General features: G+C 46.2%; 2 protein-coding genes and 1 long non-coding RNA gene across 12 annotated transcripts; 1 reads left to right on the top strand and 2 right to left on the bottom strand.

Moving 5' to 3' along the window:
* Positions 1–1,817: 1,817 nt before the first annotated feature.
* LOC125963104 (uncharacterized) lies at positions 1,818–5,219 on the bottom strand. The gene is made up of 2 exons (XR_007474919.1): positions 5,068–5,219; positions 1,818–3,387 (listed from the first exon to the last, which is right to left on the bottom strand). It is a non-coding gene; the product is annotated as an uncharacterized LOC125963104 (long non-coding RNA).
* A 103-nt stretch (positions 5,220–5,322) lies between these two features.
* On the top strand, positions 5,323–133,272 carry UBR4 (ubiquitin protein ligase E3 component n-recognin 4). 10 transcript variants are annotated; one of them, XM_033433099.2, is made up of 108 exons: positions 5,323–5,559; positions 12,485–12,582; positions 13,823–13,926; positions 14,699–14,828; positions 14,942–15,081; positions 15,588–15,690; positions 15,808–15,949; positions 16,106–16,230; positions 19,165–19,289; positions 19,902–19,961; positions 20,062–20,252; positions 23,569–23,668; positions 23,804–23,941; positions 24,405–24,522; positions 25,398–25,585; positions 26,504–26,663; positions 26,782–26,867; positions 32,890–33,059; positions 34,324–34,606; positions 35,239–35,374; positions 36,329–36,408; positions 36,909–37,037; positions 37,769–37,951; positions 38,089–38,211; positions 38,303–38,532; positions 39,859–39,980; positions 40,975–41,072; positions 42,522–42,679; positions 43,449–43,658; positions 44,508–44,609; positions 44,930–45,030; positions 45,279–45,477; positions 45,851–46,039; positions 46,463–46,526; positions 48,054–48,245; positions 48,784–48,854; positions 48,945–49,092; positions 49,517–49,744; positions 50,438–50,608; positions 52,052–52,234; positions 53,105–53,263; positions 53,608–53,760; positions 54,222–54,449; positions 54,748–54,905; positions 55,841–56,012; positions 56,259–56,460; positions 57,304–57,467; positions 57,910–58,126; positions 58,982–59,198; positions 59,945–59,977; positions 61,133–61,196; positions 61,861–61,995; positions 62,988–63,162; positions 63,866–63,949; positions 64,040–64,180; positions 65,369–65,490; positions 66,154–66,265; positions 68,162–68,292; positions 68,414–68,591; positions 69,055–69,159; positions 70,681–70,836; positions 71,545–71,719; positions 78,300–78,396; positions 79,276–79,383; positions 79,824–79,940; positions 81,121–81,330; positions 82,856–83,005; positions 84,250–84,477; positions 85,233–85,311; positions 85,790–86,035; positions 87,361–87,529; positions 88,054–88,198; positions 88,781–88,866; positions 89,584–89,671; positions 89,933–90,126; positions 91,745–91,984; positions 92,399–92,537; positions 93,261–93,386; positions 93,498–93,626; positions 94,425–94,768; positions 96,448–96,538; positions 96,878–96,962; positions 97,142–97,269; positions 100,645–100,774; positions 100,893–101,050; positions 101,793–101,902; positions 102,624–102,765; positions 103,468–103,549; positions 104,119–104,292; positions 106,314–106,435; positions 107,397–107,594; positions 108,263–108,343; positions 110,195–110,282; positions 110,803–110,930; positions 111,820–111,927; positions 112,450–112,569; positions 113,230–113,420; positions 113,862–114,035; positions 114,399–114,498; positions 118,496–118,714; positions 119,627–119,740; positions 120,734–120,876; positions 121,340–121,465; positions 122,558–122,752; positions 124,964–125,188; positions 128,445–128,535; positions 129,230–129,392; positions 131,779–133,272. In XM_033433099.2, exons 1-108 carry the CDS (start codon positions 5,384–5,386, stop codon positions 131,841–131,843), a joined length of 15,681 nt encoding a protein of 5,226 aa, XP_033288990.2. In that variant the 5' UTR covers positions 5,323–5,383; the 3' UTR covers positions 131,844–133,272. The 10 variants fall into 10 exon arrangements, with proteins under 10 accessions (XP_033288990.2, XP_033288992.2, XP_033288993.2 ...); XM_033433101.2 differs by having other exon boundaries at positions 70,699–70,836; XM_033433102.2 differs by having other exon boundaries at positions 70,705–70,836.
* A 34,641-nt stretch (positions 133,273–167,913) lies between these two features.
* Positions 167,914–168,311, bottom strand: LOC101281979 (metallothionein-1E). Its single transcript, XM_004272467.3, has one exon. It carries the CDS (start codon positions 168,242–168,244, stop codon positions 168,059–168,061), a length of 186 nt encoding a protein of 61 aa, XP_004272515.1. The 5' UTR covers positions 168,245–168,311; the 3' UTR covers positions 167,914–168,058.
* Positions 168,312–241,323: the final 73,012 nt, after the last annotated feature.

Consider the following 241,323-nt stretch of genomic DNA (forward strand, 5'->3'; position numbering starts at 1 on the left):
CTGTGAAAAAGCCTGGAAAATAAGTCAAAGTGCTATTATAAGTTTGCTTGGTTATTATGGACTTAGAATAGGGGGTGTGATACCCTATGCATGTTTTTTATCATAGATATATATCTGCAAGAGAGACCAGAATATTCACTTCCGCTGATCAGGACAGCCCTTCGTCATGCCCCAATAGTGCTAATACATACAGTATAACCATTGGATTCCACTCTTCCTAGACTTTATGTACACTATTTTCTTTCTGTTAAGTGCCTGCCATATGTCATTATACTCATGATATACTAACCATGTTTTCCTAATCACAAAGTATTTACAATATTTTTAACTTTTTATTTTGATACAGTTTCAGACTTAGAGAAAGATTACACGAAGAGTACTAAGAATTCTGATACCCTTCACTCGGATTCCCCAGATGTTAACATTTTCCACCTATTTGCTTTATCCTCCCATCTCTCAATGTAGCTTTGCAATAGAGTACATAAACCAGCATGCATTGTTTTTTTAAAATTGAAGTATAGTTAATTTACAATGTTTCAGATGTACAGCAAAGTGACTCAGTTATTTTTATACCTGTATATATATACATATATATATACTTTTTCAGATTCTTTTCCATTATAGTTTTACGAGATACTGAATATAGTTCCCTGTGCTATATAGTAAATCTTTATCTATTTTATCCACCACATTGATCTTTAAACCATACAGTTCAGCTACAGCTGCTTAATTTTCTTTCATTATATTTCCTGTAACGTGACTATATCATTTCTTGCTTTCTTTTAAAATTTTAGTTCCTTGCCCAGCCACTTGGGCTTAGAAGAGAACTAGTATTTTAAGTCCCTCAGGTAATAATTTATAAAAGTTACCATTTTTTAGTTTCTATCTTATTTTCTGGGCCAAAGTATTAGAAGCTTATGTTTCATCTAGAAGTCTTTTTTACTCCCCTACTTATCCTGTTTCTTTCGTTATCTAAATTTAGAATGTGGATGCCATTCCAAATCTTTTAAAAATATTTATTTATTATTATTATTTTTAAAATTTATTTATCTATTTGGTTGTGCCGGGTATTAGTTGCGACCGCAGGCTTCTTAGTTGCGGCATGCATGCGGACTCTAGTTCCCTGACCAGGGATCGAACCCAGGCCCCCTGAATCAGGATCGCGGAGTCTTAACCACTGCCCCGCCAGGGAAGTCCCCATTCTAAATCTTTGTAGCAATACAAGAACAAACCTCCAATACTGAAATTAATATGGTATTTATAATGGAAGGTCATTGCCCTAGAATGCATTCTTCAAATCTATAAGCCAGAAATATTTAAAATATACCAAAAAAAAAAAAATGTTTAGGTACAGGTGCAAATCTCCCTGTGATAGTCTGCATTTGCCTTTTTTACTCTCTTTCGTACAGCTGCAGCAGATGGAGGGGGATGGAGGAGAGCAGGGTCATTTGATCTTTTATTATTTTCTGAAGCCTCTCCAAGAGAACCTTTGCAGATTAATTTTGTCCTTTGAGTAAAATAAAATTAATGTCCTAAGAGCCACTATAAAATGCCTGGTCTCCAGCCTTCTTAGGGTTCTGTTTCTGTATCTTGTAATATGACGATAGTTACTGTGTTACGGAAAGGTTTTTTTTCCTTTTCATCTTTCATCCTTTTTATGTTTAAGGAAACTGCTCTTTTATTAACCCCTGATATAAGACACTAAAGGAAAATCCCTACTGTTACCACTGAAGCCATGTTTTCCTCCAAGACTGGCCTTGACTTGACTGAATTTTATTTCTAAAGTAAAATAGCTCTTTTCTTACGAAGAGTCTAGATTGAACACCAGGTACCAATTTATTTATCAGCATTACACCGGGAATAAAAGGCGCTCCTCCAAACCATGGGGGAGAATTTCAGGGCTTTCAGGATTTTCAAAACGTCTTCACAGTTCTTGTGAACACTTTTTTTTTTTGCGGTACGCGGGCCCCTCACAGCCACAGCCTCTCCCGCTGCGGAGCACAGGCTCCGGACGCGCAGGCTCAGCGGCCATGGCTCACGGGCCCAGTCGCTCCGCGGCACGTGGGATCCTCCCAGACCGGGGCACGAACCTGCGTCCCCTGCATCAGCAGGCGGACCCTCAACCACTGCGCCACCAGGAAAGCCCCTTGTGAACATTTTCTGATTTGGGTGCACTGTGAGCCACAGGGCTTGGAGCTCGAAGTCATCCTCCGAGAACTCACACACAAGAGGGCCCTCAAGGCATGCATACCTTTCTTTAAGTCAAACTGCTTTTCCCTCTTAGATCTGGAACCCAGATCATTTTTTATCGGCAAAAATATAGACATTATCCTGTGGATAAAAGTTCACATTCTTTCCGTTCAGAGTAATGATTGTAAACTTGATCAAAGAACTCGGGAGGAGAATGGATGCATAGAGTAAGCAGAGTTTTTTTTTTCATTTCATTCAAGTTGATGTAGTACATCATTATACCGCATAGTAAGAGCATTGTTGTAAAGAATATTAAATAAGTAGCACTCAGCAAAACAAGACAATAAGGGAAGGCTAGGATGTGGAGTTTCGGAGAGTTGATATTTCCTAAATTGAAGTTAGAGAAGTCCAGGAAATTGATAATTCTTAGGATAGTCTTATAGGAATGTGTGCCTTTAAGGAGTTTTTTTTTTAAAATTCTTTTCCATTATGTTTTATTACAGGATATTGAATATAGTTCCCTGTGCTATACAGACCTTGTTGTTCATCCATTCTATATATAACAGTTTGCATCTGCTAATTCCATCCCTCCCCCATACACCCTCTCCCTTGGCAACCACAAATCTGTTCTCTATGTCTGTGAGTCTGTTTCTACTTTGTGGATAAGTTCATTTACGTAATATTTTAGATTCCACATACAAGTGATATCATATGGTATTTGGCTTTCTTTCTGACTTCCTTCACTTAGTATGATAATTTCTCGGTCCATCCATGTTGCTGCAAATGGCATTATTTCATTCTTTTTTATGGCTGAGTAGTATTCCATTGTATAAAGAAGTTTTATTATTTTCAATTTTATTTATTTATTTATTTTTGGTTGTGTTGGGTCTTCGTTGCTGCATGCTGGCTTTCTCTAGTTGGCGTTGAGCGGGGGCTACTCTTTGTTGCGGTGCGCGGGCTTCTCATTGTGGTGGCTTATCTTGTTGTGGAGCATGGGCTCTAGGTGCGTGGGCTTCAGTAGCTGTGGCTCGCAGGCTCAGTAGTTGTGGCTCACAGGCTCTAGAGCGCAGGCTCAGTAGTTGTGGTGCACGGGCTTAGTTGCTCCGTGGCATGTGGGATCTTCCTGGACCAGGGCTCGAACCCATGTCCCATGCATTGGCAGGTGGATTCTTAACCACTGCGCCTCCAAGGAAGTTCCTATAAAGAAGTTTTTAACAAAGAATTAGAAAATATAAAGAACAACCAAACAGAATTGAAGAATACAATAACTGAAATGAAAAATACACTGGAAGGAGTCAATAGTAGACTAAATGAGGCAGAAGAACAGATCAGTGAGCTGGAAGACAGAGTAGTGGAAATCACTGCTGCTGAAGAGAAAAATGAAAAAAAACTGAAAAGAAATGACGACAGTTTAAGAGACCTCTGGGACAACACCAAGTGTGCTAATGTTTGCATTATAGGGGTCCCAGGAGGAGAAGAGAGAGAGAAAGGGCCTGAGAAAATATTTGAAGAGATAATAGCTGAAAAGGTCCCTAACCTGGGAAAGGAAACAGTCACCCAAGTCCAGAAGTGCAGAGAGTCCCATACAGGATTAACCCACAGAGGAACACACCAAGACACACTGTAACCAAAATGGCAAAAATTAAAGATAAAGAGAGAATATTAAAAGAAACAAATAACATACAAGGGAACTCCCATAAGGCTATCAGCTGATTTTTCAGCAGAAACTCTGCAAGCCAGAAGGGAGTGGCACAATACTTAAAAGTAATGAAGGAGAAAAATCTATGACTACTAAGCATACTCTACCCAGCAAGGTTCTCATTCAGATGTTTTTTTTCAGGATTTTATTTTATTTTCTCCAGGTCTTACTGAGATATAGACCCACAGCACTGGGTAAATGTAAGGCGTACAGCATAACGATTTGACTTAAAATCACCATAAAGGGATTATCACAGTAAGTTTAGTGGACATCCATTATCTCATATAGATACAAAATGAAAGAAAAAATGTTTTTCCTTGTGATGAGAACTCTTAGGATTTATTCTCTTAAGAACTTTCATATATAACATACAGCAGTGTTAACTACATTTATCATTCTGAACTGATTCGGATTTGATGGAGAATCAAAAGCTTTCCAGACAAGCAAAAGCTAAAAGAATTCAGCACCATCACATCAGACCAGCTTTACAAAAAATGCTAAAGGAACTTCTCTAGGCGGAAAAGAAAAGCCCACAACCAGAAACAAGAAAATTACCGGATGAAAAGTTTACATTCTTTCTTTGCTAGTAGAAAAAGGGGGGAATGGAACGTTACCTGGCAAATAGCAAAGAGCGATGCAAACACGAGCTGGTAACATTACTAATGATGGTAATCAAAACATAAAAGGAGGGCTTCCTTGGTGGCGCAGTGGTTGAGAGTCCGCCTGCCGATGCAGGGGACACAGGTTCGTGCCCCGGTCCGAGAAGATCCCACATGCCACGGAGCGGCTGGGCCCGTGAGCCATGGCCGCTGAGGCTGCGCGTCCGGAGCCTGTGCTCCGCAACGGGAGAGGCCACAACTGTGAGAGGCCCGCGTACAGAAACAAACAAACAAACAAAAAACATAAAAAGGATTTCAGCGCGAAGAAAGGACTGGCGATTACACTAATAGCGAGAGGCGGTGTCAGAAGGAGAAAGAGTTTTGCAACCTGAAGCGCTATACTGTAACTGTTGGGAGTGGGCGGGGGGGGTCATCAGGGAAGTGAAGCAGGTGACCGTGATTAGGCTTCGACGGCCTCTTCTCGTCCTTAGCTTTCTTGAGCCGGGGCCATTATATTCGCCGATACAGGTGTACTTCGCTGCCTTGGTCTAGTTAACTGAAACCAAATCCCAAACTCACCTCTCCGGAGCGCCCGAAAGCCACAGACCTCCCATTTCCGGGAACGACTTCCAGCCCGCTGGCGCGGAGCTTAACGCTCCCGCCCTCACCCGAAGGACTACGTCCTGCGCAGGCGCAACTCCTCGTCCCCGTCCCCACGCCGCGCCACGCTCCCCCTGCGAGAGCAGAGGGAGGCTGTCCTCGCGCGTCGCGTACTTTGGCTGGCGACTGCGTCGCGCAGTCTGACGCGCCTATTGCGTCACTTCCGCCCCCTCCCGGGAGGAGGCGCTGGGCCGGTGGCAAGCCCCCGGAGGGAGCTGCACTAGTACGACGGAAGATGGCGACGAGCGGCGGCGAAGAGGCGGCGGCTGCGGCGCCGACGCCCGGGGCCCCGGCAACGGAGGCAGACACGACCCCGGGCTGGGAGGTGGCGGTGCGGCCCCTGCTATCCGCGTCCTATTCCGCCTTCGAGATGAAGGAGTTGCCGCAGCTGGTGGCCTCAGTCATCGAGAGGTACCGGGCGGCGTCCCCGGTGGGGCGGGAACCGGGAGGGGGAGGGGAGGTCGTGCCAGAGGATCTGGACCCTCTGCCCGGCTACCTCCTGAGGCTCTGAGACCGCGGCCCTGGCCCCGGCTTCGGGGCTCCCCGGCCCTGGGAGAGGAAAGCTTGTCTGGTGTTCTTCCGCCAACCCGGGTAAATCCTGTGCCTCAATTTCCCTCGCGAGCAAAACTTTTGAGGACGCCCTCTCGGGAGGGCGTGGCCGGGCTGGTTTCGGAGTAATTTTGAGATGCATCGACCTCGTAGGGGAATGTTCCCAGGGCTGCCCCCTATGTTAAGGTCAAAGCGCTGATGAGTTTGCATTTCTCGTCAGCGCTCTTCCCCCTAGCCTGGGCCGTAGCGGAGCCCGGGGTTTAAATTGAAGAGCTACCACATAATTTAATAACGGTCTCCCTGGTGCTGTAATTACTTGGGGGCACGTGCTGTTTCTGTGACTGAAGCCACTAGTTATCATTGATGACTTTCTTTTCAGGTTACACTTACGGTATATTGCTACCGTAACGGTCTTTGATTAAAAACATTGTAGTGTTATTCTGAGAGGTCATTTTCCCACTGAAACCGTATACTCGCCCTGTCTCTCAATAAAATATCTTTAGACTCTTACCAACGGGACTGTTTATTGGTTTGCTGTTACATGAATTTTTCTTTCTGAGATTCTTAGATTGTGAGAGTTGTGTACATACAAGGCCAGTGATATCACAGTGCCTGCCTTTTCCTGTCTTACCGTCCTCAGAGCAGTCTTTCATTAGTTTAATGGTAGACCTACCTTTAAAGCTAGTCTCATTTTCATTTTTCTAGCCAAACCTGACTTCAGCAACTTTCTGCAATTGCTAACTGGGTCATTTTAGCTTCAGGCCAACAAGAGTATACCTACGTGTTATCCAGAAGATTAGAAATTGCTATTTATTACTCAAGGGAGGCCCATGGTTTGACACATTGTCTATTATAGTGTTTATTGTTAGGTTTGTGATACTTTGGATGAGGTTTAAAAAAATAGAATATGATAATGGTTTGGTGTGGTAAGTTCACAGTTAACTTTACAGATGGATTTTCCTATCTTATTATTAAGCCGAGAAGTTTCGGAAGATGTAAACAAATATCAAAGATACTGCTCTCAAATTATGTAGTCTCTTTATAACTGTTTTAAACATTTGGATTAGTGGTATTTTTCCCGAATTACACTTGTTGTGTTCCACTTTTTAGAACATTTGCTTTTATGTTTTTATGGACATGAGCTGAGTAGGTAATAAAGTCATTTGTTGACACCCTGGCCCATACATCCAGTATTATGGGCCCACGCCTTTTAAACTGTAATAGTTAAGCAACTCCCTCCAACCTGTAGAAGGAGCCAAAACCAAATATGTCAAGGTACGTTTGAATTTTGCCAAATAAGTGATAGTGGCCCCTCTTGCACTCTGTATAGCTAAGATAATCAAGGGTTGCCTGCGTTTATAGACACTAATAAGACCTCTTTTCATGGTTTGGAAAAGAAATCCAAACTGATGGCTGTTTAGTAACACACATTTTTATTGGAAGGCAAGATCCTTGAAGTCTCTGTTCTGGTTTTTGTGGCTCAGTCAACTTTGGAAAGCCTGTTATGTGTCCTCTTCAGGCTCTCTGAGAGCAATATGATCTGAAGGTTGTGCTTATTGTCTGAGAGGTCATTTTCCCACAGAAACAGTTTTTTCTCTCTCTCCCTCCCTCCCTCTCTCAATAAAATATTTTCAGACTCTTGCAAATGGGACTGTTTATTGGTTTGCTGTTACATGGTTCTGTAATTTCCAGAAGAAATATCTGGCTTACAAGTTCTTTACAGTTAGAACAACTAAACATATCAAGTGTTCAGTTTGGTGTAGAGCAGAGGTCAGCACATTTTTTCTGTAAAGGATCAGAGTAAATTTAACCTGCAGGCCATACGGTGTGTACATTAGTCATCTCTGCCATTGTATGGCGAAAGCGGCCATACACATTACATAAATAAATGGGTGTGGCTGTGTTCCAGAATCTTATTTATGGGCACAAATGTGAATTTCGTATGATACTTACATGTCACAGAATGTTCTTTTGATTTTTTTTCTTTCCAGCCATAAAAACACATGTAAAAACCATTCTTAAATATGGGCTGTACAGAGATAGGTGACTGGCTGGATTTGACCTGCAGGCCAACCCCTGGTTTAGAGCACAAAAATTAATACCCTGCTATCAATATTCTGTTTCTCAAAAGTTTTATTTGCTTTTCCAAAAAAAAAAAAAAAGGTGTCAGAATTGTGGAATTATTTCTTGAACATCAAGTTATGACCACTGAGTATAGAACCAGGTCAGAGCCAGCACTGTACAGATGCTGTGGCGCGCTTCGCTTTGCAGGTAATCAAAGGTTTAGGTGCCTAGGCTGCTACTTTACCTCTGTGGTTGCCTCTCCCAGACAGTCCCGTGTTTCTTTCTGTGGTTATGCCTTCCATGTTTTTCTTCTTTCCCTCCGGGGACCTTCTATTTTTCTGTTGCAGTCTGCTACTCTCTGCTTCCCTTTTTTTTTTTTTAACTTTTTTTTTTTTTCTTTTTGATGTCCTGGCTCCATCACGTCAGCTCTTACTTCCTATCTGGTGGCCTGCTCATCCATTGAATTCCTCCCTTTTTTTGACCTTTGGGGACGATGACACATGCCCTGAGAGACTCCTCCGCCATTCTACTTTCTGTCTCTATTCTTTCATACTACTTTCTGCCTCTATTCTTTCATACTTTTATAGTTGGAATTGACCTTTGGGCTTGAAGAAAAGGTAGAAGAAATACTTCCTAGATCCAGACCCTGTTTTTTTTTTTTTTTTGGCAGCACCACAAGGCTTGCAGGATCTTAGTTCCCCAACCAGGGATTGAACCCGGGCTCTTGGCAGAGTATTAACCACTGGACTGCCGGGAATTCCCTGGACCCTGTTTGTTAAGTTTGACTTTGTAACCAAACTGAAACAAAGGAGGGAGTAGCATGGATAAATTGGGAAGCATACTCTCAAAAGTGTCATTAGATTTTTTTTTTTTTTTTTTTTTTTTTCCCTGTACGCGGGCCTCTCACTGTTGTGGCCTCTCCCGTTGCGGAGCACAGGCTCCGGACGCGCAGGCTCAGCGGCCATGGCTCATGGGCCCAGCTGCTCCGTGGCATGTGGGATCTTCCCGGACCGGGGCCCGAACCTGTGTCCCCTGCATCGGCAGGCGGACTCTCAACCACTGTGCCACCAGGGAAGCCCCTGTCATTAGATTTTTAAAGGAGAAGGATACCTGAGTTTACTTAAAGGGGACTTCATCTTCATTTCTACTGCTTATTGATAGCATGTCTTTTAGCAGTAAAGATTGAAAATCTTTTAAACACCATTACTTTTCTAGACCAGAAGTGAAGCTAGAACTAGCTTAACGGAGCATATGCCATATGTGGGCTTAATTGCTTAAAGTGTAATTGCTGAATGTAGCCTTATATACTACCCAATAGAGAATTCCTTTTTTTTTTAAAAAAAATATTTATTTATTTATTTGGTTGTGCCGGGTCTTAGTTGTGGCACGGTGCACCGGATCTTTTTAGTTGCCACATGCAGGATCTAGTTCCCCGACCAGGGATCTAACCTGGGCCCCCTGCATTGGGAGCGCAGAGTCTTACCACTGGACCACCAGGGAAGTCCCCAGACTTCCTTTCTTAACTCTGTGCAGGATAAGTTGGTGAGAATGGTTCTCATTGAATAATTTGACTGAGTCTTTGTAGATTAAAAAAAAAGAAAAAAAGCCCTTTTCCCCTGAGCCAGTCCTTCCTAGGCTGTCCAGCCTTTCTTAGTGATAAGCCTCCTTGAGTCCCTGCCTCCCAGCTATTTGATAAAATTTAGGCTGAGGAGGCCTACTTGGGAAGGCAGAAGCTGTTACAGCATCCCCATTAGATAATGCAGTCATTTTCTAAAAATCTCTTAAGGGAGAAAGGGGTGCACTAGTGCCATCATCAGCCGAGTTCGTGATTGACCTACAGAAAGAAAGCCAGCCACCAAATGATAAGTGTATATAGTTAGTTGTGAGATTAGGTAATGTTTCCATGTCTCAGTATTACATTCCCTGCAGGTTTGTGGAGAGTGTGAGGGACGTATGTGAAAACTTTCAGTTCTTTGGTTAACATGTATTAAGTACTCTGTGACACACAGCAGATGGTCAATAAACACATATTTTTTAAATGAATATAACTCATTAATGTATTCGTTATGCTTGTTTCATGATTCTAAGTATCTTGAAAGAAGCATAATAGATTCTATACTTGGGAATTTATGATTCTGTTGAGGGGAAAGGGCTTTGTGGAGTTTCCACAGTTCACAACAAAGATATAAATAGTAATCTAAGAGGGAGAAGGAAGGTGAATCCTTAGTCTTTTATTTTGCTACATCTGATTTTTCACTTCTTCCTAGAAAAACCCAGATATTTCCAGACCCTGGCCAGTTCTTTTTTTACTTACATGTCAAATTGGACTTCTCTGACCAAATTGGACTTCTGCTTAGCTGCTGTTTCCCTTTATGCTCTGCATTGCATTTATTTTGTATGGAATAAAACCACTTCAGATTCCTTGTCTTTTCAGCAGTGTTTGAGGCTCTGTGATACTTTTGTTGCAGTTTGTTAGGCGAAGTAGACGTTTGAGGAAAATAGCTTGACTGCCTAGAGGAGAGATATTTTTACCTTGAAATCTCCTTATTTTTCTTCCTGTCATATTTGCCTTCAATTTCTGCATTCTTCCCCTTCCTACCTAACGTCTTGCCCTTTCTTCCATTTTTCCATTTCTTTGCCTCCTTTGGTGACTTGGTGTCCGTCAGGTTCTTGGGAAATGAGGGTGGGGTAAGGAATTGTGGCGGCACATCTTCATCAGGGTACTCAAACACAGTTGTTTCTTTAGAATCAAGAGATAACAACATTGTCCTTTGGGCCACATGTCCACCTGCCTACTCTCCCCTTCAAGTCTCTCTCTTTTTTTTAAAGAAGGCACTCCGATATATTTTCTTTTTCTTTTCTTTTTCTTATTTTGGCCGCAACGTGCGGCATGCAGGGTCCCAGTTCCCCAACCAGGGATCTCACCCTCGCCCCCTGCATTGGAAGGGTGGAGTCTTAACCACTGGACCACCCGGGAAGTGCCCCACCTTTAAGTCTTTTTAAAACTAATTTCCCTAGGTTTATCCTTACTTGTCCTAAGCAAATCGTAAGTTGAGCCTCAAGACTGCTCCATTTTTTTCTATTGCCAATGTCCATCTTTCCCCAAAGTGCGTTCTTTGTTCTTGATTGGAATAAGGCAGTTGTGTATTTCTAGGGCAGGAAGTAGGGTTTGTTAAATCATAATAGGGCAGCTTTGAACCAGGTAATTAAATATGTTTACTCCTACATTTTGGATATATTTTATTATCTGAATGGGAATGAAAGCAGCAGAATAAGTTCGTTCTTTGGATAGGCAGTCTTCCTCTTAGTTTTGGTAAACCTGTTCAGTTGCAAAACGTGGGGGTAAGCAGCTCTGAAACTTTGAAATAAAGCAGAGAAGGTAAATACTTAGTAAAATGGATCAAATTACAGGGTGGGGAAACCTTAGAACAATGAATGCATAAGTGTAAGGATGGGAGTGAAGGAACAGCTGTTCGTAGGAGGTGGAAGCAGGGGGTTGGGGAGTTCTCTGCTGAATGTGATATGACCCTCACCTGTGTGATGGCTCCTGAAGCTTTGAGTGTTGCTTGATGTTTTAAGGTTTTTGTTTCCTTCTTTTTGTCCATCTGACAACTAGGGAGAAATGATCCTTGATGGGCAGGGAGGTTCTTGCACATCATAGGTGCTCCATAAATATTTTTTCTTGGTGAAGGAGATATTCCAAGATAAGGAACTGATCTTTGATAAACACCCGTTTTTCCTTGATAAATCTCCAAATAGCAAAGTGTTTGCAGTGCCAGACTCTTAAGTGTTGTTTGAGGTGATTCATCACTCACGATGGCACCTTCCAAATGTTGAGCTTGTCTTTTTGGCTCCTGTGTTGATTTGGCAAGTGGATAGAGTCCTGACTCTGTTTACGTTTCCCTTCCTAGGCTGATAGTTCTTGCTGGAGAATTAACTTACTGAGGAAACTATTTAGCCACATTGCTCTCCTTTTTCCATTTAATAAGACATTTTAGTGTTTTCTTTGCCTTCTTGTTCCGTGGGTTGCAATTAGCATCTGATTTGATAAAGAGAATGACATAAATGTATCCAGCTTTTAGACGTAGTTGGGCTCCAGATTTTCACTGAAGAGGCCATTTTCTCAGGTAAAGGTAAGGGATGTGGTTAGTAATCACTTTGTTGTGATCTAGCTGTACCCTATGGGTGTGGGGAGGGGGATGGAGGACTCTGGTACCTAAAGAATTTTGGATTTTATCACCCATCAGATGATTTCTTCCCTTGAGTTGTTGATTCTTTTTAAGTTACTGCATCATGGACTGGCCTTGTTTGGTCTTCAGAATGTGTTACTATAGTCTGTATTCCCACTAACAGTATTTTGAGTGCCCTGCTTTACCCCTCCTTTGGCCAGCTCATGGCATTATTAGCTTTGTCTTTGCCAGTCAGTAATACAGGTCAAGATGGTATCCTGTTGTGTTTTTACTTGTATTCCTTTAATTCTAAGTGAGTTTGAAAGTGTTTCCTGTTCATTAGCCTTTGCCACTTACTAAGCCTGATACCTTGAACAAGGTACTTAGTTTTAACTCTCTAAGCTTCACTTTCTCAACTTGGATATAGGGATGATAACAGTGCCTACCAAGTAGGATTGCTACAAGGATTAAGTCAGGTAATGCCTGTAAAGGGGTAGGGTATCTGGCATATAGTAAGCACTAAGTAAATGTTGGCTGAATTATTTTCTTTGCAGTGAATCAGAAATCCTGCACCACGAGAAGCAGTATGAGCCATTCTACTCATCTTTTGTTGCACTTTCCACACACTATATCACAACAGTTTGTAGCCTCAGTAAGTATTCTATTCTTGTCATTCCCTTTTAAGGGCTCATGAATAGGGAAATTGTGTGTCCTCTTGTTACGGTGTCTGAACAAGTTGTTAATGAAGTCTGTATTTTAGTTGTAACCTGTTCACTCAAGAGCGGAGACAACTGTCAGTATGATAAGGCTCTGGAAGTTCCTTTACCGAGGCCAACCACAAGGGATTTAAAAACTATTTGGTTTGGATATCTATTTCATAACCATTAAGTTAACCTTCCTTGCCTTTTTAATCAAAAGCATTTTATTGATTTTACACATGTAGTTATTAGTGTGCTAATTTTGGGGGGCAGGGTGGGTGGGATTGGGGGGTTAGGTGGATACTGACCTGGGGTTAGCAGCCACTAACCAAGGCTCTATTCCTTATTTGATTTTGGTGAGAAGTTAAATTCTCCTTTTGTGTTCTCTGGTGTGTGACTGGATTTCAACTTCAGTTCCCCATCTTTTAAACTTTTCTACCCCCAAACATGACCAAGCCCTTACTTTCCACTATTTCTGAAATTTTGCATTTTCACTTTTTTTTTCCCAATCCTAACTCATATAGTTCTGAAGAATTTGAATTATTTTACTTAAATAGTTTGCTAAGCAAGCAAAGTGAAAGGAAGTTATAGGGTTGCTGAGTAATCTTTCAGTGTCTAGTGCTGTTTAACATAGGCATTGGCTACCACTGTAAGAATCACTTTTAGATTGGAGAAACTTTGAGTAGGAAGCCCGTTGCAAAAAGGGAAAGGAGAGGTAGTGTAGTCTACTGGGTAAGAGCATGAACTTTAGAGCCAGACTTCCTGGATTTAACTCCAGCTGCGTGACTTTGGTCAAGTCATTTAACCTGTCTATGGTTTAATTTCCTTATCTGTTAAAAAAAAAAAAAAAAGAAGGGAAGGGGGGTAACAATATTATCTACCCCATAGAATTAGTTTAGGGATTAAGTCGGTTAATATATTTGAAGTGCTTGGTACTTACTGTGATGTATTTCCTATTATAATTATCTTAATTTCTAGTAAATGTGAGATAAATTGATCTAGAAGCAGTTGATGCTTATCAATGCCAAAATGCCTTTGTTTGCCTGTAGGGTTGTTGGTTCTGAATAATTATTCTCGTAGAACGATATTGGGAATGTTGGACATACAGAGCTCAATACTTATTTGGTTTATTGACTGTGAGGCTGAAGTGAGTTATAGCAGTCTGAAGTTAAGTAAAATTTATTCCTTTCTCAGTTCCCCGGAACCAACTTCAGTCTGTGGCAGCAGCCTGTAAAGTCCTGATTGAGTTTTCTCTCCTGCGTCTGGAGAATCCAGATGAGGCTTGCGCTGTGTCCCAGGTAAGAGTGATGGGCCCATTTCTGGCCCTTATTTTGTGGTAGGCTTGTGACTGACAAGTGGAATGATGGAGAAGGGATGGCATAGAGCAGGGGTTGGTAAACTTTTTCTGTAATAGGCCACATAGTAGATAATTTGCCGACCATCCAGTCCCCGTTGCAGCTGATCTCTGCCTTTGTAGTGTGAAAGCAGCCACAGACAATACGTAAATGGATGAGCATAGCTGTGGTCCAGTCAACTTTATTTACAAAAATAGGCAGTGGGCTGAGCTGGGGCTGTGGTTTACCACCCCCTGGTATAGAGGGCTGCAGAGGCTTTTTCAAGGATTGCAGAGATATGCCTGTGGGGGCCAGGCAAGTGACATAAAGTGAGGCAAGTATGCTGGTTGAGAAGGGTGCATGACCCAGCTATAAAGGGGCCAATTACTGTTTGGCTCCAGCTGACTGTTGCCCTACAGGAATGGCAGCAGAGTTGCTCTGTCTTGTAAATTATTGAGAGAGACAGGAAATCTGGATTTGTATGTTAAATCTTCCATGTTTTAAAAAGTTGGCCATAACTTCAAATTAAAACAACAACAACAACAACAACACTGAGAACAGTAAGACAAACCTGCAAGCAGATATGGTCTGAGGACCATCAGGTTGTGATCTCTGCTTTACTGTTTTTCCTAATTTGCAGTTCTTGGTATGAACCTAAATTTGGCCCTTTGCCAGCTAGAAGTCCCTAAAGAATAGACTCTTCTAAAAGGCATATTTGAATTTTTTTTTTTTCCAGAAACACTTGATTCTCCTCATCAAGGGCCTGTGCACTGGCTGTAGCCGATTAGACAGAACTGAAATCATCACATTTACAGCAATGATGAAATCGGCCAAGCTGCCACAAACAGTGAAGACACTGTCAGATGGTGAGTGTTCCTTCACCAGACTTGGTTTCTTGGCCAGTCCTCTGGCCAGCTATTTCCTCTTTTGCCTTCTAGTGGCACTCCCCTCATCCCTCTCTTGCTTTTATATTTTGTAGTGGAAGATCAGAAAGAGCTGGCTGCACCAGTAAGCCCAGAGCTGAAGCAGAAGGAGGTCCAGATGAATTTTTTGAACCAGCTGACGTCAGTTTTTAACCCTAGAACTGTAGCATCATCACCCGTAGGTCCACAGACTCCGGTGAGTTACTTCAGCCAAATGGCCTCATCCTGTGGGGTTTGTTAAGATGATAATACTAGGAAAAATAGCTAACAAATGTATTTTACATTTGTGATATAAAATGATGTACCTGCCTTTGGTACAAAGCTGAAGAATACAAACCAAAAATAAGTAACACCCCAATTCCTTCTGTTCACAGTTATTACTACTTTGAGGACCATTTTTCCAACATTTCTCAATGCAAGTAGACAAAGAGCATGTACTCCTTTCTATAAAAGGCATCACTCTATACTAGTTACAGAATATATTTATTTTAAAGCTATATATTTTCCCCCTCCTCTTGGAAAAATGACTTGTATTTTCCCCAGCGTTAGAGAGGACTTTCCACCTCATTAACTGGGGGGTCTGAAGAGTATCTGTGGAGCAGCTGTTTAGTTTGGATGGTTGGTTCTATTCTGAACTTGAGGACAGCAATCAACAGATGATAGTATCTTGATGGGCCTTTCACATCCTTTGTTTCTCTTCAGGCGGAAGGAGAAAATGATGAGCAGTCATCCACAGATCAAGCCTCTGCTATCAAAACCAAGAATGTGTTCATAGCTCAGAATGTGGCTAGTCTTCAGGAGCTTGGTGAGACTCTTAATTGTCATCAGAAAGGTGGTTTCTCTGCTTTCAGAAATTCCTTAAGTGGAAGAAAATCAAGCAGCAGAGGCCTGTTTGTAAGGTTGAGCTTTTTCATTAATTCAGGTGGCTCAGAGAAGCTACTGCGTGTGTGTTTAAACCTGCCCTATTTCCTACGCTACATCAATCGGTTTCAAGATGCAGTGTTGGCCAATTCCTTCTTCATCATGCCTGCAACAGTAGCAGATGCCACTGCTGTTCGTAATGGGTAAGGTGCCCCAGGGTGCATATGCTTTGCGTTTTAATGCTGCTCTCAAGAGAGAAACTGGTTAGTTTTTATGGCATGCCGACTTTCTTTAACTATCAGATTATAGAAGCAAGTGACTCAAAGAGACACTTTTGTTAATCTTCTCTTGTATTCCAGTTTTCATTCACTGGTGATTGATGTAACCATGGCATTGGATACCCTTTCTCTACCTGTGTTGGAACCTCTCAATCCTTCTCGTCTGCAAGATGTGACAGTCCTCAGCCTAAGTTGTTTGTATGCAGGTGAGAAGTTGTTATATCTGATCTCATTTTCTCAGCCAAGGACAGTTACACTTTCTGGAAACCATGAGATCCTTCTGAGTACTCTCTCCCCCTTTACTTAGACCCTTCCCCCAAGGATCATCTAAATATCTCATCTAGATGAAATGAGGTCTCAATAGGAATCTTGTCAATTCGCTTATTCAACTGCTGCCATTGTGTTATGTGGATATTTGATTTCATAGTGTGCACGCACGTTAAGTGTCTGCTGTTTGAAAGCAAAATTCCAAGTGCTTTTGGGATATTGAGATGAGCGGTATGTAATCCCTGCCCTCAAGGAGCCTCTACTCGAGCAATGGAAGATAGATAGGACCACAGAGTGTAATATAAAACAGGAGATGATAAAGGTGATAAGAGAAGTATAGAATATTATGGGCACACAGAGAAGGGAGAATTGAGTCTTGCTATGGGAGCAGATTTGAGGAAGGATTCATAGAACAGTGGTATCTGTTTATATTGATAGATGCAACGACTGTTATTCTTCCTGCTGCCGCAAAATCTCCTCCCTTCCTGTTGATTATGCTGCCTTGGAAGTGGGGCCTGACAACTGGTGTTTACTCTCTTTTAAGTTATTGTTACAGTGGCTTTTTAACCCAAATTACTGATCCTTGGTTTTAAATACCATAGTCCTGGTATGTCTTGGGAGACATAACAATTTTCGACGTTTACTGGGTTCTGTGAGTGAGGATATGAACAGCCTTGGAAACCTGACCTTGGGAGCACCAAGAAATTGCTGAGGTTAATCATCTCCCTACATTCTTTGAATGACTTTATTATAAACATCTGTGTGTAAACAGGAATATAAAGATAAACGCACTTTCAATTGGGGAAGGCAGTATTCACAAAGGAGTTCTGTTGATGTATCTTGCAGGGCAGGTTGGATTTCAGTTTGGCTATCCCTAGGCAGAGGCAAAAGCAGGACCAAGAGTATCCTGGAATTTGGGGGAACATTGTGTGTGTGTGTGTGTGTGTGTGTGTGTGTGTGATTAGTGGGTGTTGGACAGCTGGAAAGAAAGTACAGCCCAATCACAGAGGGCTTAGAAATGCAGTCTACGTCATTTGGACCATATCCTGTAGACAGTAGAGACCATTAAAGATTTTGAAGTGTGCTATGATCTGAGCTATACTTTAGGAGCACATTGAAGCAGTAGTACCAGGCTGGAAGATCTGCTAGGAGGAGTTTGTGGTCATTTGGGCAAGACAGGTGAAGGGCCTGAGCGAGAGCAGCAGCAGTGGGAATGGAAAGCTAAGGCAGCGTGTGAGCAGGCGCTCTCTCCAAGCCCACTTCCAGTGTTTATTCCTAGTTCTCTATCTTTGATTTTTGCATTTTTAAATTTGAGGTTTATTAATTTCAATTTTCAGGGAATTTCTTGAATATCACATGGATCTCAGTGTACTTAGTTGATCAGGATTAAAGAGTCCTTAAAAATTCTTAGTTGTGGGCTTCCCTGGTGGCGCAGTGATTGAGAGTCTGCCTGCCGATGCAGGGGACGTGGGTTCGTGCCCCGGTCCGGGAAGATCCCACATGCCGTGGAGCGGCTGAGCCTGCGTGTCCGGAGCCTGTGCTCCGCAATGGGAGAGGCCACAACAGTGAGAGGCCCGTGTAACGCAAAAAAAAAAAAAAAAAAATTCCTAGTTGTTAAGGGACTTCCCTGGCGGTCCAGCGGTTAGGACTCTGCACTCTCACTGCTGAGGGCACCTGTTCAATCCCTGGTCGGGGATCCCGCCTAAAAATTCTTAGTTGTTTAAAGAGCCCAGATTTGGATTGTTATTGAAATTTGGTCACTTGGAATTTGATTTAAAGAAAGGAATTTGGCCTTGATGTCTTTGAGAAATACTAAGTGTGGGATTGTTTTTTTCCATCATCTTAAAAATTTTAAAAATATTTTAAAATTAATAATTTCATTTTTAAAGCAGTTTTAAGTTTGCAGAAAAATTGAGCAGTTTGTACAGAGTTCCCATATACTCTCTCTCCGTTATATACAGTTTCCCTTATTGTTAACAATTGCATTAATAGGATACATTTGTTGTAATTGATGAACTAATATTGATACATTATTATTAACTGAAGTCCATAGTTTACTATGTTAGGGTTCCTTTTTTGTGTTGTACAGTTCTCTGGGTTTTGACAAATGCATAATGTCATGTAACCATCATCGTTGTGTCATAAGAATATTTTCACTGCCCTCCAAATTCCCTGTGTTCCACCTAGTGGTCCTTCTCCCCTACCCTTAACGCCAGTCCCTAGAATCCACTGATCTTTTACTGTCTCCACAGTTATCTTTTCCAGAATGTCATAGTTAGAATCAACTATGTAGTATGTAGCCTTTTCAGACAGGCTTCTTTTGCTTGCAGGGGGCGGGGGGTTTCAGGACCCCCCCTGGATACGAAAATCCACAGATGCTCGAAGTCCCTTGTATAAAATGGTGTAGTACAGTCAGCTTCAGCATCTGCAGATTCGGCATCCACCGATTCCACTAGCTGCATCTCCAGATGCGGAACTGGGGATGTGGAGGGCCAGCTGCATGCATTTAAGGGTCCTCTATGTCTTTTTGTGGCTTGGAAGCTCATCTCTTTACTGATGAGTAATATTCCTTGTATCGATATACCACAGCTTGTTCACTGATTCACCTATCAAAGGACATCTTAATTGCTTCCATTTGTTGGCAGTTATGACTAAAGCTACAGTAAATATTTGTGTACAGGTTTTTGTGTGGATGGAAGTTTTCAGCTCATTTGGGTAAATACCTAGGAGTGCGATTGTTGGATTGTATGGTAACACTGTGTTTAGTCTTGCCCTTGTGGAATTTACTTTCAGTAATCAAATCATGGAATTGCTTGTAGGTGGGCTGTGTTTTTGTGTTTCACTTTCTTGGAATGTGTGTATCTCTTTTTCAGGTGTGAGTGTGGCAACTTGCATGGCCATCCTTCACGTGGGTAGTGCCCAGCAAGTGCGGACAGGGTCCACGAGCTCCAAAGAAGACGACTATGAGAGTGATGCAGCTACAATTGTCCAAAAATGTGTAAGCTACGCCTCTGGGGACACGGAACCTTGATTATTCAAATAAGGGAATATGGCCAGTTCCACTTTCTTTCTTTTTAGAGGGAAGGACGTGGAGTGCTCTCCATACCCCTTCCCCTTGGGTAGTAGGTCTAAGAGGTAGGCCTTTAGTTTGTTTATTTGGCAGATTGGTTGGCTCTGCAGGAAACACTGCAACTTTGTGGTGGCAGTGGACTTTGTGAAAGATGAGTCATTCAATCAGCAAATATATATAAGGGCTTACTGTGCTGTGTCAGTGTACTTGCAGTGGAGGCATATGATAGACACAAGACAGTTTCAGATAGTGATACGTGGATTGGATGAACAAATGTGATAGAAAGTGATCTGATGTGGTGCTGGGTGTGTTGCTTTAGATTGGGTGGAGGGGACGCCTCTGAGAAGGTGACATGTGAGCTGAATGAAAAGATGGAGTCAACATCTTATGAAGGTCAAGGAAGGTGTGATGGAATTCTGTCATTGGAAGTGGCTTGAGGATATTGGTGTCTTCAACCTAAATTGCTTTGGGTAGGATTTAGCATTTGTAATGAACTGTGTCACCTTGCTCAGATTTTTGTGTATGTTTGATATTGGACAGCTTGAAATCTATGACATGATTGGACAAGCGATCAGCAGTTCCCGCCGGGCTGGTGGTGAGGTAAGAAGTCTCTGCTACATTCCTGTCTTATATCTAGTCTGTAAGGTACGTAGCCTGTAAGATCTCTGTTTATATATGTTTTTTGTGCCTTTTTCAATAGCACTATCAGAACTTCCAATTGCTGGGTGCCTGGTGTTTGTTAAACAGCCTTTTCCTCATATTGAACCTCAGTCCTACTGCCTTGGCTGATAAGGGGAAAGAGAAAGATCCGCTGGCTGCTCTCCGGGTCAGAGACATCCTTTCTCGTACAAAGGAGGGAGTGGGCTCTCCAAAGCTGGGGCCTGGAAAAGGGTATGTGTCCCCTTGACTGCCGCTCAGGTTTTGTTTTCCTGCCATTTTATGTTGATGGGGAGCTAGGGTTAACTCCTCTCATCTCCACAGCAATAGAAAAATTTGCCTCCATCCAATTGAATGTAACTACTAAGAGGATGATCATAGTTTACTGTCTCTACATCATAGCTGTATGATTTTGGGTAAATCACTCATTCTCTCCAATCTTGTTTCCTTCTCTATAAGAGGGAGAAAACATCTGTGTAATACATATTTTAGGACTTCTGTGAGGTTCAAATCAGAAAAAAAATGCTTCTATTTTGTAAAATGGGCTTGTTTGACTTGGGGTTGGTTACTCACTTGTGTGTTTAACCTGTAAAGTGAGGATTCTGTCAGGTCCTCCTGGCTTGCTTCCTGAAACATTTACTACTGTTTTGATGAAATCTGGACAGAAGCCCTTGCTTGCCAGGAAAGAAGTTAGAGATGTGACTTCTGTGTTGTTCAAGGTTTTATTTTCTAAGCCTAGGCATTTCTTCTTCTTTTTTTTTTTTTTTTTTGCGGTACGCGGGGCTCTCACTGTTGTGGCCTCTCCCATTGCGGAGCACAGGCTCCGGACGCGCAGGCTCAGCGGCCATGGCTCACGGGCCCAGGCGCTCCGCGGCATGTGGGATTTTCCTGGACCGGGGCACAAACCTGTGTCCCCTGCATCGGCAGGCGGACTCTCAACCACTGGGCCACCAGGGAAGCCCTAAGCCTAGGCATTTCTGGATTTTATTTATTTTTTTCAGTCCCTACCATATACCACTAGGCTCTATCCAGCCATTGAGGATAGAGCACTAATCAAAGCAATCTCCTTGCCTTTATAGAGGTTATTTTCTAACTGGAGCAACAGTGAACAAACATACTAGTAAGTTCATAATAGATTATCATATATGAGTGTTGTGAAGAAAAATAAGCCAGAACAAGGAGTTAGGGAGTGTCAGGGGCTAGTATTTTAGTTAGCACGGTCAGGAAAGGGCTCTGAGAACAAGGTGTAGAAGTGAAGTGACAGATGAGCCATGCAACTATTTGGGGTAGAATTGTTCAGGTTTTGAGGTGGAAGTATGACTGGCATTTTTAAGGCTCAGCAAGGTCAGTAGGTCTAGAATAGAGAAATCGAGGGAGAGTGGCAGAAAATTCTCTCAGAGAGGTAGCCAGGGCCAGGTCACCTAGGGCCAAGTGTAATCTGTAGGTGTTAGAGGGTTTGTGATGGGGGGAGTGACGTGATATGAATTATTAGTGACCGGAGAACCCAGCTGTCCTATGGAGAATACACTGCGGGATCGTAAGACGAGGAGAGAGAACAGTTAGGAGGCTCAAGCCTTACTCCGCACGAGCGATGAGGGGACTCGGAGTGGGTGGTAGTAAAGGCAGGGAGAAAAGGTCATATTGGGATGTTTTGAAGGTACAGCTGACAGGATTTGCTGGTGGCTTGGAGGTTGAGTGTGAAAAATACGACATCAGAATTTTGTGGCATGAGTACCTGGGTTGTGTAATTTACTGAGATAGGGCACACCAGTTTATGAGTAGATTGGATGGCAGGAAGTCGAAGAACTGAACTTAATCTGGGCCATGCTGCTTTTGAGAGGACTGGCAGATCTTTCTGTGAGATGTTGAGTAAGCACTTGTGTATGTGAGTCTGGAGTTCAAGGAGGAAGTCGCATTCTGGACCTCATTCAGCAAATTATTCACTACTTTCTCTATTCCAGGCTCTGTGTTAGTTCTGGAATGCTGTGATGAATAAAAAAAAAATAGACACATTCCGAAGAGACAAGAAGTTATTCATGCAAATACATGTCACATTGTATCTAGAGAGTATTATAATAGGGGCTTTTGACCTGGTTAGAGAAATCAAGGCAGGCTTCCCTGAGGAAGTGTTACTGAGCTGAAATCTGAAATAGACATTAGGATGGTAGGAAGTAGACACTAAGCAAAATAGGGAGGTAATTATGTTCCAGGGAGAACAGTAGTTTGTGATATTTGAGCATCTGCATGCTTGGTATTGTAAAGGGAAATGGGAGAATGCCAAAAGGTATATCCTTAGAAGTAGCAGAAACATTTGAAAAATGGTTGTAGTGTCTTGAGACTTAAAAGAATGCAAATACATTGTGTAGGTTGCAAACCATAAGAAAGGAAAAAAACTGCCCGAAATTCTGCCACCCAAATTGGTAAACGTTCTTCCAGACATTTTTCTGTGCTCACATGTTAAACGTACATGTTTATGAAAATAGGATCACTGTTACAAAATATTGTAGACGTGTTTGCAGTCTATGATACGATTATAGATACGATTATAGATTCTATGTTTATAATGACTGATGGTATTCTACCGTATAAATACACCATAGTTAACTAATTAACTTATTGAACACTTATTTAGTGTGCTCCAAATTTCTTGTTTTGATAAACTGTGCTTTGATAAACCTTCTAAAACATAAATCTTTGTGAACTTGTTCAGTTATCCCCTTGGGGTAAATTTCTAGAAGTGTAATTCTTAGGACAAAGGATATACTTACTTAAAAATTTGAAATGTTTTGCTAAACTGCTCTGATATACATTCCTAGCTGTTGTGCGTGCAAATGCCTCTTCCCCAGGTCCTGTTTGACAGTGGGAGTCATTAATCTTCATGTTTGCTAATCTGAGGAGAAAGATATTACTGTATAGCTCTTATTTGTATTTCGTTGGTTACTAGTGTGATTGTGATCATTTTCACACTGTCTATATCCTTTGCCCCAGTTTTCTCTTTGGTATTTGTCCTTTCTTGATTTACATGAGCTCATTGTATATTAGATATACTAACCCTTTGTCGTGTGGTCGTTTGGAGAGAAAGAGAAAGTTTTACTCAGATTTAATGTAAACCTTTGTTTTTATTCTCTTTGGTTTGTGTCCAGATATTTTGTAAAAGTTGCTGATTTTTAACCTTTTCTTCTCAAAAGAATGACTTTTTAAAGGTTCAACCAACATTTAAATATTAGTGTCTTCACATGACCCAATAGCTTTGAATTGATAGTTTAAATTCCAAAATTTCATGGATTTGGAAGAATTTCTTCTAGTCCTGAAGTTCTTCAACTGAAGCCTGTGGATCCTTAGGCAGTGTGTAGATGGGCTTCAGAGAGGTTGTGAGCTTCTGAAATTATATGCAAATTTTATGTGTTTTTGCAATTTTTTTTTCCCTCTGGAGAAAGGTCCATAGATTCTGAAGTGGGTGTAGGACCTCAAAATGGCAAGATCTGTGGTTTCTGAAATTGTAATTTGTTGTGAGTTGTTAACGTTTGTGTTTCCTTTTTGCTTTGTGTAGGCATCAGGGATTTGGGGTGCTCTCAGTAATATTGGCAAACCATGCCGTCAAGCTGTTGACGTCTCTCTTTCAAGACCTGCAAGTGGAGGCTCTGCACAAGGTGAGGGCTTGTCTTCAGAACCAGCATATTGACTGTTGGCTCCCCTTCTGGCTAAGCTCGCTTGAGCCATCAGATCAGGTGGTCATTTCCTGCCAAGTCCTGACCTTAATTCTCTTTTCATGTCGTTACCTTCAGGGTTGGGAGGCAGATGGTCCCCCTGCTGTCCTGAGCATTATGGCCCAGAGTACCTCCATACAGAGGATTCAACGGCTGATAGACTCTGTCCCACTGACAAACCTACTGTTGACATTACTCTCAACTTCCTACAGAAAGGTGGGTGGGGTCATGCCATTGATAATTTGGAAGATCTTCTCATATAACCTCCTCAAAATGAATGAGACTGACTGTATGCCATGATCTTTATAAAGTCATAATTTGTGGTAATGGTTTTGAAGATGAGAAAAACTCTTAAATGGTTTCAGACATTTGAATTAGTTATTGGTTATCAGCACTGTGGTCCATATGGCTACTTGGTGATTTGTGACAGTGGGCATGCTGAAGCAAAAACATGGAGGACACTATGGAAACGTTCCTTTTTCAGTTCTCCAGATCTCTGGTTTTGGAGTGCTTCTATAGGATAAGGCTATGAGAGTCCTGGAGGTAGCTATTAGGAGAAATACTTCTTGGATTTAGAGAAAAGAAGACACGGAGAAGACTTTTCATGTGGCAAATGGGACGAGGTAGGATGGCTTCATTTTTGTGATCATCAATTACAGAAACCTCGCTATTTTCCTAGGCATGTGTCCTGCAGCGTCAGAGGAAGGGCTCTATGAGCAGCGATGCCAGCGCCTCTACTGACTCAAACACCTACTACGAGGATGATTTCAGCAGCACGGAGGAGGACAGCAGCCAAGGTAGACGCCCCTCTTTGCTGTCTCCCAGGGGATAAGCTATAGGGTGCACCAGCAAGTGTCCCTAGGAGCTTCCTGTAGCTTCCTAGTCACTGTGCTTTCACCTGCCCGGCATGGATCTTGACTGCATGTGCACTTAAAGGCGACATGTTATTCAAGAGTAAGCGGAGCTGTTGAAGATGAGTGATTAAAACTGCCGTCAGCAAAGCCCAGATTGCTTTTCGTTGCTTTCCTTCTGCAATCAGAATACATCTCAGTTGTTCATATTTCTTTTTGTGCTGACTCATTTTGGGAACTCTGCTCTGAGCTTTCCCAGTGAAACTCAAAAGGAAGGCTGTATGTGAGGTGTTGGGTTTGGCTGACGTCATAGATGTGTGGCTTGGGGAAACAGAGAGAAAGAAATGCCAGACTGCTGTGGTGAACAACAGGGCAACACCAACATTCCCTCCTGCCTTGGTTTGGAGAGGGACTGAATAAGATAAATATCTCAGATTCTTTCTAACCAGGTTTGTGGGAGCAGTGTACAGAATTGCCAAAGGTACGATTCTTATCTGGGAGCTTACAGTTGGTAGACAAGTAAAACTCTGCTACTGAGAATGTTTGGCTTGCCGGTGAAATAAAATGAGGTGGTTTCTCTTCCTCCATTGGGTTCCTTTAAAAAAAATACTGGTTTTATTGAGGTATAATTTACATACAATAAAATACTCCCATTTTGCATATACATTTAGATGAGTTTTGGCAAGTTTATGCAGCAGTGTAACTACCACCATGATCTACAAACCTTGTGTTCCTTTTGACTCAGGCACTTTTACAAAGCAGATGTACTAAAAATTTTTTAAAAACGTGTTGTTTTTGTTACATTTCTCTTTCCCTGTTAGATGATGACAGTGAGCCTATTCTGGGGCAGTGGTTTGAAGAGACCATCTCCCCCAGTAAAGAGAAAGTGGCACCTCCGCCTCCTCCCCCACCCCCTCCGCTGGAGAGCTCACCTCGAGTTAAAAGCCCCAGTAAGCAGGCCTCTGGTGAGAAGGGCAACATTTTGGCTAGTCGCAAAGATCCTGAGTTGGTAAGAGTGGATTTCTGAGGTTTAAGGGGGAGGGAGAAATGGGGAGAAGGGGTGTGAAAAGCAGATCATTTGAACAAAAACATTTTGTAGGTTGGACAACTAATGTTTAAAGATATTTTTACTTAGGACATAAATGTATTGATTATATTTGATTAAATAACTCTTATGCTCTTGGTGTTGTTTCTCTTATTGAGGGTTAGTAACATAGCCTTTGGAGTTAGATAGAATCTACCCCTTACTGGCTTTATGACTTTGGGCAAGAAACTGAATTTCTCCAAGCCTCAGTTTTGTCTCCTGTTGTATGGGAGTGATTGTACCTCTTCTAAGAGTGTTGTGAAGAATTAAAGAGCCCTTAGCCTAGGTCTGGTACATCGTGACTGCTAACTATTTGTTCAGCCGGTATTTATTAATGATGTACTGTGTGTCAGCAGCCCCTCTTCTGAAGCTCTGTCAGTAAACAAGGCATATACAGTCTTTGCTTTCATACAACTTAGTCTAGTCAAGGACGTGGATGGAAATTTCATTTTAATAGAGAAATAAAGAACTGGGAATTCCAAGCATGTATAATGACAATATAGGCTTCAGAATTGAATATATCAATAATATCTTAGAGCTGGACAAATACAGGACCTTAGAAGAATGAAATAAAAGAGTTAATCTCTTTGGAAATCCTGTCATGCAATATTACCTGAAGTCTATTGTATTAAATTGGCATACCCTTTTCTGTAACTAGTAGAATCACATGGGAGAGACTTATTATAACTTGGTCCCACTGTAGGTGATTTAAAATCTGATTTTTTAATTCATTGTGTTTATTGCATGAGATCTATGGGCATATTTTATTTTCTGTTTGTATTCAGGATTTGTAGGAGCTCTGGGCTTATGAACCTGCAATGAGCTTTTCTGTGTTCTTTTTAGTTCTTAGGTCTGGCTTCCAACATTTTGAACTTCATCACCTCTTCCATGCTGAACTCTCGGAATAATTTTATCCGAAACTATCTGAGTGTATCTCTTTCAGAACACCATATGGCCACCCTGGCCAGTATCATTAAGGAGGTGGACAAAGATGGACTCAAGGGTCAGTAGACAGGATATGTGCCTGGTGGATTTTTTCCTAGTGGTGTTTGACTGTTGGCAGCATGGTGCAATGCAGCAGTTAGATGCTTGAATAATTGGTTTTTCCATTTGTCTTCAAGGCGCATCAGATGAAGAGTTTGCTGCCGCTCTCTATCACTTCAACCACTCTCTGGTAACTTCTGACCTTCAGTCACCTAACCTGCAGGTTTGTGTGCGCTACAACTGTTTAGGCCAAGAGCTCTCTACATCTGTACTCAGTAGGCTGCACTTGTTTCTATTGCTAAGGAAAAGTTTATCATGGGATCCCCTCCCTGCAAAGAGTGTTGAGAGACTATCTTAGTATATCCCTCTGCCTTAATTAGGATCATTTCGAGAAAAAAAAAATGTGTCCTTTATCCCTGAGTCACTTAGTAAGCTTAAAGAAAAGGAAAAACAACAAAAACAACTCCTGATGACTATGCTAGTACAAAAGTAAATAGACAACAGAGCATTTTATAAAAAAAAAAAAAAAGAATGGCCAACAAACATAGGAAACGTTCAGCATCGTTAGTAATCTAAGAAAGGTAGATTAAAACACGTGTCTTAAAGGATCAACCAAATTACAGGAGATGGATGCTCTCATATACGCTCTTACTTGCAAACCCACCACCAAAATAAAGTCTAGGATCTTGATTGTGGTTGTCTAAACATTGTGGCTTTCTTTCCTCACTGAAGTAGTGGATATCTGGAATCCTAAATCTTAAATTCCTCATTTCATTAGTTTCATATATGTATTTGTTTTTGCATTTAAGGAATACTTTAAAATTGACTGTTTTTAGCAATGACATCATGTTCTGTGTAATTTTTTTCACTTAATATTGTTTAGTACTTTATTGCCAGAATTCATCTTTACTGTTGCATATTTCGTAGTTTTTGTTTTGACTGCTATACGATATTCCATCGTGTTTGTGACTATACCAATTTATTCATCTCCCTTCTGCTCCTGCTGATGGACATTTGAGTTGTGTCAGTCAGGTTTTATTGCTATGATCTTTCTTGTACGTGTCCCCTGTGTGTACCCTGTTACAAGTGAGTCTCTTGGGAATATAAGTTGGAGTAGAATTGACAGGTTGTGGAGTGTGTGACCTTAAGCAGATAATGCCAGACTGCTCTCTGTAGAAGCTGCACCATGTTTTACTCTCACCAGTAGTGCGTCAGGGATACGTGGATTCATATTCTCTCCCAACATTTGGCGACGTCATAGTCTGATAATAACGTGGTCAAAGTTAGTGGTTCTCAATCTTTAGTGTATATAAGGATTCCTGGGGAATTTTTTAAAACTGCAGATTCCTAGATACTGTGACCACTCACCCTCTCGCCCCCCCATCAACCCCAGTAGAATTTAATTTGGTAAATCTCCAATAATTTGCCCTAAGATTGTTTTGAAAATTTTTTTGTTACTCTTAAGATTATTTCAGTGGATTCTCAGAATCAAAACACAATTCAGGGGCTTGCACTTGCTGCCAAAGGGACAAAATCCAGGAACCTGTTTCAAGAGGTTAAAATTGATTCTCACAATCCCGAGCTATTTGAGAAATTCTTAAACATTTCTTTTGTTGTTTAAAAAGATAATTATAGGGCTTCCCTGGTGGCGCAGTGGTTGAGAGTCCGCCTGCCAATGCAGGGGACACGGGTTGGTGCCCCGGTCTGGGAAGATCCCACATGCTGCGGAGCGGCTGGGCCCGTGAGCCATGGCCACTGGGCCTGCGCGTGCGGAGCCTGTGCTCCGCAACGGGAGAGGCCACAACAGTGAGAGGCCTGCGTACTGCTAAAGAAAAAAAAAAAAGATAATTATAAAATCTATTTATACTTACCTACTGTTACATGAAAAAATTTTTTTTGGCAGGAAAGGGAATATATAGAGTAGAAAAGTTGTTGACCTGTCTAAGGTGAAGAGAAGGAAATGCTTCAGTTAGTATATTGCCTGCAGTACCTTCTCAGACTATAGGGTCAGGGCGTCCTGCCAAAATTATCAGCTGCTTGCCCAGATTTGAGCAAGGAGGGAGGTTTCAAAGTTCATAGATTTGGCCTTTTCTTGTCTAAACTTGTCCAAATAATGGGGAAGAAATATTTTTCTCTAGAGAATAGGATTCTTAAGACTCCTGTAATGATATTGCCCTCTTTAGCATTTAAAAATAATTACAGACCTTGTGTGGACATGCAACCTGGCTGCCTATAGCTACTGACTCTGCAGAGGAAATCCTCAGATATCCTTTTTCAGTCCATTTCCAAACATGGAACTTTAAATTGTTCCCCCACATTTCATTGCTATGAAGGATAGTCAGTGTAATCTGTCTGCTGTTGAGTTCCCCTACCTTGGATATTGTTTCTTTGGAGTAATGTGCAAAGCTGCCTTAGCCAAGGTGCCTGACTTAGGTTGCAAGACACAGACAGTGCAACAAAATATATTTGACAGTAAAATGTATTTTGTTACTATTATTACTTAATATTATATTTAACATTGTATATAACATTATAATAATAATACTATTACTGTGGTGATCCAGGTTCATAAATAAGTATTCATTGACACTTAACTATATGCCGGGTACTGTTACAGGGACTGAAGAAATAAAGATGACTTGAGTTAGCATGGGATCATGAGAAAGAGGGGAGATAGGGTGTGGATAAAGGACCTATTGTAGAGATCATGGGAAATTATTTGAATGAGGTGAAGGACAAGGAAAGGAAGGAATTCAAGATATTGCCTAAATTTAAAACCCTTGAAACCCAAATGAGACTAGAAGGATGCTGTTGTCTTTAATAGAAATAGGGAGGTCAAGAAGGAGAGTTGGTTTGGGGGTAGATGGAGTGATACTGAATACTCAGTGGTTCATTCTTCTAGGTTTAAGTCAACTCAGAGATTGTATTTACTCATGGGTCACATTTATTTATTTTTTCAGGTTTCTTTAAAAAAATTTTTTTTAAATTGAAGTATAGTTGATTTACAGTGTTGTGTTAATTACTGCTGTACAGCAGAGTGATTCAGTTATACACATATATACATTCTTTTTTTTATATTCTTTTCCATTATGGTTTATCGTAAGATTGAATATAGTTTTCTGTACTATAGAGTAGGACCTTGTTGTTTACCCATTCTATATATAAAAGCTTACATCTGCTAACCCCAGCCTCCCACTTCATCCCTCCCCCAACCTCCTCCCCCTTGGCAGCCACCACTCTGTTCTCTATGTCCGTGATTCTGTTTCATAGATAGGTTCATTTGTGTCATATTTTAGATTCCACATATAAGTGATATCATATGGTATGTGGTGTTCTCTTTTTGACTTACTTCACATAGTATGATAATCTCTAGTTGCATCCATGTTGCTGCAAATGGCATTATTTCATTCATTTTTATGGCTGAGTAGTATTCCATTGTATATGTGTAGCACAGCTTCTTTATCCATTCATCTGTTGGTGGACATTTAAGTTGTTTCCATCTCTTGGCTACTGTGAACAGTGCTGCTGTGAACGTAGGGGTGCATGTATCTTTTTGAATTATAGTTTTGTCTGGATATATGCCCAGGAGTAGGATCATATGGTAATTCTATTTTTAGTTTTCCGGGGAACCTCCATACTGTTTTCTACAGTGGCTGCACCAACTTAAATTCTCAAGGGTCACTTGTTTAGTTCACATTTTCTCAGAATGATCCTTTGGGTTCTTCAGGTACATGAGGCACAATTTGCCATTTTCTCTCTGTTTATAAAAACAAACAGGTCAGTGTCAGCTCTTCAACATGACTTTTAGTCCCATTTAGTAGGCTAGCCATAGAGTCATCGTGCGGTCAAGAAAACTGTATACCTGAGTGTGAGGCTCTCCTTTAAAGAAGGAGTAAGCTGAAGGCAATTAGCAGAGGCATCATCTGTGTGATTATATTGTTTCCTTTGTCAGTATGTTGAATTTTATAGCCCTTTCAATCAAATGAGAAAAACAGTTTATATATTATCAGTGTTTTTAGTTTAAATAGTCACCATTACTACTATTGAAGAAAATATCATTAAATACGATGACATTTTGAGGTGCCAGTGGGATGAAGATGTCTAGAAAATAGTTGGAAATGTGAGTCTGAAATTTAGGAGTTAAGAAATTAACATTGATAATGCAGCTTTGGGGATTATCCATTAAGAGGCCATTGTTGAAGTGATGAGATACAATGAGATGGATTGGGGATAGCAAGAGCGATGAAGGCTGAGGCTGAAACCTCAGGAATGCCAGCATTGAGGAGGGGAGGAAAGGTAGCCGGAGGGTGGCAAGGAATGGGTCAGGCCAGGGTTTTGCTGTGCTGTGGCTCAGTTTCACTACTTCAGAAGTCAGTTCTTCCTTAGCGCTAATAAGAGTTTGAGTGGTAGGGAAAAATAGGTTCCAGAGGAATGTTAGCTCGTTTCTTAAGGTTCTGAGGCCTAAATAAACTGACCTAAAGACACAAATAACTGACATGAAACAAAAACTCACTTAAAAAAGTGTGTAAATAACTTTATAAGGAATATACATTAATCATAATCCTTCCACGAAATTCATGATTTTAATTTTTCCATGTTTCCTTCTAGTCCCTGTCTGTATAGTGGCATAGTTTTACAGTTATTATCAGAACATTGATATGTCCCTTGGTTTCTGCTTTTTCAAATTTTACTATTATATATGTAATGTAATATATATAGAGTATGTTATTTTGTTTACCTTGGTCTTTACAGTTGCCACCATTATGGCTGCATGTCCCTTGATTTGATTTTTTTATTATTATAGTAATGCTCCAGTTAACACTTCTGATATAGCTCAGGCATGTTTATTTTTTTTTTTTTTGAATTGTTTTCTTGAGTCAGGAATTGAGAAGTTAGTCATTATGGCTGTGTTGAGCATAGTGATGAAGAATGTAGGTTTTAGAGATAAACCTTGCTTGGTCACTTGGTAATCTTGTGGCTTTGGTCATGTTCTTAAGCCACTCTGAGCTCTGTTTTCCATATCAGTGAAGTGGAGCACACCCCTGACGTTGTAGCTCTGAGCATTTAGTGTGACGGTCTCTGTACAACAGTTAGCCTATGGTAACCCCCCATTACCTGGGAACTACTCACGATATCTGTGACTTTTTGAATGCCTTCGAGGAATAGGGTCCTCTAGGATTTTTATTTTTAAATACATTTATTTATTTTTTAATTTTTGTCTGCATTGGGTCTTCTTTGCTGCGTGCGGGCTTTCTCTGATTGCGGTGAGCGGGGGCTACTCTTTGTTGCGGTGCGCGGGCTTCTCATTGCGGTGCCTTCTCTTGTTGCGGAGCACGGGCTCTAGTCACGTGGGCTTCAGTAGTTGGGGCTCGTGGGCTCTAGAGCGCAGGCTCAGTAGTTGTGGCGCATGGGCTTAGTTGCTCCGCGGTATGTGAGAGCTTCCTGGACCAGGGCTCAAACCCGTGTCCCCTGCAGTGGCAGGCAGATTCTTAACCACTGCACCACCAGGGAAGTCCCTCGCTGGGATGTTTTATAAGAATATAATTTAATTCAGCAGACTTCAAAATTTATCCTGTATCCTGAGGTAACCGTGATTTGTGTTTTCTGAAGCCAAGTGAGAAAGCAGGCTTTTGTCTGGTTTTCCATTGGCATCCTGCTCAGCTTGTGTGTGTATTTGAGGAGATAAGTTGCAGCTTAGGTAACTAAGCTGAAAGTAAAGCTCATTTGAAAGACATGCCACAACTGGAGGCAAAGACAACCCTGATTAATTCTAGATGCCTTGATATCTTAGAGGCAAAATTTCTCTGCTAATACTATTAATAGAAGTTGTTGGACTTAAAAGTTGTTGGAAGTCCCCCTTTGGATTGTTGTTTGTGGCATGTAACTGATTATAAAAGAAAAATGTTAGCTATTGCAGTTGTTGAAGTTTTCTTTCAAAGGCACAGTATCCATTGGAAACTTATCATGATTCTGCTGTCTCCATGCACGTCTCGTTTTTGGGAACCCCATTTCTGACACTAATTAACTATAGTTGTTAATGGGGTTAGATTAGTAATTTTTCCTTTATATTTTCCTCATGTGTGAATGACCTTTTGCAAACTGCTTCTGAATTTGAATTTCTGTGTCTTCCTTTCTTTAAAGTATTCCTTTCAGTGTTAAAAAGTAACATTAGCGAGCATTAGTAACCTGTTGACTTCATCCCCTGCCTTTTTCCCTAATGGTCTCTTGTATGTCTTTCATGTTAGAATACACTGTTGCAGCAGCTGGGAGTGGCTCCTTTTTCTGAGGGCCCTTGGCCCTTGTACATTCATCCTCAAAGCCTGTCTGTGCTTTCACGCCTCCTGCTCATCTGGCAACATAAAGCCGGTGCTCAAGGTGACCCTGACGTCCCTGAATGCCTTAAAGTTTGGGACAGGTAAGGTAGCTTAAATAGAAGCCCCACGGAGAAGGCTGCTTTTTAAAATTTGTTTGACTTATTTGTAGTTCATCTGTGGCTCTGGGATGGTACTCTGATGATAAATTTAAAGTGGCAAGGGTGGAGGAGTGTGTTTCCGATGGGATTTGAGAGGAGTTGTGCTGTTTAAGAAACAGAAGTATATAAACTACAGTCTGGAAATAGAATCTTCCTTTAGCACATGGGGGATTCGGTTGCAATTATGAGATAGAACCTGAATCCTGAACGTAACCAATTTTATCCTGACCTGGTTTTTTTTGAAAGAGAGGGAACAGGGAAGCCAACTCTGTCTTTGGTTATTTTGCTTTCAACGTGAAACCACTTAGAGTGACTTGCAGTCTTTTTTGGACAACTTTTAAAGAATTTTTTTACTTGGGGGAAAAGCTCACATTAATCATCTAAATCCTCTTTAGATGGACCTATATTTGCCATTTTTGTTTACATGGTTGGGAGTCTTCAAAGCAGTTTGTTTTCCTAAAGGGCTTTGTTTTCCTCTTCACCATTCTACGATCAAATAGCTCTAATGCTGGATTTGAGAAATTGTAACCCCCCTTGAATGCCAGATATGCACTATATTTTTCCTGGTGGAATCTTGCAAAAAGGCCGGAAGGTGGGGGCCGGGGGGAGATGGGGAGCGAAACCCTTATTAAAATACAAATCTCTTTCCTAATAGCCAAAGGCAGTGGAAATAGTTGGCTACATTCATTCCTTTTTTGCATAAAAGCTTTTCTCACAAATTCTCTGAATAGTACAGTTTTTTCATTGCTTTTTAAGTGCATTGAGTTAATTTTGACTGTTATCATGCAGTGATTTTTAACCTGTAGTATAAATTCTCAAAACGAGAATTAAACTATAGAATCAAATCATAGGGAAAAAGTAACTGAATTGCTTCTATCTGCCCGGATTTCTTAATTAAAAAAAAAAAGTTGCTTTTTGGAGAACTTGTAATTCTTTTCAGAATTGTCAGGAAGGGCAGCGTGGGCGTTACCACCACTGTGGCTGCGGTTAATGTTGCCGAAGGGTCTTGAAAATGTGTTTGTGGCCAAATCTGGCTTTTTTGTAGCCAAGATTTAGTTTTTATCTTCTCATTACATGTAGCTTCTTGTCTTCCTTAATTCGTTATCTTAATTTAAGAAGTTGGACTCTTCCGGCATTGGACATTGTCACTCTTGGGGGATGTTCTGACTTTTCCTCACCAGACATGTTCTCCTTTCCTCTGTGGTAGGTTTTTGTCAACAATGAAGCAGAATGCCCTGCAAGGGGTGGTGCCCGGTGAGACGGAAGATTTGAATGTAGAACACCTGCAGCTGCTCCTCCTCATTTTCCACAACTTCTCTGAGAAAGGCCGGCGGGACATATTGACCCTTTTTGTGCAGATCATCCAGGAGTTGAGTGCCAACATGGATGCCCAGACGCGCTCTGTGCCTCTCATCCTGGCTCGCCTGCTTTTGATCTTTGATTATCTGCTTCATCAGTACTCTAAAGCCCCTGTGTATCTGTTTGAGCAGGTACAGATGAACACGTTCTTCTTTGCTTTACAGCTGTTAGTGAGAGCGTAGTTATTCTCAGGTTACCATGCTCCAAACCAAAATGACCTGCTCACTTTAGGGTTTAGGTGTTCATTGCGGTGTGTTTGATTAGCCTTAGGTGACCCCTGGGACTTGTGTCTTTGCACCCACAGTATATGTTTAGCCAGAAACGATAAATGTAGATTATTTGATTTGATGCATTTGTTAAAATTGGCTCATAGGCTCTGTTCACAGGTGTCCTTTGAACTACTCCACTTTACCTGTGTCGAGCACAGTGCCATGTGTGTCGGGCCTCAGTATTTACTAGCGGTTGAATGATGGTCGAGCAGTAAATTGTATGGGTTAGTAAACTCCTTTGTTGCAGGGATCCAAAATGAGGATGGAAGGGCCACTTAAGAATTCAGCGTTTCTTCAGATGTTTCACTGAGCACTATTCCCTTTATACTCCAGCAAAAAGATGTTTCCCAAAAGAAGTCACAGTAAAATCTAAAATTTTGTTTTGGTTTATAAGTTTCCCAAACTTTGCTGTACCGATCTAATGTCAAGCCTGGAGTGAGAAGCAGAATGATGACTGTGTATCTTTCTTAATTTGAGTATTTGTGTTTTAAAAGGTGCAACATAACCTGCTTAGTCCGCCTTTTGGGTGGGTGAATGGATCCCAGGACAGCAACAGCCGCCGGGCGACCACTCCTCTCTATCATGGGTTCAAAGAAGTAGAAGAAAACTGGTCTAAGCATTTTTCATCAGGTCAGAAAGAAGATTGTCAATAAAAAACTGACTTGCTGATTTTCATTGGAGGGGTTGAATTTGGAGCTTGGGGCATCCTTGAGGATCTTTGGTCATCGGTTTAGTCTCCTTCCTGTGGGTGGCAGATACCTAGAGATTCAAAACTCTTGCGGAAACAGACTCTCGCATATCCTGCATCTATTTAAAAGCAAAAAACATTGAGACATGAGAATTAGGAATCCTCTGGCCATAGAGTGCAGTATATGTATTCCTGCCACACTGGATGATTGAATTAATTTTCCCTTAGGGACATGGTTCTAACCCACAGGCTAATTTCTTTGGGTCAGGGTCTTCAGACAGTGGGAGCTGTGACATTCTCTCCAGTGTTTCTCACGTAGCAGTGGTCCATACTTTTCAGAAGGTGCCTCTTGTGTTCATTTTAGCATGTGTTCGCTTTCATCTGAGGATTGTTAGATGTAAAGTGTATTTGGTGGAAATGTTCATCAAGCTCTAGTATGAATTTATTATTATTGGGATCTCTTAGTAGTTAGTCCCTTTGATATTGGGGAAACAGCATTTAAGTTTAAGGCAGTCAGTCTAATGATACAAGTTTGATACAATCATCAAGTTTGTTGATTAACTTGATGATTATAGAGCAGAAGTTCACTCCCAGAGCAGAAGTTTTCAACTGGGGATGATTGTGCTCCCCATCCCCAAAGGGGCCCTGGGGCCATGTCTGGAGACATATTGGGTTGTCACAACTGGGAGGGTGCTACTGGCAATCAATGGATAGAAGGCAGGATGGTGCTAAACATAGGACAGTTTCCCACAGCAGAGAATGATCTGGCCCAGAATGTCAATGTGTAGTGCCAAGGTTGGGAAACCCTGGTCCAAAGTGTTTTCTTAGTTTTTATGTTTCATATTTGTTAGACTTGAGAATGAAACCATTCTTTCAGTAAGCACATTGTTTTTCAGATGCTGTCCCGCAACCCAGATTCTACTGTGTCCTGTCCCCAGAAGCCTCAGAGGATGATTTGAACCGACTTGATTCTGTGGTACCAGGAATTTAAAAATCCCATTTTACATGTTGGTTAGGTGGTCTCCACCAAAATGAGTCTGTCAGGGGAAAGGGAATGACTTAACTTTTTGTAATGAGGGAATTTGGTCTGTATTAGGATTTGAGTTTATTCTAAAAGGAAAGTGTTGTTTTGAGATTTATTCACTGGGCTCCAGTTTGGCGGTAGGGGATGTCCTTCCTGGCGGTTGACACCTCTGATACATTATTCCTGAAGACTATCTCTGTTAGCATTTTCACATGCAGCTATTTTAATGGACGAAATAGTTGCCTCATTCTAAAGCCTGCACTTGTGTGCTCACAATAATCCATAAACTGAGTTGGTTCCTAAGTGGGAATCATGCTGCAACGAGAAATTAATAACTATATTTGGAGTGAGCTATTTTGTCAATCCTGAGTTTAAGTGGTAGTGTATGGGTAGTAGGAAAAAGATATTTCAAAAAATAAGAAAAAACGATTGTCTTTTTTTCTTGATATTAGGCATGTGATGTTCTTTACTCCAAGCTTGTCAAGTATGATGAGCTCTACATTGCATTGACATCCCTGCTGGCGGCTGGATCCCAGCTTGATACAGTCAGGAGAAAGGAAAACAAGAATGTAACAGCCCTGGTAAGACCGTGGAAACCTGGGCTAATTAAGAAGAGTTTAGGATATGTTTGATGATTGGGTAGCAGTCTACCAGAAATTTCCTTCTGGCATCTAGCAGTTTATTGGATATCTGTTTGCAAAACTGACTAGATACTTCATTATTTCTGTCTAGTTTGGGTGGTTATTTCACCTTAGAGATAATTTTTTATCATTTTTGCATCTTTTTGCTAACACTTAGAAGAATGTGACTTTGAGAGTAAGCGTCTCCTAAGTTCTGTATCTCCTGTGAATGCTGGTTGTTGTATGATATTGAAAGCCTCACACTTGAGCTTTTCCTGTGGTCCTGTGAATGTGTCTCGTGCCTGTAGAGCTCATAACAGCAATTAAGGCCACAGAAAGGGCCAGCTGATTGCGGGCGTGCTGAGGAGAATGTCTTGCTCTCTTTCAGTTACTTGGTGAATTACTGGGGAACCAAAGTTGTCTCAGAACTGCTTTCTTGGCCTGTGAAATGTGCAGAATATGGAACAAGTTTTATATAGATATAAAATGTGCGTTTTACCATTATTCTGCTTTGGGTGTATTCTCTAGAAAGACCTGGTGAGCAGACTTGAGAGCCAAATCTCAGTTGAAGGTTGGGACTCCACCCAGTTCTGCTTTGAAAATTGAATTTGGAACAATTCTTACAGTTAGGGAGCTGTTGAGGCAATACCAAAAGCTTCTACCTCTGTGATTGCTCTTTTTGCTTCTTTCAGGAGGCCTGTGCCCTTCAATATTACTTCCTGATACTCTGGAGGATTCTAGGGATTTTGCCACCATCAAAGACTTACATGAACCAGCTGGCCGTGAACTCACCAGAGATGAGTGAATGTGACATCCTACACACTCTGCGGTGGTCTTCCCGCCTCCGGATCAGCTCCTATGTCAACTGGATAAAGGTACCACAAGGCTTGCTGCTATGGAGTATTCAAAGCCAACATACTCTAATTCTAGGAACTTTTAAATTTAAGGCTAATGAAAGCCTTAGACACTGTCTGTATTGATCTCCTGAACACTTTTTTCTTGCTGTAAATAGGACCACCTTATCAAACAGGGAATGAAGGCTGAACATGCTGGTTCTCTCCTAGAACTGGCATCAAGCAAGTGCAGCTCAGTGAAATACGACGTTGAAATTGTAGAGGAATACTTTGCTCGACAGGTATGGAAGTTGGGGGTCCATAATGATAGAACTTGACTTATGCCACAGTTTTTTTTGCTACAACTAATTAATATCTTGTGTATCTTTAAAGATCTCGTCCTTCTGTAGCATCGACTGTACCACCATCTTGCAGCTCCATGAAGTTCCCAGTCTGCAGTCCATCTACACCCTCGATGCTGCTATCTCGAAGGTCCAGGTCTCTCTGGATGAACATTTTTCTAAGATGGCTGCCGAGACCGATCCTCATAAGTCATCTGAGATCACCAAGAACCTGCTTCCAGCCACACTGCAGCTCATTGACACCTACGCATCATTCACTAGGTGTGATGGGCTGCCTGCCCAGAGATGTCGGAGATGGGGGAATGCAGATGCTTGGGTGGTTTACTTTCATCTTTAAATATTTTCTAGCACTTTTTTGTAGGGTGCAAAGAAAGATAATGTAATTTTTCCAAACACTATCATTTCTGTTATTTACTAAGATGAAGCTCTTTAAATTTCATGGTATGTAGGTAGAGAAAAAATTTTCTTAATGAGTTAGAGAGTATTTTTAAAAAATATTCATTTATTTATTTGGTTGCTCCGGGTCTTAGTTGCGGCAGGCAGGCTCCTTAGTTGTGGCGTGCGAACTGTTAGTTGCAGCATGCATGTGGGGTCTAGTTCCCTGACCAGGATCGAACCCGGGCCCCCTGCATTGGGAGCACAGAGTCTTAACTACTGCACTACCAGGGAAATCCCCTAGAGAGTATTTTGAAACCCAGCCCTTTCTGTAATAAAGATTGCAAATTACACACCCTGTAGACTTGCTTTGTTTATTCTGCGTGATGCTTAAATATTTTAGAATTCATTTATAAAAATTGGGAATTTATTCACAAGTCAAGATTTCTGGCTTTTCTTCCTTTGGAAGAACTGCCAAAACTGGGCATGTCTTCCCACATGACAGTGACAAACTGCAGCTAAGGACTGGCTGCTTCTCGTTAGCCATTCTCACTGGGCCCCTTTAAGCTCATTTACTTTATCTGGTCCCTGTAGGATTTCACTGTTCAGTTCCTGTTTTATGGGGCGTTGATGGTGAAAGGGACTTAGATCGTTGTAAAACTTAACTAATGTCTTAGTGTGAATGCTTTGCAGTAGACAGAGGACTATTGCTTGAGGCAAAATTTTTGAACGAATATGAGCAATAAACTTGAATGACAAGTGAGAGTGTTTGCTACATGTCAAGTACTTTTCTAGGTGTTGGGGGTACAGTGGTAGCAAAGCTGACCGAGTCACTGCCCTCTGAGAGTGTCTAGGCTCTAATCTGGCCCATCAGGCTAAGACTTTCTAAACTGAGCTGTTAATACATGTTCCTGGCAAATAAGTTTAGGAAGTGCTTTTTTTAAAAAAGAAAAAATAATACTTCTCAGAGCCTTTAATATATACATTGCCAGTCTTCTGAGGCCAGGAAGAGTGTGGTAGATACGTCCTGGAAATTGAGTTTTGTAAGCATTTCAGAGGATGGCATATTCTTTGGGAAACAATTACCCATTGTAATTCTTAGGAGACCCAACTGAGATAAAGGTTTTTCGATTTGTCTCGGGTTAGTTTTTCCTAACCAGAATGGCACTAGATTCCTTCAGCTTTGACATAACCCCCTATTTTTTTCTCCAGAGCCTATTTGCTGCAAAACTTTAATGAGGAGGGATCCACTGAAAAACCTTCCCAGGAGAAATTGCACGGCTTTGCTGCTGTTTTGGCTATTGGCTCTAGTAGGTGCAAGGCGAACACTCTGGGTAAGTGAATGTGCTTTTGAATAAGACTGTTAACACTAGTATGACTAATAGTGCTATTTTTCTCCCTTTCTACCTGTCTACTGCATTTATCATTTATTGGAATCTTTCTGAGTGTCAAGCATTGACATAGGTTTATCTGTTTTGATCTTCACAGTAACCTTATTAGGTAAGTTTTGTTATTATCCCCCATTACTCATTAGGAAATTGAGGCTTAGAGAAGTTATTTGCCCAAATCCTACATCTTGCAAGTGGCAGAGCTGGGATCCAAACCAAGATAACTTGATTCCAAGGCATTAGGCTATTTCGCTGTTGGCAAAGACCTTTGTTCTTTTCATTTATAGAGATTAGGAAAACTAGCAAGTTACCGCTTAGTGCTTGGGAGAACTTCTTCCTTGTGTTCGGAATGATCTAATCGAAATTTAGGTTGGGGAATCAAAAGGACTTGAGCAGGATTGGAGTTAAGTGCAATAGTTACCCTTTAAAATTTACAGGCATTTGTGTATTCCTGAATTTCAAGCTTCAGGGACCCTTTTAATGTTCAGATATTCTCACTTTTAGAAATTTAATTCCATTACTTCTTTGAATACTGTTCTTAATGTGCATTAATGATCCCTGCCCTCATGATTTGTGTTAAGTAGAAAAGAGATCAAAGTGATACCTATTCATAGAAGGTCTAGATGTTTAATAGTGACTTGTAGTGACTTGCTCTCACTTTGCATCTTTTATTCAGTTGTCTTCTTTACTTGCAAGGTTAAAAAGTGAATACAATGGGAAATGAAAACCTTACAATTGAGATTGTTAGCTGTTAAGCAATTAGCAAGTTCTTGGACATAGTGCTGCTACTGAAATAAATATCCATCTAAGCTATCTTAGTAATTATTTTGACAGCCCGGGCTGTGATGTGTTTCTCTCTGCATTTGGGCTTGGCTTTTAAAATGCTGAGTGTCATTCTTTCTCTCTTACGATGACTCCTTGTCCTTTCTGTCTCCTCCAGGTCCAACACTGGTTCAGAATTTACCATCTTCGGTGCAGGCTGTGTGTGAATCCTGGAACAACATCAACACCAATGAGTTTCCAAACATTGGATCCTGGGTGAGCGTCTGTCTGTTCCCAGGAGTAGAAATTAGGAGCACTGTTCTGTTTCTGTGTTCTCTTCTTACTCTTTAGGCTTAAACTAGCTACCAAGAGATCTTAATATGCTGCAGTAGTACTTGCTATGGCTGAATCAATAATCAAGGCCTTGAATTACTCAAATGGTACTCATATGATCATTTTGCTAAGAATAAGAAGTCTGTTACTGGGTTATAGAATAACTGCTTTATTACAGTGGACCCTTGAACAATACAGGGTTGAACAGCATGGGTCCACTTACACAGGATTTTTTTCACTAAATATGGACTGCAGTACTAAATGATCTGTGGTTGGTTGAATCTGTGGCTGTGGAACTGCACATATGGGGGGCTGACTATAAAGTTGTAAATGGATTTTTGACTGCACAGTCAGCACCCCTAACCCCTGTGGTACTTAAGGGTCAACTACTAGGAGCCTCAGTTTCTTCATCTGCTAAATACTGGGATGTAAGGATTAAGGATATTAAATGTAAAGTGCTTAGCCCATTATCTGTGACATGAATTCTCAGTAAATGTTAACCATTTCCTTTCCTTTTAGGTTATATGTCAAGAGCCTGCTCCTTTTGTCATACATAATTTTATGGGGTAGCTTTTAAGTTCTCTAGGCTTTTGGAAGGCTGTTGAGTCCTCTGTTAGTTTCCTTGATCTTTCTGTGTGCTCTACTCAGATTACCTCTATTAACAGATTATTGCGTTATTACAGTTCTTTGGAAAAGCCAAGTGTTATAATCTAGTTATCCCTGCTTTGTAATCGTGACCTCTGTTTACATCACCCAGAGCTATAGTGCAAGGATAATTAAGATATTTGTAATGTGGACCCAGATGCATTGTAAAATCCAGATCTTTCTCAGTTACTAGAGGCAAACAAACATAGTTTTAATGTTAAATATAATACATTCTAATTATTTGAAAAGTGGTATTGGGTATCTTAACTATGTACTAACTAAATTTTAGCTTAACTTTTTTTTTTTTTTTTTTTGCCGTTCGCGGGCCTCCCACTGTTGTGGCCTCTCCCGGAGCACAGGCTCCGGACGTGCAGGCTCAGCGGCCATGGCTCACGGGCCCAGCTGCTCCGCGGCATGTGGGATCTTCCCGGACCGGGGCACGAACCCGTGTCCCCTGCATCTGCAGGCGGACTCTCAACCACTGCGCCACCACGGAAGCCCTTAGCTTAACTTTAACTTTTAAATTTTAACTCGACTTTGTGCTAATTAAAATTTGTTAACTGTTTCCTTTACTCCACCCCACTTTCCTTCCCAGGATGAATAAGAGTGTGTACTGAATAGAGTCATTGTCTGTAAATCTCAATGGGGTCTTCGGTTATGTCATCATGATTTCTTTTTTCTCACGTAAGAATTTGGTCCTGGGAGATAGATGGTCTATCTGTTGATGTCTGCTTTGCCTCCTTTCAGCGCAATGCCTTTGCCAATGACACCATCCCTTCTGAGAGTTACATCAGTGCTGTGCAGGCCGCTCACCTGGGGACTCTTTGTGGCCAGAGTCTGCCCCTGGCTGCTTCGCTGAAGCACACCCTCCTCTCACTGGTCAGGTTGACTGGAGATCTTATAGTGTGAGTACCTTTTACGTAGCCCTAAGTGCTCTCTACTCCTGTATTCTGTCACAGCTAAGGGAAGACAATGAGAATTTTAATAACTGCATAATAATACTTTTTTTGCCTGCTATAGCAGAGAGAGTCTGTTGCCTTAGAGTATGAACGTTTACCTAGAATGATTTTTGGCTTAGATGTGAAGGGCAGCCGAGTACCTCCCCCCTCCTTCTGTGTAGTATGTTTCAGAAAAGGCATGCTGGTTTTAAACCATATTGTGATTTGGAGGTACTCTGGGTTTAAGTTTCAAGGTGACAATGATGTATTTGAAGTCGTGCTTCTCCAGATTCGTTGCGGAAGTTAGATGCTGCCATCGTGGAGACTAAGGGCAGGCCAGTGGAGGGACTATTTTGTTTTCCTGTACATAGGTCACGGGTAAAGTCCTATATCTCATTGCCTTAAAAGTGATCCAGAGTCCTGGGAATTCTTCTAGAAAGGTTGTCTGGGAGGGTTACTAGTTTAGGTTTCAGTTAATTTTCTTTTCTAAATATTATAAAATACATCTTATAGTATTAATTTAACATCTTAATAAGTGAACTTTTCATATGGAAATGATTTTAACTTCTGATATGATAATGAGAAAGGAGACCATGAAGTTGCATGACTATACCTATATAAAAAACAACTATCAAAGGAAAAAAGCCCTTCTCAGTAAATGAGTAGATTGCCCTCTCCCCTCGCAGCTTTTGAGAGGAGTATATTCACTAATTTGGTTCTGTTTTCTTTGCTGAAGTTGGTCCGATGAGATGAACCCGCCACAGGTAATTCGGACCCTGCTTCCCCTTCTTCTGGAGTCGAGCACTGAGAGTGTCGCTGAGATCAGTAGCAACTCTCTGGAGCGCATCTTGGGCCCTGCAGAGTCTGATGAGTTCTTGGCTCGCGTTTATGAGAAACTAATCACTGGCTGTTACAACATTCTGGCTAATCATGCAGATCCCAATAGGTGAGCCTGACTGGGGAGAAGCCTCCGGTTCCTGTGACCTCCTGCTACCATCAATGAAACACTAGCTTTTTTATGTTGTTAATTAATAGATTATGATTGTGCTTTTTAACAGAAAGTTCTATACTTGTGTGTGTTTTGTGTTCTTGTGGACACGCATGAAAGGTTACTTGGAATCTTCTTTTGTAATTAATTCTTAGGAATAAACATGCTGTACTAGATGTGATGAAGTGTACAAAGGAGCATGATAAAATTTCTCATATTTTTGTAACCATGCTTCTGAGATAGGTGTTCTGTGGACTTAGGCGGTCTCATAGCATTGTTTGACCTTGATAGTGTAGGCCATGTTGATGTAGGAGAGTCTTACAGAACAGGTGAATAAGTTACAGTTTTATCCCACTGAGAACTGTACAGATAAAGGGTTCCACGTATTGGGATTTCCTGCCTTTTTGTTGTTGGGGAATCCAGGTTTTCATCAGGGGCTGCCTTTTCTTTTTCTCTCCCTCCTCACTTCTCTTTCGTCCCCCCTCCCCCCTTCAGTGTTTCCCTCCCTTCCTTCCTCTTTCTAAAAGTTTGAAATAACAGCAGTGATTCTTGGAACTCTTAGCCATCGACTACATCAGTTATCTCAGATTTTAGGAATTTTAAAATTTTATTTCAGTTTAATTCCTCAAAAATTTATTGAGCACCTACTGTATGCCAGGGTTTATGCTAAACTTTGACAAAACAGAATTGAATATTGCCCTCAAAAGGTGTAGCCGTAAACAGACTTTGGATTTTTAAAGGTCAGGATTAGCAGGACATTGAAACAGCCCTTGTTTCTGGTAGTTAATTTTTCTTTTGGATTTTCAGTGGACTGGATGAATCCATCTTAGAAGAATGTCTCCAGTATTTGGAAAAGCAACTGGAAAGCAGTCAGGCTCGTAAAGCTATGGAGGAATTTTTCTCTGACAGGTGAGCTATATTTTGTTCTCCTCAGTGAACATTTTTGAATATCTCCTGGAAGTAGGGACCTGTCTTTGTTGACTTGGGTGTTCTTTCTCAGGGAATACAAAAGTCTGCTTAGGTGTTTGTACCTCTGGGAGGACTTCAGTTAACTGCTGACTCCTTGAGGTTATTGGTGGAGGGGGTTGATTTCATGAACACCTGGCATTGTTGACTCACAAATGACCAGTTCCCCTAGAGGGGATGAGATTGTGAAGAAATAGAAACGGATGCCTAATTTTATGTGAAGCTTAATGTGATTCTTCCATTTTTACCCTCTTGCCTTTCAGTGGAGAACTTGTGCAGGTCATGATGGCAACAGCCAATGAGAACCTCTCTGCTAAATTCTGTAACCGAGTTTTGAAATTCTTCACCAAACTCTTCCAGCTGAGTGAGTGACAGCTTTTAGTAATCTTCTTAAGGGAACTTTGATGTCCAGCTAATGACTGTGCCTATCTTCTGCCCAAGTATAACTATGGCATGAAAATGCTAACATGTGGAGAGAATCCCTCAGAGATAGTTTGGAAGGAAGTCGAAAACTTCCTTGGAGCCTTTCCTCCTTTCCAGGCTCACAGTCTGTGCCTTCCTTCCTTTCCCCCGCCCTCCTTCACTGACCTTCGCCTCTCGGTCTGTCTCCAGCTGAGAAGAGCCCTAACCCGAGCCTTCTGCATCTCTGTGGTTCCCTGGCACAGCTGGCTTGCGTGGAGCCTGTGCGTCTCCAGGCCTGGCTCACCCGCATGACTGCATCGCCCCCCAAAGATTCCGATCAGCTGGATGTGATCCAGGAGAACAGGCAGCTGCTACAGTTGTTGACCACGTACATTGTTCGGGAAAACAGGTAGGGCACCTGCATTTATTTCACATGTTCTAACGGCCCCAGAAATAAGGTGAGATCATGCCGCTGTCTTTCTTTTAGGAATCAGTTGTGAGCATGTTCAGTGACCCCATAGCTCCTCCTCAGTAGACTCGAGGAATCTAGTGGCTCTTCTTGATTTTTCCCATGGAAGAACTTTTGCAGTGACTTGGCGTGTCAGCTGTAACGGGGATGAGTGTTTTGTGCTCTAGTAGCCCAAGTCCACAACTGGGCTTAGTGTGTATAGTCATGCATTTAATGTTTAAATTTAAACTCCTTAATTAACTCTTATAAATTTAGAAGTGTACAGTCAGATTCCTGTTGATTACTTACCAACTTCCTATTTCTTCTCTATCAGCCAAGTCGGGGAAGGTGTGTGTGCTGTGCTGTTGGGCACCCTGATCCCCATGGCAACAGAGATGCTGGCCAATGGTGATGGGACTGGTTTCCCTGAACTCATGGTTGTGATGGCTACCCTGGCCAGTGCAGGTCAAGGTGCTGGCCATCTTCAGCTTCATAATGCTGCTGTGGACTGGCTGAGTAGATGGTAAGAGGGTGAAATTGGAGGAATGCATCTGTATGTTACAACATTGCTCTTAGAGAAAAGGGGGATAATTAATTACAGGCTATTTTCTGTAGCTCAGAGTGAGTATAAAAGAAATTTGAATCTCTACTTTTTTATTGGGGATTGAGGGAGTAGCCAGTGACTGTTCAGTTTAGATTTAATCGTCATTATTTTATTAGTAGGATTTTCTGTTCATTATTCCTGGGGGAAGTCTTGGGGAAAGTGTACCACCTGCCACTGATAGGAACAGAGCCCCCAACTTCTGATTACCCACATAATTTTCTAAGAATGCCTTTGGTTCACAGTGTCCACAAATTGATGTGAGATATGTGAAGATGCTTCCTTTCTTTGATTCCTTAGATGATTTTGTGTGTCCCCCCCCTCCTTTTTTTTCCTTTGGGACAGCAAGAAATACCTGTCACAGAAGAATGTGGTCGAAAAACTGAATGCCAATGTAATGCATGGAAAGGTAAGACAAGTGAGGAGTGACAGCAGTCAGGGAGTGGTGATTCTTATCTTTGTGGCCAGGTGGAAGTCTCCTTCCTGTTGGTTTCTGTCCCTGGCTAGCCTACAGAGGATAAGGCCTATAATCTCAAAGGCCTGGAAGTGTGTAATTGCTAACTGCATGCCCTTAGGCCTCTCCTCGGTGGCAAGAAGTGATAGGAAGGAAATATTCTGGTAAGCAGACATCCAACAGAGTCCTTCTTAAAACAGTGAATTCCTGCTATTTTTAGGTATTGGCATGCTCTGGAAAATTGTCCCCTGCTCCTGCATTGGAACTGTGTGCTCTGAGTGTTATACGGAGTTACGGTCTCCCTCCTCAGCTTCAGTCCAGATGCTAGAATTGTTTACTTTACCTGAAAGTTCAGGTCACTGTGCTGAGAAAAAGGGTGGAAACTGGCAGAAATCTTGCATTCAGGCATTTTCTTCCCCCACCCAACCCATGAACCTGACATAGTGGCTAAGAGCAGATAACTGGCATCTGACCCACCACAGCACCATTCATCTCTCCCTGCTTTCTTGCTGATTTTTATCCTTTCCACACTGAAATGGTAAGAGTGCAGAGTGAAGGAACTTAGAAATCTGAGGCTTTGATGCCAGACTTTTGGGTTTTTTTAGGCAAGCACGAACTATCTGCAGTGATATGCTGGAAAAATTTTCCCTTGATCTCTGAAGCTATTCCTCCCCTACTGCATTAATTAAAAACCCAGTAATTTAAATACCTTCCACTAATGGTTAAAAAAAATGGTAACAGCAGGAAAAAAGCCAATGAGAGCTTATTCATACTTTTAATATAGCTTTTTTTCTTTTTTCTTGAGGTGTAATTGACATAGAATATTATATTAGTTTCAGATGTACAACATAATGATTTGATATTTGTTTTTATTGCAGAATGATCACAGTAAGTCTAGTTAATACATCACCATACGTAGTTAACAAAATTTGTTTTTTCTTGCAATGAGGACTTTTAAGACCTACTCTTCATAACTTTCAGATATGCATACAATAGTATTTATTAACTCTAGTCACTATGTTGGACATTACATCCCCATGACTTATTTATTTTATAACTGGAAGTTTGTACCTTTTGACCCCCATCACCCATTTCGCCCACCCTCCTACCCACTGCCTCTGGCACCACCAGTCTGTTCTTTGTATCAGTCTATTTTTTTCTTGAATGATTTTTGTCTCCATTTTAACTTTTTTTTCTTGATTTCCATCGTACTTCATTTTATAAAATTTTTTAAAGAGTTGTCTTTGTGCTTAAGAAAGAACGAATCACACCGATTCAGTACAGTTTATTGACCAACTACATGTAGTCATAGTGCTACGAGCTGAGGAAATAGATAATTAAAACATGTTGTTTTTCTTCTCTGCTTTTATACTATTCCTTTGATATTGAGCTTTATTGGAAAAAGCTTGAGAAAACACAGTTTACATAATAACCGAATATGGAGAACTGAGGTTTCCGTGGTGTGGTGGTCTTCTCTTACAGCATGTGGTAGTCCTGGAGTGTACCTGCCATGTTATGTCTTACTTGGCTGATGTCACCAATGCCTTGAGCCAGAGTAACGGTCAAGGCCCAAGTCACCTCTCAGTGGATGGGGAAGAGCGGGCCATTGAAGTGGACTCAGACTGGGTGGAGGAGCTGGCAGTGGAAGAGGAAGACTCCCAGGCTGAGGATTCAGTAAGTAAAGTAACCACCATGGTCATGACTGATCGGACTTGCAGAGCTCACACTAACAATCCTTTGGCCCTCCCTCTAGCCCCTGAGAGCTTCAGAACTCTTCCCAGCCCTTGCTGCTTTCTCACAGCTTACATGACTAATGCCAGGCTGACTTTCCAGGCCTGCAGAGCAAGCTGTAGGGCTCTGATCTCCTAGGGGAAGGACCGTTTAATAAACACATGCCTTCCTCCATCGAGAGGCACCTGTCATGCAGTTCCTTGGTTTTTGCATCCAAAATGGAGTTTCAAAGATGAGTCTTCATGGGGATGGTGTGAGCTTCCTTGTAGAGAAAGCGTAAGATTTATTTTTTTCTTAGCCACAAAACCTTAAGGTCTCACCTGAAATTGCAGCATATTTATAGCCTGCAAGCTATCTCCAGTTGGAGTAGGTTTCTACTGGTCATTTATGAGTCAGTGGTTTACTCTCCGTAGGGTGTGTTTTTATGGGTCCCTGTGTAGAAGGATATATTTCCGATTAAAACTATTTATTATCTTTGAAGGATGAAGATTCTCTTTGCAATAAATTGTGCACTTTTACCATCACTCAGAAAGAATTCATGAACCAGCATTGGTAAGAGTAGTTTTTCGTTTCAGGTGAGGGTTTGCTGGGCCTTGATTGTTGGGACTTCTGGGCTCATTGACTGGTTCTCATTCTTCGTAGGTACCACTGTCACACCTGCAAAATGGTTGATGGGGTGGGTGTGTGTACAGTATGTGCCAAGGTGTGCCACAAGGATCATGAGATTTCCTATGCCAAGTATGGATCCTTCTTCTGTGACTGTGGAGCCAAGGAAGATGGCAGCTGTCTGGTGAGAGATTGGAACATTCTCTCGGCTATAAAGGGTGACTTGTGACACAAATGCTTAAGCCAAACTGGGAAATTCCCATGTCACCTTCATGGTGGCCTGGGTCTAGGACTAAGTTCTGGTTGTCATTGATTAGCTATATAGTCATGGCCTACGCACTTCACTTAGAATATTAGAACTTGCAATGTCCTTAGAGATCTTGCAGTTTTTTCAAAGACCCCCTCCACAATTTCAAGACCTATTGCTCTGAGTAGGTAAAGTACCAGACATTAGGTGAATACAATGAAGATCAGAATTAAGGCTTTTGGATAATCTTTAAATGGTTAGCCAGTGTCTCCTTTGGGTCAGATTTTCCTTCAGCATCTTAGGCAGTATTTCATCTATGCTTGTGGCAAGACTTGGGGCCTCTGACGTTTTGTGTCCCTAGGCTCTAGTGAAGCGAACTCCCAGCAGCGGCATGAGCTCCACCATGAAGGAGTCAGCATTTCAGAGTGAACCCAGAGTTTCAGAGAGTCTCGTGCGCCACACCAGCACCTCCCCGGCTGACAAGGCCAAAGTCACCATCAGTGACGGAAAGGTTGCTGATGAAGAGAAGCCCAAGAAGAGCAGCCTGTGCCGCACAGTGGAGGGCTGCCGGGAGGAGCTGCAGAACCAGGTGGGCTCCGGTGGCGTCCAGCACGGGGGCCAGAGCACAGAGCCTGGCCAGCTGGTCCATGAGCGATCAGTGCACCAGGCTCTCCTTACGACTCCACTAGTGGGCGTGGGGTTGTTTTCTCCTCTCTCTAAATTTACTGATTTCCAGTGGAATATGAATAGTGTGTGTTGTCAGTCACTACTTCATAAGGAAGAATTTATGACTGAGGAGTGTTTGGGAAGTTTGTGGGAGAGTAAATTTTAGTTGTGTAACACTCTAGAGCACACTTTCTTGGTCAGGCTTTCTCATCTGAATACAGAAAATGATTTGAGCGATTATTTTCTCAGTTTTCACTAGAGGCATTCTAGATGCATTGGGGAGAAGTTAACTAATTATAAATGGTGGGTATAATTATACCCACCATATAATTATACATGGTGGGTGCGTTCAAGCACCTATCCAAGTAGGATATCGACGTGGGATCCCTGGTTTAGGAAGATTGCTCTCGGTTAGTAGCACAATAGCGTATTGACTGGAATCAAATCCAGTGTTATTGGAGAGAGTGAGATGAGGGCTAGAATATCAAACTGAAGTGAGGAAAGTGGGTTCTGGATTCTGTAGGTAGTTACTAGCAAGATTGTGGTGATGAGTATGACCCATTATTTTTCTGTCTCTTTTTTTTTTTTTTCACTTGTGTATTTGGATTTTTCTCAGGCCAATTTCTCCTTCGCTCCTCTCGTGTTAGACATGCTCAATTTCCTCATGGATGCCATTCAGACCAACTTTCAGCAGGCTTCAGCTGTGGGGAGCAGCAGCCGGGCTCAGCAGGCCCTCCGGGAGCTGCACACAGTGGACAAGGTGGTTGAGATGACAGACCAGCTGATGGTGAGTGTGTCAGGGTCTGGGAGTTAGGTGCATGTGGGAACCAGCACGTTGACTGAGATGCCAAAGTGTGCTAGACACTCGGAGGAATATTCTTAGAACAGTCAACCCCTGGCCATTCAGAACTTAGAATTTAAGATACCGTGACATCCAGTGTGAAAATCAGCATGTGAGGTGTGTCTTCCAGAGAAGGGAATCCAGAGGTCATTCGGACAAACCCAGTGAGTGAGTTTCCTTTTCAGTTCACATAAACATGTGAACCCCTGGATGTGAGGAACGACATTTGGGGGAAATTATAATGGTTAGAAATTTCTTCTGTATGTAAAATAGAATACCTCCTTATTGTATGTTCTCCCCTAAGGTTCACCTTGTTTACAGAAATAATGCTTGTCCTCTTCGGCTTAGAGCCATAGATTACCTTTAGGTCATCTTCCTTTAATTCTTCCTATGACTTGGGTTGTAAGATGTAAGTCATTATCCACTGTACACCTGCTGCTTAGCACTGACTGTAGGACCCCTGGCGTGGTCTGCCTGGAGTCTTCAGCAGCTGTGTAAAGTAGTAGGAAGTAAAGTGTCGGCATTTCCGGAAGGGAAATGTGAAAATGAGTGAGGTACACAAATAGATCTCACAAGGTGGCTGCTTTTAAGGGAAACATAATCACTTGGTAATTCACACACATATGTTCTGGTATTTTATTAAACATCAGTCACAGTTGGGAATTCCCTGGTGGCCCAGTGGTTAGGACTTGGCGCTTTCACTGCTGTGGCCTGGGTTCAATCCCTGGGCAGGGAACTAAGATCCTGCAAGCCATGTGGCGCAGCCAAAAAAAAAAAGGCGTTTTAACATTTTTAAAAAGTGAATACTTTGTATTAATTTAGCTTTATGCAACATTCACTGCATTGTTCTTATTGGACTGACAGTAATTTTGATGGATTTACCTAGCTGTCTATGGATTAGAGATTGGAATCCATTGCTTTAATTAATTAATTAATTAATTTTTGGCTGCGTTGTGTTGTCGTTGCTGTGCTCGGGCTTTCTCTGGTTGCAGCAAGCGGGGACTACTCTTTGTTGTGGTGTGCGGGCTTCTCATTCTCGTGGCTTCTCTTGTTGCGGAGCTCAGGCTCTAGGCGCACGGGCTTCAGTGGTTGTGGCGTGCGGGCTTCAGTAGCTGTGGCTCGTGGGCTCTAGAGCGCAGGCTCAGTAGTTGTAGCGCATGGGCTTAGTTGCTCCGAGGCATGTGGGATCTTCCCGGACCAGGGATCAAACCCGTGTCCCCTGCATGGCAGGCGGATTCTTAACCACTGCGCCACCAGGGAAGCCCAGTCCCGTTGCTTTTGAATAACTAAATTGTGCAGTGTCTCAGTCACGTGAATAGCATGAGTATGAATCCACTTGATCTTTTTTGCCTTATTACTGCCTTCTCTCTCTGCTTCCCTCTTTGCCAGGTTCCCACATTAGGTTCCCAGGAAGGTGCCTTTGAGAATGTTCGGATGAATTACAGTGGAGACCAGGGCCAGACAATTCGACAGCTAATCAGCGCCCATGTGCTCAGGAGGGTGGCTATGTGTGTGCTCTCCTCCCCTCATGGGCGCCGCCAGCATTTGGCTGTCAGCCATGAGAAAGGCAAGGTGGGTCTTCCAATTCCTTCCCTTTCATTTGAGGTCATGTTTGTCTTAGGTGCTGAGCAAAACAAATAGATGACTATACTCAGATTGGCCCTCAGGGAAAATGTCTATTGGGTTCCAGCAAAGCTTCAGGGACAGAGCTCAACAAACTTTTCTACTTGAACCCTGAGTTACTTTATTAGACTTAGGACCAGTGTGACTAGAACAGAGAGTCTAAATAGTTAATTCCCACTCTATTGTGGGAACCCCTAGGTGAAGGTAACGACTGGTGGTTTCCTAGGACACCGTGGCTCCCAGTCTTTCCCATTTTGGCCACTCTGAGGACACAAGTGGGGAGAGAAGAGTCTTCATAGGAAGGCTCAGTGATCCTTATTTAGTTCTTTCCTGCCATCCCAGCCCTCTAAGGGCACAAGGAAGTTTATCGTGTTTTATAGAACCAGGAGAGGTTGGAGGAGAGTATCCTAACTCACACTTTTTTATATTCTGACTTCTTCATTATCAGTAAAGTTGTTTTAATCACACCTTAAGTGAAAAACAAACTAGAGATTAAAATAGCTCTAAAATCCTTTCAAAAACATTCTCAGTGAAAATGAGAAGGGACAGTAGTATATGGGAATTGTTTAAATATTTTATGAACTGATTATACGAAGAGAAGTTGGTTTCTTTTGTCATCTCTAGAAGGAGAAGATGAAAGGCATTCCATTCTTTTAACCAGGGGATGTATGACTGGTATTGGTCTTGGAGTTTCCTAAGAGACTTGCCCACCAAAAAAGTCTCCGAATCAGTAGCTCTAGTGAAGGAACGTTTTTTTATTGCTCTGTGTTCTCTGAGAGGATGTGGGTTAAGAATAAATTGGTAATTATTCCTTTGCAGATCACTGTCCTGCAGCTCTCAGCCCTCCTGAAGCAAGCAGATTCCAGCAAAAGGAAGCTGACTCTGACCCGCCTGGCTTCTGCCCCAGTCCCCTTTACTGTGCTGAGCCTCACGGGGAATCCGTGCAAGGAGGACTACCTTGCTGTTTGTGGGCTGAAGGTAACAATCCTGATCCAGGTTTGGTTCTGTTAAGCTATGGACCCCAGTCACCTTCTCTCCCCTGTTTTCAGCACCACTTTCTCTTATTCATTGTTGAGATCAGAACTTAAAAGCCATTGGGAACACAAAAGAAATCTCTGAATTTCTTCCAGATCTTCCAGATTTCTTTTGTATTGGAAATAATCTTTGTGTGTTCTTGACACTTGAACATGTTACTAGACAGTCTGAGTACTGTCTGGAGGCAGGGAATATTAGGGAAGAAAAGGCAGCATTAGAACTCTGAAATTAATTAGGCTACTTTCCAAATCAGTTTTTAACCATTCTGTTCCTTCAACCATGTCCAGGACTGCCACGTGCTGACCTTCAGTAGCTCAGGCTCTGTGTCGGATCATTTGGTTTTGCACCCCCAGTTGGCAACAGGGAACTTCATCATCAAAGCCGTGTGGTTACCTGGTTCACAGACTGAGCTAGCGATCGTCACTGCAGATTTTGTCAAGGTATAGTTACAGCCCTTTGATGATCTCATCCTAGAATGGTTTTGCTTTTAAATCCAGAATGCCTGATCTCCATTATATGTGCTAGCGTCTCTTAGAAATTAAAAATGAAAAATCCTAACATTTTGTTGCCTTTTGTTATGTTGTTGAGCAGGACCTATCTGTGTGCAGGTAGCAGAAAATTGATTCTGGTTCAACACCCACTGTGTCCAATTCACAGCTGTTAATTACTGTACTTGGTATAGAATTTGTTGATGTGTATCTCTCCTCTGCTCATTCCTAAGAGGCAGTGAAAAGATACTTGATCATCTTGTGCTCATTGTCTAGCACTTATAGGTGCTTGCTGAGTGGAAATTGAGTGCTCATTCCTCACTGATTGCAGCTCTGTGGGTTCACCAGGATAGTTTGGGCATGGGACTGAAATGGATCTCCCTTATTTGATCTTTCTTCCTTCCATTCTGCAGATTTATGACCTGTCCGTTGATGCCTTGAGTCCAACCTTCTACTTTCTCCTGCCCAGCTCAAAGATAAGAGATGTTACCTTCCTCTTCAACGAAGAGGGAAAGAACATCATTGTTATAATGTCTTCGGCTGGGTACATCTATACCCAGCTCATGGAAGAGGCCAGCAGTGCCCAGCAGGGACCCTTCTATGTCACTAATGTGCTGGAAATAAACCACGAGGACCTGAAGGTTAGAGCACATGGCACTGTTCCCTTCTATGCCAGGTTTAATCAGCCTAGCAAGGCTTCTGTTGTTCGTTTCTCTTTTTTCTTCTAACTTTTTATCTAATAGCAAAAACTTTAGTCCTTTAGGACTAAACTTGAAGTTCCTGTATTCTCTTGGTATTTTTACGGTTTCCTGCGGGGATCTCATACTTTAAGAATGAGACCCCATAATCATGGTGTAAAATGAATGAGCAGCCAGGGCAGAAGCTGGTGCCCAGGCAGCATGAGAAGTTAATGCGGATGTTGTGTCTCTGTTGTGACAGGACAGTAACAGCCAGGTGGCAGGTGGCGGTGTGTCTGTCTACTACTCGCACGTGTTGCAGATGCTGTTCTTCAGCTACTGTCAGGGCAGGTCGTTCGCAGCCACCATCAGTAGGACGACGCTGGAGGTGTTGCAGCTCTTCTCCATCAGCATCAAGAGGTGGGGATGAGCACTTAAAGGTGAACTGCCACAGCGCCTATGTTCAGCAGGAGAGCTCCGCCCCTCACAAGGGCTCGCCCTTCCCTGCTTGGTGTCTTTAAATCAAGCGGTGTCCAGTGTTGGTAGGTTGGGCGGCCTGCATGGTTTGTCTCCCACCGTGGAGACCCCAAGCTGTAACAGGTAGTTTGGGGAGCCACTGTCACTCAAAAGGAAAAGCTAGGGTCAGGGTAGCAAATGTGACTTTAAGTTGATTACTGAGTTTTGAGAAGAGAATGTAAGTTTCTCCTAGACACTCGTGCTGCTAAGATGCCCTTTAAGTTTCCCTCCTGGGGGTTGATCAGTAAATAGAACATGGTGTCAGCAGATGGGGCGAGCTTGGAGCTTGGGGAGGTGGAGGCTGCCATCAGACTTCTAGGTGACAGGGGTGTGTGAGGTAGTGAGTGTTTTATTTAAGGAGGAGGCAGCAAAGTTTTAGGATCTCTTCCCCTCTTTCTTATCTGCCACTGAAAAGCACTTTCTCTCTGGCCTGTATTTTGTGAATTACCCGGTTTGAGATGGAATAAAATGGATACCATTCATACGTAGCTTGATGTGCTTGGAAATTCTTAAAAGGACAATGGGTCATCAGCCTCTGGCAGCTCCGTGGCCCTGTGCAGTTGACAGCCTTACGCACATAGGGCCACCTATACCCTCAGACCGTAGAACCCAGCAGCTGACTGAGATCCTGAACCAGGACTCCTGCTGGGGGCGCACATTGGGGTGTATGAGAGTATTTATGTGCTCAGAATAAGACTGCGACTTGTGGGTAATTTGAGTCCTTGGGTGGGTATATTGCTCTGAGAGTCCAGTGGTTCGTGAGGATGGCCTTTAGGTCAAGAAAAGAACTGTTAGATGGTGATTGACACCCTAACTGTGGCCACTTTTGTTGTCTGTAGTTCCAATGGTGGCAGCAAGACGTCTCCTGCCCTTTGCCAGTGGTCTGAGGTGATGAACCACCCTGGCTTGGTGTGTTGTGTCCAGCAAACTACAGGAGTGCCCCTGGTAGTTATGGTGAAACCAGACACTTTCCTCATCCAGGAGATTAAGACTCTTCCTGCCAAAGCAAAGGTCAGTGCCCCGTTCTCCCATCACTTGAATAGACTGTGAACCTGCTCTCTTTTCATATTTGTATGTCATGTCACTTTGCCAGCTCTTTCAATGGAGGCCTATAGAAGAATTTTCTCCTAGACGCCTTTTCTTTGGCAGCCTCAGCACCCCCTCAGTTGACCACGAATCCAGTTGCTTCTCTGCCTCTTTCTGTAGGTTCTGATCTGTAGATGCGGGAACTACCACTCCTCTGTCCCCTCCTCCTAGATCCAGGACATGGTCGCCATCAGGCACACAGCCTGCAATGAGCAGCAGCGGACAACGATGATCTTGCTGTGTGAGGATGGCAGCCTGCGCATCTACATGGCCAACGTGGAGAACACCTCCTACTGGCTTCAGCCCTCCCTGCAGCCCAGCAGTGTCATCAGCATAATGAAGCCTGTTCGAAAGCGCAAAACAGCTACCATCAGTAAGGCCCCTCCTCAGAAGACTGGTAGGGGTCGGGGACTTAGAGTAGACCGTTGTAGATAGCCGTGAAGAAACAGGGACTGTCCTGCTTGTGCGGCTCATAAAGGTAGAGACTGTGCTAGCTAGTTTCTCAGAAGCAGAGTCAAGGTTCCGGAGGCCACTCAGCATTCTGTGCACGGCAAGCACCTGTGGGCTGTCCGCTTCAGGCAGCAGTTCCTAGGTGCCCACGAAAGAATTCTCTCTTGGACCTGGTTTGAGATGGTTTTCTCTGGGTTTAAGAAAAATGGCTTCCCTGAGGTGGTGTGCAGGATGGAACTGATTGAAGAGTAGATCCTTTGGCTGGTTCATTCTCGCCGACTGGTGTAGAAGCCGTCATAGGTGTCTGAGCTGGAAGTCTTTGCTCCTGAGTGATGGAGGAGGACTCTTCAGGGAGTGAAAGCTTGACTTTAGGAGTGAGTGACGCGGGTTGAGCAAAGATCTTTACAGGGTTCACCCCACTATCTGGAATTTGTTCTAGAGTCTGTGTTTGAGATAATCATGCAGCTCATCTTCCTATAAAGAAATAGTTTTTTTTGTTTATTTTAAATAAACCAGCTCTGAGAGAGCTTGTTGTTATTAAGTGTAGCCAATACTGACATCAGATTTCTTCGCCCCGCTAGGTTGTGTTGTGGTTGGGGGTGATGACTGTTGGACAGCTGACCGCGTGTAGGCATCATACTGATGCAAACCTTATAATCCCGAGTTGGCCTAGAAAGATTAGGGAGTACGTGTGAGCTTAGGAGCACAGAGGTGGTGGGGATCGCACTCATGTTGCTCCGTGGCAATCTGATGCTGTTCTCCACAGCAACTCGCACATCTAGCCAAGTGACCTTCCCCATTGACTTCTTTGAACACAACCAGCAGCTGACAGATGTGGAATTTGGTGGTAATGACCTCCTGCAGGTCTACAACGCACAACAGATAAAGCACCGGCTGAATTCCACTGGCATGTATGTGGCCAACACCAAGGTGAGGACTGACTGCCCCGTGCTGGGTTCATTCGCTGGGTAGAAGGACTCGAGGACACATTTAGAAGGTTTGAGGACACATCTCCTCTTAGAATGCAAGACTCACAGTCATTAACCCTTGATTCTAGTTTCATGGTCCCTAGAATTAATGAATATTCTCACTTCCATGCCAAAGGGCTCCTATTCCCATGTTGTCAGTAGGGTTACTGTGCACAGGGCAGCAGGAGGTGGTTAATGCTGGGGAGAAAGAAGCCTGAAACTGAAGAGTCTACTCCCTGCTTCTGTTTTCCCATCCTTGGAAGAAAAGAAGTCAGTGCTGAGGAGTTAAAGAGGATAAAGGTCTTTTGTAGGATCACACATTGTGTCACTGTCACAGGAAGGATCGAAAGTTTGCCCTTAAGAACTTGCAGTAATTGTATGATATGTGCCTCTTCTCCCTCCAGCCTGGTGGCTTCACCATTGAGATCAGTAACAACAACAGCACTATGGTGATGACAGGCATGCGGATCCAGATTGGGACCCAGGCAATTGAACGGGCCCCATCATATATTGAGATCTTTGGCAGAACCATGCAGCTTAACCTGAGTCGCTCACGCTGGTTTGACTTCCCGTTCACCAGAGAAGAAGCCCTGCAGGCCGATAAGAAGCTGAACCTCTTCAGTGAGTCCCCAGCCCCTGGCATAGACTGTATCCTTCTCATTATGAATTCTGACTGGGTGGCCACTTCTCTGTGGCTTTCCAGTATTTTAGGAACCCTCTGCTCTACTGATAGCTCTGTGGTTTCTGCCATCATGAAACTTTGAGCTTCGTTTGAGATATAAAGGAAACAAGATTACAGGAAAGGGATAGACTCGAGAATGGGAGGGGTAAAGACAGGGCAAAACTCTGCTTCAGGGTTCACTTCTGTAGGGTTGGGTAGCCTTGCAGATGGGGCTGCCTGCGTGTGTAGGCAGCAAGATTAGCATGTGAAATTGCAAGGCTTTCTTAAGGCGCAGATGCAGGCCTCAGGGCACATGTCACTGAGAGATGGTTAGCAATGCTTTAAACCCTCAGAGTACACATCCCTGAGCCTTTCATAGGGCGGGCAACGTTCCCTACCATTTACTGGCCACCTGTCTGATACTTTTCCTTCCAGAAACAGTTGCTCTTGGTATTCATTCATGATGCTGATCTGTGCTTTGAACAAAAGGAGGGTTTAGAGATCCCTGGGGGTGGGGTTGGGAGATACGGTACCCTGATAGCACCAGAGGATCCCTACACCGGTGTTTGGGGACTCTTCTTCTGAGTAGGAGACTTCATGGGCTTTTGGTCCATGGAACTGTTTCTACACGTATTCAGCACCTGTACAAGATGAAAGTGCTACTGAAGTCTCAGGAGATAAAGTTCCTCTATGCCTGTGAAATCGATGAGGCTTGGAACTTTGTCCAAACTAGTCTGGTCTTTGCTTTGTAGGTGGTGGTGGTGGTAACCCTTCAGAGAATGTGCTTCCTAAAAGCTTGCTCTTGCTTACTGCAGTTGGGGCCTCCGTGGATCCAGCAGGTGTCACCATGATCGATGCTGTAAAAGTCTATGGCAAGACTAAGGAGCAGTTTGGCTGGCCTGATGAGCCCCCGGAAGAATTCCCTTCTGCCTCCGTCAGCAACATCTGTCCTTCAAACCTGAGCCAGAGCAATGGCACTGGAGACAGTGATTCAGCTGCCCCTACCACCACGAGTGGAACTGTCCTGGAGAGGTACCAGCACTGACAGGGGCTGAATTCAGTTCTCACCAGTTCTCACTCTCCCAGCAGAACCTGTGTCTCGAGAGAGTGAGCCTCTAAGTGTCCCAAGTCTGGCCTGTGATTTTTTCAGGATTTCACCCAGTGTCTCCTTAGTGTGCCGACAAGGCCTGGAGGCGGCTCAGAGCCATCTGACTCCCAGGGCTCTGCCTGGACCCTTCTGTCCCTTCCCTTCTCTTAATAAGCTCAGGTACCCTTTGGAGTAGCCAGAGGCTGCTGACTAGAAGATGCTTAAGCCAGTATTATAGATTAGGATCTAGTCTTGCTGAAGTTATAGGGAAAAATCTTCCCTTTCATTCCGATTTCATCGTCTTCTCATCTTCCTCTGCAGCAGCTATTTCATGTGGTAATAACACTGCTGGCAAGAGGCTGTCCCAGGCATCTTGTGGCAGAGTTCAGAGCCTCCTGAGGCTCCCCCCAGTGGCCTTCTTAAGCATTGCGCTTGGCTTCTTTGCGCTCGGGAGCTGCTGGTTTGCCGTGGCAGATGCGGGATGTAAGACGTTTAGTTCTTACATTGTAAGTGGTAGGAATAGCCTGGCTTGGAATCACGGCCTCCTGCCAGCAGCCTCCCCACCCAACCCCTTTTCTCTCTCTTTCTTCCGCCCCCCACCCTATTCTTATATTGTTTGCTTAGGATGTATTTCCAGGTTTCTCTGAGCTTCACATTTTTTTCCTTTTTTTTCTTTTGCTTCTCCCCCAAGTTCTGAAACTGAGTCCCTAACCAAGCTGGACCGGTTAGTATGCCCTCTTTCTTTTCTCTGCACGAGCGAGTGTGTGTCAGAGAGCGGTGTAACCGATGGCGTGGCTTTGCGTTGATTCCGCTTCTGTGGAAAAGTCCTCCTGCTTCTTTCTGTTCTGGTCATTGCATGGCTGCAGAGCTGTCCCGTGTCAAAGTGGAGAATGCGGAGGGTTGTGCGTGCGTGCTTGGTGTCGGCCGCTTCAGACTCTTGGCGTCCCCTTCCTTACCCCATCCCTCTCTGCTCCCTCTCTACAGTGGATGAGAAGCGGGGAGGGGGCGCCGGGACAGTGCAAAAGTTCTACTGTCTGAAAAGCCACCAGAGAGCTTGTTCTGTCCACCGTGGTTTTATGTCCCAGGTCTCTCTTTCCTGGCTCTTTACTGCCTTCCTCTGCCCCTTGACCTTTTTCTCTCCAGCTGCCTTCTCCACACTTTCCCCTCTCTGTCCAGAGCTTCAGCCCTCAGGATGTTGGTCTTTTCACTGTGCTGCATTAAACCCACAGGAGTGAGCCCTTGGGAGCGTGTCACTTGGTACCCTTCAGTGGTTGGGTTTCCTGTCCTTCCCTTAGAGAAAATTGCCCAGTTTCCTAAAGGTGCTTTATAGTACCCTTTGAACGTTGGCAATTGGCGTGCACCTGAAAATACAGTTTGTTCTCTTCTCCGTACTTGGGGAACTCATACGAAGTGCCTTTGTGCATTTTCTTGGAGGTGTAAGTAAAATATAACCCCAGCTCTCCCAGTATAAGAAGATGGTTTTAACCTTTCCCTTTGTGTGTCCCCTCTGCCTACTGATCTGTGGGGCACCTGAGCTTCGGGTCCCATTGCATCAAGACTGTTAAGCCCTTCTCAGGGATCCCTGCCACAGGCAGCAGGAGGAAGCACATTTATCCGCTTTGAGGAAGAAAAGCCCTGTCTTTGAGTTACGGATTATGAACATGGCCTCAGGTTGATCTCCGAGCAGGAGCCAGGTTTCTTCTGGCCTGTAATACAAGGAAACGATATGCATGGTGCCTGTGGCAGGTCTTATTGTGCTTTGATTTTGTGTTTGGCATTCATTAGCTGTCCCCAAGGTCCTCACGACTGTAGTCTGCAGGCTAAAGCACCAGGCAGAGAGAAGGGTTGTTGCACTCACACCACTTTTCTGTCTCCCTAGGCTGGTTGTCAGTTCTTTAGAAGCCCTGGAAAGCTGCTTTGCTGTTGGCCCAATCATCGAGAAGGCAAGTTACTTTTTTTTTTTTTTTTTTTTTGCAGTACGCGGGCCTCTCATTGCTGTGGCCTCTCCCGTTGCGGAGCACAGGCTCCGGACGCGCAGGCTCAGCGGCTATAGCTCACGGGCCCAGCCACTCCGCGGCATGTGGGATCTTCCTGGACCGGGGCACGAACCCGTGTCCCCTGCATCGGCAGGCGGACTCTCAACCACTGCGCCACCAGGGAAGCCCCAAGTTACTTTTTTAAAGCGCATGGGAGCTTTCTGAAGAGGCAGGAAGTCAGTGGAGTCATCAGAGGCCTCGAAGCCTTGCAGCTAAAGAACACTCATAGCATAATCTTGATTTGCAAAGATGCTCCAGAGGAGTCTTCAGCTTAAGGCCTTGTGTCCTGCTTTTGGGGGACCCATAGTGAGAGTGTTTTGTACAATAGGATGAATAGTCAATGTTCTGATTAAAGAACATTGTTCTGGGAGTCATGACCTTGGACTCTCTTTACCTGTATTGTGGGAGGATTGTAATTTCTGAAATTCTTTGTTTTGCTCCTTGCGGTCCGTGGAGCCTAACCTAGTCCTGGTGGCTGAGAAGGGAGGAAGGCGTGGGGGGCAGCATGTGGGCAGTTTATCCTGCATGGACTTGGTGGGGTTAGTGACAACCCTGCTGTCTTCTGCATTAGGAGAGAAACAAGAATGCAGCTCAGGAGCTGGCCACTCTGCTGCTGTCCCTGCCAGCGCCTGCCAGTGTCCAGCAGCAGTCCAAGAGCCTTCTGGCCAGCCTGCACACCAGCCGCTCAGCCTATCACAGCCACAAGGTAATCAGGGGTGCCTTCTGTCAAAGCGTAAGTTGTGGTACTGACAGGGAATCAAGCAAGTTGGCTTTTTGGATGTAAAGCAAAGGCGTAGCAAAGTAAGGTGGGGAGAGGAGAGCGTTGAGATTAGACCCACACATCCTGAAGTTTCTCCTGAGAAATTAATAACTGTCACTCAAAATGAGGACAAGCCAGTAATGGGCCACTGGTTTGCATTCATTTTGTTCTGTTATCTAATAGGATCAGGAAGATTTAAGGAAGGGAGGGGAGGGATGCTTGAGGAGGGGTGGCTGCTCGCTGGAAGAGTGGGGCGGGAAGTCACTCAGGAGGTCAGGGCTCCTGGTGTTTCCACTCCTGCAGCTGTGCCACAGCCCTCAGTGAGGTGTACTTGCTTGTGATGAATTTGGTAAGTGGTTGTTGGAGAGACTGAGGGGGAAATCTGGGGAGAGAGGGTCTCACCTATAAAAGTAAGTAGCGACTGAAGGCAGTAAGTTAGGCGTTTCTAAGAATGGGAGAGACTGTTGACAGTTCAGATCCGTGAGGAGGAAGCCGCCAGCCCAGATGCCTTGGTGCCTCCGGCCCAGAGAGCTGAGAAGTGCGAGCTAACCTGCTAAACCTGTCAAGGAAAGGCGGTTTTGGAAACATAGCTTTGGTATGAACCTGCGAAGAAATGACTTCCATAGGGAGGAGATCCGGGATGTTGTATGTAGCTCTGGAGAATTGGCTGGTATTTCTAGTTTTCCTATCATACTTTGGTACTGATTTCATGGCTTTTGATTTTTTTTTTTTAAAGCGTCTTTAGTGTTTTATTATATGAAGAAGTTGAACTGTGTTGGGCTGCTTTGAAGGTTTGTTCCAGGTAGTCAATGGTAACTAACCTGTTCTCTTGAGAGGAGGTAGCCAGCCTGATGGTCTGTCGGTTCCCCTCTCCTCTGTGCTTTAGCGCCCAGGCCTGCCTTGCTTTTGGTTCATCCTCTGTGATTCTTTTGTTGTAGGATCAGGCCTTGCTGAGCAAAGCTGTGCAGTGTCTCAACACATCCAGCAAAGAAGGCAAGGATTTGGACCCTGAGGTCTTCCAGAGGCTGGTGATCACAGCTCGCTCCATTGCCATCATGCGTCCTAATAACCTTGTCCACTTTACGGAGTCAAAGCTGCCCCAGATGGAAACAGGTGAACTTGGCCTGTATGGCCGTGGTCCTGAAATCTGCTTGCTACACCACCTTCTTTACTCTCTCATCTTCTTCTTGTTCTCACTGGCTTCTGACTGACATCATGCTCTGAGACAGGGATTTTACTCTATTGTCTTTATATCTTGAAGGGCTTTTGACATTAGAATTGTATTGTTCTAAGTAAATACTGTTTCCAATACTTACCCCTTGGATTACTCTTGAGTTTATTTAGTGCTCTGGACATCAGATATAGTCTGTCTCCGAATTTACTACTTCTTTAAGATCTTCAGGGTAAAGTTAAGCTTGTGCCCTGGTTGCTTGAAAGAAATAGGATCATGTCTTTTGCTTTCGTGCTGTATTTCGTGCCAGTATTTTATTAATATCTGTAGCCTTTCTCAGTGCTTGATTCTATTTCCTCCTCTCTCCTCACATTGGCTGGGTACCAAACCTGCTTTGCTTTCATCAAATAGAGCTTATTGATGCCTTTACAGTTCTGTTATTTACATATTTCCATATGCTGTCATCATCCTGTTCCTCCTCTAATACTATAATTCACGAATCATTCTAGAAAATTGCAGATGTTCCCCTAGCTTTTAGAAGTTGAACAGTTGCACCTGAGATCTCTGAATCTGCTGTAAGCTCCTGAATGCTCCCCTTCTACTTAATTCTAACATACAATGTTTTCTGTGATATTCCTTTCCCAGACTGTTTTTTTCCTAGATGTGCCTGCTGGAGTCTAGGGATAGTTGGCATATTGACTGGGGCCCCACTTGAAACTCCCTCCCCAGGCAAGCTTCCTTGACCTGAGTTAACCTTAAAACAAATTAAATTCCATCTTAGATTTACCATCGTTAATAATTTTTTTTTCTCCTGCTTAGAAGGAGCGGATGAGGGGAGAGAACCTCAGAAGCAGTTGGAGGGAGACTGCTGTAGTTTCATCACCCAGCTGGTGAACCACTTCTGGAAACTCCATGCATCCAAACCCAAGAATGCCTTCTTGGCACCTGCCTGCCTGCCAGGTACCATGTTAAAAGGGATACTTGATAGTGAAGCCTGATGTAAGTTTTTTCTTGGAACAGATTGAACTCTTCACCTTTAGCCTTCATCATCTATCTCTTCCAGAGTGGATATTTAGTGAATATTTAGGAAACAGAAGCCTGTGAGATCAATGTTCCTGATAAGAGGAATTTAGCAGTGTAGCAGAGAAGTAGGACTTTCTTGTATTTCTCATGTCGGATTGAATACTTCACATAAAGAAGTGTGTGCGTGCGTGTGTCCTTAGTGGTGTTTATAATTGTTTTTAAAAAAGTCTTTGAGGGGACTACCCTGGTGGCGCAGTAGTTAAGAATCCGCCTGCCAGTGCAGGGGGCACGGGTTTGATCCCTGGTCCGGGAAGATCCCACATGCCACGGAGCAACTAAGCCTGTGCGCCACAACTACTGAGCCTGTGCTCTAGAGCCTGTGAGCCACAACTACTGAGCCCGTGTGCCTCAACTACTGAAGCCCGCGCACCTAGAGAGCATGCTTTGCAACAAGAGAAGCCACCGCAATGAGAAGCCCACTCGCCGCAACTAGAGAAAGCCTGCACGCAGCAACAAGGACCCAGTGCAGCCATAAACAAACAAATAAATAAGTAAATTTATTTATTTAAAACAAAACCCAAAAAGCATCATACTAGAGAATTATTTTATTTCTAAGCTACTGCTGCCTTTGGTATCTAACTTTTCACACTAAGGTTTTTAGGTGGAAGAGTAATAAGGTTCTGAATAGCAATCTAGAAAAGTAGAAGGACCCCTGTTACTCATTTGTGTTTGGACATTGCTTGGGCAGTAAACCCAAAAGGCCTGTTAGGGTCATCTTTATCACCTAAGGTTTGGAGATAGTAGGGAACATTCAGACTCTGCTCAGCTCTTCACATTTCTCTGCCCTGTCTCTTGATATCCATAGAGAGTAGACACCTATTTATTTCTGTGGTGCAGGATATTTGGAAAGGCTTTTGGAGACAGTTTGGGAGATTTAGGAGACTATTAATAAAACAAATCACAAACAATGCCTACAGCCTACATTCTACGTGTGTGTGTTGTTTTGCTGTGTGTGCTTGTCATTTTCTTGTTAGCTTGACCTTTACGTGGGCATAAGAATTTGTACTTTTGTCTTTGACTGTCAAGTAGTTAGAAGTTTTTTCACCATCTATTTCTCCCCTTTAGGCCTAACTCATATTGAAGCTACCGTTAATGCTCTGGTAGACATTATCCATGGCTACTGTACCTGTGAGCTGGACTGTATTAATACAGCATCCAAGATATACATGCAGATGCTACTGTGTCCTGTACGTATCATTACAACCCCAGATAATCCTTATCTGGGAATGTCTGGAAAAATTTTTTTTATAAGTTTGCTAATTAATGAAATAAAACAGACTTAAAGGAGGGTGTAATGGGAATTAAGAATTTTACATATCAGTAAAACCTTTAACATCTTACTCATCCCATGGAAAGAAAGGTTTGAAAAGGGAATGGACTTGGTTTGTTTTATTCAGTGCTGAGTCCCCAGGGAATATGCTGATGGTTGCTTCATAGTTAATGCTAAGTAAGTATTAATTAAATGAGTACCTGAAGGAACATCATCAAGATCTATTTCCAGTGACTCTGGCATAGAAGCTAGTGTTGGAAGTACTGATTTTATAACAGAGCTAAGTGAGCCTGATCATCTGATGAAAAGCCAAAACCAATTTGTAGACAGCCAAAGGGACTTCAGGGCCAAATGACCTGCCAGTCTATTACCAGGAACTAAGATACAAGAATGTAGCATATGGGGCTTCTCTATGCCAGGTCAGGGAAATGGGCTTAACTGCTGACCTGATTCAGCAGGTTGCAGGTGAGAGCAGGCAGATCTTCCACATGCATGTGATTGTCCAAGAAAGGAAAGTGTTTATAGGCAGTTTCATGAATAATATTAAAACCTAAGAATGATGGTTTCCTTTCAACCTCAGGATCCTGCTGTGAGCTTCTCTTGTAAACAAGCTCTAATTCGAGTCCTAAGGCCGAGGAACAAGCGGAGACATGTGACGTTGCCCTCCTCCCCTCGAAGCAACACTCCAATGGGTAATGTGAGGTCTGGGTTTAGGCTTGTGCAAGTGTGGCGCGGGGAGAAGGGAAATAAAGCACTAGGACGTGCTGCTCATGTTGACCAAGGCCCTGGAGACTTCTGGTTATGTATCCATTGTTTTACTCCGCCTTATTCCATGAAGAATTGAAGGTGGTGTATAAAAAACGCATAGTAAGTAGAATAAAAAGAAGGAAAATCGAGGCCGGGGGAAAATAAAGGTACAGTAGTAAAATCAAGCCAAGAACATAAAATCTACGTCACAAAGTCCTCCCTGGTTGTTAAGTGAAGATCTTATTTTTGGCTGAAAGCTTCCCAAAAGCCAGAGTGAAAATAAAATGAGAACAGTTCAAAAATCACAGTGACTAAAGAAAAAACCCACCATTTTTCAGGAAATGAAAAATTTCCCCTCATGAAAGCTCTTACATTAAGGGTCCATTTTGTTGCCTAATGGGTAGTATCTTCAGGGGACTTACCTACAATAAGATTGACAGCAAATTTCACAAGAGATTTCCCTCTTGATACACTTGGATACAAGTCAAGGACATAGCATTTAACATTTTAGGAAAAGCAGTTCTACCAATTGTCTAAATCTTAGCAGTAGTATATTGTGTAACTCTGGTTACTTGGTTTAGCTCAGAAGTTAAACTTCCAATGAAAGTCACATGTATAGTTTAAAATTTTATTTTAGTCATATGATAAAGAGTAAAAAGAAATATTTGAAATTAACTTACTGATAATTCAATATATCAAAAATATTATTTCAACACATAATTAATATAAAAAATTATTAGTAAAATATTTTCCATTCTTAAAAATTTTTTTTGTACTGTCTTAAAAATCTAGTGCGGGGTGGTGGGTGGGAAGGAGGTCCAAGAAGGAGGAGATGTAGGTATATATACAGCTGATTCACTTCATTGTATAGCAGAAACTAACAACATTGTAAAGCAATTATACTCCAATAATAAAAAAAATCTAGTGCATACTATATACGCTAACATCACATCTCCATGTGGACTAGCCACATTGTAACTAGTGGCTGTGGCTACTGTGTGGTCCGGTGCAGGTTTAGAGGAGCGCATGCAGCTTCACGACCTTCAGACAACCTTCCTTGAGTATCATTCATCTTAAGCTTTTGATGAGTCAGGCAACAGTTTGTGCATCTTTTCTCTGTGGAGAAGCTAGAGTCTGGATAGCTTATGTTTCCAGTTAAGGTCATAGCCACATACTTTTTCAGCCCATTGAGTGGAAGGCAAGGTCTCCATCCTTTTCTGATAATTAGGAGTCTAACCTGGGCTTCTCCCTTTTTAGAAGGCTTTTCCCCTTCATACAGAAGCTGGTCCGGGTAGGACCTGTAGTGCTGTGCTGAAAGAACCAGCTTTTATTCGATGGTTTCACATCACAATTGGTTCTTCTCTTAATGATTATGTAGTGTGAAAATCTCACTGACCCAGTTGTTTTGGGGGAAAAAAAGTAAGATAACACTCCAAGCTGCCATGACAGATAATAGAGAAACATCTCAATTGTATTATTTTCCCTGTCTTGTCCAGGTCTCTTGAGGGTTGGCACAAGTTCATGGGACCTGCTGGTCTTAGATTTTTCTGCTTTATGGAATCCAAGCGTTTTTGTTTTTGTTTTCCTTCATCAGCTGGAAAAGACTTCTCCTAAGTGGAGCAGGCTGTCACTGCCAGCCCCACCTTCCCAGATCCTGCTAGGTCCAGGAAGCAGGAGAACAAGGCCAGGCACGGCTCCCTGGAATTTATCTCTAAAGCACAGGGCACTAGCTGGTAGCTTGCTTGTCTTGGTTTTTATTTGCTATGTAATAGCTTATCTTACCACACGCCGAGGGAGGAAAGAGCAAGCACCTTCAGGTGACTGGGGTTTCTTTGACTCAGGAGACAAGGATGATGATGACGATGATGATGCAGATGAGAAAATGCAGTCGTCAGGGATCCCGAATGGTGGTCACATCCGTCAGGAAAGCCAGGAACAGAGTGAGGTGGACCATGGAGATTTTGAGATGGTGGTGAGTCTCTGGCAGCAGGAGAGGGGAGGAGGAGCCTCAGAACTCTCCTCTAGCTCTTATTCAGTGGACTTCCACAAGCTGCCGTTTACCACGGGACACTGACAGAGCTTTCTCTCTGCAGTCTGAGTCGATGGTCCTGGAGACAGCTGAAAATGTCAACAATGGCAACCCCTCTCCCCTGGAGGCCCTGCTGGCAGGCGCAGAGGGCTTCCCCCCCATGCTGGACATCCCGCCTGATGCAGATGACGAGACCATGGTTGAACTAGCCATTGCCCTGAGCCTGCAGCAGGACCAGCAAGGTAGAAGGCAATGCCAGGAACACAGTGGCCCGTTGGCCTTGCACAGGAAAGAGGGTTTGGCAGTTACTGATATCCAGCTGACTTAGCTTGTCCCCAGATTTGGGGAGAGGTTGATCTGGGTGAGAGCTGTTCAGAGATACAGGTGGAGAGTGAGAGGGATCACGGTGGGATTTTTAGTCTGGGAGCCAATCTCATAGTTTCTGTTAGTTTGGTCTTTTGGATTGTTTCCTCCCAAATCTGTTAGATTCCTCCAGCCTGTGTCCTGCCTGAGCTGAAGGAAGGCTTCCACCATCTCTGTAACTAAGTTTGGTGGGTGGACAGCAATGGCTGTTGAGTAACTTCCTCTAGGCCAAAGGGGGTCACACGCTGGTGAGTTTAGACTCCTGAGGGCAGCAGGTGGCCAAGCGGCGCTGTGGATGGGGTCTGGAGGGGATGCTGTGCTCACTCTCCACTTGTTTCCCAGGCAGCAGCAGCAGTGCCCTGGGCCTGCAGAGCCTGGGGCTGTCCGGCCAGGCACCCAGCTCTTCCTCTCTGGACGCAGGAACCCTCTCTGACACCACAGCATCAGGTAACTGTCCACAGCAAGGAGCGCGGCTCAGGGCCCCAGGACCCTCAGGCCTCGTTTCCAACGCTGTGAGAGTGTAATGGGCAGCTGCTTTGACAGGCCATCCTGGACTTCCTGCTTGTGCCTTTGCTTTAGAAATGCGGGTGTGGAAGGCATAGTGATGCAGCTTGGCAAAGGCATCCATGGCTCTGCTTCCCTACACTTTGCATGCTGCCTGGCTTCAGCTAATTCCCCAAGGAAAGGCCAAGAGAACAGCTTGCAGGTTGATCGGCTTTAGAGCTTAAATCACAGCTTTCAGGGTTCTTCACCAGAGTTCTAACATTTTAGACAGTTTCAAAAGGGAGACAAGAAATGGAGCTCAAACCTTTTAACTTTTTTCTCTTCATTTGCAAATAAAAGTGAACCTACAAGAAGCTGAGTTACACTTCAGGTCAGCGTGGGATCTGAGCTTGGTGGGTAGGGTTTTTATGGACAATTCAAATGCATAGGAAATCTTCAGACCTCATTTTGTGTGTACTTTCAATCACTTTTCCTAATCTGATAAGAAAAAAAATATGTCCTGAGCGGAGAGTTGGGCCAAATAGAGGAGGATGGAACATCTGAACAATCTACTGGAAAATCAGCCCCTGAGTAATTTAAGGGTTGATTGAGAGTTTTCAGTCTGATGTGTCCCTCTATTTGTTTCTTTTTTTTTTTTTTCTTTGTTTTTTTGTTTTGGGCGTTTTATCTTGGATAGATAAGAAAGGGAGAAACTGGCTGTCCCCTCTCGCCTGCTGTCATGGCTTGTTGCTTTCCTTAGGTCTCTTTAGTTGCTGTCATTTCAGGCTTGGGGGTCACTGTTGTGCTGTGCCAGTTATGTTCCTACTGTGCTCTGTGGCTGTCTTGGCTTTTCTCCCCCATGTATCTCATCCAGCATTTTCCTCCTGTCTCAGCTCAGCCCTGATCCTGGATGCTGTGGCTGTCTCTGGGGAATTTCCTTGCTTCGTTATTAGCATCTGATGAGGATGATTAGGAAGTTTGAAATTTCCGAATGAGCTCCCCTCTGGACCATCTGATTAAAAAAACAGACAGGGTTGATTTGAGAGCTCATGATAAGTGATTTCCTAGCATAAGCATAAATTGATTGCAAAACAAATCTCATGAAAATTCAGAATCTATGCTTTTGAATGGTAATGGCTATTTTCCAATCTCAGCAGGTGTCAGTAACACCTAGACTATGGTGACCGTGAAGCATTTTAGCTAGAAAACTGAGTGTCCATGTCACAGATTCTTCTTGAATCTCTGCACTGTTTTACTTGCACTGTGATGTAACAGCGAAGGAAATGCCCAGTGAACTGGGTTTTCACTTCTGTCTAAGTACTGTTTGCAATGCACCATGTATAGTGTTTGTTCCTGTTAGTGATTAACCAGCAAAGCAAATCCTTCCCTTTTTTCTTTGACAACAGGATGTATAAACTGCATTGTGTCTTCTGCACTATGTAGTTTGATGCTTTTGCCCCGAAGAGGGGTTTTTACCTGTAACAGCTCTCGTTACTCTCTCAGCTCCAGCCTCAGACGACGAGGGCAGCACAGCAGCAACTGATGGTTCCACCCTTCGGACCTCCCCTGCTGACCACGGTGGTAGTGTGGGCTCGGAGAGCGGGGGAAGTGCAGTGGACTCGGTGGCTGGCGAGCACAGTGGTAATGTGGCTGGAGGTCCTGATATCCTTGGGCAGAGAGGGTGGGGACAAAATAGAAATCCCTGCCTGGGCCCTAGGATTGGTTTCAGCAAGGGGAAGTTTAATTATCTGTTAGTGGAAGAAAGAAATGACATACATAATCCCAAATCATGATTAATTGAAAACAATTATGGTATGACTTTGAAATCAGTCCTATGGTGGTTTTTGCTTCTTCTGTTGGGGAAGAGATTTTGGGCAGTCCCATTGTTAATGATCTGGTATATTAATATAGCAGGCCATCTGTACTAGCTGGTGGGGGTTGGGATTCTAGAATGAGGAAGCATGACAAGCCATTTTGGTTTGATCTCAAAAATCAGTCTCTGCTTAAAAATTGGATATGAAAATTTTTTGTGGAAGAGATATAGAGTAGCTGATAATTTTGAGATTCCCAAATCAGTATATGTTTCTTCTGGAGTATGAGATGGAAATTTATCCACAGTTGAGATTAATTGTTCTTGTGGATGGATCTTCTGTTCTTTGGGTACCCAGAAGAGTCATTTAGTCATTTAGTCCTGTGGGACCGAAATCGTGAATTCAATCCTTATTGACCTTCACACAGAAGAAAAAAATTTTCTAAAGCTACCAGTCAGGTAATTGCTGACTTCAGAATGCACTGGATTCCACTGTGCTTTGGGAGTTGATTTGCACTTTTTAAACCATTTCCCTCTAGTATCTGGCCGGAGCAGTGCTTATGGTGATGCCACAGCAGAGGGGCATCCGGCTGGACCAGGAAGTGTCAGTTCAAGCACTGGCGCCATCAGCACCACCACCGGACATCAGGAAGGAGATGGCTCCGAGGGAGAAGGAGAAGGGGAAGGGGAAGGAGATGTCCACGCTAGCAACAGGTCAGGAGCTGGCCACTTGCACTCAAGAGGCTTTCCTAGGGGAGAATGTTTCAGGAATAGGATGATGGATCAGTTGCAGGAGGTGGAGTGGTGATAACAGTTTATTTCTTTTGAAATGTAAAGGTAATAGACTCGTGAAACAGTGTAAAAACCTTAAGAAGTGTTCTAGGTCTGTCTTCTGGTCCTAATTAGAATTTCATCAAATCAATTGCAGAGAGAATAGAAAGTGGTTCTTCGCGTAGGGCCCCCCTATATCCCTTAGTAAAGGGATTGTCGTAAAAACACGTATCCTCCTTAGTCAAATCTTTCTTGTTTCATCATTAACCATGCACTCATTTTGTAGCATTCTCTTTACAAGTGACACTGTTCTGGGCTCAAAAGTGATAGTGATTAAGTAAATACTAGAAATAACTGCTTGTTCAGCATGTTTATTAGGTAATAGAGAGATCAAACAGCAAATACAAGTTTATGACTAGAAATACCAGTGGTGGGGCATTTGGCATATTGAAAGTAATCCATAAAGTCCTAATCCAGGCCCCTGAAGAAATTCTGGTGGTGTTTGGTGCTGGATTGGTGGAGGAATGTATTCTTAACCAAGAGGTGACTAGAGAAATAGAAGAGGAGGAAGGAAAGAAACCTAAGAATATACTCGTGATACAATGTTTGTTAAATTTGGTGAGGCCCATAGTTATTGCATTAGTGCAGAAATCAGTATTTTGAACTGAAATGATTTCTTTTCTATCAGAAAAAGAGGTAACTGAACAGTCAGGGATCGGAGACATTTTGGGAGAGCATCAGTGAGTGTTTCCTCTATTCCCTGTGTCCTTCCACTTAAACTCTTGCAGCATCCCTTTGGGGAAGATGACCTCTGGCTCAGTTAACTGATGATATTTTGATGGGATTTGTTTCTTAACTGCTTAACCTAAAAGGCATTTTCTACTTAATCTTTTTTTTTCCTCTTCATGTGATTTCTAGGTTAATTCCATGTGTTCAGATAATGTGATCTTTGGTTCTTTGAAGTTTATTTTTCAAAATATTTTTAATCCAGTCTACCTTTGCTTTTTAATTAGAACAGTTAAGTTTGTTTATAACTAATGTTAATTACTGATATATTTGAATTTATTTTGTGCTTCTTATTTGTTCTGCTTGTTTCTGTGTTTCTTTTTCTTTGTAGCCCTCTTGTGGGTTGATTTGCTCTTTTCTCATTCCCCACTGCCCCAGCTTTGCAAGTTTGGAGGTCGTTCACTCTGTTTCCAGTCTTTTAGTAGTTATACTAATCACTTCAACATGCATACTTAACCAAAACTAAAGTTAACTAAGAGCTATATCTTCTTTCTGAATGAGTACCTTAGAATACTTTGCTCATTCTTATCAATTTAAGCAATTATATTTGTGTGTTTTCAGAAAAGTCTTTTTAAAGCTTTCAAGATACTACTGCTCTTTTATATAATTTACGTAGTCAGTGTCTGTTTAGATTTGCTCACATGTTTACCAGTTTCTATGCCCATGTGTTCTTTGTGCATCTCAGACCTTCCATCTAGGATCATTTCCTTCTTGAAGTATGTCATTTAGATTTACCTTTAGGGGAGGTCCCCTGGTTTCAAAATCTCAGGTTTTGTTAGTCTGGAAATGTCTTTATTTAGCTTACATTTTGTGGACGTATTTTTGATGGGTATACAATTTTGTGTTGATGGTTTTATCCTCCCAGAATTGAAAATGGTATCCATTGTTATTGCCAATGAGATGTCACCTGCTGTTACAATTATTGCTTCTTTGAAAACAATGTCTTTACTGCTGCTTTTAAGGTCTTTATCTTGTCACTGTTATTTGTAGCTTTACTAGGATAGGTTTAGGATGGATTCCTTTACATTTGTTCTGCTTGAATGTTTGGGTTAGTGTCTTTTATTAATTCTAGAAACTTCTCATTCATTAATCTCATTCAAATATCTCATTCATTAATCTCATTGGGCATTGCTTCTGCCTCATTTTCTGTTATTTCTCTTTCTGGGACTTCAGTAGATGTTAGACCATCATATTCTCTTCAGGTATCTTAATATCTCTTTTCTTTCTTTTTTGAATTCCTCTGCTTAGTTATTTATAGTTTCCTAAGATTTATTTGAGTGACATCAGAAAACATCAAATACATAGTTATAGGTTTGGAAGATATATAACACTTCTACACTGAAAACTATAAAAGCTAATTGAGAGGAATGAAAGAAGATCTAAATAGATGAAGGGATATACCATGTTATGGATTGAAAGACTCATTATTATAAAGATAACAATTGTCTTAACATTGATACAGGTTCAGTATAATCCCAGTCACAAATCTTAGCTGGCTTTATATGTGTGTCAAAACTGACAAGCTGATCCTAACATTTATTTGGAACAGCAAGGGACTAAGATTAGCTAAGGCAATATAGAAGAAAACCCACAAAATTAGAGGACCACACAACTGTAGCTTATAAAGCTGTGCTCAGTAAGACAGTGGGATATTGGTGCAAGGATAGACAAAATAGATTAATGAAACAGACTAGGGTTCAGAAACAGATTCACACATACATAGCCACCTGATTTATGACACGGATGAGACTTCTGTACAGTGGAAGAAAGATGGTCTTTTCAATCAATGGCAATAGGTTGGTTGGAAATTAATATGGAATAAAATGAGGCTTGACCTGATCATACACAAAAATCAGTTGCTATGGATTTAAACACAAAAGGTAACACCGTACTGGTTTTAGAAGACAAAATATCTTCATAACTTAGGGTGGGCAAAGATTTCTTAAATAGGACACAAAAAGTGTTAACCAAAAGGAAAAAGATACATAGATTAGACTATATTTCAGCAGCTGATTCTTTTTTTCCTCCTTTTGTCTCAGCGTCAGGATTTGAATCAGCTAATTTTTTTTGCAGACTCCTGGATGGGGAAAAAGTGGTACGGGGGGAAGTGGTATATTTGTTTACTTTTAAACTCAGGGTGTAGCCTTCTGTGTTTTTTTAATGAGATTCTCTTAGAAGACCCTCCTCACTTGGGGCAGATTCTAGGCGTCTTTTCCTAGTCCAGACGCCTTGTAAGGTCCTAGCACCCTGATGTACAAGTTGCCTTTAGAGCATCATAGCCTCAAGTTTTCGGATGCCCTGAAATCAGTCTCAGGGCTCTGCTAACCCCTCTGGATTTCTGTCTTCACTCATTTCCTGGCCTAATAATTTCTTGATTGCTGGTGAGCTCATTATTGCTTTTATTTTGACCTTGTATTCTGTGATCTTTCTAAATTCACTTAAATTCTAATTATCGGTTTTGGTAATTAGATTAATCCTAATTATGGGTTTGGTAATTAGATTAATTCTTACCACAGGTTCTGCATGAACAATCTTGTCTCTTGTAAATAATGACATTCAACTTTCTTCCCTTCAATCTTTACACTTTTTAACTGTTTTCTCTTGCCTTATTGTATTGGGTAGGAGGGAAGTAGTGATGGTGGAAATCCTTACCTCATTCCCAGACACAGGAGGAAAGGTTTCCTATTTTACCATGAAGTGTGGTGTTAACTAGAAGGTTTTCTAGGATATTCTTTTTATTTATTTATTTATTTAATTTTATTGTGTGTGTGTGTGTGTGTGTGGTACGCGGGCCTCTCACTGTTGTGACCTCTCCCGTTGCGGAGCACAGGCTCCGGACGCGCAGGCTCAGCGGCCATGGCTCACGGGCCCAGCCGCTCCGCGGCATGTGGGATCTTCCCGGACCGGGGCACGAACCCATGTCCCCTGCATCGGCAGGCGGACTCTCAACCACTGGGCCACCACGGAAGCCCTCCTAGGATATTCTTTATCAAATTAAGTTCTGTTAGTAGTTTGCTGGGAGATATTTTATCTTGGGTTGGTTTCTGAAGCTTTCCAGTTGCTTTTGTGGCGCTTAGTTGATTATATGTTTTTCTCCTTTATTCTGTTTAAGGTTGTAAATTACAGTAATTGATATTTTCCATTATCAAACCAACCTTCTGGGGACACCTGATCGTGATGTCTTACCCTTTGCATCACTGGGTTTGATTTGCTGATATTTTATTTAGGCCTGTAATTTTTCTTCTTTGAAGTGTTTTTGTCAGGTATCAGTGTTCATGTTATTCTGGCCTCATAAAGTAAGTGAGGACATGTTTCCCATTTCTCTGTTCTCTACAAGAGTTTGTGTAAGATTGGTTTTATTTCGTCTGAATTCTTGGAAAAATTTAGCTGTGAAGTCACCTGGGTCTCTAAGGGAAGACTTTCAACTATAGATTCGTTTTTTAAATGACACAGAATTATTACTGTTTCTTCACGTGTCAATTTTGGTATGTTGTGCTTTTCAAGGAATTCATTCATTTTACTGGCATAAAGTTGTTCATAATATACCTTATCATCCTTTTAATGTGTTTAGGATTTGTAGTGATATACCTTTTTTCATTTCTAGTATGGGTAGCAAATATTTTTCCCCAAAAAAGTCAGTCTTGCTAGAAGTTATCAACTTTATTTACAAAGAACCAACATGTGGCTTTGATTTTTCTCTGTTGTATGCCTACTTCCTGTTTCATTTCCACTCTTGATTATTTCCTTTCTCTTCTTACTAACTTTCTTGTTTTAGTATCTTAATTTTTGGCGGGGGGGGGATAATTTTCTGGGTTTTTTTAGCGTTGTAAGGTGGAAGGTTAAATCATTGATTTTAAACCTTTCTTTTTCAATACATATTTGAAGCTATATATTTCTCTCTAAAATTCCCTTTAACATTGCTTTGGCTGGAGCTCACATATTTTTATACGTTGTATTTTCATTGCTGTTCAGTTCAAAATGTTTTCTAAATTCTTTTGTAATTTAGTCTTTGGCCCGTGGGCTATTTAGAAATACGTTGCCAAATTTCCAAACATTTGGGGATTTTCTAATTATTTTTCTATTATTGATAGTTTAATTTACTATGGTTGGGGAACATACTATGTGATTTCGATCCTTTGAAATTTCTTGAGACTCATTATTTCGAAAATGTTGTTATATCTTTTTAGGATTTTCATTTGTTTTTAGCTAGAGGGTCAATTTAGGTAACCTAGCCATATTGCTAATGAAATTCTCTAAAGTTGTTTTAAGTTAACTGTATTTTTCAGGAATAAGTTAGTTAAAGAATTGTTAAGTAACTTATTGTTTTAAATAATAGAATAACTGAATTGGTTTTACTTTGTCGCAAGGAGGGAATTGTAACTTTGGTACACTGTTTAATTTTTTTGTTAAGTGGCAAGAGTACTAGTGTCTTAAGAGTTTGAAAAGTCAGTAATCTGGCATGATCTTGGTCCAGATCCAGACTCTACTCATTATGTTGGCTCTTCCCTTTCTGTATATATTCACATGCACGTTCTCCAAATTTGAGGATTTTAATCCATCTCAGAACTTGTTATGTTTTATCCTAAAAGTATTAAGCTGCTGCTGTCATCTCACCTTTCATCACTTGTACCTTATCTGTTCCTGAGCAATTTTATTCATTTGTAGTCCTCACACAGCTGGTCTAATTATTTGAAGATGCATGCCTGGGCTTTTGTGTATTACTGTATTCTGAAGGTTGTTTAGCTCATTCCTTCAAGTTCTTTTTGGAACAATTGTCATTTATTATTCAAGACTCTATTTTCATTCAGACTTTTATTATACTGAAAATATTCTGGATACCTGCTAGGATATGGAATGCATGAAAATCACACTTAAAAAATATGAAGGCATGTGGTTTCTTACACACGTAAAGTAAAATGAAGCAAAATGGTTTATTAATTTTGAGAGTGAATCCATGAATTGATTTAGCAAATGCACTGTTAATCTGTGTAAGATTGTGTTAGGTGAGACTGCCAACCCACTTGTTGACAAGACCCTAATTAATTTTCATATTGGTCCTCTTGCATCAGCATATTCACTAGAGATCCAGAAACACACATTTGTTGTACTACAGAAGTCCAGCTGTATATCTGCAGATGAAGAAGGCTAGGTAGTGGCCAACTGCATATATGGGAGAACTCACGGTTCTAGTATTGATGCTGAGATTGAATTTTATACTAGGAAAAATGATGACTAAGCTGTGAGAGGGCAAAGCAGTGACTGGCCTTCCTAAGGACTTGGGAAGCAAGAAAAAAGGGCTAGGTCACTATACAATTGGATGATGTAAAATTTGTAGACGGGAGAATTCCAGAAAATAATGCCTGGAGGCAGAATAGGGCCATGTGTTGGGAAAAGCCATAGAGCTTACTGTTGAAGGTTTGGTTTGAATAGTGAGAACAGCTAGGACCTGGTTGCTTGAGAAATATCTTAACTTTCCTGTAGTAAGTTTTCAGTACCATCAGTTGTATCTTGGAATAGTTTTGCTCCACTTTAACAGAGTGAGATTTTTCCTTCTATGTTGCTGGTACACCAAAGGCATGTCTTAACAGTTTTTTTTTTTTTTTTTTTTTTTAATTCTAGGATTGTTCCTAAGAAGTAGCTTCCTTATTTACGTCAGTGGCAGGAGGAAAGAACTATATTCAGCTGGTTAGTGTTTGTGTATTAGCTCATGTTTCATGTATTTTCCCTGGTCATGTAGGCTGCACATGGTCCGTCTGATGCTGTTGGAGAGACTACTGCAAACTTTGCCCCAGTTACGAAGTGTTGGAGGTGTCCGGGCCATTCCATACATGCAGGTATCCCTCAGTTCACTTGGGTCTGTCACATCAGAGTTGGACCATCCTTAAGCATGCTCACAGCTCTCCTTCTGAGGCTCTGTAAGACTTGGTTTGGTATTAGCTCATAGAATAATGGATGTAATTTTGAATTGCAAGTTATAGCCCTTCATTTTATAGATGAGAAGGCCGAGGATCAGAGAATGAAATTAAAAATTTTCTACAGCCATCCAGCTAGTTATTGACAGAGCCAGGAACAAAAGTCTGCTCCAGAGATTCTTAGTGTCTAGTAACTCTTTTTTTTTTTTTTTTTGCGGTACGCGGGCCTCTCACTGTTGTGGCCTCTCCTGTTGCGGAGCACAGGCTCCGGGCATGCAGGCTCAGCGGCCATGGCTCACGGGCCCAGCCGCTCCGCGGCACGTGGGATCTTCCCGGACCGGGGCACGAACCTATGTCCCCTGCATTGGCAGGCGGACTCTCAACCACTGCACCACCAGGAAAGCCCTAGTAACTCTTTATTAATATTAGTAGTAGAGTGTCGTCTGATAGCTGTTCTCCCACTAGCTGCCTTCGTCTTAGGCAAAATTGTTCTTTAATTAGAATACCATAGTGCCATTTCTTAAGCCACTTTGGTTGGATATAGTATAGTGTAGGCTAGTCAATTAGTTTTGCAGAACATTTTCTGTGATGACAAGGGTAGCATATGCCATAATTTGACTCTTCTGACTCTGGACACTTCAACTTTGGTTACCTTAGGACTTAGAGAACCTTTTCATGGATTATTGTTATGATTGACAGGGCAGTCAGGAAGACTGGGATTTCTTCTGAAACACCTTGTGTTTAGAATTGTTGTTCTTTAGGGAATTGGCTTTCATGTTTTATCTCTCTGTTGACGTCCAGGTCATTCTGATGCTTACTACAGATCTGGATGGAGAAGATGAGAAAGACAAGGGGGCCCTGGACAACCTGCTCTCCCAGCTTATTGCTGAACTGGGCATGGATAAGAAGGTGAAATTTGAGAGTCATACTGTGTGAGAGGCAGGGATTGGCTGAGATCAGTTTTCAGTTTTTCATTCCTCTCTTAGAGGAACTTCACCTAGTTTCAAGGGGTGACCCTCCACTGGGGGCTCCAGTTGTGTTGATTCATCAGAAACGTTTTTAGTGCCTGCTTTGGCCCTGGCATACTTTTGGCTCTGGCTATAAATGAGGAACAAGACCAAGTCCCTGCCCTCATAGACCTTTTGTAGCTCCACAGGGTGAAAACAACGAACTGGTTGTTTGTATCTTAACATGGCTTCCTAGGTGTATCAGACTCTAGATCATCCACATATAGACCACAGGTACATTGGAGCTTGTTTTGTCTCTGAGTCCAAGTGAGGCAATCTTGTTGAGGGGACGCCTCAAGGTTAAAGTAAGTGTGGTCTTCTGGGCTCCGCCTCTGTCCCCAGGACGTCTCCAAGAAGAACGAACGCAGTGCCCTGAATGAGGTCCACCTGGTGGTGATGAGACTCCTGAGTGTCTTCATGTCCAGGACCAAATCCGGATCCAAGTCTTCCATATGCGAGGTATCTTGCTTTGGGCTAATGGGTGTGGGGAAAGGAAAGAGGATTGTCTGGTTGGCACTCGGACAGTGGGCAGAGGCCTCTGTTAGAGCCAGGCCATTGTCGCTTGAGAGCAGTAACATTCTAAGCTGCCACCGCTCAGGGGCAGAGCATCTACCTTTCTCGGGGTCCCTTCCAAGCTCTGATCTTTTCCAACAATCCCTCCACTGGGGGCGGTTAAAGCGTTTGGAAGTTCCATTATTGAAAAGCAGGAGACTGTTCTGCAAGGCGCAGAGTGGCTAAGAGGATTCCCCTCCTGTATGTTGCTATAAGGTATGGTAATAGAGCAGAGAGAAAGCAGTGGTGTGTGGTGGAAAGGAGATTAACACAAAGCAGAGAAGATAGAAATGGGGCTGAACTGCATCCAATCTTAATGAGCTTCTGAGCTGTGTGGGTGGCTGGGGCTTGCCAGGCTCTCCTAATGGTTTTATTTACAGTAGCTTTTCTCCCGCTTTTCTGTTCATGTGATCACTCACCCCATCTCCTTTGGAAGCTGGTTCTATGGAAAGAGCCCCTACTAGGAGGGTGGGGCTGCAAAGAAGTGCCTATAGTGGAAAGTTTTCTCTCTTTTTAACATAAATGGGCTTCTTTTCTAGCTGCCCAAGGAGAAAGAGAAAACTCTTCCCTGCAGGTGGAAGGGTTATCTAATCCTGGCCTCGTTGGCCTCTGGCACATATGTGTAGGGAGATTAGATTTGGGAACTGGTGTTCCTTTGTTTTCTCTTACCATGCTGCTCTTCAGAAGAGTGGGGGAAATGTTTGAGTTAGTCGGGAAACGTTTTTTTTGTTTTGTTTTGTTTTGTTTTTGCGGTACGCGGGCCTCTCACTATTTTGGCCTCTCCCGTTGTGGAGCACGGGCTCCGGACGCGCGGCCATGGCTCACGGGCCCAGCCGCTCCGTGGCACGTGGGATCCTCCCGGACCGGGGCACGACCCCGTGTCCCCTGCATCGGCAGGCGGACTCCCAACCACTGCGCCACCAGGGAAGCCCCTAGTCGGGAAACTTTTAACTCAAGAGACTGACTCCCTCAGTTCCATGACAGCTTCTCCTAAGGCTGTTGTGAGTGCGTTTCCTACCCCCAACACTCAGCTGAATGCCACACTGTTCTGCAGGCCATTCTTAGCTTCTCCCTGGTTTTTCCCCAGTCATCTTCCCTCATCTCCAGTGCCACAGCAGCAGCCCTGCTGAGCTCTGGCGCTGTGGACTACTGCCTGCACGTGCTCAAGTCCCTGCTGGAGTACTGGAAGAGCCAGCAGAACGATGAGGAACCCGTGGCTACCAGCCAGCTGCTGAAACCACATACTACGTCATCCCCACCCGACATGAGCCCATTCTTCCTCCGCCAGTATGTGAAGGTGAGGTCCTTCCCCGGGCAGTGAACCACTCCTGTCCCTCATCTAGGGCACTGTCCTCTTCAGTCTCAGTGAGTAGCGCTGAAGGAGCCGAGGATGTCACATACTCCCCCTGCTGTTACAGGATGCCCTAGTTTAGAAGATGGGCTTTCTGGTCAGGTGAGTCTGGGAACATGTCCCTCAGGAACAAGTGTTCCCACTTACCAGCCATGAAGCTTGGAGAAGTTCTATCTAACCTTAGTAAGCCTCAGTTGGCACACCTGGAAAATGAGCATACACATAGTATCTGCTTTATAGAGTTGTTGTGAGCATTGGATGAGGTGATGTTTGTAAAGCGCAGTGCCTAGCACATAGCAGTGCTCAATAAATGTTAATTATTATTACCATTTCTGTTCCATTGGAGGAGTCCATGTAGTGGAGCAAGATGGCCTGGGGTAGCTGTGCTGCTTATTGCATACTCAGGACTGCTTCGAATAGTATGGGAGTATAACAGGGCACAAATTGTGAATCTGGTCATGTCCTTCTCTTTGTATAACCTTCTAGTGGTTTTCCATAACTTTTCAGCCAAAAAGTTCTTTGCCGATCCAGCTATCTACTTAACTCTCTACTTTATCAACTGTAACACCCCTGCATGCAGCCCTGCTAATCTGTGTGTCTCTCCCAGCGTACATGCTGTCCCTTCAGAAATTTTTTCCTCTCCTTCTGCATCCCTTCCTTCCCCTGTCTAGTTAACTCCTAGCCCTTCTTCAAGACCCAGCTCAAGTATTGGATCTTTTCCCAGAACACACTTTTCTGCTGTCTGAGCGAGATGGCCTTTCCCTGGGTCCCAGAGCACCCTGTGCACACATGTGGAGTCTTCCCCTCCAGACTATCAGCAAAGACCATATTTTATTTCTCTTCACACGCCCAGTGCTTGACATAGATCTGATAAACAGCTGGTGATTGAATATGTGGGACACATGCCCCCAAACTCTCACAGTGTCTTCCTGGGGACCACACAGGTTGTAGGATGGCTGTTGTTTCCGTTGTCCTCAATCTCTCGGTACCCCTGCCTCTGTGTGTGGGCCCAGGATCTCGACTGAGTTTAGTGATCTTTGACACCCCCTTGGTTACACGAATGTTTCTTGTTGTCATGGAAAGCTTTGGTTCTAGGGAATGGAATACATCTCATAGAAAGTCAGAAATCCTTCTCCATTGCTGTTTTTTCAATTTTTTCCTATTCTAATTTTTGTGTAAGCAGAGTAAAATCAATCCAGTGTCAAAAACCAGAGTGAAATGTTAGAACTTTAAAGAGCAGTGAGATCTGCCTCCACAATAAGCTTTGCATGTAATGAAATTGCCCCCGGGAGCCTGGGGTCTTCCTGGGTTTGTAAACTGAACTATCCGTCGGTGAAGGCTCCAGCTTTGAAAGGTGCCATTTACCATCTCCAGTGTGAGGTTCTCCTAGTGAGCAATAGACCAGCCTTTTTCCTAACTGCGGTCGGGAAATTGTCAATCACAGGTTCTTACACAAATGTTCTTCTCCCAGGGCCATGCTGCTGATGTGTTTGAGGCCTACACTCAGCTTCTCACAGAGATGGTACTGAGGCTGCCATACCAGATCAAAAAGATCGCTGACACCAATTCTCGAATCCCACCTCCTGTCTTTGATCATTCGTGGTTTTACTTTCTCTCAGAGGTAAGTGAAGGTCCCAGTCGAGGAGAGGACACGTCGGCTGTGACTGCCTTTGTGGCTCCCTTGCATCCTAAGCATCAGGTGGTATTTCCCCCAGCAGAGTCCCTCCCACCATTTAGGTCTTGCCCCTCCAGAGTGTACTATGTGGTGAAACTGTGGAAGATGTGTGTCAGAGCAAGCCATCCACTTTAGTGTTTGGTTCTCTACACTTACCTTCGCCCACATGTGGTGATAATGGACAAGTTTAATAGTTTGGACTCTGCCTGGAAAACAGAAAGTATACTAGTTAAATGAACTGAGAGATTTTAATATAGAGAATTGGTTAAGCAGCCACTGAAGAACCGCAGAGATAAAAAGGGAACGTTGTGGTAACACAGGGGTAGTAGCCGCAAGCAGCAGCAGCAGCAGCCCCCCGAGTGCAGAGGAGAGGCCGGCGGAGCTGAGGAGGGGCTGCCGCTGCTCGCACCTCAGGAGCCCAGAAGGGGTGTGATGTGGTGGAGTCTGGAAGCTCTAAAAGAAGCCGGTGAACAGGACCGCCCGGACCTGGTTTGTCCTTGACTGTTGAAGAGATGCTGGAGGCCGCTAGGGTGAAGGGCTGCTCCTAGGACGGCAGGCAGGTGGGAAGGAGCAAGTCCCTTCTCTCCCTCCTGCCTTTTGGTGTCCCTCCAGTGCTCCCCACTGGCAGAACCTAAGAGGGGACCAGCCGGCAAGAAACAGCGCAGTTAGCTTTAGTTCTGGACTGGACGTCACAGAGCAGGGTGTGGTGGGGTGGCTTTGGAGCCGAGAGGAAATGGCTGAATAACCTGCACAGCAAGCATGAGATTAACTCTGGGAAGAATAATGTTAGCAAACCCCAAACAGCCATTTCAAGTCATGTAGATGTAACGGCGCAGCTTCTTCCCCACCTCTTTTACCTGAAAGAGAGATTCTGAATGTTATTTTTCTTCACGCGTTCATTCTGGGTGGGCTGGAGTGCAGACCAGCCTCCTATAGATTCCTAGGTACTCCACGAGCAGTGGCAGGCATGTTGCTCCTTTTCCCTTTCTGACGTTTTCCTTTCTGTGCCTGTCTTTCTGCTGGTCCTTGTAAGGAATACTAAAGCTCACCAGGGCCTAGCTTGACAGCAAGGAAGTAGCTTGGTCTGTGTTACCAGGTTTTAGTAACAGCTCATGAAAACCCGAGGCGCTGTGGCTGGTACAGATACAGTTCCAGAGTCATTGACTCTTTGTGTCGTTTCTCCCCTCAAGTACCTGATGATCCAGCAAACTCCATTTGTGCGCCGGCAAGTCCGCAAACTTCTGCTCTTCATCTGTGGGTCAAAGGAGAAATACCGCCAGCTCCGGGATTTGCACACCCTCGACTCCCATGTGCGCGGGATCAAGAAGCTGCTGGAGGAGCAGGGGATCTTCCTCCGGGCAAGTGTGGTTACAGCCAGCTCTGGCTCCGCCCTGCAGTATGACACGCTCATCAGCCTGGTACGGCCGGTGTTGGGTGGTGTGGTAGGGCAGGGGAGGCTGTGGATGAGGCTCAGCCAAGTGGGTAATAGGATGGAGCAGCACACACAGGGCTTTTCGGTATTTTGAGAACATCATGGCCAGGGTTGCGAGCAGGGTAGATCCATGATACCCACCTGGGTGCTATACCACATGCACTTGGCTTCAGGGTCTGCGATTGCCCCTCCCTGGTCCCGCCCCCACCTGGCAGTGGTTCCTCTGTTGTGAGGAGGGGTGGCTTGGGCTTTTTACCAGTGTCATTTGCTCATGTCGTGGGCAGGATCAACCCGGGATTTGTGCACCTCTCATTTTTGTCCCTGAATACTAAAGAAATGATGTATTATCGCCTAAGATCAGTTGTTTCACTTTGGGGAGTAAATTGAATATATTGCATAGGAACATCTAGGAAGAACATCTTCAGTGTTAAAGACTCCTAATCCAGTGTTCTTACTATTATGCTTTTAGCAAGAAAAAAATAAACTGGATTGTAGTGTCTTACGTCATGACCTACCTTTCCTGCTGCATTATTGAGTGGTCTGAAGAATCCCTGAAAACAAAAGGGCTTTGTGTGGTGGGACGTTGAATGTAGGAGGCTCAGTGTTTGGGCCTTGGCCCCAGGTTCACCGGGGCACCGATCAACCTTGCACAGAGGGCGAGGGTTTGTAGTCCAAAGCTGAGGTGATGACCCCTCAAGACAGCGGGTGTGGGTCGTTTCTGGTGATTGGTTTCCATTTCAGATGGAGCACCTGAAAGCCTGTGCAGAGATTGCTGCCCAGCGAACCATCAACTGGCAGAAATTCTGCATCAAAGATGACTGTAAGCAGTGCTTCTCCTTTTGGTTGCTGTTACTCATTCATTCCTTCAAGAACTGTTCATCGAAGCCCACTATATGCCAAGCGTTAAACTGGGTTCTAGAGATACAGCCATGAGCAAGATAGACAGAACTCTGCCCAGCAAAGAAGACAAGTAAAAACTTACAAGATTGCTAAGCGTCCATAGACAAAATGTGGGGTGCGGTGGGACGACAACAAGCATATTGTTGTGGTCAGCTAAGGAGGAGAATCATCTTCTTCACAGGAGTGGGGGCTGGGAGCCAGCCTCTGTGTAGTTGTTGCAGTACTTGTCAGATATTTCCAAAGAGGGTGTAAATTCTTCTGGGAACTTCCAGCAGAGAACCTGGACAAAGGAGGTGGTGGGAGTAGGGCAGCCCTGGCGTCTGGAGCAGGTGCTCCCGTTCTTGTGTGTGAGTCTCGCAGTTGTGTCAGAGCTGAGCCCCTGTCTCCTCTGCCTGCAGCTGTCCTGTACTTCCTCCTCCAAGTCAGCTTCTTGGTGGATGAGGGCGTGTCTCCGGTGCTGCTGCAGCTGCTCTCCTGTGCTCTGTGCGGCAGCAAAGTCCTCGCTGCACTGGCGGCCTCGGCAGGGCCCTCCAGTGCTTCCTCCTCCTCAGCCCCTGTGGCCACTGGTTCTGGACAAGCCACAACACAGTCAAAGTCGTCCACAAAGAAGAGTAAGAAAGAAGAAAAGGAAAAGGAGAAAGAGGGTAAGGGTCACCTTCTTGTCTCAGTGACCAGGGTGATGTGTTCTAATCTCTCTCAGAGCACATCGTTCATTCTCTTCTTCTTTTTTTTTTAATTAATTTTTATTGGCATATAGTTGCTTTACAACGTTGTGTTAGTTTCTTGCTGTATTGCAAAGTGAATCAGTCATACGTATATATATATACTCTCTTTTTTTAGATTTCCTTCCCACTTAGTTCACCACTGAGCACTGAGTAGAGTTCCCTGTGCTATACAGTAGGTTCTCATTAGTTATCTGTTTTACACATAGTAGTGTATGCATGTCAGTCCCAGTCTCCCAGTTCATTGCATTCCCCCCTTCCCCCCTTGGTAACCATAAGTTTGTCATTCTCTTCTTCTGAAAGGTTTTTCATCCTGATTTACAGGGACCTAAAACCCAAATGCCCTCTAGTGTCATTTTCAGTTATGTTGAAGGTGACACCTTAAAGAGTGTGACTTCCGTACCTAGTGTCTGTAACGGGAAATGTCAAAGTGCACCATACATTTTTACTAGGCCCAAGTTTCTTTTAATATGAAATAATAACACTTGCTCGTGGAGAGATTGTCGGTGTTAAATGAAACTATGCTTATAAATGTGCCTTGTAAACTGGTAAATGCTCTACAAATGGACACTGTAGTGAGCTTTAGCTGATTCCTTGCCATCAGAAAGGCAAAAGCGTTTTTCTGCGTTCCTGATTTTCATGGTCCTTGGAGGCCTGAGACAGGTGATGGGTGGAGAGCAGTTGAGGTTCACATTCCCCAATGAATTATTCAGATCTCTCTGTGCCAGTCTGTGGTAATGTTGACTGTTGTAGGTAGCAAACTTCTGAAAGGAAATTCCTTCTCCAATGTGACTATCTTTGTCGGTGCCAGGCTTGTAGAGGTACTTTTTTTGGTAGGATTATTATATCTGGGGCTGACTTTTTGTCTCTTAGTAAACAACTGAAAGTTTTTTTTTTTTTTTCCCCCTGCGGTACGCGGGCCTCTCACTGTTGTGGCCTCTCCTGTTGCGGAGCACAGGCTCCGGACGCGCAGGCCCAGCAGCCATGGTTCACGGGCCCAGCCGCTCCGCAGCACACGGGATCCTCCTGGACCGGGGCACGAACCCGCGTCCCCTGCATCGGCAGGCGGACTCCCAACCACTGTGCCACCAGGGAAGCCCCTGAAAGTTGTTTTCAAATCATAACCATTTTGGTGAAACTTTAAAACATGGACAGAATTCCCTCTCTTTCCACCTGAGCACTGGCTGTAGGACCCTAGACCACTTCTTCCTACTTTTCAGCCCTTCAGTCCTGCTTTGATCTTGCAGGTGAGAGCTCAGGAAGCCAGGAGGATCAGCTGTGCACAGCTCTGGTGAACCAGCTGAACAAATTTGCAGATAAGGAGACCTTGGTCCAGTTTCTGCGTTGCTTCCTCTTAGAGTCCAATTCTTCCTCGGTGCGCTGGCAGGCCCACTGCCTGACGCTGCATATCTACAGGTAGGGTCCGGGGCTTAGTTTTAGCAGACTGTGTGGGTCTGGGACCAGAGTGGGTGATGTATCAGCAGTTCTGTCTTGGCTCTATGTTCCATACTCAAGGTCGTCCGTACTCTAAGTATTTACACCAATCTGAATCCTCTTGACTATTACAGATTTCTTCATTGAGTTATCTGCTTTTTGGCTATTAAACTGATGTCAGAAGCAAGAGATGATCTGTTTTCCACTAAGAAGGCTATGTTTACAAGTTTGTAAAATGACCAGGCTTGACTCTTTAGGGTAACAAAGCTCAGTTTCTGCCATTGAGAGATGTCAGATGGTGGGAATAAATCACCTCCTGAAGACAGGAAAGGATCATGCTACATCTGTTAAGGTTGATTGTCAAAAGAACAGTAGAGCCATTCAAACTTAACCCATAGTTGTGGGGAAATAGATACATCTCCAAAACGGTACCTGGGCCTTGTTGATAAATAAAGGAACCTCAGGGTTTTCTGCTGCTTATAATATGAGCTGTCATTTATCTACAGAAACTCTAGCAAATCTCAACAGGAGCTCCTGCTAGATCTGATGTGGTCTATATGGCCAGAACTCCCAGCCTACGGTCGTAAGGCTGCCCAATTTGTGGACCTACTAGGATATTTCTCCTTGAAAACCCCACAAACAGAGAAGAAGGTAACAGATGATTGACGGTTGGAGAGGCTAACTTGGCCACATTTTAACCTTTTTTATCTTGAGTTAAGAACGTTATGATCAACCCACATGGGAGTACATATATGAAATCTCTTTTAAATATATATTAAGCACTCCCAGTATGTATGCCACCTAGATAATATACACTAGCAAATAAGTATAGTCTGAATTTGGCTTAGCCAATAGAAGTAGATAAAGTGGGGAAGAAAATGCAACTCATTAAAGTTGCTTGGGAAAGAAAGTGCTCCTCTGGGTTTCCTGGCAGTCCTGATCACATATCCAACGTGTTTTTGCAATTAGATAACCATTTCATGGCTTCTCCATAATAATAAAATTTCTCTCCCTCCACAAGGTATAGAAAGAGGGGCTGTCACTACGATCGTGGAAACTACTAAAGAAGATAGAATCCTTTAAATGACTAGGAGTTAGGCTCAGCTTTGTTTGATTCTGAATGAGGGCTGCTACTTCTAGGGCGGTATCAGCTAGAAAGCAGAGGAAAAGTTTTTGCCAGTAAGACTTTCCCTTAGGCTTTGATTCTGGTCCTATATTGACTTCTGTTTTCAGTTGAAAGAATATTCACAGAAGGCTGTGGAGATTCTTCGTACTCAGAACCACATTCTTACCAACCATCCCAACTCCAGCATTTACAAGTGAGTTTTGTTCTGCTTTCTTCCTATTTGAAGCTCGGTCAACAGTCCAGTTGCTATTTCCACATTGATTGGCTCTTATTTATGAATCAATACGCTCCTGTCTAGTTGGTCTTTGAATCCCTCCCTTGTAGTTGGGGCCTTGTGCATAGAAGGTGCTCAAAATGTAACTGCTGAATTAGGGTTTGGTAAGCAATGATTTAAGAAGGTCTCTAGTTTTCAAGGGTCTAAGTGTAAATCACATAAGGCAGGTTTACAGAAATGGCTGCATTAAAAAAAAAAAAAAAAACTTTGGAAGACACTGTTGGCTAAACGGTCAGTTTATTATTTCCCTGGTTTATTAGTGACTGTTCTTTTTTTTTCTCCAAACTTTATTGGGGTATAATTTACATACAACAAAATTTACACATTACAAGTGTACAATTCAGTGATTTTTAGTAAATTTAATTGTGACTCTTCTTTGAGTCAGATTTTAATGTAACATTTAGGATTCCTGTGACCTCAGAACAGCTCAGAAATAGGGAACGTCTAAGGTCACTCCGTTGAAATTCCCTTCCTGTGACTTAACTCTGTTGGGATGTCTCACATTTCCTTGTGTTCTCACTAGAGTGGAGCTTGCCTTGGGGAATATGGAGCCATGGTTTTCTCATGGCTTCTTTGTGAAGCTACATGCTTCCTAAAATGAAAATCTCCTTATGCTAAGACTGCTTTCTTCCTTAGCACCTTGTCTGGCCTAGTGGAGTTTGATGGCTATTACCTGGAGAGTGATCCCTGCCTTGTGTGTAATAATCCAGAAGTGCCGTTTTGTGTAAGTGACATCTTTAACACGGACAGTCCCGAGGCTTACAGGGCCAGTGGGTTTCTTGTTTTTAGAGGTTGATTATTACTGCATAGGCATCCCTCTCCCAGTGGTTGGTTGCAGTTGTATTAATCCTTACCTGCCCTGCTACCTTAAATAGAAACTTCATCCATGGATGAAGAGTGGGTTACACTGATGAGCTTTGAAGAGGACAGGATGAGCCGTTAGCCTTGAACTAACACACTGTTTTGTGTTTACTTTTGCATTTAGTATATCAAGCTGTCTTCCATTAAAGTGGACACAAGGTACACCACCACCCAGCAGGTTGTGAAGCTCATTGGCAGCCACACCATCAGCAAAGTGACGGTGAAAATTGGGGACCTGAAACGGACCAAGATGGTGCGGACTATCAACCTCTATTACAACAACCGAACTGTGCAGGCCATCGTGGAGCTGAAAAACAAGTACGGGCTTTTCAGACTTGGGGAGGGGCAGCAGGCTTATGAGGCTCAATACCAGTTGTTGCCTTTGATTGCTGGAATCAGGTAAAGCAGCACATTCCTGGAGGCCTAGTATGTCCTCTTGCCTCCTTAGGTCATGGCTGAAGGACACAGGTGAAACACCAGTTCTTAAGGATGCTGACGAAAACTATTTTGAAATTATGTCCCATGGAGCCCTCAGGGTCTAAGATCTTCAACAGCCTGAAGGGAAGCTGAGTGAGGGGGACTCTAGGCTTCTCATACCCATGTTAACTAGAGCGGTTCTATTTTTAGATAGACGATTCTATAGGGGAAGTAGTTGTTTCTTGGATTAAGACACTGTTCTCTTGTTCACAGAGCAGGCAGTATTTCTCAAGGAGGTTCTCTAGTTTGAAGTCCTTCCATTTCTGCATGGTGCATTCCCTCTACGTATACTGATGTTGGATCTTTCTAGCTTATCTGTCCCAACATCTGAATCTCAAGGCATGTTGTATACGGGCCAAAGAAGACACTAGCATGGGTTATATAGTGTCAGCTTTTACAGAGACAGACCACTTGTTGTTGAAGACTCAGGCATTTATGTTGGGCAGAGAATATAAGTAGTTGCTATTTGAATGTTTAGACCTACAGGGAGTGCTGCTCTGTGCATAGAATGGAAGTGTTGGTATTACTCTAAAAGTAGCATAAAGCTAGCGTGTACCACATGAACAAATGGCCACAGGAGCTCTGCTTAAAGGAAGTTTTCTCTTTGTCGTTTGAAAAGCATAGTTAACGTTGATGATCTGCAAGTAGAAGCTGCTCATTGGGATGACCCAGTTCCCTCTGGAGAAGGTGGATTTGATTCTCTGTTGTGTAGAGTCAGCGTAGCTGCTGGTAAAGACCTCAGACTCTGGAATGAGACTGTGGGTTCACATCCCTTGTAGAATTTACGTAGCCTCAGTTTCCTTAACTGTAAAATGTATAAAAGTTTCCTTAACTGTAAAAATTACACACTTTCAAGGTGTTATTTTAAGGATTAAATGTGTTAGTATATGTGAAGTGCTGAGAACAGAGCCTGACGCATAGTAAGTGCTCAGTAAATATTAGCTCTAATCGTATTCATATAATTACCTCTAAATTATCCCATGCCTTTACTCTTTCTGACTCTACTTGGCAGTTAGTCCGGATCCTGGTATGTCCCTCTGCCTCTCTAAAGCAACCTGAGTGTTATCCTTCCAAGGTAGTTGTCTTGATAGGAACTCATGGCAGTCGTCATCACGGTACCTCTTGGGATTCCAGGCTTCAGCGTGGCATGCTCTTGGAGTAATATCTTCCCTTGATGTGCATTCCCTTGTTTTTCTGGAGTATCAAAAATTATCATATATAATGTCTTAAAGCACCTGTATGTTCTCCCCCCCACCTTTTTTTTAAGAGAGAAAGAATAGAGGAAACATTTTTTAAATTAAGTTGCTTTTATTTGCCAGATTTCCTTTCCTTAGACTTAATTGCCTTAGAAGAATAGGTAGGGACAGTCTTCTCTTCGTCTCATCAGACTGTCACTGCTGAGGGTCTTGTGAGAGGCTCTTAGGCCATCTACCCCTCTGTCTGACACTGTCTCTCCTAGGCCGGCTCGCTGGCACAAAGCCAAGAAGGTTCAGCTGACCCCCGGGCAGACAGAGGTGAAGATCGACCTGCCTTTGCCAATAGTGGCTTCCAACCTGATGATTGAGTTTGCAGACTTCTATGAAAACTATCAGGCCTCCACGGAGACCCTGCAGTGCCCACGCTGTAGTGCCTCAGTCCCTGCCAACCCAGGGGTCTGTGGCAACTGTGGAGAGAATGTCTACCAGTGTCACAAATGCAGGTAAGTGAGTGGTTGTCACCCAGGCCAGGCACATTCCTTGTATTTTTCTGTAAGAGTCTCCTTGTGCTCAATTTCATTGTGTGGTGCCCTCATAATAACTACAGGATTATGGGTATGTAGAGTGCAGAGTTCAAGGGTGGAAAACGGGAGGGAAGGGGAAGAGTGGGGTGTGTGTGGGCGTGCGCATGCATGTGAATTCACGAGACCATCCAGTGGTGGGTGGTGCTGGGGTCCCTAGGTTTGGTTCTGGGTCTCCCTTTCTTGTTACCTGGTTGCTTAAGTCATCCTCACCTATTTGCTGCTGCCCCTCCGAGAGTCCCTGCAATAGTTTGCAGTGTATAGACGTGGCACGGTCCATCTCCTCTCCCTACAAATCCTCTGCTGCCCCCTGACCCAATCACTATGGTTTTTCAGATCCATCAACTATGATGAAAAGGACCCCTTCCTGTGCAATGCCTGTGGCTTCTGTAAATACGCTCGCTTCGACTTCATGCTCTATGCCAAGCCTTGCTGTGCAGTGGATCCCATTGAGAATGAAGAAGACCGGAAGAAGGTAAGGCCGCCTCCGTCCGAGACTCAGCAGGGCTTTGATCTGAGCTGTGGACTGAGCTGATGTGGGGAGTGTGCTTTTCCTTCTAGCTGAAGTTTTCTCAACTCAGCACTGTTAGGGCTCAGCTTTTGAGTGGCAACAAATAAGACAGATATATTGGAACACATGGTTTGTGTAGGATTTTGGAGACATGTTAATGAAACTAGAATATCTCAAGCGACAAATGACAAGATTTGGAAAGGCAGATAGAAGTGGGGTGACTTGCCCCGCATTTGTTCCACAGGCTGCTTCAAATTGCAGTGGCTGGCCTTCCCTCATTGTTGGCTTGTCCAGGGGCTAGTTCTCTGCCAGCCTGATGTGGTGGGACTGGATATGGGAGGACAGGGAAGAGGGGGGAACTGTCAGGATAGTCACTAGCAGCAGCAGCCTGGCAAAGCAAAAGAACACCTGGCTGTGGAGTCAGAAGGTTGAAAGTTCCAGTTCCACCTGTGCTTTTTAGTACTGTGTGACCTGGCATAAGTCACTGCTCTCAGCATCGTTTATTTATACGTATATCGTATACTTTGTGTATTATTAAAAATAACATGCCCTCCCCACAGGATTATTGTGAAGAATAGAAATAACGTATGAAACACAGTACCTGACCTAGAGGTCCCTGACCGATCACTCAGGGAAAATCTTCATGCTGACGAGCCTTCACGCACGCCCCTGTCTCTTCCTGTCTAGGCTGTTTCCAACATCAACACACTTCTGGACAAAGCTGATCGAGTGTATCACCAGCTGATGGGACATCGGCCACAGCTGGAGAACCTGCTCTGCAAAGTGAACGAGGCAGCTCCTGAAAAGCCGCAGGTAGTCCAAAGCTGGAGGGACATTTGGAGAGGGTTCTGGGTCAGAAGCAGACTAGCCCCTGGGTTAGGCCATCTCATGGTGGAAGGCTGACAGCTTCCCTCTTGGTTGCAGGATGACTCGGGGACGGCTGGGGGCATCAGTTCCACCTCAGCCAGTGTGAACCGGTACATCCTACAGTTGGCACAGGAGTACTGTGGAGACTGCAAGAACTCTTTCGATGAACTCTCCAAAATCATCCAGGTAGAGAACCGGGAGCAGCTGGACAGTGTGCTTTGTCGTGTGTTATCGATGTCGTTTCCAAAGCAGTTCTTTGCTCTCCCCCAGCAGCTCAGCTCCGGGGGTGCCCTTGCCCAGCCGCATAGCTTCTCACCCACAGCGGTTTTGGGTGCTCGGTAGAGAGCTGAGTTCAATCCGGAAAACAGAATAACGGAGATTATTATAGATGTGTTTTTCTTGACCATTCACAGCCCATCTTTTAGTAGAGGGGTTAACTGGTTTTAAAAAAATAAGGTGCCAAGGTTTTGTTCCTGTTTTTTCTGATAGACGTGTTTGCAGGCTTGAAGGGTAGGGCACACCAACTCCAGTCAACCAGGGTGGGCCATACGGTGGATGGCATGTTACAGACCCCACCCCCATGGGAGGGAAGGCTAGCCGCAGACAAGAGGAGCCAGGGTCCTTGTCCCTTAAGTTGCTGGTGTGCCATCTTTGCTACACGTGCCTACGTTCCTGACTGTTCTTTATGAGACAGTGTTACGTGGGAGTTAAGGGCGTGGGCCTTCTAACTCTGCCACTTACTTTGGTCAAGCCAACCCCTCTTCTAACTCTGCCACTTACTTTGGTCAAGCCAACCCCTCTAAGCTTGTTTCCTCCTCTATAAAATGGGGATAAAGTATCTAACTGGTAAGGTTATCAAGAGGGCTAAATTAGATAATGCATGTAAAGTGTTTTTTCAAACCAAAGCTGATTTCTAGTTAACTTCCTCTTTTTCTTTATTTTAATTGCTGATTTCTTTCTCCTTTGTCTTTTTTTTTTCCTTAGAAAGTTTTTGCTTCACGCAAAGAGTTGCTGGAATACGACCTTCAGCAGAGGGAAGCAGCCACCAAATCATCTCGGACCTCCGTGCAGCCCACCTTCACTGCCAGCCAGTACCGCGCCTTGTCCGTCCTGGGCTGTGGCCACACATCCTCCACCAAGTGCTACGGCTGCGCCTCGGCCGTCACAGAGCACTGTATCACCCTGCTCCGGGCCCTGGCCACCAACCCCGCCCTGAGGCACATCCTCGTCTCCCAGGGCCTCATCAGGGAGCTCTTTGATTATAATCTTCGCAGAGGCTCTGCGGCCATGCGGGAGGAGGTCCGCCAGCTCATGTGCCTCCTGACCCGGTCAGAGCTTGGCGCCGTGGTGACGGGGGCCGGTCATGCCTGCTCGTGCTTTGGTGGGGGCGGCAGCGGTGCTGGGAGCACCAGAGGGTGCACGGAACCGTGCTTCTCCCTGCCAAACAGCTTCGCTAGCTTATAATAGAGAAAAAAAAAATGGGAAGAGGTCCTGGGTATAGCTGAACAAACTTGGGGAGCATTTGAAGCCCAGGTTTCCGTGTAGGTAGTATGTTTGGCTTGTACTCGGTTGGTACCAGTGGGGTTTCCTGAGGAAGCAGTTTCTGAGTTTTGGTGAGGGAGGAGAAGGGTGCAGCGGGGCACTTGGACTCAAGACTCAAACAGAGGAAGGCAGTTGGAGCAGTGGAGCCTAGGGATTCAGAGCTTGGATCTGGATCAGAAAGACCCAGTATCGGATATTTTGTACTATGTGCCTTGGACACATTTCTTAACTTCTCTGAGCCTAAGGTTTCCTTATCTGAGAAATACTGACGGTGGCAAATATTTTAAAGGCTTGTGGTGAGGATAGACTAACATAATTCATGCAAGTAATAACTCATATTTGTGGAGTACTTAGTCTGTGCCCATGCAGTACCCACAGCTGGATTTGGATTATTTACTGAGTATGTTGCATAAGTTCTGCAACATGTTAGCTGGTTGGTAAGTATTACTTGCTATATTATTTATTCACTCATCTAACAAATATTTATTGAGCATCTGCTGAATGCTAGGCACCATTCTAAACTCTGAGGATACAGTGGTGGATGAAACAAAGTCCCCGCACTCATGTAGCTTACGTTCTAGAGGGGAGAAGGGCAGTAAACAGGTAATTACACGGTACAGTGTCAGGAGATTAGATGTGAAGAGCGGTACAGCTGGGATGGCAACTCTGATTGTGGGTGGGGTTGCTGCGGAGGATAAAGTGGTCAAGGACGACCTCTGAGGGGTGATACTTGAGCAGAGCCCTGCGTGAGGTGAGGGGGCAAGTCATGCAGATACTGAAGGCGCGGGCAGCACACAGAGGAAATAGCAAGTGTCAGGAGGAGAGGCAGGGGTGTGGCCGGGGTGTGAGGGGCGGGGGAGCCCTTGTGCATGGAGTGAAGGATACCAGTGGGGGAACAAAGGGGAGGGGATTTAGTGAGAGATCGCCAGGGCCCTGATCCTGTAGGGTCTCGTAGGCCATTATAAGGACTTGGATTTTATTCAAGACACGTTGGGAAGCAAGAAAGGGATGTGACACAATTCGTGGGTTTTTTTTATTATTAAAATATACATTATTACAAAGGGACACAGATGGGAAATGTGGATGCCTTGTGGGAAATGAAGTGAGGGCAGTTGGCGAAGATGAGGAAAGAGTTGTGGCCAAGGCTGAGAGTGGACATCTAGATTCTGGAGACTGACACACCAGGCAGTGTCTGGGGGCTGTGCAGCCTGGGATGTGGGCTGGGGAGAAAATCCCCCGTGTGTCAGTGCTGCTCTGTTCTCAGTCGGCGTCTCCTCCCAGGAAAGGCGGCTGGGGCGTGCCCTTTTTTTTACACAGCAGGGTTTTGTGGGGCTAGTGTGTCTTCTTGCCCCTGGGAAGGCTGGGTAGCCCTAGACATTGATTTCCTTTTCTCTGGGCTCCTTCAAGTGCAAAGGAGGGACACAGCCAATGGTGAATAACAGGACTCCTTTCTCTGCTTCCCTAGGGACAATCCAGAGGCCACCCAGCAAATGAACGACCTGATTATTGGCAAAGTCTCCACAGCCCTGAAGGGCCACTGGGCCAATCCTGATCTGGTGAGCAGGCTGGCCGTCTCCTCACTCTCTGCCTTCATTCCCTCGGCTTCCTCCCCGCCGGTCTCGTTTGCAGAGACGAGAGGGAGGGAGGGAGCGGCACATTTGCAGAGCTCATGTCCCACAAAGATTTTCCCAGGTCAGAGTCAACCTCAGAGAGAAGAGAAATGAGTGGTTGGCCCTGTGGAGGGTCTCCATCTCTCCACTGTCTCTCTGATGGTCCACCTGTGACCAGACGTTCTAATGCTGAGTCCCTGGATCTGAGCATGGACGTGAGCCCTAGTCCTGGGATTGACCCTGCAGACCCTCCTCTACTCATGTCTGTTCCTGTTGGCCTTCTAGGCAAGTAGCCTTCAGTATGAAATGCTGTTGCTGACAGACTCTATCTCGAAGGAGGACAGCTGCTGGGAGCTCCGCTTACGCTGTGGTGAGTTTGGGGGGACGTCTGGTTAGCAGCTTGCCAGAGAAAGGAGAGGAGGCTTCAGGGCGCAGTCCTAGGCGCAGGGCGGGAGAGGGCAGGGGAAGCTGTGCTTGGGCAGCCTTGCCACGGCAGGCGTGATGTGTTCTATGATCACGTGTGACTCTGCTTTTCCTTCCTCTGCCCAGCACTCAGCCTTTTCCTCATGGCCGTGAACATTAAGACTCCCGTGGTTGTTGAGAACATTACCCTCATGTGCCTGCGGATCTTGCAGAAGCTGATTAAACCACCTGCTCCCACCAGCAAGAAGAACAAGGTACGGGGCCAAGAGGGAGGGCGGGGTGCAGGCCCTGGCCAGCACCTGACCTGCCTCTAAAGGCCTCTGCTCACCTGAACTCGCTCTCCCTGGGCGGTACCGATGCTTCCTTTGCGGCAGTTCAGCGGAGATGGGTTGGGGTTTTTGAGAAGGAATGTTTCTCAGAGGGAACTCAAGAGAAAAACAAACACAGAAATACAAACGCATAGAACAAAGTGGTTAGCCGTGGAGGACTGCCTCTTTCTCCGGTCCCGTCAGATGACTCGCAGCTCCCAGAGGACACAGTGTTCTTTCCTACCCCTGTGCCTTTGTACGTGCAGTTTTGCGCAGTGGTGGAAGTCCTGGGCTCTGAGGCAGACCTCTTGATTTCAAATCCGAGCTCTTCCATTCACTAGCACTGTGACTTGGGCATGTTATTTAACTTAGGTTGCTTGGTTACCCCATCTATAAAATGGGAATACAGCTTCCACCTGAAGTGTTGGGAAGAGTAAATGACTTAATGCAGGTCAAGTGCTCAGAGCAGTGTCTGGCCCATGTTAATCCTTAATAACTGTTACTTGTGGCTGTATGGTGTCTCCTCTGCCTGGAATGCTCGCCTTCATTTTGTCAGCTGCTCCTTCAATTAACCAGTTCTCTGCTAGGCTGGCTATGAGCTCCTCGAATCCAGGGATTGTCTTACTAAGATGTTTTTATGTCCAGTGCATAGCGTGGTGTCTAGCATTATAATAGCCACTCAGCAAATCATTGTTAAGTGAATGAATAAAGCCAAGTTTTTAATCCTAAAATGGCCTAGCCACAGATGAACTTGCTTACACCAGTCGGGCCGTAATTCTTTCCCTTGGCCGTGCCTGAGGCCGTCAGTGCCTCTTATCCATCTTTGTAGTCCTTGGGCCATTCTCCTTCCTGCTCCATCCTGATGGAATCCCTTGGTGGGAAATGAAGTCTTCATTGTAGGATTCTGAGTAGTAAGCAGTAGGGAGGAAGCTGGGCAATGAACAGTTTACTCTGTTTCCCTTCCCTGGTCTGCCCGGACAGTCCTCAGACCCCGCTTCCTTCCCTTTGATGAAGGTTTACTTCGCCTCAGAGCTAAGTCTCAGCAAATAAAAATTGGTTGTTGATTGAAAAGAGGAACCTCATCCCCACGTAACTGTCATTTTTCCCACGGTGTGAGGTAAAAGATTTCCACAGGGTTCTTACTCTCTGAGCACTGAAGCCTCACATTTTGCTTAGTTTTAGCCTAAAGAGAGCAGCAGTTCTCAAAGTTTGGCTCATAGATCCCTGGGTGTTCCCAAGACTCCCAGGGAATCTGTGAGGTCAACATTGCTTTCATAATTACCCTAAGACGTGATTTGCCCTCTTCACTGTTTCGTGGCATTCGTGCTGATGGTGCCAAGTCAGTGATGGTGAGGCCACTGGAGGCTTAGCACGAAGAGGCTGTGGGCCCAGCTCCACTCAGAGCCGTGCTCTTCCCTGCCGTGCACTTTCCCTCTAGAGTGTCCTTGATGAAGCCTCGCAGGTTAATTTTAGTAAATCTTGACTCCTGAGTGCTAATCTTTTTTTTTAAATGATTTAAAAAATTTTATTTATTTAATTTATTTATTTATGGCTGTGTTGGGTCTTCGTTGCTGCGTGCAGGCTTCCTCTAGTTGTGGCGAGCGGGGCCTACTCTTCGTTGCGGTGCACGGGCTTCTCGTTGCGGTAGCTTCTCTTGTTGCGGAGCACAGGCTCTAGTCACGTGGGCTTCGGTAGTTGTGGCTCGTGGGCTCTAGAGTGCAGGCTCAGTAGTTGTGGCGCCCGGGCTTCATTGCTACGCAGCATGTGGGATCTTCCCGGACCAGGGCTCGAACCCGTGTCCCCTGCGTTGTCAGGCGGATTCTTAACCACTGCACCACCAGGGAAGGCCAGCTAATCTTTTTAATATTCAGCAAGACGATGTGCGAGGCCCAGAGACAGTGCCCTGGCGCACTGCAGCGCAGCGGTTGTCCTGGGGAAAAGCACTTGTGTGACTGCGCTGCAAGCTGAACGAGTTGCTCTTTTCATGGAACCCTGTTTGTGCTTGAAAGGAGGGCTGATGGGCAAATTGTGGTTGTTCAGAATTGGGTGTTTGGTAGACGTTTTCTTATGAAGTGAATAAAGTGAGCTTATCACTTAAAGAGGAATTGACGTAACTTGGTGAACCAGTATTTTCCAAACGACCAGTACATGTTACCGAATCATGTGAGAGTAAACGATGAATTTTAGTGGAATGGAATACGAAACATTTATTGATTGGTTTCAGATTCCTCATTCTAGCCAGTCTTTACGAACCTATAATTTGTTAAATTTTGGTTTAGTATTAAAGAAAAAATCCACAATTAATTGAAAAACCTATTACAATATTCTTTTTTCCAACTAAATATCTGTGTGAGTAGTACTTCACCTCAAACAACATATCACAACAGTTTGAACTCAGAAGCAGGTATAAGAATCCAGCTGTCTTATTAAGGCAGTCTTTAAACAGTTTCAAAAATATAAAGCAGTGCAACTCTTTTCTCTAGATTATTTTTGTTTTGGGAAATATAAAAAATGTTATTTAGGTTGCCAGGTAATGGATTTATTCTTACTTTTAAATGAATTCATAAATATTTTAAGAATTGCTGAACCTTAATTTTTAATAGGTACATATTGATGGAGAGAGCTACACACACAAGAACTCTTTGGAGTCAGTAATTTTTTTTTTTTTTTCGGTACGCGGGCCTCCCACTGCTGTGGCCTCTCCCGTTGGTGGAGCACAGGCTCCCGATGCGCAGGCTCAGCGGCCATGGCTCACAAGCCCAGCCACTCCACAGCATGTGGGACCCTCCGGGGCCGGGGCACGAACCCGTGTCTCCTGCATCGGCAGGCGGACTCTCAACCACTGCGCTACCAGGGAAGCCCTGGAGTCAGTAATTTTTAAGAGTAATGGGATCCTGAGGTCAAAAAGTTTGAGAACCCAGAGTCCTGGGGCTCTGCTGTGTAGGCTCCTTGGGATTAGTTATGGCTCTTTAAATTCTGGAGGCTGCTTAGTGACCCCTTGAAGATTTATGTTTGGGAAACTACAAATCAGCCTTGGGATAGGAATTAGTATATGTGGCTATAAGACTGTCTGCAGGAAGCCAGTTACACCTTATCCTGCACAGTCAAAATCAGTGACCCTAAGCTCAGCACGGAGTTGCTACTGCTAAATTAGATCAAAATGCTTTAAAGGAACATATGGGGGCATAAAAGACATGACTATTGATCCTTCAACATTCTTGCCTTTGCATATGTCCCCTTGGGGTGCCAGTGCTATTGTATTGCAGCTGTGGCTCAGATGTGCCCTCAGGCTCTCTCACCTTGTCCGCTTTCCTCCTGCAGGATGTTCCTGTCGAGGCCCTTACCACAGTTAAGCCATACTGCAATGAGATCCATGCCCAGGCTCAGCTCTGGCTCAAGAGAGACCCCAAGGCATCCTATGAAGCCTGGAAGAAGTGTCTTCCTATCAGAGGTGTGTCTGTCTCTTCATGAGAAATCGGTCATTCCTACCCCATCCCAGCAGCCCCACAATCCCCCCCTTTCTGTCCCTTTCTTCTCCTTACCTCTCCCTGCACCCCTTTGCCTGCCAGGGATCGATGGCAACGGGAAGTCCCCCAGCAAATCAGAGCTCCACCATCTCTATTTGACTGAGAAGTACGTGTGGCGGTGGAAGCAGTTCCTGAGTCGTCGGGGGAAGAGGACCTCCCCCTTGGATCTCAAGCTGGGCCACAACAACTGGCTGCGGCAAGTGAGTGAGCGTCTCCTGCGCCCCTCGCCCTGCTGTGCTGGCCTCAGATCCCGAGCAGGGTGTTTCTACTCCTCCCCACTTGTCTGCTCTGCTTTCTCTTCTTTCTCTTTGTTATTATTGCTTCCTTTCACATAGGTAGAGGTTCTCGGTTGCCGCCGCCAGCGTGGTGGACTGGCCGAAACAGAACTCTTTCCGCCTTCTCATCAAGCTCGTGATCTCTGGTCTCCTTCCTGACCACTGAACGGACCTGAGCCTCAGTGCCTGTACTCCCCTTTCTCCTTCCACCTTTCATATCTTCTGCTGTCCTCTTCCTCTTTCCAGCTAATGTTCTTAAAGATTAAAGTAATTATATTTTAGAGAATTCATTTGTCCATTGGTTCATAACATAAATAACTGGTTTACATTAAATGTTAAGTGTTCACCGTGTAGCTGTCCCCAAAATAGAATTATAGATGTCTTTGCTAAGGAGAATTCCTGCTTGTCTTTTTTCCTACTTCAGTCATCTTGGGTACATTCTCCAGAGTAGTTGATAGAGAAAATCTCCATGAAGAAGGTGGCTCTTAGGCAGCCTCTTTACCAGCCTGCAGCAGTCTGATCTTGTGTTAGCTGGTGATTTTTACCTTTAACCTTTCCTAGAGAGGTACTCAGAGGACTTCCTCTGGATGGGTGGCAGTTGACTGTGCCCTGCGGGGCCTGATGAGAGGCTGTTAGTTGAGCCGGGGCTTCTGTCCATACCCCACAGGTGCTTTTTACTCCCGCGACGCAGGCTGCACGGCAGGCAGCCTGTACCATAGTGGAAGCTCTGGCCACCATTCCCAGCCGCAAGCAGCAGGTCCTCGACCTCCTCACCAGGTACTGTTTGAGAGTGGGATGGGCAGGGTGGTTGGACTTCATCTCGAGCCCTTCCCACTTTCCCAGGGGAATCCATAGATCAGGGTGACTGGAGGCGCACCTGTGCTCTGTAACTGTCTCATTCCTTGTAGAAGATCACAGAAACAGAAAAGTTCTAAAAAGCTGAATTGTAGTGATAGTGCAATTGTAGTGGTAGTAGCAGTGGTGGTGGTGGTAATAGAGCAGCAGAATTTCAGCAGCTAGTATTTTTTGAGATCTTATGAGCTTATAAGTGCTTGGCATGCACTGTCTCATTTAATCCTTATCTGGGCTTAAAGTGGTTAATTAACTTATCTACTGGAAGGCAAGATTTGAATCCAGGCAGTCTAATTCCAAAGCCCACATTATTGGCCACTAAACTCTGGTAAACTTACCTTGTGAGTGACTCAGTCACAGCCATACTCGTGCTGCCCCAGTAACCGCCATTCATATTTTGGTGCTTTATTGTTCCAAACGTGTATAGTTTGTTGCACTGCATTCCCTGTTGTGTGCTCTTGAGCTTTCCCCAAGTGTGGGGAGTTCCCGAGTGGGGAGTTTGGGGTTTTCTCGCCCCACCCCCTTCCTTCCATGGAAGAGGGAGTGAAGGACAGCAGAGGCATGAAAGATGGAAGAAGCAAAGAGGAGCTGTCAGGACTGTTGCAGCTGTTTGAGTTCTTTCTCAGTGCCTGTCTCTCCATGGCAGTTACCTGGACGAGTTGAGCGTAGCCGGGGAGTGTGCCGCCGAGTACCTGGCGCTCTACCAGAAGCTCATCACTTCAGCTCACTGGAAAGTCTACCTGGCAGCTCGAGGAGTCCTGCCCTACGTGGGCAACCTCATCACCAAGGTACCTCCGTCTCACCCAGCCCAGCAGAGCCCCTTTCCCTAGCTCTGCTTTCGTTGTCCTCTTTCTCTGCGTGAACTTTGTGGTGTTCTTTTATACCAAGAAGAAACATTTGTTGAAAATGCAGGCATACCTTGCCTTATTGCACTTTGCAGGCGACTGCGGGTTTTTGATAAATTGAAGGTTTGTGGCAATGCTGCATCATAAGACTATCGGCGCCATTTTTCCAACAACATTAGTTTTTAATTAAGGTATAGACATTGTTTTCTTAGACATAAGCTATTGCACACTTACTAGATTACTGTCAAGTGTAGACGTGAGTTTTATATTCATGGGAAAAAACAAACAAATTTGTGTGACTCGCTTTATTGCAGTAATCGCTTTATTGCAGTGGTCTGGAACTGACCCTGCAGTATTTCTGAGATCTGCGTGTGGTTACTTCTGTGACTTCATTGTGTTCATCATGAGGTTATGCAGTCTGTTGGGGTCACTTGGACTGTTCTCCATTTTTAAGCAGTCCCTTAACGTCATTGCAACTGTCCTTGGCTTCTTGGAAAGGAGTTCTGCAAAGTTCTGCAAATGCTCTCTCAGCTTGAGAGAGCATTAGAATAAAAAGATGGTGCTGCCAGTTCCTGGACCAGTGGTGGGGTGGACCAGTGTCGTTGGCAGTGCTGTCACACTAACTGTGCTTATTGTCCTGTTTAGGAAATAGCCCGCTTGTTGGCCCTGGAGGAGGCCACCCTGAGCACTGATCTGCAGCAGGGCTATGCCCTCAAGAGTCTCACAGGTAGAGAGAGCCTCCCAGCCCTTCCTTTAGGGCACCCTGGGTATAGTTTGGGGACTGACCTTTAGTTCCTTGGTTGCTGTGGTTGACTCTCTTCTCTCTCATGTTGACCACACTGCACTTTTGAGGTCTGCGTTTTTCTCCTCAGGGATGGCTTTACGTCTTTTTTTTTTTTTTTTTTTGCGGTACGTGGGCCTCTCACTGTTGTGGCCTCTCCTGTTGCGGAGCACAGGCTCCGGACGCGCAGGCTCAGCGGCCATGGCTCACGGGCCCAGCCGCTCCGCGGCACGTGGGATCTTCCCGGACCGGGGCACGAACCCGTGTCCCCTGCGTCGGCAGGCAGACTCTCAACCACTGCGCCACCAGGGAAGCCCTCTCCTCAGGGATGGCTTTATGTCTTTGAGCATCTGTTGGCTATTGACCAGTTCACATCATTGAGCATGCCCCATGCCAAGCACAAAGATAGTGTTTCCCTGCTTTTGAGTTGCCCGTCATCTTTTGAGGATGAATTAAGCCTTCTTTGCTTAATTCTCATTCGGAACTCTTGTAGCAACTTTTTCCTGTCCCCACAGGCCTTCTTTCCTCCTTCGTGGAGGTGGAATCCATCAAAAGGCACTTTAAAAGTCGCTTGGTGGGTACTGTGCTGAATGGATACCTGTGCTTGCGGAAGCTGGTGGTGCAGAGGACCAAGCTGATTGACGAGACCCAGGACATGCTGCTGGAGATGCTGGAGGACATGACCACAGGTAGCACCACCCAGCAGCCTGCAGCCCGAGATTCCCATGTCCCTTCTGGCTCCACTTAGGTACACTGGTCTGATTTCCCCAACTTCCTCAGAGCCAGAGCAAGGGCAGCAAACATCTCACATTCAAGGAAAGAAGGAGAAGAAATTTCTCTTGAGACTGTTGGTTCTTGGGGTTATAAAATTCCATTGCTGGCCTCAGTCATTTGGGACTTATTTTATACTGGCTGCGCCATGTAGCTTGTGGGATCTTAGTTCCCCGACCAGGGATCGAACCCGTGCCCCCCTGCAGTGGAAGCACAGAGTCCTAACCACTGGACTGCCAGGGAGTTCCCAGTTTTGACTTTTTATATTGAGCTCATAGTGTGGGAAGAGGTCAAAAGTTCTCATGTTGGTGTCTTTCACTGGTGCTGGAAGATTCTCAGCCATCATCTCTTCAGTTGCCTCTGCTCTCTTCTTTCTCCTTGTCCTTGTGGAGCTCCACTCTCTGTCATCCCTGTGTCTTCCTCTCTCTTTCGTAGTGTCCATCTCATTGTATCTTTATGTTGATTTTGGATAATGTCTTCCATCCTGTACCGTGTCATTCAGTTCATTAATTTTTTCTTCACTCTGTTATCTTTTTAATCTACCCATTGAATTCTTGCAGTTCTGTGTAGACTTTATAGTCTCTAGTTTTTTACTGACATTTCCTCCTCCTTTTACAGTCTTTCAGCAAAGCAAACTTATTTCTGTGTCTGATGATTCTAAAATTTGAAGTATTTATTGATCTAATTCTGTTGTTTGTTTTTTTGGCTCTTGCTTATGGTGCCTTAAATCTTTTTGCATTTTGTGGTTTTTTTGACTGTGAGCTCGTGTTTTGAGGGTTTATCTGTGGAAATTCTTCAGGACCCGAGTCAAAGGAGGGTTTTTCCAGAGAAGATTTGTAACCGCTTCTGTGAGGCATCTCAGGGTACAGCCATCCCAGGGCCGCCTTCAACAAAGTTCTGACCTTAGATTTTTCAGACCTCCTAGATAGTGTGAGCCACAAACGCCTGTGAGGAACAGCTTGTTGTGAGTTCTTGGAGATTTTTTTCCCCCCTCTACTCAGTGCCGCATTTTGAGGGAAGACAATGTCCTTTCATTGATTTGCTTGGGGGAAAGGGAGAGTTCTTTTTAGTTGACCCTTACACCAAGGATGTAGCTCTTTTGGGGTACCAGGTTTACATGTATGTGTATACGGGGTGGTTCCTGCCAGATTCTCCACCTTGGCAGATTTGTGGTTTTGTATCCAGCTCTCAGATCCTGGCAGGTTATTGAAATGAAAGCTCATGGCAAAAATTCGCCTCAGTGCTTTGCTAACCTCCCTGGGTTCCCAATTTTTCTTAATTTTGGGGCTGTGGCTTTCTTTGCTAGTGGGGCAGTTCACTGATACCTTTTTATTCAATATTTTAAATTGTTTTTAAGTGGAGGAGTGGAAAGTAGGTCAGGGGACATAGTCTGCTGTATTGCCAGACACGGAGGTCCTTCTGGTGCCATTTTCAGCTGTCTTGCTGAGCTGGTTTGTGACCTTGGCAACTGGACCCTTTTCAAGAGCGTTATTACAGCACTTGCATATATGACTTGAAGTTTATCTCTTTCATTTATAGAGGGCGATCTACTTAACCTTTTAGAATGAAACTGAAAACTATAACTTCCTTTTGATTTGACTGGAATGCAGTTAGGATCATTATTTGACATTTTTGGGTACCTATTTTGGGCAAGAGGATGCAAGGTTATAATTCCCAGAGGGAGCAAGACGTGTACACAACTAACTGTGCTGCTCTGTGTTGACTTGGGTATTAAGGCTTTCAAATGGAATGTGGTCTGAGTATGAGAATCAGTCAGCTTCAGGTTTCCAGTTGAAATACTGATATTGCCACATAGGACATTGAAAGACTTGCTAGGCAGAAAGAATCTGTCAGTGACGGAACTTCATTTAAAGTCTCATCTTAGTTTCCGTGTGTGAAGCTCTTTCCTAACTGACTTGGCCACACTGATTTCTGGTAGGTACAGAATCGGAAACCAAGGCTTTCATGGCCGTGTGCATTGAGACAGCCAAGCGCTACAATCTGGATGACTACCGGACTCCTGTCTTCATCTTTGAGAGGCTCTGCAGCATCATCTATCCTGTAAGCATGAGCAGTGGTGCTTCCCGTGGCTCTCGGGGTGTCAGCATGAGCCATTTCTCCATGAAGCCTCTTGCTGATTCATTATAGTCATGGGTAATCGTACCAACGGTGGCCTGTTCAGGCAGTGTTTTAGGAAGCACCGCATGTAAAACAGAAGCAACCTCATAATATTCCCGTTCCACATGGTGGGAAATCTAAAGACCTTCCCTGGTCTCATTTCCTAGATTCAGAGTCAAAATCAATCTTTCTTTTTGAGCTAGGTCTGGCGCCCCGTTGCCCAGATCCTGGTATTAATCCAATATGCTGTGGAAGAAGCAATGCTGAGCTAGGGCGTAAGGAAATTTTCACCCCCCTCCTTCTTTCCCTGCCCATGTTCTGTGCACGCTTGGATGCCGGCGTACTTGTTTCCGTAGCCCGAACTATATAGAAGCGTGGTATGATCCAAAGATCCCCTCCTGTTATTGAGGAAGAATGAAGAACACTGGCATCGTCAGTTAACGATGAGAGATCAGTGGGGTTGGGCGTGCCTGAATATTGTATAATATAGAGAAGACCCTTTCCTTGACTGGAGGGTCACCAGGGACAAAGTCGTCTGGCCCCAGATTGGTTGGCATCGCATGAGACGAGCAGGAGGAGAGCCCTCTCTGCCCTCGTGTCAGTGATCCAGCTTTCATGGGTCACTCCTCGTCTGCTTATTTTGTTAGGCTTTCCCTTCTAATCTCCCCTTAAGTTTCAGAGGACGTGCTTGATATTTAAGGCTATTTGAATTATATTTGGATTTTTGAATCACCTCTGAGCTTCTTATCCTTTATGTCTTTAAATGTGTAAGGGGCTGGATGAGTTTCGTGTGTTTTCCTCAGGGTGTCCGTGAGCAAGGTAGCATGGTCTAAATCAAAAAGGTCTCTGCCATCCCTCTGTACGTATACTTATGCCATCCCTTCTGCTTCCTTCTTTCCTTTAGGAGGAGAATGAAGTCACTGAGTTCTTTGTGACCCTGGAGAAGGATCCCCAACAAGAAGACTTCTTACAGGGCAGGATGCCTGGGAACCCGTACAGCAGCAATGAGCCAGGCATTGGGCCACTCATGAGGGATATAAAGAACAAGATTTGCCAGGACTGTGACTTGGTGGCTCTCCTGGAGGATGATAGTGGAATGGAGGTAACAAGCATAGGACACCACTGTCATGGTTAGGGTTCCTTTCCCTCAGGAGCCGATTAACACTGGGCCTCTGTAAATGCGGGCCAAGGATCTCCACCTACCTACCCCACCTGGTGTTCAGGGTAATTACCTGTAAAGGGCTCTGCCCACTGCCTGGCACGTGGGAAGCAAATGGTTGGTGACTGTTGCTTGTCATGGCGCAGGCTTTTATTGTTCTTGTTGCTGTGGCAGAGGCTTTCCAGGGATTCCAAGTTAATTAAGCTCCCTAAATACTGGCACTTTAGCCCCTGTGCAGATTTCTGGCCTTGTATCTGGTACCTTCTGGCAGACAACACTAGGGTCTGGTGTTATCGTATACATGGTGAAAAGCTTGTTGGTGAAATAGAGAAAATTGTCTTCTTTGGTGCTGAGCTGAAATGGATTCAGGATAGGAGAAGGTCCTCAGCAGTTTTTTAACCTGGAGTCCATGGTTTGGGTTAAAGCTGTTTGTAACCCCTGAACTTGTGCACAAAATTCTGCGTGTTGCGCACACATGTGCATTTCTTAGAGAGAGAGAGTCGATAGGTCCCTGACGCACAGACGTTATGCCATAAAGCGCCCTTTGATCTTGAAATTTACTTGCCTTACAATTATTTCCAAATAACAGCATCATTTTCTTTTCTGTTCAGCTTCTAGTGAACAATAAAATCATTAGTTTGGACCTTCCTGTGGCCGAGGTTTACAAGAAGGTCTGGTGTACCACGAATGAGGTATGTGCTTGTTTTCTTGCTTGGAGGTGTGGTTTGACTTGCAGGCTTGTACTAGGAAGAGCCGTTGTTCATCGTCAGGTGAACCCAGGTGGTAGCAGCATGTAAGGACCTTTACTTCCCCTGTCGGTGTTGGTGTGGAGAAAACCGGTCACCTTGTCCTCCTTGTGAGGCAGCTTACTGGTGAGGGGAGAGGAGTTTCAGGAGGGGTGAGCGTTTCCTGGCCGTGCAGCCGGCCCGGGCAAAGTCTGAGGAAGCCCGGTGATGGGGAGGGCTTGCTGTCAAGAGTGGACACCTCTTGACTGAGATTAATCTCAACTATTATGGGCTTGCTCACTTTCCAGAACATTTTCCAGTACTGTGTCGAGGAGCATAGTTTTTATTTTACTAGTTGGGAAATTGAGACTCAAAAGGCAGTTGTTCTGAAGGAGTGGAAAAGGGAAATGAAGGAAGCATGGCGCTGTGGTCCTTTTGGCCACCTCAGTACCATTTGTCCGCTTATAAAAGTCAGATATTCCACTTCCCCCACTGACATTTTAGCATCAAAACAACCATACAGATTTAATCCCTGATGCACCTAAAAAATTCAGAACAAGCTTCTCTGGGCGCCCTTGTAAATGGTGGTATGGAACCCAAAGAATATACATCGTCAGCCTCCCCTTTTGAACCAGGAGGCAAGAAGTTGGGGATCATTTGTCCCTCCCATTAATGTGCTTAATCCACCAAGGGGTTCTTCTGGCGAAGTCTGGAGTTTGTGGCACCTTTTTATCCGGGCGTTCATCAGCTTCCCTTTTTACTTTATCCCCCATTTCCCTGATAAGCAGCCCATCTCTTCAGCTACAGACAAGTGTCTGTTTTCTGTGTCTCTCTCTTTCTGTCCATGGTCTATGGCTGTCCCCTCTCTTAGTTCCCACTGGGCTTCCACAGCTGGAAATGCTCTGGGACCTGGCCTGACAGGTTCTCTCCCTCCAGGGTTTCGTCTCCTGAAGCTGAGCATGGCTTAGAGGCAGGCAGCTTGAATTAGTATGGTACCTGCTCTCCCACTTAATTTGCTAGAATGTAACTTCAAGCCTCCGTTTCTCACCTCCAAAATGAGGATAATACTACCTGTGCTAGAGTGCCTAAGCTGGTACCTGGTGGAGAGTGAAGTCTCAGGATCCTCCAGTTTAGGAAAGTTGCTGGAATCTTCTAATTTACAAGACTTATTTCTAGTCATTCTCTCAGGTTGTAGGTTTAGCTTGAGGAAATTTGGATGAATCCTCTCCTTGCTGTGGGGTTATATGAAGACCTCAGGATCTCCCTAGGCAGAGATTGGTGTATTCTGTTTTCTTGCCTTTGATTCCTGAGACTTGAATCGCAGCCCTTTGATCTAATTGACTTCCCTCGTCCTGATCCTTTGAGTAGTGGTCCCTATTGATTAGAAAGAATTTATACTCCTGAAGGAGGCACAGGCTTGGAAACAGAACTGGGCTTATAGCTGGATAACTTTGAACAAGCTGCGTGACCTTGTATAGAAGGGTAATATAAAGTGCCTAATTAGCAAAGGGCTTAGCGCAGAGTAAAAACAATAAATACTAGTTGTTATAGTTATTACATAGTTTCAATGAAATTAAGTGACGTAGTGTCTGTAAAATGCTTCACACAACTCCTGGCCTGTAGTAGACCTTAAATAAAATGAGCTTTCTTTCCACTAAGTGAATTGTAGTGCATCTGGATTCTAGATTTTGTGGTTAAGACCCTGCAGAGAAATAGAAGTTGTCCACACTGCCGAAGCATTAAGCAAGACCAGGTGGCGAGTCCTTTGCATTTTCTGGGCCTGTTCACAAGCACATTTCTCCACCTCTGTCTGCTCAGGGAGAGCCCATGAGGATTGTTTACCGGATGCGGGGGCTGCTGGGCGACGCCACCGAGGAGTTTATCGAGTCCCTGGACTCCACCACGGGTACGGCCCTTCCCACAGACGCCGCCGCACGTTCGGTTTGAGGACTGGGAGCTCTGAGCAGCAGTTCACGTCCTGGGACTTGGGAGCAGTTTGGGCAGATGCTCTCTTGCAATTCTGTTCAGAATTGAGGGGGGATTACTCCTCTGGCTGAGGAAAAACACGGTTATCAGTGGCCCCGTTCAGATACCGCTGGGGCCGTGGGGGGGCGCTGGGGGAAGTGCAGCGAGCAACAAACGAGTGTTCAGGGCCCCTTATTTAGGGTTTTGGTTTTTGTTTTTTTCGTTAGTGGTTGTAATGCGTGTATTTTCACATATTTGAGTTAACAATTTTAAGTGACTTAAACTTTAAAAAAAGTTACTAAGAGTGAGACAGTGAAGTTCGATATCCAATACTGACCCCTTTTATTGGCTACGTTCTTCAGTGGAGATACGGAAAAGGGAAGTAGCCACCGGCCTGGAAGAGGGCTGTGCTTTATTCCTGGCTTCACCTCCATTTTTACTTGGCTTCCCTTTTCTTCCAGACGAAGAAGAAGATGAAGAAGAAGTGTATAAGATGGCTGGTGTGATGGCCCAGTGCGAGGGCCTGGAATGCATGCTTAACAGACTGGCAGGGATCAAAGACTTCAAGCAGGGACGCCACCTTCTAACAGTGAGTTGGAGGCAGCGAAGTGGGAGAGGCCCCCATGGACAGAAGCTTGTGACCCCTGCCACTTAACCCTAGGGGGCAGCATGGTGCCGTGGACCAGTGCAAGCCAGTGAAGGACCTGACAGCTTCCTTGGCCCTCTCTGCACTTTAGGCTCCCTCCCCCACTCCCCTCTTCCCTGCGACTCCTCCCGAAAAACCAGCGTGATAGCAAGCCTCCTGCTATATTTCTTTAGTCACCTGTGGAACCAGTGTCTAATTGTCTTACCCCAAAAAGCTGCACTTGTGTCAATTATTATTATTACTGCTTTTTAAAATGGATTCTTTAAGTAACTCTTTAATTTTTTGTAGGATTTTGTTTGGTTATTCATCCAACTATCTCATTAGGGAAGAGTAGAGGATTCTAAAGGCATCATACGTATTACACTATTGTTTTCACCTCCAGGGAACATGAGAACACACATTATTGCACCCATGTTTTCAGTGAGCCACATGGTTCTGAGCCCCACGGGCCATGAGCTTTGGGATCTTTCTGTTTACTGGTATTAGTTCAGAGTCTGAGTTAGTACTGGCATTTCCCCCAAGACAACAGAGCATCACCTATTCCACAAGGAATTAGTGTCCTTGCCATAGTTTTAGAGACGGCAGATATATATATATATATATACCCAGCCCACGGGAGCTACTGCTGGAGAACACTGCTGTTGAGATGCAAGCCTGACAGGAGAGCCCAGCCACCGTATCGTGTCTCCTTAAGGAAACTTCGCTGTCCTCTGTATTTCAGGGGGAGTATCTGCTGATTGTACACGACCCCTCTTGGACATTTCTTTCCTGCTTGTCCCCATATCTTCACTCTCAGATGGTCTCATGGGTTTTGACTGGCTTTTCTTGTCAGGTGCTGCTGAAATTATTCAGTTACTGCGTGAAGGTGAAAGTCAACCGGCAACAGCTGGTCAAGCTGGAAATGAACACTTTGAATGTCATGCTGGGGACTCTCAACCTGGTAAAGAGCGTGGGCTGCAAAAGGCAAAGCATGAGCCTCGGTGGGGGAAGTCCTGGGTGGGGGAAAGACATCTCACTTCTGGGCTCAAGTGAAGTGGATTTGTGGCCTTTTCAAGCCCTTTCTGTCTAACTGATGGGCACAGAGGCTTGAATTATTCAGGCCGTTCCTTATCCTCCTGCTGGCTCACCCTGTGCTGCTGCCATGACACCCAAGAGTGTCCTTGTTTCTTTCCTGAATTCAGATGAGAAGCAAGAGGAAGTTAGTCCCTACACCAGTGCAGACTGCACCCCAGTGGGAAAGTAGTGCCACTCACCTCAGGGCAACCAGAAAGAAACCGAAACGTCGTTTCACTGTCCTCAAAAACCCACACACCGCATGTCTCTCCATGCATGTACACGCACACACACACGCACAGGATTTCCGGAATGTAATGCCACAAAGAACATCCTTGAGGAGCAGATCCCATGAGCAGTGAGTGGTTATGGTCTGTCCCTAGAGTGACTGGGCCTCCTTCTCCTGCAGGCCCTGGTAGCTGAGCAAGAAAGCAAGGACAGTGGTGGTGCAGCTGTGGCCGAGCAGGTGCTTAGCATTATGGAGATCATTCTGGATGAGTCCAATGCTGAGCCCCTGAGTGAGGACAAGGTGAGTGGAGCCCGGTTTGTCCACCCGCAGACATCGTCTCATTGCCAGCCATTGGCTGGTTTGTGTCTAGCTGTGTCAACCAAGAATGACTGAACCTGCCCAGCTCACGGTGACATCATTATGTTAAAGCCTGAAATCTGGATTCAGAGGAAACAAAGCTGACTATTCCAGTTGATAGACAAGGGCCTTAGTCCAACCCCTCAATTCACAGTTGAGGAAGCTCCAAGCCCAGAGAGACGAAGTGAGCCGTTCAATATCATATAGTCGGTGACTGTACAGTTGAAGGCCTAGAACTCAGGTCTGCAGCTCCCAGTTCAGTTTCTCTCCACTTAGCACACCCACACATTCCTCTGTTCTTGTTGGTGCTGATGGTTTGGCTAGAGATACGACCAAATGAATACCAGGCAGCCTGCATTCTCTCGGGGGAGGGGAAGATTGTGTTGGTATATTTTGACCACCTGAGACTATTAACAGAGCCACCGCAGAAAGTTAGAAACTAATTTATGAGGTAGAACTCCCACTGCTGATTATTCCCCAGGAAGTGCTGAGACACTGTTCTTCTAGGGCTACTTCTGATGGCTCTGATGGAAATGGATGACCATTAAGGGCCCCAAAGTCCCAACCTTATTAGCGGGCCTCCCATCCTCTCTCTTACTGCAGGGCAACCTCCTCCTGACGGGTGACAAAGATCAACTCGTGATGCTCTTGGACCAGATCAACAGCACCTTTGTTCGCTCCAACCCCAGCGTGCTCCAGGGCCTGCTTCGCATCATCCCATACCTGTCCTTCGGGGAGGTGGAGAAAATGCAGATCTTGGTGGAGCGGTTCAAACCATACTGCAGCTTTGATAAGTATGTTGCTTAGATTTCAGACAGCTAAACGAGAGTCTCTGTGAAAACCCTGAACTAGTTCTGTGAGACTAAGGAAGAATCACATGAGTTTCTATTAGATTTTTGTGTGCTAGTCTGGCCTTTAAGGGGCTTGGTCTAACTGGGGAGGCAAAAAGTAAAATACATTGTGTTAAAGTAGCACCTGGTGAGGCAGAGAAGGAGAAGTGGTTGGTGACATGGGAAGGAGATATGACAAGCTGGAGGGAGTCATGTGTGCAAAAACATGAAAATGCAAGACGGGGTTGGGAGATAGGGGGGCGTGGCAGGAGCCGGATGAGAAGGGTATGCTCAGGAGTTTAGACTTGATCCTATATGCCATTGAAGATTGTCAACCAAGAAAAGGACGTGATCAGCTTTTGTTCCTCCTTTCACACGCTCGGGGTCTTTGCTCTTTCCTCCTAGGTATGACGAAGATCACAGTGGCGATGATAAAGTCTTCCTGGACTGCTTCTGTAAAATCGCAGCTGGCATCAAGAACAACAGCAATGGGCATCAGCTAAAGGATCTGATTCTCCAGAAGGGAATCACCCAGAATGCACTTGACTATATGAAAAAGCACATTCCCAGTGCCAAGAAGTAAGCGGCACCGCTGTCAGAGGGGCTGCTTTCCTTCCCCTCTTCCTGGTTCCTTTTCTCCTTCATCGTCTTGGCATCCCTCTGCCTTCCTTGGGGTCTCCCTCCCTTCTGGAAGCTGTCAAGGTGACTCTGCAGCCCTTGGGGCTGTGGGAGAGGATGGCAGTTTGTTGGCTTCTGTTTCGAGGGAACAGAAACTTCTATCTGGTTTCACTTCAATCTGGTTTCTCAGCTGAGTTGGGTGGTCCTTTGTGATTCTTTATGGTACGCTTGTAGGGTCACATCTAAACAAGCCAAAATCAACAGCCGGTTTCTAGGTGGCCTTTGCTTCTCTGGCCTGCTCATAAGCCTCTCTCTGCTTTGCAGTTTGGATGCGGACATCTGGAAAAAGTTTTTGTCTCGCCCAGCCCTGCCGTTTATCTTGAGACTTCTTCGGGGGTTAGCCATCCAGCACCCTGCCACCCAGGTGAGTAACTAGCATGCAACGCGGGCCTCATTCTGGAGCAGGACACGTCGTGGGAGGGAACCACACCCTCTCTCCTCATCTGCCACGACTGAGTGAAGGTAACCACCTTGATTAGCCTTGAGATGGGAGTTGCCCTAATATGTAGGACTCCCAGATTAGAAGGACTCTCAGAAGTCATCTGGTTCATCTCTCTGTGTGCAGACAGGACCAAGTTCATTTGTGATTTCCTCATTCAACTCATTCTTATGTGGGGCTTCTTTATCTCACGGCTTAGCTGAGCAGCAGTTGTGAGGGTGTGGCTGGCCAGAGGGTAAAAAGAGTTTCGATTTCTGGCTGTAGTCCCTGGGACATTTGTAATGCCATCACTACCATTTTCTGCTCTGCCCCAGGCAGCCAAAAACTTCGTTCTCAGGGAGGCCCAACCCTGTCCGCGGGTTGCTCCTTCCTGATAGTCACTGGGCTGAGCTATCTGTTACTCTCACAAACCCTAATTGGCCCAGACAGGTGGCCAGTCTGAATTTGTTTTTTTTTAATTAAACTTTTTATTTTGAGATTATTGTAGATTTACACGCAGTTGTTAAGAAATAATACAGAGACGTCGTGCGTACCCATTACTTAGTTTCTTTCAGTGGGAAGGCCTTGCAAAACTATAGGAAATTTATCACAGCCAGGATATTGACATCCATGCAATCAAGATTCGGGACCGTTTCCTTGCCGCAGGGATCCCTCTTCTTGTCCTATTTGTTTGTTTGTTTATTTATTTATTTATTTAGGCTGTGTTGGGTCTTTGTTGCTGTGCAAGGGCTTTCTCTAGTTGCAGTGAGCGGGGGGCTACTCTTTGTTGCGGTGCGCGGGCTTCTCATTGCAGTGGTTTCTCTTGTTGCGGAGCACGGGCTCTAGGCGTACAGGCTTCAGTAGTTGCGGTGCGTGAGCTCAGTAGTTGTGGCTCGTGGCCTCTAGAGCGCAGGCTCAGTAGTTGTGGTGCACAGGCTTAGTTGCTCCGCGGCATGTGGGATCTTCCCAGACCAGGGCTCAAACCCGTGTCCCCTGCGTTGGCAGGCGGATCCTTAACCACTGTGCCACCAGGGAAGTCCCTATCCTTTTATAGCCGCATCCACCTGCCCTGGCAACCACTGATCTTCTCCATCTCTGTAATTTTGTCCTGTCAAGAATGTTGTATACTAAATGGAATCATAAAGCATGTAACCTTTGGGGATTGTCTTTGTTCACTCGGCATAATATTTTGGCGGTTTGTCCTGGTTGTTGTATATATTAGTCATTTGTTCCTTCTTACTGCTGAGTAGTGTCCATGGCGGGGGTGCACCGTGACCCGTTTAACCATCACCCATTAAAGGGTGTCTGGGTTGTTGCCATTTTGAGGCTGCTATGAATAAAGTGGCTGTGAATGTTCACGTGCAGGTATTTGTGTGAATAAGTTTCCATTTCTTTGGGGTAAATGCCCAAGACTGCAGTTACTGGCTTGTGTAGTAGTTGCATTATTTTGTTTTACAAGAAGCTGCCAAACTGTTTTCTAGAGGCTGCACCGCTTCACATTCCCATCGTCAGGGTGCGAGCGGTCCGCTTTATCCGCATCCTCGCCAGCATTTGGTGGTGCGTCAGCCGTGCTGATAGACGTAGAGTGATGGTTTCAGAGTGGTTTTAATTTGTTTTCTCTGATGGAGAATGACACTCACTGCACATCTTTTCATGTCTTTCATCTGTCTGTCTGCTTCAGTGAAATGTATGTCCATATTTTTTGTCCATTTTCTAGTAGTAGTGTTTGTGTTTTCAGTGTTGAGTTTTGAGAGTCCTCAGGGCTGCATTTTTTGGTGGTTGTTTAGAGCTGACTATCTTGAGTATAGTTCCACATTCTCATTTAGTGATCTGTTCTGATAACTCACTCCAAAAATGTGGTTAATTGGCTACAGTAAAGGTTCTTCCATATGTCTCACTCAAATAACTATAGTACTCAACTTTTGTTCAGTTCAGTGGAAATAGTCATAATTATTACACCTTACGGATAATTCTTCCTACGTAAGAGTTTTTCACTTATTTTTTTCCCCCTATCCTTGTAACATCTTTATTTTGAATGTGGGTAAGTCAAGGGACGGAATTGTCATTTGGCCAGTGGCAACACATTGACCTGAGAACTCAGGTCAGTGGATTCCAAGCTTATTCTTAGTTACTAAATTGAATTCTTTTTTAAAAACAAGGCTTCGTCTAGTTAGATACTTGGCATTCATACTTCTGACCATTCACTTCTCTTTTAGCACGTATTTATGTAGTGCCTGTCGTGTACCTGTGCTGCGCTAGGTTGAGGCAACGTTGGCAGATGAGACAGTCACAGCTCCCTCTGGGAGCTTACTGTCTGGTGGAAGATAGAGCCGAGGACATAGTGATAACAGAGCTGGGGGTAAATGCAGTGTGGAAGGGGTCAAAGGGAAGGGGATTTCTAAGAGGAGAATAGGGCGCCCGCAGAGGTTCAGAGGTGAGAGGGCTTAAAGCATTCCAGGAATTGAAAGCAGTTGCATTGGAGGTGAGACGTGGCAAGAGCCGGCACTGGAGATGTAAGCGTGGGTCCACATCACATGCCCCACGGAGAAGAGTGTGGATTGTCTCCTGAGGGTAGTGCGCCTGGCCGTACCCTAGAGGATGAATTGGATGGAGGTGACAAGGGAGGTGGGAAGAACAGTTGGCAGGCTTTTATTGTGATCTAGGTGAGAGGCCATGGCGGCTGAACTCCAGTTAGTGAGGTGGACAGTGAATGGATTCGACAGAGATCTGGGAGGTGGAATAAATGGGACTTGGAGATTGATTGCACGTCGGCAGTGAAGAAGCTGGGTGAATCAAGAACTCCGTTCCGTATCTGGACTGAGTGACAGGAGTGGTGATGCCATTGAAAGAGATGGGGAACTAGGAGGTTTGGGAGTGAGTGAGGGGGAGGAGAGTCTGTGACGTTAGATTATTAGTGTGTGCTCTGTCCTCCTAACTAGAGTGTAAGCCTCAGGTGGGGAGGGGCTTCATGTGTGTGCACACACGTGCACACAGTACACAGCCCTAATGTTAAGTCTAGGGGACCCGTGGAGTATTCAGTAGGCAGTTGAACTACGAGTTCAGCATTGAGGAGCATGAGACAAGAGACAGCCTGTCATTTCGCTGAGGTATGAAGTGGACGCGTACCTGCTGGGAAAATAGATCTCTGAGCTAGTGAGTGACCTGAGTTGAGTGCTGAGCTTTCACATTGCAAGTTGGCTTTGTTGTTTTCGATTTATTGTCAACTGTGTGGTAACTGGCATCAGCTCACCAGTGATGGGGTGGAGCGGATTTCGCAGTGAGCTCCCCTGGAGAGCTTTTGCGGATTTCCCCTGCCTTCAGTGTTGTGACGTTCTCCCACCCCTGTGGATAGTGTGGTGCTGTCATGTAGCAGCTGCCAGCATTTTTAAGCACAGGAGGTTTTTGTTTACATCTATTTCTTTCTAAGTTTTTTCTTATCCCCACTCCCACGTGTAGTTGTACATCTGGAATCCCTAGGTCGAGAAAACTGCTGTGCTCCTGGGTTTGGTGGATGCGGATGAAGAGCTCAGCACAGCCCCTGTGAACATCAAGGGCCTTCTTTGCTTGGTGTGGTTGCTGAGTTCACCACTGAGGCCTCATCAGGGGCTGCTTCTCCAGGGACTCTTATCTGAGCCCCTCTCACTTTCACCGTGCTGAGCACTTTACGTATGGCATCTGATTTAATCCTCATGGCGGCCCTGGCCTGCCCCCATTTTATAGACAGGGTTATGGAGACTGAAGAGCGTGGTGACTAGTCAGAGGTTGGTGGCAGAGCCTAACCTCCTCCATTTGTCCGAATCTCTTGAAGTGTAAAATCAGAGAATCTGATTGAAACCAAGCAGATGACATGAGATTGTGCACATTTTTTAAACCTTTAAGCTCCTGAGAAGAACACTTGTTTACATAATTGGAGGCCTTCATCTCTTTGGTCCCTTCTTGACAGGTTCTGATCGGAACCGACTCCATTACAAACCTGCATAAACTGGAGCAGGTGTCCAGCGATGAGGGCATTGGGACCCTGGCAGAGAACCTGCTGGAGGCACTGCGGGAACACCCTGACGTAAACAAGAAGATAGACGCAGCCCGCAGGGAGACCCGGGCCGAGAAGAAGCGCATGGCCATGGCCATGAGGCAGAAGGCTCTGGGCACGCTGGGCATGACGGTACAGCCACGCCCGGGTCCCCGCATTCTTGCCTACCCTGTGGCACAGTCATTTGTGCTCTGGGGTTTCAGAGCTGGGGTTGGGGATGGTGAAGGTGAACGCTGTGGGCAGGGGGTCGGTGTACTGGGCACGGCGCTAGATGCTTCACCTTCTTTCATCTTCCCGACAACCCTTAGATGTGTGACTATCATTGTTCTCTACGGATGAGGCTCAGAGGTTAAATGACTTAACAAGTTCGCAGAAGCATTAAAAATGGTGATAATCATTGTTTGTCAAGGATTTACTATATGCCAGGCACTGTGCTTAGGCAGCCTCCTTGTAAGATTGTATTTAAGCCCTCATGTGCTTTTCTGAGAGGTTGATTTTATACCCATTTTTCAGATGAACTAATTGAAGCTAAGAGGTGAAGTAAATCAGCAAGGCACATAACTAACAAGTGGCTGACAGGCGTTTGAACCTGGGTCTGTTCGACAAGAAGGGCTCTGTGCTCTTCTGTCCTACCTTGGAGGAGGCAGAGGTCCTGTGAGGGCCTTCTCCAGACCAGCGAACTTGAGTGTCGGCAGTTTTAAAACTCCCATGGGAACAGTAAATGACTCATGCTGCAGCGGCCCTTGTCAGCTGAGAGTCGGTCTTGCTGGCGAAAAGAAAGGGGGCTTCTTTGTTGGCAAGTGGCAACTTGCCAGGGCTCTCGCTGGATGGTTTCCTCTGCTTCAGTGGTTCCTGTAGGAAGAGAATAGCAGGAGAATCTGGGTCTTTACCCTCATTAGAAGCCAACTAAAGAGATTTCCTTTCAGTGCAGCAGTCCTTTTCATGTATGTGGAAGGTCAACCCTGTGCCTGCGTGTCCCCAAGCTGCAGTGGGAGGGTGCGTGGAAATTCCTGTCTGACGTGCCACCTGGGGTTCCCCTTACAGACCAATGAGAAGGGCCAGGTCGTGACCAAGACGGCGCTCCTGAAGCAGATGGAGGAGCTGATCGAGGAGCCGGGCCTCACATGCTGCATCTGCAGGGAAGGGTACAAGTTCCAGGTGCGGTCAGTCCCAAGCCCCGGTGGCCTCCCTCGCCTGAGGCCTTTTTGTTCTTAGGCCAGAGTCAAGGCTCGTATCTTAGGGCCAGCTGTCCTCTCTAAAGGTGGGAAGGCAGACTGATCTGAACGGTAGTGTTCATCGTCATCAACAGCTACCACTCACTGGGTCCCTTCTGTGTGCCAGGCCCTGTGCCCAGAGCCTTTATGTAAACTGGGTAATTTTATCTTTAAACCTGTAAAAAGCCCTAATTTATGGATGAGAAAACAAAGTTCATGTAGCAGAGCCAGAGTTCTAGCCCAGGCTTTTCTGACTTCAGACCTGGGGCTTTTAAAAACACATCATGCTGCTTCCATATTCAGATAACCTGGGGAGAAGGTCAGGACCTTGGCTTTCTGGGCTCCACCTAACTCGATTTAACACCCAAAGGAGCACAACAGCAAGTGACCAGTTTGCTCCCCTAAAGGCCTAAAAGTCATCCCTCTTCCTCTCCAGCTTGAATTTATTACTTAGCACCCAAGCCTGTCGAAGGGGCACTACCCTGGGCCACGAGCCCTGTAAGTCCTGCTGTGACACAGACTCCTTGGAGCTTTCTGGTCAGTTTTGAAAAACAAGTGACTTAACAAGAAGGCACTTTATTCTTCATTTTCAGATAAAAGAAGCAAAAAGGAAGGGACCGTTCAGGCTCGCATTTCTGCCCTTCTGTCTCGCAGCATCCACTTTATTTCAGTTGCTCCCCACCACCCTCATTTCACTGGGGCTCTGCCCAGCCAAGTGCTTAACCAGGAGACTGAGGGGCTCACCATCACCCCCTTTCCTGAATGCATCCCTTCCTAGGACTTCCTAGGACTGAGGGGCTCACCATCACCCCCTTTCCTGAATGCATCCCTTCCTAGGATCGTAGACCCTCGGGGCCCCTCTGCTCTGCTTCACCTCCTTTCACAGCCTGCCTTGGAGTTTCACCTCTCCTCCTTTTTATGTTATCTATCTTTGCAGCCCACCAAGGTCCTGGGCATTTATACCTTCACCAAGCGGGTAGCCTTAGAGGAGATGGAGAACAAGCCCCGGAAACAGCAGGGCTACAGCACCGTGTCCCACTTCAACATCGTGCACTACGATTGCCACCTGGCTGCCGTCAGGTGGGCCTGGCTCTTGCGGAGTGGCTCCTTCACTAGGCCTCCCCTTGCATGTGCTTCAGTACTAGCCCTGTGTGACTTCAGGGGAGCGGGCAGCTCGCCAGAGGCCCTGGACTGGGAGGGGGTGGGACTGCCATCCCTGAGGCTTTAATTCTCTTCCTTAGGCTCTGCAAAGTATGGTGTCCTACCTTCAGCCATACAGGCCCAAGTGCCATTCCTGCCATATAATCTGGAAAAGATACTTGGCTTTTGGGCCAAGGCTGGTGAGAGCAGCCTTGCTTACTAGAGGCGGTGAAGCTGGCATTTACCATCGTGGTTACAAACGGCTGCTCCTCTCTGTAGAGTCAGGCACACGGGCCAGCACTTCCTTAGTGTCAGCAAACCCTCCTCCACCCCTACACGCCCAGGTGCCTGGTTGCCAGATTAATTCCAGCAGTCACTTGTCCCTGCTCTCCTCCCAATCCAGGCTGGCTCGAGGCCGGGAAGAGTGGGAAAGTGCCGCCCTTCAGAACGCCAACACTAAGTGCAACGGTCTCCTTCCCGTCTGGGGGCCCCATGTCCCTGAGTCAGCTTTTGCCACCTGTCTGGCAAGGTGAGTGTGGAGCATCTTGCATGGTAGAAAAGAGAGGATTCCCAGGAGATGGGGGAAGATCAGCTGTCAGCCCCGGCCCCGGGGAAGCCATCTCCTGTCACCTTCATCAGGAATCTGTGTCTGTCCTTGCTTCCTGACAGGGGAGCCCATCCGGAAGAGAGGGGACTCTGCTGGGAGAAGCCAGCACCCTCAGCGTCTGGGGCCCCAGGTGGAATCTCTGGTTATCTGCTACCTCTCCTCCTTTGCTGATCTTAGGACACAAAACACAGGACCCCTGACTTGGTCCTTGAGGCCAAAATTTCTCAGAGTTCACTTCTTTTTCTCTGAGGTTTAAATAATGAAAATAGCTTGATGGCGTGGGGAACATCGGGCTCCTTTCAAAGCCTCCCTTGTCCTAAGATCCAGAGTAGAGTAGCGAAACCTTCTGTGAGGTCCTCATCTCTTGCAGATGCCTTGTGCAGTGGTGCCCCATTCCAAGTCCTATTGTAAAGCTCGGGGATGAAAAGATACTTACCATAAACCAGGCACTTGGCAGTAATAATGATGAAAGTCATGTTGGGCAGCATGTCGAACTGCTTACCGAGTGTTGTTATTATACACGTTCTGCAGATGAAGAGACTGAGGCACAGACTTACTCAGGGGCAGAGTCCAGGTGGTTGGTGATGTACATTGACATAGGAAGACCTTTTATTTGGAGGTTGAGGAGATGATTCTTATGGATGGATCACCTTGTCAGTCAGAATGAATAAGTTCTACATTTCTTCTCCCAAAATGCACTTCCAGATGTGGTCACAATATGTCCTATGACATTAGTCCATCAAGAAATGCACCCCCTGCTCCCCCCCCGCCCCGCCCCCAGACCGGCACGTTCTCCTCAAAGCTTGGAGAGCATCGCGTTCAGTCACAGCAGAAACAAAAGTGTGCTCTGCTCTTGTCTTCCCCCGAGCCCAGCCCTTGTCCTTGACTCCCCCTTTCATTCTCGATCTGTCTGTGTAACCTTCACAGCCATCAGGCCGAGGGGGGCTCTGCCTTCCCAGCTGGGTCTTCACCAGGGAGCGTGCCTCCACTTCACCACCTGTTCTCTTCTCCCAGGCACAATACTTACCTCCAGGAGTGCACGGGCCAGCGGGAGCCCACGTACCAGCTCAACATCCACGACACCAAGCTGCTGTTCCTGCGCTTCGCCATGGAGCAGTCCTTCAGCGCGGACACTGGAGGGGGCGGCCGGGAGAGCAACATCCACCTGATCCCGTACATCATCCACACCGTGCTTTACGTCCTGAACACGTCAGTACCGCGCGCCTCGGGTTCCTCTGCCCGACAAGCTCTCCCGCCTTTTCTGTAGCCGTTCTAGTTAGCTCTAGAACGAATGTCTGGCCCCAGGCAGCCTTTACCGAAGTAGGAGTGTTCATCTGCGCCTCTTTGGAATCACACAGAATAAAGAGTACGGTGGCTTCCTTTTCCAAAACTGTCTCATCTACCAGCACGGGCAGCCAAGGGCTGCCTCCTTGGACTGACCTTCAGCCCAGAGGGGAGCAGGAAGTGGGAGAGGCCAGATCATCGAAGCTTCTACTTCAGTGTAGCTGCTACTTGCAAGACTATTCCCTTGGATGGGGGGGGCCATGGGTCAGGGCTGCACACAGTCACTGTCAAAGGCACACAGGCTGTTCCAGGTGAGCGTTTCACAGCTGGAGGATGTGGCAGGACCGAGGGCCTGGACTTGCTATCCCTGTCTCTTCTTCAGTGAGTGAGGCTTCTGGCAGCTGTGAGCGGGGAGGTGTTGTTGAAGATTATTTGGGAAAGTCAGCTGAGAAGGAAGGTAGCCCAGAAAAAAAACAGGCCTGTGCTTCAGGCCTGAGCAGTGCTGATCGCTGGTGTCCGTGGGGCCTTTGACAGAGCCGTTGCCTCTTTTTGGCAGCAGTGGGGTGGAGGGGGCCGCCCCAGTCTCCGGGGAGCAAAGCAGACCCAGAGAGGCCGCATGATTTGTCTAGCAGAACAGAGCTGGTGGCTTCCGATGTCACTGTGTCTCTGAAATGCCAGACGCTCGTAACTCATGCTTAGTTTCCTTAGTTGGGGAGGGAGCGGGCTGTGTCCTGATGGTCTCGGTCAGTTAGAGGCCAAGCTGGAAGCTGCATGAAGAGGCACTGTTTCCCGCCACAGCCTGCTTCCCTCGCTGGTTCACGCTGGTGTGAGCTTGGTCACGGTGGGCGTGGGGGGGGGTGCTGGTTGAGCAGGGATTGCTGCCTTTGGTGGGACGTTTGTATATGAAGGCGAGTATGTCACACACAGCGCGAGCCAGCGCAGAGTGGAGCGGGTCGTGCGATGGCACAAAGCTTCTGATTTCCAATTCTGGACACTCCAGTCTGGTGTAGCCGCCTGTTCCATCTGTGTTCATCCATGGAGCAGAAGGGTGCCCGGTGTCCCCGTACCATCCCCCCTGCTTTCCCACAGTCCAGTGCCTGGCAGTGCCATGTGCAGACCTGGTAACTTTGATTCAGCTGCTACTAGTGTTGTGTTTTTACTTCCAGGGAACTAGGATGGGGCATCAAGCACTCTTGGCCTGAGAGCACCATCCAGGCCGTAAGGAGAGAGTGTAGCCAGAAATACGTGATAGGAAGTGGTCTCAGTGCCCGTCTAGTGACCTGTCGAAGCTTCATTGCAGGTGGAGAGTCCACGCTGGGAGAGCTCTGGAGCCAGATTGCCTGGGTCAGAGCCCAGTTCCTTCACTCCCCACTGTGTGGCTTTGGGCAGAATATTTACTCTCTCTGTGCTGTAGTTTCCCCTTCTGTAACGTTGGGAGAGTACCCGTCTCATCGGGTTATCGTGAGGATTAAATGAGATAATCCATGGAAAGCTCTTAGAACGGGCTTGGCGTTAAAGTTGATGATTACCATTGTTGCTGCAGTTCAGGCAAAAGCGAGAACGAGAAGCAGTGCTCGCCGGGAGGAATCTGTTCTAATGGAGGAGAGAGGACACAGACACATAAAAGAACACACCGCGATAGCCTAGGAAGGGCACCAGCTGCAAATGCCGTGTGAACAGTTAGCTGTACCGAGACTCGTGGAGTCGGGGAGTGTGGGCTGTGGGCTCAGAGACTCTGGGTTTGCTGACTGGTTTGGTGACTTTGGTTGTGTCACTTCACTCCCCGGGCCTTCAGATACCCTGGTAAAGAGGGTACCGGCTGTCACCTTCCAGAGTTGTCAGGACATGTGGATGGCAGAGTGTTTGTGAATGTGCCGGACATGCGCAATTGGAATTGTGCGGAGCTGGGCTGGGGGATGGGGGACGAGGAAGATGCCCCCGAGAAGGACTGGGGCGGGGCTGGGGGTGCCCCGCTTGGAGAGGAGGCGGGAGGGGCGGTGGAGGACGGGTGGGGGGGTTCCGTGAGCCGAGCGCTCAGGAAACGTAAAAGAAGACGGGAGATTGAGCAAGCCTCCTCCCCTCTTGCTGCTCGTGCCCTGCTTCTGCCCTGGTTTCATGGTGCTCCTTTTGTTCCAGAACCCGAGCAACTTCCCGAGAGGAGAAGAACCTCCAGGGCTTTCTGGAGCAGCCCAAGGAGAAGTGGGTGGAGAGTGCCTTTGAAGTGGACGGGCCCCACTACTTCACTGTCCTGGCCCTCCACGTCCTGCCCCCCGAGAAGTGGCGAGCCATACGCGTGGAAATCCTGCGGCGGCTGCTGGTGACCTCTCAGGCCCGGGCAGTGGCTCCGGGGGGAGCTAGCAGGTCAGTGCTCGCTTCGGGAGGGGCCTGCTGCAGGGGGCCGTCTCCTGGGCCGCCCGTCGCCCGGACTCTGTAGCCGCTGTGGGTAAAAACTGCCCGCGGCGCGCAGGTGCTGAGTTGGAGGCGCCTCGCTTGACTCGGCAATGGAGCCTGAGCCTTCCCAGCCGGTCACACCAAGAGTCGAGGCCTGACGCCGCTGGGTGCCTGCCCCTCTGGGTCAGCTGTTCAGGCACTAGAAGTGTGGGGCCAGGCTTAGCCCTGGGAAGTGTCCTCAGAGAGGAAGCCAGCCAGGCACAGGGTGAGACTTCTCAGGAGAAGGGTTAGGGTCGGCAGGCAGTTGAGACAGGTAGCCAGGTGTTCCGAATCTTGCTGGTCTGCGCATAAACTAGCAAAGCTTCCTGGGGGCTGTGCTCGGGGATGTTCTTTTCTGGTATTAAAAGCTCCTCATCTCCCTCCTTGGTCACATTACTATCCCGTCTGCTCCCACGTTCCATGAGCCTTCTTTCTTTCTCTGCTGTTGGTGTGGACACCTCCCTAAGAAGGAAGGCATTTCAGGAAGGAAGTGGTCTTTGTTTTCATGACCCCGTGCTGTGATTTGGGTCAGCTGGGAGGTGTCTTGAGGCAAACAACTGCAGACAACAACAGCAAGAAGCCCTTTGCGACGAGTTGCGACGAGTGCACAGATTGCGCCACCCTGAGGGGACTCCTTGGCGCTACTCTTGGCCCGTCGTGGCCCCGAGCAGCCTGCCCTCCCTGGGCTACAGAGTAGGCTAAGAGTTGTCAGCTTGCTTCTGCCCTTGAGGGAAACCTGCTTCATTCTGGGAAGGTCTGTCCTCCTGTGTCTGCTTTCGCTAGGATCCGAGGGGACATTTCCAACAGGGGTGCAGGGAGGAGCTTTTAGGCCCCTGATGATGACAGACCAAGTGGAAGCAGCCTTGGCCTGAATTTGCACACCTGGTGTCTCCACCTCCATCAGCTCTGATTTATCAAGTCGCTAGTGGTAGGCACCTCGTGGCCTGGGGAGACCAGGTTGGAGCTCTGCTGTTGGGTCCAGCCAGTGCCAGCCTCTGTGTAGAGCAGGAGGGGGCCGGTCTTGTTAGATTCCTACCTAGCCCCTGCCCCTATTCCAAACATAGCACTTTCCAGTGTTAAGCAAGAGTCTAAAGCATTAATAGTTAACTAGCTGCTGGGAGTCAAAAGTTAGATCTGGAAGATACTAAGCTGTTGATAAGCCAGGCTCGGCCTGTATCCATAGCACGCAAAGTAGCTATTCACTGGGCACAGGCTCTCGGTGACAGGTGTGAAATCTGAACCCACAGGAGCTGTGTTGCTTTCAATTAGGAGACTGGAATTCATTACTGTCCCAGGCAGTTAAGGAAAAGCTGATTTGGTCACGGCTTAATTAGGAAATCCAGTGTGAGCTGCACTCATGAGTTGCCATTTCCTCTGTAGCAGTTTAGTCACCTTTGCTAATTAACCTGAAATAATTAAGTTGGGCAGGGCCACTCCAGATTCGTGCCACCAATGCGAAAGAGCTGCAAGAAGGAGCGGCCCTGGCGGGGTGTCAGGGTGTGAGCAGGGTGCCCTGGAAGCAGGGTGGCAGAGTGCTGGCCATCAGCACGGTGTGGGACACCCTGCAAGGAGGGACATTTAGAGGGTGACCTCCTGGTGGTTGGGGCAGTGCCACTGGCAGCAGGCTTTGTCCTCAGCCCATTATGGGGTGGTGGGGGGCAGCAGCAGGTACACAAAAACCTGGGAGTCCGCACAAGAGAAGTTGCTCTCTTCTGCGGGTTTTACGTTCAAGAAAAAAGATTCTTCTGCCAGGAACTTGCAAGTATTTAAGCCTGGGACTTTACTAGGCTTCCGTCAGAGCCTTTTCTGCTTCCTTGTCTGCCAGCGCACAGAGTTGCAGAGAAAGAATTCTCATCGTCGTCCACAGGCCCACCTCGCAGTAGTTTTCCCTTTCGGCTGCAGCATCCTCATGCGTGGCGGTCGGGGAGGAGGTGGGCGCTTTGGAGATGTTGGGGGGAGGGAGGGTACAGGTAGCATACCTTAGCGAACAGAATTGTCTCATTTTATTATTTTACTTTGGTTAATAACTTAAACATTGACTGAGTGTAGGTGTGGTTGGCGTGTCTCATGCTAGGTAGTCCCTTCAGTTGAGGCCCATACAGTGTAGTTTTAGCTTCTAGATGAATAACATCTATGCTTGTCTGATGTTTATGATTCTAGCGTATATAAACACATGGTGCGTGCATGCACACACATTTTAATCCTAAGTTCTGGTGCCTTTGGTGTGGGCTCTGTTCCAGGGTGTAGAGTCTCCACGACAAGGGTTTATCTAGCCTTTACTTACTACAGATATGAAGGCAGTTTGCAGACAAAACCTCTCCTAGATCTTGGGCTGTAGAAACCAAGTCCTGGCACCGGCACTTCACTCACTGTGCAGAGTGGGTGCTGGTCGTTCTGTACTTCATGGTGGCTCTACCTGCAGTAATCATTCCTCAGACCAGGAGCGTCTGCTGAGAAGGCGGTGGACGCTGTTGGCAGTGACGGCCCTCCGTGTTCCGAGGGCTTGGCTGCTCTCTAATCCCAGACAGCGTCACTGGATTAAGTAGCAGCGATGCTGGTTAGAAACGAAGGGGTGCGGTGAGCTCTGGGATTAGCCCGGGATTTCGGAGGTGTTGGGCCGGCTGTGGCTCGCATCCGAGACGTCACTGTTGTCCGACGCCAGGTGTCCACCAGCTTGCTGGTTTTAACATGGCACGCGGTTGGCGGATTACTGTGTGAGACTGCTTTAGGTGTGCTGGCTGCTGGTAAAAACTCTCCAAGTGGGAATGTGAAGACTGAAGTAGAACCTTGTTTCCTCCTGCATTTATTAGGTCCCGTCAAGTCCGAGAGTGCGTGTGGGGGCTAAACACAGGGAAACACGGGACTCTGTGGCGACTCTTTAAGGCAGTAGCCTTTTGGCTGCCGTGTTGCAACTTACGTCTCCCTCTTTCCCATTTTCCCTGGCTTAGCAGAGTCGCTACTAAAGATGACTCTGTCACGCAGCGTCTTGTGGTGAATAAACCTCTGGGTCCCAGGGCTTCAGAAGCTCTGACCCGTGGCCGTGTTCCTCTGAGAAGATGGCAAGTGGCTGGAGCTGAGTGATGCTCAGTGCCCGTGACTCTTCCCCTGCTCCCAGAATGCTTGGCTCTGTCCTTGGGAGTATCCTCCCGGGGTCTTCACGGACATGGGATTTGGTTTTATTTTCCAGGCTGACAGACAAGGCGGTGAAGGACTACTCTGCTTATCGCTCTTCCCTTCTCTTTTGGGCCCTCGTTGATCTCATTTATAACATGTTTAAGGTAAGGAGGCTGCTGGGAGCGTGGCCGGGTTTGGCAGGGGCGTAGACGTCTGTGCTTGTGGCTCTGACCCTGCCTCGGCAGCCGGCTCCTCCACCAGCCTCCCCCGAGAAACAGGCCGACCCGCCGTGGGGAGGGGTTTATCCTCTAGCTCCGACCCCTGCGTGTGTAGATTGCATTTGTAGCCATGACTGCTCCTGTGACCCGGTCTCAGGCTGCTGCAGACCCTCTTCTACAGGCCGCTCTCCCCCCGCTCCACCCCGAGTCACTCTCTGTTTGCTCTCGTCCCCTCTGTTTGGATCAACTCCGTTGCCCTGTGTGAGTGTAACTTATTCCAGCCCACTTTATAATAGGGACGCTCCTCTCAGCCTTGAGAGAATCAGAGGGTTTGGGGTGGTTCCTTTCATCATCTAAATGAAACAGCTGAATTAAAGCATGTTGACGAGTCCCTCTTCTTAGGGAAATGCTTGATGGTGGAGGGGATGGGGAGGAAAGAACGCATCGCCTCTCGAAGCTTGTAGGTTCATGTGACGTGTGCTTAGGAGAGGGGCTGTGAGAGGAATGAAGTGAAATTTTGTTGTTCCTGGAAGCAGAACACATCCTCCAGGGAAAAGTTGGATGTGTATGGGAGGGCCCTCTTCTTCCCTGCCTGACCTGAGCGACCCGCCCGGCCTGTGTGTCCTGTTGCTTCTCGTAGAAGGTGCCGACCAGCAACACGGAGGGTGGCTGGTCCTGCTCTCTGGCAGAGTACATCCGCCACAACGACATGCCCATCCACGAAGCTGCCGACAAGGCCCTGAAGGCCTTCCAGGAGGAGTTCATGCCAGTGGAGACCTTCTCAGAGTTCCTCGACGCCGCTGGTCAGTGTCAAGGTTTTTCGTCTTTCACAGATCTTAGTGGGGCTGGCCATCGCTTTCATCTTCACACACAGGAAAAAACAGGCGAGAACCAGCCTGTGGGCCACCACCGAGGGGTCTGGGAGAGATGTGTACATACCAGGTCCCTGGTAACAAGATGCGGCCGTGACATGTGGCTCACTTCACCCCAGGTGCTGTGTTCTCATGCACGCACTTTCCCAGTCTGCGGGGCAGCCCTGTGTGAGGCGGAGCTGTGGTTATCCCCATTTACAGATGGGGTAACTGAGGCTTTGAAGATTAAACAAATTCCCAGTGGGGCATAGCTGGAAAATCACTGGAGCCCCTTTTGGTTTCCTGGCTTCTTATGACAGTTCAGAGAACTAACATGGAGCTTACCTGTCTTCCTCCTGCCTTTCGGGGACTGAGACATCTTATGTCACAGCTGCCCCCGGGGAGGTGTGGAAGATTTCAACTCTGATTCTTAAGATAAATAGTAAATATCAAAAGAGAGCAAAGAACGTTTCTGCTAGTAGGTGCTTTGAAGTGCTGTCGCATGAGACATCCTCAGACAGTTCCTCATCCCCCAGCTGGTAAAAATGAAGTCATTGTGTTATACAACAAATTTGTCATCCTAATTGCAAACACATTAAAATTTGTTTGGATTTCATAACCAAGCATCAGGTGACAGCAGGGGGAGGTGACTTGGGCCAGTGCTGGGAAATCAACCCAGAATTAAAAGTCCCGTGCCCTCTGAGGGTGTGGGCACTGCAGTCCAGCCCCCCATCACCACCGTCCTTTCCAAGGTAGGCTCCCAGAGCCAAAGCAGGGGGAGCCGCACCTGCCTGACTCTTCTGTGAGCTTGTTTCCTTTTCCCTGACGGCAATTTTGTCAAGTGTGAAGAGCAAGAAAAAATCTCCCCAGATCCCCCTATCAAGAGAAGGTCGCCACTAGCATTTTCTAGTCTGTCCTCTGGGCACTGAACCCTCAAACGTTCGGAGTGATGCTCAGTGTGAATTCCTCTTTCTTCCCGGATGGAGCTTCGCCAAAGCTCCAGGCCTTTCTTCCAGTTTGGCCGTTTGTTGCGGTGGCCTCAGTGGAAGCCATACTGGACGGGCCTTTGCTGGTCTGGTGCCTCCCCCGTTACCTGTCGGTCAGAGGTTGCCACCGCTCACCACAGTTCCTTTGTTAACTTCACTAGATGCTCCCATGGGTGTTTTTTCAGCCTAGACATTTTATCTTGGCTACACTCCTTGCTTTCTTCAAGAGGTGGCCCCAACTGAGAGCAGGTAGCCTGTGTGTCTGTGTCCTCAGGGCCCAGTGCCTTACCTGTCACCCAGGGGTCTGGTGAATGTCTACAAAGACTGTCAATATGAATGTCAAAGTTCGAGGAAGAGGAGGAAGAGGCAGGCAGGGGAAGGAAGGTATTCACCTCTGTTCAGGGCTTTGCATCAGCCCTGGAGCAGGGAAGAGCGGGGGCAGGTCAGGAGGGAGGCCTCTGCCGCCTTCCACTCGAGCGCAGGCGTTTACGGCATGGCTTTATTGCTTTGTTCAAACTGGTAGGAAATTTCAGAACATCCGACACACCCTACTCAAATGCAAGGACAAAAACACCTTCCAAACCAGCAAGAGCTGATGGGCGCCAGTCTTCCTGCATTAGCCCAGACTTCAGTTTGAGTGTTGCCCCGCCTCGGGGTTAACGACCCCGCATTGGTCAAGTGAGAGCCCTGCTTGTGAGGGAGGGATGGGCCGCAGGGGACCTGATGCTGATTGAGCGAGCGCCTTCTGTGCCCTGGGCACTTTCACGTAACTGGCCTCATCTAATCCCCAGGGTGATGTGACGAGGACTTGTCACTGTCCCCATTTGGCAGTGGAGGAAACGGAGCTCCTGAGCTCTGGCAGCTTGCCCCAGGCCCTGAACTAGGGGTTGGGTTCTTTTACCCTACCCTGTTCCTCCCAGCCCTCGAGGGCAGTGGAGTTAGCCTTTGTTTGGCCCCAGGTCCCTCTGAGAATCTGCTGAAGGCTGTAGACACTCTCTCCAGAGGACCCCCCCGCCCCCCGCTCCATTGCGCACTGAGTTTCAGTGGACTTACAGGCCCCTGCAGGGTCCATGGACCCGGGTTTAGCACCTCCGCCCTGGGGAGATCGTGAGCTGGCCGCTGCCACTTTAAACGCCTTTAATCCTGCCGCAGCGCCAGGTGTCGGAGCCCAGCTCCCCTCCCAGGAGAGAGTGTTTGCTCGGTGACTGTCTCTGCGGTCATTGCCGGTCTCCCATGAGCAGCTGTGTCCGAGCTTGTGGGAGCACAGTGTGTTTCCCGCGTGGACGCAGCCTCCGTGACTCGGGCTGGGGGCTGCAAGGGCCGCTGCTAAGCAGTCTCTGCCTGTTCTCCAGGTCTCTTATCAGAAATCACTGATCCGGAGAGCTTCCTGAAGGACCTGTTGGACTCAGTCCCCTGAGCACCACACGAAACGGCGGTCGACAGAGATGGAAGCTAGCCTGCCTCTGTGTTCTCCCCTCCTGTGTGTGATTTCCGCCACGGGTTGCTCCATCATTGCTCCTCCCTCCTCCCTCCCTCCCTTTTCTTGGAGTGGCTTGGGGATTTTAGGCTTCCTGTTTTATCTCGTGTGTGTGGTGCACTAGCTATGAAGTTGTCTGTAACCCAAGCCGTCGAAGGACCTGTACATACCTAGGAGCCACGAGTTGTCCTGGCCAACTGAATACTTGAGTGTGCGCATCTTGAGAAATAAACAAATGACTTAATACACATTGGAAAGGAAGGTGTTGCCTGTGCTTGAACCCCTCCTTAGTGACACTGGCCAAACACTTCTCCTTGACTGCACAGCCCTGTCTGGCGTCAGCAGGGAGGCCTGCGTGTATCACATTCGCTGTCTCTTGGCGCCAAACGGAGCCTGTCTGTTCTCGGCCAGCAAGTTGGGGCACCGCATTTGACGGCTATGATCTTTCCTGAAACAAACGCCTTGGCTTCTCTTAAGTTTTGGCCTTAAGAGCTGGAGCCCAAAGACATGTGACTTTCTAGTCCTCTGCCAAAGGCCGGCTCAGCGCAGTCTTTCTACAGCAGAGGCATTTGACGGTCCCCTGTTAACTTCAAATGGGAAATCCTTTGGCGACTTTTCTTCAGGGTTGCCATGTTGGGAGAGGGCCTGGGGCAGACTTTGAGTGGCTGCCCTTTACTGAGCGCCTTCTCTGAACCAGCATCAATTGCTCAAGGCCACCCAGCCTGTAGCTGCCAGAGCTGAGGTTTGCGCCTCCGAAGTCGTGTCCTGAACCACTGTGGCAGCTGCCTCTGGGGGCCTTGAGACCTGCTTCCCCACGTTCATGGGCAGCAGCCCTCTTAGCGAGGCAGCAGGACTCCCACGAGCCTCTCCCCAGATTGTAGGGCAAGGCTCATCCAGACATGGCCTCGCGGGGAAGAAGAGCTCAGTAGTGGCTGTCTCCTTCACTTCCCTGTGAGCCACTCTGCCACCTGCTTTCCCGAATGACAGTGTCCCCTATCTTGACGTCCAGTTTATGTGGCTCACTCCTCAGGCCAGACCATTTGGGACAGAAGGGGCCTCTAGGTCCCTTCAGAAGACTCCCAGAGCCAGGACTTAGTGTGTCTTCCCCGGAGCCCCTGACCGGGCAGACACAAGCAGGAGTGAGTGTCGTGCTTGGGCTTTAGCCAGAGAAACAAGGGCAATTTGTTGCAAGAGCCCAGCTGGAGGGACTTCCCTGGCAGTCCAGTGGTTAAGGCTTCGCCTTCCAGTGCAGGGGGTGCAGGTTCGATCCTTGGTCAGGGAGCTAAGATCCCACATGCCTCACAGCCAAAAAACAAAAGATAAAACAGAAGCAATATTGTAACAAATTCAATAAAGACTTTAAAAATGGTCCACATTTTTTTTTGCGGTACGCGGGCCTCTCGCTGTTGTGGCCTCTCCCGTTGCGGAGCACAGGCTCCGTACGCGCAGGCTCAGCGGCCACGGCTCACGGGCCCAGCCGCTCCGCGGCATGTGGGATCCTCCCGGACTGGGGCACGAAACCGTGTCCCCTGCATCGGCAGGCGGACTCTCAACCACTGCGCCACCAGGGAAGCCCACATCAAAAAAATCTTTAAAAAACCCCAGCTAGAGGCAGGCAGGCCCTGGCAGACGAGAACATGCGTGTGCCAAGTGCATAGGAGTGCACGGTGGTGTGGGTGGGCGACGGGGCTTTCTGAGCGACGGACGGGCTCGAGGGAGGGGGCAGCGGCGTGTAAGGGCATCAGGCGCTCACTCCTTTGTTCAGATCCCAGCTCCACCACCCTGGGTGTCTCCACAGTCTCCTCATCTGTAAAATGGGAATGTCGGTATCTACGGGGTCAGGTGGTTGCCACGTTTACGCGAGTTTACTTGGTTGCCATGTAGTAAGGAAATGGCCGCTCTTACTACTGATGAATTCATTTGCAGTCTGCAGAATCCTGGCTTTTTCTTTAACGAAGCTCCACGTCTCAGGTGAGGTCCAGATATGTCCAGCTTTGAAGGTGGATGACGGACCTTGGTCTCAGGCACACTTGCTTCTCACACTGAGCACAGCAAGTTCATTCCCTCTCGTAGGTCCATCATCTCCCGTTTTCTGGTCGTCTCCCAGGAGACATCCCAGGTCCACGTTACCATGTGGAGTTGCTGTGACGTAACATCCTAGCAGGGAATAGATTGGAACAGCTTCGTCTGGGACAGCAAAGGCAGCGGGGAGAGTAGGGGAGGGTGCGGGGTAAACAGGTGGGACTAGCCCTGCCTGCCGGGTGGCGGGCACTGATGGAGGCTGAGCCGCGCTCATGGCAACGCCTTGGGGCCTCACGCTTTGACCGAGGGCCTTCGGAAGCTTAACCACGGCTTGGTTCCTTGGGCCTGCAAGGCTGAGGTCTCCAAGGCTCATGACAAGGTGTTCACTTCTTTTTCTCTGCCCTTCATATTTTGGTTTCTTGCAAAGTCCTCAGAATTTTGGCCTCAGCCCAGTCGCATCAAGTCTCCTGCTTTCACGGCCACAGCTTTTCCTGGTCTGTACCCCTGGTGCTTCCCCGTGCCTGCTGCAGTTGCAGGCAGGTTGCCGACACGGTGGCCGTACAGGTCTGTGACAGGCCCCAGAGCGGAGCCCTCGGCAGAGCTTGGGCAGGAGTGGAAGCTGGTCCAGGGCAAGAACTCGGCCTCCCCCAGCCTGCGTCCCCTGACAGCACCACCGGACATCGGGCAGAAAAAGTTAGTCCCTTCCTGTCCCGAACCATTTTCTGGGCTAATTGCTTCTTGGGTCCTTGTTTTTCTCAACAGGCAGCCCCACTGGGGGGGTTCAGATGGTTCCAGACTGGCCACACCTGATGATGGCCTTCCCCGCACACCTGCCCTCCTCTGCCCACCAGGCTGCTCAGCTCAGGGGTGGGGTGGGGCCTGGGAGCCAGGGCTCCAGGGAAAGGGCTTGGGGTCAGATTTGGGTTCAGAGCTGGCTGTGCAGCCTCAGTTACCTCTCCGAGCCTCAGTTTCTCCACATGTGAGATGAGCACACCTCATTGGGGGTCAGCCAAGGGAGCGCTTATGCAGCCCGCGGCTCAGAGGAGGCTCTGGAAACATAAATTGTTGGGGTTATGAACGAGGCAGCCCAAGAAGGGCTTTCACAGGCCTGGGTGGGGTTCCATCCACGGCAGGGCTCCTACAGTGACAAGAGCTGTTTGAAGGTAGTGAGTCTTCTATCACTGGAGTTACCCAGGCAGAGGCTGGGTCTTAACCACAGACGTGCCACATGGAGGTGGGGGGGGGGCAGGGGATGATGATATCAAAAGTCACTTCCAACTCTAAGGCCGGGGCAGCGGGTGGGAAGTCCGGGGGCTTTGGAGTCAGACAGTCCTGGGTTCTGATTCTGCCTTCTTTACGCCTGGCAGACCCTGCAGGCCTCAGTAGGTCCCCTGTAAAGGCCGTGAGCAGTGCTGCCTCACAGGATAAACGTGACCATGTTTGCAAAGCGCCCAGCTCAGCGTAGGTGCCAAACACTTGTGGGTCCTGAGAAGCGTCTCGCTGATGTGGGAACGAGGCTTCCGAGGGGCCTTTCATGGAGTCCTGCTGAGAGCCCCCACCCTGCCCCCCGCCCTTGACTCTGGTTGTCCCCCAGCCGGTGGGGCAGGGCTGCAGGGAGAGTGGCTCATGGGCTTCTCAGAGTCTGAAGGGAACCTGGGGGAGGCAGCAGACCAGAGGAGGAGCACCCACCTTCCTGGGGTCCCCTCCCACAGCTCTGGAGGGGCCTTCTCCCAGAGAAAGGGGAGATGCTGAGGCAGCAGGAACCTGATGGGCAGGTCGGGCCTGGCCCCCGCCTTGCTCCCCTCCGTGCTACGCTGTGCTGCCCCCGGCCTGGCTTGGGAGAGGACAGGATGCACCCACGGGCATGGGGGTTTCCATCTCATTAACTCCTGGGAGGGTGGAGGGTGGACGGAGATCTGTCCAATGAGCCACTCTGGGGGAAACCAAGGCCGGGGAGGGACAGGGACTTGCACAGGCTCCTGGGTATCAGCACCGCGGGGCATGCAGCTTCACTGAGAAGCTGGTGGACGTGCCATTCAGAGGAGGCCCCAGATGTTTCCCTACATGGTCCTAACCAGCCGCCATGGGCCTCGCTCCACGGAAAGTGCTCACGGGGTGTTTTGAGCCTCACAGCCACCCTATGAGGTTGGCACTAGAATCCTCCCCATTTTCCAGGTGATGAAACCGAAGCCGCCCTGTCAGAAGTGGCCGAACAGGGATTTGAGTCCAAGTCCACCTGAGGCCATAGTCCACAGCCGTCATCTCTTTGCCACCTCGTCTCTGTGCTTATCCCAGCTGGATGCTCTCTTGGAAACATCTGGACCTGAGTGGCCGGGCCTGTGGGGGGCAAACAGGAAAAGCTCCCTAGTGCCCCAGAGGCTGACTTGGCTGAAAGAGGCAAACTGGTTCAGGGAGGGTGTCCGGGGTGAGACACATCTGGCTGCTTTCGCACCACCTGAGAGCCAGGATAGTTTGTACATTTTTAAAGGGTTGGAAGAAAAGCACAGAATATGCAACAGAGACCGTATGTGGCTCACAGAGCCCGAAATGTGACTCTCCGGCTCTTTGCAGAAAATGTTCACTGAGTCCTGCTTTGGAAGAGGGATCCACAGTGGGTTACGGTGAAGAGAGACGCAGACTGGGGGCCCCCGTCGCCCCCCGTCAGCCGTTCGAAGTCCCTAAACTTCCCCATGCCATCCTGTGCCTGTAGTCACACTGCCACGTGTAGATTTACAGCAAAACCCCACAGGCTGACCCCCTGCTTGCCCTCGGTACCACCTGCTGAAGACAGTGCTGGAGGTGAAACAAACGCTGTGACCAGTGACTAGGGTGCTGGTGTCGCCGTGGGACGTGGAGGGGCTGAGAGGCTCGTGGCTGTGAGTGACAGAGGTCCGATGCGAACCGGCCTGAGTGGTTAAGGGGACCTACCGTCTCACCCAACAGCAAATCCAGAGGGGGACCCAGGAGTAGCTGATCCGGGGTCTCCGAGCGAGCACATCTTGGGCCTTGTCTGTCGGCTCTGCTCCCAGGCGGCGACCCTCCAGGTCCCACAGGGCTACTGCCCCCAGGGGTCCCTGTATCGCTTCCCGCCTGGCCTGACCACACCGGAGAAAGATGGGGCCTGCCTATCCCTGCATCAGAGCCTCGGGAAACCTCTCCCGGAAGTCCCCAGGGGTTCCCCCTCACGTCTCATGGGCCGAAGATGGGTCCCTGACCCATCTCTGTGCCAGTCCCTGTCAGGAGACAAGACAGCCCAGCTTGGCTCAGACAAAAGTGTCCCTCCCTGGGGCTGGACAGGGCAGGGACATGAATGCTCCCGGGTCCCCCCGAGCCAGAGGCAGGGGCGGGAGTGCTGTGCAGTGGGCAGCGACAGTGTCCAGCACCCCTCCCTCACTTCATCTGGTCCACACAGTCCACCTGCCTCCAGACACCCGGCCTGCCTGTGCCCCACGGCCGCTCCCACCCCCGCCGGCCCCCAACAAGTTCTCACATTGATCCTGTTTCTTGATCCCTGGCTCTGGTTTCAAAGTCTGGGCAGGCTGCAGGGAGGCTGGGAAAGCAAGGGCTTGCACAGCCTTCGTGGGGATTGAGGCGGGGCGCCCACGACTTACAGGTGGGTTCAGATGAATCAGAGGCCAAAAACAAGGACAGCTGTTTTCCCCCAGGTGGTGGGCCTGGGAAATGGGGGAGTTTGCGTTACAGGGAAGCTTTGGTGTCCGTTGACCTGGGGTCTCGTCCCAGCCCCGCCAGTCACCAACCCCCTTGGGCAGATTGCTTAATCGCTCGGAGCTACTCATCCCAACAGCAGAGTTGAGCAAGATTACGACCACTAGGCCCCCGGCACAGTGCTGTCACGACCACACGGCTGTTATCAGGAGCCGCTGGGAGCCTGGCACAGGGCAGCGTTCGCAGACACATCCACGGAGGCCTCTCTGTGCCCAAGCTCAGGGCCGGGCCTCCAGGGGAGGCCAGAGGGACACCTCAGGGATGAAGGGAGAGGGTTGAGGCCCGGTGGACTGAGGCACAGGACAGCCGGGACCCTCAGGGAGGGAGAAACCACCTCTGGATGGGGGGGCGTGTGCTGGCGTCGGGGGAGGACTTCTTGGAGGAAGTGGCGTTTGAGACAGGGGTTCCTAAGTGGAGGGAGCAGAATCTCCAGAGGGGCCGGGACAGCTGTGGGGGAGGGTATGTGGAGGGAGGCCAGCCCCTGAGGGTCTGGGCATGTCTCACAGCCAGTGTAGGTGCTGCCCTGGGAAAGGCCTGGTGCCAGGTGAGTGGGCGGTGGACCCGGGAGGGGCTGCAGGTGTAGGGCGCAGCTGGGGTGCTGGGCGGCGGGGGAGGTGCAGGACTGGGAGGAAGGTGGCCTGGCCGCAGTGGACAGGACATGGGTCCGCGTGACCCAGGGCATGTCCCAGGCCCTGCTGGCCTGTCTCTAGCTTGAGGGGGTTGGACAAGACCAGGTCTTCGCCTGGTGCTCCTGGAAGCCCCCCAGAGACTTAGCCTTCCATTTCTCCACCCACTCGGCTGCTCATTTCCCATTTCACAGATGGGAATACTGAGGCCCGGGTTGGGGGTGATAGAGGGACCTCGCAGGGCAGGACTCGGCGAGTGGTTTCCAGAGGCTGACGGATGCCTTTTTCTTTAGTTGTCTTTGTATTCCAGAAGATCTCCACCCCCACCTTTTCCCCACAACAGTGGCGTTTTGAAGAGCCCAGGTAGGAGGTCTCTTAGAATGTTCCACAGCAGGATTTGTCTGTTTCACTGAAATGTCATTTAACTGGTTCTTCTACCTGCTCCTGTCCCATAACCAGAAGTCAGGTCAAGGGCTTGATGAGGGTCTCATTACAACCTCCCATCAAGAGAAGCCTGGGCTGGGGACTTTGCCAACCCCTCCCTTCCGAGTGCCTGACTATTTGTGATGCCGTTTGACTGACTGCCGGCCACTCGAAGCCTCCGTTCCCTCCTTTGCCTGGTGCCCTCTGAGCACCTCCTCTGTGCCAGGCCTGGGGGACGGGGACAAGTACTGGTCACGTCCCTCTTCAGCCTGCCATGAAAGAAGGCTGTCGGTCCCGAGCCGAGGAGTGGACAGGAGGATGGAGGCCGTGACAGAGGGGACTTGAGCTGGTGGGCAGAGTGGCTGAACCATGGGGTGGGGGGCCGGGGTCAGGGAGGCTTCCTGGAGGGGCCCCCTGGGCTGAGTCCCAACAACCAGTGAAACGTAGACTGGGGGCGGGGGAGGGGGTGTGGGGCAGGGGAAGAAAGTTCCAGGCAGGACAGCAGAGAGGAAGGTGTGAGGGCCAGAAGCAGCAGGCCTCTGGGGGATCACAGGTGTGAGAGGGACTCAGGCTCGGCCCTCAGGAGGGCCATGTGGCCCAAAGCTGGTGGCCAGGCGCCCTGTGACATGGGTGCCTCTGGACACGCCTGGCCACCCCTTCCCGAGGTGGGTGTGAGGCCACCGCCCAGGGTGGTAACAGCCTAGCTGGCTCCCTCCACCCTTCCATCCTGTCTCCACTGTGACATCTCTATCTAGAGTGCCTGCCAACCCTGCCTTCGTAAAACATGTCAAAGTGGCCCTCCTTCCCCTCCCCCAGCTCAGCCCCTGCTCTGGCTGGTCCTCAGGAAAGACTCGCTGGCAGAACCTGAGCGTTTCCAGGCTCCCGGTGTTTTGGCAAACGTAAACTTGGGCCTGGAAATGGCCCCTCGGGTTCACAGACAGGTCTCAGAAGGACGGGAGGGCTGGGAGCTGTGACAACGAGCATCGATACCTCCCACCCTGCCTTCCTGTGGAGTCAGGGGAGCCCTGCCCTCCCCGCCCCACCGCCAGGACGGCTGCCCCATCACTCTCTGTAGAGCCGGTCCCCTGGCCAGAAGGCGGTGATATCATCTCTTCTTGGGCAAGCTCTGTCTGCCAGGGTGGGGCCCCCACCAGGTAGAGGCTGGCACGTGTCTGGGCACCTGAGCCCAGGCAGGCTGGGGGGACAGGGAGGCAGCCACACAGCCAAGATCCTCAATTCTTGTCTCTTGGGATTTTCCCAGCCTGCCCTGGGGCAGGCTGCGATCCTCTTCTGATGGCCTGGGGCCTGGTCTCCGTGAGGCAGGAATTCTCCTCGTCTGTGACTCTGCATCCACCGATGGAGGAAGCAGAGAATTCTCTGTGTGCATGTTCCTACGTGCCAGGGTGGGACTGGGGGCTGGGGCAGCTGCCCCCAAAAGGCAATGGGGCTGTGTAGCCTGTGAGGAAACAGCTGCACCCACACTGGCCTCTGTCCCTCCAACAAGCCAAGCCCTTTCCAACCCTAGGGCCTTTGCTCATGAAGAACGCTCTTTCCTCAGATTCTCATAGCCTCTTTCGGGGTACTTGAGTCACATGTCACCTCCTCAAAGGGGTCTTTCCCAGCATCTGTCCAATATCGTCCCCATCTCTCTCTATCCTGCTGCCCATTTTATTGTCTTTGTAGCACCTGTCACGCTCTGAAGTTGCTGTATTTATCCACCTGGTTGTGTGTTCACAGCTGGCCCCCTGACTGCTCATTTCTTGATCACAGCCCTCTCTGGCTTGGGTGGAATCATCTCTGTAAGCATCAGCTCCCTGGCACCACAAGATCCCCAGAGGCAGGAGTGCAATCGTGTTCTGCCTGTGCCCCTGGCATTGAACTAGGGAAACTGGAGGACGTCGCCACCAGCAGGCCTGCAGTTAGTCTGCCCTTTCAAGGATGAGCACCTTAGGGAACCTGAGGCAGCCCTCAACTCATTTCTGTCCCCAGCCCCATCTGCTGGACCTGGGCTTACTCCTACCTGTTCACCTGTTCGCAGGGACCAGGTGTTCGTTGTGCCTCAGTACGCCCAGTGCCCTGAGCCCAGTGGGGCTACGCAGTCCGGGTGCTGAATGAGCTTAATAGGAGAGGGAGGGAAGGAAGCCAGGGATGGCCGTGCTAAGGGCTCCTAGGCTCCCCTGGGTCAGTGGTTTTCACACCTTATTATTTTCCAGCCAAACTCTAAATGGACCACGCCACCCCGCCCCCAACCATCCCCCACCCCCACCCCCACCCCCGCCACAGGTGAAGAGAAGTCCAAGGTCCAGCTCTGGGGACATTGTCTCAGTGGGAGCTGGTGGCCCACCTGCTTGGTATGTCCACCCCTCCCCCAAGGGGGCTGCGGCTCCACGGAGAACAGAATAGAGACCACTGGTCAGAAACAATGGTCTCACTTTACAGACGGGGAAGCTGAGGCAGCATCGTGAGCTGGGGGCCAGCCGGCCAACGTCACCCAATGACCTTTCCACTTCCGGTGGGCTCGCCGTGCCTTGGTAATGTGCGCCCCCCGACCAGCACTAGAAGGCATCTGTGCCTGACCCATCCTTCACCAGGGCCACCGAGGGCTCACAGGGCCAAGGTCCTGTCTCCGATGGCCCCTTTTCTGGCTGTGACCTTCTCCACCCCCTGGGGGAGAGGGGTGGCCCCCCAGTATGCATCGGGAGGGTAAGGGGGTTCCTTCAGTTTGCTGGGGTGCGTGGAGGCCCCACCTGGCGGGCACTCATCTCCTCGCCTTACCAGGTGTCACGTAGCCCCGGCCGTGGCCATGTGGAGACTCAGGCCCCCTTCTGTGGAATTTGAGGCACAAAGGCTGTTCCCACCGTGGGAAGTGGCATCCTTGGCTGACCAGGGAAGAAGTTCTGTGCTGAGCTCAGCTTGGGGCTGACTCACGCAGGGACCTCTCCCAGGGACCCGGAGGAGTCGCCTGGCCTGCCTGGGGCTCCCACGAGGCTGCCCGGTGGCTCAGGGCCCTGGACATGTGCCGGCTAATGAGTGTGCCTCCCGCCTGCCTGGCCAGCCCGTCTGCGACAAGGCTGAGCAGAGCCACAAGTGCCCGGCGGGGAGCCGCCCTCACTCGCGGGTGGGTCTTGGCCCTGGGCCTGCTGACACCAGGGTTTTGTCCTGCGCCAGTGCTGGGCCGGCCCGTTGAGGGGACCATCCATCCTGGGCGCCCATAGGAGTCACTGGGGACAAGGCAAACGAGGGCTAACCCCGAACAACACAGATCACCCCTTAGTTTGTTGGTCCCAACAAAGGGAGTGGGTGGCTGGGCTTCTAGGAAGAGAGGGTGTGGATACAACCTGCACTGTGGTTGGTGCCGCAGCCGCCCATGATGTCTGCCCCAGATTGTAGCTCCGAGAAGCAGGGACAGGACTGCCCAGCCCCGTCGCATGCAACTGTAGCTACGTACCTGGGGTTCTCAGGAGAGGCCCGCGGGAGAGATGTGGGCCCTTCTGAGCCAAGCCATCGCTCGAAGAGGAGAGTGGAGAGGTGGGGAGTGCCAGAGGGGGAGGAGCAAAGGATCAGGCCTGGGTCAGCCTGGCCTGAGCGCAGTTCTGGCTCTGACACTCACTGGTTGTCTGATGCGGACTTTGTTCACGCCCCTTCCCCAGTCTGAGCCTCAGTTCACTGACTGTAAAATGGGTTTACTGATCTTTATCTCGTAGGGCTCTGATGAAGACTCAGCAGATTTGCTAAGGGCTTTGTAAACTGTAAAGTGCTGAAAAAATGGTGAACTGTTTTTATTATCTGCCATAGGCAGCCGGATCACTCCCAGTTCCTGAATTCACCCCTGGGGAGACCCAAGGTCCCTTCTGAAGCCATGAGCTGGCAGGAGCAGAGGGGCTGGCGTGCAGCCCAGCAGAAGGGCTACAGGTGGGGTTCCTGTCTTCCCTCCCCCAGGAGAAGCAGCCCTGGCTGAGGCTAAGAACCTCCTCAATTCCCTTGAGTTGGGAAAATTCACTTGGGAGATAAAGCGGGCTCCTTCTCGGGACTGTTTGGAGAACGCAGTGATCTTAGGGTCTGCATCAGACAGACTTGGGTTTGAATCTGGGCTTTGCAACTTACTAGCTCTGGGAAGGAGAGTGTTCACAGGGGTAACAGTGGCCCAGAGGACAATCAGAGCCTGAGCAAGGGGACAAGGATACCCCATGGGAGGGTGATCTGGTATGGGTATCAGAACCCAAAGGGGTGAGAAGGTCATCCACGAGGGGGGAGCCGGCCACAGCGGGTGTCAGAGCCCCAGCAGGGTATGGAGGGTGGCCAGAGCCCAAGAGGGGTGAGGAGGGCATCCCTGTGTGGGGGGATGGCAGTGGTGGGAGACTGTTAACCTGTGCGGGGATTCATCAACTTGGTAAATATAGTAAGGACCAAGGAAACACAGATTTTCACATCCAAGAAGGGAGTTACAGATATGGAAAGGGAGAGACCGAAAATGAATCCTGCGGCATTGGATTGGAAATTGAGGTATCAGTGTGTACTCATGGTTTTCAATATGAGAGAGATATAGAAATATAGATGTAAATGTGTAAATACCGTATAGTGTATGTGTGTGTGTGTAAATAAATGTGCTTCCTGTCTCTGCCCCCGGCTCTGTCTACAGAGAGGGCGTGGGAGTAGCAGCTCTCCCCAATAAGAACGAGCCCATTTAGCACCCAGATGTTGGCTTCTGTATACCACCCTCCACTAAAGGAACTGGGGTTCCTTAGAGACATGGCTGATTCTAGGGCTGAGGCGGGGAAAGTACAAGATGAAGCTGGAATGGCTTGTTGTGCCAGAAATTAAGGAAATACTCAAAGAATGGTGGACACGTGCCAAGATGCCCCAGGAACCACTTGAAGGGGCAACCACTGGCCAACTCTGGGGCAATTTGAGAATTAATGGTAAACAATGATAGTCGTGGATTATAAACTGCTGAATACGATAGGAAACCACGAGTCCATCCTGCTATAAATAAATAAGTGAATAAATGGACAGTTTGGTGAGGAATGGGATAGTTACCTAGTCTCAGAGTATCTCCTTCTTAATTACAAAGGGAGAAAGAGTCACTTGACAGTGGAGAAACCTGGCAGACACCACCTTAATCAAGTGACCCCAGCTGACATGATGGAACAAATTCAAAGGTAAGTAGGTGCCACCTGGGAGAGTCCTGCCACAAACGAACCCAGCCGTGAGGAAACAGTAGCCAAACCCAAATGCTACAAAATAACCGACCCGGCATCGTGAAAGGTGTCAAGGCCGTGAAAGGAAGGGTGGGTAACGCTGGTCCAGATCGAGGAGACCTGACAACTTAGGCCTGTGAACTGGGTGCTTTGGCTATAAAAGGCATTGCTGGGACAGTTGGGCGACCGGCACGGGGCCTGGGGAGCAGAAGGTAGCCGTGTTTCGATGCTAACTTCCTGACTGGACGGTTTTGCTGCGGTTGTGTAGGGAAGTGTCCTTGTAGAAGGTAAACACCAAAGAATCTGGGGTAATGGGGCATCAGGTCAGCAGCTTACTTTCCAAAGGAGCCAGGAAAAAAGTTCTTACTATTATACGTGCAAATTTTTTACCAGTTTGCAATTGTTTCAGAGCTTAAAAACTATTAGTATAAAAGCAGATGAGCAAAATAAACAGAAACAAGAAAAGAATTCCTAACATGAGACCATCTGAATGCAGCCCATAGGCAAATCCTGACATAATATGTGCTCATCCAATGTCCGTAATTCTGCTGATGACTGTTGCGTGTCCTGCATCTCCTGGCCTTGTCTTTTCTTTCTGCCCATCTCTGTCATTTCCCTCCCTGCTCAAACGCTGCTTCCTCCAGGAAGTCCTCCATGAAAATATCATTCACAATTGCTGGTAGCATAGGGAGTACGGGAGGGGGTTGCCCTGGGTGAAACCCCATCCTCAAGCTCTCCTCCTGCCCTAACTTTCCAGCATCCTCTGATCTGGGTGTCTGCTCCTCTCCTCAGAGCAGGTGTCTTCCCAGAAACCACTGGACCAAGGTCAAGGCCATTCTGTCACTCCGGTCCCAGAATTACAGCGAATCTGGTTCACTGAGTCCATTCGCCTGCCTCTTGGCAGGGCCGTTCTTAAACTGGCTTGGCGAAAGCAGGCCTTATCTTCTTTCTATGTTTCCAAGGAACACGATTTCAAAAGCACACACATCACGCAGCCCTCTCAGGCTGGGCCGCCTTGCTCGCTTGGTCGCACGGTTGTTCATCAGCTGTGCATCTCTGGCCGGACTTGCGGAGCACTCGCTCTGCGGCAGGCACTGAGCTGGATGCTTTATCCACATTCGCTGGTCAAATGCTCGCACAGCGCGATGTGCACAACAGCTGCGGTCACACGTCCCTCTCACAGACGAGGACACGGAGGCACGGAGAGGCTGAGCCCCTCGCTGGCGGTGCTTTCTCCCTGGACAGCTGGTTGTCCGGCTCCGGGCTGGCAGCTCTACCTATGTCTGCTCGTTTCATCCCCACAACTCCCTGTGACATCCAAACGACTCTCTTCATTTTTAGGGAGCCTGAAGCCCATACAGTTTGGGGGGCAGGAACTCTGAGAAAAAGAAGACAAAACTATCTTACTTTTGCAAATCGCTGAACACACACGAGCAAGTGAACCCGTTGCTGAGGCCCCTCCCGGAGCCTTGGGGGCATCTTGGAAGCTTAAGCTCCCTTGGCTTCCGGGTGAATCGGCCTGTGCTCAGAGAGGTGGGGTGACTCGTCCTGGGTCCCTCAGCTCACGAGGAAGATTTGACCTGAGTTCCTGGGAAAACTGCCCTCTTCTTGTCCTCACTTTCTCAATCTTGCCACATTGTCAAGGTGAGCTGGGCCGGGTGGTGTGGTGGTCTGTCTGGATTTGGGGTGGGGCAGTTAGAAATCCCAGGCTTGGACCTTCAGAATCACCTTGGGAGCTTGTCAAGAATACATGTTCCTAGGCCCGCAGCCCCCCAGATACAGCTTTAGTGGGTCTGAGGCAGGGCCTTGGAATCTGTATTTTAATAGGTCCCCCAATGAGGCTGATGCAGTCACCCCCTTTGAGGACACACTGCCCCGGGACAACTCTTCTGCCCCTGTCACCTCTGTGTCTGGCTCTCTGCCAGCGTAGGCCTGGCACTGTGGCTGAGGTCTGTGTTAATACACCATGGGCTGAGCAGGCCTCATTTCTCAGGTATGCAATTAGCAGCCCCAAGAACAATACCCTGTTTTAATCATTACGGCTCCAAGCCCGTGTGGTAATTTGCTGCTTCTTTTATTGCAATAGCAAGCTCTGGCTTGGGAACAGGGGGCAGAGCTCTGTGCTTTCATCCCAGCCTTTCCAAACACCTGCACAGGGGGCCTGTGGGAGAGCAGGAGAGACACCTAACACCTGGACAATCCAGGAAGGCTTCCTGGAGGGAGTGGCTGTGGGCTGTCCACCAGCAGGACCCAGAAAGGGGCTGGAATTTGGCCCAGGGCTGGGGATATAATGATAGACACATGGGGTGGACACCATCCATGCCCTCGTGGTCTCACAGTCTGTTAGACACGAAAAGTAGAGAAACCGCTGCATCCAGAGGGGCAAATTGTTGTGGTCCAAAGGTGCCCCAGCCCAGCTGCGGTGGGGGCAGGGTTCAGAGCAGGCTTCCTGGGAGGAGATGACGTCTCCGCTGAGCCATGAGGGTGAGTAGAGGTGGGCCAGGTGAAGGGGGTGGGGGTGGGATGTGTGGACGAGTTTTCTGGCCAGAAGGAAGAGCATGTGCGAAGACCAGCGAGGCTGGAGGCGTAAACGGGGCCTCGTCAGCCAGGCTGAGGGGTCGGACCCCCGTCTGAAGTCATGTGTTGCAGATGATTATTTTTTCCAAAGGCAGCCGTAACACTGTCTCCCATCTCGCTTGCTCTTCTTTCAACATGACCTTGACATTCCTCCCATCCAGTGCTGGGGTCTATGTCCCCTTCCTTTGACCCTGGGTGGAACCTTCTGGGTATATGGTGGGGCTTTGTGTATGACACTCTGTGACCTCCGAAGTCAGGTCACAAAAATGCTTTTCCGTCGTGCTCTCTCGGGATATTTCCTCTGTGAACCTGGCTGCCATGCTCTGAGAAAGCCCTCTCTTGGAGAGACCACGTGTAAGTGGTGCAGGCAACAGCCCTGCTGAGGTCCCGCTGACAGCCAGCATCATCCGCCAGGCATGTGAGCAAACACGTCTCCAGATGACTCCAGCCCCAGCCAGCCTTCGAGTTTTCCCAGCCGAGGCCCCAAACATCATGGACTCAAGGCATCCCCGAGAGGCCCTGTCTGTTCTTGACCTACAGACTCAGCATAATAAAGTGGTGGTTTTATGCCACTAAGTTTTGGGTAGTTTGGCGAAGATGGTGAACTGCCAATGGAGGCAACTTGGTGGAGGGACGCTCTGGAAAGTTCACTGGGTCTGCAGCGTGGAGAGTGAGTGGGGAGGGCTGAGGCTGGAGACACGGGGGGGCCTGTTAGTGAAATAAACAAAATTTGAAGCTCCAACACCAAGACCGTGTTTACCCAACTCCAATCAGTGTGGGAACTCCGGCCACACCGTGCCAAATGGCCGTTCAGCCTCCGCCTGCACACTCAGGCCTCACCAGGCTGCCCTGTATTTTGTCCCTCAGCTCCGAGTGTCACAGTGTTCTTTCTCGGGTCAAATCGACATCGGAGCCCCTGAAGCATCCCTGTGTTGACATTGTTCTGTCCTCAGAATTCCCAAGCAATCCTTCTCTCCCATTCTCTCCTTCAAGGATTTGGTGATGGTGACCATCTATTCTTCTGCAGAATTAGCAGCTGTAGTTGTGTCGGCTGCTCCTCTCATGGTTTGAGTTGCAGACCTGGGTTTGAGTGGAGACTGCATCACATCCAGCTGAGGGGCGAGGGCTCACTTCCCCAAGTCTCAAGGTTCTCTTCAAGGGCATGGCTAGCAATAGTGTCTGCCTCCTATCGCTGTATAGAGGGTGACGTGACCTAATAAGGCATTGAGGGCAGGGTAGGGGCTCAGTCAATGTCAGCTCATACAGTGGGACCTAACACTTACTGCCTCTTGTGGCTGCCGTCAAAAGCAATTGAGCCAAAGGGAAGGAAAAAGCTTTACACCCTGTGAATTGCCAGGGAGGGAGGGGGGCATGGCTGTCACTCTTTTATTATTATTTTGAAACAACTCAGCATTGACCTAACCTGCTCCTGGGGACCAGGGGACGTGAGGGGGTGAGAGCCATCCTTCAGAGAACATGGGGCGGGCACTGTCCTCTGTAGTCAAAGGTGGTTCTGTTCATGGCTATCAACCTCTCTCCCACAGCCTGGCTCCTGGCTGAGTCGCCCACGGTGGGTGAAGGCTCTGACTGTGCCATCCCCATGCCTACCATTTCCTCGTGAGGGTGAGGTCATGGTCAGCAGCAGGTGCTTTCTGAAAGGGCTGAGGGTACTGAGGGGCTGGGGCTATCGTGGGAATGGGGTTCACAAACCCCTAGTCTCGCCTTTGTATACCAGGACCCTGGGGTTGCCACCTCACCGTGTCCAGGGTTCCCTGGACGTTACCCGGACAGTTCAACCAACCTGGATCATGTGCTGGGAGTGGTGCTGGGCTCATGTTGACTCAGGTGGCTTGGGCTGCCAGGGATGGAGGGGACAATGGGGCTCCTGGAGCCCCCATGGGGAAAGGTAGGGACTGGAGGCTGAGGGTCCTGGCCCCTCCTCCACTTCAACCACAGCATGTCCAGTTGGATCTGGTTCATATATTGGAGTTCCACATAAGACTTTGAAAAAACGTTTAAAAAAACAGAACAAGACTAAGTCAAGATTTTAAAACTTTTACTCTAGTCCACTGAGCCTAGAGAGGGGAATGGATTGCCCAGGTCACATGACCAGGCAGTAGCAGAAATGGAACCAGAACCTGATGGAGTAGAGATTTGCTCTCTGCCTCCCCAGGCAACCATCTCCCCTTTACCATTTCCCATTCTGGGTAGGGGATGCAAGACTAGAGCATGTGATTCACACTAAGCCAATCAGTGCGTTCCATTTCTCTGGCCACAGGGATTGGCTCAGGAGTGAACATGTGACCAAAGCAGGACCAATCAGAGTGAATCTCAGGATTTGGGGCTGGGAATGCTGGGATTGAGATGCTTTCTCCTTCCTACTCAGGGTGATGAGGGGGAGTCCCCTTCCGCCAGGACTGAGCCAGTCACGAGAGGAGCCAGCTCTGCCGCAGGAAAGGGGAGGATGCACAAAAAGTGGGCCCTTGGTGATTTTTAGACCAGTTGTATCCAGCGTCACCTGCTGCCAGACTCTTGGGCCTCTTCATTGTTTGGGCCAGTTTGAATCAGATCTTCAAGTTCAGCTACACAACACTGCAACTGAAAGCATCTTCCTGTGCACGTGTCTGTTCCCAGGCCTGGGATATTGCCATGACCACCGGGTGCGTGCAAGGTCATGGTCCTTTGACCTCTGAGCCCCTCCTCCAGGTTGCTGTCATACCCCACTCTCTGAAGATGCTGGTAGCGGAACCCGGACAGGCATCCACGAGCTCCTGGCTCGGCCCTTGGAACCGGTGGGGCTACCTTTCTCACCGAGGCCCCCCCTCCGCGCCCCCCGCCATCCACAAGCCCCAGGCACTTCAGACCCTGAATCATCCACCTTCAGAGGCCTCTGCACCAGAGCTATGAGGAAGACGCCTTCTCAGCCGAATTCCCCTCTCAGCCTCTGACTGGGAGCGGCACAAGGAAAGCTCAGAAGGGGCTGCCTCCTAGCTGGTCATGACCCAGCTGTGCCCCAGGTGTTTGGATGTGACCCAGGGGCTCTTCTCCACTTGAGGGCAACAGCAACAATCTATTACATGCCTACTGTGTTCCAGGTGCTCTGCCAGGAGCTTTCAGGGCAGTCCTTTGCTAAATCCTCACCACCTCCTGAGGAGGGCAGCAGTGTGGACCTGGGGTTCAGCATAGGGACTCTGGAGCCAGGTGGCCCGGGTTTGAATCCTAGCAACACTACATACTAGCTGTGTGACCTTGGGCAAGTTACTTAACCTCTCTGTGCCTCAACTCTCCTATAAAATTGGGATGCTGCATGTTAGACTCTTGAATGAGAAGTCAATACACATAAAGGGCTTAGAACAAAAATGCCTGGCCCATGGTATGTGCTATATAATGTTAGCTATTATTGTTATTATTCCCATTTTACAGATGGCAAAACTGAGGCTCAGAGAGGAAGAATAACTTGCCCAGAGCACACAGCTGAGTAAGCCAGGTCTGTGTCATTCCAGAATCAATGACCCATTTTATTGCCACTTGAAGTAACTCCCTAAATGTATTACTTGAATGGTTTTCTGCAACTGGGACCCGCCAGGGCCTTGTGCTTCCACAGGGGGCAAATGTATAAAGAATGTATACGGAGTCTAGCCTGGCCTTTACTCCAGTCACATAATTTTAGAGGAAACCCTAGCGATTATCTATATCTGAGCTTCCAATATGGTAGCCACTAACCATGGGGCCGTTGAGCGCTGGGTATGTAGTTGGTCTAAGTGCTCTGAGTGTAAAATGCACCCTGGATTTTGAAGCTGAGCACAAAGAATGTAAAATCGCCTAATTGTTTTTTTTTCACCGTGCCTTGCGGCATGTGGGATCTTAGTTCCCTGACCAGGGATCAAACCCGTGCCTCCTGCGGTGGAAGTGTGGAGTCTTAACCACTGGGCCACCAAGGAAGTCCCTCCTGATACTCTTTATATTGACTACATGTTGGAGATATTTTGGCTATATTAGGGTAAATAACATAGTATTGAAACTAATTTCACCTGTTCATTTTTACTTTTTTATGTGGCTGCTAGAACATTTATGACTCACATTATATTTCTATTGGACCGTGCTGATCTAGGCTATTATTCCATTTTACAGATGAGGAAAATGAGGCCCAGAGGTGTGATTTGCTTTAGGGTTTTTGTTGGCAGAGCTGAGCCTCCACAGCTCCACTCCAGGGCTCATCCTAGGAATGCCAGTTGCTTCAGGAGGTGAGAGGTGAGCTGGGCTGCACAAGGAGACTTTGGTCACAAAGATCTTTTCTGCTTGCCACCGTGGCTCTGTTCTTTCCCCCACCAATTGTGCCCTTTCCCACCTGCACCCCCTCCATACTCACAACCTGCCACAGCCCTCTGCCCAGACCACAATGTCGAAGAATTGCCCAATCCAGGGATTTCTGAGAACCCCGTGATCCACCCTGTCTGCCTGCAGGAAACATTGGCTGAAATATTCTAGACAGAAAACCCACCTCTGCTTTCAAAGACCTCCTGGCATGGAGGCTCTATCATCATACTTCTCACTTTGCTCACTGTGGACTCCAGCATTCTCTCATTGAAGTCTTCCTGGTGTCTAAACCACACCCCTCATGCTGCCTCCTTCCCCTGGGGCTGTCTCCTGGGGGTTTTCTCAAGGACTGGCTGGGGGTGGAGGTTATGGAAGACCAGGCTGGAACATCTGGATGGGATGAGCTCTTGGAAGAGGGAGCCACTGCTCGCTCCCTCTCTCTCTCTCTCTCTCTAAGCGTCCTAGAGATAAAACAGCGGTGAGCTCACCCTGTGTCTCCAAAGCCCTCACATTCGGGAGCCCAAAGCGCACTGTCACCTCATCCCTTCCCAGGAAGAAAAAAGCCACTTTCTAGTAGCATGATGGAGACAGCTGTGTGGGGCGCTGGCTTTCGAACATTTTGATGACAACTCACCGTAAGGAATATATTTTTCATCACCACTTTGCATACAACACACACACACACCTGAAACAAAAGTTTTATGAAACCAGCCTTCCCTTACTATATGCACTATTTTTAAAAAACTCTTTTCCACCTTATTCTATTAAAAAATGCTGTTCAGGAACCACTAAATCGATTTCACACTCCACAAGTGGGTAACAACCTGCTGATTGAAGTGAACAAGAACTCAGGCTCTGGAGATGGTTTTGTCTGTGCCTTGTTTCTATTTGTAAAGGGAACATGGTGACCCTGAATTTGCAGGGCTGCTGTGAGGGCTGAGAATAAAGGAGGGAAGGCAGCTGGCATAGAGTAGGGGCACAAGAAGCAGGGTTCTGTTGTTTTTGCTGCACTGATGTACTCATTCGGGGAGGTTAGGGAAGGTGGGGCCATCGGCTCTGGGCTATGGTTTGGGAATGCCAAGGATGGGTGTGTTTCTCCACTGACAGAATCTCACCTATCTCATCACTAGATAGGCATTCCTTCAGAATGACTTCAGGTAGGACTAAATCGCCCTGCCCAGCTTGGTTCCTTTTCTGTGTAAGTGCACCGTGCTACAGGTGTGACTCGGGTCCCCAGTACTTTAGAAAAATGAGTTTGTCAGACGCTCCCAGCCCTAAGGGACAAGAGGGAAGGAAAACTGGGTCAAGGAATGTGTCTGGAATGTGTGCATTTAGAAGTTGGTGGGACACCTGGAAGGTCTTTCTGGACACCTGGACATAATCCCTGGCCTGTGCCTCACCCGACCCCACCCTGCCCCACCAGCCCCAATCTCCCAACGAGAAGAGACACTCTGGGGTGTGGGTCTGGCTTCACCACCCACAAGCTGAGTGGTCTCGGGTAAGTCTCCTCACTTCTCTGAGCCCCAGTTTCCTCATCTGCAATACTGTGGTTGTACTCCCGACCTCACTGGTGAGATTTCCATGAAATAGTGCCTATAAAATAAGTCACACCACTGCTGGCACACAGTAGGACCCAATGCATCTTCGTTTCCTCTTTCCAACCCATCTTCCCTCCCTACATACTTCCTAAAAGCCAACTCCTGGGAAAAGATCTGCCTCATTAGGCAGTGAGCTCCCCGTCACTGGAAGTATTCCCCCTCCCCCCAAAAAGGCTGGAGAACCAAGAGAGTCATTGTAGAAAAGATTGGGACAATCCTGGTTTGGGGCACTGAGTAGGTGCTTTATACATGTCTGTTGAATAAATAATTGTGATTCCTGTATTGGGAAGGAGGTTGTTCTAGAACACTGCTGAAACTTGGCTACATATCAGAATCCCTAGGGAATTTAAAACACACGCATGCCTGGATTTTACCCCCATGGATTCTGAAGTGCAGTTTGGGCATTCATATTTTTAAAAGATCATCATTTTCCAGGTGATCCCATGTGCAGCTACGTTTGAGAACTGGGACACCAAGTTTCCTTCTAAGTCCAAGATGATAAGTATGTGTTATAAGGTCATTTACACTTTAGTATAATAAATTTAGTATAATAATAAATACTAAATTTAGTGTAGTATGTTGTTCCCGCAGGGTACAAGTTATCTTGTACACTATGTGATATATATAGTAAATGGTTTAAAAAATGTGATATCAGAGTTCAGCTGGATGTTCTTTATAAGAAGCAGAAAGTATTCAGATGTGTCAGCTAAGTCTTAATGCTGAGGGCTAATGGTCCATTGGCATCCATGTTAAGTGGGCAAGTGGGTTCGCTGAGCACACCCTGGATGCAGAAACTTCTGGGACTACAGAATTAAAACAGGAAGCTCCAGTTTGATGGGAGAGGCCTAGCCCCTGACTCAGGGAGTTCCAGTCTGATGCGGGAGGCACAGCCCTTGCCGCCAGGAGGCTCTTAGAAATAGCCTTCTTTGCTCTCAACTTCATCCAGTGTTTTCCAGTTTATAAAGTATTCTTCTATCTAGCGTCCTCAGTAAGTGATTGGTCTAATGAGGGGACAATCCTTCCACCCTTGGGGAACTTTCTGTAGAATTCCTCTCTCCAGTATTCCCAGGCTGATGGAAGACACGACTACTGAGTGTCCTTAGGGGGTCCTTGTTCTGATGCCTCCGAGAGTCCCCACCCTCTGGTGTCTGGGCAGGGGACAAGGATGCCTCGTCGCTGTGCCCTGGGAACCCACTGGGGCTACTGTGAGAGTCGGCAGCTCCGCGGTGCCTTTAGCATGCCCAGTTGTAATCATCTCCTTCCCTAAAACAAGAGCTCCTAATGGCCGGGGACTCTGCATTAGTTTCTCTGGATCCCCAGAAGGTTTGCTGACTGATGGATGGACCAACTCAATGAATGAATGAATGAATGAATGAATGAATTAGGGCAGCCGGGGAGTTGCATTCGGACCCTCATCATGGTAGTGACCCTGCTCCTTTGCCTGGACAGCCTAGAAGCCCTCCTGCCCCCTCCTTAGTCCCTGAGTTTCCAGAGAGGATTGCACACACCTGTGCAGGGTGGATTGCTCCATCAGCTTTGTAAAAATATGCCAGAGACCTGGTGGAGTCCTGAGGCCCCTAGGAAAGGGTCCCACCTCTGCCAACAGGGATGCCATGCACTTCTCAGTGGGAATCACGTGGAACCCAAGAATGGGAGGGGTGATGGGGTGGCTTCTTCCTTCATGGGGGGCCCCATGCCTCTCCTCTCCTCTCCTCTGTACAGAAAACTGCACCTAGAAAGAGATAAAAGGGAAATGCATCCAAATAAAATAGCAATTGTCTTGGGAAGGGCTGGGGGTGGAGGTAACATGATCACTTCTCTGTAGTTTCCAAAATTCCCAGGCACGACCTTGATAATGAAGCAAACCTGCATAATTTCATAGTCCTGTGCAAAATCTCCCCTGGTTGTCCCCACATGGCCCTGCCCATCCCCTCGGGCTTAGTTTAATTTCTTGAGATTCACTGGAATTTGCTCCAGGCACTGCCAGTGAACTGCCCATGGCTGCCCTATTCCCTGGTTGGTCTGAACTCTTCCGGGGGTGGGGGTAGGGGGTCCATTGCTTTCCCTGGTTGCTGGCACAGGATCTATGCCAGGAATCAACTCAAAAGAGCCATAGGGGTTACCTAATAAATGTTACTATCTGACTGCTACTCCCAAGGAGGGCTTCAATGATTCCAGTTTGCTCAGATCCTGGTGAAAGGAAAAGAGGGCAAAAGTTTCCCGCCCACTCTCATCTTGCAAATTCTCTCACCACCAAAATGGCTTTGGGCTTGTGTCTCCACTTGGGCCCCGAGATTTTTCTCTACTTCATTAATCCATTCATTCTTTCATTCACCCATATATTCAACATCAGACCATGCTCATCAGATCTACGGTGGATGGTCTAGTGTCACCGTGACCGTCTCTTGTCTGGCTTTGTTCACTGGTTCTCCTTTCTTGCCTCCTTAGACTGTTCTCTCCCAGAAAGATTCAGGGCACACCTCCTCCTCTGTGCCAGGTCCCATTCAAGGCCCAGAGGCCAAATATTAAATCAAGAAGGCTCTGGCTTGCATCATCTGGTCAGGAAGAGAGATGGGCAAATGGATAATCCGGGTAAAATGTGTTAAGGAAAAGAATGAGCAGGGAGGAATGGCCCGACAGGGTCTTCCAGGGTGCCCAGGAGGATTGGCCGGGGAAGGGAGGGAGGAAAGCCAGTGTGGGCCAGGGGACATCAGGGCTGGTGGGCTGGTTCTTGGGCTACCACAACCACTGGGGTCGTTCTTCCCTCTTCCCCTCACCTCCTCCCGGAAGCACTGTACCATGTCAGCAGGTGGGGGCAAAGTGAGAAGGGGAATTCTCAGCAGCCCACGTGGGTGAAAGTTTGCTGTGTCCTAAAACTTGGCGCTAAAGTCAGATGTGCGGGATTTTCTGTGAGCCCCAACCATCCTGGCCTTATTGTAATCTCTCTTGTCCCGGCTTTTTCGGGGTGGGGGGAGTTGATGTGATTATCCACGGTGTTGCTTTGGGCAGGACTTCAGCATTGCAGAGAAACAGACCCCTTTGCCCTCTCCATCCCCCTCTCCTCCTGCCCCTAGGTTAAGGGAGCTGGTCCAGTGGGACAAAACACGTTAGCTGTCTGCAGAAGCTGCTGATGGAAATCCTCCACCGTCAGGTGACCTGCTTCCCAGAAGGATTTGTTTGTCTTTCAAAGAAGAAACATATAGAAACTGATTCTTACACCCTATGGCGAGCTCCCGTTCCCAGAAGGCACTGGCCGGGTGTTCTGTGCAGAATCGTGATGTTGAGCTCTGGGGAGGGGTCTAGAAACCCTAGCAGATGTGACCTGGGTTAGGACAAAGTAGAAAGAAGTCGCAGTGCAGTAGGGAGGGGGCTGGGATTATGGCTAAGCCTCTTGGCCCCTGGTGACTACCTGTTGGCAAAATCTAATGTTTAGCCTGGTTTGGGCTCACAGTTGGAAGGACTTGGGGTTTGCCAGAGACCCCAGGAGTCCTGATCCGGGCTATAATGAGGATACCCCATCTTGAGCAGGTCTTTGGGGAAACGAGGTAGCAGGATGCCCAGTAGGCCCCTACCCTGGGACGCCCCTCATGCCAGGCCTGGGGCCCAAAAAGTTCTTGGCCTAGGACTGAGCTGCCCTGGAGATATCTGGGCTTGTGGCGGGGTTTTGCCAGAGAGGTCTGAAAACATGATCGCCTGTGTGATTTTCAGGGCCCAGTGCAAAGTGAAAACGTGGGCCCCTGTCCCAAGGTAATTAAGAACTTCACGATGACTAACACAGGACATGATACCAAGCACGGGCCCTTCTGAGCACATGGCCCTGTGCACAGTTCCCACGCCCCCAAAACCCACTGTATTCTTTTCTTAGGGCTGCTGGAACAAAGTCCCACGAACCAGGTGGCTTTCAATAAGACACGTGTTGTCTCCCAGGTCTGGAGGCTAGAAGTGTTGGCAGGGTTGTTTCCTTCTGGGGATCTCGGGGAGAATCTGTCCCAGGCCTCGTCCCCAGCTTCTGGGGTCTCGCCGGCAGTCTGTGTCTTCCCTTGGCTGTACAGCCTCACCCTGATCTCCGTCTTCACATGTTGTCCTCTCCTGTGTGCCTCCGTATGTCTTTCGTCTGAGTGTGCCAGTTTCTGGGTCCAAATTTCCTCTTTTTACAAGGCCACCAGGGACTTCCCTAGTGGCACAGTGGTTGGAACCTGCCTGACAATGCAGGGGACATGGGTTCAAGCCCTGGTCCGGGAAGATCCCACATGCCGCGGAGCAACTAGGCCCGTGCACCAAAACTACTGAGCCTGCGCTCTAGAGCCTGTGAGCCACAACTACCGAGCCCACATGCTGCAACTACTGAAGCCCGCGCACTGCAACTACTGAAGCTCGCGCTCCTAGAACCCGTGCTCTGCAACAAGGGAAGCCACTGCAGTGAGAAGCCCGCGCACTGCAACAAAGAGCAGCCCCCGCTCACCGCCTGCGCGGTGAGAAAGCCTGCACGCAGCAACGAAGACCAAATGTAGCCAAAAATAAATAAATTAAATAAATAAATTAAAAAAAAAAAGAAGGCCACCAGTTGTGTTGGATTGGGGCCCACCCTCATGACCCCATCTTGACTTGCTTACCTCTGTAAACACCCTGTTTCCAAAGGTCATATTCTGAGACACTGGGGGTTAGTACTTTGGCGTCTCTTTTTTTGGAAGACACAATTCAAACCATAACGCTGGCCGTGCCGGAAGGTCGCCTCTGGTTCAGCTCGGCTGGCGGATATTAACTGACTTGTCTGTGCCCGGCTCCCTCCTGGGGCAGGTGAAGCTGCCCTGGACGAACTTCCTGTCCCCATGGAACCTCCTGGCAGGAGACAAAGTGGCCCCCAGGACCTGGTGGCCGGCAGGCCTCTGCCCTGTCTTTAAGGGCTGGGGCTTCCCCGTGTGACTCTCTTGGGAGCACAGACCCTGTCTACCTCCCAGCTCTGTCTATGTAACCCAGTGTAACCCAGTCACCACCTGACGGCTGCCAGCTCTGCTGCTGTGGTCCCTGCCCTGCATTAGTGTCCTCACTGCATCCTGTAAGGGGAATCTGCAAAGCAGCCATTGCCTGAGAGTGACAACTGATGTGTCCCTTTGTCCAAAAGGACAGTGTCCTGTGCTACCACTCACTAACCATTAACCTCGAGTTCCCCCTCCTGTTTCCCAATCTCAGTTTCTTCACCTTAAAATCGGGTCACCAGGACCCACCTCGTGGTTCTGTCGTGAGCTCTGGAGATTGTGTGTGTCGGAAACTCCCAACAGAGCCTGGAGCGCTGGGGAACACGTAAGAGACAGCAGCTTGGAACCCCGTTCTCTGATATATTGGGGGGAAAGTCAAAATCTTCCTCGGAGGACCAGAGGGCTTGCAAATGCCCCAGTTCGGGAAGGGGGCTGACACTTTTGGGGGGTGACAGGTTGCAGGGGCGGGAGGATGAACCTGAAGGGAAGGCAGTGTCCTTGGAGTGGACTGGGTTCGCCTATGTGATTTTCGGGGCCCAGTGCAAAGTGAAAACGTGGGCCCCTGTCCCAAAGTAATTAAGAACTTCAGGATGAAGTTCAATGTAGTACTTCAATGAAGTTCAGTGTACCTGACGTACACTTGGGGCTCTTGCTTTTGGCTCAAACCAGAGATGGTGTCATCCATTCTTTCTGAATGATCATTAATTACCTCTGAGAAAAATGCCAGCTATAAGGTTTGAGGCTTTTCCCTCCTATCTCTTTTCTTTCTCTTAATGAGTGTGATGGGATCAGCAGAGCCCTGTGAGAGGGAAGCTCTTCCCTTTTTAGGGCAAGGCATCTCCCCATCGTTGACTCATCCACCCCACTTTCTGGCCCCCAAGCGTGCACCTTGCCTGTTCAAATCATCCCAGGCACCGCCCCTCCCTGGAAGGCTGGCCCCCACCTTCGTGTTTGCAGGACTGAGTCATCAGTGAAGTCACCCCTTGGCTGGGTTCTCAGACAAGCACCTTCTTGCCTGGGATGCTCTGTTCCCACTGGCTCCCCGGCTGCACCCTGGTTCCACCCCGGATGGTGCGCGGGCTGTGGGCCTGGACCCTGGGCTGGTGGTCGGTAAGCGGAGCTGGGCCCCAGGCCCATCAGGCCCCGCTGGCTTTCATCCGGCCCTTAACCCAACTGCTGTCAGCTGAAGGCTGCCTCTGGGCCCGGCCCCAGCGTGGGCACTGGGATCTGAAGATGAGAAGACCCTGTGCCTGCGGGGCCGGGAGGAACGTGCACGTAGAGATTTCCACTCATTGAACTATTTGTGCCAGACTCTGTCGGTGCACCGAGGGGGCAACACCCGACTGCCCTGGAGGTCGGGGATGGTGATTCTGGAAATGAGCCTTGAAGGCTGTATCGGAGGCTGCCAGAAAACGGGAGGGGACACATCAGAGGGAACAGCATCAATCAGAGGGAACGGCATGTGCAAAGGTCCAGAGACACGTTTGGGGGAGCCAAAGCAGTTTGTGTGATGGAAGAGATGAAGGGGGAGGTGGCAGGACCTGGACAGTGGTGGGCTCTCTGTCATACCAACGAGCTCAAACCAGGACATCGGGGACCGCAGAAGGGTCTGAAGCATGGGAGTAACATGACCAGGGTCAGGTTTTAGGCAGTGATGCCGGTAGCAAGGTGGGAAGGATGGACAGAGGGTGGAGACAGGTGGCGGGAAGCCCAGTTGGCAGCTGGCATGATAGTCCAGGGTAGGTAGAGAGTTCTGCACCAGGATGGGGCAGGGGACAGAGAGGAGGGTCGGGTTCCTGTGAACTCAGGGCCCCTGGTCCCTGGAAGCAGCGTTGCCTTTTGCAGGTGGTGGTGCCCTTTCCTCATTTCTGGCCTCGGTGCCCCTTCTTCATGACATCTTCCTGTAGGTTGGCCAGTCGGTGCGGCTCCCCTTACATCATGTGACGTAAAGCACGTTCAGGTCCACCCTCTTGTCTGCGTCTCCCACCTGCCCTCCTGTGCATTGAGGGGAGTGTGGGGCACCCCCGAGATGGACGCAGGCTCTGGCAAGCAGAGGCTGAGAGGTTCCCCAGAACCCCTGCTCCTAAGAGGTGGTGGACCCTACAACAGGTCTCTGTACTCCTAGCCCTGGGCTCTCCCCCTTCGCTGAAGCAACCCCCTCCCTTGGGTACCTACTGTCTGCACAGTGGGATACAGGCTTCTGAGTCAGATGGCACAGGTGCAGGTCTGGGGTTTCCTACTCCTGGACTGTGTGACCCTGGACAAGTAACTTGACTGCTCTGTGCTTTAGGTCCCTTACCTGTAAAGTGGGGATATTCTCAATGGGCGTATGTGAGACTGAAATGAGGTCACGAAGCCTGTGCATGGTCGATACATGAAACAATGTGTTATCATGGTGATCGAAGCCCCCGGCCACCCCGCCTTTGCCGGCCTACAAATATTGGAGCATCTTAGGATGTGCGGAGGACGCCCCTCTCCTGACCCCAGGGGCATGTCTGCCAGGGCTTCAAACACCCACCTGGAAAGTGAGGAACTGTCCCTCCAGGAGTTTCTAAATAACGGCCGCCCTCACGCAGGACAAACGTCTGGTGACTGGCCGGGCCGGTGTCGCCTGCCTGAAGACACATCCGAACGCTCAGCGGCTACAGGCTGCTGTATCGCCTGCACCCGGCTCCTGGCAAATGGGCTCCCTGTTCAGTCTGACTGCGTCTGCTCTCAAAATCAGCCTTGGGGTCAAAGCAAGTGCCAGTCTGTGCTTCCATTTCTCTGCTCCCCCAGCCATCACTGCAGAGAAGTGGGATAAATACGTAATAAAATCATCAGCAAGAAACGTTTCTCCGTGTCTGCTCTAGGAGGGGTGCCTGGTAGCCATGCACTAAGATTTATCCCTTCATTAACCTTTTCATCTCTTTTAATAAACTGCATGAGGGTTTGGAGGCAGCAACTCATCTGCCCTCAATAAATATACCAAAGAGATCATTAGGCCCATACAGTGCAATGCAACGCGGCCACGAAAGTGACATCCTCCACCTGTATTCAGCAGTGTGGGGCCAGATCCACATTATCTTGTTAAATGAAAGAGCCGGTTATTAAACAGTAATGTAAGAACATAATCCTATTTTGGCAAAATATACCTAATACACATGCCCAGAAGGAGTCTAGACACAAGCACACTAAAATGTTGGCAGTGGTTATTCTGAAAAGAGAGTTGAAGGTGATTTCCATTTTCTTATCTGTATGTTTGTGAGTTATCTAGAATTGGGTTTTTTGAGCAGCCCATGAGCTGAGAATGACATCTACATTTTTACAGAGAATTAGGAACAAACAAACAAAAATCAGAAGACTATGCTGTAGAGAGCATATGTGAGCCACAAAACCTAAACTATTTAGGGCCCTTTACAGAAAAAGTTCACCAGCCTTTGGTCTAGAAAAAAAAAAAAAATTAACATGAGCATGTATTACTGCTATAAAAGTAAAAGCAGCAAGTTTTCCTTTTTGGGAGGTAATAAATTTCCACTTAACAAAAAAATGCATCTAGAATAATTTCTTTCTATTCGATAACACACCTATGGGCTGGGCACCACCCTAGACTCATCCCTCCCTCCTGCTTCACTCCTTCTCTCCCTCCTTCCTTCCCTCGCCTGCTCCCTTTCATCTCCCAACTTTTCTTGAGCACCTTCTATGTCCCAGAGGCTCACAATCCAGGGGGAAGACAGACCCAGGATCGAGTCACCACAACACTTTGGCCTGATGCCACAGTGTACCTGCGGGCCTTCCCGGGCAAGGGATCACGGGCTGGGGGCTGGGAGCACTGGCTTTGCCCGGGATGGCGAAGGTGCTCCAAGGAGGACTTCACTTGGGGTCTCCTACGATCACCCAGGACCCAGGACAGGCCCTCAGAAAGGTGATTCAAAACACCAGGCCACCTTGGCCAGAGTCCCCCGGATCAAGGTGACCAGGGGTGGTTTGGGGACCAAGAAGGGTCTTGTTTGAGGATTTCAAGAGTCAAAATTCAACATGTGGAAAACAGAAGTGGAATCTTGAGGTGGCAGGAGACCTGCCTGGCCAAAGGGCAGATGAAATGGGGCTTGGAAAGGCTTTTGGGGGCAGCAGAAAGTTGTGATGGGGGTGGTGGGGGGACGCCCTTGGGGAGCAGGCAGCGGATGCCAGGCGAGGAGTTGGGCTTTGTCCTGGAGTGATGGGGAGCCCCCCAGCAGTCTGTGGAGTGAGGACAGATGTGGGCAGCCTCATGTGGGCCAGGTGGTATGGGGCGGGGCCGGAGGCAGGGAGGCCAGGAGGCCAGGAGGCTGTCGCAATCACGACCCACTCCCCACCCGGCCGGCTTCCTGCAGCCGTGTCCAGAAGGTCCACACCTCCCTCCTTCCCACTCTCCCATCAACTCCGTCAAACCAGTAGAAGGATTGGGAAATGACTGTGGGGCAGAGGTGGGAAGTGCCCAGGGACACCCCATCCTTCCTCTTAGCTTCTGATCTAACTTTCAGCACATCTTTCTAGCCTTAGTCACACTTGAGATGATTGTGCCCGTCCTTAGCACCAGGGGAGCTGAGGCAGGGGGCCAAGCTAGCTGGGGGCTCTCACCGCACACTGCCCACCTGCTGCTCCCTTTCCTGGTTCTGGGATTTAGGGAATAAGCCAAACGAGCAGGCCGGGCCCAGCCTCACCGCACCGGGATTTCTGAACACCTCTTAGCTAGATGTGGTACTAGGCTCAGGCCAGGCAGACCACGGTTGGAATCCCAGCTCTGCCTCTCTGTGTGACCCTGGGCAAGTCACTCCCCCTCTCTGGACCTCAGTTGCCTTATCCTTAAAAATTACTCACCATATAAGAACCAAAGGCTGTAACACCCACAAATTACAGAGTAGGTTTGCAATCAACATTCCTTCCCTCCTTTGCAGGCTTATAAGGAAACTAGGTGAAGCATAGGCTCTGCCCTCAGGGGGTTGTTACCTGTGGAGCCAGGACAAAGCGCACGGAGACAATTAGACACAATAATGAGCTGAATAACATCATAAGATGTTGCCCTGCCCTAGCACACGCGGCGGTTTGTACCTCGGACCTCTGTGGCTCTTTTGCGGCATTGCTCACACAGGGCTCCTGTTCAGTTCCTTGAACACACCAGGTCCTGCCACAGGGCCTTTGCATAGGTGGTTTTCTCCACCTGCAACGCTCTCCTTGCTATCTACCTTTGCCCCCTCCCCCACCGAGATCAAGGAACTCTCTAGGCAAGATTAAATTTTAATACACTTTAATTAAAAAAGAAATGACAGCCACCTGGCACTTGGATGGGCAGGAAGAGGAGGAAGAGTGCCAGTCTGATGTCCCCACTGTCTCAGCTCTGAGGAGGCACCTTGCTTCCCGGGAGGGCTGGCCTCTCCCGGAAAAGGTTGATGGCTCCCTTCTCCATGTGCCTGAAGAACTTGGAACTCTCGTGAAGCCTCGTCACATTGCTTTGCAATGACTGGGTCACATGCCTTTCTGCCCCACTGGACTGGGTGCCGTCTCCATGGCAGCTCATCTTCCCAGTCAATCTTGCCCAGGAGGCTGGCAGTCTGTAGCACACAGATGTTAACCCAAATGTGAATTATGGGTCAGAGCATCGCTCCTGGTTCCCACAGTGCTTAACTAACTCCACAACAAATTTCTGGTCTCCTGGTTTTTTTTTTCACAGCTTTACTGAGGTATAATTTGCATTCCATACATGTCACCCATTTTAAGCATACAGTTCAATGAATTTCGGTAAATATATACACTTGTGCATCCACGCCCACAAGCAAGGTTTAACATACTTCTGGCACTGCCAACATTCCCTCGTATCTCTTTGCAGTCCATCTCCAGCCCCAGGTAACCAGTGATGTGATTTCGGTCACTGTAATTTTGCTTTTCATAGCATTTCATATCAAGGAAATCAGATAGTGTGTGGTCTGCTGTCTGGCTTTCTTTGCTTACTATAACGTTTTTGAGGTTCATCCACATTGTAGCACATATCAGTGTGTTTTTTTCCTTTTAATTAGTGAATGGTATTCCATAATATGGATGTATACATTCTCCTGTTGGAGGACGTTTAGGTTGGATCCATTTCTTTGGATTTAATGAATAATACTGCTGTGATCACTGGCATACAAATATTTGTGTGGACGTCTGTTTTCAATTTGCTTAGGTAGATATTTAGGGCTAGAATTACTAGATCATGAGATAAAATGCTTTCTAGGAAGCCCGTCAAGGAGTGTGTCTAAGTGGCTGTACCATTATGCATTCCCACCAGCAATGCACAAGGTACCAGTTTCCCTATATCCTCACCATCATCCCCAAAGTTTCCTGTGTTCCTCTGTACGTTCCATTATAGTTTTCATCTCAAAATTTGATTTGGGTCTTTTAAAATTGACACCTAACACTATATTATTAGTTGCAAGTGTACAATATAACCTGGTATAGTCAGGTGTTTTGGTTTGTTTTTAATCTTACCCATTCTAATGGGTGCATAGTGGTACAATGTTGAATAGAAGTGGTGAGAGCAGACGTCCTTGTTTTGTTCCTGGTTTGAGGTAGCGAGCATTGTCTTTCACCATCAAACGTGATGCTAGCTGTGGGTTTTTCACAGATGCTCTTTATTACATCGAGGAAGTTCCCTTCTATTCTAGTTTGCTGGGAGTTTTTATTGTGAATAAATGCTGACAAATGCTTTTCCTGCATCTACTGAGGTGATTATATGATTTTTCTCCTTTGATAATATGGTGTAATATATTTACTGATGCTTGGATGTTATGCTAAACTTGCATTCTGAGATGAACCTCAAACAACCATGATGTATTATCCTCTGTATATATTGCTGGGTTTGATTTGTTAATACTTTAAAAATATTTTTGTATCCATGTTCATGAGAAGTATGTATCTATAGGATTTTTTTTTCTTGTGATTTCTTTGTCTGGCTTTGCTGTCAGGATAATACTAGCCTCATGAAATGAATTGGGAAATGCTTCTTGTATTTTCTGAGTTTCTGCAGAATTGGTAGTATTTCTCCCTTACGTATTTGATTAGGATTCACAAGGGGAAGTCATCTGGGCCTGGCCTTTTCTTTGTGGGAAGGTTTTTAATTACCAACTCAAATTTTTAACTTCATAAAGGTATATTAAGATCTTCTCTTTCTCCTTGAGTCAGTTTTGGCAATTTTTATCTTTTGAGAAATTTGTCCATTTCCTTTACGTTTTCAAATTTCTTGGCATAAAGTTCATAATATTCTCTTGCTGTCCTTTTTCTTCTCTTGTTTATATTTATTCCGTAACAGATTTACTGAGCCATAATTAACATACAATAAACTACATATTTTAGGGGGTATAATTTTATACATTTTGACATATATATACACTAATGAAACCTTTACCACATCAAGGTGAGAACAAATCCACCACCCCAAAAGTTTCCTGTGTCCCTTTGTATATGGCATTATAGTTTTCATCTCGTAAAATTTGACTTGAGTCTTTTTGAATTTTGAGGTATAATTGAGATATAACATTATATTAGTTTCAGGTATACAAGGTAATGATTCAATATTATATATACTGCAAATTGATCATCACAAGTCTAGTTAATATCCATCACCGTGCATAGTTACCATTTTTTTTCTTGTGATGACAGCATTTAAAATTTAACCTATTAACAAATTTGAAACATGCAGTACAGTGTCACTATAGTCATCCTGCTGTGCATCTTTTTTAGATCCTCCAGTTTATAACGGAAATTTTAGTTTCATTGATTTTCTTAATTGTTCTTACTTTATTAATTTCTGCTCTTCCCTTTATTACTTCCATCCTTGTACTTAATTTGGGTTTAATTTCTTCTCCTTTTCTAGCTTCTTAGGGTGGAAACTTAGATAATTAATTTTTATACCTTTTTTTCCCTAATATAAGCATTTAAAGATATAAGTTCCCCTCTAAGCACCGCTTTAATTAAACCCTGAACATTTTGATACGTTTTTAAATTTTTCCTTCAGGTCCAGACATTTTTCTAATTTCCTTTGTGATGTCTGTTTTTGAGCATGAGTTATTTAGAAGCATGTTGTTTAACTTCTAGGTATTTGATGGGGGAGGGTTCCCACATTTCTTTCTACTTTAATTCTTTTGTGTTTAAGGAGTATACTCTGTATGATTTCAATCCTTTTAAACATGCTGAGACTTATTTTTGGCCCAATACTTGGTATATTCTGGTGAAGGCTCCATGTATACTTTAAAAGAATGTATATTCTGCTTTTGTTAGGTGGAGTCTTATAAAGGTCAATTAGGTAAATTCTCTTGATAGTGTTATTCAAATGTTCTGTATCCTTCCTGATTTTCTGACTACTTTTTCTACCAGTTACTGAGAGGAGTATTAAAATCTTCATGTATTTTAGGCCATTTTTATCATAGACATATACATTTATAATTGTTATATCCTTATGCCATATTGACCTTGTAGTCATTATGAAGTGTTCTTCTTTGCCTACAGTAATAATCTTTATCTTAAAGCCTATTTTGTTTGTTATTAATACGACCAGTCCAGCCCTCTCATGGTTTTGTTTGCATGGTATATCCTTTCCTATCCTTTCACTTTCTTGTACACAGCATATAGTTGGATCTTGCTTTTTAATCCAGTCTAGGACACCTCTGCCTTTTGAAGGGAGGTTTAGTTCATTCACATTTAATGTATTACCGAGGTGGTTAGAGTTGGTCTGCAATTTTGCTCTTTGTTTTCTACTTGTTTCACCTCTTGTTGTGCCTGTTCCTTATATATTGCCTTCTTTGTGTTAAACAAATCTTTTTTTTAATTGAAGTATAATTGATTTGAAATGTTGTGTTAATTTCTGTTGTATAGCAAAGTGATTCAGTTATACATATATATACATTCTTTTTTCATATTCTTTTCCGTTACGGTTTATCACAGGATATTGAATATAGTTCCCTGGGCTATACAGTAGGACTTTCTTTATCCATTCTGTATATAACAGTTTACATCTGCTAACCCCAGCCTCCCACTCCATCCCTCCCTCCCACACCCCCCTCCCCCTTGGCAACCACAAGTCTGTTCTCTATGTCTGTGAGTCTGTTTCTGTTTTGTAGATAAGTTCATTTGTGTCATATTTTAGATTCCACATATAAGTGATATCATATGGTATTTGTCCTTCTCTTTCTGACTTACTTCACTTAGTATGATAATCTCTAGGTCCATCTATGTTGCTGCAAATGGCATTACTTCACTCTTTTTTATTGCTGAGTAGTATTCCAATTCCACATTGTATATATGTACCACATCTTCTTTATCCATTCATCTGTTGATGGACAATTAGGTTGTTTCTATGTCTTGGCTATTGTGAACAGTGCTGCTATGAACATAGGGGTGCATGTATCTTTTTGAATTATAGTTTTGTCTGGTTATATGCCCAGGAGTGGGATTGCTGCATCATATGGTAGCTCTATTTTTAGTTTTTTGAGGACCCTCCATACTATTTTCCAGAGTGGCTGCACCAACTTACATTCCCACCAACAGTGTAGGAGGGTTCCCTTTCTCCACACCCTCTCCAGAATTTGTTATTTGTAGACTTTTTAATGTTGGCCATTCTGACTGGTGTGAGGTGGTACCTCATTATAGTTTTGATTTGCATTTCTCTAATAATTAACAATGTTGAGCATCTTTTCATGTGTCCATTGGCCATATGTATGTCTTCTTTGGAGAAATGTCTATTAGGCCTTCTGCCCATTTTTCGATTGGGCTGTTTGTTTTTTTGTTGTTGAGTTGTATGTGCTGTTTGCATATTTTGGAAATTAAGCCCTTGTCAGTGCCATTGTTTGCAAATATTTTCTCCCATTCCATAGGTTGTTTTTTTGTTTTGTTTATGGTTACCTTTGCTGTGCAAAAGCTGGAAAGTTTGATTAGGCCCCATTTGTTTATTTTTGTTTTTATTTCTAGTGTAGACTGACCTACGGAAACATTGGTACGATTTATGTCAGAGAATGTTTTGCCTATGATCTCTTCTAGGAGTTTCATGGTGTCATGTCTTATGTTTAAGTCTTTAGGCCATTTTGAGTTTATTTTTGTGTATGGTGTGAGGGTTTGTTCTAACTTCACTGATTTACATGTGGCTGTCCAACTTTCCCAACACCACTTGCTGAAGAGACTGTCTTTTTCCCATTGTATATTCTTGCCTCCTTTGTTGAAGATTAATTGACCATAGGTGTGTTGGTTTATTTCTGGGCTCTCTATTCTGTTCCATTGATCCATATGTCTGTTTTTGTGCCAATACCATGCTGTTTTGATTTCTGGAGCTTTGTAGAATTGTCTGAAGTCTGGGAGGGTTATGCCTCCTGCTTTGTTCTTTTTCCTCAGGATTGCTTTGGCAATTCTGAGTCTTTTATGGTTCCATATAAATTTTAGGATTATTTGTTCTGTGAAAAATGTCATGGGTAATTTGGTAGGTATTGCATTAAATCTGTAGATTGCTTTGGGTAGTATGGCCGTTTTAACAATATATAAATATTTTTTAAAATAGATTTTTTTAAGCCAACCACTTTTATTATCATTCTTGTATTTTATAGGACAAAAAAAAAAAAAAGAGGAATGTAGCAAACGTGTCAGGTTGTATAAAAAAAATGCAGGTTTGTGCACGTTGCTCTATTTACACCTGGGAGCAGGCTCTCCCCTCCTTCAGGCGCAGCAGCTGCCCTCGTCTGAGGCCCCTTTGCAGACACAGCCCTGGGCACACTTGGCATAGCTCACAGGGCAGCAGGAGCAGCAGCTCTTTTTGCAGGAGGTGCATTTGCACTCTTTGCATTTGCAGGAGCCGGCACACGTGCAGGATCCGCCTGTGGCACAGGAGCAGTTGGGATCCATGGCGAGAGGAAGCAGAGGCTGGGATCCAGAGACTGCAGCACAAAAGATGGCAAGGACATTGAGGGGGCATGCTTAAATAGATCTTTACTGGAGTATAATTGCTTCACAGTACTTTGTTAGTTTCTGCTGTACACCAAAGCGAATCAGCCATATGCCTACACATGTCCCCATATCCCCTCCCTCTTGAGCCTCCCTCCCACCCTCCCTATCCCAACCCTCTAGGTCAATGCAAAGCACCGAGCTGATCTCCCTGTGCTATGCTGCTGCTTCCCACTAGTTAACTATTTTCCATTCAGTAGTGTACGTATGTAGATGCTACTCTCACTTCACCCCAGCTTCACCCTCCCACCCCGTGTCCTCAAGTCCATTCTCTATGTCTCGCTCTTTATTCCTGCCCTGTAACTAGGTTCATCAGTACCATTTTTTTTTTCATTTTAACAGTATTACTTCTTCCAATCCAAGAGCATGGGATATCTTTCCGTTTCTTTGAATCATCTTCAATTTCCTTTATTAATGTTTTATAGTTCTCAGCATATCAGTCTTTCACCTCCTTGGTCAGGTTTATTCCTAAGTATTTTATTGTTTTGTGTGTGCAATTTTAAAAGGTATTTTTTTTTACATTCCTTTTCTGATATTTCATTGTTAGTGTTAAGAAATGCAACCAATATTTCTATATGTTAATCTTGTATCCTGCTACCTTGATGAATTTGTTTATCAATTCTAGTAGTTTTTGTGTGGAGTCTTTAGGGTTTTTCTTTTTTTTTTTAATTTACATTTTCTTTATTTTTATTTTGGTTGCGTTGGGTCTTTGTTGCTGCACGTGGGTTTTCTCTAGTTGCAGCGAGCGGGGGCTACTCTTTGTTGCTTCTCATTGCGGTGGCTTCTCTTGTTGTGGAGCACGGGCTCTAGGTGCATGAGCTTCAGTAGTTGTGGCATGCAGGCTCAGTTGTTGTGGTTCGTGGGCTCCAGAGCGCAGGCTCAGTAGCTGTTGTGCACGGGCTTAGTTGCTCCATAGCATGTGGGATCTTCCCAGAACAGGGATCGAACCAGTGTCCCTTGCATTGGCAGGTGGATTCTTAACCACTGCACCACCAGGGAAGTCCCAGGGTTTTTCTATATATAGCATCATGTCATCTGCATACAATGACAATTTTACCTCTTCCCTTTCAATTTGGATACCTTTTATTTCATTTTCTTGTCTAATTGCTGTGGCTAAGACTTCTAATACTATGTTGAATAGAAGTGGTGAGAGTGGGCATCCTTGTCTTGTTCTGGATTTGAGCAAGAAAGCTTTCAGCTTTTCACCGTTGAGTTTTAAATTGGTTTTAGGTTTGTCATAAATATCTTTTACTATGTTGAGATATGTTCCCTCTGTACCCACTAACAAATCTTTTAAAACGCATGATTTTAATTCTATTTTTTGGATATTTTTGTAGGTTTTTAATGATTTCTCTAGGCATTGCAAAATACACTTTTACCTTATCACAATCTAATACAAATGAATAATGACTAACTTTCACCAAATTTGCAGTATTTTAGTTCAATTACCCACCTTTCTTTGTGCTATTGTTATCACATATATTACACCTATATGTGTTACAAACCTAGATACACAGTGTAATAATTTTTGCTTTAAACAATCATATATATTTTAAAGAAATTAATAAAACAAAAGAAAAAAATATATCACACAGTTACCAATTTCAGTGCTCTTAATTCCAGCATGTGTATTTGGATTACTGCAGGTATCATTTCCCTTTAGTTAAAAGTTTTTATTCAGTTTTCCTTTAGTTTTTATTGTAATGCAGATCTTCTAGCAACAAATTTGCTCAGTGTTTATTTATCTGTAGATGTCTTTATTTCACCCTTATTTTGAAGGATAATTTTACTACATAGAGAATTCTTTGTTGACAAGATTTTTCCTCAGCACTTTGAATATGTCATTCCAATGTTTTCTGGCCTCCGTTATTTCTGGTGAGAACTCAGCTGCTTATTATATCGTTGTTCCTCAATATGTGATGTGTCTTTTTTCTCTTGCTGCTTTCAAGATTTTATCTTTGTCTTTGAGCAGTGTGACTATGATGTATCTCGGTGTGATTCTGTGTGTTTATCCTTCTTGTTGAGTTTCTTGGATCTTTTAGCCAATGTTTTCACCAAATTTGGGAAGATTTTGGCCATTATACTTCAAATATTTTTCTCCCCACTTATCTCTTTTCTCTCTTGGGGCTATAATGAAACATATGTTGCAGTGCTTGATATTGTCCTGAAGATTTCTGAGATTCTGTTGATGTTTCCTCAGTCTTTTCCCTCAAACTGTGTTTTTCAGTTTGGAGACTACTGATTTATCTTCAAGTTCATTGTTTCTTTCTTCTGTTGTCTCACATTTGATATTGAGCCCATCTGGTGGATTTAAACGTGGTTTTTTTTCCAGTTATTATACTTTTTAGCTCTAGAATTTCTATTTGATTTTAAACTAGTTTTTAGTTCTCTGTTGAGAGTTTCTATTTATTCACTCTCACTTAGTGTATTTTCCTTTATTCTTTGAATACACAGTCCTGCAATCCTTTGAACATATTTATAATATATTTTTTTAGCTTTTAAAAAATCTATATTCAACATCTGGGCCCACTTAGAGTCAATTCCTAGTGATTGCTTTTCTTTTTTTCCCTCGATATGGGTCACCTTTCCTGTTTCTTTGCCTGTAGAGTAATTTTTGGTTGAAAACCTGACATTGTAGATAATACATTGTGGCAACAACTCTAGATTATTTTGTTTTTCTGAGGTTGTTGATTTTTCTGTTTTAGTAGGTAATTAACTTGCCTGGACCTGAGCTGCAAACTGTCTCTCCCACAGCATGAAGCTACTGATCTTTCTGCTCATTTTAATTTTTTTTTTCTATTTTAGCTTGGCTCCCTAGGGCTCTCCCCTGTTTCTGAATAGTTCAGGGTCAACCAATGAGTGGGCATAGGTTATGCTCAGGCACCTCAAGCCAATAAGGATTTAACCCTTTGCAACCTGAACTCTGGGTGGGTTGAGCAGCTCATTCAAAGGTTCCAGTTTCAGGCATGCTAAGAAGAAGAGGGAGAAAGTTTTTAAGTGTCCCAGGGTTTCCATTTTCTCTGGGTTCTCTGGGTTCTCCTACATTTATGCTTAGTTTAGCATTCAGCTGAAGACGTGTGAAGAATTTGTTGTCTTCACCCTTCTGTGGTATATTAGCCAGGGTTTGCCAGAGAAACAGAACAGTGGGATATATAGATATAAATATAAAGAGGAGATTATTATTTTTTTAAACACCTGTATTAGAGTATAATTGCTTTATAATGGTGTGTTAGTTTCTGCTTTATAACAAAGTGAATCAGCTATACATATATGCCCATATCAAGAGGAGATTTATTATAGGAATTGGCTCACCCAAGTATGAGGCTGAGAAGTCCCATAGTCTGCCATCTGCTAGCTGGAGAACCAGGGAAGCCAGTGTAATTTCAGCCCAAGTTCAAAGGCCTGAGAATCAGAGGGCCAATGGTTTAAGTCCTGGTCTGAGTCCGAAGGCCTAAGAACAAGGGATGCTGATGTCTAAGGGCAGGAGAAGATGGATGTCCCAGCTCAAGCACAGAGAGCAAATTCACCCTTCCTCTGCCTTTTTGTTCTATTCAGGCCCTCAGTGGATTAGATGATGCCCACCTGCATTGTTGAGGGTTATCTTCTTTACTTAGTCTACAGATTCAAATGCTGCTAATCTCTTCCAGAAACACCCTCATAGACACACCCAGAAATAATGTTTTACTAGCTTTTTTGGCATCCCTCAGCCCAGTCAAGTTGAAATATAAATTAATCATCACATATGGCTCTCTCATGTTCAATATCTCCCTGTTAAATATGCCACCTTTGAACCATGTCCACCATCTTTGGCCAGTGAAGCTGTGGGTTTTTGCTGCCCTTGCTGGAGAGATCTGACACCCCCAGGCATAAAGGCCAAGAATTCAGTCTCTGCCCTCTGCAGCAGTTTTTCATGAATAAAGATTTTTCAAGTTGTAACCTGCGTTTGGTCATTTTCCAGTGCTCTGTTAGAATAATTTTGTCTAGTTTTATACTTGTTTTTTGTGGAAGAAAATTGCTATGTTCTCATGAGGACAGTACTGGAAATCTTTCCCTTTGTAATTTTTCAGGATTGTATTTTATTATCCATCTACATAAGTTTACCATAAACATTTAGAAAATAAGATAGCTTTCTCAAATCACTCATAATCTATTGCCAGAGATAATAATTGATAACATTATAGATACATCCTTTTATATCTTTTCAAACATATACATTTTGGGCTTCCCTGGTGGCGCAGGGGTTAAGAATCCACCTGCCAATGCAGGGGACACGGGTTCGAGCCCTGGTCCGGGAAGATCCCACATGCTGCGGAGCAACTAAGCCCGTGCGCTACAGCTACTGAGCCTGAGCTCTAGAGCCCGCAAGCCACAACTACTGAAGCCTGCATGCCTAGAGCCCATGCTCCACAACAAGAGAAGCCACCACAATGAGAAGCCTGCACACCACAAGGAAGAGTAGCCCCCGCTCACCGCAACTAGAGAAAGTCCACGTGCAGCAACAAAGACCCAATGCAGCCAAAAATAATAAATTAATTAATTAATTAATTTTTAAAAAAGAAAGAGCCTTTCTCTTTAAAAAAATATATATGTATTTTAAAATGGGCTAATTCGATGTATACTTTTTATTGCGGTAAAATACACATAACACAAAGTTTGCCATTTTAACCGTTTTGAAGCATACAGCTCTGGGGCATTAAGTACATTCACATTTTGGGGCAGCCATCACCACCACCCACCTCTAGAAATTTTTCATCTTCCCCAACTGAAACTGTGTACCCAGGGAGTTCCCTGGGGGCCCAGTGGTTAGGACTTGGCACTTTCGCTGCTGTGGCCTGGGTTTGATCCCTGGTCAGGGAACTAAGATCCTGCAAGCTGCTGGCACAGCCAAAAAACAACAAAACAAAACAAAACAAAACGACTGTGAACCCATTAAACCACAACTCTCCATTTCTTCCTCCCTCAGCCTCAGGCAAACACCGTTCTACAGTACTTTCTGACTCTCTGAATTTGACTGCTCTTAAGTACCTCATATATGTAGGATCATACAGTATTTATCCTTTTTAAAAAAAGTTTTTTAAATTTTTGGCTGTGTTGGGTCTTCGTTGCTACACGCAGGCTACTCTTCATTGTGGTGCTTGGGCTTCTCACTGCAGTGGCTTCTCTTGTTGCAGAGCATGGGCTCTAGGAGCATGGGCTTCAGTAGTTGTGGCACACGGGCTCAGTAGTTGTGGCACACAGGCTTAGTTGCTCCGCGGCATGTGGGATCTTCCTGGACCAGGGATCGAACCCGTGTCCCCCTGTATTGGAAGGCAGATTCTTATCCACTGCGCCACCAGGGGAGCCCAGTATTTGTCCTTTTGTCACTGGCTTCTCTCACTTAGCGTGATGTCCTCAGTGTTCATCCATATGGTAGCATGTGTCAGAATATCCATCCTGTTTAGGCTGAATAATAATATTCCATTCTACGTATATATCACGTTTTGTTTATCCATTCATCTTGGGGTTGCTTCCACCTTTTGGCTATTGCGAATAATGCTGCTATTACATCTATCTGTGCCATTTCTTTTGGGTATATACCCAGAGAGGAATTGCTGGATCACATGATCATTCTGTTTAATTTTTTTGAGGAGTTGCTGTAATGTTTTCCACAGCAGCTGCATCAGCAATGTGCAAGAGTTCCAATTTCTCTATATCCTCACCAACACTTGTTATCTTTTGTTTTTGTTTTTCATAATAGCTATCCTAATGAGTGTGCAGTGGTATCTCATTATAGTTTTGACTGGCATTTCCCTTATGATGAGTGATGTTGAGCATTCTTCATGTGCTTATTGGCCACTTGTATATCTTCTTTGGAGAAATGTCTATTCAAGTCCTTTGTCCATTTTAAAATCAGGTTGATTTTTTTGTGGGTGCTGTTGAGTTGTAGGAGTTTATTTAAAATTGAGGTAACATTAATAAGTTTTAGTTGTACAACATAATGATTCAATATTTGTATACATTATGAAGATCACCACAAGTCTAGTTAACATCTGTCACCTTATATAGTAACAACATTTTTTTTTTCTCATGATGAGAGCTTTTTACCCTCTTAGCAATTTTCAAATATGCAATTCAGTGTTGTTAACTATAGTCACCATGCTGTACATCACATCCCCATGACGTTTTAATTTTATAACTGGAAGTTTGTACCTTTTAACACATCTCACTCATTTATCCCACTCTCTACCCCCACCTTTGGCAACCACCAATCTGTTCTATCAACGAGTTTCTTTTTTTGTTTTTGTTTTGGAGTCCACATATAAGTGATATCGTATGGTATTTCTCTTTCTCTGACTTATTTTATGTAGCATAATGCCCTTGAGTTCCAACCATGTTGTTGCCAATGACAAGATTTCATTCTTTTTTATGGCCGAGTAATATTCCACTGTGTGTGTGTGTGTGTGTGTGTGTGTGTGTGTGTGTGTGTGTGTGTGTGTGTGTATAAAACACTTTTTTACATTATTCATCCATTGATGGACACTTAGGTTGTTTCCATATCTTGGCTATTGTGAATAATGCTACAATAAACATAGAGGTGTATATGTCTTTTCCAGTTACTGTTTTAATTTTCTTAAGATAAATACACAGTAGTGGAATTGCTGGATCATTTGATCGTTCTATTTTTAATATTTTGAGGACGCTCCATACTGTTCTCCATAGTGGCTCCACCAATTTACATTCCCACCAACAGTGCTCGAGGGTTCCCTTTTCTCCACATCCTCCCTGACACTTGTTATTTCCTGTCTTTTTGATAATTGCCATTCTAACAGGTGTGAGGTAATATCATTGTGGTTTTGATTTGAATTTCCCTGATGATTAGTGATGTTGATATACCTATTGGTCATCTGTATGAGTCTTTGGGAAAATATTCAGTTCCTCCTCCCATTTTTAAACTGGATTGTTTGCTTTTTTGCTGTTGAGTTGCATGAGTTGTTTATATATTTTAGATATTAACCTCTTATCAGATATATGCTTTATAAATATTTTCTCCCATTCAGTAGGTTACTTTTTCATTTGTTGATAATTTCCTTTGAGAGGCTTTTATTTTGGCTTTTGTTGCTTTTGTTTTTGGTGTCAGATTAAAAAAGTCATCATCAAGACCTACGTCACTGAGCTTTCTGAGGAGTTCTTTGTATATTCCGTATATTAATCCCTTATTAGATATAGAATTGGCAAATATTTTCTTCCATTCTATGTATTGTCTTTTCACTCTGTTAATAGAGTCCTCTGATGCATGAAAGCTTTTAATTTTGATGAAGTCCAACTTATCTATTTTTCCTTTTGTTGCCTGTGCTTTTGGTTTCATATCCAAGAAATCATTGCCAAATCCAATGTCATGATGGCTTTCCCCTATATTTTCTTCTAAGAGTCTTATAGTTTGAGTTCTGACATTTAGGTCTTTGATCTATTTTCAGTTAATTTTTGTATATAGGGTAAGGTAAGGGTCCAATGTAATCAATCAATCAGTCAATCAATTATTTTGCATGTGGATACCCAGTTTTCCCAATACCATTTGCTGAACAGACCGTACTTAATTTATTGGATGGTTTTGGCACCCTTGTTGAAAATTATTTGCCCATATATGCAAGAATTTATTTCTGGGCTCTCTGTTGGTCTATATGCCTGTCTTTATGCCAGTATCATACTATTTTGATTACTGTAGCTTTATAGTAAATTTTGAAATCAGGAACTGTGAGACCTCCAACTTTGTGCTTCTTTTTCAAGGTCGATTTGGCTATTCAGAATCCCTTAAGATTTCATGTGAACTTTAGGATATATTTTTCTGTTTCTGCAAAAAAATGTTGTTTGGATTTTGATAGGAATTGCATTGAATCTGTAGACGATATAAACATTTTTTAAACTATCTTTTTTCCATGAAGTGCTATGAATATATGAACAAAACATCAGGGGTATCTTTTATGTTCACAATCTACTTCAAAAACATCATTTTAAGGGCTGCATAGTGTTCTACCATGTGGATATATTCTAATTTATTTAATCACATTTTACTGTTTGGTATTTAGACTATTTCCCATTTTTGATATTATAAAGAGTATATGATAACTATCTTTGTACCATTATCTTTTCACAGGCGGCCTTTTCCTGGGGGGCGGTCATCACTGAGTTTTAACTATAGAGAGAACATTGGCATGAGAAATGATTTTCTTGGAACCCCTCCATTTTACAGACGAAAAACCAAAGGCTTCCAAAGCATCAGTGCTGTGGCTGGGTTTGAATTCTGGCTCCACCACTGATGAGCTAGACGAGTTTAGGCAACTACTTTAACCTCCCCTCACGGATAAAATGGGAGGAACAACAACAACAAAAAACACAGTGGGGGGCTTCCCTGGTGGCGCAGTGGTTGAGAGTCCGCCTGCCGATGCAGGGGACGCAGGTTCGTGCCCCGGTCCGGGAAGATCCCACATGCCGCGGAGCGGCTGGGCCCGTGAGCCATGGCCGCTGAGCCTGCGCGTCCGGAGCCTGTGCTCCGCAGCGGGAGAGGCCACAACAGTGAGAGGCCCGCGTACCGCAAAAAAAAACAACAACGACAAAGTGGGGGAAGTAACAATACTCAGCTTATATGGCAAATGAGTTAGCTCAGAGACCGGTATAAATTAGACATTCAGTAAATACTTCTCCCTCTCTTTCTTCTTAGCATGCCTGAAATTAGCACCCAGGATCTTTCTTTTTTTAAAAAAAATATTTTGTTGCAGTTTTGTTGTTGTTTTTTAATAAATTTATTTATTTTATTTTTGGCTGCGTTGAGTCTTCGTTGCTGCACGCAGGCTTTCTCTAGTTGCAGTGTGCGGGCTTCTCATTGCGGTGGCTTCTCTTGTTGCAGAGCATGGGCTCTAGGTGCACAGGCTTCAGTAGTTGTGGCTCGTGGGTTCTAGAGTGCAGGCTCAGTAGTTGTGGCACATGGTCTTAGTTGCTCTGCGGCATGTGGGATCTTCCTGGACCAGGGCGCAAACCCGTGTCCCCTACATGGGCAGGCAGGTTCTTAACCACTGTGCCACCAGTGAAGCCCAAACCCAGCATCTTTCTTAATCTAATCTTTCTATTACTGCAGCAGAGACCTGAAATACTTTCTAATCCCATAGTCTCACTTGAAAGGAAGGGAAAAACCCTTTCTGCTCCTAAACCACAATTCTTATTACTTTCATTAACTAACTAATATCTATATAAATTATATAACCTTTTATGTGTTATATGTATTTCTATTAATCTATATCTTATATAATATAAAATTATAGTTTATATTAATTATTTACCAGGCACTGTTCTAAGCACTTTATGAATGTTAATTCATTTCATACTTCCTAGCAGGGAAAGTGGAAATCAGCTTGGACTGAGAAAGTGCAAATCTGGCCAGCCACTTATCAGTCTGGAATAACAGACCTGGGTAAAGCCAGCTGCAGGGGAACCAGGAAACCATTCTCCTACAGCAATAGACACTGCAGTTGTAACAGGGCTGCCGATAAGGGATTTCTGAATAAACATTCCACATCTATCTTAATTTTGTAGTTTCCAAGGAAACAGGACTCTGGGTCAATGTTGCAGCACAGACCTGATGTCAATCCCTTTAAACACAGCCCTGCTTTTCTGTGAGGCTATCGAAACACTGCTTCATTTAAATTCCACCCGAACGCCATCCCACTCCAAAGTTCTACAGTAACCTTATCTTTTCCTCTGTTTGGTTCCTTTGCTGTGTGTCCTCTCTCACTGCAGTGGGTTGATAAATCTGACTTTGTCAGATTAAAGGCCTGTTCTGGGTCTTAGCTTGATTGGTTTGGGACACAACTTTTAGGCCTCAACTCCAAGAATGCCCACAAGAAACCTGGGTTGCATGTCACCCCAGTCCAGGGCTTCCCAAACTTGAGCTTGTATCAGAATCACCCGGAGAACTTGGTAAAGCACAGATTGCTGGCTCCCACCTCCCAGGGTCTCTGATTCAGTAGGTCCAGGTGGGAACCCTAGAAGTTGCATTTCTAGCAAATTGCCAGGTGATGCTGATGCTGCTGATTCCAAGGGCCCACGCTTTGCAAACGTTGCCCTAACTAACCTGCATCATCTTCACATAATAGTATCGTAAGGATCAAGTGACAAGTGTATGAAGAACTCAATTCAGGATTTGGGATATAGTAAGTGCTCGATAAATGTAAGCTATTCCTGCAATTTTTTTTTTGTTGTTATGTGTATTTTTTAAATTGAAGTAAGTTAATTTACAATGTTGTGTTAGTTTCAGGTGTACAGCAAAGTGACTCAGTTATACATATATATATACATACATATATTCTTTTTCAGACTCTTTTCTCTTATAGGTTATTACAAAATATTGAGTATAGTACTCTGTGCTATACAGTAGGTCTTTGTTGATTATCTATTTATTCCTGCTATTTTTAAATGAACTACTCAGATTCTCAAATAATCCACTCACCCACCCATTCTTCCTCTGAGAGCTCACAGTCTGGGGGCAGATAGACAACCAATTAATTACAACACAAGGCAGAATGAAATAAGCTCCTTGTGTAGATGTTAAAAGCATAACTTCAGAGTCATGTTGTGAATATGTCATTGTGTGTATTTCCCCCCACTGAGTATATTTATCCTGACCATTTCACCATGTCATTATTAGAAAACCTTCCAAACCAGAAATATTAACTTAAGCTGAATTTCTGTTTAACCATTCTATTGTTGGACGTTTATTTTCTTCCAAATGTTGCTAATATAAATAACTCTCCTATGAAGATCTTTGTATCTAAGCTGTTTGTCAGAATCACAGATGACTTTCAGAAAGAGGCCTAAAATGAGGAAATAGTTGGGGCAAAGGGCATGAATTTTTAAAAATCTCCCACTAGCTATCGTCAAATTTCTTTCCATCTTGGAATTGAAAGGTTGCTGGTTAAAGCTTCTAGATGGCAACATCTGTGCTCCTTTCGTAAGAGTTCCATGATTCTATAGCACCAGGCGAAGATTACGGGGGTCCCAGCAACAGATATATACGGTGAACAGTATATGTTCACCGTCACCCTTTGCCTTTCACTGCTTTTTGCTGAGACTAAATGAGTGTGTTGGCCTGGATTCTCCCAGCATCTTCTACCACTTTCTTCCTTGGTTAGAGGGCAGTCTTGGGCCAGTGTTTGCAGTGACATGAGGGCCTTATTTCAGCTTCCTTTACCCAGTCCCTAATGGTGCATGAATTGTTTTATGGGCTTTCAGTGAAGTGTGAAAGGATGGGAGGGAAACCATTTCCTGGTGACCTTTATTTAACCCAAGGCTTGGCTGAAACTGGAATAAACTGAGGCAGGTGATAATAGAGCATGAAATGGCTAAATCTATGGTCAGCCTTCATTTAAAGTAAATTGCTCTTCAAAGGAAGTAGCACCTTCACCACCATCCCCAAGGACCACCAGCCTTACCTGTGAATAGAGCATCCTTGTGGGCACTTGGCACCACCTGTTCAGTCCTGCCCTTTCTTCTAAGGACTCATGTCAACCCCATGGGAGAAACCTCCAGTTACCCCCAGCCCACATTTGCTCTTTCCACTCTTGAGAGCTGCGCCGGGGTCTGAGCTCTTTGCATACCTCGTCTCAATCCTCACACCTATTGGTAGCCCATTTCACAGCTGAGAAAACTGAGGCTCGGAGCAGCGTGAGAACTTGCCCGAAGGAGAAAGCAGGAGAGCTGGAGTTGGAAGTCAGGTTGCCTGTGTCCTGAGGCTGGACTGGCTGCCCCATGTCAGTCCTGGAGAGTTGTCTGCGGACCACGTACCTTGCCCAGAGCCTTTTCCCACTGCCCATTGCTTACATCACGTTTAGAGCCCTTGTCCGTGCATCTGTCTTGTTTTATTATTATCATCTCCTAATCTGGATGCCTGACTTGCTATTCTCTGGGTAACCCTACCTCAGCACAGGGCGGGCACGGCATGGGTACCCAGAGGTGCTTGGGGATGTCCTTCCTTTTCCTTCCTTCCTCCATCCCTCTATTCCCAGAAGGAATGATTTTGGTCAAGAAAATATATCCAGGAGGGGGAAATGTCTTCATTTCCACTTTTGTAGTTCAACTTTTTGTTTTAATTAATTAATTAATTAATTTGGGACTTCCCCCCGATGGTCCAGTGGTTAAGACTCCATACTTCCACTGCAGGGGGCGCAGGTTTGATCCCTGGTCTGGGAACTAAGGTCCCACATGCCATGCAATGTGGCCAAAAAAAAAAAATTAATTTGAAGTATAATTTATCTACAATGTCATGTTAGTTTCAGGTGTACAGCAAAGTGATTCAGTTATACATATATATGCATATATATATATTTTTTTTTCAGGTTCTTTTCTCTTATAGGTTACTACAAAATATTGAGTGTAGTCCTCTCAACTTTTTTTTAGAGAGAGACTCAACTTATCTAAATCATCCTTCCCCTAAACCCACTACGATCTTAAAGAAAGCAATAACGATTCTAGGTAGTTCATAAATGTTGACTGAACAATTTCAGCTCCCACAGGAGACACCAGGAGATCCATGTAGCAGGCCCCATCCCTCCCCTGCCCTTCTTGTTCCCTTCCTTAGGTATTTACTGTGTGGCCTCCCTGTGCTAGGTATTGGCTGGAGACACAGTGGTGAAGTAGATGGCCCTGGCTCTCTTGGCCATCCCCGTGGGTCAGGATGCAGACGCTCATGGTCAAGGATGGCCCAATAGGAGGTCTCTGTTCAGCATTTTCTCTTTTTCCAGCTTTATATAGTTATACTTGACAACTAAAATTGTAAGATAGTTGAAGTGTACATCATGATGATTTAATATACATGCCCATTGTGAAAGGATCCCCCCCATCTAGTTAATTAACACATCCATCACTATATATATATAAAACTTTTTTGGTGAGAACATTTAAGTTCTACTCTCAGCAAATTTCAATTATATAATACAGTCTTATCAACTATAGTCACAATGCTACACCTTAGATCCTCAGGCCTTATTCACCTTAGAGCTGAAAGTTTGTACCATTTTAGCAACCTTTCTTTCTTTCTTTTTTTTTTTTTTTTTTTGCGGTACACGGGCCTCTCACTGTTGTGGCCTCTCCCGTTGTGGAGCACAGGCTCCGGACGCGCAGGCCCAGCGGCCATGGCTCACGGGCCCAGCCGCTCCGCGGCATGTGGGATCTTCCCGGACCGGGGCACGAACCCATGTCCCCTGCATCGGCAGGCGGACTCTCAACCACTGCACCACCAGGGAAGCCCCTAGCAACCTTTCTTTACTTCCCTCACCTCCCGGCCCCTGGCAACCACTTTTCTATTCTCTGTTTCTATGAGTTGGAGTTTTCTTTTTTTTTTTAGGATTCCACATATAAGTGATACCATGCAGTATCTGTCTTTCTCTCTCTGGCTTAGTTTCACTTAGCATAAAGCCCTCAAGGTCCATCCATGTTGTCACAAATGACGGGATTTCCTTCTTCCACATGGCTGAATAATATTCCATGGTAATATATATACCACATCTTTACCTATTCATCTGATGATAGACACTTGTGTTGTTTCCATATCTTGGCTGTTACGAATAATGCTGCAATGAACAAGGGACTGCAGATATCTCTTTGAAATCTTGTTTACAGTTCCTTTGAATTTATACCCAGAAGTGGAATTGCTGGATCTTACGGTAGCTCTATTTTTAATGTTTTGAGAAACCTCCATACTGTTTTCCATAGTGGCTGCACCTGTTTACATTCCCACCAACAGTACAAAAGGGTTCCCTTTCCTCCATATCCTGGCCAATACTTGTTATCTCTTATCTTTTGTTGTTGTTTTTAAAAAATATTTATTTATTTATTTGGCTGCACTGGGTCTTAGTTGCACCATGCGGGATCTAGTTCCCTGACCAGGGATCGAACCTGGGCCCCCTGCATTGGGACCTCAGAGTCTTAACCATTGGAGTCCCTCTTGTCTTTCGATAATAGCCATTCTGACAGGTGTGAAGTGATACCTCATTGTGGGTTTGATTTGCATTTCCCTGATGATGTCATGCTGAACACATTTTGGTGTACATTTTGACCATTTGTATGCCTTCTTTGGAAAAATGTCTACTCAGGGCCTCTGCCCATTTAAAAAAATTATTTTATTGAAGTAAGGTTGATTTACAATGTTGTGTTAATTTCTGTTGTATAGCAAAGTGATTTAGTTACACACACACATATATATATATATACATTCTTTTTCATATTCTTTTCCATTATGGTTTATCACAGGATATTGAATATAGTTCTCTATGCTACACAGTAGGACCTTGTTGTTTATCCATTCTATATATAATAGTTTGTATCTGCTAAACTCCCAATCCAACCCTCCCCCATCCCCCTCTCCCCCTTGGCAACCACAAGTCTGTTCTCTATGTCTATGTGTCTACTTCTGTTTTGTGGATAAGTTCATTTGTGTCATATTTTAGATTCCACATATTAGTGATATCATACTGTATTTGTCTCTCTCTGTCTGACTTACTTCACTAGTATGATAATCTGTAGGTCCATCCAGGTTGCTGAAAATTCTGCCCAGTTTTTAATTGGATTGTATTTTTTTTTTTTTGCTATTGAGTTGCATCAGTTCTTTATATATTTTAAATGTAATCCCTTATCAGATACATGATTTGCAAATATTTCCTTCTGTTCCATAGGTTGCCTTTTCATTTTGTTGATGGTTTCCTTTGCTGTGCAGAAGCTTTTTATTTTGATGTAGTCTCACTTGTTTATTTTTGCTTTGCTTTTGTGGCCTTTGTTTTTGGTGTCAAATCCAAAAAATCATTCCCATGACTGACATCAAGGAGCTTACCCGCCATGTTTACTTGTAGGCAATGTATTCTCTCTTTTTTAAAAAAATTTTATACTAATTATTATTATTATTTTATATTTATTTATTTTTGGCTGCTTTGGGTCTTCGTTGCTGCACGCAGGCTTTCTCTAGTTGTGGCGAGCGGGGGCTGCCCTTCGGTGTCGTGTGCGGCCTTCTTGTTGCCCAGGCTTCTCTTGTTGCAGAGCACAGGCTCTAGGCGTGCAGGTTTCAGTCGTTATGGCTCACGGGCTTAGCTGCTCCACGACATGTGGGATCTTCCCGGACCAGGGATTGAACCCGTGTCCCCTGCATTGGCAGGCGGATTCTTAACCACTGGGCCACCAGGGAAGTCCTGCCAACGTGTTTTCTATAAGACAAATATTACAGAGATCCAGGACCTGAATTTTCTTCTGCTCTCAGAATGGAATGGCAGGAACCGTGGCCAATGTGTGATTTATTCTTTGGCAGCCCCCCAAGGATCCCCCTGCCCCTCTCCAGCGAGCACCTGCTGGCCCCGTGCAGGCTGTGTCCTGTGGAAGGCCGGTGCTGACTTTAGCTAGGCTCACACTGGCCTCCCATGGAAAACTGCTGTTCTGTGCATTGGGCTGATGTTTTCTATCACTAAAATTGAACCGTGATGGTGCTTTTTCAAATCATAGAAAAATAAAATGAATATTTTTGGTCTAAGTGTTTCCATACCTACTGCCTTTGGTCCACACCATCATTGAGTAGGTGATGGTGTCTGAGTTTGCCCCGAATTAAGCTTCATCCACTGATATTTCATAACGTCTCTGCAAAGTCACTTGAACCCTTTTGGGAAGTGCTGGCCTGGAGCATCCCAGCCAGAAGCTGCCCTCGGGGGCTGCAGGCTCGGTGCTGGTTCCCACGCTTCCTGCGTCTTTGGCCCCGTTAGGTCCATACTCTCCCCACCCTCACCCCTGTGCTCCAGGCATGCTGACCTTCTCCCAGGCCTGGGACAAACCTCAGTTCTGCAGCTCTGCGGGACCTCTGCTCCCAGCTTCTCTCTGCCTGGGGGTTGCCTGATCATATTTTCCATCTCCCGCTCCATCATCACTCTTTCTGGAGGTCTCCCCTGTCCCACCCCTGCACACCCCAGACTGGGTCACCGTATAGCTCAGTTCTCATCATGGCTGTATTTTAATATGCATTTATGGGGTCATTTGATTCTTGTCTGTCTTCTCCACCAGAATGTGAATCTTCCAAGAGCAGAGAGTGGGAACCGTGTGTGTGTGTGTGTGTGTGTGTGTGTGTGTGTGTGTGTGTGTGTAAGAGAGAATACATGTATTTGTGCACACGTGTGTTACCTTACTGTAATTTCCACGGTCCTCACTATAGTGTTTGCACATGTCAAGCACTCAGTAAATATGTGTTGAGTGGATGAGTGTGTGGTGCTGTGTATTTCTTTAGAATCCTTCCAGTAATAGTGACTTCATTTTGTCATCAGAGAAACCGAGGCCCAGAGATGTGACTTGCATTGGGCAAGTTCCTGCAGCCAGAAAGGGGCCGAGCTGGGACTTGAAGTCAGGCCTCTGACTCAGCCCAGTGCCCTTTCTACTACTCTCGGCTGCCAACTTCCCTCGAGGTTTGGAGAGTTAAACACAAGCAAAGCGTTCAGAGGAGATTTACCGCAAGGCAGAGTGTTTACTAGAGATGACCTCAACTCCGTGGCAGTGAAAGGGCCGAAAAGAGCTGAAAAGAAAATACCTTTCCAATGAATGAGCTGGGCCGGCCGGGCCCCAGCTGACTCATGAAAAAGGTTTCACTATATAAGGATTTCACTTCTCCCCCCCAGCCCCGCCCTGGGTGTGCCTTTTGCCCTGAGTCCAGGTCTGGGAGGGGGCAGGTTGTCGGACTCCCAGCTTGAAGCCCCAGCTCTGCCAGCCGTGCTTCCAGGGGCCCTTCCCTCCCCTGCTAGAGTGTGTTTTCTCCTCTGTCTGGAACCTGTCTCTCCAGCCTTGTGTATAAACAGGCTTGTGTTAATAGCACCCACCTAAGTTTCGGTGGGTCTGGCTGCCAACTGCTCCTCGGGCATCTGGCCCCCGGAAAACCTTACTGGTTGGGTCTGGGAGTCCAAGGGTAGGTACCTCCTGGGTCTCCAGTGCTCACGAAACCTCGCTACATTCATCGCCAGCCCCTGTTCGTTTGTCTTTTCTTTTGTTTGTCCCCCTCATCCCTCCATGTCTTTGTCCTTGAAGTCACTAAGGGGGCCTGACCTCAGTGGCCAGTGCCATCTGTAGGAATATGGAGATTCATGCTAAGAGCTGTTTTCCAAAGCTCCCCTGCTCCCCACTCGGTCCATGGTCCTGTGTTTCTGCAAAAGGTGAGCAAAGGCTGCTCTTACCACTCCGCTCACACCTTGGTCCTTGCAGACAGCACTCCTGCCCCCTGCCTGGGAACCTCCTCACAGGGGACGTACACGGTGCCGCTGCCTGATCCCATGCTCCCTCCTCTTCGAAATGACATTTCTGACCACGAGCCATCCATACAGATCAATGCCCCTGCCCTGCCTGCTCTCACTGGCCAACCCAACAGACATTCCTGAGCTGTGTGTTGATTCTCGGCAGTGAGGACTGTGACCATCCCCCACCACTTCCGTGCACACCTGATACTTCTCATGATCACCTGGGAATTATCACCCACCCATTTTAGAGATGGAGAAGCTGAGGCTCAGAATGGTGAGAAATCTGCCCAAATCTCACCACCGAGAGGGATGGGGACGGCATGGGAGCGGGCCTCTCACATCCCACTCTCCTGTGTTCATCAACTGGGCATGATGCCGTCCTCTGACCTGCCTGCTGCAGAGACACACATCCAGGATCAGACAGAGAGCAACCTGCAAGGAGAGCCTTAGGCATACAGGAGGGAGATCCCAGGAATTGCCGGCACCTGCCAGCAACTGACGGAAATAGTTGGGGGGTGACATCACACATCGGCAGCATATTGATTGCCATGATAGGCAGGTGTTTGTGTTCTGTCAGAAGTGGATAATGATTAAGCCACTAGAAAGGGGAAGGAAGTGTGGATTTTGACCCCAGGCCACAAGCTCTCAGAGGTGGGGGAGAGGACAGGTGGGAGCTGGAGCAGTGAACCAGCCAGCCCCCCACTCAGCCAGTGTCCGCCACCCTGCTCCGCTGGACCAGGAACAGGCTGTGTCACTGGCGTCAGGTAAACAGAGCTGGGTTCCCTCCCACTGCTGCCATTTCCTGGCTGTGGGCCTCGGGCAAGTCCCTTCCTCTGCCTGAGTCCTGTATTCTCATCTGTAAAATGAGCCTGTCAACCCCCTACTTCATAAGGGGGTTGGGAAGATCACAGGAGATAAGCCAGGTAAAGGGCTCTGCATGGGGTGGATACTCGATAAATGTAGATTTCCCGTCTCTTTCCACCACATGGAACACCAGCGCTAGATGAACCCTAGGTTTGAACCCCACCTCTATCACTTCCTGGCTGTTCAGCCTGGAGAAAATAATTTCCCCTCCCTGAACCCCACTCCGTCTGCAGGCATGGGGATGATGAGGGCTACACAGTGGGGTTTGGAGCAAGGGTCCAGTATCATAATCATAGCTGACGTTAACCAAGCTCTTAGCAAAGTGCCAGGGGTCTGGATTGGGGTCTGAGGTTCTGCACTTCCAACAAGCTCTGGGTGGTACTGATGCTGCTGACCCAGGGACCACACTGTGAGCAGTGAGGTGACAGATGAAAGTCAATGGGACCATGGGACTGGGGAGAGGGAGTGGGTGAAGCGCGGGCACCTGCTGGGAGACTTTTTAGTGGGCTGTTGCCTCCAGGACGCCACTGTTTTGAGAACAACTCAAGATGATCTGGTAATTAACTAAATATATTATTGCTGGGAGGTGGGGAATCAGTTCTTGGCCCCTGGGTGCCCTAGTGCAGGGAGGAGACTGACAAGTACCTGTTATAACCCAAACTGTAAGAACTCTGGTTGCCCAAGCACGGGCCCCTGGGGTTCCGGGACAGAACCCTCATCCTGGCTAGGGGTCAGGCAGGCTGACTGCAGGTGAGGGCCCTCAAGCTGGGTGTCCAAGATGGGGAGGACTCAGCCAAGTGGAGGAGGGGGAGGGCAGTGTCCGGGGGAGCAGAGTGCCCAGACCTGGGGGGCAGGGAGAGCTGGGGTCACAGCTCCATCATTGACACTCTGTGTTACTGTCATGCTGTGTGACCTCATCAAGGGACGTCCCCTCTCTGGGCCTCAGCTTCCTCTTGTCCGGTGGAGGTGATGCTTCCTATCTCTAGCGCTTTGGGGAGGGAGAAGGTAAAAAGACGGGCCATGTCTGGCTTCCAGCAGCTGGTCAACCACTGTGACATCCTTTACCTGTTAACACAGAAATACACCATCTGAGCATAGGGGTCCTGATCTCCCAGGGGCCTCCTTGGGTGGGGAGCCCCTGCCCTTTGTGCTCCACACGGCTCCCCCCATCCCAACAACCAGGCTCTCAGGCGAGGACGGGGAGAGTGCCAGTGTCCCAGGGAGAATGGTTTTGTCGGAGCCTCAGACCTTAAACCCCTCATCACTGCCTGGCAAGAAACCAGAGACCTGGCTGAGATAACAGGGCTGTTATCGTGGTAAACAGACCCCTCCTGGGATAAAGAGGGGAGAATAGAACAGCCTCTGTTTGTCCTCCCCTGGCTTGTCACCCAGTAGCATCCGACCTCCCAGATGGCTTGACTCAGCTGCAGTGACCCAGGGCTGACCTGACTTCAGAGCTGCCCCTCCGTGCCCACCCTCCTCCAGCCCACTTCTCACCCCCATCCCAACTGGCTTGTCTATGTGTTTCCTTCTGCCTCTCAAGTTTATCTATTTCCCCAGAAGCACAGCACAGTGTGGTAGAAAAGGGCTTGGGAATTGGCATCGGATCTGGGCTGGAATCTCGGGGATCCAGTTCTTTGGGTGGGTTGCTTATGCCTAAGGTGACCAAATGTCCCAGTTTGCCTGGGACTGAGGGGCTCCTGAGACATGGGACTTTCAGTTGTAAAACAGGGAGGGTTCCAGGAAAATTGGAGTTGGTCAGCCTTTTTACCTCTCTGAGCCTCAGTTTGCTCCATTTGCTTGTAACACGAGGATAATTATCTCCGTTGGGATTAAACGGGATAATGCGAGGAAGCATGTAGCACAGGGCGGGTTGTCAATGATGGCTTCAGTGACTTTTCTGCCTGGAGGAAATCACAGGGCTTCGACCTTGAATTTCTCACCTCCCTGATTCCCATGACCTTTTCAAATTGACACAGAAGCAGATCTGGGGTAGGGTCTGCATTTAAGAAATCATTAAACCTGTATGTAGTGGTTCTGCTCAAAATGCCTTTTGATGGACAAGGCTAAAGCAATGAACGCAGGCGGCTTAGTAAAGAAGTAAAGGGAGACAGACTGGAAACCAGCATGCCAGGCCCACTTTGAATCTGCGATTAACTTGCTGTGTGACCTTTCACAAATCGCTTTGCCTCTCTGGGCCTCAGTTTTCCTATCTACAAAATGGAGGGTTGGACTGCTTGGTCTCTGAATGCAGCCACCAGCTCTAACGCTCTAGGAGCCTGTGGCACAGATGCTCATTACCCTGCACACTGTAATGGAGGAGGTACTGAGGATGGGGCAGTTAGGTTGGTGCCTGTAAAAGGCTGAGGAGGAAGTGAAACGGTACTCCTTCCCGGGTGGGACCTAAACCCAGCTGCATTTCAGATTGGGACTTGAACCCATAATCCCTGACATAGAAGGGGACTCAAACCCACTGTCTTTTAATTGAAACCACTCACTTGGTGCCAAGACTTACTGAAGCTCAGGTTCTTTTGTCTCAGCACAGAAAAAATTCAGTGTGAGGTAAAGCGATAGGTAAAGAGTAAGTTTATTAGCACAGGATGCTTGTGAGAGATTCAAGCGGGCAGGCAAGGGAGCTCAGCCCCCAGAACAAAGAGGGATACATTTTTACAATCAAAGAAAAAGTGGAGGGTTTCCCTAGTGGCGCAGTGGTTAAGAATCCGCCTGCCAATGCAGGGGACACGGGTTCGAGCCCTGGTCCGGGAAGATCCCACATGCCACAGAGCAACTAAACCCGTGCGCCACAACTACTGAGCCCATGTGCCACAACTACTGAAGCCCACGTGCCTAGAGCCCGTGCTCCGCAACAAGAGAAAACACCACAATGAGAAGCCCGCACACCGCAAGGAAGACCCAACACAGCCAAAAATAAATAAATAAGTTTATTTAGAAAAAAAAAAAGTGGAGAGGGGAGAAGATATGTTCTAACCGGGACTGCCATGGCGCCATGTAAATCACATGTATATTAGCAGAAGGGTGGTGACATATACTAAATCTGGTAATTCATCTCAGGTTTTGGTATAATGTCCCCTTTCGCCTAGATTTTTCCCCTTTCACCTATTATTTCTGTCTAGGCTACATGCAGAAATGCTACTCTTCAAGGACCATTAACTTCCTGACTTCATGGAACAAGATTCACACCCCATATCTATTGTCTCGTGTTTTAACCATCAGGGTTTGTGGCTTGAGTGTGCCTGGTGCTTGGATGCACCTGGTCTTCCTTCAAGATAGAGTAGATTGTTGCTAGGTTTCCGTAATTTTCCCTTGAGCGGTCATTAGCTTACAGCAGTCTCCCAGACTCCCTCAAAATTCCACCTCTGTCTTTAATTCCCTAGTGAGACTCCTAAACTAACTAATTATCCTACTCTATCCCTATCATTAGGAACCAAGATTTTGGCACCTTCTTAAGCACCAACTAAAATTTGGAAAATAGTGCAGTGGAAAGTGACTAAAACACCTTATAGATAGAGCAGTTGGTTGATGTCTGCAAAGCAGGCTGGGCAAGGTCTCATAATGCCAGGCCACTGGATATTTGTTTACTCCCTCCTCTGTTTAACTGTTCATTTATTTCTTCCTTCCTTCCTCCCTTTGTTCACTCATTCTTTCACTGAGTGATTCACATAGCGATTTTTTTTAACACCTTTATTGGAGTATAATTGCTTTACAGTGGTGTGTTAGTTTCTGCTTTATAACAAAGTGAATCAGTTATACATATACATATGTCCCCATATCTCTTCCCTCTTGCGTCTCCCTCCACATAGTGATTGATAGCCTGGATTCTGAAGCCGATTTAGCTGGGTTCAAATCCCAGCTCTGTTAATTATTATGTGACCTCAGCAAGTTACTGGACTTCTCTGTGCCTCTGTCTCCTCATCTGTAAAATGGACACAACAGAAGTACCCACCTCGTGGGGTGGTTTTCATGTTAAATTTCTTAAACTAGCACCTAGCATTGACAAAGTGCAACATACATGTTTGCTATTACTGTTTATTCTTTCACCATTTGCTAAGAGATAATTCTGAGGCAGGCGTTGGGCTGGGCAACCACCAGGGATTCAGATCTGGAGGACAATCCCCAACCTTGAGGAGGTCACAAAGAGATAAACCGGCAATTATGAAGTCATGTGGTTAGTGTTGCCGTGTTGTGTAGGTTAGCACAGGGCACTATGGGAACAAAGAGGAGAGGCATCCAGCCTGGGTGGGATGGGCTCAAGAGCCAGTGTGTGCCCAGGAAGTCTTCCTGGCAGAAATGTCACCTGATCTGGGTCTTCAGATACAGGTACATATTAGCCAGGAGGTGAAGAGGGTAGGGTGATGGGAACCCCTGGCAGAGGAAACGGCTTGTGCAAAGGCTTGGAGGGGAGAATATGGATGTTTAGGGAACAGATGTGGTTTGCTGTGGCTTGCTGGGGTGTGGGTAGGTGGTCGAAGAAGCCAGAAGAGCAGCAAAGCCTTAACTACGCTGAACATTCCAGGACTGCTAAAAAGTTAATATTTTATCAGCTAGGCCAGTGTCCCCAAATTTTAGGATCGTGCTCCAAATAAACACACACACAAAAATCTCCACTATATGGAGATTTACTTATGAATAAATTGTATACATGTACTGCCACACACATATATCGTGTATATTATAAGACACACAAAAATACAAGCATTTAATTGGATTGTTTGTTTTTTTGCTATTGAATTGTATAAGTTCTTTATATATTTTGGATATCAGCCTCTTATCAGATATATGATTTCCAGGTATTTTCTCCCATTTGGTAGATGGCCTTTTCATTTTGTGGATGGTTTCATCTGCTAAGCAAAAGCTTTTTAGTTTGACGTAGCCCCATGTGTCTGTTTTTGCTTTTGTGGCCTTTGCTTTTGGTGCCAAATCATCACCAAGACCAACGTCAGAAAAGCTTTCTGCCTATGTTTTCTTCTAGGGGTTTTATGGCTTTAGGTCTTACGTTCAATTCTTTCTTTTTGTCTTGTGAGTAATTGTTTAGTATAATTGAATGATTATAATATTTTGGAAAGAATTGCCTGCAAAGATCACTTTTTAAGGTACCTAATTAAAAAAAAATCTAAGGCAACCATGAAAATCATGTAATAAAACTCATAAAGTTAAAACCAGAACTTCAAATCATTCACCCTACGTTTGGGTCTTTAATATACTTTGAGTTAATTTTTGTGTAAGACAGTGGCCCTGTTTCTTTCTTTTGCATGTGGCTGTCCAGCTTCCTCAACAGAAATACAAAGAATACATATAAATAGAAATCCTGGTACTTTCTCTCCCTTGCACCAACGGCTGCTCTTGTGTATCTCCTGAAATGCATCTCCCTTGCCCCACTTTGAAGCTCACTACTCTACCCTACGGGATGCATCAAAAGATGGCCCATGGAAGAGAGTGGATTTTTACATTTAAAAGGCCATTTTGACATGGATACATGCTGGAATCCCTGAAGTCATTAAAATGAAGATGAAGTTGTATATTACTAACATTGAAACGTGCTACTATATTAAGCTAATGTGACAATTGCAGGGTGCAGGATCTTTAGTGCTAAAACTGGGACTGTCCCGAGCAAACCCGATTACCCTCGGAGCATGTCTAGAACAATCCTATCTTGTAAAGAATATAAATGAACGTTCAGAAAAGAGCTGGAAGGCTGTTCATCCAAAGTATTAACAGTGGGTGGTAGTGGTGGGTTGATGGGAAATTACAATTAGCCTTTACTTCTTTTTATTAAGTAATGTATTTTGGTTTTTGCTTACCTGTGTTAGATATTTTCTGTGAATTATTATATTTATAATAGAAAATATTATTATATTTTCTGTGAATTATTATGTGAATTTTAAAACGTGAAACACATGAAAGTTAAGACTGCTTTAGCAAGCAGGGCATAGCACAGAGGGAGGTAGAATAAGGCAGAAGGCCTGGGGCAAGTTAGAGACAGAGAATAAGGTGAGAAGTGAGAAGGGCCTTGGACTTGGCAGTGGTGATGAGGAAGGGAAGAAAAGAGGGTTCAAGTGATTAATGAGAGAAAAAGACTCAGTAGGACTCTGTGACTACTAAACTGTGGGGACTGAAAGAAAGGCAGGAGCTTCGACTACCTGCAAGTTTCTGAGTGGTACCATTGACTAAGATGGATAATTCAGGAGAAATAGAAATTTGAGATGAAGGGATAAAGATGGGAGCTCTAGGGGGCTGGTATTACACTGTTGGCTTGATTTTGGACATACTGATGTGTCTATGGGACACCCAGGAGGAAGTGTAAGAGTGGAATTTATCACAGGAGCTCAGGGAACTAGCTATTTACTGGCCAGTTTCTTGACTCGAGTCACTCTTACCAGCACCCTCCCTTTGAAAAGTCATCCAGACCTTCAACAACATGCTCTACCGGCCTAGAAGTCCCTTCTGACTCATGACCTGGTTTGAAAGGAGTTAGGTTTTAAGACGCACTGCAGTAATCCACTGCTATCACTTGTAAGCGGCCAAAGATAACTCATTTGCATTATGTGGAAAGTTTCTCGTCTCTATCTTTTAGCAAAAAAACCCCCAAAAACAAAACAAAAAAAACAAACAAAACTTGTGTACCCCTTTATCTTCTTTTTTCCCCTCCAGCATCAGTGCAGTGATTGCATCTCTTTTAAATGTATTGAGACTTACTGTATGGCCCAGTATTTGGTGTATCTTGGTGTGCCCTTGAAGATAATGTGTACTCCGCTGTTGGGTGGAGTGTTGTACCAATGTCCATTAGGTCAAGCTGGTTGACAGCGTTGCTCAAGTCTTCTATATCCTTGCTGACTTTCTGTCTGCTTGTTCTATCAGTGATGAGGGTGTTGAAATTTCCAGCTCTCGTGGATTTTTCTTTCTCCTTTCAGTTTTTGTTTCATGTATTTTCGAACCTCTGTTATTAGGTACATATATATTTAGGAGTAATATATCCTCTTGATTCATTGATCAATTTCTCATTCATTAATATCTCTCTTAATCTCTGGTAAAATCCCTTGTACTGGAGGCCTACTTTGTCTGAGTTTAGACAATTTACATTTAATGTAATTATCGATATAGTTGAGTTTAAATCTACTGTCCTGCTATGTGCTTTCTATTTGTCCCATCTCTTCTTTGTTCCTTTGTTTCCCCTTGCTTGGCTTCTTTTGGATTATATATATTTTTATAATCTCATTTTATTTTCACTCTTTCTTTTCTTTTCTTTTTTTTTTTTTTTGGCTGCTCAGCTTGTGGGATCTCAGTTCCCTGACCAGGGATTGAACCTGGGCCATGGCAGTGAAAGCCCAGAATCCTAACCACTAGGCCACCAGGGAAAACCCTATTTTCTATTTTAATGCTTGCTTTAGGGTTAATTATATGCATCTTTAACGTATCACATAATATTTGCATACTTTACATATTTATTAGTCAGGGTTCAACCAGAGAAACAGAACCACTGGGAATGATATATAATAAGGGATTTATTATAGGAATTTGACATTATGCAATTATATGGAGCTGGCTAAACAGTCTCTAAAATGCTATTTTCTTTGTGTCTGGTCCTGGTATATTACTGGCAGTGAAGGGAGAGAAGTTTGGGAAGGGGAGATGGATTCAAAGTGGGGGAAGCGTGGGGGAGAACAGGAACAAACCAGCACCCACATGTCATCTCTCACTCCTTCCAAGATGCCATCTTCAGTGATGTGACTGACCTAGACGAGAAACTCATCGTGAAGCTGAAACACCTGGGCCAGGGATCAGAGAAACTGCCGGATGATCCAGCAGGGGCCGGAGGGGCTGTGGGCTCAGCTGCTGCCTCATGATGACAAGGTGACCTAGCCGTTAAGTGACAGTGTATACGAGCTGCACCTGGTGTCCCTATGCCAACTTTTTGAGTAACAAAACAAAACAAAACAGAAAGCAAGTGGCTACCGCTTTACTGTACCTTTTGCAGATGTTGTATAAAATGTCTCTAGTGACCTATGCTAACTTGGAACTATACAGGGAAAGATATTCTGGGAAATATAGTTCCAGCTTAGCTGAGTGGGCACAATATAAATCCACTTTAACAGAGAGTGTAAGAAACTTTATAACAGTATATTTCCATTGCCCATTCTGTCCTTTGTGTGTTAGTGTTACCACACGTTTCGCTTTTACATATATTGTAAACAGTAATACAGTAATAAAAACAGGAATATTACTCTTGCTTATCTTTTAAAGAAATCAACAAATGAGGGAAGAAAGGACCTTCCTATTTTCTCACATGTTTATCATCTCTGGTGCTCTTTATTCCTTTGTTTAGTTCAAATTTCCATCCAGTATAATGTCCTGTCTCCCAAAGAACTTCCTTTACTATTTCTTGTAGTGCAGGTCTGCTGGTGATAAATTCTCTCAGCTTCTGTTCTTCTTTTCTGAAGAAGTTTTTATTTCTCTTTCATTGTTTAAAGGGTATTGTTGCTGGCCATAGAATTTTAGGTTGACAGTTTTTTGTTTTTTGTTTTTCCTTTCAGTGCTTTAGAGAGGTTCCATTGTGTCCTGCTTGCATAGTTTCTGATGAGAATTCTTATCATTTTTTCTCTGTATGTGACATGTCTTTTTCCTCTGTTTACTTTTAAGGTTGTCTTATCACTGGTTTTCAGCAATTTGATTATGACGTATCTTGGCGTGGGGTTTTTATGTTTATCCTGATTGGGTTTTGTGGAGATTCTTGAATCTGTGGGTTTATAGTTTCTCTCAAATTTAGAAAATTTCCAGCCATTATTTCTTCAAATATATTTTATGTTTCTTCCTTCCTTCCTTCCTTCCTTCCTTTCCTTCTTTCTTTCTTTCTTTCTTACTTTCTTTCTTCCTCTCTCTCTCTCCTCTCCTTCTTGGACTTCAACTACACATCTGTTAGACCATTTGATGTCGTATCACAGATGTCTAAGCTCTGTTCATTTTTTCCCATCTTTTTTTGTCCCTGTGCTTCAGTTTAGGTACATTATATTGCTATATCGACCTTTTTGGGTCAATTATCTTTTCTTCTGCAGTGTCTAATCTGCAGTAAATCTCATTCATACACTTTTCATTTTAGATAGTATATTTTTCATCTCTAGATGTTCTACTTGATTCTTTTTTATATCTTCCATTTCTCTACTCATTATGATTATATTTTTCTTTAAATACTTGTAGTTATAATAACACTTCAACATCTTTGTATCTAGTTCCATCATCTCTGTCATTCCTGGGTCCATTTTTATTGATTGACTTCTCTTCTGGTTAGGGGTCACAGTTTCCTGCTTTGGGGCATATCTAGCGGTTTCTGACTGGATGCTGGACATTATGGATGTTATATAGTTGAGTGTCTCAATTTTGTCGTCTTAAAGAATGTTGGGCTTTGTTGTAACATGCAGCTTGGTTTCTTGCACACCATCTTTATCCCTTTGAAGCCTGTTTGCAGACTTTGCTATGTCTGGTCTGGACTAGCCTTCACTCTAGGGATAGCTCAGCCTACGGCTAAGACACGACTTCTACAAAGTTTCCACTGAATGTTTGAGGTTCTTACGGAGTTTTCACTACTCTGGCTGGTTGCAACTCAAACGTCTCCTGACTTGTGTGAGTTCTGGGAATTGTTCTGCTTGAAGCTTTAATTTTTTAGTTTTGCCCTGTCTCAGGGAATTTTACCCTCGTACTCAGAAACAACTCCAGAAGGTCCCATGCAGATTTATGGAGCTCATTTTCTGCACAATTTCCTCCTTTCTGGAACTTTGCCATACAACTCTAGCTGTGTCCCTGGACGCCAGTCTCCAGATGCTCAGTTCAGCAAGATTACTATACTCTGCTTGGGATCCCTCTCCTTGGACCATGGTCTGGAATGTGACTCCAGGCAGAAAACCAGGACAGTCAGCACTCCCACTCCACCCCCGACCCCTTCATATGTTTCTCTTCTCTTAGTGATCACATCCTGTCATGCTTGTTTTTCGTCGTATTTTGAAATACAGTTGTTTCATGTATTTTGTCCAGTTTTCTAGTTGTTTAGGGTAGGGTGGGAAGGTAAGTCTAATCCTTGTTATTGCATCGCAAGCAGAAGCAGAAGTCAGGAACCGATATAAAGAAAATCTCTCTAATGGCTCAGTTTATTTTTTTGTTTTTGTTTTCATTTCTTTTTTAAGGTACGCGGGCCTCTCACTGTTGTGGCCTCTCCCGCTGCGGAGCACAGGCTCCGGATGCGCAGGCTCAGCGGCCATGGCTCACGGGCCCAGCCGCTCCGCGGCATGTGGGATCTTTCCGGACCGGGGCACGAACCCGTGTCCCCTGCATCGGCAGGCGGACTCTCAACCACTGCGCCACCAGGGAAGCCCTCTAATGGCTCAGTTTAAATGTTACCCCTCTCTCATGAAGCCTTTCTTAATTTGTGTCTCTTCTGTGTTTATTGCTATCACACTCTGCCTTGACTTATAATTACCTACATATGTGACTGTCTCAGTGGATTATGAGGGCCTCAAAGGTGGGCACAGAGTCTTTGTGTCTTAGTAACTTCTCTGACCCTAGCATGTGATGGGGCCTTGGGAAGCGAGGCAGGATTACCTTGTGTAGCTTGACAGTGAACTGAAGTGACCCCGATGAGGCAATGGGCATCCCAGTCTGAAACCCAGGAAGGCCGGCTCCCTCCCCTGTGTGATCACCACTAGGTGTACTCCCAGGTATCATCAGGGTGCACAATTCTCCCTTATTAGGCAGGGGATTGAGGGATTGGTGACAAGAATCCAAGCCTGCCCAGACTTGCCAAACACATCATCCTGACCTTAGAGCTCACAAAGCCTCAGATCTTGACACAACAGAGGGGCTTGACCATGGGTGCTCTGACAGAGTGCTGATTCCCCAGAGTGAGGCTAGGCCCATCCCCAAGGGGCAGGTCCCTGGGCCGAGTGTCCAGGACCTCAGGGGGCTGCTGTTCTTACCCACATTCCCTGGGAGTGGAGCAAGGATGGGAAGTGGAGATGTCTGTGTCCCAGCCCTGCTTCTGTGACCATGATCAGCTCAGTTCCCCCACCTGCATGATGAAGCCTCAGACAGGAGGAACTTTTCCTGCTCTAAAGAGCTGGGTTTGGGCAGCTAATGGCTTGATCGTCCCGGAAGTCTCTGGTTCCCCGAGGTGGCGATTCTAGGCTTTTAATAATTGATGATTCTGGGACACTGGCTTTCTGTGGCTCTGTGATTAGAACAATTTGTAGCTCTCGAACAATCCACGTTGCTGTGACTCTACCCTTCTGTGGTGTCGATTCTATGACACTCTGTCATGCAGCTCTGCAGCCCTGGCGCGTCCATGGCATTGACCTTCATCGGCAGCCACGGCCTTGGTGTGCTAGGACCCAGCTGTCTGTCTGTTCGAGGACTTAAACCTGCTCCTCGTTCATTGTTCCCAGAGTCAATAACTCCGAGTGATTCACGTAGAGGAGCCAGAGAGAAACAGAGGTGCAGGGAATGCCAGCCCGGCTGCGCTTGGATTGAAAGGGCTGAATTGTCTGCCTGCCTGAGAGAGGCTTTGTGGTTGGCTGTCTGGTGAGGGCCTTGCAGGGCCGGGCAACCCCACACCATGCCCATACCAGAGAGAGGTCTGCCCTCCCAGCCCATTATCTGGCATTCGGCTTCCCCAACGGTGAGCCTGTGTCCCAGCAGGAGGGGTGAGAAGGAGGGCAGGTGGGGGCCCACTGCTGATTCCTGGGGCTACCTGAGCCTGGGCTTGTGCCTGTCTGGCCAACCCTGGGTGAGACCCCTGTTTCTCTGCCTGGTTTCCAGCCTGACCCCATCTGGGGGCCTCTGTGCAGCTCGCAGAAGTCCTCCGGGCCTGATTATCTGTCTGAGACCTCTGAGTACGTCCCATGGAATGTCTGTTTCCATTTCATTTCCCTTTAAACGGGGATCTGGTTGCTGCTCCCCAACTTGTTGGCCTGTGGATTAGAGGCAAACCCTTGGCAGTCCTATAATCTCATCCCTGACCTGTGGCTGCCTTAAGGTCAGTTTCTAATACACAGGGACAGACCGGAGGAGAAGGGACGAGGGATTTGAAGTGACCCCCACTCTGCCACCTGTTCCTGGGTGACACCTCATGTCCCCTCTCTGTGCTGCAGCCTCTTTTTTTTTTTTTTAAGTTTTCTCCCAGGAGCTGTCAAGGACAGCAAAGCACATCCTCTCCCAGTGAGAGCAGAAAGAATCTGCTCTTTATTTTATGTTTTTAAATATTTATTTATTTGGCTGTGCCGGGTCTTAGTTGCGGCATGCGGGATCTTCCTTGCAGCATGTGGGATCTAGTTCCCTGACCAGAGATCGAACCCAGGTCCCCTGCGTTGCGAGCGCGGAGTCTTAACCAATAGACCACCAGGGAAGTCCCGCTGCAGCCTCTTTAACCTGTAACATGGAAGCGTGGTGCCGCCCTCATGGTGGCCGTGGTTCTCACCACGTGAGCGTGTGTGTGCCAAGTGCTCCGGGGACTGAGGGTTGGTTACTGTTGTGCAAACAACAGGGTTGGTTCTCCAGGAGCCCGTGTGAGCCCGCTTCCGGCACCACACACGCCACACAGGAGTCTCCGGCCTCCAGGGAGAACGTTTGGCGGGTCCTGCCTCTCCTGGAGGGGGTCACACACGCACGTGGACACAGGAAAGGTTGATGTCCAGGAGATCACTGCCACTGCTGAGCTGGCCCCCTGGCCTAGGCCATCCCCCGGCGATTCAGCGCTCCCAGGAGAATGCTGTCACCACACCGCACGTGGCGCCGGTCACGTGGAAGAGGAGGAAGCCACGTTCTCCTCTGCGCAGTTCCACCCCCCCGCCCCCCGCGGCCACTGCCACGGCAGCCGCTGCAGCTCCAACTCCTCCCAATAAGCAGGGCCACCGAAGCTCCGCCCCGTCAATTACATCCCATCCAACTCAGTTTTGTCATTTTTCTAACCAAGGAGGATCGGTCAGAAAGAAATCCCTCATTCAGGGATTTGAAGGCGAGGGATTGAGATGTTTCCCCTGATGACAGAGTTCTGGCTGTAGGGGTGTTGCTGGTCTGGGGGTGTTGACGAAAATAATCAATAAACAACGTATAAATAGGAAAAGAGTTTTATTTGAGCCAAACTGAGGACTATGGCCTGGGAGACAGCCTCTCGGGTAACTCTGAGGACCTGCTCTGGAGAAGCATGGTTTTCAGCACAGTTTTGTGTCAGAATAAAGAACATCAAACAAGTCAGGGATACATTCCTTCAAGCTTTCAGAAAAACCCAGATCAGCACGTACACAGTGAGCCAGTACCGTCCTGGCACCTGGGAAGGAGGTCTTACCATTGAAGAAGTACCAGCATTGGCACCCCAGGAAGGGAGGCATTTAATCTTTATTTTTAACATGGACATTCTTTCTTTTGTTTTTAATTGAGGTATAGTTGATTTCCGATGTTGTGTTAATTTCTGCTATACAGCAAAGTGATTCAGTTATATATATATATATATAAAACTCCCCCTTGGCAACCACAAGTCTGTTCTCTAAAATGGACATTCTTTGCTTCTGGTCATGTGCCCTTTTCTTTAATAATTAAAGCAGATACACAGTGTTTGTTTGATAGACCACAAACAGGCTGTGTTAGCTAGCATGAAACTCAGGTTAACTCATGTATAAGCCAGAATGACTTTCCATACCTCAGTATGTGCACATGTCTTTTATCAAGGGTGTATCTATAAAGATGCCCTCTAGTTTTCCGGCTACAAAGCTCCCATGTTTGCGGTTCCTGAGAGCCAGGTCAGTGGCAAAGCCAGCAGGGATGAGCAGGGCTCCAGGAGGCCGTGTGGCCGAGCCTGCGAGCCGGTTTTTCCATTCCACCAGTGACCTGGGGCCACCCTGGTGGCCTGGTCATGCCCTCGCTTGTTGGCCTGCAGGGTCCCGCAGGAAAGGGCACGCTTTTGTGCAGCTGCCATTCTTGCTTGAGCCCTCTTTTGACCTCTAGGGTCAAATAACCGCTGTTCGTTGCTGAAAATGGTTCTCTTTTTACATGTTTTCTTGTGGGTGCACGCGTGCACACATACACACACCGTGTCTCCCTTTCTGTCTCTGAAATTGATGAACAGGTTGAAGGCCAGTTCTTCCGGGTCATCACAGAACTCCCTGTTGCGCTGGTGTTCTTGGCCGTCTTGCAGGTTACCTTGGCAACGTGTACATTGCTTTTTTGGCTTTCATTGTACAGCCAGTACTATAAATTTTCTGTTTTGAGTTTTGTAACTTTGTGGCATTTTAGATAATGTTGTGGTTGTACTTTGTTGTGTAGAGTAAAAGGACTGTGTTGAGTATACCTAGGGTTAGAGTGCAAAAGTAAAATAAAATAATAATGCCATTTGTAGCGACATGAATGAACCTAGAGGTTATCATACTAAGTGAAGTAAGTCAGATGGAGAAAGACAAATGGTATGATACCAGTTATATGTGGACTCTAAAAAAAAAATGAACTTATTTACAAAACAGAAACAGACTCACAGACTTTGAAAACAAACATATGGTTACCAAAGGGGAAGGGGGGGGGATAAATTAGGAGTTTGGGATTAACAGATACACACTGCTACATATAAAATAGATAAACAACAAGGACCTACTGGGAACTCTACTCAATATTCTGTAATAACCTGTATGGGCAAAGAATCTGAAAAAGAATGGATATATGTATATGTAAAACTGAATCACTTTGCTGTACACCTGAAACTAACACAACATTGTAAATCAACTATACCCCCAAATAAAATACAAATTAAATTTAAAAAAATAGAATAAAATAAGGAAAGTAATGGTGATTTGCCTGCTAGGGTTGCTGTGAGGCCTGAGTGTAATCAGGTGTAGCCCTGAGTGAGCAGCTCTGTAGATGGCAGCTCTAGGGTTGAGGTGAAGGTCATAGGAATCAGGTGACCTGTTTGAATCTCAGTTTAGACACTCGTTGGCCAAGGGGCCTCGGGCAAACCTTTTCTGCCTCAATGTCCTCTTCTGTCAAATGGGACTAATAGGGACCTTGTGAGGATTAAATTTTTTAAAATGTGGGTCGTGTAGCACAAAGGCCTGGCACATGGTTGACCTCAGTTAATGGAGCCAATAGTGTTACTAAATATTCCTCGTGATATCTGAGGACCCAGCATGCCTGGACTTCATTCATGAACTTGCCAGGGAAATACATGGCCCTGGGAGGTGTGCAAGATGGCCTTGGGGAAAGACTCTGGCCACAGACCAGATAGGGCTGTATGTTGGAGCTTGGGATATCTTTATATGGAAGGAGGCCTAGTGTCCTGCACCCCTTGCCCAGTTGGCTCCACCAGAATTTCTAGATTCCTAAGTCATTGGTGAAGGAGGCAACGCTCCTTGCCCCCGGAGTTTCCTGGGAAGGGTTTGGTCTCTGTTTGGTGCCTTGTTATGGGGTTTCCATGGGGCTGCCGGAGCTTGGCAACTGTATTGACCTTGGCTGCAACACCCCTGGTACCAAAGCTGGTTCACCTTGAAGTGTGAGGAGGAGAGAGAAGGAGGCTGCTGCAGGCTCTGGGCCAAGGATGGAAAAGCCTGTAATGAATCAGCTTTGCTGCGCTCGGGATGAGCAAGAGGAGAGACCCGTCCAGGACCCTGTGCTTCTGAGCGCTTCGCCTTCCTGACTCTGAGGCCAGCTTTCTGTTCCTTCTCTGTTCCAGTTCCAAGGTCTAGGCCTCCCAAAGGCTCTGAGAGTGAATGTGGGCCCGGTACCCAGGCTCCAAAAGCATGCAGTCATTCCCTTATTCATTCATTCAAGATTTCACTGAAATTCGTCTATTACATGCCAGGCCCTGCACTGGCGTTTAGGGAAACGGTTGTGGACTTGCCCTCAAGCAGCCTACGGTCTAGAGGAGCTGGTAAAAAACAACAGAAACAGCAGTGTTGTGAAAACTTTTTTGTGTATTTGTGGCATAGACCCTTTTAAGAATATGATGGAAGTGAAGAAACTTCCCTCCAGAAAATGTAATAAGCACATGCATATGAAATTTTACCTACAGTTTTAGGATGTTTATGGGTTTGCCGGACACCCATTCGAGAACCCAGATCAAGAGTTTCTGAATCATAATGGGAAACTAGCTGAGAGAGCCAAGCAGGATGCTGTTGCAGTGCAAAGCTAAGGGACATTTCTTAGTCTAGGAATACAGGAAAGACTTCCTGAAGGAATCACAATTATTCATTCAACAAGCATTTATTGAGCACTGACAAAATGCCATCCATTCATGATATACCACTGAATAAGAGAAGCAAGGTTCCCGCTCTTCTGGAGATCACGGTCTAGTGGGGAGAGACAAAGATAAACACAGAATGTCTGGAGGTGATGGGGGGGCCTGCTTTAGGGAAAGTGCCGCGAGAGGGAACAGTTCATGGAAAGACTCTAAGGGTTTCATTGTGACGTTAGTGGGAAACCATTTTTCCCTTTAAGTTTAAAATTTAAAATCTGCATAAACGGAAGCAGTATGCACATGTCTTTTTATGGCTGCTTTTTCTCATCCAATGAACCTTGATAGATGTTAAATTAACTTAGCTAATTTGTTTTCAATGCTATATAGAATTATATGGGCACATGTATATCGTATTTTATTTATCCATTCTCATATTGATAGACATTAGGTTGCATTCTGTTTTTTACTATTACAACTGATTCTGAAATGGGGGATGAATGGGTTTGTGCATTTCCAACATTATAACAAGTTGCCAGATGGTTCCCTAAAGTTGGCATCCGGATTTATATTCCCACTAGCAGAGTCTGAAAGTTCCCATTTCCTTATATCCTTGCCAGCAGTTGATACTGTCAGCCTTTCAAAAATTTGACAATGTTTTTGGTGTAAAAAAACATTGGTGTAAAAACATGTGGTGTAACTCATTTTAATTTGCATTTCCATGATTACTAGTGAGGTTAAACATGTAACTTTGTATTTATTGGCTCTTGGAGTTTCTTGTGAATTGTCTGTTCATATCCCTTGCCCATTTTTCAACATGGCTGTCTTTCCCTTTTTTTTTTAAACATCCTTATTGGAGTATAATTGCTTTACAATGTTGTGTTAGTTTCTGCTGTATAACAATGTGTATCAGCTATACATATACATATATCCCCATATCCCCTCCCTGATTTACTAATCTATCATCTTTCATAAATGTTGCAAATGTCTTCTCCCACGCTGCTTCCTGGAGGGTTTTTTTTTGCGGTACGCGGGCCTCTCACTGTTGTGGCCTCTCCCGTTGCAGAGCACAGGCTCCGGACGCTCAGGTCCAGTGGCCATGGCTCACGGGCCCAGCTGTTCCGCGGCATGTGGGATCTTGCCGGACCAGGGCACGAACCCATGTCCCCTGTATCGGCAGGCGGACTCTCAACCACTGCACCACCAGGGAAGCCCCCGGAGGGTTTTAAGAAGAGGAGTGAAGTGATCTGATTTACATTTTTTAAATTTCGCTGCCTATGGTGTGAAGAATAGGTCAGGGTGATAGCCATGAGTGGATGCAGGGAAACCAGTTAAGAGGTCATTATAATAGTGGCCCAGGGATGGATAATGGTGGCCTGGACCAGGGTGGTAGAAGAGGAAATGGAGAAAAGTGGACAGTTGCAGAGTACGTTTTGGAGGTAGAGCTGACAGAACTTGGTGATAGATTGGATGTGGGGAGAGAAGAAAGGATAGGAATCAGGATGACTATTAGGTTGTTGGCTGAGCAACTGGGTGGACGGTGGGGCCATTAACTGTGATGGAGAATGGCAGGTGAAGAAACAGGTTTAGGCTGAGAGTGGGGGAGTAAGCATTTCTGTTTTCAACACGTTAATCGTGAGACAGCCTGTAGATATCCAAGCGGTGAAATCAAGTAGGTAGTTGGATCTATGAGTCTGCAGTTCAGGGGAAATAGCCAGGGTTAGAGATAAACATTTGGGAGTCAGCCACACGTGGATGGAATTTAAAGTCACGAGAGTGGATAAGATGGAAACAAGGGATCCCCGATGAACCTCAGCATAGCCAACATTTGGAGGTTGAACAGAGGTGGAGAATCAATAAAGTAGACTTCCCCTAGAACATACACTCCACGGGGCAGGGTTTTGTTCTGTTGACTGCCTAGGACCTAGCATAGGGCTTAGCAAGTAGTAGGCTCTTAGTAAAGATTTGCTGAAGGAACGCATGAAAGAATAAAGGAATGAATGAAGATATTGAGAAGGAGTGGTCAGTGAGGTAGGAGGAGTAGAATAAGGTACCATGGAAGCCGAGAGAAAGGTTTCGAGAATGTGGGAATGGTCAATTGTGTGGAATGTCAAAAAGTTGCATAAAAGATAGATGGAGGAGTGACCATTGGATTTGGCAACACAGAGGTCATCGGTGACCTTGATAAGAGTATCTGAGGCTTGAAAGATGAGAAGTTTGCCAGGTCCTATGAGGCAGGGGGCAGAGTGGGGGTGGGGAGTGAGAGAGAGAAGATTTTTCCAAGCAGTGGGAAATGCAGGGATAAGAAAATGCAGGAAGGGCTGGCTCATGTCACTACAAGTTATTCCAGCTGATAGGAGGGTGAAACTGGCCCCAAGAGAAGAGGTTGGGAGTATGGGAAAGCCGAGCTTAGGAGGGGGTGGAGGGCAGCCCAGCAGTTTTAGAACACGATCACTTGAGCTGGGGTTAACCCTAACCCTAACCCTAACCCTAGCCCTAACCCTAACCCTAACCCTAACCCTAACCCTAGCCCTAACCGATCGTCCAGGTGTTATTCAAGATTCCAGGGTCAGAATTCTGATTCAGACTGGTTTAAGCAAAAAGGAATTATGTTTTTCCAGGGATAGATCCTGACTTCAGATACATGACTTGGCCTCTCTCCTGGTTCTCCTTTTCTCTGTGTTGGCCTCCTTGTCAGGCAGGCTGTTCTCTCGCGGGGGGGTGGGGCGTGGGCGGGCAGGATGGTGGCCTGCAAGTCTAGGCTTCCATCCTACTCCCTCTGCAATCCCAGGGACAACGCTGGGCCCATTGCCAATCTTTCAATCAAATGGAGTCTCATTGGCACTGACTGGTGGTCATGTGTCATTCCTGAGCCAATCACTGTGGTCAAAGAGAGGGCGCTCTTCTCTGATTGGCCAGACCTGGTCATAGGCCCATCCCTATAGCTGGGGGTGAAGATGAGTCTACCCAAGGCAATTTTCCTTCGGAAAGTCAAGGTGCCAACAGAAGAATGGGGTGAGGAGTATGATGCTGGAAAAGCAAACCTAGAATTCAATGGTTACCCAGCATAGAAGTCTGTTGTTTTGCAGAATGTTAGAATATTTTAAAAAAGGAAGTACTTTTAGAGATTCCCTAATCCAGTGCTGTCCAAAAGAAGTAGAATGTAAGCCACAGATGCAACTTTAAGTTTTCTAGCGCCCACATTAAAAACGAAAAAGAGAAACAGGTGAAATTAATTGTCATAGTATATTTTGTTTAACCCATTAGATCTAAAATATTATCATTTCAGTATATAATCAATATAAAAAGTGTTAATGAGATACTTTGTATTCTTTTTTTATAGTAAGTCTTCAAAATCTGTATTTTATACTTACAGCACATCTTAGCCCAAATGTTAAAATTTCTCCAGAAATACTTCATCTGTGTTTAAATTTTATCAAATTTACAACGGAATTGGAACATTAGCCAACTCTAGCTGTGAGCCTCACCAGAGACATTATTTATAATTCAGTCATTTAAGATACACCTGAGGGCTTCCCTGGTGGCGCAATGGTTGAGAGTCCGCCTGCCGATGCAGGGGACACATGTTCGTGCCCCGGTCCGGGAAGATCCCACATGCCGTGGAGCGGCTGGGCCCGTGAGCTATGGCCACTGAGCCTGCGCATCCAGAGCCTGTGCTCCGCAACGGGAGAGGCCACAACAGTGAGAGGCCCGCGTACTGCAAAAAAAAAAAAAAAAAAAAAAAAAAAAATACACCTGTACTCAAAAAGTCTTGTATGTTTTTATAAAGTTTTATTTTTCAGGTGAAGAAAAATACATTCGAAGATCGCTACATCAAAAACAAAAACAAAAATCCCTTTGTTCCAAATGTACCTAACACTTCTCCAGTGCCTGTGTATCAGTTTTAAATTTCATATTAATTAAAAATAAATAAAATCTCAAATTCAGTTCCTCAGTCTCACTAGCCGCATTTCAAGTGAGCGGCTACCGTACTGGATAGTGCAGCCCTAATCCAGTAAGTTCACTTGATGGAGAGGGAAGGAAGGTCCAGGGAGAAGAGTAGTCTGGCCAAGGGCACTGGGCTGAGTGGGGGCAGGACCAAGGTCTCCTGACTCTGTCGGGGCTGTTCTGCTCCACTTCGACAAATGCCCTGTTTTGAGCAGGTCACTGAACACCAATCCCAGAGCAGCAATTTTGGAAGTGGAGCTGGAGACAGAAGCCTTTTCTCACTCCCCACTTCTCAGCAGTGAGAGTCCCAGCCGGCAGAAGGCAGAGCCTCTGGTAGTAAGAGTCCAAATGCTTGCTCAGATTGTAAACTTCTTAGTGTCCCTTTATCTTATATTCATCTTGTCTGTGGTCATCTCCACCACCGGATGATAAACGTCTGTAAAATGACTGCATAAATTACTGAGCACCCACTGTGTTCTAAGCACTGCAACCAGCCTTAGGGACACCGAGATGATGCTGGCCCAGCTCCTGCCCTCAAGGAGCTCACCGTCTCGCCCAGGGAGGACAGAGCGGTAAACACATCATTTAGGGTGCCTACAGGGTGGTGTGGGCAGCGCTTGTGGGAGCGGACACATCATGTGCCTCATGTATGGAAACACCAGCAAACAGCCTCCGGGCTGTTTGAGTCCTTGGGAAAATTTGTTGGGAGTCCACACCTGGTACCACTGGGTGTTGGGCCTCAGCCCGTGGGTGTGGAGGTGTTTGGGTACCAGCCCAAAGTCTAGGAAGGGTTGTTTTGGTTGTTGGTGTTTGGAACTGAGAGGGCTATTGTTAGATGATGTCTCAGCTTGCTGGTGAGTGGTGTTGGCTTGGGACCATAGGTTGGGTATTACCATCAATTAACATCACTTCGTTGATGAGGACATCGCTTCATCTCTTCACTGAGCACCCACAGCAGCATCCTTCTCTCTCTCTCTCTCTCTCTCTCTCTCTCTCACACACACACACACACACACACGCACACGCACATGCACATGCACATGCACACGCACACGAACGGCTACACAATTTAATTTGCAGAGCCCAGTGCACAACGAAAATGCAGGGTCTCTTGTTCAAAAATTACAAATTTCAAGATGGCATCATTAGGCTTCCCTGGTGGCGCAGTGGTTGAGAGTCCGCCTGCCGATGCAGGGGACACAGGTTCGTGCCCCGGTCCGGGAAGATCCCACATGCCACGGAGTGGCTGGGCCCGTGAGCCGTGGCCGCTGAGCTTGCACATCCTGAGCCTGTGCTCCGCAGCGGGAGAGGCGACAGCAGTGAGAGGCCCGCGTACCGCAAAAAAAAAAAAAAGGTGGCCTAATTGAAGGAGATCATTAACTAAGGGTAGGTCCCTTGCGCGCCCCAGGCCTGTGTGACTGCACAGGTCATGAGGCCGGGCAGCCAACCCTCTCCCCACGCAAACACACAAGGTCCCTGCTGTTGGCATTAGACTCATGCCTTCCCTTCTCACCCTCTGTGAACGAGGTGAAAAGTGTGTCAACTAGTGCCAAGTTTCGAGATTTGTTAACTCATGTCATCTGTCGACATCCAGATGTAGACAGTGACTGTCCTGCCCACTTTGCAGATGAGGAAGTAGAGATGCAGAGGCGGGCCTGGCCCTGGAACCCAGAACTTAGCTGAGGCCGGGGCTTGGGCTCGTGCCCCTGTACCGCCACCTCTCCTCCTAAGAGGAATAAGCCGCCTCATTCTTGGAGCCCTTCCTGATATTTTTCTAATATTCTTTTCCTCTGAAGAAAATGGGGAACCTGGTAGAATAATGGAATCACCAAATTCCTCTAGCCATGTGGGGTCACTCTTCCCTTCAATGAGTCCCCACCATGGGGACCCGTGGTGTCCCCACCTGGCCCGAATCGCCAAGGGTTCGCAGGGGCGTGTGTTTCTCTGAGTCATCTCCTGCAGCTGTCCTTGTCTCTCCAACCCCATGTGGACTCAGAAGTAGCCCGTCTTCCTTTAACTTCTCAAGGTGCCACTCACCTGAGCAGTACAGGCTTTTCTGAGATTTGGGGTCACAGAGAGAGTTGCATCACAGAACAGCAAACAGTTGGAAGGTACCATTAGATGCTCATCCTCTTAGCCATCTCTGGGCCCCCATTGCCTCCCAGGGCTCCTTCCTGAGTGAGGTTTCCCTCAAGTACCTCCTTACTTCTCCTGTTTTCCTCCCTGGTTCCTAGGCTGCCTCTCTTAGCTCTTTCTTGTATGCCCATCCATCCATCCATCCGTCCATTCATTCCTCACCAAGCATCTAGTATTATCAGGTACTGTGTTTGGTGCTAAGATACAAGGGAGAAATGGTGGACAAGTCTCTACCCTCATGGGCTCCCAGTCTGGTGGGAAGAGGGACCTGAGATATTGGAAACAAACACACAGATTAACTTCTACAGTTTAGTTGTGACAGGTGCCATGAAGGCAAAGGTGGAAAATAAGAACAAGATGGGGCAGAGCCATTTTAGACTGCATGGCATTTAAGCTAAGACCTGAAAGATGAGCGGGGGCCAGCAATGGAAGAAGAATGTCCCTGATAGAGGGAGCAACATGGGCAGGGACCCTGAGGTATGGAGGAGCTGGGGGATCTGTGTGGAGTAGAAGAGGACCCAGGGTGTCTGGATGGCAGTGAGCAAGGGGGAGAGCAGAGGAGATGAAGTTAGAGGCGGAGTCTGATGGTGCGGGACTCTGCAGCCATGGAAAAACGCTAGGATGTAATTCCCGGTCCAGTAGGAAGCTATAGGAGCCTTTTGAGCGTGGGAGTGATGGGATCTGAATTACATTTGAAGAAAGATTAATCTGGCTGTTGGGTGGAGAATGAACAGGATTGAAAGGACAAGAGTGGAAGTGGGGGACAATTGCAGACAATTTCAGGGTCCATGTGATGGATGAGGACGGCTGGGTCTGGAATGGTGGTGATGACACCAGAAGAGACAGACAGATTTGACGTTTATTTTGGAGGCAGACCAGTACTCCGTGCATAGTGTTTGGAGATGGAAGATGATTCCTACATTTCTGGGACCTCCCCTCTCATCTACAGCCCCACTGGCACTCCTTATCCAGCCTTCAGATATGTGACCCCAGCCACCCAGGGCACTGAGCACAAAACTGTGTTTCTGGGTATTTGAGGTGGGGAGAAAGGCTGGTGGACTCCTTGGAAGGTGTTAAAGACCTAGTCAAGTATCAGATGGTGGAGGTTGAACAGAATGACCTTTGATAACCCTATTTTTCTTCCTGATTATTAAAGTAATACACAAAAAATTTAAAAGATTGATGATGATGTCGTAGGTGGGCAAGGAGCAGGTATCTTACTTATCATTAGTGGGAAAATCAACAGGTAAATCTTATTTTTTGGAACATACTTTGGGGTTATCTATTTAAATTTAAAATGTGCGTGACCACAGACTTCCTTAGAACCTCCTCTAGAGAAATGAGTATGTACCTGCATGCATACAGGCTTGGATGAGGATTTTCACTGTATCAGTGTTTGTATAGCAGAAACTGTAAACATTCTAAGTATCCATCAATTACGGATAGGCAGACAAACTGTGGTCCATCCATGTAGATCCCATGCAGCAGTTAAAATAATGGAGGTAGATCTCCTTATTACCAACATGAAAAGATCTTCTAGGTCTGCGGGTAAGTGAAAAGAAACAACAAGTTTCATATCAGTACAGTACATACATTATAATATCAGATACGTAAAAAAAGAAAAAACCCTAAAGAATGCTGTCCATTTCTAAATGTACGCACACATCTATGCAAAATGCATAGGAAAAAGACTCAAAGGAATGACATTAAACTCATAACAGTGGTCACTGGTGGGAGAGGATGGACACTAGGACGGGTGGTGGTTAAAGATGCTGCTGCCCTTATGTGTTTTGTTTGTATATTTCACCCCGAATCTATTTTCATGCATTACTGGTGTAGTTAAAAAGCTAAAGCTAAAACTAATATATAGTCATTGCAAAGCCTCTGAAAATAACAGCTATGCAAATGAAGGGGAAAATACGTATATTAAACACATCCCAAAGGTAACCATTATTAAGATCTTACTACACAGGCTTCTGAATCTTTTCTGTATTTTCCTATGTTTCAAAAATAAAAAAAACAGTATATTAAATATACTGTTTTATGACCTGCTTTTTAAATACTATATTGTGTCTCTCTATGTCAATAAATATTCTCTCAAGTTTTTTTTTTTACTTTTTATATATTTTACTTATTTACTTATACTGAAGTATAGCTGATTTACATTATTGTGTTAGTTTCAGGTGTAGAGAAAACTGATGCAGTTATACATATGTGTGTGTATATATATATATATATATATATATATATATATATATATATATATATATATATTTCAGATTCTTTTCCTGTATAGGTTATTACAGATTATTAGGTTATTACAGTAGGTCCTTGTTGGTTATCTATTTTATATATAGTAGTGTGTATATGTTGGTCCCAATCTCCTAATTTATTCCTCACCTCCCTTTCCCCTTTGGTAACCATGAGTTTGTTTTCTATGTCTGTGGGTCTGTTTTTGTTTTGTATAAAAGTTCATTTTATACATACTTTATAAAAGTATCATTATGATACTTTATAAAAGTATCATTTTTTTTAGATTCCACATATAAGTGATATCATATGATGTTTGTTTCTCAGTCTGTTAAGCCAGGTTTTTTTTTAAGGGGTGCATTTAACGTTCTATGCTGCTTACACTTACCATCATGCACTTGAATCCCCTGTGGTTGACACATAGCTCATTTATATGTTTTCTTTATTATCTACAACCTTGTAAGTGCATCTTTATACAGCTGTCCAGTTGTTTACTTAGGATCATTCTATTTGGAAACTATGTGGGATGAAGCTATTTTAAAGTCTTTGATACGCAATGCCCAGTCGCCTTCCATAAATGGGAACCCACTGCAGACTGCAAAGGCAGTATGTTCCAGACAGGTCCTCTTTGCCACAAGGCTTTTCAAGAGCAGTTTCTTATCCAGAGAGAATCAGTGGCATTTCTCTCCTAGGAGACCTTCAGAGAAAGAAGCGTTATGTCTGGTCCGGGTTGGTCTTCAGAGGTAGAGCTGTCTGGATAACCTTCTGAAGTCCCTTCCACAACTGATCTGAGGTTCCAATAACAAGAAGACAAACCATGCAGGCTGCAGCAAGGTTAACTCTGACATCTGGCTGTGAGGGCTAAAGCCCCTGGGAGGATCTTCAGAGACTCTGCCATCTGAGAGCCCTGTCAGGAGTCATGTTCCCTTGGGGCCCACAAAGACAGGGCTCCAGTATGGAGTTGCTGCACTTTCCAAAGGTAACCACCCCAAAAGTTGTGTATACCTCCCCAAATAAGATGCTTGACATTTTTAAGAGGCAAGGGGGAAGTCATGTGATAGAAGGGTTCTATGGTGAGCCCCAAAGGTGACCAGTAAACTCTGAGTTTTCCCAAGGGCTAGAGCAGCCTTGACCCATGAGTTATGGTGTCTGTGCCTGGCTCTCAGGGCAGGCTTGAGGAAGTCTCCTCCAGCAAATCCTTGACTCTCCACCCTTTACAAAACCTCTCCATCCACCTTTCTTCAGGCCAGTGCACACAGCACATCGATGGAAATAGCCATCACCAAACGACCCAAACGTGGCATGAGGAGCAACCACCACCCCTGCAACCCCCAACTGCTTCTCCTCTACTGGTCCCTGCTTGGTTTTCTGTAAATACTAAGTGTATTAAGAAATACAATGTGGGAATTCCCTGGTGGTCCAGTGGTTAGGAATCGGCGCTTTCACTTCTGTGGCCCGGGTTCAGTCCCTGGACAGGGAGCCAGGATCCTGTAAGCCGTGCCACGCCACCAGAAAGAAATACAATGAAATCATAGTGTCGTTATTGACCCTCTCACCCTCCCATTCGATCACTCTAAGCAGCAAAGATCTTTCAAATATATTCCTTTTCCCCTATTCCCATGGCCATCGTCCTGTGCCGAACCCTCATCACTGCAATAAGAGTGAATGCGTATATAGACCTTATCATGGGCTAGGCATTGTCTTAAGCATTTTAACATTCGTGATTTCACTTAATACTCACAAGACTCCACAGGGGCAAAGCCTCATGGCTGGTCTCCCCTCGCCAGTTTCTCTCTTTGGAGTTAACACCATCCTCATGGTTGCCAGGGAGTATGGGTGCCCATGGGTGGTAGTTTCAAAAATAAACACATGGGACATAAGGAGACTTCAAAGCTTTTGCACAGCAAAGGAAACTATAAACAAGACGAAAAGACCACCCTCAGAATGGGAGAAAATATTTGCAAACGAATCAACGGACAAAGGATTAATCTCTAAAACAGCTCATGCAGCTCAATATCAAAAAAACAAACAACACAATCAAAAAATGGGCAGAAGACCTAAATAGACATTTCTCCAAAGAAGACATACCGATGGCCAAGAGGCACGTGAAAAGCTGCTCAACATCACTAATTATTAGAGAAATGCAAATCAAAGCTACAATGAGGTATCACCTCACACCAGTCAGAATGGCCATCAGCAGAAAATCTCTAAACAACAAATGCTGGAGAGGGTGTGGAGAAAAGGGAACCCTCTTGCACTGTTGGTGGGAATGTACATTGATAAAACCACTACGGAGAACAATATGGACGTTCCTTAAAAATCTAAAACTAGAATTACCATATGACCCAGCAATCCCACTCCTGGGCATATACCCAGAGAAAACCATAATTCAAAAAGACACATGCACCCCAATGTTCATTGAAGCACTATTTACAATAGCCAGGACATGGAAGCAACCTAAATGCCCATTGACAGATGAATGGATAAAGAAGATGTGGTGTATATATATACAATGGAATATTACTCAGCCACAAAAAGGAGTGAAACTGGGTCATTTGTAGAGACATGGACGGACCTAGAGACCGTCATACAGAGTGAAGTAAGTCAGAAAAAGAAAAACAAATATCATATAATAACGCATATATGTGGAATCTAGAAAAATGGTACAGCTGAACCAGTTTGCAAGACAGAGATAGAGACACAGATGTAGAGAACAAACGTATGGACACCAAGGGGGAAAGTGTGTGTGTGGGGTGAACTGGGAGATTGGGATTGACATATATACACTAATATGTATAAAATAGATAACTAACAAGAACCTGCTGTATAGCACAGGGAACTCTACTTCACGTCTCTGTACATTAGACACTAACACAACATTGTAAAACAACTATACCACAATAAAAGAAAAAAAATTTTGCTGTTTTTTTTTTTGGCTGTGCCACTCGGCATGCGGGATCTCAGTTCCCTGACCAGGGACTGAACCCTGGCCCTCAGCAGTGGAAGCGTGGACCCCTAACCACTGGACCGCCAGGGAATTCCCTACATTTCCTTTTTTAAATTAAGACATTTCATCCATGTAAAACATACAAGTGAAATAATAATACATTCATATACGCACCATCCTACTTAGGAGAGCTGACATTATTAATTCCTGAAGCTTCTCCATGTCTCTCCTTGAGCTCTGCATGTCCCTCCCATCTGGAGGCAATAACCTGAATTTTGTATTTATCATTTCTTTGTCCTTTTCTTTACAGTTTTCTCACAGATGGATGCAGTCCTGAACAATATACTGTCTAGTTTCGCATGTCTTTGAACTTTGGAGAAATGGAAATGGGCTGTCTGAGTTTTCCGACAGCACGTTTGTTTTCGATCTACATTTTGTTTCTGATATTCACCCATATTGTTGAGTAGTGCTGTTGTTCATGCATTTTCGCTGCCGTAATGCACTCCACTGTGTGAATAAACCAAAGCTCACCGATCCATTCTCCTCTTGATGGACATAGGGCTGCTGCAATCAATATTTATTGCATCCCCTGATGCACATGTATAAGAGTTTCCAGGTGAGGCACACGGAATAGAAATGCTGGGTTGGAAGATATGTGCATGTGAACTTGACCAGACAATGCCAAGCTGCTTTCCAAAGCAGCCGTATGAACTAATAACACTCCCACAAATGGTGTACAGAGCTTTCATTGTTCCATAACCCTGACAACACTTGGTGTTGTCCGACTTTAACACAGGTGCCAACCTGGTAGGTGTAAATTGGCATATTACGGAGGTTTTAGGTTTGCATTTCCCAGATTCCTAATGAGACTAAATGTTTATTGGCAATACTTGTTTCCTTGTCTGTGCAACGTTTGGTTAAGTTTCTAGTCTTTTTCTGCTGTGTCATCTTTTTCTTATTGATTCTTTAGGAGCTTTTTATATATTCCAATCCTAATCTTTTGTAAATTATATGCCTTTCAAGTAGCGTTTCCCAATCTGTGGCTTATCTTTTCACTTTCTAAATGGTGTGTTTTGGTGAACAGAAATTCTTATTCTTAACATAGTGGAATTTATTGATGCTTTCCTGTGTGGTCTGTGCTTTTTGTGTCTTTTTAAGGAAATCCTTCCTTCCCCTGAGGACATAGTTTCCTGTATCTTCTTCTAAAAGTTTTGCCTTGCACGTTTAGGTCTTTAGCCAACTGGAATTGATTTTATATAAATAAGGATGTAATTTCAGGTTTTTTTCCATATGGATAAGCAACTGTTCTAGCTCTACTTATTGAATAGTTCATCTTCTGTGTTATTTTTAAAACACCTCTTCTCTAGATCACATTTCCATTATCCTTGAGTCTGTTTCTGGACTCTCTAGTCTGATCCAGTGGCCTGTGTGTCTATCTCTGAGCCAAAACCACACTACTCCAATTACTAATGCTTTAAAATGTCTTAATGATCACTTTATATTGTATGTATTGATACCTGGTAGGCCAAGCCCTACTCCTTGTAATGCTTCAGGAATGTCTTGGCTCCTTTTGGCCCTTTGTCCTTCCTTATAAATTACAGAAAGAGATTGTCATATGGCATGAACACCTGGTTGGGATTTTATTTGGAACTGCACTGAATGGTAAATTGATTTCTGCAGATATTATATTTTATATAGTTAACATTGGTTTATATTTACCTGCACGGTTGTCCTTTCTTTCATTGTTCTATCTTGCAGTTTTGACCTTACACCTGGAATCGTTTTCCTTTGACCTGAGGTACATTTTTTAAAGTTCCCTTGGTGAAAGTTTTTTAAAATTTTTCATTGGAGTATGGTTGATTTACAATGTTGTGTTAGTTTCAGGTGTACAGCAAAGTGAATCAGTTATACATATATATCTCTCCATTCCTTTGCAGATTCTTTTCCCATATAGGTTATTACTGAATATTGAGTAGATTTCCCTGTGCTATACAGTAGGTCTTTATTAGTTATCTATTTTATATATAGTAGTGTGTATATGTCAATCCCAATCTCCTAATTTATCACTTCCCCCCACGTTTCCCCTTTGGTAACCATAAGTTTGATTTTTTTTTTTTTTTGCAGTACGTGGGCCTCTCAGTGTTGTGGCCTCTCCCGTTGCGGAGCACAGCCTCCGTAAGTGCAGGCTCAGCGGCCATGGCTCACGGGCCCAGCCGCTCCGTGGCACGTGGGATCTTCCCGGACCGGGGCACGAACCCGTGTCCCCTGCATTGGCAGGCGGACTCTCAACCACTGCGCCACAAGGGAAGCCCCCATAAGTTTGATTTTGAGATCTGTGAGTCTGTTTCTGTTTTATAAAGAGTTCATTTGTACCATTTTTTAAATTAGATTCCACATATAAGTGATATCATATGATATTTGTCTTTCTCTGTTTGACTTACTCTTGGTGAAAGTTTATTGGTGGTCAAGACACGCAGTATTGGTTTGTTTGAAAATTTTGTCCTTGCTCTTGAAAGATAGTTTTTCTGGGTACACAATCTTAGTGACAATTATTTTCACTATGGGACAATTACTTGGTCCTTTGAAAATATTATTCCACTGTCTTCCAGCCATAGTTGTTAACATTGAGAAGGTAGCTGCCCTTAAATCCTTGTTTCTTGGTTAATCGTCTGTTGTGGCCCTCTCTGACTGTATTTTCTCTTTGACCATTCTCTTCTCCAGGTGCGTCATGTTATACATACATGTGAAGTTAAGCTTTGATCTTACTTGAGATTTACTGTGCTTCTTGAATATGATTCACGTATTTCATCAATTCTGAAAAATGCTTACTGTTATCTTTTCAATCATTGCTTCTTTCCCATTGTATTAGTGTTCTCTGGCTGCTGTAACAACTTACCACAAACTTGGTGGCTTAAAACAACAGAAATTTATTCTTTCACAGTTCTGGAGGCCAAAAGTCCTAAATCAGTATGATTGAGCTGATATCAGGGTGTCAGCAGGGCCATGCTTCCTCTGGAGGCTGTAAGAGGGGATACCTTCCTTGTCTCTTCCAGGCTCTGGTGGCTGCTAACCCTCCTTGGCTTGCGGCATCATCACTCCTGTCTTCAAGGGCAGCATCTTCATATCTATCTCTGTTTTGTCTTCATGTAGACTTCTCTGTGTGTTGTCAAATCTCCCTCTACCTCCCTCTTATAAGGATACAGGTAATTGCATTTAGGGACCTTGGATAATCTACCTTAATCTCCCCATCCTCGACTCTTAACTTAATCACATCTGCAAAGACCTTTTTTTTTTTTCCATATATGGTAACATTCACAAGTTCCAGGTGTTAGGACATGGATATCTTTTGGGGGGCCATTTTTCAGCCTACTTCACTGAACTCCTTTGAGATGTATGTTACACCCTCCCTCTCTGTCCTCCATGTCTTTAGGGTTTTTATCCTGTAGTTTATAATTTTATCTCTCTGTGCTACATTCTAGATAGTTTCTTCAAATATATCTTCAGTTTCCCAAGTTACCTTTTCAGCCCTAAATAATCTGCTATTTAATCCAGCTATTGATTTTTATTTTTTTTATTAATTAATTTATTTTTGGCTGTGTTGGGTCTTTTTTGCTGCATGTGGACTTTCCGTAGTTGCAGCGAGTGGGGGCTACTCTTCATTGTGGTGTGTGGGTTTCTCATTGAAGTGGCTTCTCTTGCTGTGGAGCACGGGCTCTAGGTGCATGGGCTTCAGTAGTTGTGGCACAGGGGCCCAGTAATTGTGGCTTGTGGGCTCTAGAGTGCAGGCTCGGTAGTTGTGGCGCATGGTCTTAGTTACTCCACGGCATATGGGATCTTCCCAGACCGGGGATCAAACCTGTGTCCCCTGCATTGGCAGGTGGATTCTTAACCACTGCGCCACCAGGGAAGTCCCAGCCATTGATTTTTAAATTTCATTTCATGTATTTTTCATTCCTAGAAATTCTATTGGGTTCTTTTTCAAAACTCCATGGTCATTTTTATAATCTCTTGCTCCATGTTCAGTTTGACTCTTTTTTGAATTGATTCAATTCTTTAAATTGAATGTGGCTAGAGAAAAATATGTAACCCTTTTGAGAAATTTTGCTGTGAAAATGATCAGAGAAATGGGCCAGTTGCTGGAGGAGATGTAGGGTCAAAAAAAAAAAAAGGTTGAGAAATTACTTCAAGGTAAGAAAGAGATTTGTATGGTGATGAGAACGACCCAGCAGACAGGGGCCGGCTGATGGGGCAATGTCCTTGTACAGGGGAGAATAGACAGGTCCAGTGCACAGAGGGAGTAAAGGGGCTCGGGTACGAGCTGGAGAGTTCACTTGATGGTCACAGTGGGAATGCAGAGCAGAATCACATAGGTTGGAATGAAGTGATGGATGGATGTGGGCCATCTCTTCTGGTTGCTTCTGCTTCCTTAGTACATAGGAAGGAATGTCATTAAGCTGAGAAGGAGGATGGGGAAGAGATGCCTGAGCTTTGAGAGAGGGAAGGTGTGAAATGCTCATCTAGGAGAGTATGAGAGTTGATTCGGTTGGGAAGTGGAATGGGATGGGCTGGCAGCCACAAAATACCCCATGGAGAGTAGTGGGCTGAATTTGATGAGACTGATCACCAAGGTTGTATTTTTCTAAAGCACAAATTTGACTATGTCCATCCCCAGCTTAAAACCCTTATTCACTCCCCCTGCTCTAAACTCCTTTGTATGGCAAGGTCCTCCATGACGGCAGGTTTACCAGATCCCAATTATGCCCTTTACACCCAACAGCCCAGAGCAGCTTGCATTTCTCCCAAACAGCTTGTGCTCTTCTCCGCCACGGCTCTTGCTTTTTCCACTGCTTGGAACGCCCTTCCCGCCTATGCCCTCCTATGGGGAGTCTGTCCACAACGTCTGCTTCCCCTACTTCCTGCCCCTCACCCCACAATCCCCTGTACAGACTTTTCTCATCTGTTAACAGCTCCTATAAAACTTCACTGGCTCTCAGTCATTTATGGTTCTGCCTCATCTGCTCCATCAAGGGCACAGACAATGTCCTGTCCTTTCTGAGTCCCTGGTGTCCCGCACCAAGCAGGAGTTAAGACAGTGTCTGCTAAGAGGACTGACCGAGGGCTTCTAGAGGAGAGCTGGGTCAGGCCAGCAGGGGTGGTACCCAGAGTGCCATTAGTGGAATCACTGGACTGTGGAGAAGAAATCGGAACAGTGGCCAGGAAACCGAGCCAAGGCCTGAGGTCAGGAGAAAGTAGGCCACACTCTCAAGTGGAGGGCTGAGAGGGAGACGGATGGAGAGGCTGCAGGAGTGAGGGGGAAGGGGGGGTGCGGGGGCCGAGCCGCATGGTCCAGGACGCACGTCTTTGAACACTGAACACCTGGCAGAGTGACTCTGCTGTCACCTGGTCCTCATGCTGGGGAGAGGCACAGGCTGCTGTGAAGTCCTTTTCTCTCTGGGGATCATAGACTTCTAAAGGTAGGAGAGATGTGAGGAGTCCCCCAGCCCCTTCATTTTCGAAGAACCAAACATTCCACTCCCAACAAGCTCCAAAGGAGCCTGTAGGGAATACGGTCAAATGCGGATCTGCAGGTGGCCTGCAGTGAGGCCAAGGGTGGAGCTTAGGGGTCAGGCTGCCTGTTCCCCCAACAAGCTGTGGTGCTGTGGGCTAGCTGCTCTGCCTCTCTGAGCCTCAGTCCTCTCATCTGTAAAAGGGGGATGACGAAGAAGACACATAACCCAATTTTAAAATAGGCAAAGGATTTGAATAGACATACGTCCAAAGAAGATGGACAAATGGCCAATAAGCACATGAAAAACTAAGTTTTCCTTAGTCCTTAGGAAAATGCAAACCACAAACACAGTGAGATACAACTCACACCCATTAGGCAATAACAAGTGTCGACAGGGTGTACAGAGTTGAAACCTGGGTGTGTTGCTTGTGGGAATGTGAAATGGAGCAGTTGCTTTGGAAAAGCAATTTCTCAAAATAGTAAACATAGAGTTAGCATATGACCCAACAATTCCACCCTTAGTTATCTGCTTAAGAAAAATGAGAACATACATCCACCCTAAAACTTTTGTGTGAATATTCATAGAGCATTATTCATAATGGCCCAAAATGGAAGCAATTCAAATGTCCTTCATCTGGTGGATGTGGAAGCAAAATGTGGTATTTCCTTCCGCAGAATACTATTTGAGAATAAAAAAAGATTGAAATATTGAAACATCTGCAATACGGATGAACCTCAAAAACATGCTAAATGAAAGATGCTGGCCTCAAACGATACGTTGTATGATTCCATGTAGAGTGAAATGTCCAGAACAGACAAATCTATAAAGACATAAAATAGATTCCTGAATGCCTAGGGCTGGTGGGAGGCTGCTTTGGGGGAAGTGGGGAATGACTGTAAATGGCCAATGTTCTAACATTAGATTGTGGTGATGGTAGCCCAACTCTGAAAATATAATAAAATACATTGAATTGCACCCTTCAAATGGGTGAATCTTGTGGTATGTAACTTACATCTCAGTAAAGCTATTTAAAAAGAGGAGGGAAACAGTGATGTCTGTTCTGCAAGGTTGTTGTGGGGATTGAGTGAGAAACCGTGCATATGGTACCCGTGTGCCTGGAGCATAGCAGGTGCTTGTAGCAGATGCAGTGGGTGCCCCCACAGACCCACATCCTCACTACTCCACAGCGCTCTGACCCCACTTCCGGCCACTGCCCCTCCAGGTCTTCACCTGGGGGCTTTCTCATGCCGCATCTGTAGTAGGCGTGAAGTGCTGGGGAATTCACAGCTCCCTGCCCCCAAGATACACTAGATGATAGACAGGAGCTGGTGCATAGAGACCCCAGATTTCTCAGCTGGGATTCTACACCAGCTCCAGAATTCCCCATTGGGATTGAGCTCTAGCTGCCTGCTACTACCGCCCCATTTCCTGCTCATTTCCCCACTCTCCTACTGGCATTTCCTGGGATCACCTCCCCAGTAAACTACGTGTTTAGGTACATGAATCCTTGTATTGGGTCAGCTTTTAGGGGTGCCCTGTCCAAGGCAGTGCTTCCAAGCACTGTGATTATGGTCCCACTGAGGCTGATCCAGTCTCCTGACCAGGCTGGCCCGTCTCCATCTGCTGCCAGTGTGCTGTACAGCCCTGGGCTCTCTACTCTACTCCACCTTGAGGAGGGAGGACTTGCCCTGGAAGGAGCTGAGGCCCAGGGAAGGAAAGAGAGGGACCCAAGCGTTCTCCAGGTGATGATAACTAGGTGGATTGAAGATTATTTGGTGCCTGGCACTACGTGCAAACACTGCACATGTATTAGTTAATCCTCACAGCAGCTCCTCGTTTCGTTTGACTGAGTTGAAAACTGAGGCTCAGAGAGGTGAAGTGACTTGCACAAGGTCACACAGTGTTTAAGTAGTGATATTTGAATTTGAACCCAGGGCCTGAGCTCTTGGCCATGGTACTACCTTGCCTTTCTTGGAGCCCTGCTAAGCAGCTGACCCACCTCCTTTCCATTTAGACTTACGGGGACTCTGGTTTAGGGGAGGTTTTGGTTTGCTCTGTCTGCTGCCGCATTGGCCCTGAGCCCAGCTGTAAGAACACCATTCAGATGTGTCTTTGGTTGGCTGGGTTTTTTTTTTTTTACAGATTTGTGGTGGGGGGAGCCCACTCTCAAGAGAGAGCCCGGGTACTGGACGGGGAGCAAGGACACTGTGTGGCCTTCTTTGAGGTCCCAGCGACTCATGAACAAGGCAAGTGTCAATCTGTTTCCTGGCCCATAAACCAAGTTTATGGGGTACACTCTTCGGATTTGCAAGGGGCTGGAAGGGCTGTTGTGGGGATAGCTCTCAGGGTGGCCCTGGGGAGTCTGGGGCCTGCAGCCCTGGATTTTGGGTCAGGGACTGCTGTGAGAAAGCAGACTTGTACCTGGAAAGGCTGGGTGCCACCCCTGGGGCCAGTTTGCTTTGATCAGCTGGGAGCACGGATGGGGGAGGAACTGAGGAGGAGGAAGGTGGAGGGAACTCACTTTTACTGAGCACCTAACCCCAATCTGCTCTATCGGGCACAGGACAGTCACGGAGACAGAAGCCGGTACCCGCTCTTGCAGAACCCCCATCACTTGGAGGGCAAGGAAACAAAGAAACTGACAGTCACAACCTCAGTGCAGTAATAACAGCAGACGGTGATAAGCCTCCCTGGAGGCAGGGGCTTCCCAGGCTTTATCTCATCCAATCCTCACACCGATACCAAGCGCAACCTGCTGTCATTGCCCCCGTTTTACAGGCGAAGCAGCTGAGGCAGAGCAAGGCTCATTCAGTTGTGCAATGACACAGAACTAGAGCTGAGAAGAGCCAGATCTGACCCCAAGCTGTCTGGCTCCAGAGTCTGCAGGCTAAGCTTCCCCTTCTACTGCTCACCAGGGGCAGGGGGCATGCGGGAGCCCAAGGGAGGGAAAGGTCTCCTCTGTTGGGGTGGGAGTGGGGTACGCAGCGGTCTCCATACTGATGCCTGGTTGTGGCTTTGAAGGGTGGGTAGGAGTTAGGTGAAGAATGGACAGGAAGGGTGTTCTGTAGGAAGGATTAGCCTGTGTATAGGCAGGGAGGCTTGAGCTAGCATGATGGGTGTGGTGAATTACAAGTGGTTCAGTACTGCTGGAGCATAAAGCAGAAGCAGGGGAGAGGTGAGGTGAGGTCATAGACCAGAAGCAAGGCGTGGAAGACCTGTCTTGTTCTGCTAAATCATTAGGACTTTGTATAAGACACAGTCCCTGCCCTCCAGGGCCTTTCCTGAGCTTGCGGAGATGAGCCACAACATCAGGAAATGATGAATAATCCACCACCATGCAGGTACCAGTGTGGGGAGGGCAGAGGAGGGAGGTCTGCCCTGGGTCCAGGAGGGATGGGCCGTGGGGGAGACTTCCTAGAGGAGAGACCATTTTGCTGGGTTTAATAACCGGAAGAAGAGGTGTCAGAACAAAGGTGCAGAGGCTGGAAAGAAAGTACCATGTTTATCTGGGGGACATGAAGAAGATGAAGGGGTGGAAGAAAGATCAGCAAAGCATATGTGATGTTCAGCCCTGCCCACCAAATGCCCATTTGGAGTCTGACCTGGGTTCAAATTCCGACTTGCTGCTGACTGGCTGTGTGACCTTGGGCAAGTCACTAAACCTCTCTGAGCCTCAGTCACCTTCTCACTTGTAAACTGGATGGAAACAAATGATGAGGGATTGATTCACTCTGGTACCATCACCAAGATCTTGGCTATGTCAGCCAACCACCTTCACCAGGGGTCAGAAAACTTTTTCTCTAAAGTATCAAATAATAAATATTTTAAACATTGTGGGCTATTTGGTCTCTGTTGCAACTACTTAACTCTGCCAGTGTAGCGTGATAACAGCCATAGATAAAACATAAATCAATAAACATGGGTGTGTGCCAATTAAACTTTGTTTCTGGACCCTGAAATTTGAACTTCATATATTTGTCACGTGTCACAAAATATTATTCTTTTTTTTATTCTCCATTCCCTTCCCCAGCTATTTAAAAATGTAAAAACAGGGCTTCCCTGGTGGTGCAGTGGTTGGGAATCCACCTGCCAATGCAGGGGACATGGGTTCGAGCCTTGGTCCAGGAAGATACCACATGCTGCGGAGCAACTAAACCTGTGCACCACAACTACTGAGCCTGCGTGCCACAACTACTGAAGCCTGTGCACCTAGAGCCCGTGTTCTGGAACAAGAGAAGCCACTGCAATGAGAAGCCTGTGCACCGCACTGAAGAGTAGCCCCCGCTCGCCGAAACTAGAGAAAGCCCACGTGCAGCAATGAAGACCCAATGCAGCCAAAAATAAATAAATAAATATGTAAAAACAATTTTTAGCTCATGAACCATACAAAAACAGGCAGTGGGACAGATTTGGCATGCCGGTCACATTTGCGGACCCCTGACCCAGACTATTATTTCTTTAGTCCTTTCTTTAGATTCACTTTGTTCTACTTAAATAAATTCATTTGAAAAGGAAACTTTACATCACACCCACACCACTTAACATGAATAGAAAGTGACCATGAAAATAACATCAAAAAGCAAACTAATGTAATTAAATTTTCACATGATCCAGCCCAAGGGTCCAAGCCTGGGGCCTGTCCTGTGTGTATTAATGAGACATAGAGAGGTATTAGGGACAAACAGAACAAGACAGACTTTCTCCTGGTCAAATTCAGGAAAAAAATATGGAAAAGGAATGAACAAGAGGGTATCTCATTATATAAGTCGGTGTTTAATGCTGCATCTTGTACGGCCTAACATCCTCTTGTGGGAGGTGACATTGATGTAATCCCAGAATTGCCAGTACAGTGCCCGGCTGTGGTGCTCTAGACCGCTCATGGAGGCATGGTGTCCTGAGTTCTAACTGGGGTCTTTTACTATCAGGGGAGGAAAAACGCTGTCTCTGATCTGCCTGTGGGGCGTGAGTCAACCTCTATAAGTGTTTTGAAATAATCACCTAATGACAAGTTGATGGCCAGTGCAGGGAGTTATTATTGTTAATAAAATACTAATCACAATAATGGCGATGAATTCAGGCTGATGAGAGGTTAGTGCCCAAAGGTCTCCGAGCATTGAAAAGCATCACTAAAATAATAATTAAAATTGCAGCAAGGGTGAGTCAAGGTCATGAAAGCAACTTAGGCCCAGCGGAAAAGGCAACAGAGAAAGACTCGGGATCCCACCTGCCCCTCCAGGCAGAGGCCCACAATGGGGCTGCAGAAAGCTCATGAAGATGAGACACTCAGGCTGTTGGGATTTGTGAGGCCCCACATGAGATGATGACTTTTGATGTGGGGCCTCTCACTGGGGGTTCCTGGACCTCAGTGGCCTCATCTGAGAAATGCAGATAATAATACTTTACATGCAGGAGAAAGGGGGCTGGACCAGATGGGCCCTTGCGGTCGTGTTCCTGTGCTGCCAGTTCTTTCCTGATGTGAGACTCAAATCCTGGTGCTCTGGTCATTTCATGGGCCAGGTGCTCTCCACCTGGGAGAAAATATTTAACTCAGGGGTTGCAAACTTGCTACCTGGGGGCCAAATCTGGCCCTTAGATGTGTTTTCTCTCACTGGTGAAGTTAAAATTTAAAAAACAGCATAATGTTACATATTATGAAGTAATAAAAACAGACAGAAACATACACAGTATGTAATTATATAGCTCAGTGAACTGTCACATAGCAAACAGCTGTGTAACCACCAGCCAGGCCAAGAAAGAGAGCATGGCATGGTAGGCCTCCCCGGGACCCCCTCGTGTCTCCTCCAATCACTTGACACCATTTAAACATTTTTTTAGTTTGACCATGTGATATCTTTTTTTCTGACACCAAATTATGTGGGTTCTTTTTCACACCAATTTTTCAACATCAACTAAGTGTCCAACAATTCAGTTCAGTTCTGACACTAACTACTTGGAATTAGCACAGACCCCACAAGTTAAGGGCTCAATTTCACAAGACTGCACCCCACTTCAGACACCAATCACAAGTCCTGGGGGCCACCTGTACTTCTCACCAACTGGCTATAAATCCAGGGGTAGCCATAGCCCCCTCCCTAGGTTTGATATTCACTAGAACAGCTCACAGAACTCAGGAAACACTTTACTTACCTTTACTGGTTGTTATGAAGGACACAATTCAGGGACAGCCAAGTGGAAGAGATGCACAGGCCAAGGTTATGGGCACAGGGTGATGAGCATGGAGCTTCCTTGCCCCCTCAGGGGTGCCACCTTCCAGCAACTCAATGTGTTCACCAACTCAGAAGCTCTCTGAACATGCTGTTTAGGGTTTTTTATGGAGGTTTCATTATCTCGGTGTGATTTATTAAGTCATTGGCCATTGGTGATTGAACTCAATTTCCAGCCCCTCTTTCTTTGGGGAGGAGGAGCTGAAGATCCCAAACCTCTAATCTTTCTGGCCACCAGCACCCATCCTGAAACTATCTAGGGCTCCCCCTCCATGAGTCATCTCATTACTATACAAAAGGCAGTAAATTACAGGGTTTTAGAAGCTCCTGGTTTAGGAACCAGGAACTGTGGATAAAGAACAAATATTTATTTTTTATTATACCACAGACAGTCTTCAAGCAGGAGCAGGTAGGCTCTCTACTTTGCCACAGACCCCACCAACCCTTATTGTCTTGCACTGCCCAATTCACAGATTTGTGTTGCCTGCTCAGCCTCTGTACGTATTTGGAGTGATGATCCCTGCTTAACAGATGCTCTCTGTCTTAACAATAATAGAAACAGTAGTTGTCGTCATCCTCACCATCCTCATTATCTAATAATAATAATAATAAAGTAGCTAACAATTGTTGGGTATTTATAATATTCCAGGGACTACTGAGCACATCAGATGCAGTATCTTGTTTAATCTTTACAGAAATCTTTCCAAGTAAACTCTTCAACTTTCCATTTTTTCAGATAAGGAAACAAAGGATGAGAGAATTTGAGTGCATTTCCCAAGGTAACACAGCAAATAGGGAAGCTGATTGAGCCTGGACGTTGAAGTGGGATGGGGTCATGTGGGGAGTGGGACCAGGTCTAATTCTTGGGGAAAAGTTTTGTGTTGTGGGAATGGCACGGGTTTGGGGGTCAGATAAGCCTGGGTTTCAACCTTCAAGCCACCACCCTGGACAAGTTATGCAGTCTTCCAGGCCTCAGGCTCCCTATCTATAACTTGGGCACAAAGACAGCCACTTCACACAGTCACTGTTAGGACTGAGTGAACTAAGTGCTTGGTAGAAACTCCATAAATGATCCTTCACCGCAACCAGCCTAAGCAGAGGGGTTGCTGGAAACCGGGGATCCCCATGGATCCATCCCATCTCTGCCTCCTTCAAGACCAAATTCAAGGCCACCTCCTCCAGGAAGCCTCCCCAGATTCCCAGCAGCCCCATTGTCCTTGTCTTTACTTTCAAATTCCCCAGGACTGTGGTTTATGGGACAACATCCCATCCCACACCTGCTGCCCCTCCCAGCCTGGTGTTTGCATTTTCTCCCCTGAATGGCTTTGACCTCCCGGAGCACTCTGGACCTTGTCATTCATCACTTTTGACCCTCTGTGGGTGTCACTGGGGGGCCTGCCTGGTCCCCTCCCTGGGCAGTGGAGGCTCCTTGAGGGCAGGGGTCCGGGAGAGAGTAGACAGTGGGGTCTTGAAGACCCTCTCTCACCCCATGCCTGCTCTGAGGCTCAGCAGAGGGCATGCCTGTAGGTGGTGGACTTTGGTGGGTCTCTTGTCCCTTCTTGGCAAGGAAATGTATGGGGATGACGTTGCTTTTGCCATAGAATATACTGGGGGTTACACACCTCTCTCATTTCAGCTCCCCCGAGTTTTTTTCAGATGGTATATTAAATTTTTTTATTTTAGTAAACTATGCATAACATAAAATTTACCATTTGAGCCATTTTAAGTGTACAGTTCAGCGGTGTTTAAGTACATTTACAATATTGTGCAACTCTGACCACTATCCATTTCCAGAACTTTTTCATCATCCCAAACAAAAGCCCTGTACCCATTAAATAATAACTCCTCCTACCCCTCCCGCTGGCCCCTCCTGGCCACTCTTCCACTTTCTGTCTCTATGAATTTGCCTATTCTAGATACCGCACCTGAGCGGAGTCATGCAATGTTTACCCTTTTGTGTCTGGCTTATTTCACTTGGCCTAATGTTTTCTAGGCTCACCCATGTGATAACATGTGTCAGAATTTCCCTTCTTTTTATGACTGAGTAATATCCCATTGAATGTCTTTACTACATTTTGTTTATTCATTCATCTGTAGATGGACACCTGGGCTGTTTCCACCTTTTGGCTATGGTGGATAACGCTGCTCTGAGAATTGATGTACAGTATGTGTTTTAGTCCCTGCTTTCAATTCCTGGGTATATATTCCTAGGAACGGAACTGCTGGTAGTTCTATGTTTAACTTCTTGAGAAACAACTAAACTGTTCTCCATCATGTCTGCACCATTTTGCACTCCACCAGCGGTGCATGAGGGTTCCAATTTCTCTACATCCTGGTCAACACTTGTTATTTCCACCCCCTCCCCCCCTTTTTTTTGATGATAGCCATCCTCGTGGGGATGAAGTGTTATATCATGTGGTAACACTATAATTTTAAGGGTAGCTCATAGCCCCATTTTATAGTGTGGGAAACTAAGGCTTGGAGAAGTTAAATAACTTGAGGTCACATACTTGTGCTATAGGGAAGAATCTTTGTGTTCTATTACAAGTTAATCACTAAAGGGATGTTGCCTATAAGCTTAAATTATACATAATGGCCCCTCTCTGAGAACCCTGCCTCCCAGGTAATGACATTAAGCTCAAATACCTTTGTTTAGCTCACAGGAAACATCCTGACCAGGCCTACCTGTGAATGACTCCAGAGGCTGACTGGAGCCAGGAAATGTTTGACTTCACTCCCTCCCCTTTTAGTATAAAAGAAGCCTGAATTCTAACTCAGGCGACATGGTTCTTTGGGACAGGAGTCCACCGCCTTCTCGGTCTGCTGGCTTTCCGAATAAAGTCGCTATTTCTGGCCCAACAACTTGTCTCTTGATTTACTGTCCTGTCATGCGGTGAGCAGCACCAGCTTGGACTTGGTAACACTTGGATCTGGGATTTGAACTGGGGGGTTACAAAGCTCACTGCCTTCCCACTATCCCCACCACCCGACGTGAATTCCTTGAGAGTAGGGATTGTGCCTTCCTGTTCCTTTGTGGACACCAAGAAGGCAGGGAATTCTATCATAGAACCACTGAATTTTGGGGGAATTGAAAGGTCCTGGGAGATTGCTATTCCAACCCCTCACTCTTCAGCTGGGAAGGCTGAGGCCCAGAGAGGGGCGATTCACACTTGAGTGAGTGGCAGGACAGAAACAGGTGTCACAAGCCCTGGGCCTTGACCCTGTGTCCTACTGGCTCCCCCAGAGGCGTCTCTCTAGCTGCTCGCCACCCTCTTATCTGACCCATGGCATGGCTGGGCACAGGGAGGCGGGTCTGGACTCCAGGTCAGGTGACCAATGTCTGGGTCACAGGGGATGAGCTGTGCCTCCCCAAAGCCGCCTCCAAAACAGACGTCAATCCTGCCTGTGGGCCAGGTGGTTTGAACCTCCCCGACAGGTAGGCGTGGTGGCTAACCTTGAATGGGACCACCAGAGGAGGGCGGGGATCTGGAGGCTCCTGACAACTGGCCAGACTAGCTCTTCCCCCCAGACGACCCCAGTCGTTGTCTCCAAAGGAGACCAGAAGGTCCCGAGGATGGATTCCAGCCCAATGGCAGAGGCTTGCCTCGGCGGCACGGGAGGTGGGGACCGTCTGACTTTGGGAAACCAGGGGATAAAGGGAGGGGTCTGTCCATCCACCGTATCGGGGGTGTACAAGTCAAAGGGACAGACTGTGGGGTTAGAGAAAGAATATGGGTTTTGGCTTTTTATGGCCCGAGTTGCAATACTGTCTGGACCACAAATTAGCTGTGTGACGTTTGCAAGTCATTTGAGCTTCCTGGGCCTTGATTTCCTCATCTGTAAAATGGGGATGTGAGCATGTGCTCATAGCATCACATGAGGATTAAATGATTGCCTGTGTGAATAAAGCTGAGGGAAGTAAGTGCCTGATCTTTAACAACTGCTTGGCAAGGTGAGCTATACTTAATCACCATTTTCTGCCTGATCTTCAGCTGCTCGGATTGGGCTGGGAGAAGAGCTAAATGTTAGCGTTATGCCCGAGGTGACCTTTCCTCCCAGTTTAGGCGCTCCTGGGAGAGGTTCTTCCCCTTCCCTCCAAAGCCCCTCTGACCCCTGATTCTCCATCTCTCACTGTTACCTGTGACACCATCACCTTCCTCTTTGCAAAAGGTCGGCAGATGGAAACCAGTGGTGTTCCTGCTCCTGCCGGGGATGTTTTCATTTCAAGAGGTCCTTTAAAACCCCTAACAGCAAGGATCAGGCTCTGATGACTTCAGAAGTCTTTGCAGTGCAAAATAATATTAATAACAATAATGGCCGCTTATGAACCACCTACCATGTGTCAGACGTTTCTCTGAATCCCTTATGTGCTTTCCCTTATTTAATTGTGCCAACAAAAGCATGAGGTTGGGACTTTTATTGTCACCCCACTTTATAGATGAAGAAAGTAAGGCACAGAGAACTTAAGTAAGTTGTCCCATGTCACACAGTAAGTGGCAGAGAAGGGGCGCAAACCCAGGCAGCCTGACTTCAGAGCCCACTACAGCCTCTATTTAACCGAGCACTCAGTGTGCACCAGGCGTGTTTTCAAGATGCTTTATACACATGATTGTCTCTACTTCCTCTGTCTGGCAATACGTTGGATTTCTCTGTTAACCCTCACACCAGCCCTATGATGTTGGTATTATTGCCTCTGATTTAAAGGTGGGAAAACGGAGGCCTGGAGAGAGAATTGCTTTCTGTTGCCTCTCCTGCTGTTGCGATATTACTTTATAAAGCAAGTTTAGAATCAGAAGCTGCTTTGTCCTGAACACCCCTCCCAGCCAGGAATGGTGGGAGTGTCAGAAGTGGGAGAGAAGGCATTGGCTTTAGAGCCAGAGGTTAGGATCCCACCTCCACTATTGCTAGCTTCACAGCTCTGGGAAAGTCCCAGAGCCTTGTAGAGGCTGGATATTTTCGTGAGTACAACGGCAGAAGTTATGCCCGCCTCAAGGGCCATTGTGAGCCCAAATGAGATAAGATGCTCAGAACAGAAGGCACATAGTAGGTGCTAACCAAATTGTTTTGTTGCCCCGAAAGCTACATCTTTTGCTCCGTGTCCTCATAACACTTTGCTTGGTGCCTCTCTTGGTCCCACTTACTAGAGGTCAACTAGTGTCTAGTTATTCAGGGACCTGGGGCTGGAACCTTCTTGATGTCAAAGGCCACATCCCATGCATCTTTAGATCTTCCACCTGGCCCAGTGCCTTTTATGTTATGCAATAACTTTTTTTTCAAAGGAAAATACCTTTTCTATTTTTCTCCTTTTAAAAGTAATAAGTGCTCATTTTAAAATGGGGAAAGAGGGCTTCCCTGATGGTGCAGTGGTTGGGAGTCCGCCTGCCAATGCACGGGACACGGGTTCGTGCCCCGGTCCGGGAGGATCCCACGTGCCGCCGAGCGGCTGGGCCCGTGAGCCATGGCCGTTGAGCCTGCGCGTCCAGAGCCTGTGCTCTGCAAGCAGGGGTGGCCACAAGAGTGAGAGGCCCACATAACAAAAAAAAAAAAATGGGGAAAGAATTTGGCTTTGTCAAATGATGTGAGGCTTAAATGAGGTGATGGTGGTGTCGTCCTTACCATTGTGGCTTGTAACTGTTATTATATATGTTATATATATATATATATATATATATATATGTTATTATTATTCAGAAAACACAAAGGTAGGTAAAAGAACAAAAACCATCAGCTGACCTTTTGCATGTCCTTACAGATTTTTTTCCTGTGTCTATACACGTAGACAAACCCACAGACATAAGATGAATACTTAAAAAGTGGGGTTTTATAGCTTTTTCATTTTCTAATTGAAGTATAGTTGATGTACAATATTACACAAGTTACAGGTGTACAACATAGCGATTCACAATTTTTAAAGGTTACAGTTACTACAAAATACTGGCTGTATTCCCATGCTGTAGCTTACTTATTTTATACATAATAGTTTATACCTGTTACTCCCCTACACCTGCCTTGTCCCTCCCCGCTTCCCTCTCCCCCACTGGCAGCCACTAGTTTGTTTTCTGTGTCTGTGAGTCTATTTTTTGTTATATTCACTAGTTTGTTTTATTTTTTAGATTCCACACATAAGTGGTACGGTTTTACAGTCTGCTTTTTCACTTCAGGGGTAACTGGAGGACCTCTCTCTAAGCGAATAAAGATAAGTGGGTATTATCCTTAGGATCGCTTGAGTATGACTTCTTATGGACGTGCCATGACATACGTAGTCAATCCCCAGTTGCTGGACACCGAGGTGTTGCCTATCATCTGAGTTGGGCTGGAAGGTGCAGGGCAGGTGTAGACAGAGGAAGCCTCTGGCTGGCTGAGGTCTCTGCAGTTACGAAATAGCCATCGGGGAAGTCACCAAGAAGGCTGATGTGTTGACTTCTGTGGCGAATAATTTCAAATTTGCGTTAAGGACAATTAGGGAGCTGGTCCTGTTACCAGAGTTTAGGATGAGTTCAGACGTATTCCTCCTTTTCATGGCGCTGGAAGTGGCAGGCCTACTGGGAATAAGGGCTTTGACTCACTCCTTGCTGACAGCCGCCTCCTGGGAGGCGGGAGGTGTCCCCACTGCTGGGATGTCTGTTTCAGCAGAAATAGGACCACGAGGTCACAGAGGACCTGCCTACCTTCCTCTGAGGGATTTCCCTGACAAGTGAAAGTCTGTTTGCAAACCAGAAATCAGAGGTAAGGTACGTGGGGATTTACCTAGCTCACCTCCTAATGGAAGCAAAGCAAGCCAGTAGAGAAGCAGAAGCGTCCCCACGGGGTAAGGACTCCCCTGTCAGGCCTGCCTTGTGTTTCTGGAACTCCCAGGGCCTCCCTGGCAACAGTCCACACATCCTGGTCCCGCATGAAGCTGCAGGGCCCTCTCTCACCCTGAGGTTGGTGTGGATTTTGCTGTATCCAAGCAGGACCTGGCTTAAGGTTTTGGACCTTGGATCTCCAGGCCTTGGAACCGGGCAAAGAATCTAGCTTCTCCTCTCCAAGCTTCAGTTTCTCCATCTGTAAAAGGGGAATGAGGTCCTTCCCTCAAATTGACGAGGTTTGGATAGAGTGAGATGATCCATGTGTAGCACTGATACGATGCCTGGCACACAAACTACATCTGCTGGAACTGATCTGAGCAGGACAACGTGAGGAATAAGTGAAATGCCACATGTGAAGCAGAGCGAAGACTTTCAGTACCTGTTGGTTCTTGAGGTCAGGGGCCCATCTCTTTGGACAGAGATGGACATGTCGCATCACGCAGCTGAGCCCTTTGTAGAGCTTTCCGACGAGGAGAAGAATGAGGCCTGAGAGGTCATCTCCTCTGAGAGAGGGCTGTGGGCTTTAGAGTGACCTCAGAGAGCCATCCCCCTCTGCCAGGCTCCCTCCCAGGAACTTAATAGCATTTCACTTAGCCCCTACCACAACCCTATAGGGCAGAGGTTTCATTCTTATTTTATAGATGGGGAAACTGAGGCACAGAGAGGTCCTGTATCACACATCCAGTAAGGAGTCATCTTGTTAAGCTCTGGGCTCGAAATGGATTAGGGCACATCAAAGAGAGGGGCCGTGCATCCTTGGGGCTGGTCTTCTGGCTACACTGGCAGAGGGTGAGTGGCCTGGGACTGGGGCGACAGGATATTGCTTCTCCTTCCCAAGGAGCTCCGGGTCAGATAGATGGTGTCCTTCCCTCCCGCAAGGAGCCCTCCCTTCTTGAGATGAGGGAGACAAGGAATTGGTGGGAATGCTACAGACAGATGAATCTACAACGGGGAAGAGCAAGAGGCCCCTAGCTATCCTGGTTTTGGGGGTGCAGAGTGGTTCTAGGGGTAAGTGCTACCCTTCACCCTAATCCTAACCCTAACCCTTAAAATAAAAAAGGACTGACTATGCTAAATATTTTTTCTAATGGAAGTATAGTTGATTTACAATATTGTGTTCATTTCAGGTGTACAGCAATGTGATTTTTTAATGTATTTTTTTCAGATTATTTTCCATTATAGGTTATTACAAGTTATTGAATATAGTTCCCTGTGTTATTCAGTAAATCCTACTTGTTTATCTCTGACTGTACTAAATATTAGCTGGGATTTGGAGCAATCAGAACTCTCATACGCTGCTGAGGGGGGTGTACATTTACAGAGCCAACCTGGAAAAGTGTTTGGCAGGATCTACTAACTCTAAACATACACATAGCCCGCGACACAGCAAGCCCGTCGCTTGATTTCCACCCAAGAAGAACAAGTGTTATGTCCACCTAAAGACAGAGATGAGAAGGCTCACAGCAGCTGTACTCCAAATAGCCCCAAACTAGAAACCACCCAAATGTCCAACCGTGGTAGTAGAATGGACAAATACATTGTGACATGTTCATAGCATGTATTATTACCCAGCAAAGAAGAAGAATACAATGCTGCCACACTCAACGACATGGATGGATCTCTTACGGAGAAGATTGAGCAAAAGAAGTAAAAAAACTTACTGTCTGATTCTGTGTACATGAGGCTAGAAAGGAATCCATGGTGAGAAGAGTCAGAACCGCATAACCTTTGGGAGGTGTCTCTGAATGGGGTCACCAGGGAGCCTTCTGTGTGTGGGAAATGAGCTGGGTGTGGAGTACCCTGGGGTGTGCATACACAGAAATTCGTTGAGCCATGCACAGAATATTTGCTGAACGTACATTATCCCTTAATGCAAAGTCAAAACAAGACAGCAAATGAAGAAGGAGACTGCTACCAAAACCAAGATCTGGAGGATAAGTAAGTGCTGGCTAGTGAGAAGGGGACCAGTGTCCCTGGAGGCGGAACCAGCACGTGCAATGGCCCAGAGGCAGGGTTGCATGGTGTTGCTTCTCATCGTGGCTCTGGGCTCATCTGATGAAGCTCCTGCCCCTCGCTTCTCTGTGCCCCTTTCTACTCACTCGAAGGCCGTCACTGTGGAACAGGGTGGCAGAACTCACTTCAGCGGCCCACTTCTCAGATCAATATCTGACTGTTCCATCTCCGGGTTGTTGAGGAAGAGGCTGGAGCTGGAGCAGGTCGGATGGGACTTGGACTTAAAAGTTGGGTTCAAAGCTCAACTGTGCCATTGATTGTGTGTTTTGGGGTAGGCCCTTCACCCCCTAAGCCTCAGGCTCCCCATCTGTAAGACGGATCTTTAACAGGTAGGGTTTCAGTGACAGAGTCATGGTAGAGAAGATGTTTAACAGATGCCAGTCATGTGGAAATGAAGGAATAAGGCCTGAAAGCAAGGGCCTCCCCAAATTTGTGGCTCCCCCTAAAATGATCCTGCATGACCCTGCTTAGGCTTCTGCAACCCTCCGCCTTGACTTCCTGCCTCGCGGAGCTCAAACCACTCCCTAGAACGGTGCCTGGCAGGGTGCTGAGGAATGTTGACTCATGACAGCTGGTGCTTGATACACGTCAGGTGCTGCTTTCAGCTCTGTGGACTTGTCTCACCCTCAGGGTAACCCCATGAACTACTACCATCCCATTTTACAGAGGGAGAAACTGAGGCACAGAGCAGTTGAGTAACTTGCCCACAGTCACACAGTGAATTGATTGAGCCTGGACCTGCATCCCCTGCTCGTAACCACACTGCCATACGGCCCAGCTGGCCTTCATGAGAGAGGCCTGCGGAGGCCTGGAGAAGGTGCTGGAAGCAACCAGGGCTCCCCCAAGGCTGCTGACCAAGATCAGGGTTGTCCAGGCAGCCAGGACACTCTGGTGCCCTGACATCAGTGAAACCCACACCCTTTACGAGGAAGGCAAACCCACCCAGAATAATTGTTGAGCCAACAGGCAGCTTAAGCTGTAAGCCTGCAGATGTCCAGGAGGGATGAGGCTGGGCAACATGCTGCCGAAGTCGCCCTTTCTGCCAGAGGTTTTTTTTTTGACTGTTTTTATTGTCATTGTTGTTTTTAGGGAGGTGAGATGGGCCATCTAGAGAATTTCCCTGTGCCTTGTAAGGGATTAATCTTCACCTGTAGCATCATGTGGGACTAATAACCACTCCCTTTCCTCTGTGCCATCATGTTTTATTGCTTTCTTTCATTTCACCATGAAGAAACCTGATGAGAGTATTCTAGAAACTGCAGCCTGGAGTTGGGGATGGGGGACTCAGGGGGAGGGCAGTTCATTCTCCCTGGCAGTAGGGCTGGGCTCAGATGCCAGAGAGGGCCACTGGGTGTGGGATCATGGGAGACGCTTAATTTTTCCCCTGCTTCTTAAGACATTTATGGGCTTTTCACACTGGCGTAAGCAAAATGAATGAAAAAAAATTATGGTGATAATAGCTAATATTTATTGAGCATTTACTTCATGCTGACTTTATATGCATTAACTCAGTTAACCCTTACAACCCCCCTCCGGGGTAACTACTCTTATTAGTCCTATTTCCCGATGAGGAACTGATATGCAGAAAAGTAAAGTAAATAATATAAGGTAATGAAAAATTCAAACTACCAAAATTTTAAAAGAGATTGGCAATAGGCAGCAAGGCCCTACCAATGCCATAATGTGGGTGAACTTCAAAAACATGATGCTTAATGAAAGAAGCCAGACACGAGGGACCACATACTGTATGATTCCCTTTATAGGGAACGTCCACAAAAGGCACATCTAAAGAGACAGAAAGTAGATTAGTGGTTGCCCAGGGCAGGAGGTGGAAACAAGGAGTAACAGTAAATGGCGTGAGGGAGGGATCATGCTGGGAGAGCTGACATATTCTAAAACTGATTTATAGTGATAGCTGTGCAACTTGGTTAAGGCACTAAAAACCGTTGAAGTGGGTGGATTGTATGATATGTAAAAAAGTGCCTCAATAAAGTTGTCAAACCAGGAAATGTAATTAAAATGTGAAAATCTAACCCTTATTGAACACCCCTTAGGCACTTTACAGGAATTTTTTCCAGTGCCAACAGCTCATTCAGTTGTTTACCTAAACTCATCTTTGTTGAGCACCTATTATGTGCCAGGCACCATGCCAGAACATGGGGGTACAGTAGTGAACTGGACCTGGTTCTTGTTCAAGATCCCTGCCCTGCTGGAAATCACGGTCTAGCAGGTGTTGGGGGGTAGGGCGGGGGTGGGGTGGAGATGACAATGAAAAAGCCAGCAATGGCAAGAGAGTGTATCTGGGGCTGTCATGTTGTAGGCATGGTGCTGGTATAGCCCAGAGGAAGCAACCCCATTCAGACCTGGCAGGTGCTGGGAGGACAGGGAGGCTGGGACCTGAAGGATGAGGGGGTAGTTAGCTGGTGAAATGGCAGAGGGCTAGAGTAGGGAAAATGAAAGTTGTTTGACTATTCTTTCTTTCTTTTCTTTCTTTCTTTCTTTCTTTTCTTTCTTTCTTTTTCTTTCTCTCTTTCTCTCTTTCTCTCTTTCTCTTTCTTTCTCTCTCTTTCCCTTTCTTTCTTTCTTTCTTTCTTTCTTTCTTTCTTTCTTTCTTTCTTTCTTTCTTTCTTTCTTTCCTTTCTTTCTTTCTTTCTTTTGTTCATTCATTCAGTAACTGTTTATTGACAGCCTGCCAGGGGCCTGGCACTTTGACAGGGCAGGTGGCAGAGGCAGAGGGTATAAGGACCTTGTGGGTGAAGTCATACCCATTTCACTGATGGGCCTCAGAGAGGTCAAGTGACTTGCCAGTTTACACAGCTGGAGCAGAGATACAAACCTAAGCCAACTTTTGTTCAAAAGCCCATCTCTGGAAGAAGAGGCCAGGCAGGTCAGACACACTGCTGTGAATCTGAGGGCCACGGGTAGGTATCCTGCTAAGAAAACCCATCCTTGATCAGCAAGTGGAGGCTGGCATCCTTCCTGGGGATATTCCTTTGTCTGTTGGAACAACTCCTCCCTCCACCTGGTGAGGACCCATCTGTAGCCCCTTTGGATTATTGATGGGGGAGGTGAGGGTACCCAGGGCTGAAGGGAAGGGACCACTGATTTCACTGTCTGGCTTGGGGTGGTACTGAGCATTGGAGAGGGAGTGGGGGCCAGAATTCTGGACCAGGCTTTGCCACTAATTATCTGGGGCTAGTTCCCACCCTTCTCTGGGCCTCAATTCTCTTGTCTCTAAAATGGGAGCATTGGGCTTGCTGCACTCTAAGCTCTGTCTGGCTGACATTGATGACCATGACTTCTGGCTATAGAAGTCTCAGGAACTATATGGGCTGGAAGAAGAGTGACCACTCATCCCGGTTTGCCTGGAACTTTCTGGGTTTTAGCATTGAAAGCCCCACATCCAGGAAAACTCCTCGATCCTGGGCAAATGGGGACAGTTGGTCACTCTAGCTGCAAGGGCATTAGGCTGGCCTCCCCTCTCATCTTGCCCACAAAGAGCAAGATACATAGCATCTCGCTTTTGCACCTATGTGGCCACAGAACTACTTTCTAGCCATTTTGTTTGTACAAATCATGCTTCTAGAAAAGCCCTTCAAGTCCAGGTACCACCTCGTCCATTTCCTTTGGATCTCCTGGCCTTGCGCAGCCGTCTCTTCCTGGTCAGGCTTCCCTCCGCTGCACTTCGGCCCCCGTCTCAGGATGGTCCGTTGGGTTGTCTGTCTCCATTAGCTCCCCCAGGGCTCCTGGAGCTCTTGCATTGCTCACGGCTGTTTCTCTAGTGTTAGGGCAGGGTCTGTGCTAAAGCAGGAGCTCAAAAAATAATCTTGGAATGTCTGCATCTCTCCAGGCCCAGGACAGGGCTGGGTGCCTCCCACCCCACCCCGCCCCTCCAGGAGGGCTTCACACTCCAATTCCAGGGCAATGCTGTTGTCAGGGCAGATCCTTCAGAGAAAAGACAGCAGGGAACCACTCCCCAGGTGTGGCTTCTTAACCCTTTCTGTGGGTTGAGGCCCCTTAGGCATCTGGTGAAGCCTGTGGATCCACCTCATAATAAAGTTTTAAAAATTGCATTCGGACAACAGTGAAAACAATTTTACTAAAATACAACTATCAAAGTACTAAAAAAATTTGTGATATAGTAACATGTGTTAATACATTAAGTAAGATTTAGTGGTGAGTCGAATACGATCTTAATTTCAGAGCGTGGTAGCTTAAGTGATACTTTGAGATATATAGAAACTGAAGGTGATGTGAAAATACCTGTGATTTCCATTAGTGACAAAATCACAGGGACTTCTACTTGTTGCCTGCATTCATGATCAAGGGAGATGCTGAATGCCATTTAGGGATTAATGAAAATAAAGATATAATTTTTGTCCATGGCATGGACCTCTCAGAATTCTATCCTCATCCCCCCCAGGGTCCGTGAACTCCTGTTTTAAGGCAAAGGGTTTTGATTCTTTAGGTTAAACAAGAAAATCACCAAGAGAGGAGAGAACAAAGAGTGAAGAGCAGTGACCACATTGGGTTGGGTTAAAAAGAGAAATGTTTCAAGACAGGTGAGTTTCAGCTCTGAGTGTTGGAAAGGTGAGCCTATTTTCAGAAGGGAGCAAGGAACTGGGGGTTGAGGGAAGGAAACTGGGGAGGGTTTGCTCCTGTGACTAAACAGCCGACTAACATCACAGCCACGACCTCACCCCAGAGTATGCCTGTGTCTCCTTTGTGTCTCTTCTGTCACTGAGAACACCAAGCCATTGTCCCTGTGAGACAGGGTACCTGCCCGCAAGCTTACACACAAAGAAATGGAACAAACACAAAAATTAATAACAAGACAAAAATTAAATTGCAATTCAAAAAATGCAGCCTGAAGAATGTGGAACATGCCACATATCTGGTTATGTGCACACGGTGCAAGCTGCAGGTGTTCAAAGGTACGGGTTACCTCCCCTCTGAGGTTTTTTTTTTTTTAGACATCTTTATTGGAGTATAATTGCTTTACAATGGTGTGTTAGTTTCTGCTTTATAACAAAGTGAATCAGTTATACATATACATATGTTCCCATATCTCTTCCCTCTTGCATCTCCCTCACTCCCACCCTCCCTATCCCACCCCTCTAGGTGGTCACAAACCACCGAGCTGATCTCCCTGTGCTATGCGGCTGCTTCCCACTAGCTATCTATTTTACATTTGGTAGTGTATGTATGTCCATGCCACTCTCTCATTTTGTCACAGTTTACCCTTCCTCCTCCCCACATCCTCAAGTCCATGCTCTAGTAGGTCTGTGTCTTTATTCCCGTCTTACCCCTAGGTTCTTCATGACTTTTTTTTTTCTTAGATTCCATATATATGTGTTAGCATACGGTATTTGTTTTTCTCTTTCTGACTTACTTCACGCTGTATGACTGACTCTAGGTCCATCTACCTCACTACAAATAGCTCAATTTCGTTTCTTTTTATGGCTGAGTAATATTCCATTGTATGTGCCACATCTTCTTTATCCATTCATCCGATGATGGACACTTAGGTTGCTTCCATGTCCTGGCTATTGTAAACAGAGCTGCAATAAACATTTTGGTACATGACTCTTTTTGAATTATGGTTTTCTCAGGGTATGTGCCCAGTAGTGGGATTGCTGGGTCATATGGTAGCTCTATTTTTAGTTTTTTAAGGAACCTCCATACTGTTCTCCATAGTGGCTGTACCAATTTACATTCCCACCAGCAGTGCAAGAGTGTTCCCTTTTCTCCACACCCTCTCCAGCATTTATTGTTTCTAGATTTTTTGATGATGGCCCTCTGAGGTTTGTGGTGAGGATCCAACGGGGAAATGGACAAGAGGCCAGCAGCATCTGTAGGCGGGTTAGAGCATGTGTTTGGGATGGATCGCTGTTCCTCTGGTCTCAGCGACCTCTGTAAAATCGGGATAACAACTATGGCACCTGACATATACTTAGCACTCAATAATGGGAACTACTATTAGCGTTCAAAAAATTACCATAGATGTTTGCAAACTGGTTTAAGAGACACCAGGAGACTGGAGAACTTCGTCTTTACGGTGGTAAATATGAAAACAGATTTGAATGAATGAGTGAATGAATGAATGAATGCGTCCTCTGGTGGGCTCCGCCTTCTATACCTGTTCTGCCCTCAAGCTGCCCCCCAAGCAGTTCGATGGCCCGCTCTGGGGTCAGCTGCATCTCAGCATATGAGTGTGCGGTGGTGGGGAGGTGGTCATTCAGGGCGGGGGCGCGGCAGCAGCCCAGGCTGAGCTTGCGGGTGTCACATTCCGGGAGGGTCTTCGCTCAGTCTCCCCACTCCTGTCCCCACCATCCGTGCTGCACATCTTTGGACCCGAGGACCAGCGGGCTCGGCATTGCCCAGGCCAGTCTCGGGACGACGAGGCCCGCAGTTAGAGGCGGGGGCAAGCGGTAGAGGAGCGCTCCCGGGTCCACCGCGTGGGGGACCTGCCGCTGGAAACGCTGCCTTATCTTGGGAAGGTCGAACTAGGCCGCCCCAGGCTGGAGTGGGGGTGGGGTGCGGATACACCTTCGGAGGCTCTGGTCCCCCGGCTCTTCCAGGCCGAGGTCTCCCTCACCTCGTGGTAATCTGGGGCCGGGGAGTTGGGGTGGGGTGGAAGAGAAGCGGGGTCTCCTTGACAGAGGACGTGGGGGAGGGGACTTCCTAAAGGGGGAAACGAGCGCTGCCGTGGCTGCTTGTCCCTTTAAGAGGCCGGGCTGGCTCTGCGGCGGTTCCA

Source organism: Orcinus orca, chromosome 1 (assembly GCF_937001465.1).
Source record: "Orcinus orca chromosome 1, mOrcOrc1.1, whole genome shotgun sequence".
Taxonomy (NCBI): domain Eukaryota; kingdom Metazoa; phylum Chordata; class Mammalia; order Artiodactyla; family Delphinidae; genus Orcinus; species Orcinus orca.

Bases quoted from the DNA above. Each gene is read 5' to 3' on its own strand.
- UBR4 (XM_033433099.2), top strand. From the start codon at position 5,384: ATGGCGACGAGCGGCGGCGAAGAGGCGGCGGCTGCGGCGCCGACGCCC. The intron at 53,264-53,607 runs GTAACAATCCTG...AACCATGTCCAG, and splicing joins TTGCTGTTTGTGGGCTGAAG to GACTGCCACGTGCTGACCTT. The intron at 68,293-68,413 runs GTGAGTCTCTGG...TTCTCTCTGCAG, and splicing joins ATGGAGATTTTGAGATGGTG to TCTGAGTCGATGGTCCTGGA.
- LOC101281979 (XM_004272467.3), bottom strand. From the start codon at position 168,244: ATGGATCCCAACTGCTCCTGTGCCACAGGCGGATCCTGCACGTGTGCC.